Source organism: Hordeum vulgare, chromosome 1H, assembly GCF_904849725.1.
Source record: "Hordeum vulgare subsp. vulgare chromosome 1H, MorexV3_pseudomolecules_assembly, whole genome shotgun sequence".
NCBI lineage: Eukaryota > Viridiplantae > Streptophyta > Magnoliopsida > Poales > Poaceae > Hordeum > Hordeum vulgare.
In genome coordinates, this window is record NC_058518.1 from 258850987 (window position 1) to 259139344 (window position 288358).

Here is a 288358-nt window from a genome sequence, read left to right on the forward strand (position 1 = left end):
TCGAGGTTAGTTCAATGGACTCAACTATCTTTCCACATTATGTTGTGCGTTGGAACCAATATGATTACATTGCTAACAATGAGTTGTGTTGCAGGCTGCTATTCAGAAAGAGAGAGAGGCAATGCAGGAGGCTATGGCGGAGAAGGATAAGGAAATTAGGGAGCTGGAGGAGAGGACGACTGCATTGGTGGAGGCAGAGAGGGCACAGAATGATGGGTCTAACACGGCCATATACGAGCTCTTCGTGGTAAGTTTCTTCTTCATGTTATTTCAAATCTTGCATTTGAATGTCCGTTTGATTAATAAATAAAAAATTTGACTTGTCAAAACCAAATGTACAGTCTATGTGCAAGAAGAGCGGCCAAGTCCCTCTGTCGATGCCAGTCATTAACGTGGCGGGACGGTGAGTTTCATTTTAGTGCAGTGATCTTAAGAGTGTCCTCATGCTAACTACACATTGCAAATGATGTTTGGTGTAGAATATTTCCCGAAACGCATCGCACGACCCTTCTACAGTCGAGCCATCTCCAGGGCAGCCTTCTCCAAGTGAAACAACCAGAGCCACCGTGCTTCACCGCTGTGATGACGATAATGGTATGTTATTTCTAGTGTTTTAATAAAAAATAGCTAGACTTCCATCTAAATGACATAATTAACTTAGTTAGCTCCAAAATAGTTATATTGGCTAATTATCCTACGAAATGACATAATTAGCTTAGTTAGCTCCAAAATGACCTATTTAATAAAAAAGACCTATAGTTAGCTAAGTTCTCTCCTAAATGACATAATAAGGCTTACGTAGCTGCAAGATGACCTATTCCCCCTAACTTAGGTATTAAATGGCCTATAATTAGCCTAGCTATATCCAAAATGGCTTAATAAGCATAGTTTGCTCCGGAATGACCTATTTTACCAAGTTAGCTCCAAAATGACCTATAGTTAGCTAGGGTTCCACCTAAATGACAAAATTAGCTTAGTTAGCTCCTAAATGGTCTATTTAATAAAACATGATCTTTACTTAGCTAATTATCCTCGAAATGACATAATTAGCTCCGAAAAGGCATTCTTAGCTAATTTAGCCCGAAGAAGGGCACAAGAGGAGAAGAAAGACAAAAAATGAAAGGAAGTAAGAAGAAGAAGAAGAGAAGAAGAAGACGGAGAAGGAGGAGGATAAGAAGAAGGAGAAGAAGGAGGAGAAGAAGGAGAAGGAGCTCCTCCTTCTCCTTCTTCTTCCTCCTTCTTCCTCCTTCTCCTTCTCCTTCTTCTTTTCTTCTTCTTCTCCTCTTCCTTCTCATTCTCCTCCTCCTCCTCCTCCTTCTTTTACTTCTTCTTCTCTTTCTCTTCTTCTACGTAGCTTAGACTCATCCAAGAAAGGCTAAATTGGCTAATTATCCTACGAAATGACATAATTAGCTTAGTTAGCTCCAAAATGACCTATTTAATAAAAAATGACCTATAGTTAGCTAAGTTCTCTCCTAAATGACACAATAAGGCTTACATAGCTGCAAGATGACCTATTCCCCCTAACTTAGGTATTAAATGGCCTATAATTAGCCTTGCTAGATCCAAAATGGCTTAATAAGCATAGTTTGCTCCGGAATGACCTATTTTACCAAGTTAGCTCCGAAACGACCTATAGTTAGCTAGGGTTCCACCTAAATGACATAATTAGCTTAGTTAGCTCCTAAATGGTCTATTTAATAAAACATGACTTATACGTAGCTAATTATCATCGAAATGACATAATTAGCTCCAAAAAGGAATTCTTAGCCAATTGAGCCCGAAGAAGGGGACAAGAGGAGAAGAAAGAGGAAAAATGAAAGGAAGGAAGAAGAAGAAGAAGAGAAGAAGAAGCAGGAGAAGGAGGATGATAAGAAGAAGGAGAAGAAGGAGGAGAAGAAGGAGAAGGAGGTCCTCCTTCTCCTTCTTCTTCCTCCTTCTTCCTCCTTCTCCTTCTCCTACTTCTTTTCTTATTCTTCTAATCTTCCTTCTCCTTCTCCTCCTCCTCCTCCTTCTTTTACTTCTTCTTATATTTCTCTTCTTCTACGTAGCTTAGACTCATCCAAGAAAGGCTAAATTGGCTAATTATCCTATGAAATGACATAATTAGCTTAGTTAGCTCCAAAATGACCTATTTAATAAAAAATGACCTATAGTTAGCTAAGTTCTCTCTAAATGACATAATAAGGCTTACGTAGCTGCAAGATGACCTATTCCCCTAACTTAGGTTCTAAATGGCCTATAATTAGCCTAGCTAGATCCAAAATGGCTTAATAAGCATAGTTTGCTCCGAAATGACCTATTTTACCAAGTTAGCTCCGAAACGACCTATAGTTAGCTAGGGTCCCACCTAAATGACATAATTAGCTTAGTTAGATCTATGGTCTATTTAATAAAACATGACCTATACTTAGCTAATCATCCTCGAAATGACATAATTCGCTCCAAAAAGGTATTCTTAGCCAATTTAGCCCGAAGAAGGGGGCAAGAGGAGAAGAAAGAGGAAAAATGAAAGGAAGGAAGAAGAAGCAGAGAAGAAGGAGAAGGAGAAGGAGGAGGATAAGAATAAGGAGAAGAAGGAGGAGAAGAAGGAGAAGGAGTTCCTCCTTCTCCTTCTTCTTCCTCCTTCTTCCTCCTTCTCCTTCTCCTTCTTCTTTTCTTCTTCTTCACCTCTTCCTTCTCCTTCTCCTCCTCCTCCTCCTCCTCCTCCTTCTTTTACTTCTTCTTCTCTTTCTCTTCTTCTACGTAGCTTAGACTCATCCAAGAAAGGCTAAATTGGCTAATTATCCTACGAAATGACATAATTAGCTTAGTTAGCTCCAAAAAGACCTATTTAATAAAAAATAACCTATAGTTAGCTAAGTTCTGTCCTAAATGACATAATAAGGCTTACGTAGTTGCAATATGACCTATTCCCCCTAACTTAGGTATTAAATGGCCTATAATAGCCTAGCTAGATCCAAAATGGCTTCATAAGCATAGTTTGCTCCGGAATGACCTATTTTACCAAGTTAGCTCCGAAACGACCTATAGTTAGCTAGGGTTCCACCTAAATGACATAATTAGCTTAGTTAGCTCCTAAATGGTCTATTTAATAAAACATGACCTATACTTAGCTAATTATCCTAGAAATGACATAATTAGCTCCAAAAAGGCATTCTTAGCCAATTTAGCCCGAAGAAGGGGACAAGAGGAGAAGAATGAGGAAAAATGAAAGGAAGGAAGAAGAAGAAGAAGAAGAGAAGAAGAAGAAGGAGAAGGAGGAGGATCAGAAGAATGAGAAGAAGGAGGAGAAGAAGGAGAAGGAGCTCCTCCTTCTCCTTCTTCTTCCTCCTTCTTCCTCCTTCTCCTTCTCCTTCTTCTTTTCTTCTCCTTCTCCTCTTCCCTCTCCTTCTCCTTCTCCTCCTCCTTATTTTACTTCTTCTTCTGTTTCTCTTCTTCTACGTAGCTTAGACTCATCCAAGAAAGGCTAAATTGGCTAATTATCCTACGAAATGACATAATTAGCTTAGTTAGCTCCAAAATGACCTATTTAATAAAAAATGACCTATAGTTAGCTAAGTTCTCTCCTAAATGACATAATAAGGCTTACGTAGCTGCAAGATGACCTATTCCCCCTAACTTAGGTATTAAATGGCCTATAATTAGCCTAGCTAGATCCAAAATGGCTTAATAAGCGTAGTTTGCTCCGGAATGACCTATTTTACCAAGTTAGCTCCGAAACGAGCTATAGTTAGCTAGGGTTCCACCTAAATGACATAATTAGCTTAGTTAGCTCCTAAATGGTCTATTTAATAAAACATGACCTATACTTCGCTAATTATTGTCGAAATGACATAATTAGCTCCAAAAAGGCATTCTTAGCCAATTTAGCCCGAAGAAGGGGACAAGAGGAGAAGAAAGAGAAAAAATGAAAGGAAGGAAGAAGAACAAGAAGAGAATAAGAAGAAGGAGAAGGAGGAGGATAAGAAGAAGGAGAAGAAGGAGGAGAAGAAGGTGAATGAGGTCCTCCTTCTCCTTCTTCTTCCTCCTTCTTCCTCCTTCTCCTTCTCCTTCTTCTTTTCTTCTTCTTCTCCTCTTCCTTCTCCTTCTCCTCCTACTCCTCCTCCTTATTTTACTTCTTCTTCTTTTTCTCTTCTTCTACGTAGCTTAGACTCATCCAAGAAAGGCTAAATTGGCTAATTATCCTACGAAATGACATAATTAGCTTAGTTAGCTCCAAAATGACCTATTTAATAAAAAATGACCTATAGTTAGCTAAGTTCTCTCCTAAATGACATAATAAGGCTTACGTAGCTGCAAGATTACATATTCCCCCTAACTTAGGTATTAAATGGCCTATAATTAGCCTAGCTAGATCCAAAATGGCTTAATAAGCATAGTTTGCTCCGGAATGACCTATTTTACCCAAGTTAGCTCCGAAACGACCTATAGTTAGCTAGGGTTCCACCTAAATGACAAAATTAGCTTAGTTAGCTCCTAAATGGTCTATTCAATAAAACGTGACCTATACTTAGCTAATTATCCTCGAAATGTCATAATTAGCTCCAAAAAGGCATTGTTAGCCAATTTAGCCCGAAGAAGGGGACAAGAGGAGAAGAAAGAGGAAAAATGAAAGGAAGGAAGATGAAGAAGAAGAGAAGAAGAAGAAGAGAAGAAGGAGGATAAGAAAAAGGAGAAGAAGGAGGAGAAGAAGGAGAAGGAGCCCCTCCTTCTCCTTCTTCTTCCTCCTTCTCCTTCTCCTTCTTCTTTTCTTCTTCTTCTCCTCTTCCTTCTCCTTCTCCTCCTCCTCCTCCTCCTTCTTTTACTTCTTCTTCTATTTCTCTTCTTCTACGTAGCTTAGACTCATTCAAGAAAGGCTAAATTGGCTAATTATCCTACGAAATGACATAATTAGCTTAGTTAGCTCCAAAATGACCTATTTAATAAAAAATGACCTATAGTTAGCTAAGTTCTCTCCTAAATGACATAATAGGGCTTACGTAGCTGCAAGATGACCTATCCCCCTAGCTTAGGTATTAAATGGCCTATAATTAGCCTAGCTAGATCCAAAATGGCTTAATAAGCATAGTTTGCTTCAGAATGACCTATTTTTCCCAAGTTAGCTCCGAAACGACCTATAGTTAGCTAGGGTTCCACCTAAATGACATAATTAGCTTAGTTAGCTCCTAAATGGCCTATACTTAGCTAATTTCTCTCTGAAATAACCTATATACACTTCTTCATCTAGTATTATTCTTCTAACTTTCTTATTTGTCATTTTGCAGATTACATTCACTTTACGGGAAGCTTGGATTATATTGATGGAATGCTTGAAGATGATTTCTTGTACCATGGCTTGTATTGAAACTATTGTAGTATATGGATATATATGAAACTTTGTATGCATGTGGATGAAACTGGTGTAATATATGGTTTGGTACGGATGCAACTTGCATAATATGTATGCACTATGGATGAGAGTTATTTTAATATGGTTATGGGTATGGAAAGAAATTTCTTTATGTCAAATATATATATATATATATATATATATATATATATATATATATATATATATATATCGTGATTATTGTTAAAATGCTGGATATAATAAAAAATAAATTAAAAAGGGGTAGGTTCCCCCCTTTGCCGTCTGCCCCCACATGGCCAAAGGGGGGTGGACAGACAGCAAAGGGGGGAATCAGCCCCCTCTCTCTCCCCTCTTTGACGTCAGCCCCCACATGGCAAAGGGGGGTGGGCAGACGGCAAAGGGGGAATCAGCCCCCTCTCTCTCCCCTCTTTGTCGTCTTCCCCCACATGGCAAAGGGGGGTGGGAAGACGGCAAAGGGGGGAATCAGCCCCCTCTCTCTCCCCTCTTTGCCGTCTGCCCTCACATGGAAAAGGGGCGATGGCATACGGCAAAGAGAGGAGGCATGTCGTTAACACTTAATGGGGCCGTTGCAGTATGTGCCGTCCAATTTAATTTCCCGTCTTCCCCCTCATGGAAAAGATTCTTTGCTGTCCGCTTTGAAAAAGCAGATGACAAAGAACCTCTTCACCGGATTTTTTTGCCTTCTAATTTGCCGTCTGGTAACCGACGGCAAAGCCTTTGCCGTCCGTGGTTCCCCCCTTGGCCGTCCGCCATGGCAGACGGCAAATTTCTGAATTTCAGTAGTGCTTCTTCAGAAGAGTGTGAAGTTTGTCTGTGTTGGAATTATGCCCTAGAGGCAATAATAAATATAGTTATTATTATAATTCCTGTATCAAGATAATCGTTTATTATCCATGCTATTGAATGAAGACTTATATACATGTGTGGATACATAGAAAAAACACTGTCCCTAGCAAGCCTCTAGTTGGCTAGCCAGTTGATCAAAGATAGTCAGGGTCTTCTGACTATGTACAAGGTGTTGTTGCTTGATAACTGGATCACGTCATTAGGAGAATCACGTGATGGACTAGACCCAAACTAATCAACGTAGCATGTTGATCGTGTCATTTTGTTGCAATTGTTTTCTGCGTGTCAAGTATTTGTTCCCATGACCATGAGATCATATAACTCACTGACACCGGAGGAATGCTTTGTGTGTATCAAACGTCGCAACATAACTGCGTGACTATAAAGATGCTCTACAGGTATCTCCGAAGGTGTTCGTTGAGTTAGTATGGATCGAGACTGGGATTTGTCACTCCGTGTGACGGAGAGGTATCTTGGGGCCCACTCGGTAATACAACATCACACACAAGCCTTGCAAGCAATGTAACTTAGTGTAAGTTGCGGGATCTTGTATTAAGAAACGAGTAAAGAGACTTGGGAGTAAACGAGATTGAAATAGGTATGCGGATATTGACGATCGAATCTCGGGCAAATAACATACCGAAGGACAAAGGGAATGACATACGGGATTATATGAATCCCTGGCACTGAGGTTCAAACGATAAGATCTTCGTAGAATATGTGGGATCCAATATGGGCATCCAGGTCCCGCTACTGGATATTGACCGAGGAGTCACTCGGGTCATGTCTACATAGTTCTCGAACCCGCAGGGTCTGCACACTTAAGGTTCGACATTGTTTTATGCGTATTTGAGTTATATGGTTGGTTACCGAATATTGTTTGGAGTCCCGGATGAGATCACGGACGTCACGAGGGTTTCCGGAATGGTCCAGAAACGAAGATTGATATATAGGATGACCTCATTTGATTACCGGAAGGTTTTCGGAGTTACCGGGAATGTACCGGGAATGACGAATGGGTTCCGGATGTTCACCGGCGGGCAGCCCACCCCGGGGAAGCCCATAGGCCTTGGGGGTGGTGCACCAGCCCTTGGTGGGCTGGTGGGACAGCCCAAGAAGGCCCTATGCGCCATAGATAGAAAATCAAAGAGAAAAGAAAAAAAGGAGGTGGGAAGGGACAGAAGGACTCCACCTTCCAATCCTAGTTGGACTAGGATTGGAGGAGGACTCCTCCTCCCCTTGGTGCGCACCCCATGGGGCTCCTTGAGCCTCAAGGCAAGCCTCCCCTCCCTCCTCCTATATATATGGAGCTATTAGGGCTGATTTGAGACAACTTTTTCAAGGCAGCCCGAGCACATACCTCCACGGTTTTACCTCTAGATCGCGTTTCTGCGGAGCTCGGGCAGAGCCCTGCTGAGATTAGATCACCACCAACCTCCGGAGCGCCGTCACGCTGCCGGAGAACTCATCTATCTCTCCATCTCTCTTGCTGGATCAAGAAGGCCGATATCATCGTTGAGTTGTACGTGTGCTGAACGCGGAGGTGCCGTCCGTTCGGCACTAGATCGTGGGACGGATCGCGGGACGGTTCGTGGGACGGTTCGCGGGGCGGATCGAGGGACGTGAGGACGTTACACTACATCAACCGCGTTCACTAATGCTTATGCTGTGCGATCTACAAGGGTACATAGATCGGAAATCCCCTCTCGTAGATGGACATCAGCATGATAGGTCTTTGTGCGTGTAGGAAATTTTTTGTTTCCCATGCGACATTCCCCAACAGTGGTATCAGAGCTAGGTTCATGCGTAGATGTAATCTCGAGTAGAGCACAAAAGTTTTTGTGGGCGGTGATGTGCGTCTTGCTGCCCTCCTTAGTCTTTTCTTGATTCCGCGGTATTGTTGGATTGAAGCAGCTTGGAACGACATTACTCGTACGGTTACGAGAGACTGGTTTCATCGCTACGAGTAACTCCGTTGCTCAAAGAGTACTGGCAGGTGTCGGTTTCTCCAACTTTAGTTGAATCGGATTTGACCGAGGAGGTCCTTGAATAAGGTTAAATAGCAATTCATATATCTCCGTTGTGGTGTTTGCGTAAGTAAGATGCGATCCTACTAGATACCCATGGTCACCACGTAAAACATGCAACAACAAATTAGAGGATGTCTAACTTGTTTTTGCAGGGTATGCTTGTGATGTGATATGGCCAACGATGTGATGTGATATATTGGATGTATGAGATGATCATGTTGTAATAGATAATATCGACTTGCACGTCGATGGTACGACAATCGACAGGAGCCATAGGGTTGTCTTTAAACTAACGTTTGTGCTTGGAGATGCGTTTACTATTTTGCTAGGATGTAGCTTTAGTAGTAATAGCATGAGTAGCACGACAACCCCGATGGCAACACGTTGATGGAGATCATGGTGTGGCGCCGGTGACAAGAAGATCGTGCCGGTGCTTTGGTGATGGAGATCAAGGAGCACGTGATGATGGCCATATCATGTCACTTATGAATTGCATGTGATGTTAATCCTGTTATGCACCTTATTTTGCTTAGAGCGACGGTAGCATTATGAGGTGATCTCTCACTAAAATTTCAAGACGAAATTGTGTTCTCCCCGACTGTGCACCGTTGCTGCAGTTCGTCGTTTCGAGACACCACGTGATGATCGGGTGTGATAGACTCAACGTTCACATACAACGGGTGCAAAATAGTTGCACATGCGGAACACTCGGGTTAAGCTTGACGAGCCTAGCATGTGCAGACATGGCTTCGGAACACATGAGACCGAAAGGTCGATCATGAATCATATAGTTGATATGATTAGCATAGGGATGCTTACCACTGAAACTATACTCAACTCACGTGATGATCGGACTTGAGCTAGTGTAAGTGGGTCATGAACCACTCAAATGACTAGAGAGATGTACTTTTTCAGTGGGAGTTTAGCAAGTAATTTGATTAAGTTAAACTCTAATTATCTTGAACATAGTCTAAGTCCACTTTGAATATATTTGTGTTGTAGATCATGGCTCACGCAACAGTCACCCTGAATTTTAATACGTTCCTAGAGAAAGCTAAGTTGAAAGATGATGGAAGCAACTTTGTAGACTGGGCTCGTAATCTTAAGTTGATCCTACAAGCTGGGAAGAAGGATTATGTCCTTAATGCTGCGCTAGGAGATGAACCACCCGCTACGGCTGACCAAGATGTTAAGAACGTTTGGTTAACACGTAAGGAGGACTACTCAGTCGTTCAATGTGCAGTCTTGTATGGCTTAGAGCCGAGACTTCAACGTTGCTTTGAGCATCATGGAGCATATGAGATGTTCCAGGAGTTGAAGTTTGTCTTTCAGAAGAACGCCCGGGTCGAGAGGTATGAGACCTTCGATAAATTCTATGCTTGCAAGATGGAGGAGAATTCGTCTGTCAGTGAACATGTGTTCAAAATGTCGTGGTACTCAAACCGTCTAGCTGAGCTGGGGATTGAACTCCCGCAAGAGGCTATCACTGACAGAATTTTTCAATCACTGCCGCCAAGCTATAAGGGCTTCATATTGAACTACAACATGCAAGGGATGAACAAGTCACTCGGCGAGTTGTTTGCGATGCTGAAAGTCGCAGAGCCTGAACTCCGTAAAGAGCATCAAGTGTTGATGGTGAATAAGACCACTAGTTTCAAGAGAAACGACAAAGGGAAGAAGGGTAATTCAAAGAAGAGCGGCAAGCCTGTTGCCAATCCGACGAAGAAACCCAAAGCTGGACCTAAGCCTGAAACAGAGTGCTACTATTGCTAGGGTATGGGTCACTGGAAGCGCAACTGCCCCAAGTATCTGGCTGATAAGAAGGCGGCCAAAGAAAAATCAGGTATATTTGATATACTTATTATTGATGTGTACTTAACCGGCTCTCGTAGTAGTGCCTGGGTATTCGATACCGGTTCTGTTGCTCATATTTGCAACTCGAAACAGGAACTGCGGAATAGGCGAAGGCTGGCGAAAGATGAAGTGACGATGCACGTAGGAAATGGTTCCAAGGTTGATGCAATGGCCGTCGGCACAGTTTCACTTCAGTTACCATCAGGATTAGTTATAAACTTGAATAATTGTTAGTTAGTGCCTGCGTTGAGCATGAACATTATATCTGGATCTTGTTTATTGCGAGACGGTTACTCTTTTAAGTTAGAGAATAATGGTTGTTCTATTTCTATGAGTAACATCTTTTATGGTCATGCACCCAATGTGAGAGGATTGTTCGTATTAAATCTTGATAGTGATAATACACATATACATAACATTGAGACCAAAAGAGTTAGAGTTAACAATGATACCGCCATGTTTTTGTGGCACTGCCGCTTCGGTCATATTGGTGTAAAGCGCATGAAGAAACTCCATACCGATGGACTTTTGGAGTCACTTGACTTTGATTCACTTGACACGTGCGAACCATGCCTCATGGGCAAGATGACTAAAACTCCATTCTCCGCAACAATGGAGCGTGCCAGTGACTTGTTGGAAATCATACATACCGATGTGTGTGGTCCGATGAGCGTGGAGGCACGCAGCGAATATCGTTATTTTCTCACCTTCACTGACGATTTGAGTAGATATGGTTATGTCTACTTAATGAAGCACAAGTCTGAAACATTTGGAAAGTTCAAGCAATTTCAGAGTGAAGTTGAAAATCATCGTAACAAGAAGATCAAGTTCCTACGGTCTGATCGTGGGGGTGAATATCTGAGTTTCGAGTTTGGTGCTCACTTAAGACAATGTGGAATTGTTTCACAGTTGACACCGCCTGGAACACCACAGCGTAATGGTGTGTCCGAACGTCGTAATCGTACTTTGTTAGAGATGGTGCGATCTATGATGTCTGTTACCGATTTGCCATTATCGTTTTGGGGTTATGCATTAGACACAGCTGCATTCACTTTAAATAGGGCACCATCAAAATACGTTGAGACAACACCATACGAATTGTGGTATGGCAAAAGGCCAAAGTTGTCGTTTCTTAAATTTTGGGGATGTGATGCTTATGTCAAAAAGCTTCAGCCTGAAAAGCTGGAACCCAAAGCAGAAAAGTGCATCTTCATAGGTTACCCAAAAGAGACAGTTGGGTACACCTTCTATCTCAAATCCGAGGGCAAAGTGTTTGTTGCTAAAAATGGAGCTTTTCTCGAGAAGGAGTTTCTCTCGAGAGAATTGAGTAGGAGGAAGATAGAACTTGATGAGGTTGTCGAACCTCTCATCCCTCTGGATGGTGCGCAGGGCAAGGGGAAACCCCTGTCGTTGCGACTCCGGTTGAGGAGGAAGTTAATGATGATGATCATGTAACTCCGGTTCAAGTTCCTATCGAACCACGCAGGTCGACGAGACCACGTGCTGCTCCAGAGTGGTACGGTAATCCCGTTTTGTCAATCATGTTGTTAGACAACGATGAACCTGCAAATTATGAAGAAGCAATGGTGGGCCCAGATTCCAACAAATGGCTGGAGGCCATGAAGTCCGAGATAGGATCCATGTATGAAAACAAAGTGTGGACTTTGGAAGTACTACCTTAGGGCCGCAAGGCTATTCAGAACAAATGGGTCTTTAAGAAGAAGACGGACGCTGACAGCAATGTGACCGTTTATAAAGCTCGACTTGTGGCAAAGGGTTTTTCACAAGTTCAAGGGTTGACTACGATGAGACATTCTCACCCGTAGCGATGCTTAAGTCCGTCAGAATCATGTTAGCAATAGCTGCATTTTTCGATTATGAAATTTGGCAGATGGATGTCAAAACGGCGTTCCTTAACGGTTTCCTTAAGGAAGAGTTGTATATGATGCAACCCGAAGGTTTTGTCGATCCTAAAAATACTAACAAGGTATGCAAGTCCAGCGATCCATTTATGGACTGGTGCAAGCATCTCGGAGTTGGAATAAACGCTTTGATGAGGTGATTAAAGCATTTGGGTTTATACAAGTGGTTGGAGAATCTTGTATTTACAAGAAAGTGAGTGGGAGCTCTGTGGTGTTTCTAATATTATATGTGGATGAAATATTGCTGATTGGAAACAACGTAGAGTTTTTGGAGAGCATAAAAGATTACTTGAATAAAAGTTTCTCTATGAAGGACCTAGGAGAAGCTGCTTACATTCTAGGCATTAAGATCTACAGGGATAGATCGAAACGCCTGATAGGACTTTCACAAAGCACATACCTTGATAAAGTTTTGAAGAGGTTCAAAATGGAACAGTCCAAGAAAAGGGTTCTTGCCAGTTTTACAAGGTACGAGATTGAGTAAGACTCAGTGCCCAGCAACTGATAAAGATAGAGAGCATATGAGCACCGTCCCCTATGCTTCAGCCATAGGATCTATCATGTATGCAATGTTGTGCACTAGACCGGACACTATCCTGGCCATAAGTATGGCAGGCAGGTTCCAGAGTAATCCAGGAGTGGATCACTGGACGGTGGTCAAGAATATCCTGAAGTACCTGAAATGGACTAAGGAGATGTTTCTCGTGTATGGAGGTGACGTAGAGCTCGCCGTAAAGGGTTACGTCGATGCAAGCTTTGACACAGATCCGGACGACTCTAAGTCGCAGATCGGATACGTATTTATTCTTAATGGGGGTGCGGTAAGCTGGTGCAGTTCCAAGCAAAGCGTCGTAGCTGATTCTACATGTGAAGCGGAGTACATGGTTGCCTCGGAGGCGGCTAAGGAGGGTGTCTGGATGAAGCAGTTCATGACGGATCTTGGAGTGGTGCCAAGCGCACTGAATCCAATAACCTTGTTCTGTGACAACACGGGTGCCATTGCCTTAGCAAAGGAACCACGGTTTCACAAGAAGACCAGACACATCAAACAACGCTTCAACTTCATCCGCGACTACGTCGAAGGGGAGGACGTAAATATATGCAAAGTGCACACGGATCTGAATGTAGCAGACCCGCTGACTAAACCTCTTCCACGGGCAAAGCATGATCAACACCAGAATTGTATGGGTGTTAGATTTATTACAATGTAATTCGCATGGTGATGTGAGGGCTAGATTATTGACTCTAGTGCAAGTGCGAGACTGTCGAAATTATGCCCTAGAGGCAATAATAAATATAGTTATTATTATAATTCCTGTATCAAGATAATTGTTTATTATCCATGCTATTGAATGAAGACTTATATACATGTGTGGATACATAGACAAAGCACTGTCCCAAGCAAGCCTCTAGTTGGCTAGCCAGTTGATCAAAGATAGTCAGGGTCTTTTGACTATGTACAAGGTGTTGTTGCTTGATAACTGGATCACGTCATTAGGAGAATCACGTGATGGACTAGACCCAAACTAATAGACGTAGCATGTTGATCGTGTCATTTTGTTGCGACTGTTTTCTGCGTGTCAAGTATTTGTTCCTATGACCATGAGATCATATAACTCACTGACACCGGAGGAATGCTTTGTGTGTATCAAACGTCGCAACGTAACTGGGTGACTATAAAAATGCTCTACAGGTATCTCCGAAGGTGTTCGTTGAGTTAGTATGGATCGAGACTGGGATTTGTCACTCCGTGTGACGGAGAGGTATCTTGGGGCCCACTCGGTAATACAATATCACACACAAGCTTTGCAAGCAATGTAACTCAGTGTAAGTTGCGGGATCTTGTATTACGAAATGAGTGAAGAGACTTGCTAGTAAACGAGATTGAAATAGGTATGCGGAAACTGACGATCGAATCTCGGGCAAGTAACATAACGAAGGACAAAGGAAATGACATACGTGATTATATGAATCCCTGGCACTGAGGTTCAAACGATAAGATCTTCGTAGAATATGTGGGATCCAATATGGGCATCCAGGGCCCACTATTGGATATTGACCGAGAAGTCAATCGGGTCATGTCTACATAGTTCTCGAACCCGCATGGTCTGCACACTTAAGGTTCGACGTTCTTTTATGCTTATTTGAGTTATATGGTTGGTTACCGAATGTTGTTCGGAGTCCCGAATGAGATCACGGACATCACGAGGGTTTCCGGAATGGTCCGGAAACGAAGATTGATATATAGGATGACCTCATTTGATTATCGAAAGGTTTTCGGAGTTACCAGGAATGTACTGGGAATGACGAATGGGTTCCGGATGTTCACCGGGGGGGGGGGGGGGGCAGCCCACCCCAGGGAAGCCCATAGGCCTTGGGGGTGGCACACTAGCCCTTGGTGGGCTGGTGGGACAGCCCAAGAAGGCCCTATGCGCCATAGATAGAAAATCAAAGAGAAAATAAAAAAAAGGATGTGGGAAGGGAGAGAAGGACTCCACCTTCCAATCCTAGTTGGACTAGGATTGGAGGAGGACTCCTCCTCCCCTTGGTGCGCAGCCCTTGGGGCTCCTTGAGCCTCAAGGCAAGCCTCCCCTCCCTCCTCCTATATATATGAAGCTATTAGGGCTGATTTGAGACAACTTTTTCAAGGCAGCCCGACCACATACCTCCACGGTTTTACCTCTAGATCGCGTTCTGCGGAGCTCGGGCGGAGCCCTGCTGAGATTAGATCACCACCAACCTTCGGAGCACCGTCACGCTGCCGGAGAACTCATCTACCTCTCCATCTCTCCTGCTGGATCAAGAAAGCCAAGATCATCGTCGAGCTGTACGTGTGTTGAACGCGGAGGTATCGTCCGTTCGGCACTAGATCGTGGGACGGATCGCGGGGCGGATCAAGGGACGTGAGGACGTTCCACTACATCAACCGCGTTGACTAACGCTTCTGCTGTGCGATCTACAAGGGTACGTAGATCAGAAATCCCCTCTCTTAGATGGACATCACCATGATAGGTCTTCGTGCGCGTAGGAAATTTTTTTGTTTCCCATGCGACGTTCCCCAACAGTCTGGTCTCTAGAGTGTAAGTTGGCCTTTGACACACTCAAAGAGAAGCTCACTTCGACTCCAGTCTTGAGTCCTCCTGATGATTCCAAATCTTATCAAGTGTTCTGTGATGCCTCTCTTCAAGGTCTTGGTGCAGTTCTGATGCAAGAGAAGAAAGTGGTAGCTTATACCTTAAGGCAGTTGAAGCCAAGTGAGAAGAATTACCCCACTCATGATCTTGAGTTGGCGGCAGTGGTACATGCTCTGATGACTTGGAGACATCTCTTGTTGGGTAGACAAGTTGAGGTCTACACCGATCACAAGAGTCTAAAATACATCTTCACCCAGCCTAGTCTCAATCTTCGGCAAACTCGTTGGGTGGAAATGATCCAAGATTATAATCCGAGCATTGACTACACTCCAGGGAAAGCTAATGTCATTGTAGACGCTTTGAGCAAAAGGCTTACTGGAACAGTCTCATTCTGAAGCCTCTCCAGCCTGATCTTTGTGAATCTTTCAGGAAGCTCAACCTTCAGTTAGCACCTCAGGGATTTCTTGCTAATCTCCAAATTTCTCCTACCTTGGAAGAACAAGTCCGACAAGCTCAACTTCTTGATGTGATGTTGAAGAAAGTTAAGATTGGCTTGTCAAAGAGCATTCCCAAATATAAGTGTTTCCGTGTTGATGACAGAGATACCTTGTTCTTTGAGGACCGCCTTGTCGTTCCGAAAGGGTAGCTCAGGAAGGTTATCATGGAAGAAGCCCATAATTCCCTTCTCTCAATACATCCAGGAAGTTCCAAAATGTATCAGGATCTGCAGCAGACCTTCTGGTGGACTCGCATGAAGCGTGAAATTGCTGAGTATGTGAACGAGTGTGATGTTTGTCGCAGAGTGAAAGCAGAGCATCAATGTCCAGCAGGCCTCCTTCATCCTTTGCCCATACCCGAGTGGAAATTCGATCATGTTGAGATGGATTTCGTCACTGGGATTCCGAAGTCCAAGAAAGGCTACGATGCTATCTTCGTCTTCATCGACAAGTTGAGCAAATTTGCTCATTTCCTTCCAGTCAAGGAGTCTATCTCGGCAGCTCAACTTGCAGAGTTGTATACATCAAGGATAGTCTCATTGCATGGTGTTCCAATGCTAATATTTTCGGATCGCGGAAGCATCTTTACTTCCAAGTTCTGGGATTCATTCCAGTCTGCGATGGGTACTAAGATTCGATTCAGTACATCTTTCCATCCCCAGACAAGTGGGCAAGTTGAGAGAGTCAATCAGATCCTTGAGGATATGCTCAGAGCATGTGTGACCTCTTTTGGCATGAAGTGGGAAGACTGCCTACCATTTGCCAAGTTCTCATATAGCAACAGCTTTCACGCAAGCTCAGGCAAGGCTCCATTCGAGATTCTTTATGGCAGGAAGTGTCGTACCCCGCTCCATTGGTTAGAGACTCGTGAGTGTCAGATTCTTGGGAATGACATGATTGCTGAAGCAGAAGAAATGTGCCATGTCATTCGGGATAATCTCAAAGCAGTGCAGTCCCGTCAGAAGAGCTACTACGATAGCAAGCATCGTGACATGACTTTTCAGCTTGATGATTTCGCGTATCTGAAAGTGTCTCCCATGAAGGGCACTCAACGCTTCAGCATCAAAGGGAAGCTTACTCCTTGTTTTGTTGGTCCTTTCAGAATTGTTGGCAAGAGAGGCGATCTTGCATATCAGTTAGAGCTTCCGTCCAACTTCTCAAATGTGCATGACATGTTTCATGTCTCTCAGCTCCGGAGATGCTTCAAGACTCCCGAGCGCACAATTGATCTCCAGGATATCGACCTCCAGCCCGACCTACCCTACCATGAGCATCCAGTTGCAATTCTTGAAGTGACTAAGTGCAAGACCCGCAATAAGTCAATCAAGTTCCTCAAAGTGCAATGGTCACATCACTCAGACAAACAAGCCACTTGGTAGCGTCAGGACCACCTACGTTCCGAATTTCCAGAGTTCTTCAAGTCCTAGATCTCGGGTCGATATCCTCTTGTAGTGTAGGAGAGTTGTACCAGCCCAAGTGCTTTTCCTTCCCCTTTTGTAATCCTTTCCATGTTTGGCAACTGTGTTGATGCTATGTGAATGGATGTGAAGCTTGTGGCATTGTCATTTCATGTGCATCTCATGCATCATGCATATCTTATTTTTTTTCCTTTTGTCTCGACTGTTTGATCTTGTGTTGGATGCTACCTTGATGGTCATGGAGTGATGCGTGTTTGTGATCTTGTGCATGAGTGTGGGTGCAACAAAGCCCCTTCAAAACCCTTGTTGCACCATGATTCAAAACCCTTCCTATTCAAATATTTTGGCTACATGTGTTTTCAATTTGTTTTAAATATCCAACAAAAATGTTCCTCCCCTTTTAAAAATATTCTTATTAATTGTGGGGCAACCGTGTGGTTGTAATTTTATTTTTCCTGTTGTTTTATTTGAAAAAAATAGAGGCTTATGTATTTGAAAGGCATTTAATTATTACTCTTAGAAAAATGGCCAATTTATGAATGATTTTAGAAGCCCAAAAGTATTTTTATTTCTGGTAAACTCTTTCCCTTTTGCCTCTGGCATTTATTTCTAAACCAGCTTTATTTTTATTTTGCAAAGCCTATTCCTTATTCTAGGGAGAGAGCCAGGCTCAACCGTTAGTTCTGCCCAGAGCCCACCAACGCGAGCGTCTCCCTCCTCGCTATCATCACCTCCTGTACAACCAAAGCTCCTCCACCAGATCGGCCTCCTCCTCCATCAGATGGCCACCAGAGCCCCTCCCCGCCTTTAAGCGCGTCCCCTACGCCCTAGGGTTCCTCCTCGCCCCATTTTTCCCTTCTCCTCCCTCTCTCGCCGCCAGGTAGGCTAGCCTCGCCCTCACCAACGCCCTGCCCGCCATGGACTGCTCCCGCTCGATCTCGTCCATGGGTTGACCTTCTCGTGGTGTCTCCGACGCCCTGGTGCCACGGGAAAGGTCACCTTGCTCGCCCTCTTCTTCCTCGACGTCAACGAGAGCTTCAGGCCCAGATCGACGCCGCCCTGAGCCTCTTCTTCTTCTCTGTCCTGGGCCAGCTGCAGCCCCGGACTGTGCCGGCCTCTCGCGATGCCTCCATCGCACCTCCGGCCATAGCTTCATGTCCTAGGTGAGCTAGGTACATCCCTATTCCTCCCTGCTTCGATTTGTGCTCATATGATCTTCTTAGGCGACGCTACGTCCATGCCAAGTTCGTGTCTTCCGCGCTCCATCCATAGTAGCAGTGTATGCATATTATTATTTTTGTGTTTGTGTTCTTGCTCCCCTTTGAGTTGCTGACGCTCCAGACCCCGGGAATGGGTTCCCCCAGGTCCCCGCAACCCCCTCCGGTAGACCCTCGCTGCCGTTGACGCCTCTCCGATCGCTGACGTCAACTCCTTCCTCATGTGCACATTCGGTCTAGAGGTAGGACAGGACTCGTGGCCTGGGCATAATGGGAGCCAAACCTGATTATGTTTAGATGTCCCCCTCCTAGCTCACTAGTGTGAGCATTGTGCCCGAACCAAGGGGTTGTGGGTTCGAATCCCCTCTGGCCCCTTTTATTTTTTTCGTTGCGTGAAGTGAATCAGAGATCTGGTTTCAGTATAGGAGGGCTTCGATCCCCTCTCTAACCAGATCTAGCATAGTAGGCTAGTGGTAGCTGGCAATGTGTGATGCAGGAGGGCGTGGGATTGATCCCCCTTGCTGCACCTTTTTTTTGTTAGTTGATTCCTTAGTGCACTTAGCAATTTTTCTAAGTATTGAAGCTAAGTTTTCAACCCCTCTACAACTTGGTGCCATTATTGTGTTCATAGGAATTTGCATGTTAGATTTACACCTTGTCAAAGTGGGCACTTGGTTGAAAATGAAAAATTGTGAAAAGCTGTAATTTTCACTAAGTCTGGTGATCTGATGTTATTTTCTTGCCCTGTGGTGTTGAGTGTATTTGCTTTCCTGTTGGGAATTAGCTCAAGCAACAAACTAATTTTTGTTTGATGGTATGTTTGTCTAGCTCTTTGTCAAATTTCATGCCCAAATACCTCCTGTAGAAATCCTTTTGGAGGCTGCCAAAATGCTTCAGAGCATAAGCAGCTGGTGAAAATCTGTAATTTTCACTAAGTCCTAATTTGATATGTTTTGTCCAAGTTTAGGGTTGTACATCTTTTGATGTGTGACCGCTTTGCCTTATCTACTTGTTAGAGGTTGTAATGCTGTTGGTTGGGTTCAGTTTCACGTCTTGTTTGAATTAATTAGAGAGTTGTAGCTGCTATAGATCTTGTGGTCAAAGTGTTATGATGCTGTTAAAAACAGATTGTGTGTCAAACTGGTTTTGAACTTTGATGGTTTTGTGTGTTATTTAACACCATCCCACTTGTAATTTGGTGCTTGTTCAAATGGAAACCTGGGTTCACCAGTGAGTGCACATATAATTATGTTTGTTGCTGTTTTGAATCCGTAGACCTTCGTAACTTGTTTTGTAGTTTCCGGTTGAACCGAAACTCTGTTTGCGACGTTCTTTATAGGTTTTTGCATCGTTTTCTTGTGATGCATATGATTCTTCCATGTTCATGCATGTCAAAATAACTTAACATGAGGTTCTGTCCAGAATATAAACAACTCAACTAATGCACATGAAAGTGACTAGATTAGTGATGCATGCCCTCTTCATCACACATGCATCATATTGATTGTTGCATTATGTTTTTATGGTGTTTTTATGGTGTTATTCTTTCCTTTGGGTAGCATCGGGAACGGAGAGCGAGTACATGGAGTCCGGAGAGTTTGTGCAGTAAGAACAAGAGCAGTTCCAATCTCAAGAAATCACAGGCAAGATGATCATGACCTTCACATAGTTTCTAGCTTTGTTATGCTTGGCGTTATGTTTACTTTGTTACATATCCGCTTCCTACCACATGATATATAGGCCATCAAACATAGCCATGAAACCTCAAACACCTCCCCTCCAAGCAATTATTGTTTGGCTAAGTAGGCTTGCTCAACCACTAATTGATAGCGTTGCTAGTTGCAGGTGCTAGCTGGTCCATGTGATAACATGAGAAATTTGATATCATTGTATTAACTGTTATTTAATTAATGCACCTATATACATGGTAAATAACGGAAGGCCTAGACTTATGCCGGGTGATTTGTTCCTTTGTTGCCGCCTTAGTTTCGGCTACTGGTGTTTTATTCCATAACTGAGCACTCCTAACACGTTCGCGGTTGTCATGGGGACCCCCTCGATAAATCGTATAGTGTTAAGACTTGTCTGGCAGGACCCAACTTTGGTGTTAATCTGGTAACAACTTAATAATAAAATGCATAGGGAATAGCTTCCCCGAGGAATCTAATCAACAACCCAGGCCAGTGCTCCACATGAGTGTTGGTCCAAACCAGAGCACCGCACGGGTCCAATCTAGGGCAACTTGGGTGATCTATATTAGGCCACCGTGCACGTAGCTTAACTGACATGTCCTGAGACTGAGATACGCGGCTCTTATCAGGTTCGTCGACACGTCGGGTGGTCTTGCTGGATTTGTCTTGCCGTAGCGATATATCTTGCGCATTGGGATTCTGGTGAAACTTTGAGTCTTCTCAGAGTTGAGGTTTTGCTCTAAGGAATCTGACGAGATCACGAGTTTTGTGGTAGAGGATTACTATGCGGCCTGTGGTAATTTGTGATGGACTAGTTGGAGCACCCCTCCAGGGTTTAATCTTTTGGAAAGCCGTGCCCACGGTTATGGGGCAAACTTGGATTTTTTGTTAACATCCGGTTCTAGACAACTGAAAGTAAATCTAATAAAACTTGCCAACTGAGTGCGTAATTGCGAGTGTCTCTTTCAGAGCCCCTTCTATGATCAAGAACACGGTGGGGTTATGAATGACGTAGGTAGGTGTTCAGGATCACTTAGTGATCAATCTAGTTATCGGCCGTCTTGCGTAGGCCACATATGATAACTCCGTTCAACGTAAGATAGCCAACATATAAGTTTAGGTTGCTTCAAACTCATACACTTAACCTCCCTCACCCATTTAACTCAGTTAGCTTCGATACCAAGGTCATAGGATTGCTGAGTCCTCGTGGCTCACGGTTTACTACAAACACCCACTGGTACATGTACCCCTGATGCAGGAGTTCCCGATGACAACCAGCTGAAGTGGGAGTTCGATGAGGATAGCGACAGGCTGTACGTGACTTATCCTGACGTCTAGAGGCCATGGTCGTGATCGTGGGGCCATCATGTGTGATATCATAGCTTTTCTGTTTATCTTGTCCGTAGCTGGACCATTCCATGTTCTCAATAAAGTGTGACTGTATGACTGTATGACTATGTTCTTATCAGATGGCAAGTGTACACCTTACTTTTCACTCTTTCAATATTGTATTGTTACAGTTATCTCTCTTGTGAAACGCATAGATGCACCTCTTTCCCTTTTGAGGCCTCGCCCCCAAATAAGGAAAGGGCCGCATCTTAGTCGTTACAAGTTGGTTAAGTGGGGGTCGACCTTAAACACTTGTGTTCATGCCTATGAAACCAAAACAATTCTTTCCATGGAATATTTACATTTAAAAACTTGTATATATTGTACATATTCATGTGTACCATAAAAATAAAATGTATAGATAATTCTAGTTTGTTTATGATGCAAGTTTGCCACTTTGCTGCCTAGAAACTGATTTTCGTGCTCCACCGTAAAAAAACTTTAAAAATCGCCAGAATATGAACTTGATCTGAAATTTCTTGAGTAGAAAGTAATGTTTATTACGTTACTTCCATTAGTTTTGACTTTTCTTATTTGAGGTGCGTAGATAGGTCTAATAATTCAATCTTTACTGACTGTTTTGTTTAGACAGATTTCCTGTGCTTCACTGTAAACAATCGTGATAAATCTGAGAATAGTATTTTGATCTGAATTTTCGTGTGCATAAACCTGAGATTATGATCTGTCTTTCATTAGTTTTGAGTTTTTTGATTTGAGCTACCTAACTATCTCGTTGAGTGTCATCTTTACACACTGTTCAGTTTTGACAAATTTCTTAGTTTATTCAATATTGTACTTGGTGTTATTAGTTTCATTAGTTTTTCGAAGGACAACAGGAATCATGAACACCTTAGTATATATAGTGGCTAATGTTGAGTAAATATTATGAAACTTGTCAATGCTTGAAAATGAGTGGATTTTATTTCATGAGTACTAACCCTACTACTGAGTTTTTGTCAAGTATTATGTGACTGTATTATTTACGATCCAATGGAGATGGTGGTACGAGATGAATGAGAAGAGAAAAGCTAAATATTGGGGACTACCAAGTGCACCTCAATGATGTATTAAAGAATATTCAATCATCAAAGCTTGGGGATGCCCAAGGCATCCCTCGTTTTTCCATGCCTAGCTAAAAGGCGTTAAAGAAAAGCGCTTGTTGGAGGCAACCCACTTTTTTTCCTTATGTTTTCATGTTGTTTTATTTTAGTTTCTTTTGTTTTCTTTGAGTCTTGGAAGTTTTACCATATTTATCAACCTCTCTTTATCCTTTTTATTTCGTTTTGTGCCAAGTTTTAGCCTCTGATTGCAAGAAAGTTCAAAAGTTGTGACATGCTGTCCAGAAACAGATTTTGTCTCCTTGGTGGAACAATTCACCAAAAGTCCACAGATCATCTTTTTGATATGAATTTTTTTACAGTATGCTCTATATAATTGAATTTCTGGTTTGTATTCTGAGTTTTTTAATTTGAGTTGCAGAAGTGCCCCGAAAAAATTATTTACTACGTGTTGGTCTGTTTTTCCGAGATTCTGCCCTGTTTTGCGTTTTCATTGTTTTGCAAATCTTGAACTTGCTTTTTGTTTGTAAAAATCTTTTGGAAATCTTGAGAAACAGTAGCTATTCCTGAAATTTTTTATTTCTAGTAGAGAATATATTATTTTATTATGAGCACTAACCACTGTAATCAGCTTATGATGAGTTTCGTATGAAGGGAGTTTTCAAGTATGCGATGGAAGATGATGAAAGAAAATCCAGGAGTGTCAAGCGCTCAAGATTGGGGATGCCCCCATGCACCCCAAGAAATATTCAAGGATACTCAAGCGTCTAAGCTTGGGGATGCCCCCGTGGATCCCCTTCTCCATCAATAATCATCAGTTCGTCCTTCTCCATACTATATTTTTACCACTTCATATGTTATGTGCTATGCTTGGAGCGTCCCGCTCTTTATTTCTCAGTTTGATTAGTTTTCTTTTCTGTAATAAATGGTTGGATCCCAGCATATTAGTTTGGAGAGAGCCACGCTCTGTTTTAATTGCTTAGAACCATCTAGTTTTCACTATTAATCTTTTGTGAGTGTTCAGTTTTTGCTAGTACTGTATTTAGTTCTTGTTTTCCACTCATATTTTGTTTAGAGCTTGTTAGTTTTCTTCAGTTATATATGATTATCTCACTGGTCTTTAATTAATATTATCTATAAGAGTTGTTTCAAGAAAGTTGATTGGTGTTGGAGAAGTGTAAAATATTTCATGCTTATAGTGGTGCAATAGGAAGCTTGTTTAGACTGTAGCTTAGACTTTAACATGTCATGTTAGATATTATCTGAATTATAAACTTAGTAGTTATTGATGTAGCATGACTTGTCTCAAATAGCTGAGAGTTCTTAATGTGCCATTAAAAGAATCATCTGTTGTTTTTATCATATCGAAGCATAATATTGTGGTATTCTCCTTTACTACTTCATTTGGGTTGACTTGGCGCGTGCTCGCACCATGTTATGACTACAAACTAGTCACTTATAGCCTCTATGATCATTTAGTTTTGACTTGTAATACCATTTATCCTTTGATTAATAATGTTTTTGTCGCTATGCATGATTATGGACATTATTGCCCTTTTAATTTGTCGCTCTCAGTCTTTTGCTAGCCTCCACATGTACTGAGTATGAGCTCTACTCGTGCATCCAACTCCCAAAAAACCAAAGTTTGCCAAATGTGTCCACCATACCTACCTACATGTGGTATTTAACCGCCACTCCAAGTAAATTTCTCATGTGCTACCTCTAAAAACTTTCAAAATTATTCATGTATTGTGCCTTTGTTTTAGCTCATGAGGAAGTAGTAGATAATTCATGATCTTCTCATACTAGACAAGCTTTATCTTGGGTTTGCATGTCTAATCTGCGAACCCCTAATACGAGGAGGGACTGGCATGAGTGCGCCCAGCTCGAAAAAGATAAATAGCAACAAACAAAACCTCCTTCACGCTTCGTTCATGGGAAATCAGAATAGTGATAAACAAAGGAGACTAAGGGGATGTGATCGTCCCCACTTTGGGAGCCGTTCCTCAAAACTTGTCGAGCATGAGAAATAGTGGGCTATCTGCTAGCATTCGTTGACGAGTTATGCACCTCCCAAAAGCTTGTTTTACAATCTTATTGATTTCAAAAATCTCTAAAAGCTCTAGCACATGAGTAATCCCTGCTTCCCTCTACGAAGGGCCTTTCTTTTACTTTTATGTTGAGTCTTCATCTTCTAACTTTATGCACCAATTAAGAGAGCATAGTTGTCATTCTGAGTACAATGTGTATAGTCCCAAAATTTATTATTGATTGATTCATGATGTGTTATTACTTGCTCTCAAATTATTTGTTCTAGTCATCCACTTGAATTTTGAAGGTGTCCTCGCATTTATGTTTTGCCCCACTCTTAAGGACAAGCGAAATACCACTTTGCTATGTTTTCTTTTTGCTGGAAACAAACGTATAACTTTCAAGTGCATTATTATTCATGATCTTTTGTTTGTGTTACCTTTCATGTTGCAACATTGTTGCTAAGTTTCATTGTTAAGAATTATATCTATCATGCCTTTGTTCAGAGTGCTATGATCGCAGCTTACAAATGCTTTTACAAATATGATGATCAAGATTATGTTGGTAGCATGTCACCTCAAAAATTATTTTGTTTTTATCGTTTCACCTACTCGAGGACGAGTAGGAAATAAGCTTGGGGATGTTGATACGTCCAAAACGTATCTATAATTTTTGATGGTTTCATGCTACTTTTATGCTTTTGATAAATTTTTTTATATTAAATTTATTATTTATTTGTACTAACCTTTTAGTAATTGCAAAAATGCACAATGTTCTTGTTTTACACTTTTATGTGTGGGAACTATCAAAAACAAAAGAGGAAACCTTGTTGGTGTCGAATTGGGACTTTCCTGAAATATGTCTGAAAACACTTTTTAAAGATTTCAACGTTACAGATCGAATAGGCCTCAAACTTAAATCTCACGGAAGACAAAAGTATGGGGAATTTTATGCTAAAAATTCTAGACATACAATTCGGCCAATTTGGAGTTCGAACGCTTCAAGAAAGCCCATTTTACTGGAGGATAAATATCTGATTACGAGATTATGGGAATCGATGACGTGATTGAGTCCAAGTCTTACCATATTTGATGGATTCGGCCAAGCCACGACTTTGATTTCTCATTAGGGCTGAGAGGAGCCCCTAGGAAGGTTCTAGAGGTGCCCAAGAGCCCCTAGATCAAAGGGGCATCCATTGGAGGGCCAAGGATGATCGTCCCAGCTCATATAAGGAGAGGAAACCCTGATTTCTGGGCAGCCACCAAGAGCCACGAATTTTGCCTCCCCCATAGCCTCATCTCCACGGGGGAGGGCTCATATACAACACTAAGAAGCCATGGAGGAAGGGGGCTAAGGGGCAGCGCTCCCCGATGATGGCCGGCCGGCGCAGGAGGAGCCCCCTGCGCCCCCAACGGCCGCCGGCGTCGCCCTGCACCTCACGTGTTGCCCCTTCTCCATCCTCTACACCATGATGCCGCCTTCACCAACACCTCCATCATCATATCCTCCATAGCTACAGTGTTTCACTCTCCCACAAACCTCTGTAACCCCATATGTAAACATGGTGTTTGATGTTATAAATTATTTGCAAATGATCTATTGCATCTATGTCATGTTTGTGCAATTCCCTTTTGTCATATGACAGATTGTTGAATCTCCATGGATGGTTTGAGCTATATACTGAATTTGTTATAGTCCTATGGTGCCCATCATATGTTTATGCGCGCATGGATCAGATCATAGGGTTTGTAGTATGTGGAGAAAGCTAGAGGGTGGGCTGCTTGAGTGATAGAAACATGAGCCTGTATCTAGTGATCAAAGCATATGGGATAAAGAGGACCTTTTGATCTTCATGCTATGGTTGGGTATTTTTACCTTAATGTATCTTCTAGTATTTACGGGTGTTTGGTAGAGTTTTAATCATAAGTACTTGCAATCATTGGATAGTGAGAGCTTGTTAGCTTTGCCTCTCCCACATAAAAGAGGAATATCAACCTTGTATTTGACTATTTGATCATGGACAATTCCACCACAATTACCACCACTTTTCCACAATCATGGTACTGTTAGTTTATGGTTACTTAGTATATTTTATCGCTGCATCACTAACATTTACTTTCTTGTATTTATTATCTTGCAAAGCTTTCTCTCATACCCGTATTGCCACTATAGTTTTATCTCCTAGATATTACAAAATGTTTAGTGTGCGTAGAGTTGTGTCAATGGTTGATAGAACTTAAGAGAATATTTATCCCACCTTTAGCTCCTCGTTGGGTTCGACGCTCTTACTTATCAAAAAGGCTACACATGATCCGCTATACTTGTGGGATATCAGCATGTTCTGATGAAGAAATCAGCTGTCAAGCCCAAGTCCTCAACTGCACATTCCTCACGGCAAATTCCTCAGTCAGCTCCCAATGTGGTTGCAAAGTCCTCAACAGTCACAAAGTCCTCACTACCATTGCAACCAAATACAAGCCAACTTCCTACTAGGACTGAAATTCCCTGAGGGCCATCTACTTCTTTCTCTGCAAACAATTCTTCAAGTACAATCTTGAAGAAAAAGATGACTCTTGGCGAGGAAAAGGCCCAACCCAAGCAAAGGAAGAATTGGTTGCCATCATAAGAAATAAGCAAGAAAGAGTTGCATAGGCCAAAGGAACCAACAATCCCCTCATGTTGCATTCTAAGGTGGTGTTAGATTTCATTGATCTCTGGTACACAGATCCTCAAACACCTATTGATGACTTGAAGCTTCCACCTGGACCTAGTCAAACACTGACGAGTTTCATCAATGAAGAGAAGTGGAAGGCCAAGAAAGCCAAACAAGCTCATAAGGCACATACTCAGAAAAAGAGAAATTTATGCAGAAAGACCTTATGTCAATGACCCCTAAGTAGCTAGTCTCCACTCATACTAAAACTAAAAACCCGAGAGAAGAATATAGTCGCTTTCATGCGGACTAGAAAGGCGCATAAGTAAGATTCGTCAAAGTGGCTTCAACAACCATCACAGAGTATAACAAAAGGGTTGCTGCCTCAATGCAACCACAAATCCCTCAGGCCAGCTACACTGTTGAATTGCCTAATGACTCTGATGAAGAAACTGCACGTGAAAAACCTGCCAGGCCAGCTAACGAATCTGTTGCACCTTAAGAAACTCTTATTGTCAGGACGACTGCATCATCCATGCCTGAAGTATCTGCCCCGGCACCAAAGCCCTCAAAGGTGAAGAAAGTGAAAACTCCTTCCGCATCAGAAGTGAATAAAACATAGGCTGCTGAGAAGGAAGCAACTAAGAAGAGAAAGGCTTAAGCAAGCTAAGAGTCCTCTGAAGCAAAATGGTTGAGGGCTTTGACAAGTTCCTCATCTGCTCCCATTGTCGCCACTCCTATCAGCACCGCACCCTCTTACGTGTTGGTGCCCTTTGGTCTAGAACATGTCACCCTAGAAGGGGACGAAGAAATAGAAGAAAGTCGATCTGCTGCTTCCATGGAGCAACATGATGAATAAATCGAAGCATAACTGAATCCTTAAATTCCTCAAGCCTCATTTCCACAGAGTTCACACAGAACCGATGCTGGAGATGAAGGCAAAGAAGAAGATATGGATATTGGCAACACCACCCCAGTTGTCAGTGATGACTATTGGGAAGAAGCTCATCCCAACTCCCCACTTGCCACTCCACTACCCCAAAATCCTCAATCCCTTGCAGTCATTGAAGAAATTCATACTGGGTGTGACGACAGAAACACTTCGATGAAGTCTATCCCAGAGCAAGAATCAGCTGGATCAGCTAAAGAATATGAGAAAATTGAGGAAACTGCTCACCAGAAATTGATGAATTTGCATAGCATATTCCTCAAACAGAAAAACTACGGTTGAAGAAACTGCACGTACTCAAGGCAAAGACACTATTGCTGAATCCCACGTTGAAAATCCAAGTCTAAAGTGGTCGTGGCTGTAATTTCTCAGAATGAAGATCTTCGAAGACTTGTGGATCATCTTCAGCCATATCTTCAACCCAAACCTCTTCAGCCTTACACTGGGTCAAAAAGACTAAAATTCTAGAAGGAGAGATTCTTTGATGAACACCACTATTTCATTAGCTCAAATCCCTTTGACTCTCCAAGAATTAGCTAGAAGAAATTTTGGACAAGCACCGAGCTGAACTACTATGGTGTTTTGCTCTTTGACAAGAACAAGCTCTTCCAGCATTAGCAAATTCCTATTGCACACATGGATGGACTCCCATGCTTCACACCAGTTTTGAATGTTCTTCATGATCCTGGATTATTTCCATTCTGCATGGACATCCGTGACTGGAATGAAGAGCTCATTCTTCATCTCTATGCCACATTGCACATTTCAGGTGAAGCAAAATACATCAACACCCGGGTCCTGGATTGGATGATAGAGAACACTCATTATACTGCTCCAGCAACATAATTGCTTCGAGCCGTCCGAGTCCCTTTTCCCTTAGAAGGAGTGAGGTGTCTCTATGATGAAAAAGAGCTGACAAATCACCTGATGCAAATGCTCATGAAGCCTTTGGCTCCTGGAATGCCACCAAGGACCCAATTCCTAATCAAGGAATTGCTATATGTGCCCAGGGCAGTCTATCAAATCTTGGACAAAACCCTCAGTCCAATCAAGGGTCACAACTCTGAAGAAGAAGATGTTGTGGGAATCATGAAGAATTTTCTCTTTAACACCATTCATGAGATTCCAATAAATCTTCACAATGTATTCATGAGGACTTTGTTCAACAATGCTTTGTCACCTTTTGAGCTGCAGCCATATGCATCATGGATTATGAGATTCATCGGGACCAGATCCTCTATTTATTACCAAGCTGACTTTGAGAATCACCTCAGCTATTTTCCCCCTCTTGAAGTCGTCAAGAAATCCTTCGAGTTGATTGAAGGCAAGGGCAAATATGTAATTGATTAGGGATCTCGGCCCCTTGATGACCAATTTCTTTAGGCAGCATCCTATTCCAGGAATGTCGAAACCGCATCACAAGACTCTAATGCAAAAGCAAAAGCAAAAGCTCCTCGCGAGTCTGCCCCTTGCATGATGACTCACCGTGAGCTTCTCCCCAGTCTTTACCAAAAGGTAGATCGCAACCACAAGTGGGTTAAGCGTCAGTTTGGTGCCATTGTGCGAAACATAAATGCGACACAAAATGTGATGAAGAAAAATCACTATTGTCTTCATGAAGTTTTCGACCGCACATGGGACATTCTGTCACACCTCAAGACTCCTGAAGAACTCGCTAACATGGAGTTTTAGCAAGACTTTGATTGGTCTTGGCCGCCAAAGAAGAAATTCAAGAAAATTCCAGTCCTCATCTGGTCGCAAGTTTATATTCCTCATCACGCACAATAGATGAAGCTGGAGATCTTGATGATAGAACTACATGCCCAACAATGATGAACGGCCCCAACTACACTGACTCTCCTCCTCCATCAACAAGTTGATATTCTTCAGGGGCGTTAGTACTCAGCTTTGTCCCTTTTTGTCACTTAATGACAAAGGGGGATAAATCGGAGAGTTAGTCCTCAAACAGGTCTACCTAATGGGCTACTATAATTTTTTGTTAAGTTACAACTATTGTTCTTCTGAAGTTTTTGATGTATGACTTGTAAACTTAAGTCTCGTGGTGGTCTGACACTTTTCCAACGTTTTTCTTCGCATGCTTATTCCTCATATTGATTAATGCACACATGGTAAATTTAATGAGACACCACTTTTCATCATGCATTTCAAATTCTTCATACTATATGTTAAATGTGTGTATGAATTACAAGATATGGGGAGATCTCCATGGTATAAATCCTCAATGTGAATTTGTAGTCCAAAGTAAATTCCTCAAATATGCACTTCCTCATGGGGAGTTTCTCTATATCTTGCAATCAAATTCCTCAAAATCAGTACTTACACTTCATATTTTTATCCCCGTTGAAAACTTAACCTATTTGTCATCAATCACCAAAAAGGGGGAGATTATAAGTTCATCTAGTGCCCCTTAGTGATTTTGGTGGATTGAAGACTTATAGGTTAAGAGACTAATGTGTTTATGAGTGTACACGTGCACTATAAGTCGTTGAGGAGTTTTAGTTATTCAAAGAATATCGACACCTAAAAATGAATGTCTTCGGGTGAAGACTTTGGTAATTCCTCGAAAACTTTGATAGCGAAGAAATAGTAATTCCTCGAAGACGTTGAAAATGAGGAATTGAGTTTATCCCCAAGAAATTGATCCGAGGACTTTGAAGCATGAAGATTTACTTTTATTTGTTTCATTTCCTCTTTCTTGACTCATTGGAACACCATACTGTCAAAGGGGGTCGAGGTAATACTAAGGAAAAGTTTCCTCGTGATGCTAATCTCAAAGCCTGCAAATACCCAATCCTTCGAGTGAAGCATTTGGAAACCTGTTACAAATTAGTCATATTCTACAGTGACACAGACAATGTTCTTCTAGTCTCTAAGGAAATTGCACTAACATAGGAGTTAGGATATCGCTAGTGCAAATTGCCTACCCGTGAGGAATATGAGAGACATGAGGACTTTCATAGTTGAAAGATCCGACCATTGTCGCGCTGCGCGCCACCTGTCGCCAACCTTATCCACATAACATTCGTATCATTGGGGGACATTAATGTCAAATCATGTTGGGATTGCTCCCAATCTATAAATAGCCGCCCACTACCACTAGATGGTTGGCTGCTCCGAGAGAAACTGACACTTGTCATTTGAGAGCAACCCATTCCTCGAGGACTTTGAGTGAAAGTCATCAGTGAGGAAAAACCCCAAACACCGAAACAAAAAACCCAAAATACAAAGTGATTGAGCATCACTCAAGAGATTGTTCCTGTGTGGAACCGACGCTTGTTACCTTTGAGGACTGTGCATCCTCCAGACGGTTAGGCGTCACTGGTCTAGAGCATACAACAGTCAACTTTGGATCATGGGGTGACCGAGTTTGTGAGGGTTTGGAAGTCTGCCCTGAACACTTTCCATGAGTGTTGGGCCAGGAATGTGTGTCCTTAGCTCAAGGATAATATAGTAAGTACTAACTGTCCTGGGACTATGTGTCCTTTGGTTTAAATACCAAGCCACTCCAAACGAGACATACAACTATCACAACAGTTGGAACTAGGTCATCAAATCACTGTCTTCAACGAGTACCTGGTTCTATTTCCTCAACCCTTTCATTTCATCAACTGTATGTTGATGAAATTAACTGTTACTATTTGAAGAATTTGAATGAAGACTTTCACAAGTTACTCAACCCAAATTCTTCACTTCACTTGTTCTTCACCTGCATATCTTGAACATGCTACTTGTGCAACCAGAATGTTTCATTTCATCGTGAAGACTATGCCGATGTTTTTTTGAATGTTTGCCTAAGTACTTGATCCGCTGCTTGTTGTTTGCTTCTCAGGAATTTCCTTAGTGAAAAATTTGTAAAAATCACCTATTCACCCCCTCTAGTCGATATAATGTGCTTTCATGTGTCAATTCCAAGAATCAGAATTGCTAAGTTTTGGAATTGGTCTCACCGAGATTTGGAAACTGCGCTAGGCCATCAAATGAGTACCACCGAAATTCACATATCGATATTACCGAGAATTCAAAACTTGCCACATTTACTGCAACTGAGTACCACCGAGATTCAATTTGGTGTCACCAAGTTGGGCAATAATTTTGTAACGGTTGGATTTTGGGAGATGCCTATATATACCCCTCCACCACCTCTCATTCACAAAGGAAGCACTTATAACACCCACACACACTTTCCAGATCCATTTTTCTGAGAGAGAACCACCTACTCATGTGTTGAGATCAAGATATTCCAATCCATCCATTTGAAACTTGATCTTGTTGGGGAACGTTGCATGGGAAACAAAAATTTCCTACGCACGCGCAATACCTATCCATGGTGATGATCATCTATGAGAGGGGAGAGTGAATCTACATACCCTTGTAGATCGCTAAGCAGAAGCGTATATAACGCGGTTGATGTAGTGGAACATCTTTGCGATCAAAATCGCAGCCCGTCCCGCGATCTAATCACGATTCTTCCCGCGATCCCATCACGATCCATCCCGATCTAGTGCCGAGCGGACGGCACCTCCGCGGTCAGCACACGTACAGCTCGATGACGATCTCCGCCTTCTTGATCCAGCAAGAGGGGCGAAGAGATAGATGATTTCTCCAGCACGGCGGCATGGTGGTGGTGGTGGAGCTATTCCAGCAGGGCTTCACCTAAGCACCAGTGAAACTAGACTAGAGGAGAAACAGATCTAGAGAGAGAGAGGAGCACATGGTTGTTTTTTAGTGTCTCAAAACCCCTCAATACCTCTAGTTTATATAGGAGGTAGGGAGGGGAGGAGGCAACCTCAAACCCTCAAGGTTTGTCCGAAATTGGAGGTGGAGGAGTCCTACTCCAATCCTACTAGGAGTAGGATTCCTCTTTCCACTTGGAAACCCTTTCCACCTTTTCCACCTTTGGGTTTTTTGCCTCTCAAACCTCATGGGACTTAGTGGGAGCTTATGACAGCCCACTAGGGGCTGGTTTGTATCCTCCCACAGCCCATAAGCCCCCTCGGGGCGTGACACCCGTCCCGATGGTCACCGGTACGCTCCCGGCACTCCCTGTACATTACCGATGAGACCGAAACTTTTCCGGTGACCAAAACAGGACTTCCTATATATCAATATTTACCTTCGGACCATTCCAGAGCTCCTCATGACGTCCGAGATCTCATCTGGGACTCTGAACAAATTTCGGTTACCAACACCTATAACTCAACCATACCAAAACGTCACCAAACCTTAAGTGTGCAGACCCTGCGGGTTCGAGAACTATGCAGACATGACCGAGACACCTCTACGGTCAATAACCAATAGCGGGACCTGGATTCGCATATTGGCTCCTACATATTCTATGAAGATCTTTATCCGTTGAACCTCTATGTCAAGGATTTAGTTAATCCCGTATGTTGTTCCCTTTGTCCTTCGGTATTTTACTTGCCCGAGATTCGATCGTTGGTATCTCTATACCTAGTTCAATCTCCTTATTGGCAAGTCTCTTTACTCGTTTCGTAATACAAGATCTCGTGGCTAACTCCTTAGTAACATTGCTTGCAAGGCTTATTGTGATGTTGTATTATCGAGTGGGCCCCGAGATACCTCTCCGTCATACGGAGTGACAAATCCCAGTCTCGATTCACGCCAACCCAACAGACACCTTCGGAGATACCTGTAGAGCACCTTTATAGTCACACAGTTACATTGTGACGTTTGATACGGACAAGGTATTCCTACGATGTCCGGGAGTTGCATGATCTCATGGTCGTAGGAACACATACATTGACATGCAGAAAACTGTAGCAATAAACTGGCACAATCATATGCTACGTTTATAGTTTGGTTCTTGTCCATCACGACATTCTCCTAATGATGTGATCCCGTTATCAAGTGACAACACTTGTCTATGGCTAGGAAACCTTAACCATCTTTGATCAACGAGGTAGTAACCTAGAGGCTTACTAGGGACAGTGTTTTGTCTATGTATCCACACATGTATTTTAGTTTCCAATAAATACAATTATAGCATGGAAAATAAATGATTATTGTGACCATGAAAATATATTAATAACCAATTTATTATTGCCTCTAGGGCATATTTCCAACATATCTCTAGACTCCCTATGTTTCTTTCCACCAAATAAATCTCTCCCACCCATGCCAAATCTATGAGAGAGTGATTGAGTGTTGAGGAGACTATCTTTTGAAGCACAAGTGCAAGGAGTTAATCGTTCTACCACATCTATTACTTTTTGGAGGGTGGTGCCCCCCTAGATTGGTTAGGTGTCGCTTGGGAGCCACCTACTTCGTGTTGTGGAGTAAAACCAAGAAGTTTGTATAGGCAAGAATATCCCCTACTTTGTGAAGATCTACCCCGAGTGAGGCTAGTCCTTCGTGCATGTAAGCCCTGGTGGAATAGACAAGGTCACTTCTTCGAGGACCCCTAGTGGGTGGAGCCCTCCGTGGACTCCCGCAGCCATTACCCTCCGTGGGTTGAAGTATCCACTAACGAGGACGTACAATAGCACCACCTATCGGAACCACGCCAAAAATCACCGTGTTCATCTTTGAGTTTTCAATTCCTAAACTCTACTCCTTACTTGCATGTGCAATGTCTTTACTTTCCGCTGCCATATATGTTGGCTAGCATGTGTAGGATGCACTAGACTTGTTAGAATTGATAAAATCTGCCAACAATCAAATTTGGCAAAAAGCTAGGTTTTAATTTATGCAAGTAGTCTATTCACCCCCACTCTACACATCCCTTCTAGCGATCTAACAATTGGTATCAGAGCTTTGGTCTCCATAGCCTTGGTTTAATCAGCATTGGAGGAAGATGGATGTGCCAAGTTTGGGGAATGTTAGTTGTAGAGTGCGTGTCCTCAATGGGGAGTACTACACACAATGGAAAGATGAAATACTTGATATATTTGGCGAATTCCATTCACGCAAGTATGTTGAATATCCCTATGTGCCTCCCATGGATCCCTTACATCCTTCTCATGATGAAGAACTTGATATGCTTGGCAATCTCAAAACCGTAGATCTCATCATTAGAGGACTGCCGGGAAATGTGCTTAATCAAATGCAGAATTTTGAGTGTTCTTATACCTTGTGGAAAAACTAAGAGAAAAGATATCCAAACTATTCCTTGAAAAATCTTGATATAATTTTCCATAAATGCATTGCCTTTCACAAAATGAAGCCCAATGGTCATAATTGTCTATTTGAGCTTCGTGACCTCATGTGTGCTAAAGGAGATGTCATTACCATTAATAAGATCATAGTAGAAGGCTTTCACATGCATAAACTTGAACATTGTGATGGTCAAAATCCTAACGTATCTCTTGATTCATATGAGAAGGAAACACCATCTTACGATGACAATGCGGAGAACAACTACTATGATGAAGACGAAGAGTTTCACATCGAATATGAGAAGACCATGAGGAACCTAAGTCTTATGGCGAACCTTAGAGACTACATGGCCAAAGGAAAAGTGTGGATACTTGACAGTGGATGCACTCATAACATGATCGGAGATAAAGAGATGTTTCATGAGATCACAACAAACCATGGACCAGAATGGTATGTGACCTTTGGTGACAACTCGAAGGGTAAGGTACTTGGTGTAGGTAAGGTGGCCATATCTCATGATAGTTCCATTCAAAATGTCATGCTTCTTGAATCCCTTGACTACAATATTCTTTCCGTATCTAGACTAGCATACTTTGGTTTCAATGTGCTATTTATGAAAGTTGACTGCCAAGTGCTTCATCGTGATAATCATAACATGGTCTTTACTGATTTTCGAAGAGGTGATCTATACATTGTATTTCACTAAAAGCTCCAAACACTGTATATGTCTTATTGAAAAATCTTCTAAAGGTTGGTTATGGCATCGAAGGCTCGGACATGTTTGTATGCATAATCTAGACAAGCTCATCAAGGGTGATCATATTCTTGGTGTTAAATATGTTATCTTTGACAAAGATAGACTTTGTAGTGCTTGTCAAACAAGAAAATAAGTCGGTGGAAGTCATCCCGTGAAGAACATCATGACTACAAGAAGGCCACTCGAGCTACTACACATGGATCTCTTTGGTCCCAATGCCTACAAGAGCCTCGGTGCAAATTCTTATGGTTTAGTCATTGTTGATGATTTTTGTAGATTGAAGTGGGTATTATTTCTTGATGATAAGTCTCAGGTACAAAAGATCTTTAAGAACTTTGCTCGGAAAGCCCAAAATCAGTTTGAAGTGAAGATCAAGAACGTCCGGAGTGAAAATGGATCTAAGTTCAAGAACACAAATGTGGATACCTTTCTTGACGAAGAGGGTATCTCACATGAGTTCTTGGCGACATACTGTAATGACCAAGATGCGGTCCTTTCCTATTTAGGGGGCGATGCCCTAAAATGGAAAGAAGCGCATCTATGTGTTTCAAGTTTGGTATCAGAGCTGACCCTCGCGGTTACACGGATGTTTGCGGATAGGTGTGCGGCCATGTTGTTCATGACGTTTGTGACTCGTTGTGGCACACGGCATGGCACATGTACTAGACTGGAAGCATAGACGTTTGTGCCAAGAGGGAACGCTCCTGTGGCCCGATGAGGATGTCGGTTCCTCTGAGTGGTGGTCTATGTGATAGCCTGGCTTATTAGGGATGATAGACTACTTATATTAATAAGGAATTCCTTCTTTTCCGGGAGCCCATTCGAACAGAACTCTCCGGTTAAGTGTGCTTGGCTTGGAGTAGTTCTAGGATGGGTGACCGACCGGGAAGTTGATCCCGGGTGTGCATGAGTGAGGACAAAGTGCGCAGAAAAGACTAGTATTGATATGTGGGGCCAGTCTAGATCCCGCCAGGAGTAACGACTGCCGGCGGGTGTGTCCTGGGCGTTACACATACACACCTCAACAAAATGGAGTTGTTGAGAGGAAGAACCGAACTCTCATAGAAATGGATAAAACGATGCTTGACAAAAATAAGACGCCAAGACACTTTTGGGTAGAAGCCGTGGAAACAGTGTGTCATGGCACGAACCAATTCTACTTACACAAGCTTCTCGGTAAAACGACATACGAGATACTCATCGGTAACAAACCCCAAGTTGGATACTTTCGAGTATTCGGCTCTAAGTGCTACATTTTTTATAAGCGTCGTCGTTCTAAATTTGGTCCTAAATCTTATGAACATTTCTTACTTGGTTATGGATGAAACCCTCACACTTACCGTGTCTACAACAACTTCACTCGAAAAGTTGAAGAGAAGGTAGATGTGAAGTTTGATGAATCTAATGGTTCGCAAGTCGAACAATTTCCAAATGATGTAGGAGATAAAGAACCTTTAGAAGCCATCCAATATCTACCTATCGGCAAGATTCGTCCCATGGAGGTGAAAGGAAGTACTTCATCAACTCAAGTGGAAGCCCCCACTTCGTGTCAAGGTGAACCACAACACGATATGGAGGCACCAACGAGTGGTACATGACATGATGAAGAGGAGGAAGAAGAACATCGTGAAGATCCACCTGAACCTTCATCACCACGACATCAAGGAGATGACACCTTCAACGAAAACGAAGAAAAAGATGACGAGGAAGCTGCACCATCCAACAAGAAAAAACTATCACGAGTTCGAGCAAGAGTGGACAAGGATCATCCGCTGAATCAAACCTTCGGTGGCATACAAACAGGGAGAGTCACTCGCTCTAAATCTCGTTTAGCTAACTATTGCGAGCATTACTCATTTATCTCTAGCAATGAGCCTGTGAAGGTTCAAGAAGCCCTTAAAGACCCGGATTGGGCGAATGCCATGCACAAAGAGCTACACAACTTTGAGAGGAATGAAGTTTGGACACTCGTAGAAAAGTCCATGGACGAGGACAACATCATCGGTACAAAATGGGTGTTTCAGAACAAGAAAGATGAAGATGGTCAAGTTGTATGCAACAAGGCGCATCTCGTAGCCCAAGAATACACGCAAGTAAAAGGTATGGACTAGGTGAGACCTATGCCTGTGTTGCTAGAGTTGAAGCCATTTGAATCCTTCTCTCTTATGCCAATCACCATGATATTAGTCTTTACCAAATGGATATCATAAGTGCTTTTCTGAAGGGTGAAATTGAGGAGGAAGTTTATGTCACACAACCGCCCGGATTTGTGAACCCTAAGAAACCTAATCATGTTAACAAACTTTGTAAAGCTTTATATGGTCTTAAACAAGCCTCTCATGCTTGGTACAAATGCCTAACGAAGTTTCTCATTGCAAAGGGATTTGAGACTGGTAAAATTGACGCAACCTTATTCACTAAAAGAGTTAATGGCAAACTATTTGTGTGCCAAATATATGTGGATGATATTATCTTTGGTTCCACTAACCCACATTTTAGTGAGAAATTTGGAAGGTTGATGTATGAGAAGTATGAGATGTCTATTATCTGTGAGCTGAATTTCTTCCTTGGTTTGCAAATCAAACAATAAAGAGAAGGTACGTATATCGCCCAAACCAAGTACACCAAGGACTTAATCAAGAAGTTCAACATGCAAGAGCGCAAAGGTATGATAACTCCTAGGCCTACTAGTGGATATGTTGACCTCACTAAGGAGGATAAACTGGTTGATCAAAAGGTTTATCAGTCAATGATCAATTCATTGATATATCTATGTGCCTCTCGTCTTGATATCATGTTGAGTGTTTGCATGTGCTCCCGATACCACACCTAAGGAGTGTCATATAAAGGATATGAAAAGAATGTGTGAGATACTTGATACATACACCAAACTTTCGCATATGGTATCCCAAGGGATCTACCTTTAATCTTGTTGGCTATTCCGAATCGAACTATGCCGGAGAGAAGGTTGATAGAAAATCCACCTTGGGTACATGTAAATTTCTTGGGAGATCTCTTGTGTCTTGGTCATCCAAGAAACAAAACTCGGTATCTTTATCTACTGCAGAAGCGAAATACATTGTCGCTGGATCATGTTGTGCACAATTACTATGAATGATGCAAACTCTTAAGGATTATGACATTCATCTGAAACATGTTCCACTGTTGTGTGACAATGAAAGTGCTATTAAAATTTCCCATAATCTCGTGCAACATTCTTGAACTAAACATATTCAAGTGCTACATCATTTCATTCATGATCATGTTGGTAAAGTAGATATTAATGTCAAGCATGTTTGTACCAACAAACAATTGGCTGATATCTTTACCAAACCACTTGATGAGAAAATGTTTTATCATTTGAGGAGTGAGTTGAATATCATTGATGCTTCAAACTTGAACTTCAAACTTGAGGAGTGAGTTGAACATCATTGATGCTTCAAACTTGAGCTAGACTCACTGGATGCATGCAAGGACATGATCTTGATTGACTATTCCATGATGCTATTGATATGACTATCTTATATATTGGAAAACTATGCTCCCTTGTATTGCATCTAATCTTTTGTAGGTTCTTGGAATAACTACACTCCACAATATTGCAATCAACTCACATCAAAATCAATCTTGACATGGCCAAGTATCCACAACCCCTTCTTCGGAGATGAAGGAAGAAGACAACAAATTCATATCCTTGACAACTACTTGATGAATACATTCACTCTTTTGATTTGGGTATATTATGTTTTTCTTTGAAGGATTTCTCCCAAGTGAAGATGATCTTCATCAACATTGAGCATCAACAAGTTCACCTACATTCCACGTCATCAACATCATTCGAAGGTTTGTACTCATGTCCTTGATAAAGCTTCGCATCAAGTCACGAGGTAAAGCAACTCAAGAGATATGAAAACATTAAAATGCTTAATCTAAAAATGGTGACCCCATTTTGTGCTTAACGATGAGTATAACCCATGCTCAAGCATTCTTGCTTGAATCCTCAAGTCAATATACTCTAATATAGGTGACCTATTCACCGCCCAACATCTAGATGAAGATTCTTGTATGGTTCATGTTTATGTTGCTTATCTTCTTGGAACCATTTAATTCTCATCTATATGTGGGCACATTTTTTAATTTTTTTATAATTATTACTATATTTTTCTCTTGTCCTTTTTAAATCTTTTGGAAATTCTCTTGTTCAAAGTTTTTGGCTATTTTCTCTCTATATGAGTTGAGCAGTTGAATTTCATTGCGACTCGGTCTCACCGATCTAGAAAACTCGGTCTAAATGATTTCTCTCAGAGGACTTACTATCGTTCTCAGTTCTACTGAACCATATCACCTTGGTGACTCCGAATTTTATCACTTCCTATGATTTTTTTGAATTTTTGGAATTCTACCACAAAGGGGGAGAAAAAATTTCACTGTTCCCAAGTGTCATTACCTCCTAAGATCTTATTGATCATTTCCGTTCATGCCAAAGGGGGACATAATTTTGTTTCCTATAATTTTCAAAGAGGAGAAAGCTTCAATGACCCTACAGTATAAGAGGGAGAAGCATCTATGATTCCTAATAAAGGGGAGATAAATTAAGGAACTCTTATCTATACCTTAGGGGGAGAAAAATTCTAGGAACCCATATCAGAGAGAGAAGAATCCAGGATCCCTCCCTCTCAATGAATTCTTACCTCTAACCTTTTTGTAAATTAATGCCAAAGGGGAGAAATATCGAAGCTTCCAATAAGCTTCAGCCAAACGAGGAGATATAGCAAAGCCTCTTGCATCAAAATGGAAGATCTGTTGAAGGGGAGATCTACCAGAGGAGATATATAAAAGCTTACACATTCAGGGGGAAAGATACCTTTAAGGGGGAGACGGAGAGAATATTTTATTTCAGCTTTATTGCCTACTTTGTATTGAACTTGTCTCACCCTACCCACTCCCAATGTCTACATGCTATGATTCAGGGGGAGAGGAAATCCTACATATTCAAGCTTAGGGGAGAAAGTTATACATATTCTTGGAGACATATCTATCATCAACTCATTTTTTTCATATGTTCTCCATATCTTGGTACTATGAGCTCTTTGCATCTTTACAATAGAATAATCTTGTGTTATCAAACATTTGTTTTCCCAAGTGTACTCCTACTGCTAAGATGCTCAAGAACCTCAAGGTAAGTATATGCATCATATCCTTGTTCATGATGATCTCTTGTTTCTTCCACGTACTACTTGCAATAGCGAGTCTTAAACATGGAAATCCTTCATTCACATATGTTTGATGCATATAGCTAGGATTTAGATGACTTGTCTTGTCCCTCCTACCATGTGTGTGCCCATGCAGTCCAAAGCAACTATCCTTTAAAAGGGATTGCATACATTTAGGGGGAGCTTGTATTAGTCATGTATCTCTCAAAGCCGTCATATTTTAATGCCTATATTTATTTGAAGCTTTGATTGTATGTTGTCATCAATTACAAAAAAGGGTGAGATTTCAAGCACATATGCTCTCTTGGTGGTTTTGATAATTCATGACAATATACATTGTCTCTTCGACTAACACTTTCACGCAGTATATTTGAGATATATTCCATAGAGAAGTGTTGGCATAAAGGATTGTGAGGAGAAGCCCCTTGGTGCAAGGAAAGGAACATGATTGGCCAAGCTTCAAGGAAGAGGACTCTACATTTTATATTTGTGATAAATCACTTTGGAGTCCATAGGGAAGCCAATACTATTAAAAGCGGGTGAGGTATTTATGATGAATTAGTTGATCAAGTGCTTAGATATAGCCATGAAAAATACTCAACATTTCTCTCAAAAATCTATGTGCCAAGCCTACACAACGAAATATGTGCCACCAAGTTCTTCCATTCGGCCCTACCGATTTTCTCAGTGACAGATCCTTTGCCAAAGCCTATTCTCTCGGTACCACCAACTTTCATATCGGTGCCACCGAGATTAGTGACTAAGTTGCTGGTGTGTAAATTCCAAGAATTGGAATTCCCTAGCTTTGGATTCGGTCTCATCAAGATTTGGAAACTACTCTAGGTCATCAAATCGGTACCACTAAGAGTCATATATCGGTCTCACCGAGAATTCAAAAGTTGCCACATTTAGTACAACTCGGTACCACCAAGATTCATTTCGGTGTCACCGAGTTGGGAAATAATGTTGTAGTAGTTGGATTTTGGGAGATGCCTATATATGCTCCTCCACCACCTCTCATTCGCAGAGGAAGCATTCAGAACACACACACACACACACACACACACTTGCGAGATCCATTTTTCTGAGAGAGAGTCACCTACTCATGTGTTCAGATCAAGATATTCCAATCCATCCATTTGAAACTTTATATCTGGCCTCCCCAAGTTGCTTTCCACCAAACCAATCTCTCCTACCCATGCCAAATCTATGAGAGAGTGATTGAGTGTTGAGGAGACTATCTTTTAAAGCACAAGAGCAATGAGTTCATCGTTCTACCATATTTATTACCTTTTGGAGGGTGGTGGCTCCGAGATTGGTTAGGTGTCGCTTGGGAGCCTCCTACTTCGTGTTGTGGAGTTGAACCAAGAAGTTTGAACGGGCAAGGAGATCACCTACTTCATGAAGATCTACCCCGAGTGAGGCTATTCCTTCGTGGACGTAAGCCATGGTGGAATAGACAAGGCCGCTTCTTTGTGGACCCCTTGCGAGTGGAGCCCACCATGGACTCTCGCAGCCATTACCCTCCATGGGTTGAAGTACCCACTAACATGGATGTACTATAGCACCACCTATCGGAACCATGCCAAAAATCACCATGTTCATCTTTGCGTTTGCTCTTTCTAAACTCTACTCCTTACTTACATGTGCAATGTCTTCACTTTCTGCTGCCATATATGTTGACTAGAATGTGTAGGGTGCACTGGACTTGTTAGGATTGCTAAAATTTGCCAACAGTCAAATTTTGGGAAAAGGCTAGGTTTTAGTTTATGCAAGTAGTCTATTCACCCCATCTAGACATCCCTTCTAGCTACAACACTTGGCCACCATTTTTGGTTGCACCGAAAATAGTGACTCGGTCACACCGAGAATGTTCTTCGAACCCTAAAACTAGAATCGGTGGCACCGATTCATTTCCACTCGGTTACTCCGAGACGCATATGGCGGAAACATAAACCTAAAAATCTTTCGTTGGACTATTTCTATAGGATTTTCTCATGGACAGATGCACAAGAATAGGTGGCCGGATGTGAAAATCATCCTAATGCGCAAGAATTGGAGTTACAATGCAAGCGGGGTCGAAATCTTACCCTAATTCGGTGAAGACTTTGCTACAACGGCAACGGTGGGGAGGATTCCCGGAGACGACGGTGTACTCCAGCTACAAGGGCACACGGGAGGCAAGTAGAATTTTCGTAGACTCGAGCAGTGGCAGCAGAGGGTTGCGGAGACGACGTTTGAAGATGGATTTCAAATTTTGGACCCGTAGGATATATATACCCTCCTGCTGGGGGTGACATCGATCCGACAATTTCGGTTCCGCCGAGATGCTTAAATGTGAGAGGACAGAGTAACTTGGTGACACCAAGATTTCAATATCGGTGGTACCGAGATTGAATACCACATCAACCCTAGTGCTTCGGTGAAACCGATTTTTGAGAGTTGATTACACTAGTGGCACATGAGAGGTTTTGGAAGTCATCTCTTGTCGACACGGAACCCCGAGTGCTCCTCACACACAAGGTCCAAAAAGTACTTGCTCGGATTTCGTGATGAAGCATGAATATAATTTGAGACGAGAAAACATAGATAGTTAGAGAAGGGCACTTAAGCATTCTTGTACATCTAGTTGGCCAAACAAAATGAAATACAAATAAGAACAATTGGATGTACTTGAATGAGTAAAAATGTGCATACGAACATGCTCACACAATAATATGTCAAATAAAACATGGCAAACATGCACAACCACTCTAGTATCTACCAAGTACTATGGTGAAGACGAAGGCATCTATATGTGAGTATATTGACTTAGGAGCCAAGTAAGAATACTTGATCATAAGTCACACTCATCATTTAAGAATAAGTGGGGTTTCCACTTTTACATAAAGCTTTTAATGTGTTCACATCTTAAGAGACACTTTGACTCAAGTATTAGAGTAAAGCTCCCCCTTGATGTGACATCCCCCTAGGAGGGACAAACTAACCTTGGGTTTTGTCGTTGAATACTTCATGTATGTGTGGTAGTAGTGGATGCTCATAGTTTATGAAGATCATCTTAAGTTGGGAGACATCCTTGTCGTTTTGTACCCTTCTCACCTACATGGTTAGTCCCACACAAGGAACAAATACAAGATATCTATGGACAAGGAGTGAAACATACAACAAATAATGTCCATTGATACATTAATTAACTTGTCTCTTGTTTACCTATGAGGGAATATGTGACTCCTTCAGCTATTGCATAAGGTTGGAGTTGATTGCAAATGGTTCTTCTCAAAATGAATGTGAGTGGATTTTGTTGGCGGGGTCACCCCTCAAGAACTTCTCCAGTCCTTCTTCTTGGGGACCCACATCAACTTGATGGGGATCCTTGGAGTTTAAGTAGTGCTTTATGAAGTAGAGCTAGTGGTGGCCTTGGGAATCCACTTGAGCATGGCTTGGGATTTTATTCAAATGAGTCAATGTCTTCTGGAAGCTTGTCCATACCTTGAGCTTGTGGTCTTGTGGTGGAAGGTCATCTTGAGTATTTGTTCCCTTCGGGAGAGTAGGATCATGCTTATCCTTTTGGGGGAACAAACTTCTTCTTGGGGTATTGACCTTCTTCCCATTCAACTCCGTTGGCATTGAAATATCCAATGCCTTGGTTCTTTCGATGCCCTCTTGTTAGGGCATATTTCTCCCTAAGTGGTTTTAGCGATTGATGACAATGCCTATGCGGACTAATCGTGTGCATTGAGCATTTTAGATAATTCATGTCTAGGAACAAGACAATTCGATTCCCCTCGGAGTCTCTCGAAGACGGTTTCGGTGACAGCCCGATGCCGACGTTCCAGAAGATTCCCCCTTTATTCCATTTCTGTCGTGTGGTTATTTTCATTTGTCGCATCATTCGCATCATCTGCATTGCATCGGCATCTCCGCCTAGTCGCACCGTATTTGGTCTACAGACGGATGGTTGTCGATGTTTTTAAAATATGTTATCGGGTGCCCATTTTCCCTCTCATCTCCGCCTAGCCCCTCTGCACAGTGCATCGACCCTACGCGCGGCCCAGTCCGAAAACCTCCTGGAACCCGAACCGGGCGATCGTGACCATTGGGTCCGGATCAACCCTGTTTTACCGCAAACCGTCATCAGTTTGTTCACTGGACCGCCTAACCTATTTACCTCGACCGTCCGATCTAAACGGAGGGTTGAGATGTCCCTAAAGCTGACCGATTTGCTATATATATAGATCAGTCCTAGCCTAACCCTAAAAACTAGGAGCCTTGTCCCAACCGCCGCCACCACCCCCTTGTCCCATCTCCCACCTTGGGATCTCCGCTGCCGATCTGACCCTGCTACCTGAGCGCTCGATCCAGAGCAGATCGAGGCATCTGCCTGCGCCCGACACCCCGCCTCCTCTGGAGGGCCGCGTGACCCCGCGAGCTCCAAATCCAGGCGAGCCCCATCGCCCTTGCTCCCTTCCTCTCTCTTTCTCATCTTCTCTTGATCTCTCTCCCTCTTCCGTTGGTTTTTCTGTTGTGCCAAGGAACGAACGGAACCCGCCCTCCATAGCTCCACGACGGTGCAGTCATGGTCGTACTCGACGTCGTGCAGGTCGGTCGCTAGAGAAGCTCGTTGGAGGTCTTCCTCCCTCTCCTTGTTCCCCTCTCTCTGGTTCTCTCCCTGTCTCTCATATATTTCTCTCCTTTCTTCTCTGCAGTACACCAGGGCCGCTGCCCCAAGGAGCTCGCCGTCATCCGGCCTTGCGATGCTAGACGCCGCCACGACCGGGAATGGATCCGTGATGCCAATACCCCCTCGGATCTGCATCGAGCTCGCCTCCCTGCCCCATCCACGGTGCGCCGTCGTCCTCCGTGGTGCTCCCCTGTTGTTTGCTGTTTCCTCTGTTCTTCAGAGAAAACGAGCAACGCCAGCGCCCCCTATGCTTGTTGACCGAGCGAGGCTAGCTCCACCTCGTGTGTGTGGACCACGAGAGCCCGAGCAGGCCTAATCCAGCGAGGTGAGCCTCTGCCCCGCCGTCATTTCTTCTTCAGCCTAGCCCAGTTGTGTCACCACCTGCACTCCACCGCGAGAACAACCAGCCTAGCGTTGTTTTTCGTCAGGTTCGTGAGAGTTTCTGGTTCAGTTAACTTAGCTCTGCTAATTTGACACGAACACTTGGCTATCTTAGTGGTAGGCACTCCACGCACGCAGCCATGAGGTTCTGGGATCGAATCCCAGTAGCATCATGTTTATTTTGCCAGCTTTTTCGTCAGAGTCGCTGCACGTTGTGCTTCACCTAGCGTAACACTACTTCTGTTAACATAAATTCGGGGTAGCCAATTGGTTAGCCTGTTGAGTTGTAACCGAGGGGTCCTGGTACAAATCCCAGCTAAGCCCCATATTATTTATCCCTGTTTTTTTGTTCTTGGTTGCGCTAGGGATTATAGATGATTGATTTTAAAATGCTTATAACTTTTTAACGACGCCTCATATGCAAAAATCGTAGATATGTAGAATGTGTGGATTTTTGCGTAGAACAACAATTTCCAACTCTCATGCACGTTTAGAACTGCTAGTGTGCTGTTTCCATCGGTTTGCGTGTCGACGTAATATAAACGATTTAGGTCATAGCTACTTATCCGTAGCTCCGTTGGAAATGTTCCATATATGTAAATGGGCCAGAACGACGTGTAGTTTCAAGTGAACCACTTTGTTTTGCTGTTTAACAAACTTAAAATGTGATTAGGAAAAATCTGGACGAAATTAAGATTTAACACGTGGGGTCATTTCGGAGATGCTATATGTCGTTTCCGGTCTCATTTAAAATGTCTAGCTAGGTAGATTAATTTGTGCTTCACACTCGTGCCATGTTTAATAACATTTAATATTGCCGTGTACCTGAACGGGAGTGAACTAAATAATTAGATGTGGAGTTTCGTCGATATGCAACTCGTTGCATATGGAGCTTCACTTCATGTGTAGTGTTTGATTGTTCTGATTGTCATGCCTTGCATTAGACCGTTCATGCATCATATGTGTCTTGCATCGTGTGGTGAATATCGTGTGTTGATGCTTGTTTCCGTTTCCCTCCGTCTCGATAGAGTTCCGCAAGCGTGTCGGATGTGAGGACCGTTCGACTACGTCGGTTCGTCTGCTTCATGGAGTCATTCTTCTTCTCAGCGGGATCTCACGCAAGATGACCATTTCCCCATATACCATTACTATCATTGCCATGCTAGTTTTATCGCTTCTATCGGTTATGTCTCGTTGCCTACCACCTCTTAAATATCATCCTCTCAAAAATGCCATGTTAACCTTCAACCTGTTCGACCTAGCAAACCACTGATTGGCTATGTTACTGCTTGCTTAACCCTGTTGATAGCGTTGCTAGTTGCAGGTGCAGATGCTTCCATGTGAAAGCATGGGTTCCTTGTTATATCATCATATTAAATGCTATTTAATTTAATGCACCTATATACTTGGTAAAAGGTGGAAGGCTCGGCCTTTTCTAGCCTGGTGTCTTGTTCCACCTTTCCCCCCTTAGTTACCGACTACCGGTGTTATGTTCCATAAATGAGTGCTCCTAACACGATCGTGGTTGTTATGGGGACCCCCTTGATAATTCGTTTTAGATTAAAGATGGTCTGGAAGGGCCCAACTTTGGTACTACATTTGCCTAATAACCTAATAATAATTCATAGGGACCCGCCGGCACCCGTGGACTATTTTAATCAACCCCCGGGCCAGTGCTCCTAATGAGTGTTGGTCCCACCTAAGCGATGTCCGGCGCCCCTCTGGTCACCCGGAGGTTTAGAGACCCCGATGTCTAGCTCATCCGCCATGTCCTCAGAACAAGGTACGCGACTCCTATCGGGATCGTCGACACATCGGGCGGCCTTGCTGGATTAGTTTTACCTTTGACGAGATATCTTGTGCATCGGGATTCCGATGATGCTTTGGGTAATCTCAGAGTTGAGGTTTTCCACTAGGGAATCTGATTGAGGATTTCTATGCGGCTTGTGGTAATTTGTGATGGACTAGTTGGAGCACCCCTGCAGGGTTAAATCTTTTCGGAAAGCCATGCCCGCGGTTATGTGGCAACGTGGAAACTTTGTTTAACACTGGTTCTGGATAACTTGAAGTTAACTTAATTAAAATCTGCCAACTGTGTGCATAACCATGACCGTCTCTTTCGTGAGCTCCTTCTCCGATCGAGGACACGGTGGGGTTATGTCTGACGTAGGTAGGTGTTCAGGATCATTCATGTGATCATCAGTAGTCACGTCCGTTATGTGTAGATCTTCCCCCTCTTATTTCTTGTACTCGTAAGTTTAGCTACCAAACATATGCTTAGCCGCTGCTGCAACCTCACCACTTAACCTTACCTCACCCATTAAGCTTTGCTAGTCTTGATACCTTTGGAAATGAGATTGCTGAGTCCCTGTGGCTCACAGATTACTACAACACCAGTTGCAGGTACAGGTAAAGGTTATTTGACGCGAGCGCGTTGATTGATCATTTGGAGTTGCTTCTTCTTCTTCTTCTTCATCGATCTAGGGTGGGTTCCAGGCCGGCAGCCTGGGATAGCAAGGATGGACGTCATTCTTATTTTTCTCGTTTGTTTTCGTCCGTAGTCGGACCCTGCTCTTACCCTTGATGATTATGTAATGTACTGATGTGACTCTGATGTAGCTTATGGCGAGTGTAAGCCAACTCTGTATATATATCTCTTCTTTTCAGTACACGTACTTGTGACGATATCCATTCTTGCGACATGACGAGATGCGCTTCTATCCCTGACGAGGCCTTCGTGTCAAATTGAGGATAGGGTCGCATCTTGGGCGTGACAAGTTGGTATCAGAGCCGTACCGACCTAGGAGCCCCCTTGATTGATCGAACTTGGCTGAGTCGAGTCTAGTGAAAAAAAAACTGCTTTGAGTCTAGTTATATATCGGAGAGTAGGATTTTTTTTCTCCTCTTCTATGCTGTGGTGAGGAATCTTGACGTAATAATTTATTCTACTCCTCTTCTCACTCAATTTTTTTTAGGATCATGCAGATATTTTTGAGATCTATATGATGTCGATGTGACAGAGTTCTGTCTTGGTGCCTCCTATCTGCTTTAAGTTTCAGGGGAGTTGAGCTCCAGGGGATTCTCGAGCACAATGTTATCATTCATATTTCTTAGTATCTCAGAACGAAGGATGTTCGTAATTGCTTCAATATTAGTAGTGGCGAGATAACCCCGATGTCCCCAGTACTGGTGCAGATTGTCCGGGAGTACTGCCATACTTTGTATCGTTGTGATCACGAGGGTCTGTAGTAGATGAAGGTCCAAGATTCTGGCCGTGTGTTGACGGATGTGATACAGGTGACGGGTTAGTATAGGAGTTGTGTGATATTACTCCTTGTATCCGTGTACCAGATTGCATGACCAGATATTTCGGGAATTCATAGGTGGGAATTCAAGTAGTTGCTTATAGGACAATCTTCCAACAAATGCTTGATGTTATGTTGGGGTTCGACATCTAGTGGATTTGTTTGTTCACGGTCGACTTAGAGTGGTACACGTTGTGTCTTAAAGAGTCCTTGTAGCTTGCTACGACTCGGGGACGCTTCGTATGTCGGGTGCACTGCCTTGCACTTGATGGCTACTGTAAAATCGAGCCCGTGCGATCCTGTCCATGAAAATATCGGACGAAATCTTTCTCATGAGTTTGTTCTGGCTAATTGTAAGCCTTACCCTTTGTTTTGTTGATTATGGTAATTCAAGTTGCTTCGATGTCAAGCGATGACTTCAGATCTTTTCTAAGCAGTGTTCTCATATTCATAGGAGAGTGCAAATTCTTTGCTCAATCAGTTGTCTTATCAGTTCTTGTCAACCGGAGTCGTCTTGTCAATTCTTTCCAACCGGTGTGCTTCTCCTCTAGTGAATTCTATCCTGTGTAATTTTGCAAGATCGTTCTCTCATTTTATTCCGGAGTTCATCTCATTCGTCCCAAGTTGTCTTTGTTTTTCCCCGCCCTCCCGCCCTTTTTCTTCAGTGATTGGATGTCATCCAACTTCATTTCATTTCAGTGATGCTTCCGCTATCTCTTCTTTCTTTCGTAACTGGTGATTCATCGTGAAGATTCTCAGGAGCTTCGTGTCATATTTGTTCATTCTTGTCATCTTTTCCGGTGAATTCAATTCAATTGACCATGTTCATCATACCCTTTTCATCATTGTTAATTCTTTCCCATGTTGGAAATTCTTTTCAGCCTATCTTGTTATTAATCCCTCTCTCTTTCTATCCGGAGTGTTAAAGATATTTCAGTAGTTTCTTGTTTTCAATTCGCCTAATTATTTCGAGGTGCTAACCTCATCTAGTTCTCTTCTTACCGGTGCAATATCAATCTTTCTAGAAATCTTTTCTAACGGTGGTTTCTTTGAGTGGACCCATAACCCCCAGGTTTTTCCCAGGATCTGTTATAGCTCTTGTAATCTTCCGGAGATCTTTAATTCTTTTCAACTATAACATAAGAATGATTTCCATCAGTCATATTACTTCTTCAAGATCTATTTGAATTAATTCTCATATTTGGCTCAACCTTTCATTCTTCATTATTCCGAAGTGCCTCAGTATTCTTGGTGATGTTCTTCTCGTCATTCTGTCCATTGAAAATTCAAAAGAGTGTTTCTCTCAATCTTGGTCTATTCTCTTGGATATTCGTCATTTCAGCTTCATGTTATCATCTTGAATTTGTTCCAATCATGAGAATTCATTTCTCGCTATCCGGTGCTTTTCTGAGTTGTTTTCATTCTCGTTCCTCCGAAGGCCATTATTTCAGAAGATTCTTCGTTCTCAGCTTTCAGCTTTCATCCTCAATTCTTCTCCATTGTTTTCTCTTCGTTCGTCTCTCGATTATCCGGTGCCTTGTTCTAGTTTCTCTCAGGTGGCTCATGATCTCTTCATTCGCATGTATCTCCATTAATTCATGGAATTCCCATTCAATTGTGAATTCTTACTGGTGCTTCCTTCAATTATGCTTCATGTGGTGCATATCTATCTATCTCTTCAAGAAGAATAAGTTGTACGCCAAATCCGTTGCTTGTCATCAATTTAACTTGATGAAGGACTAGCATAACATAATTCTTATTCTTGTGCATAGTAATCTGAATTCTTCTTCCGGAGTGGCTCACGATATCAATTCTTTTCTCAAGTGTTATTATCTTTTCTTTTCCGGAGTTCCAAGTTTTCTCAAGTGTCTCATCATGAAGCTTCATCGAACTCTTCGCAAGGCTTCAATCTTATTCTTTCATCCTTCATATATTTGCATCATTCATTTGTATACAGAGGTCCTTCATGTTGGTTCATCAAGGTTTCAATCCATTCTCAAGTGTTTTTCAAGATTCTTGTTGGAGTACCTCAAGCATTCTTTCCCTTGCATTTCAGTGCATTTGTTCTTCCTTTATCCTTTGAGGTGGTATTATAGCATTCTTTTTAGTGTAGGAGCCTCGAAGAGTTTTCCTTTCAAGAATGAGATAATTAAACCCACCAATTCTATGATCATGAGATATTTTCAACCCATGATTTCTTCATTGAGCTATCTTGGTTTGAACTTCACCTAAAGCTTTTCCTATGGATTGTGCTATTATGGTGCTTGTCATTAATCCCAGTTCTCATGCACCCTCTTGGTGTAAGAAGTTTTGATTTCTTGTTGCTCCTAATCTATCCTTGTTTATTTTAGTGGTTGTTTGTCACCTAATATTTGTTGAGATGATTTTCATAAGCCCACTACTATCTTGTTCTTTTCGTTGTAGGTTTTCCAACTACTACGTAAATTATTTGTCCGGAGGCTCTTCAATTCTATTGTGATGATAGTTGGCATTCTTTCTTCATTCTCTTCTTCCGCTTGAGCTACTTCCTATTCTATTGTTCCGGAGGCTTTGTGTTGTTGCTCTTTTGGGGCTATTAAGTTGTTCTATCAAGATCATGGTGTTCCCTTGTTCTATTTAGTTGTTTCTGCTGTATATTGTCTATTTTTTCCATCTTATCGAAATTTTTGTCCCATTTTCCTACCGAATTGCTGCCGAAAGTTTCCTTGAATTCTTGCTTCTTTCCCATAGCATTCCTCATCTCTTTGCAACCTTCAAGGATCGTTGGTTTCACTCGTTTGTCAAAGAAGCGACTAAGTTTTTACCTTTTGTTCTTTCTCATCCTCCCCCCCTTTGATTCTTGGATCTCGGGGCGAGACCCTCTTGTAGTGTAGGAGAGTTGTGACAGCCCGATGCCGACGTTCTAGAAGATTCCCCCTTTATTCCGTTTCTGTCATGTGGTTATTTTCATTTGTCGCATCATTCGCATCATCTGCATTGCATCAGCATCTCCGTTGCCGCCAGTTTTCAAAACTTGCATCCGTTAGTAGTTGCCAGTTCTCGTCGTTGTTCGTTCTGAGCCCGACCGCACTCGCACGTGCCCGCGGCATCGTCAAACCTTGTTTTCAAAGTGTGCGTAAAACTTTCTCCGTTTGGGGTGAGATTTGACGTGCGGTGGTATTTTTATTTAGGTAGGCCGCCTGTCAAGTTTCGTCGCAATCGGAGTCCGTCTGGTACCCGAACGGTCGACCGTAGCGGCACCGTATTCGGTCTACAGACGGATGGTTGTCGATGTTTTTAAAATATGTTGTCGGTTTTCCATTTTCCCTCTCATCTCCGCCTAGCCCCTCTGCACAGTGCATCTACCCTACGCGCAGCCCAGTCCGAAAACCTCCCGGAACCCGAACCGAGCGATTGTGACCATTGGGTCCGGATCAACCCTGTTTGACCACAAACCGTCGTCGGTTTGTTCACTGGACAACCTAACCTATTTATCTCGACCGTCCGATCTAAACGGAGGGTTGAGATGTCCCTAAAGCTGACCGATTTGCTATATATATAGATCAATCGTAGCCTAACCCTAAAAACTAGGAGCCTTGTCCCAACCGCCGCCGCCACCCCCCTTGTCCCATCTCCCACCTTGGGATCTCCGCTGCCGATCTGACCCTGCTGCCTGAGCGCTCGATCCAGAGCAGATCGAGGCATCTTCCTGCACCCGACACCCCGCCTCCTCTGGAGGGCCGCGTGACCGCGCGAGCTCCAAGTCCAAGCCAGCCCCATCGCCCTTGCTCCCTTCCTCTCTCTTTCTCTTCTTCTCTTGATCTCTCTCCCTCTTTCGTTAGTTTTTCTGTTGTGCCAAGGAACGAACGGAACCCGCCCGCCATAGCTCCACGACGGTGCTGTCATGGTCGTACTCGACGTCGTGCAGGTCGGTCGCCAGAGAAGATCCTTGGAGGTCTTCCTCCCTCTCCTTGTTCCCCTCTCTCTGGTTCTCTCCCTGTCTCTCATATATTTCTCTCCTTTCTTCTCTGCAGTACACCAGGGCCGCTGCCCCTAGTAGCTCGCCGTCGTCCGGCCTTGCGATGCTAGACGCCGCCACCACCGGGAATGGATCCCTGACGCCAAGACCCCCTCGGATCTGCATCGAGCTCGCCTCCCTGCCCCATCCACGGCGCGCCGTCGTCCTCCGTGGTGCTCCCCTGATGTTTGATGTTTCCTCTGTTCTTCAGAGAAAACGAGCAACACCAGCGCCCCCTGTTCTTGTTGACCGAGCGAGGCTAGCTCCAGCTCGTGTGTGTGGACCACGAGAGCCCGAGCAGGCCTAATATAGCGAGGTGAGCCTCCGCCCCGCCGTCATTTCTTCTTCAGCCTAGGCTAGTTGTGTCACCACCTGCACTCCAACGCGAGCATAGCCAGCCTAGCGTTGTTTTTCGTCAGGTTCGTGAGAGTTTTTGGTTCAGTTAACTTAGCTCTGCTAATTTGACACAAACACTTGGCTATCTTAGTGGTAGGCACTCCACGCACGCAGCCATGAGGTTCTGGGATCGAATCCCAGTAGCGTCATGTTTATTTTGCCGGCTTTTTCGTCAGAGTCGCTGCAGGTTGTGCTTCACCTAGCATAACACTACTTCTGTTAACATAAATTCGGGGTAGCCAATTGGTTAGCCTGTTGAGTTGTAACCGAGGGGTCCTGGTACAAATCCCAGCTAAGCCCCATATTATTTATCCCTGTTTTTTTGTTCTTGGTTGCGCTAGGGATTATAGATGATTGATTTTAAAATGCTTATAACTTTTTAACGACGCCTCATATGCAAAAACCGTAGATATGTGGAATGTGTGGATTTTTGCGTAGAACAACAATTTCCAACTCTCATGCACGTTTAAAACTGCTAGCTTGCTGTTTGCATCGGTTTGCGTCTCGACGTAATATAAACGATTTAGGTCATAGCTACTTATCCGTAGCTCCGTTGGAAATGTTCCATATATGTAAATGGGCCAGAACGACGTGTAGTTTCAAGTGAACCACTTTGTTTTTCTGTTTAGCAAACTTAAAATGTGATTAGGAAAAATCTGGACAGAATTAAGATTTAACAAGTGGGGTCATTTCGGAGATGCTATATGTCGTTTCCGGTCTCATTTAAAATGTCTAGCTAGGTAGATTAATTTGTGCTTCACCCTCGTGCCATGTTTAATAACATTTAATATAGCCGTGTACCTGAACGGGAGTGAACTAAATAATTAGATGTGGAGTTTCGTCGATATGCAACTTGTTGCATATCGAGCTTCACTTAATGTGTAGTGTTTGATTGTTCTGATTGTCATGCCTTGCATTAGACCGTTCATGCATCATATGTGTCTTGCATTGTGTGGTGAATATCGTGTGTTGATGCTTGTTTCCGTTTCCCTCCGTCTCGATAGAGTTCCGCAAGCGTGTCGGATGTGAGGACCGTTCGACTACGTCGGTTCGTCTGCTTCATGGAGTCATTCTTCTTCTCAGCGGGATCTCAGGCAAGATGACCATTTCCCCAGATACCATTACTATCATTGCCATGCTAGTTTTATCGCTTCTATCGGTTATGTATCGTTGCCTACCACCTGTTAAATATTAGCCTCTCAACAATGCCATGTTAACCTTCAACCTGTTCGACCTAGCAAACCACTGATTGGTTATGTTACTGCTTGCTTAACCCTGTTGATAGTGTTGCTAGTTGCAGGTGCAGATGCTTCCATGTGAAAGCATGGGTTCCTTGTTATATCACCATATTAAATGCTATTTAATTTAATGCACCTATATACTTGGTAAAAGGTGGAAGGCTCGGCCTTTTCTAGCCTGGTGTCTTGTTCCACCTTTGCCCCTTAGTTACCGACTACCGGTGTTATGTTCCATAAATGAGCGCTCCTAACACGATCGGGGTTGTTATGGGGACCCCCGTGATAATTCGTTTTAGATTAAAGCTGGTCTGGCAAGGCCCAACTTTGGTACTACATTTGCCTAATAACCTAACAATAATGTATAGGGACCCGGCGGCACCCGCGGACTATTTTAATCAACCCCCGGGCCAGTGCTCCTCATGAGTGTTGGTCCCACCTAAGCGATGTCCGGCGCCCCTCTGGTCACCCGGAGGTTTAGCGATCTCGATGTCTAGCTCATCCGCCGTGTCCTGAGAACGAGGTACGTGACTCCTATCGGGATCGTCGACACGTCGGGCGGCCTTGCTGGATTAGTTTTACCTTTGACGAGATATCTTGTGCATCGGGATTCCGATGATGCTTTGGGTAATCTCAGAGTTGAGGTTTTCCACTAGGGAATCTGACGAGATCGCGAGCTTCGTGATTGAGGATTTCTATGCGGCTTGTGGTAATTTGTGATGGACTAGTTGGAGCACCCCTGCAGGGTTAAATCTTTTCGGAAAGCCGTGCCCGCGGTTATGTGGCAACGTGGAAACTTTGTTTAACACTGGTTCTAGATAACTTGAAGTTAACTTAATTAAAATATGCCAACTGTGTGCGTAACCGTGACTGTCTCTTTCGTGAGCTCCTTCTCCGATCGAGGACACGGTGGGGTTATGTCTGACGTAGGTAGGTGTTCAGGATCATTCATGTGATCATCAGTAGTCACGTCCGTTATGCGTAGATCTTCCCCCTCCTATTTCTTGTACTCGTAAGTTTAGCCACCAAACATATGCTTAGCCGCTGCTGCAACCTCACCACTTAACCTTACCTCACCCATTAAGCTTTGCTAGTCTTGATACCTTTGGAAATGAGATTGCTGAGTCCCCTGTGGCTCACAGATTACTACAACACTAGTTGCAAGTACAGGTAAAGGTTATTTGACGCGAGCGCGTTGATTGATCATTTGGAGTTGCTTCTTCTTCTTCTTCATCGATCTAGGGTGGGTTCCAGGCCGGCAACATGGGATAGCAAGGATGGACGTCGTTCTTATGTTTCTTGTTTGTTTTCGTCTGTAGTCGGACCCTGCTCTTACCCTTGATGATTATGTAATGTACTGATGTGACTCTGATGTAGCTTGTGGCGAGTGTAAGCCAACTCTGTATATATCTCTTCTTTTCAGTACATGTACTTGTGACGATATCCATTCTTGCGACACGACAAGATGCGCTTCTATCCCTGACGAGGCCTTCGTGTCAAATTGAGGATAGGGTCGCATCTTGGGCGTGACAGTTTCTTTCTACGTTTCTCTTCTATGGATTGAGTCGCAGGAAAGCTGTACTATTAAGAGGGGGTCCGCGTCGGAAAGGTTTGGGTGGAATCATCAGGTACACATTTATAGTGCACCACCTTTCCCTTGCTAAAATGGAGCTCCTACCTTGTCCTTCATGCATATGCAAAAGGGCCAGCGGTAGTACCACTCGTGCCAGCGGTAGTACCGTTGGCATAGCGGTAGCACCGCTCTAGGGGCGATAGTAATTTTTTTACTACCGCTCCATGAGTGGTACTACCACCCTCGCGATGGTAGTAGTTTTTTACTACCGCTCCGTCAAACTTTTTGCGCATGCTTTTCCCCCACATTAGTAGACACGGTAGTATTTTCTTACTACCGTGGTTGGTGAGCGACAGGGCGGTAGTACCTCCCTTAGGAGTGGTAGTACCGCTTGGCTAGTGCAGTTGGTGGGTGGGTAACGGTTGGATTGTATCCCCACTATATATAGGTGTCTTCTTCCCTGAGAAGCTCACCTCTTACCTCCCTAAGCTCCACTGTTTCTCCAAAAGCTTATTCTTGCCCGATCTCTCTCCCTAGCCAATCAAACTTGTTGATTTCCTAGGGATTGCTTGAGAGGGCCTTGATCTACACTTCTACCAAGAGATATTTGATTCCCCCCACTAATCCCTTGCCGATATTGTTACTCTTGGGTGTTTTTGCACCCTAGAGGGTTGAGGTCACCTTGAAGCCACATTCCATTGTGGTGAAGCTTCGTGGTCTTGTTGGGAGCCTCCAAGCTTTGTGTGGAGATAGCCCCAACCTTGTTTGTAAAGGTCCGGTCACCGCCTCCAAGGGCACCAATAGTGGAATCACGGCATCTCGCATTGTGTGAGAGAATGAGGAGAATACGGTGGCCCTAGTGGCTTCTTAGGGAGCATTGTGCCTCCACATCGCTCCAATGGAGATGTACTTCCTGTCAATGGGAAGGAACTTCGGTAACACATCCTCGTCTCCACCAGTTCCACTTGCGGTTATCTCTTACCTTTACTTTGTACTTGTTATTGTTGTGGTGTATTCCTTGCTTGCACTTGTTATCCTTGTGGTTTGCATCATATAGGTTACTCACCTAGTTATTCACATAGAGAACCTTTTGTTGCTAACGCTAGTTTGTTAATACAAGCTAAAAATTGGCAGTTGCCTATTCACCCCCCTCTAGTCAACCATATCGATCCTTTCAATTGGTATCATAGTCAAGTCTCTTTATTAAGGGTTCCACCACCCGAAGAGTATGCTTGACGATGGTCAGGTTCGGCCCGAAGGGTCTGAGGCCGTGAAGTTGGTTTTGGTCACACGGGACGACTTGAACGAGGCCATGGCTTCACTCAAGACGTCCATGACAACCGAAGTCAAATCCATGATTAAAGAATTACTTGAGGGGATGAAGAATTCTCCCGACGTTGCTTGTGGTTAAACCCACCTCATCAGAGTCGGAGGCCAATTCCGACAAGGAAACGACTAAAGGTACTCAAACTTCCTCCCCTCATGACAAGAATGGGACGGGGACTTTTGCCTCGGTTCCCCCTCCCCCGGTCTATGGAGGATCGGTCCCTACACTGCATATTAATAACCTAGGTCCTCCTCCTAAACTTGTTAAAGGTGATTTCACTGATTCGTTTTTTTCCATCAAGTCTCATTTGAATCACAGCTCAACAAATCTTTGGAGAATCATCAAACAAGGCTATATTACCCTCATGATCCAAGGAACCTTACTCCAAGAGAAGAGGCAGACAACCAATACAATCATTCCGCATTGTTCATCCTTCAATCCGCGGTTCTTCCAGAAGATCTTCCACACGTGCGCCCCTTAACTCGTGGAAAAGATTGTTGGGAGCACATCATGGTGCTGTACAAGGGGAGCTCAAGCATTCAATGTTCTAACTTTGAAGTAGTCCTTGATCAGACCGATGATTTTGTGATGCTAGAAGATGAGTACCCCCGTGATCTCTATCGAAGGGTGACTGCCCTCGCTGTTGCTCTCCAAGACCATGGGAGCAAAGATACGGATGACACTTGGATCAAGGGCAAGTTTCTCTAGGCCATCATGCCTTTCAACAAAGCCATGTGTTCCATCATTTGGCAAAGACCAGATTTCCACTCCTTGACCTCAGGGTAAGTGTTGGATGAGTTCATTGCTATGGATATTATGAACAAGACCACCGACAATGCTCTTGCTCGTGTCGATCAAAAACAACATCACCCAACCTTGCCTTAAGAACCAAGGCCATTGTTGATAAAGAAGAAGAGGAAGAAGATGGTTGCCCCGAAGACACAAAATACGCTTATCATGAGCACATGGCTCTTGCTTCAAGGAAGTTTTGGGGAAACAAGAGAAACTCAAGGACCAACTTCTCCAAGGACAACTCAAGTGGGTCCAAGAAAAAGCAACGAGTACGAACATGCTACAACTGCGGCAATGTGAGTCACTTTGTGGCAGATTGTCCTTATGAGAAGAGGGAAGACAACGGGGGCAAGCTCATTCGCAAGGACAGACCCAAGTCTTTCCCTAGCAAGAACACCTTCACCAAGAAGACTCATCCAAGGGGCTTGGTGGCCCATGAAGAGTACACCTAAGATGATGATGAAGACGATACATGCCATGAGGGGATGGCAATGGCTACCGTGGCCATTGGTACTTCCTCCCCCAAGGTATCTCTCTTTGGCGCCACCAACGAGAACCGTATCGCCAAGTGCCTCATGGCCAAAGGTATCAATAGGGTAACCCCCAGCATCAAGACCACTCTCACTACATCTCCTTCTTCATTAGACTGTGTTGATAGTAGTGAGGTAGTGGAGCTTGATGAAAATGAGTTTGATAAGTTCCTACGTAAGATCAAAGGTGAAACCAAAAGACACTTCGTTGCTCTTTTGGAACAACTTGGTGAAGACAATGATCTCATTGAGACTCATGAGGATACTAAATCCAAGTTGCAAAAACATAGATGTCATTACGCTGATGAGATAGCAGAACTATCCATTTCTCTAGAAGAAGAGTGTGGTCTTCGTTTGGCTCTTGAGGAGTCACACAACGTTGATCATGCTAAATTAAAAAAAGATCTTGATCATGCTAGTGTTCTTACTCGTGTGCTTAAATCTGAGAAGGTTGCACTGTGGGTTAGTCATGATAGACTCAAGGAAGAATTTGACATACTTGAAAAGGTCCGCAACGTCTTGAAAAGTGCTCATTTCTATCTTAAGGAGTCTCATGATCAACTCCAAGTAAAACTAACCAAGGAGATTTCTACTTGTCCGCCTTCCGTTTTAATTGATAATGCTTGTGTGACTAACCCTTGTTGTGAGCATGTGCATCTTGTGGAGGAGAATTCCAAGTTGAAAGAACAACTTGAAAAGGGCCTTCTGACGTGCATCCAAGGCGAGAAGAATCTAAATAACCTTTTGAGTAATCAAAAGGAAGTTGCAGGAAAGAAAGGACTTGGGTTTGCACCAAAGTCTAAGAATAAAAAGAAAAACAAGACCAAGCTATCTTCCCCTCTCAAGGACATCTTTGTCAAAGAGGGTGAGAGTACTCATAAGAAGATGAAGAACAAAAAGAAGGGGGTGACAATGCCAAGAAGGGCAAAACCACCTCCACCGACACTGCCGGCGACTTTAACCCCTCTTATGTTTTATGTCGTGCTAGTGATGGGCATGTTTATGCCAAATTTGTTGGTTCCTATTATGAGTACATTGAGTGGGCTATTTGGGTTCCTAAGACCCTTGTTTCTAACATCAAAGGACCCATTCAAAAATGGGTACCTAAATCTAAGCATTGATCTCTTGCAGGAGTTTGCTTCTGGTGGAGTGTCATGGTTGCTCGATAGTGGAGCAGAAAATCATATGACTGGGACCAAGGACTTGGTGGTGGATGTGCATACAATACCATCTATGCCCACCCATGTCCAATTTGCTGATGCTTCAACATCTAAGGTAATGGGATTTGGTAAGGTGTTTGGGATTTGGTGGGATCCTTCCCTCATGCCATGAACCTCCGTACTGCCCCTCGTTCCCTTCATTTTTGCCTAATTTTTGTTGAATCTAGGGTTAGGGGCATGTACGTTCTTATATCATGGCAACATATCCTCATGCTAAGAGGACTCGGGAGTTCTTGGTTGGTAGATCTTTCATGGGTAGGGTGACATATGTGTGTTTGGGTTCCCGGCAGTACCGGATATGCGAGTTCCATGGCTAGATCTCGCACTTAGTCCCCCGTGCGGTACTACCGCTCCTCCTGGAGCGGTACTACCACTGTCAGAGCGGTAGTAAAATTTTACTACCGCTCAAGCAGCAGTACTACCACTATGAGGGCGGTACTACCACTGTCGGAGCGGTAGTAAAATTTTACTACCGCTCCAGCGGCGGTACTACCGCTCATTTGAGTAGTGTAAGAATTGAGCAGTGTCACGACCAGATGGATGCTTCTCTTCATATTTTCAGTTGGAGCTTCTCTTTTTTCCTCTATTCTTGTAGAACTTGTTGAAATTCTTGACCATGAGGCTTATCTATTCATTCGAAATAAGATTTTCACTTGACGTAGAGGGAGTGTCACTTTAAGCTTTGTATGCATCGCTTGACCTGTTATGGAGCTCATATTTATCTTTGACTGACATCTCATGAGCAACAATCTTTCCAATGGCTTCCTTTGGCTTGATATCTTTGTAGTTTGGCATCATTTGGATCAATATGCACATGGTGTCATACTTTCCATCCAAGTCTCTAAGGATCATCTTGATGATGAATTTGTCGGTCATCTCTTTCCTTGCTAAGCCGGCAATATCATTTGTGATGAGAGCAAGCCTAGAGTACATTTTGAACTTGTCAAGTTGAGTTTGTAGCACATCCAACTTAGATTCCCCGACGGATTCGGTACCTTCTCTCATATCAACAAAACTATCCTAAATTCCTTTGCATTGTCAAGACGACTAATCTTGTTGAACTCTTCGGGGCATAGGCGGTTGAATAGAATGTCACATGATTAAGAGATGTATTGCAACATCTTCAATTATTCGGTGGTTTCTTCATGATCCGGTTCCTTTCCATCACCAAAGAATCCACCTTGCAATCCAACATGAACAACAACCCAAACGACGGGGTTATGACCAAGAATATGAATTTTCATTTTATGCTTCCAACTAGAAAAGTTTGTACCATCAAAATATGGACCACTACAGTGATAATTTCCCTCATTAGATGCCATACTCTCCTAGGTTATGAAACCAATGCAGTGGGACCAAAGCTCTAATACTACTTTAGGATTTGAAGTATGTCTAGAGATGGGGGGTGATTAGACTACTTGAGCAAGTATAAACTTACACCCTATTTGGATGTCTGTATGAGGGCCTTATAATCTAATTGGTATTGTCAAACTTACAATTTGGATATTTGGCTCATATATGGAAACGGTCGTCCGTAATCGTGGGAATACACACCCGAAATCTTTCATGTGTGTCGTCTTCTATGATTCACACCTCTCCCGCTCCCAAACGCCGGGAAACCGCAAGTTCGTGCAAAACTTACCTGTTCAGCGTCTTTTTCCTCGCTCGACCAGGAAAAGCCCTTTCCCCCACCCCGCGACAGGAGCCAGGGCGTCCGACAGTCCTTGATGGCGGTGCGCAGGTTTTCTCCCCTCGCCTGACCTCCTCCTCCTCCTTCGGAAACTGCTTCCCCTTTGCCGTAGCTCCATCCCCGTCGCCATAGATCCATCCCCGCCACCGTCGCTACCCCCAAATCATTCTCGATTTGTCCATGGGCAGATCTCCATCTTCATCGCCGATCTTTCCTCTTCTATCTATCGGCCGCAGGTAGAGATCCATATCGGCCGCTGGTAGAGCTCCTTCTTCTTCTACCTCTCCAGCCCGAGACCTGCCCCTGGCAGCTATTTTGTACCTCCACCTCCTTTGTCCCCTTGTTCTACTCCACGATCCCACCTCCTCCTATGTCCCCTTCTTCTTCTCCTCCTCTGTCCCCTTCTTCTTCTCCTCCTTTGTCCCCTCCCATGGTCCATTATTTTTGCAAAGTTTGTTAACCTATGTTATGTGTTCATATGTAGATTCACTTGGTCACCATGAGGCAGGGTTAAGGTGAAAAAAATCATGTTTTTTTATGTCCGTTGTGATGTTGATTATGTGATGTTGTGTCTTGCTGATGTGATGATTCAATATTTCTTGTTTACCTATATCAATTGATTTGCTAAATGTGTGATGTCGTGCATGTGTGAATAATTTTTGGTTTGCCTTTGTGTGCATTGTAGCTCCATGTCTCAACTGGAGTTAATTGCTTCAATTACCTAAGAGAACAAAAGAAGAAAGAGACAATGAATTGTATGTCGAGTAAGTTTGTCCTGCGCTTGCTTATCTTAGTACGCAGAGGGCACCAAAGAGTTTAGGGTGCTTTAGTGAGAAGTGTGGGTTGGTTGATAGCATATATGTGACTGTAGAATAAAAGGTTGCAATGTTTTTATTTGTCGTTGGACATGGTCTTAAGATGAGGTTGCTCCGTGACACTTTCAAGCATTCTTTAGAGACTATTGGTAGGCACTTCTTGAGTGTGTTAACAGCCATCCTTTCCCTAAGTGGGGGAGTTTATAAAGCTTCCCAATCCTTCCATTAAACCTCCAGACGATTACAAATGGAAGTGGTTTGTAAATGCATTGGGAGCATTATACGGGTGTCATGTTGACGTCTCTGTTGTTCTGGCTGACCAAGACGGGTGTCATGAAACTCCTTGAAGATTTGAATTATTAATGCTTGTTGTTGTGTTACACAACTTTGCAAGAGATAGGCAGCGGATGATGGATGATTTATTTGTGCAAGAAGTTGACAATGATCTAACAAATTTAGAAGGTGAGCTTGTGGATGAAGCTAACTTAATAACGTTCGTTCAAGTCACTAATGAATGGACCAACTTTAGGGAGCAATTATTGGAAGACATGTATGCTGAATACCTTCTTAGGCATGCTGAACTAGAGATGGCATGGATGCTGCTTTGCTTGAGGTGCTGGTTCATCATCACAACATGGGTGACCATTCACAAAATGGATGGGAAGCATATGTGTACACTCCATCTATAAAGAATGTGAAGGAGAAGTGTAGTAAGGATATCACAAAGGAAAACATCTTGGGAAGGCTTAGGACTTTCGGCAAGAAATTTGAAGTCATAAGCAAGATACTTTCTCAAAGTGGTTTCGGGTGGGATTTGGTCAACCATAATCTTTCCACTAATAGTGACGATGTGTGGACTAAATATGTGAAGGTAAATTCTATATATTTGCATTATTTTATTAATTTTACTTATATAAAAATATGGGGAAACAACTATACTCTTATTATGTGTGTTCATGGTGCAGGCGAATAAAGAAAAGGAGAAAGGGATAGGTTCTTGGAAGACCAAAGTAGCGAGGCACTGGGATTCAATATCTACCATATATTCAAAAGATCATGCAAATGGTGAAGGTGCCATGATGGGTGCTTGCTACTTCTTGAGCTTGCATTGGTTTTACCTTGAAGAGGAAAGGGTGATCTAGTGAAGTAGATAAGTATTTCCCTTAGTTTGTTGAGAACCAAGGTATCAATCCAGTAGGAGGAACAAGCAAGGCCCCAACCGTAGTACCTACACAAACAATCAAATAGTTGCACCCAACGCGAAAAAGGGGTTGTCAATCCCTTCAGAGTTATTTGCAAGGATGAGCTTTGATAGAGATAGATATAAAATATTGAGGAAACAAAAGTAAATAAATTACAGCAAGATATTTTTGGTATTTTTGGTTTATAGATCTGAAAGTATAATATGGAAAATAGTCCCGGGTACCATAGGTTTCACTAGAGGCTTCTCTCATAAAGGAAAATAATATGGTGGGTGAAAAAATTACTGTCGAGCAATTGATAGAAAAGTGAATAATTATGAAGATATCAAAGGCAATGATTATGCATATAGGCATCATGTCCGTGTCAAGTAGACCATAACAATTCTGCATCTACTACTATTACTCCACACATCGACCAACTCCTGCCTGCATCTAGAGTATTAAGTTCATGAAGAACAGAGTAACGCATTAAGTAAGATGACATGATGTAGAGGGATAAACTCAAGCAATATGATAAAAAAACCATCATTTTATCCACAATGGCAAAAATACAATACGTGCCTCGCTACCCCTACTATGTCACTTGGTGAGGACACCGCAAAATTGAATCCAAAACTAAGCACTTCTCCCATTGCAAAAACTAGCAATCTAGTTGGCCAAACCAAACCAATAACTCGAAGAGACTTGCTAACATATGAAATCATGCATGTAAGAATTCAGAAGAGATTCAAATAATATTCATAGATAATATGAACATAAACTCACAATTCACGGATCTCGACAAACACACCACAAAAGAGTATTACATTGGATAGATCTCCATGAAGATCATCAAGAACATGGTTTTGAAGATCAAAGGGAGAGAAGAAGCCATCTAGATACTAGCTATGGACCCGTAGGTGTGTGGTGAACTACTCACGCATCATCGGAGGGGCAATGGAGTTGATGTAGATGCCCTCGTGATCAATTCCCTCTCCGACAGATTACCAGAAAAGACTCCCAGATTGAATCTCACGGGAACACACGCTCTCGGCGGCGGAAAAGTATTTTCGTGGCTCATGTTTGCGATACGGGAATATTTGAGAATTTATAGGCCGAAGAATAGGGTTAGAAGCCCTGTAGGGGACCCACAAGACAGGGGGCGCGTGATACGTCCATTTTGCATCATGCTTTCATGTTGATATTTATTGCTTTATGGGCTGTTATATTACTTTGTGGTACCATATGTATGCCTTTTCTCTCTTATTTTGCAAGGTTTATTTGAAGAGGGAGAATTCAGGCAGTTGGAATTCTGGACTGGAAAAGGAGCAAATCTTAGTCCACTACTCTGCACATCTCCAAATGCCAGGAAAATTTACGTGGAATTTTTTGGGATTATATAAAAAATACTGGGCTAAAGAAGTACCAGAGGGGAGCTACCAGGGCGCCACAAGCCCTGCCACCGCCACCCCCCCCCTTGGTGGCGTCTAGCAAGCTTGTGGGCTCCCTGACGGCCCACTGGCCCCCCTCTTTTGCTATACGAAGGGTTTCATTCCAGACAAAATCAATCAGGAGCTTTTTCTTGGTTTCGCTGCCGCCACGAGGCGGAACTTGAGCAGATCCAATCTAGAGCTCCGGCAGGATGATCGTGCCGGGGAAATTTCCCTCCCGGAGGGGGAAATCCTCGCCATCGTCATCACCAACACTCCTCTCATTGGAGAGGAGGCATCTTCATCAACATCTTCATGAGCACCATCTCCTCTCCAATCCCTAGTTCATCTCTTGTAGCCAATCTCCGTCTCGCGACTTCGATTGGTACTTGTAAGGTTACTAGTAGTGTTGATTACTCTTTGTAGTTGATGCTAGTTGGATTACTTGGTGGAAGAGTTTATGTTCAGATCCTTGATGCTATTCATTACACCTCTGATCATGATTATGATTATGCTTTTTGAGTAGTTACTTTTGTTCCTGAGGACATGGGATAAGTCATGCTGATAATAGTCATGTGAATTTGATATTTGTTCGGTATTTTGATATGTTGTATGTTGTTTTTCCTCTAGTGGTGTTATGTGAACACCGACTACATAACACTTCACCATACTTGGGCCTAGAGGAAGGCATTGGGAGTAGTAAGTAGATGATGGGTTGGTGGAGTGACAGAAGCTTAAACCCCAGTCTATGTGTTGCTTCGTAAGGGGCTGATTTGGATCCACTAGTTGAATGCTATGGTTAGACGTTGTATTAATTCTTCTTTCATAGTTGCGGATTCTTGCGAGACGGGTTAATCATAAGTGGGATGCTTGTCCAAGTAAGGGCAGTACCCAAGCGCCGGTCCACCCACATATCAAACTATCAAAGTAACAAACGCAAATCATATGAACATGATCAAACTAGCATGACAGAAATTCCCGTGTGTCCTCGGGAGCGTTTTTCCTCCTATAAGACTTTGTTCAGGCTTGTCCCTTGCTACAAAAGGGATTGGGCCACTTGCTGCGCCATTGCTACTACTTGTTACTTGTTACTTTTCGCTTGATACGTTTCACCTCACTACACCATCACTTGTTACCGCTACTTTCAGTGCTTGCAGTTATTACATTGCTGAAAACCGTTTATCAGAGCCTTCTGCTCCTCGTTGGGTTCGACACTCTTACTTATCGAAAGGACTACGATTGATCCCCTATACTTGTGGGTCATCAGCGCGCCCTACAGGCTTGTGCCTTCCCGGCAGGTGCCTTGCCCCCTACTCCAAGTCTTGTGGGTTTCTTTTGGTCCAAGAAAAATCATTTGGGAGATTTTATTCCGTTTGGACTTCGCTTAATATTCCTTATCTGCCATACTCAAAAACTTAAAAAAAAACCAGAAACTGGCACTAGACTCTAGATTAAAAGGTTAGTACCAAAAATATATAAAATAACATATTAATGCATATAAAACATCCAAAACAGATAATATAATAGCATGGAACAATAAAATATTATAGATACGTTGGAGTCGTATCAGTGATGAGATGCTACAGAGCGAGAAGAAGCAATTGAAGCCTCTCCAAAAATGGCCCGAAACATAGCACGCACACGTGAGGCCATTAAGTGCATCATTGGAGAAATGAGGACTAATTTTAAATATGCTTTGAAGACAACTCATCCACTTCCATTGCCAAAGGCTACTCATTCTGAAATACTTGCTGCAATTTAGTTGATACCAGATTTGGCAAAAGCTGACATATTGCGCTCTTATGGGAAGTTGATTCTTAATGAGCATTTGTTTGAAGCTCTAATGGAGCTACACATGCACATGAGGAAGGCTTGGCTGCTATTGTTGCCTTGAAGTTATGCAAATTATGCTTGCTTGTTTGTCTTGTTGAACTTGGACGTATCTAGGCTATTGTTTTTCTACATCTGGGCCATGTGAGTTGAACTTGAACTTTTCTAAAAACTGTTGTGTTGTTAAATTTGGAACTTTGTCCTCTTGTTGTGAATTTGGAGTACCATTGTGTTGTAATTTGTTGCTCCAAGAAATTTATTGTTGTTCTTGCCTCAGTATTACATAATATATAATGTTGTTGTTGATTTCTAGAATATTTTATGGTATTTGTTTCTATATATCCTAGAATATTTGATAGTATTTTTTTCTATCAATTCATCCAGTTGTATTCACACATATGTACATTTTATGGTTATACGCACATACTAATGTCGATTTCTGAAAATTCTATAGTTTTACATATAAACAAGATTCTGTGTTGAAACCTCAGTAAGATTCCACGAGCCAATTCAACAAACACCCAAACAATAGAACTCATATTCATGTCCATTACAGTTTCCTGGCTGAATTGGAATTGAAACCAATTCAATACAGACATCCAAACAAAGAGTTAGCCCTTTCCAATTTTAGTTGTGGGAAAGTTTTAGCAATTATAGAAAGTCAAGCACACCCTACATATGCAAGTCTAAGAGTATAGCAGCGGATAGTAAATACATGCACATATAAGTAGAGGGTAGGGATAGGAAGATCAAATGCAAAGATGACACTGATATTTTGGGATGGTTCCTATAGGTACTGTTATCTTACTTCCACGTTGATGGACACTTCAACCCACGAAGGGTAACGACCGCCAGAGTATTTTGAGGGCTCCGCCCACGAAGGGTCCATGTAGAAGCAACCTTATCTATTCCATCATGACTTACGTCCACGATAGACTAGCCTCACTCGGGGTAGATCTTCATGAAGTAGTCGATCTCCATGCTATTACAAACTTCTTGGTTCAACTCCGCATGAAGTCGAAGGCTCCCAAGTGACACCTAACATATCTTGGACACACCACTCTCCAAAGGTAATAGATGGGGTATGATGATGAACCCCTAGCTCTTGTGCTTCAAAATATAGCCTCCTCAACACTCAATCACTCTCTCACAAATTTGGCTTGGTAGAAGAGGTTTATTGGGTGGAAAGCAACTTGGGGAGGCTAGAAATCAAGATTCATATCGTTGGAGTGGAGTATCTTGATCTCAACACAAGAGTAGGTGGTTCTCTCTAAAAAAATGGATGGGGCAAGTGTTCGTTCATTCTGAGTGCTTGCTCTTTGAATGAGAGGCAGGTGGAGGAGTATATATATAGGCATCTCCAAAAATCCAACTGTTACAATATTATTGCCAAACTCGGTGGAACCAAAGCAAAAACTTGTTTGCATCGACTAGTGCAAATTTTGGCAAGTTTTGGCATTTTGTGAGACCTATATATAAATCTCGGTGAGTCCGATTTTGGTTGGCCTAGACAGTTACACAAAATCGGTGCTACCGATTTGCAAAACTCGGGAATTTCGATTTTTCACAAATGGACATCAGTCAGTTTGCCACTTTTTCAGTTGCATTAAAATCAAACTTGGTGGCACCGAGATGCTAGGGTTTGGCTTTGGATCTGTCTAGGGTAAAACTTGGTAGGGCCGATATGAAAATATTGGTGGCACCGAATTTGCACTTTGGGGTTTGGACAAAATATTTTGTGGGGGAATTAATGAGTATTTTGGGTGGCTAACTCTAAGCACTTGAGCAACTAGATCATCATGAATACCTCATTCCCTTTTAATAGTATTGACTTTCCTATGGATTCAAATGTGATTTCTCACAAAATTCAAAATGTATAGTGTTGGAGCTTCTTGCCAATATATGTTCCTTGCCTCTAAGGTATTTCCTCACAATCCTTAGCCAATCCATTCATTGAACTTCCCTGAAATATACTTGGTAGAATCATTAGTCCAATGAAATATATGATTTTATTAATTACCAAAACCACCTCGGGAGAAGTTGTGCTTTCAAGGAGGAAAGTAAGGACGAAAGATACAAAGACGAGAGAGACGTTGGGCTTGCAAGTATCACCAAGGAGTTGGACACTTTAGTTATGTAATGCCCAAGATGCGATCCTATCCTTATTTTGGCACGAGGGCCTCGACATGGATAGAAGCGCATCTCGTCGTTTTTCAAGAATGGATATTGTTACAAGTACATGTACGGAAGAGATGAGTATATGGAATTGGCTTACACTCGCCACAAGCCACGTCATGATCACATCAATACAACAACATACGGTCATCTTGTGGAAGAACAGGGTCCGACTACAAACGAAAACAAACAATAAAAGAACGACGTCCATCCTTGCTACCCTAGGCTGCCATCCAGGAAGCCATCCTAGATCGATGAAGAAGGAGAAGAAGAAACTCCAAATAGAACAATCATCACGCTCACGTCAAAGTATCACTTTACATGTACCTGCAACTGTTGTTGTAGTAATCTGTGAGCCACAGGGACTCAACAATCTCATTTCCAAAGGTATCAAGAGTAGCAAAGCTTGATGGGTGAGGTATGGTTAAGTGGTGAGGCTGCAGCAAGCGACTAAGATTTTATTTGAGTGGCTAACTCGCGAGTACAAGAATAAAAGGGGAATGATAACGCATAAAGGACGTGAACTAATGATGATCAAATGAATGATCCTAAACCCCTAGTTACGTCAAGCGTAACCCCACCGCGTCCTCTTCCGGATAAGAACTCACGAGAAGAGACAGTCACAGTTACGCACACAGTTGTCATATGTTAATTAAGGTTACTTCAAGTTATCTAGAACCAGTTGTGAAATGAAGTTTCCTAGTTGCCACATAACCGTGGGCATGTCTTTCCGAAAGATTTAACCGTGCAGGGGTGCTCCAACTAGTCCATCACAAACTACCACACACTGCGTCGGAATGACCGCAATTAGGGAAAACCCGTGATCTCCTACGGTTCCTGTTGGAAAACCTCAACATCAAGATAGCCCAAATATCCTTGGAATCCCTAGCACAAGACCCTCGAGAAATGAAAAACAAGTCCAGCAAGGTTACATGGCGTGTCGACGATCCCGATAGGAGCCGCATATCTCGTTCTCAGGACACGACGGATAAGCGAAGCGTACGGTGGCCTTATAGACATCTCTCGAGTTGCCCCGGATTGGCCCTGCACGGTGCTCTGTTTTGGACCAGCACCAACAGCACTGGGCCCCCTGTATTATGTTGAATTACTCCTTGGGTTCATGATGCCCTATGCTTTTAATGGTGTTCAGTATTATTATGTTGGGCAAAATACAGTACCAATGTTGGGCCTTGCCAGACGAGTTTTATCCCAAAACCAAAGTCAAGAGGGTCCCCATAACACCCCATGCATGTTAGGAGCGCTCAATATGGAAATTAACACCGGTAGCCGAAACTGAGGCGGCAAAGATGGAACAAAACACTATGCTAGAAGGCCAAGCCATCCACCTTTTACCAAATATATAGTTGCATTAAATTAATTAGGAATTATATGGTGATATAACAAGGAACCCATATTTTCACATGGAAGCTACTACTCCTCCAACTAGCAACACTACAAGAAGGCTAAGCGAGCGGTAACATAGCCAAACAAGGGTTTGCTAGGTTGTGGAGGGGGTTAGAGGCTTTTCATGGCAATCTTAGGAGGCTGGCATTTAAGTGGTAGGCGGTGAGACATAGCAATAGAAACGAAACGACTAGCATGGCAATGATAGTATTGGTATCTAGGGAAATGATCATCTTGCGTGTGATCCCTCTTGGAAGAAGAACGAATCCATGAAGTAGACGAACCAACGTAGTCAAACGATTCCTCACACTCTGAAGCGGTTCAGAACTCTATCTAGAAGAAACAATCCGGAACAACAATCAGCACACGATAACACCACAACATATGCGCAACATGATGTTCAAGCAATATGATGCATGTACGGTTTAATTATGCAAGGCATGGCATGGCAATTCATAACAATCAAACACTACACAATAAGTGAAGCTCAATATGCAACGAGTTGCATATTGACGAAACTCCACATATGAATTACTTAGTTCACTTTTCTTTAGGTATGCGACAATATTAAATATTGTAAAACATGCAAGAGGTGAAGCATAATTGAACTATCTATCTAGGCATTTTAAATGAGGTCGGAAACAACATATAGTATTTCCGAAATGACCCCATATGTTAATTTCAAAATTGGTCCAGATCTGAAATAACACATTTTAATATTTATTAAACAGAAAAATAAAATGCTTCAAGTGATTATGCACGTCATTCTAGTCGATTTACATATATGGATCATCTCCAATGGAGTTACAGTTTAAAAGATATGAACAAAACAAGATGATATGGCATGAATGCAAAATGTATGCAAACGACAACCACAAGCATTCCAAACCATTAAGGCAGCAAGATATATGAAACTATATTATATTCTAACAAGTCTCATATATGGCACGTTCAAAACAGAGCAATGGTTCAACAATTACAAGCAATTCAAGGTTTAGCTATAATCTGCCAAAAACAGCAATATGTCATTTTAATCACACCAAAACTTACACCTACATGATTCTAAAATGCTCAAAAAGGGCATGGGGCAGTAGTGTGAAAGATGCATAACAATGCTCTACTAAAGGCAAGTTGCATGGAATCATGGATCACTAGGAAATGAGCTCACAAAATGGCAAGTTGCACACAGTTTCATACTTAGTGAAAATACCAGTTTTGACAGTGCAGTTTTTAACCTCGCGTCATAGTGGCATGAGTAAAACTATATGTTACAAGGCATATATTTTCATGAAACTTAACACCATGCTAGAGTACATTATTCACTACAACTAACTCCATTGCACCAACCCCAAAGGGGTTGTAGATCATTAGCAAAACACATGGCAAGACAACAACAAAATATTACAAATAACAAACTTGCAAATATTTTAGCACCTCAAATCAGCAACAGCAACCTAGCATGTTCACATGATGAAAACTACACCTAGGCATGGAAAACATGGCATGAGTACCCCACTAATAGCAACTAGTCATAGCCCTCTACAAACTACACTATTTGGCACAATCAAAATAGGCATGGGTTGCTTAATACGGACTCCGTAAAATGGAACTCATTGCTAACATATTTCAGTTTTAACGTGATAGCAACTTGAGAGCAACAAATGAGCATGTTAATGATGTTCCACCTGGCAACCAGAGGTATGGCATGAAAGTAGGCATCACATAGGCAATACTCATGAAGACACCACATGCAAAAGGTCTACCAATTAGATGCAACCATCCGCGCAAAATTGACTAAATATCAGTTTTGCAACTACAACGGGATACCCTTTTGCATCACACATAACAACACCTAAATGGATGCTAAGATGCATGCAAATGCTACCATGATGTAGAGCACGAAAAATATAACAACTTCCATAAATTATTTATCCCCATCGGTTGCACGGTTAAAAAGTTATAAGCAATTTAATATATGCATTTTTCTAAAAATATGAATTTCCTAGGACTTTAATAAAATTACAACACAGAAAAAACTGTAATCAGGACGAATCTGCACTGGGCCGAAACTAAACACGGCCACAAGATAACAATATCTCGCACTCGGCAAGGGATAGGCAGAGGGGAGGGCAGCTCACCAGATGGGCCTTCGAGCCGACTTGGAGAGGAAGGCCGGCTGGGTAGGCGCGCTGTAGGTCATTGAGGAGGTCGCTCGGCCATGCGGACAGGTCGGCCAGGGTACTGGTCCTGACGCGGGAGGCCGGCCCACATGCTGTAGCGAGCGAGGTAGGTGACGGTTGGCGCTGCGGCATTGGGGCGAGATGGTAGAGGAGGTGTGGTTCGGGCGCGCCCATGGCGCTCGGGACCGGCGGGTGCAGAACGCGGCGAGGCGGCGGCAGCTGGATGCGGGCGGCGCAGGGGGTCGACCGTGGCAGTGATATGTCCATTTTGCATCATGCTTTTATCTTGATATTTATCGCTTTACGGGCTGTTATTACACTTCACGGTACAATACTTATGCCTTTTCTCTCTTATTTTATAAGGTTTACATGAAGAGGGAGAATGCCCACAGCTGGAATTCTGGTCTGAAAAAGGAGCAAGCTTGAGATACCTATTCTGCGCAACTCCAAAAGCCGTGAAAATCAACAAGGAATTATTTTGGATTTTATAAAAAATACTCGGCAGAAGAAGTACCACAGGGGAGCCACCAGGAGGCCACAAGCCTGCCAGGCGCGACCTACCCACCTGGCCGCACCTAGGTGGCTTGTGGGCCCCCTGTTGCCCCTCTGGCTCCCATCTTTTGATATAAGGAGCGTTTCGTTCCATAAAAAATAAGGAGGAGGCTTTCAGGAGGAATCGTCGCCTACACAAGGCGGAACTTCCCTCCTGGAGGGGGAAATCGTCGCCATCGTCATCACCAACACTCCTCTCATCGGAGGAGACTCATCACCATCAACATCTTCATCAGCACCATCTCATCTCCAAACCCTAGTTCATCTCTTATAACCAATCTCCGTCTCGCGACTCCGATTGGTACTTGTAAGGTTGCTAGTAGTGTTAATTACTCTTCGTAGTTGATGCTAGTTGGATTACTTAGTGGAAGATCATATGTTCAGATCTCTAATTCTATTCAATACCTCTCTGGTCATGACCATAATTATGCTTTGTGAGTAGTCACTTTTGTTCCTAAGGACATGGGATAAGTCTTGCTATAAGTAGTCATGTGAATTTGGTATTCGTTCGATATTTTGATGCGTTGTATGTTATTTTTCCTCTAGTGGTGTTATGTGAACGTCGACTACATAACACTTCACCATTATTTGGGTCTAGAGGAAGGCATTGGGAAGTAATAAGTAGATGATGGGTTGCTAGACTGACAGAAGCTTAAACCTTAGTTTATGCGTTGCTTCGTAAGGGGCCGATTTGGATCCACTAGCTTAATGCTATGGTTAGACTTTGTCTTAATTCTTCTTTCGTAGTTGAGGATGCTTGAGAGAGGGGTTAATCATAAGTGGGATGTTTTTCCAAGTTAGGGCAGCACCCAAGCACCGGTCCACCCACATATCAAACTATCAAAATAGTGAACGCGAATTATATGAACATGATGAAAACTAGCTTGACAGAAATTACCATGTGTCCTCGGGATCATTTTACCTCATATAAGAGTTTGTCCAGGCTTGTCCCTTGCTACAAAAGGGATTGGGACACTTTTCTGCACCTTTGTTACTGTTGTTACTTGCTACTTGCTATGAATCATCTTATCACACAACTATCTGTTACCGATAATTTCAGTGCTTGCAGAGAATACCTTGCTGAAAACCACTTGTTAGTTCCTTCTCCTCCTCGTTGGGTTAGACATTCTTACTTATCGAAAGGACTACGATAGATCCCCTACACTTGTGGGTCATCAAGACTCTTTTCTGGCGCCGTTGCGAGGGAGTGAAGCGCCTTTGGTAAGTGGAATTTGGTAAGGAAACATTTATATAGTGTGCTGAAATTAATTGTCACTTGTCACTATGGAAACTAATCCTTTGAGGAGCTTGTTCGGGGTATCTTCACCTCGAATGGAAGCACAAGGATTTCCTTCAGGTATGCTAGAGAAACTGCTCCTCAACCTGCTTCACCTACTGAAAATATTTGTTATGAAATTCCTTCGGGTATGCTAGAAAAACTGTTGGCTAATCCTTTTAAAGGAGATGGAACATCACATCCCGACTTGCATGTAATCTATGTAGATGAAGTTTGTAGTTTATTTAAGCTTGCAAGTTCGCCCAAGGATGAGGTCAAGAAGAAGGTCTTTCCCTTATCTTTGGGGGATAAAGCATTGACATGGTATAGGCTATGTAATGATACTGGATCACGGAACTACAACCGACTGAAATTGGAATTTCATCAAAAGTTTTATCCTATGCATTTGGTACATCGTGATCGGAATTATATCTATAATTTTTTTCCTCGTGATAGAGAAAGTATCGCTCAAGCTTGGGGGAGTCTTAATTCAATGTTATATTCATGCCCCAACAATGAGCTCTCGAGAGAAATTATTATTCAGAACTTCTATGCTCGGCTTTCTCATGATAATCGCACCATGCTTGACACTTCTTGTACCGGTTCTTTTATGAAGAGAGGTATTGACTTCAAATGGAATTTATTGGAAAGAATTAAATGTAACTCTGAAGATTGGGAGTTTGATGAAGGTAAGGAGTTAGGTATGAACCTTAAGTTTGATTGCCTTAAATCCTTCGTTGAAACAAATACTGTTTGTGATTTTAGCGCTAAACATGGACTTGACTCTGAGATAGTAGCTTCATTATGTGAATCATTTGCTGCTAATATTAATCTCCCTAAAGAGAAGTGGTTTAAATATCATCCTCCCTTAGAAGTCAATGTGGTTAAACCCAATCTAGTTGAAGTGAAAGTCATTGCTTATAATGATCCTATTGTTCCTAGTGCTTACATTGAGAAACCACCTTTTCCTGTTAGAATAGAGGATCATTCTAAAGCTTCAACTGTGATACGTAGGGGCTACGTTAGAACACTTACACCCCCTGAGAAAATTAGAGTTGAACCTAGCATTGCTATTATCAAAGATCTCCTGTCCGACAATGTTGATGGCCACGATATTCACTTCTGTGAAGATGCTGCTAGAATTGCTAAACCTCATGCTAAAGACAAACATAGGCCTGTTGTTGGCACGCCTGTTGTTTCTGTGAAGATAGGAGATCATTGTTATCATGGTTTATGTGACGTGGGTGCTAGTGTTAGTGCAATACCTCAATCTTTATATGATGAAATTAAAGATGAGATTGCACCTGTCGAGATGGAACCTATTGATGTCACTATTCAGCTTGAAAAATAGAGATACTATCTGCCCTTTGGGAATTGTTAGAGATGTTGAAGTCTTGTCTGGTAAAACTAAGTATCGTGCTGATTTTATCGTTCTTTCTACCACAAAAGATAGCTTTTGTCCCCTCATATTTGGCAGACCCTTCCTCAATACTGTCGATGCTCATATTGACTGTGAGAAGCAAACTGTCACTGTTGGCTTTGAAGGTGTGTCACATGAGTTCGACTTCTCCAAGTTTGGTAGACAACCTCATGAAAAAGAGTTGTCTAGTAAGGATGAAATTATTGCTCTAGCTTCTATTGTTGTGCCTCCTACTGATCCTTTAGAGCAATACTTGCTTGACCGTGAAAATGATATGCAGATGGATGGAAGGAATGAGATAGATAGAGTTATCTTTGAACAACATCCTATCCTTAAGAATAATTTGCGTGTTGAACTGCTTGGAGATCCACCACCACCAAAGGGTGATCCTGTGTTTAAGCTTAAACAGTTACCTCATACTCTTAAGTATGCTTATCTTGATGAAAAAGAGATATATCCTATTATTATTAGTGCTAGCCTTTCAAAGCATGAAGAAAAGAAGTTGTTGAAAACTCGAAGGAAGCACCGTGCTGCTATTGGATATACTCTTGACGATCTTAAGGGCATTAGTCCCACTCTATGCCAGCATAAAATTAAAACCGATCCTGATTCCAAACCAGTTGCCGATCATCAACGGAGATTAAATCCTAAGATGAAAGAGGTAGTAAGAAAAGAAATACTAAAGCTCCTGGAAGCATGTATTATCTATCATGTTGCTCATAGTGATTGGGTAAGTCCGGTGCATTGCGTCCCTAAGAAGGGAGGTATTACTGTTGTCCCTAATGATAAAGATGAATTGATCCCACACGGGATTATTACTGGCTATAGGATGGTGATTGATTTTAGGAAATTGAATAAAGCCACTAGGAAAGATCATTACCCTTTGCCTTTTATTGACCAAATGCTAGAAAGATTGTCTAAACACACACACTTCTGCTTTCTAGATGGTTATTCTGGTTTCTCCCTGTTGCACAATCTGATCAGGAGAAAACCACTTTTACCTTCCCTTGTGGTACCTTTTCTTACAGACGTATGCCTTTTGGCTAATGTAATGCACCTGCTACCTTTCAAAGATGTATGATGGCTATATTCTCTGACTTTTGTGAAAAGATTGTTGAGGTTTTCATGGATGACTTCTCCGTTTATGGGTCTTCTTTTGATGATTGCCTCAGCAACCTTGATCGAGTCTTGCAGAGATGTAAAGATACCAACCTTGTCTTGAATTGGGAGAAGTGCCACTTTATGGTTAATGAAGGCATCATCTTATGACATAAAATTTCTGAAATAGGTATTGAAGTCGATAAGGCTAAGGTTGATGCGATCGAGAAAATGTCATGCCCTACACACATTAAAGGTATAAGAAGTTTCCTTGGTCATGTTAGTTTCTATAGAAGGTTCATTAAAGACTTCTCTAAGATTTCTAGGCCTCTCACCAATCTCTTCCAAAAGGATATTCCATTTGTTTTGTATGATGATTGTGAGGAAGCATTTGAAATACTTAAGAAGGCCTTGATAACTGCACCTATTGTTCAACCACCTGATTGGAACCTACCTTTTGAAATTATGTGTGATGCTAGTGATTATGCTGTTGGTGTTGTTCTAGGACAAAGAGTTGATAAGAAATTGAATGGTATTCGTTATGCTAGTAAAACTCTAGACAGTCCCCAAAGAAACTATGCTACTACTGAAAAGGATTTTTTAGCAGTCATGTTTGCATGTGAAAAGTTTAGATCTTACATTGTTGATTCCAAGGTTACTATTCACACTGATCATGCTGCTATTAAGTATGTCATGGAAAAGAAAGATTCTAAACCTAGACTTATCAGATGGGTTCTCTTGCTACAAGAATTTGATTTGCATGTTGTTGATAGGAAGGGTGTTGAGAACCCTGTAGCAGATAACTTGTCTAGCTTGGAGAATGTTCTTGATGACCCACAACCTATTGATGATAGCTTTCTAGATGAACAATTGAATGTCATCAATGCTTCACGTAGTACACCTTGGTATGCTGATTATGCAAATTATATTGTTGCCAAGTATATACCACCTAGTTTCACATACCAACAAAAGAAGAAATTCTTATTTGATTTGAGACATTACTATTGGGATGATCCTCACCTTTATAAAGAAGGAGTAGATGGTGTTATTAGACGTTGTGTACCTGAGCATGAACAGGGATTGATCCTACAGAAGTGTCACTCCGAGACTTACGAAGGACACCATGCGAGATATAGAACTGCACACAAGGTATTGCAATCCAGTTTCTATTGGCCTACTCTCTTCAAGGATGCCCGTAAGTTTGTCGTGTCTTGTGATGAATGTCAAAGAATAGGTAATATCAGTAAACGACAGGATGCCTATGAATTATTCACTTGTCACTGAACCATTTGATTTTCCTCTAGTGGTGTTGTGCGAACATCGACTACATAACACTTCACCATTATTTGGGCCTAGAGGAAGGCATTAGGAAGTAATAAGTAGACGATGGGTTGCTAGAGTGGCAGGAGCTTAAAACCTAGTTTATGCGTTGCTTCGTAAGGGGCTGATTTGGATCCACTAGTTTAATGCTATGGTTAGACTTTGTCTTAATTCTTCTTTCATAGTTGTCGATGCTTGCGAGAGGGGTTAATCATAAGTGGGATGTTTGTCCAAGTAAGGGCAGCACCCAAGCACCGGTCCACCCACATATCAAACTATCAAAGTAGTGAACGTGAATCATATGAACATGATGAAAACTAGCTTGACAGAAATTCCCATGTGTCCTCGGGAGCGTTTTACCTCATATAAGAGTTTGTCCACGCTTGTCCCTTGCTACAAAAGGGATTGGGCCACTTTGCTACACCTTTGTTACTATTGTTACTTGCTACTTGCTACGAATCTTCTTATCACACAACTATCTGTTACCGATAATTTCAGTGCTTGCAGAGAATACCTTGCTAAAAACCACTTGTCAGTTCCTTTTGCTCCTCGTTGGGTTCAACGCTCTTACTTATCAAAAGTACTACCATAGATCCCCTACACTCGGATTACGACTAAATTTGGCAGCCGGGCTACCTACATTAAAATAAGACTGCATGCCAAGTTTCTACCCAATCCGAGAACATTTTATACCCACTTTTAAAAACAATATTTAAACGATGTCGCGGGCGCGCGTGTGTGTGGTTCGTCTTGAAACGGTCAAGACAAGACAAAAACAAAGAGAATCGACAACTACGAACGGATGCAAGTTTTGAAAACTGGTGGCAATGCAGTGCCGATGCAATGCGGATGATGCGTGCTATGGCAACAAAAGTCCTTCCCCGGCAATGGTGCCAAAAATACTTCTGTCGTGTCTTGACCTTCCGTTGGTTTTTCCCTTGAAGAGAAAAGGGTGATGCAGCACAGGAGCAGTAAGTACTTGCCTCAGTTCTCCCATTGCAAGAATCATAGATCTAGTTGGTCAGACAAAATCCACAACTCGAAGAGAATTACAAGGATATGAAATCATGCATAAGAGAGATCATAAGAAACTCAAATAAGATTCATAGATAATCTGATCATAAATATACAATTCATCGGATCTCGACAAACACACCACAAAAGAAGATTACATCGGATAGATCTCCATGAAGATCATGGAGAACTTTGTATTGAAGATCCAAGAGAGAGAAGAAGCCATCTAGCTACTAGCTATTCACGCATCATCGGAGAGGTCATGGTGTTGATGCAGAAGCCCTCCGTATTCGAATCCCCCCTCCGGAAGGGCACCAGAACGTGCCCCTGATGGGATCTTGGGGAGACAGAAGCTTGCGGCGGCGAAAAAGTACTTTCGATGATCTCGTGATTTTTTCTGGGATTTTAGGGAATATATAGGCGGAAAACCTAGGGCAGGGGAGCCACGGGGAGCTCACAAGCCTGGTAGGCCCGGCCCCCCTAGGCCGGGCCTGGTGGCCTTGTGACCTCCTCGGAGGTCCCCTGCCTTGGTTCTCAAGTCTCCCGTGCGTCTTCTGTTATGGAAAAAATCATTCCGCAGATTTTATTCCGTTTAGACTCCGTTTAAAAATCTCCTCTCAAAAGGGTCGAAAACACGGAAAAAACAGGAACTCGCACTTGGCACTGAGTTAATAAGTTAGTCCCAAAAAAGATATAAAAGGCATACAAAACATCCAAAGTTTGACAAGATAATAGCATGAAACCATCAAAAATTATAGATACGTTGGAGACGTATCAAGCATCCCCAAGCTTAACTCCTGCTCGTCTTCGAGTAGGGAAGTGATAAAGACTGAATTTTTGATGTGGAATGCTACCTAGCATAGTTGTCCTTTGCAACTTCTTTCATGTGACATGAATGTTCAGATCCGTAAGATTCAAAACTATATTTTGCTATTGACATGAAAACAATAATACTTCAAGTAAACTAGCAAGGTAATCATGAACTTTCAAAATAACAAGGCCAAAGAAAGTTATCCTTACAAAATCGTATAGTCTGGCTATGCTCCATCATCCTGACACAACTAACGCAAATCATGCACAACCCCCGTATTGGCCAAGTAATTGTTTTCGCACTCTTACTTTCTAAAACTTTTTGTAACTATCATGCAATACATGAGCGTGAGCCATCGATATAACACTATAGGTGGAATAGAGTGTGGCGGTGGTTGTGAGACAAAAAGGAGGAGATGGTCACATTTACTCAGCATATCAAAGGGCTATGGAGATGCCCATTAATAGATATCAATGTGAATGAGTAGGTATTTCCATACAAAGGATGCACTAGAGCTATAAGTGTGTGAAAGCTCAAAAGGATAACTAGTGGGTGTGCATCCAACTTGCTTGCTCACGAAGACCTAGGGCAATTTTGAGGAAGCCCATCATTTTAATATACAAGCTAAGTCATATAATAAAGATTCCCACTAGCATATGGTGGTGATGAAACGAGAGGCTCTCAATCATGAAGAACATGGTGCTATTAGGAAGCACAAGTGTGGAAAAAGATAGTATCATTGTCTCTTCTCTCTTTTTCTCTCTTCTTCTTTGTTTGGGCTCTCGGCCTCTTTTTTTTATTTGGGCTCTTTGGCCTCTCTTTTTTTCCTCACATGGGACAATGCTCCAATAATGATGATCATCACACTTTTGTTTACTCACAGCTCAAAGCTTAGAATGATGATGACTCTATAGGAAATGCCTCCGACAGTGTACCGGAATGTACAACAATCTAGCTTGGCGTATGACGTTGAAACATCTCGTTAGCTATCTTACGATCATGCAATGGAAATATGAGAGTGACGGCACAAGTCATGAGACGGAACGGTGGGAGTTGCATGGCAATATATCTCGGAATTGCTATGAAAATGCCATAGTAGGTAGGTATGGTGGCTGTTTTGAGCAAGGCATATGGTGGGTTTGTGCACCGGCGAGAATTGCGCGACACTAGAGAGGCTAGCAACTGTGGAAGGTGAAAGTGCATCTATACCATGGACTCACATTAGTCATGAAGAACTCACATACTTGTTGTGAAAGTTTTTATTAGTAATCGAAACAAAGTGCTAAACGCATACTCCTAGGGGAAGGGTTGGTAGGTGTTAACCATCGCGTGATCCCGACCACAACACAAAGGATGACAATCAATAGATCAATTATGCTCCGACTTCCTAACATAGCGGTTCACCATACGTGCATGCTACGGGAATCACTTGCTTCAACACAAGTCTTTCTAGATTCACAACACCCTACTAACATAACTCTTAATATTACCAAATCCACGTCTCAAAACTAATTGAGAGGAATCAAGACTTCTCTTTCTACTCAATGCACATGAATATGGAGGTTTTTGTATCCTCTTTGGTTACCTATCACCTTTGGTACTACTTTCATAGCATAAGCCAACTACCAAGTCACGCACCGCCATGCTCTAAAAGATCTAAGTGAAGCACATAGAGCAAAATTATCTAGCTCAAAATAATTAAGTGAAGCACGATGAGCATTCTAGCAAAATCACGATGAGTGCATGTCTCTCTATAAAGGTGTGCAGCAAGGATGATTGTGACACAACAAAAAGAAAAGACTCCTAAGATACAAGACGCTCCAAGCAAAACACATATCATGTGGTGAATAAAAATATAGCTCCAAGTAATGTTACCGATGGATTGAATACAAAAGAGGGGATGCCTTCCCGGGGCATCCCCAAGCTTAGGCTTTTTGGTGTCCTTGAATTTGGCTTGGGATGCCTTGGGCATCCCCAAGCTTGAGCTCTTTCCGCTCCTTATCTCTTTGTCCATGAGAACATCACCCAAAACTTGAAAACTTCACAACACAAAACTTAAACAGAAACTCGTGATAACATTAGCACAAGAAAACAAACTACCACCTCTTTAGGTACTGTAGAAATCTTGATTTCTATTTATATTGGTGTTAGCCTACTGTATTCTCAATTTTCCATGGCTAGTAACCCCCGATACTATCCATAGTTTCATCAAAACAAGCAACCAACTCAACAAAAACAGAATCTGTCAAAAACAGACCAGTCTGTAGCAATCTGTATACTTTGTATACTTCTGGTACCTCAAAAATTCTGAAACTTTACGACTTCCTGGGCAAAAGGCATATCAACCAGAAGCAAAACGAATCAACGCAAAATCTCTTTCTGAATAATAATGAAAAATAATCTCGTGAGCGAAAAGTTTCTGTCTTTTTCCAGCAGGATCAAACAACCATCACCAAGACTAGTCATAAAGGTTTTGCTTGGCTCAAACACAAAAAGATGCTATCATAACTATATTATGATGGCGTGGATGCAAAAAAAAACAGAAAGAAAAAGTTAAATTCATTGGGTTGCCTCCCAACAAGCGCTATTGTTTAACGCCCTTAGCTAGGCATTGATAATTCAATGATGATCACATAAAAGACAAGAATTGAAGCAACGAGAGCATCATAAAGCATGTGAAAATCACATCTAAGTCTAACATACTTCCTATGCATAGGCATTTTATAGGAAAACAAATTGGCAAGACAACAAATAGTTACCAAATGCAAGGAAGAAGAAAGAGACAATAGCAATCTCAACATAACGAGAGGTAATTTGGTAACATGAAAGTTTCTACCACAATATTTCCTCTCTCATAGCAATTACATGTGGGATCATCTTCAAATTCAACAATATAGCTATCACATAGGATATTATTTTCATGATCCACATGCATGCGAAGTTGACGCTCTTCAAAAATAGTGGGATTATCATCAACTAAAGTCATGACTTCTCAAATCCCACTTTCAATATTATTGCAAATATCATTGCAACAAGTAGTGGACATAGCAAAACTAGCATCCCCAAGCTTAGGGTTTTGCATATTTTTAGCATGATTGTCATTAATAGAATTTATAATGAAAACATTGCAATCATGCTTTTCATTCAAGGAGCCCTCGTGAATCACTTCATAAATTTCTTCATCACGATTTTCAGATTCACGCATCTCAAGCAAAACTCCATAAAGATAGTCAAGTGCACTCAACTCACTAGCAATTGGTTCCACATAAGTGGATCTCTTAAAGAGATTAGCAAGTGGGTGAGGATCCATATCACTAGATTTTCAGCAAGCGAAGATGCAAGCATATTGAGGGCACATAGCACACAAGCAAAGGAAAGGCAAACGAAAAAGGCAAATCTTTTGTAATTTTTTTTTTCAGAAGTGGGGGAGAGGAAAACGAGAGGCAAAAAAGTAAATGCAAGAGATGAGTTTGCGACACTTACTTGGATGAGTTTTTGACTTGATACTCCCCGGCAACAGCGCCAGAAATTCTTCTGCTATGGCAAAAAAAGTCCTTCCCCGGCAATGGTGCCAGAAATCCTTCTGTCATCTCTTGAGCTTGCATTGGTTTTTCCCTTGAAGAGGAAAGGGTGATGCAGCACAGGAGCAGTAAGTATTTCCCTCAGTTTGAGAACCAAGGTACCAATCTAGTAGGAGAATCTCGTCAAGTCCAGAGTACGTGCGCAAACACAAAAGAGCTTGCACCCAACGCTATAAAGGGGTTGTCAATCCCTTCAAGATTGATTGCAAACTGAGATCTGAAGGCGGAAAGTGCAACGAAGTAAAAGTGTAAGGTTGAAAATATAGTGTGGAGTAGACCCGGGGGCCATAGTGTTCACTAGAGGCTTCTCTCAAAATAGCAAGTATTACGGTGGGTGAACAAATTACTGTCGAGCAATTGATAGAACCGCGCAAAGTCATGACGATATCTAAGGCAATGATCATACATATAGGCATCATGTCCGAGACAAGTAGACGGATACTTTTTGCATCTACTACTATTACTCCACACATCGACCGCTATCCAGCATGCATCTAGTGTATTGAGTTCTTGACGAACAGAGTAACGCCTTAAGCAAGATGACATGATGTAGAGGGATAATCTCAAACCAATGATGAAACCCCATCTTTTTACCCTTGATGGCAACAACACGATACGTGCCTCGCTACCCCTTCTGTCACTGGGTGAGGTCATCGCACGGCATGAACCCAAAACCAAGCACTTCTCCCATTGCAAGAATCATAGATCTAGTTGGCCAAACAAAATCCACAACTCGAAGAGAATTACAAGGATATGAAATCATGCATAAGAGAGATCAGAAGAAACTCAAATAAGATTCATAGGTAATCTGATCATAAATCCACAATTCATCAGCTCTCGACAAACACACCGCAAAAGAAGATTACATCGGATAGATCTCCATGAAGATCATGGAGAACTTTGTATTGAAGATCCAAGAGAGAGAAGAAGCCATCTAGCTACTAGCTATGGACCCATAGGTCTATGGTGAACTACTCAAGCATCATCGGAGAGGTCATGGTGTTGATGAAGAAGCCCTCCGTATCCGAATCCCCCCTCCGGCAGGGCACCAAAACATGCCCCAGATGGGATCTTGTAGAGACAGAAGCTTGCGGTGGCGGAAAAGTACTTTCGATGATCTCGTGATTTTTTCTGGGATTTTAGGGAATATATAGGCGGAAAACCTAGGGCGGGGGGGCCATGGGGAGCTCACATGCTTGGTAGGCCCGGCCCCCCTAGGCCGGGCCTGGTGGGCTTGTGACCTCCTCGGAGGTCCCCTGCCTTGGTTCTCAAGTCTCCCGTGCGTCTTTTGTTATGGAAAAAATCATTCCGCGGATTTTATTCCGTTTGGACTCCGTTTAAAAATCTCCTGTGAAAAGGGTCAAAACACGGAAAAACAAGAAATGGCACTTGGCACTGAGTTAATAAGTTAGTCCCAAAAAGATATAAAATGCATACAAAACATCCAAAGTTTGACAAGATAATAGCATGAAACCATCAAAAATTATAGATATTTTGGAGATGTATCAATGCGCATGATGCGAATGATGAATGCGACAAACAAAATAATCACATGGAGGCAACGGAATAAAAGGGAAATCTTCTGGAGCGTCGGTTACGAGCTTGTAACAGCTCGAGAACGACGCTCCAAAAGATTCTCCTTTAATCCTTTGTCATCGTGTGATGTATTTGTTTGTCGCATTCATCGTCGCATCATGCGCATCATCTGCATTGCATCGACACTCTGTTGCCGTTAGTTTTCAAAACTTGCATCCGTTATTAGTTACCGGTTCTCTCCATTTTTGTCATTGACTGTTTTGAGACCAACCACACACGCACGCGCTCGTGGCATCATTAAAATATTGTTTTTCAAGGTGTGTATAAAACCTTCTCGGATTGTGTCGTGGTTTTGTCATTGCAGATGTCCTCATGAAGGGACTTAGTGAAGGAGCCATCGCACCTTGGTGGTGACTCAAAGGGGGTGAGCAAAAGCGAGTCTCAGATTTACCCAGGTTTTGCCCCTCGTGTGGAGGTAAAAGCCTACGTCCTGCTTTGTCTAGATTGATGATGGATTCGATTACAAGGAGGGCGTACCTCGCCTGACCTAGCTCCCGATGATTTCTAACATGCCCTATCTGCCCACAGACTCGCCTTTATATACAGGTCGAGGCCCTAGGGTTTACAAAACTCCTAGCCACGCTAAAGATCGTGGTCTTCCATATCTCTAAGTCGCCGTGCTTTCCAAGACTGGAAACCTCCTTGGCGGCTTATCTTCTGCATCAATCCTGAACCGCCATCCGGTTCATGGGCCCCTAGGCTAAGGCTTGGATTAACCATGTATGAGTCGCCCCTTTAGTGACCCGACCCAATTAGGGCGGGTTACAGCGCAGGTAATATCCCCAACATTAGGCCCCAAATTGACTTCAATTTATTCATGCCAATGAACTTCCACGCTCATTCTGTGTGACTTGTATTACTTCCATCTTTTGACAAATGACAAGCCGCCATCGCTCATAAATTGTCTAAGCCGCCAAGTAGTTATTGATGACACCACCTTTTCCCTTCATTTTCGGGATTCGTCGATGTAATTGCCTAACGGATCTTTTTTATCGTGACTTTGTTATCCCGAAAATCCAGGCGCCATCATTGCGGGTTTTCAATTTGTCGCCTCTATTCCCACGTCTGTCGTTTCATTTCCAGCGCTAGGCCTTTAAATAACCACAGGGGGAGTGGGGGCGCCGTCACCTACCCCCACTTCATCTTCTCGTCAGCTTCGTCTTCCTCGGACCTGCGCTTTGGCCTTCTCTCCGTTCCCGAAGCTCCGTCGCCGGCCACCGCAGTTCGGGCATCCCTAGGCCAGCCGAAGGTGCTGTCTCCGTCGCGGATCTTCCGCATCCATCTCCTGGCATCCTCCTCCTCTCTCAGGTAAACACCCTTCCTCCATTAGGGTTAGACCTCGAATCCTATGTTCTTCTAGGTTAGCCTCGGAATGCGATGAACATCTCCCCTCTATCTTGGATCAATCCAACATGCTTATGGTAGATTCTTCGTAGTAGTAAATCATGGTAGTTTGATCGCATCTCCCGGCCATTTGATGTTTACTTCATAGATCCATATGGCATCCATGTTGCATTCTTGCATTCATAGCTTTCGTAATTTTGACACGCATTATTTCATTAATTTGGTCCACCCATAGATCTGTAAATTATTGCTCGTTTTTAGAAACATGTTTATTCTCCTTCTGGGAATATCCCTAAGGAAAAAACCCTTTTAGAATTGCCACTCACCTCCTTCTATCATGGCGAGTTAGAATATCCCCATAGCTATGCCTTTGATTACTGAATGGCGAGTCATAATGTCCATGTAGCTGTATTGTAGATCACCCAACTGGAGGGTTGCCACTTACGTGGTTTTTAATAAACCGCCTTGTTCCTTCCTTTTGTAGTCATGGGCAATATCTAGAAATGCAATTGGTTACCAACCAAGATCAACGACGCCTATCTTAACAAATATGTTTTGGCGGGTTATCTTGATCCTAAAGAAGTCATTGGCTGGCGGACCGCCCCAGGCGAGGCGACTCCCCACCCTGCCGAGGGGGAGCTAGTCATTTTTGTTGATCACCTTGAACGAGGCTTCAAGCCTCCCAGGTCAAAGTTCTTCAGAGACGTTTTGCACTTCCTCAATGTTCACCCTGAAGACTTGGGGCCAAACTCCATCAGCAACCTCTACCAAGTCCAGGTGTTTTGCGAGGCCTATCTGCAGATAGAACCCACAGTGCTACTGTTCAGAAATTTCTTCTATCTGAATCGCCAGACCGAATTCACCAGCGGGCCTTGCTTGGAACTGGGGGGGGCTAGCAACAAGCGACGTCGCGAATGTGGGTTTCCACCTGTCATTCTACCCAACCATCCCAAAGGCTCGGCCGAGTCTTCGTTCTATTGCCGTGACACATCTCCTCCCAACGAGAACCCACTTCCGGGTTACACAGATGATCGCTTGCCCATGGATTTCAAACTGCCAGAGAAACTTACTGAAGAAGAAGAATCAACCTTTATCCCTGTTTTTTCCCAGCTAAGGTCTTTGACCAACAATGGGCTTACGGGGATTGACCTAATCTGTTGTTGGGTGGAGTGGAGGATTTCGCCTTTGAGTCGTCGGGATGTCCTGATGTGTGAGTATGATGGCAGCTTGAACCACTCCCAATGTTTCTTCTATATAAGACTTAGTGAAGAAGACATTGTTGAAATGATCAAAAAGTTAACCAGCGAGCCCTTAAAGAACTGCGCCAAGATTGGGCTCAAGCCTTTCTGTCTCTCCAACCCGGCTCCAGCGGTAACAATCTAAGTCGCCTCCTTTTATTCTTTCAATATGTTTACCCATGTTCCTGATCTGAACCATCATTATGTCAATCAGAAAGGATCAGCATTTTGGTCTCGAAGGCCCAAGGTGATTGTTCAGAAAACAACCAAGGCGCCTCCTAAGAAGAAAAAGAAGAGCAAGGGCAAAGCCGCTGCCAAAGAGTCTTCTGTTGTTGGCGAGTCTCGAGCCGGCGAAGAACAATCAGAGGTAAAAATTTACCCTTTTCTTTGTTATCACCATGTTATGGCTTATGATTATGCCATGTTACCTTTGTTCGTAGGAGGATGACTATGGGAGCCAAGATGACGCCGTCGAGCTAATTTCTATTTCTTTCGACTCAACTTCTTCTTCTCCTAAGTCGGCCAGGCGGATCTGTGGAAAATTTCCCATGTCTCACCCAAATGCTCATCTGGACCCTGATTTCCTTTTGAAGAAGGCGAGGTATACCCCCAAACGTCATACCCGAAGCCATTCTGGCGACTTAGTTTCTGGGTTACCAGAAAAGACAACTGGTCGGAAATGGCAAAGTGAGGTATACTCCTGTTAACACCTTTCCTTTCTTGTGGGAAAATGTTGCTCGTAGTTCGTTTACTCCTTGAACTTTTGTCCATTAGGTTTCCCCTCCTTCATCCGGCGACTCAGTAATGTCGTCTCTCCCCTGAATGATTCGTGTACAGGGGTAAGTTCTTTTACTAACCTCTTTCCTTCCCAGTACTGATACATGTCCTAACTTTGGTGTATTTTCATCTCAGAGCACATGCGAAGAACAGGAAAACTGGCGGCTTGTCTTCTGCTCCTAAAGCAGTTGAGGTGTTTAGTATGAGCACCTGTGTCCCAGAACTTGAAGAAGACCCAGTGGCGATTCATGAACACCCAGCGGATAATTATCCTGATGTCCGGACTGACCCTCCAAGCCCTGTGAAGGAGGTCACTGAAAATGTTAACCCGCCAAGCTCTTCCAAGGCGACTAAGACCCAGATACCATAGTTGTTACCGGTACTGGCTACTCTAAGCCTGCAACAATGGTATTAACTAAACATGCATCCAAAGAAACCCACTCATCTGTAGAGCAAGACATCAATAAGCTGAAGCTTCCCAATTATGAGAAGCTTGAATTCGAGCAACTGTACTCTGGCTTTGTAAGTCGCCTGGAACCAAGCTATGAAATGGAGAAGAGCTTGCCCAACATGATGCGGATCAAACATGAGGTACTCCCTTTGTTATTTGTATTTCCACCCATTAGCCTTCCAGAAGACTAGTTTTCTTTGATGAATTGTGTTTGTTGCATTATCTGGAAGACCCATATCTGCCCGTAGCCCCCAAGGGCCGGGTCATCTTTCGAAAGATGAGTCGGGTCTTGAATTAAATAAAAACTTCAACTTGTAACCCCCAAGGGCTGGGTCATCTTTTGAAAGATGAGCCGGGTCTTGAATTAGATAAAAACTTCAACCTGTAGCCCCCAAGGGCCGAATCATCTTTTGAAAGATGAGTCGGGTCTTGAATTAGATAAAAACTCCAACCTATAGCCCCCAAGGGCCAGGTCATCTTTTGAAATATGAGCCGGGTCTCAAATTAGATAAAAACTTCAACATGTAGCTCCCAAGGGCCGGGTCATCTTTTGAAAGATGAGCCGGGTCTTGAATTAGATAAAAACTTCAACCTGTAGCCCCCAAGGGTCGGGTCATCTTTTGAAAGATGAGTCGGGTCTTGAATTACATAAAAACTCCAACCTGTAGCCCCCAAGGGCCGGGTCATATTTAGAAAGATGAGTCGGGTCTTGAATTTTGTATGACTTTGAAAAGAATCATACATTAGCACCCAAGTGTTAGGGATGTTGCTTGCAACAGTTCTAAAACTTGCCTCCCCAAAATTTGTTTGCAGGAATCCTTGACCCGGGCCGAGTCATCCTTAGCTGATTTGAAGAAGAATTTAGCTGAACAGCAGGATGCTCGGGCTAAATCTGAAGAAAAATATCAGTTGGCCCTTGCTGAGATGGAGAAAATGAAGGTTGATCATCAAAAATTTGAGAAGAAAGCCCATGATTATCAAGCCGCCATCATGAAGCGGGCGGAACAAGTCGAGGAGAAGCTAGAAGCCGCCCTGCAAGAACTCTCCGGCTTGAAAAAGCATATCTCCAACATGACCCAAGCTATCTTTGGTAAGGGTCAATTCCCTTTGTCTGCAAATCGCCACAAAACATTTTGCAAAGACTAACTGTCACATGTCGTCCTTTGTAGGTCCGCGAGCCGACAATCTCCAAAATGACTGCATTCTGAAGGTGAAGGCGATTTACACCTTTACAGAGCAGTTGTATATGGGAAGCATGATGACGATGAAGGTGGTGATGGGCAACAAGGAGCCAATAAAATCCATCAAGCATATGCTGGGTTGCCTGTCGACATTACCCCCTCAGGTAGAAGAACTGAAAAGATCAGTCGCCCGCAAAGGAGCACTGACCACCCTAAGCCGGTGTCTGGCTTATGCTCCCGAGCTTAAATCAGAGGAGGTAGCTGTTGGTTTCCTAGAATTAAAGGATGACGAGTTGGAGTTCACCGAAGAGGATTACCACCGGTGTGTGAAAGAGTCTCGCTCTGCGGCGACTCGACTAGTGGCCAGCCTAGACATGAACAAATACCAGGCGGCATATGATGACAGCAATAAAAAGGTGACTCCTCCTTCGTTTGAAGTTACCAGCCTGACTCCCCGACGGCGTAAGAACCCCTTTGACTTTGAGGCTGATCTATCTGCCTTCCTGAGCGATGAAGATGAGTTTGTCGCCTTGTCCAAGTGCAATTGGAAGTTGGGCGACTTACATATCATAGATGAAGAAAGCTTGAAGGAGGGTGACCCGGAGGCGGTTTGAGCTTACTCTGCATGTAATTGATTCTTAAAAAACAATTTGATCTTTTTATGACCAGGAAATGACACCCGGTATGGCCGAGTGAGCCATGTAATAGTCTTTAGGTTTCAGGGAAACAATCTTCCACCCATGCCTTATGCTTGACAGTTATGATTTGTCATCCTTTTTGCGAATCATGAATCGCCTTTCCCAATCCTTATGGTTGATAGTTTGGAAGTGTCATAGTTTGACAAAAAAATTCTTCAACCTGTTTACCAGGGAAAACATCATAAGCTGGCTCAATGAGTCGCGGCAAGCGATAAACAAGCCTAGTGGGTCATGGCGAGTTATAAACAAGGCGACGGCTCAATGACTCGCGACGAGTCATAAAAATGTTTTACGAAACCTTGCGGCAGTGCCACGAAGATAGTCATAAAAATTTGTCGGCTCGATGAGTTACGACAGGATAGGACGAGTTTGCAAAACTCTAGTGCTACCCCAAGAGGTCTTTTGCAACAGCCCAAGTTATTTTAGACCGGCTGATCAGGCGCGAGTCAAGCTTCAGTGAAGCAGGTTCGGTGAACCAATGGTTTATCTATTTTCCATGTGTGGCTCTGGCTGGTACCTTTCATGTTTTAACCAAGGCGAGTTCAGGGTCCCAAAAGCGGAATGACTCGCCAAGAGTACATGGGTCCATAGGGCGACTTGTCCAACACATAGTCCAGTATAACCATTCGTAATACGGTAATTTTTTGCTAGCCAAGAGGGTATTCAGGCTGAACTCAGTGAGTGGAAGCCCCCCAAGTGACCTATGATTAGGGAAAAACCAGACATAGGATTGCAGAAGCGTATCCGCTCTTACTGCAAAACGACTTGGGAGCTAGTAGCCCCCAAGTAAGCCGGCTTACTTCTCAAAATCATATAAGATGCCCATGTTTGAACCGTGCAATGTGGCAACTTTGGTCCTCTTTGGCTTACCAGTACCTAGTTTTGAAATAAGTGCAACATGGCGACTTATGCTCTTTGATACTGATAGCATCCATGCTTGGAGGGCTTATGAAACAATAAAGACTCATGCTTTCAAGAAGCTGAAACGGCAAAGGACCCCGAAGTTCGTGGGTGCCGGATTTATTGATTTATAAATATATTAATACAAATTTGAGATTGTAAAAAAAAATATAAAAATAAAGAAGGAGCCCAAGGCTCTAGGTGTAGTAAGGCCGCAAGTGGGCGATATTCCAAGGGCGAGTTGTCTCAACCTCTGTCGTTGGCCTATCAGGGCGAAGATCCACCAAGTAGTATGAACCGTTCCGAAGATTCTTTCTCATGACAAACGGTCCTTCCCATGGCGGTGATAACTTATGCATACCAGTGTGGTCTTGAATCAACCGGAGCACCAAGTCACCCTCTTGAAAAGTCCGGCTCTTGACGCGACGGCTGTGATAGCGTCGCAAGTCTTGTTGATTGATCGTTGATCATGATGCACCCAAGTCTCGCTCTTCCTTCAAAGCATCCAACGAGTCTTGACGTGCTAACTCGTTGTCCTGTTCCACATAAGCGGAGACTCATGGTGAATCGTGTCTGATGTCACTTGGCAATACTGCCTCTGCCCCGTAGACCAAGAAAAAAGGAGTAAAACTCGTAGAGCGATTTGGGGTGGTCCTGATGCTCCATAAAACTGAGGGTAATTCTTCAACCCAACACCCTGGGGTACGCTCTAGAGGTAAAATAATTTGGGGCTTGATTCCTTGCAATATTTCTTGATTCACCCTCTCTGCCTGCCCATTAAACTGGGGTGTGCGACTGCAGAAACATCAAGCCGGATATGCTCCCTTCCGCAGAACCCTTGCATTGCGACGTTTGATAGATTAGTACCATTATCACTAATGATACTATGAGGATATCCGAAGCGGAAGATCAACTTTTTCAAGAATTTGACAGTCCTGTCTGCATCACAGCTACTAACTGGTTCTGCTTCAACCCACTTGGTAAACTTGTCAACCGCCACCAATAGGTGAGTCTTTTTGTTGGATGACATTTTGAAAGGATCAACCATGTCCAACCCCCAGACCGCAAATGGCCATGTAATTGGAATCATCCGTAATTCCTGAGCCGGCACATGCCTCTGACGCCCAAATTTTTGGCAACCATCACATCGGTGAACTATATCTTCAGCATCTGCATGAGCCGTCAACCAATAAAACCCATGCCTAAAAGCTTTGGAAACCAGGGAGCGTGACCCGGCATGATGACCACAGTCGCCTGCATGAATTTCATTGAGAATCATACATCCTTCCTCGGAAGAGACACACCTTTGAAATACTCCTGAAGTGCTTCGCTTATGCAACTCGCCATTATGTATGACCATGGACTTGCATCGATGGACGATTTGGCGAGCCAACAACTCATTAGTGGGTAACTCGCCTCGTGTGAGATACGTCATGTAGGGAACTGCCCAATCCGGGGTAGCACAAAGAGCCGCCACAAATTGAGACTCAGGATCTGGCACCGCCAAATCTTCCTCTGAAGGCAGTCTTACCGACAGGTTATGTAACACATCCAGAAGGACATTGGGGGTGGCTTACGTTGTGAACCGAGGCGTGAAAGGGCATCTGCCGCTTCATTAAGTCGCCGATCAATGTGATCCACCTGATAACCATGAAAATGACCCGCCACGTCCGACACAGCTCGCCTATAAGCCGCCATCAAGGGATCTGTGGAATCTCAAGTGCCAGAAACCTGCTGTGCCACTAGATCTGAGTCGCCCAAACATGTGCCTCGGGTGAGATTCATCTCTTTGGCGAGTCGCAACCCATGGAGCAGAGCATCATATTCTGCTGCATTGTTGGTACATGGAAACATGAGTCGAAGGAGATAGCAGAATTGGTCACCTTGAGGCGAAGTTAACACCACGCCAGCCCCCGAGCCTTCCAACTGCCTAGACCCGTCAAAATGGATGGTCTTGTATGTGTGATCAGGCTTGTCTTCTGGAATCTGCAACTCGGTCCAGTCGTTCCTGAAATCCACTAGTGCTTGAGACTTAATGGTCGTACGAGGGGTATATCGCACATGGTGAGGTCCTAACTCGATGGCCCACTTAGCAATCCGTCCAGTCGCTTCTCGATTTTGTATAATATCACCAACGAGGCAGAACTGATCACCGTGATGGGATGCTCTTGAAAGTAGTGTTTCAGCTTCCGGCTCACCATAAACACCCCAAAGACCAGCTTCTGCCAATGTGGGTAGCATTGTTTGGAGAGGGTCAGGACTTCGCTGATAAAATATACTGGTCATTGAACAGGATATTCCTTTCCTTCTTCTTTTCGCTCGACGACCACTACCACGCTCACTGCCTTAGAATTAGCCGCGATGTATAAGAGCATAGGCTCCTTGTCCGTTGGACCGGCCAATACAGGCGGCTTAGCTAGTTGTTTCTTCAGGGCTTCAAAGGCTTCGTTGGCTTCATCCGTCCAAACTAAACGATCAGTTTTCTTGAGTAACTGATAAAGAGGGATGGCTTTCTCCCCAAGGAGACTTATAAAGCGACTTAGAGCCGCGATGCGACCCGCCATGCGCTGAACTTGATTGATATTGGCCGGCTTGCCTAGCGAAGTGATCGCTTCAATTTTATCCGGGTTAGCTTCAATGCCTCGCTCTGACACCAGAAAGCCCAATTACTTTCCTGCGGGAACACCAAAAACACAATTGGTAGGGTTAAGCCTCATCTGGTATACGCGCAAATTATCAAAAGTCTCCTTGAGATCCTCCAAGAGTGACTCCTTCTTCTGGGACCTGACTACGATGTCGTCAACATAGGCGTGAACATTGCGTCGAATCTGGCTATGCAAACAATTCTGGATGCAACGCTGATAAGTCGCCCCCGCACTCTTGATCCCGAACGGCATAGACACATAACACAAAGCTCTGAAGGGGGTTATGAAGGATGTTTTCTCCTGGTCCACCACAGCCATCTTGATCTGGTGGTATCCTGAGTAAGCATCCAAAAAACACAATTGCTTGCAACCCGCCGTAGAGTCAATAATTTGATCGATGCGGGGGAGGGCGAAGGGATCCTTTGGACATCCCTATTGAGGTCAGTATAGTCAATGCAACTACATAAGGTGCCGTTCTTTTTTAGCACCAGGACTGGGTTAGCCAACCATTCAGGATGAAAAACTTCAATGATGAACCCGGCGGCCAAAAGTCGGGCGAGTTCTTCTCCGATTGCCTTGTGTCGTTCCTCGTTAAACCGACGAAGATACTACCGAACCGGCTTCACTTTGGGGTCAATATTAAGATGGTGCTCAGCGAATTCTCTCGGTACACCTGGCATGTCTGAAGGTTTCCACGCGAAGACGTTTCGATTCTCACGGATGAATTCGATGAGCGCGCTTTCCTATTTGGGATCCAGACCCGTTCCAATGGTGAACTGCTTGGTTGAGTCGTCAGGCGTGAAGTCTATCACCTTCGTGTCATCCATTGGTTTAAACTTGAGGGGTGGCTCTGAGTCGATCGTTGGTCTCTTGAGCGGTGACATATCTGCCGGGTCAACATTGGCTTGGTGAAACTTGAGTTCCTCAGCCACGCAAGCTGTCTCGGAGTAAGTTGCGTCCCCTTCCTCGCATTCATGGGCTATTTTCCTATCTCCATTGATTGTGATAGTCCCCCTAGGACCAGGAATTTTGAGCTTGAGATAAACATAACATGGGTGAGCCATGAACCGAGCGTAAGCCGGCCTTCCAAACAATGTGTGGTAAGGGATCTTGGTCTTGACCACCTCCAACATGAGTGACTCGCTCCTGTAATTAGTCTCTGTGCCAAAAGCCAAGTTAAGTTTGATCCGCCCAATATGGTATGCCGACTTATCTAGAACAATGCCATGGAAAACCGTGGACGATGGCATCAAGTCTTTCTCTGAGAAGTTCATCCTTCAAAAGGTATCGAAATATAAGATGTTTATGCTCCTGCCGCCATCCATAAGGACTTTGGAGAGGGTGTATCCTTCGACTTGGGGAGCCACGACCAAAGCCAAGTCACTAGGGTTATCGACTCAGGGCGGGTTATCTTCCCTACTCGAGGTAACGTGCTACTCAGACCAATTGAGGTACCTGGGGAGTGCCGGCTCAACCACGCTAAAAGTTCTATGCTTCACCTTTTGGTCCCGTTTGCAAGTGCTAGTGGTGAACACGTGATACTGCCCACTGTTCAGCTGCTTAGGATTATCCTGAAAGCCGCCATTGTCGTCCTGCCGCTGGGGATCTCCCTGCGGGGGTGGTTACTGAAACACGCCCTGTGGGGTTGTACCGCTGTTGATTGTGGACCTGGTATTGTCCGGCATTAGACTGTGACCCGCCCTGCGGGTCCGGGTTAGGGAATCCACCGAACAGGCTTCGGTGTGACCCGGGCGTGCCGAACTATTCCTGTCGCCCGCTTTGGTCACCTCCTTGACCTTTCTTGAGCACCTCAGCTCGGAACTCCTACATCACGTAGCAATCCTCCCAAGAGTGGGTAGTCGGTCCTTCGGTAGTGGCGTGTTGTGGACAGGGGCCTTTGAGCATCTCATGATAGTTGCGCGGCTTCTTCCCGCTAAAGCCCCATTTCTTCTGGCCTTGGTTCCCGGCGCCGGCATTCGTATTGGCGACGAAGTCTGTGGGACCTTCTTGTTGTCTCCTCTTACTTTGCCCGGCGTGGTTGTGGTTGCCCCGCCCCTGAAACTGGGAGTGACCTTTTGATGACTTGCCTCTCCTGGCGGTGCTAACCTTGTCATCGTCCTCCCCAGGATCCTTAGTGTCATATGACTCGGCATACCTGGTCAGGGTGTCCATCAACTCGCCCATGTCCTGCAGCTTACGCTTGAGTCGCCCAAGTTTCAGCACCAACGGCTGGTAATGACAATTTTTCTCTAGAATTAGCACTGCCTGAGTCGCCGAGATGCCATGTGATGAATGAATGACCTCTACAACTCGCGGCGTCCAATGATGGTCTGACTCGTCCGGCCGTTGGACGCAGTGCTGCAGGTCAATGATGGTCATCGGGCGTATGCAAGACCCTCGGAAATTCTTGATGAAACGTTCCTTCAACTCTACCCAAGTGTTGATGGAGTTGGGTGGTAGGTTTTTCAACCATGTGCGCGTCGTACCCTCGAGCATCATGGTAAAATACTTGGCGTAGACCGCCTCATTCACATCGAGCATATCCATTGCAAGCTCGTAACTTTCGATCCATGACCCTAGCTCGAGATCTGGCGTGTAATCGGGTACCTTTCTTTGTCCTTTGAAGTCCGTTGGCATACGCTTGTTGCAGAGAGTGGGCATGAGACACGGCTCCCCAACGTGCCTACCGCCTGTATCGGTTGACGCGGATGGGGACAGGGCGTAAGCCGGATAGCCTTGACCGGCCGCAGTCACCGTCTCCATCAGGCGGGTGGCTCGCGCAGCATCCACGATGTCTTGGGCTCGGGTATCGTTCACCCCGGGCAGGTTGGTCTACGGTAGACGCCGTTGCTCGCTGGTCACCGTGGGCGGATCGTCATGGCAAGTCCTGGTGTGACTCGCCTGGGGCGTGGAATGTAGCCGATCACGGCTATGTGAGTATTGTGCATGTTGGACCACCGCCGTTTTCAGCATCTCGATGGCGTTCCTCGCCTCCACTTTGGCCGGAGAGTTTCCGTAAATTGGGAGAGACTCCAAGTGGCGGGTTGCCGCCAGCACGTTATCCACGGGATTCGAGAAGTGACCCCACGGTGTCTGTAAGCGGGGTGCGTGGGCCGCCGTTGGCTGAGGTGGTGGCGGGTTAGGTGGTGGCTGAGCCGGACCATCCCTTGGGGTGGCCTGCCAAGGCCGATCGGGTCCCATCCCGGGGGTGTGTGGGCTCTCAAAGAGGCGAGTCGGGTTTAGATCGGCCAGGAGGCGACCATGATGTCTCCTCTGGTGGATAGCATCGGACGCACGCTGTTGTCGCTCGATCCGCCAGCCTTCGGTGTTCAGCCGTTCTGTCTCCGCGGTAATCTGGGCTTGCTGTGTCGCCATCCTGGCGGCTTTCGCTTTCACGTCCCACTGAGCCTTGGCCATCTCTTCCCGCAGTTTCACCAATTCAGCATTGATCTCTTCCAAATTCTCCATCGTTACAACGATCGCCATGAGCTTGGTTGTTTCCGCCGCCAAGTCCGCTATGACCACTGCCGGAGCTTTCGTCGACCAGCCAGTCTCATTGTTGCCCGCCGGGTTTGGCTGAGGTGGCGCCGTCCGTGCCATGTAAATGGCGATTTGTCGATGGGATCCCGCAAGGTCCTCAGAGTTTCCCGCCCGTAGCAATCCTCCGAGCTGTCCCTCATAGAGAGGGTGGATTGAATCTGTGTCACCCATAGATGACTCGTCGTCCGAGTTGACGGGGGTGATTTCCTGGACCACTGGTTCGTCCTGCAAGCTGATTCCCTGCGTAAAGCCGACAAAAACATGGCGTCCCCTGTCCTGACGTGTGACGGGGCGGGCGTACCGGGCAGGCTCGACGTTATCGGTGAAGATGTCCGGCTCAGGTACGAGTGCCCTGATCTTGCCGATGAAGACGTGGATCTTGCCGAAGGGGACCCTGTAACCAGATTCGACCGAATCGGCTTTAGGTCCCCACTACGAGTTGTCGATGTAGTATTTTCCACGGCGGCTTTTTGTCATGATGTCGACTGCATAGCTTCCTGATCCTGGAAGGGCTCCCTTTGAGAACTCATCTCCACAGTGCGCTAGCCCCACGGTGGGCGCCAACTGTCGTGGTTTTGTCACGGCAGATGTCCTTGTGAAGGGACTTCGTGAAGGAGCCATCGCACCTTGGTGGCGACTCAAAGGGGGTGAGCGAAAGCGAGACTCATATTTACCCACGTTCGGCCCCTCGTGTGGAGGTAAAAGCCCACGTCCTGCTTTGTGTAGATTTATGATGGATTCGATTACAAGGAGGGCGTAACTCGCTTGACCTAGCTCTCGATGATTTCTAACCTGCCCTATCCGCCCCAGAGACTCGCCTTTATATACAGGTCGAGGCCCTAGGGTTTACAAAAGTCCTAGCCACGCTACAGATCGTGGTCTTCCATATCTCTAAGTCGCCGTGCTTTCCAAGACTGGAAACCTCCTTGGCGGCTTATCTTCTACATCAATTCTGAACCGCCATCCGGTTCATGGGCCCCTGGGCTAAGGCTTGCATTAACCATGTATGAGTCACCCCTTTAGTGACCCGGCCCAATTAGGGCGGGTTACACCGCATGTAATATCCCCAACAGATTGGGTTAAAACTTGGCGTGCGGTCTTGTTTTATTCTAGGTAGGCCGAAGTTTCATCGCAATCGTAGTTCGTTTGATACATGTACCATTAAATATATAGCGGCACTACAACCCGTTTAATTCCCGGATGTTTTGGAGTTTTAAAAACCTTGTCACGGGCCACAACCTTCCCTCTCATCTCCACGTATCCCATCTACACTGCCCACTTGACCCACCTAGCCACTTCCTCCGTTCGTTGTCGTTGGATCGCGATCGGACGGACGAGGTCCATCCCACACTATATAAGAACCACCCCATGGAGAGAGCTCCCTCACTCCACTAGTGTTTCCCCCTAGCCAATTTGGAGCCACCTCCCTAGAAAAAACCCCACCTGGTAGCTCCACCTCCTCTCTCTCACCCGAAATCCATCCCAGGGTCAAATTTAGACCATTGGATCGCCATCCAAAGGCCTAGATTCACCCACTTTCCCACCTACCGGACATGTCTGCAGCCAACCTCAACATGTCCGGGCGACCACAACGCACCAGAGCCATGCTCGCAACCGCACCACACCCGAGCCGCATGTCGCGAGCGCGCCACTGTGCGGGGCGCTTCTACAACCCGCCGCCGACCGGTCCCCCGCCACCTCGTCTCTCCCTGCCACCTGTCGCCGTCGCACCCGGCCTTGGACCCATTCGCCCTCACTGCCGATCCTCCGCCTCTGGCCGCCGTCCTCCGCTGCCGCCCCAATCCTACCGGATCCGGCCCGGGGGACCTCATAGCTGCCGCATCCCTCGCCGGAAGGACCGCCGGACCTCGCCCCATCGGCCCGCGAGCCAGGCCTCCGCCGGACCTCACCTCGGGCGGGAGGAGCACGAAGGCTCGACCGCGTGCCTTGCCGACCAGGCCGGCTCCTCCCAGGTGGGCCGCGCCCGGCGCCCATCGCCGTTGACCAGGCCAGTTCGCAGTAGGCCCAACCACTTGAGCCCTCCCGCGGCCAGCCTCCTCTTCAACCGACCCAAGTGGCTGAGGTGAGCCCCCTGCCAGCCCCGCCCATCCAACGCCCGAGCGCTGATTTACTATCCATCGCTCCTAATTCGACCCGTAGCTATTTTATTTAACGTGCGATTTAATTTTCCAGAAAACCAATGCATATATAAAATGCCATATCTTTTAAACCGTGTGTCGGATTGCAACATTCTATATATGTAAAACGTGTAGAATTTCATGTGGATTAATATTTTCTAACTTGCATGCATATTTAAAACTGTTTAACCTGCTATTTGCAGAGATTTGCATGCTGATCTATGAAGATGGTTTATTCCGTAGCTATTAAGCGTGCCTCCGAATTGATCAAACCTAGTATGTAGAATGTCCATGTTGTTTGCAACCCCTTGCCATGCATAATAAAAATATTCATCTCGCTGTTTCCATGTAGGTGGCATAAATAGTTTGCTATGTCGGGTTTAGGTCATATTCTCGCATATATGTGGTGGCATTAGTATTATTTAGAACCCCGCATATTATATATGTTTTCGGGGTAGAAAAATCCATATAATTTATCTGTGCATTTAGTTTAATCTTTTGAGCAAGTTAGCGTGCAAGATATTTTGACATGCTGCCCTCTTCTTTATTTCGTGTGAATTATTCCGTGCACGATATGAATTAGTTTTGAACATGAGTTATGCCCTTGGACATGAATGCTAGCTCCTGATAATTTCAGTTACTATAGAAATCCATGTTTATGTGTTCTTTTCTTGTTGCCAACATGCTAAAAAATAGTGATGTTTTGAGATGCTGAAATATTCTAAGTCTGGGATCTGTAATATTTTGTTGTTGTCTTGCCATGAGATTTGCTAGTGTTCTACAACCATTTTGGGGTTTGTGCAATGGCGTTATATGTAGTGATCAAGATTATCTAGAATTCTGTAATTTTGATGCCATTATATGCCTTGTAGAATATAGTTTTACTGCTGCCAATATGCCTTCTGTTTGAAAACTGCACTGTCAAAAACTGTATTTTCACTAAGTCTGAAACTGTGTGCAACTTGCCATTTTGTGAGCTCAGTTACTAGTGATCCATGCTTCCATGATATTTGTATTTAGTAGGATGTTATTTTGCATCTTGACCACTACTGCCTTACGCCTTGTTTGAGCATTTAAAAATTATGTAGCTTGTTATTTTGGGTGTAGAAAATGCCAAGTTGTTGTTTTTGGCAGATTGTAGCTATTTCTTGTTTTGCTTGTAGTTGTTGAACCGTTGCTCCGCTTGGAAGGTGTCATATATAAAACTTGCTTAGAATCTCATGTAGTTTCATAATATCTTGCTATCTTCATGGTTTCGAATGCTTGTAGCTGTCATTCGCATGCATATTGCATTCATGCATATAATCTTGCGTTGTTCATATCTTTTGAACCGTAGCTCCATTTGTAATTATCTCTATATGTATGTCGACTAGAATGATGCGTAGAATCACATAAACCCCTTTTTATTCTGTTTAATAAATATTAAAACATGTTAGTTCAGATCTGGACAGATTTTGAAATTAACATATGGGGCCATTTCGGAGATGCTATATGTTGTTTCCGACCTTATTTAAAATGCCTAGGTAGGTAGTTTAATTACGATTCACATCCTTGCCATGTTTAAAAAACATTTAATATTGCCATATACATAAACGAGAGTGAACTAAATACTTGAATGTGGAGTTTCTCCAATAAGCAACTCCTTGCATATTGAGCTTCACTTACTGTGTAGTGTTTGATTTGTGTTAATTGCCATGCCATGCCCTGCATAATTGAACCGGTCATATTTGGTTGTGCATCATATCGTGCATATGCTGTGGTGATATCGTGTGTTTATTCTTCCCGGTTTGCTTCTTCTCGTTAGAGTTCCGCAAGCGTGTCGGAATGTGAGGATCCGTTCGACTACATCGGTTCATCTGCTTCACGGATTCGTTCTTCTTCCAAGCGGTATCTCAGGCAAGATGATCATTTCCCTAGATACCATTACTATCAATGCCATGCTAGTTGTATCATTTCTTTCGCTATGTCTCGCTGCCTACCACCTGATTAATAAGCCTCCCAACATGGCCATGAAAACCCTCTAACCTTTCCACAACCTAGCAAACCACTGTTTGGCTATGTTACTTCTTGCTCACCTTTTATTAGCGTTGCTAGTTGCAGGTGCAGCTGCTTCCATGTGAAAACATGGGTTCCTTGTTATATCACCATATTATTACTAATGAATTTAATGCACCTATATACTTGGAAAAAGGTGGAAGGCTTGGCCTTCTGGCTTGTTGTTTTGTTCCACCTTTGTCGCCTTAGTTTTGGCTACCAATGTTATGTTCCATAAAGAGCGCTCCTAACATGCTTGGGGTTGTTGTGGGGACCCCCTTGACTTTCGTTTTGGGATAAAACTTGTGTGGCAAGGCCCAACATTGGTACTATATTTTCCCAACATAATAATTATGTTAATACTGAAAAGATAGGGCGTCATGAACCCAAGGAGTAATTCTACATAATACAGGGGGCAGTGTTGATGGTGTAGGTCCCAAACTATTGCATCGTGCGGGCTACCTAGGGCAACCCGGGACTTCAGTTACTGTACGCTTAGCTCATTCGTCGTGTCCTGAGAACAAGATACGTGGCTCCTATCGGGACCATCGACACACCGGGCGGCCTTGCTAGACTTGTTTTACCTTTCTCGAGCGTCTTGTGCATCGGGATTCCGGTGATGCTTTGGGCTATCTCAGAGTTGAGGTTTTCCACTAAGGAATCCGAGGAGATCACGAGATTCATGGTCGAGAGTTTCTATGCAATGTGTGGTATTTACTGATGGACTAGTTGGAGCACCTCTGCAGGGTTATTTCTTTCGGAAAGCCCTGCCCGCGGTTATGTGGCAAACTTGGAAACTTTGTTTAACATCATGTTCTAGATAACTTGAAGTTAACTTAATTAAAACTTGTCTCTTCTCGTGAGTTCTGTATCTGGAAGAGGAGACGGTGGGGTTATGTCTGACGTATGTAGGTGTTCAGGATCATTCATTTGATCATCATTTGACACGTCCATTATGCATAGATCATCCCCCTCTTTTATTCTTGTACTCCTAAGTTAGCCACCTCAAATAAATGCTTAGTCGCTTGCTACAACCTCACCACTTAACCATACCTCACCCATTAAGCTTTGCTAGTCTTGATACCTTTGGAAATGAGATTGCTAAGTCCCTATGGCTCACAGATTACTACAACACCAGTTGCAGGTATAGGTAAAGTGATATTAAGACGTGAGCGCGATGATTGTGCTTTTGGAGTTTCTTCCTCTTCTTCTTCGATCTAGGATGGGTTCCAAGCCGGTAGCCTGGATAGCAAGGATGGACGTCGGTGTTTTATCGTTTGTTTTCGTCCGTACACGGACCCTGCTCTTCTTCATGTTGACTGTATATTGTTGTATTTATGTGATCTTGATGTAGCTTGTGGCAAGTGTAAACCAACTCCTTATACTCATCTTTTCAGTACATGTACTTGTAACGATATCCATTCTTGCGAAACGACGAGATGCGTTTCTATCCCTGACGAGGCCCTCGCGCCAAAATAAGGATAGGATCGCACCTTGGACGTTACAGGGCTGTTACAAGTTATCTGGTCGATGTGTTACATTTTACCATTGTAAGCCATTTTGTAGTTCAACGGATGCAATATGGACCCCTTTGGTGAAGAATCCTCATCTGGCTTGCAATTTGGATAAGAAATTCGACTCTTGATCATCTTGCTAAGTGTGGTCTTCCCCACCAAGAGCTTCTCTTGTTCTGCCATTTCGAGCCCGAGTATGTGGACCATCTCCCATACGGCATTGCGGTCGCCAACATCATATGGAGTCGGGTTTGAGTTGGAGCGGCCTTCCGGTGGTAGTTCTACTCGTCAGCAACTCCTTCGTCATGTGTTGGGCATTGACTAGGAACAAAGTAACTTTCCATGAGAGGAAGAAGCTGAACAGTTTGGTTATCATGGTAGCTTGGCTCATTTGAAAAGAGTGGAACACGAGAGTGTTTAAGGACATGTATTATTCAGTTGACCACTTGCTTGATCTTTTCAAACACGCAACCTTAGACAGATTCATGGTTGGTGCCAAATGCCTTCAATCAATAACTATCTATGGCACTTTTTGTGCTCTAGTTGTTTTATTGTTATTTTCTTAATTCCAGTCGCTCAGAACCTTATATTTATAAGTAAGACCTTGTTGCTTGTTCTTCTCATATAAGTATCACATGCAGCTCTCCTGCATGCTTCAGAGGATCACCAAGGTAGAATCATGTTGACCGACACCAGCATTGTGAATGACGAATACAATAAGTGATTCAAAATGATGTGTTCCCACACCAATGCGCGCCATGGAAATTGATTCATTTAGTTTATTAACTTTGTCTAAATTGTGTGACTTGTTGAATTTTTTCCCATGCAAAACATTATCATTAAATTGTTTGAGATGCTATATCTATCATTCAATAGTTGTTGATTATATCCCTAAAAAAGGTTGTTGACTGTGTGCAACTGGATGAAAATTTTGTGATTAGAATAGAATAGGGCCTGATAAATAGGGGTTTCCCTTGGGTATCACATGTTATGCTTATGGTGAAGGTTGAACTTAAAAACACATTTGGATTTAAACAGGCGACTCGGAGATGATAAAGAATCTATATCTATACAAATACTAAGCTCCTTGATTTGAAACGCTTTGATGCTTCACGATTGTGGTGGCATTAAATGCCTTGCGAGTAAGGTTGTGTGTTGTTTCTATTTAGTTTTATTTCTTCTTCTCTTTTTATTTTTTACACATTTTAATTCACGAGTACTATTAAATTTTGTGTACATTAATAAGAGATAATAAGTAAAATCCACATTTTTCGCTATTATATTTTGTGAACATTAAAAAGCAATAAACAATATTCACATTTTTAGATTCATTAATATTTATTACATTCTCTAATACTTTTCTAGTTCACAATGATTTTTAAAGTTTGTGAACATTTTAAATTTGAAAACTAATTTAGTTGGCAAACATATTTTTAAACTATCAATATATTTAAATGTGTGAACATTTTCTATAGTTCATTGGTTTTAAAATTGAATTACTTTTATGGAAAATCATGGAACATCTTTTAGTTAAACTATTTTTTTTTCAAACAAATTAAAAGATAGCTCTCATGCTTCAAAGCATTCTAGTGCTTTAAGGTGGGTCGCTGAGGGCCCACGTGTGATATTGCATTTTTCATGTTTAATTATGTTTCTCCTTCTTTTTTTACATTTTTAATTCATGAGTGTTTATTAACATTTATGGAAGTTTGAAATAATAAATGAATAAAATACACATTTTGTTCAGGTTAGTTAATAGTTCTAACATTTACATATATTTTAGGAGTCAAAAATCATTTTTAAAGTTTGTGAAAAATATTTAAATCAGAAAACTTATTTAGTTTGCCTACAAATTTTTGAAATCCATGAATATATTTTAAATTCGCGGACATTTTTGGAAAATCATGATATTTAAATTTGATTTTTAAAAACCTTCAACACCTTTTTGCTAAACTAACTTTCTCAAATAAAAAATGTCAGCCACTTTTTTCTAAGCTAGAGTGAGGCAAGGAAAAAGAAATAGCTAAGTGAGCCCAGCTGAACGAGCGAGAGCTTCATCAGCCGGCCCATGTGATTGTTAAGTAGCAATTTGACAGTTTCAGCCTGAAATATGAGCTCCAATGAGGCTTAAAACCAATTCCTAAAAAAAAAAAGAGGTTTAAAACCAACGGACACCAAGGTCGAAACGTGTAAAGCCAATCACACACCAAACTGTTTCATTATCCTCTCCGAACAAATACTATCTTCAGCAGCAACCCGAGACGATATACTAACACAAAAAACACCACCCAAACATAATTAAAACACAAATCAACACAAAGAAAGTCCAAACAAGACAATCAACTACAATAATCTACTCCCTTCATAAAAAAATATGATAAAGCTAACACGTGTGGGATGTTTGCATTTCGTCCATACGCGTCTATATACGTTGATTGTGTTTTGTATGAATCTTAAATGAATCTGTTGGAATTTCAGTGTCATGTGGACATTATCATGTGTGTGAGCGTTAGAGAGTTTGCCCACACATCCCGCAACACGCGGTTGCCAGCTGCGCCGTGAGGGCAAACTAGTTTCTGCCCACACTATCACCACCTAATTCATGTGTGTGTGGACGAACTACACTTCGCCCACACAACGCGTTGCTAGATGACAACTGCAGTTGTGCGCACGTGGCAAATAGGTAAATACACGTGACAACTATGATTCATTGCTAGATCACAACTGCAGTTGCACGTACATGACAACCACGTAAAGACACATGGCAACTATGATTAACCACATATATGGTAACTATAGTTGGACCATGCGTGGCAACTATTGTCGATAACTAAAGTATCATCCGCGGGTAACTATTGTTTACCAAAACAAGAGTTGTCATGCTTATACAACTACATTTTTTTAATAAAGAATATATATTAATATCACGAAAATACCAAATACACTCAGCCTCTTCAACAATGCAATGTCCTAATGGCACGACGGATGCACACAACCAAAAAAGAAGAAAAACCTAAAACATAAAAGACATGCTATAAAGTTTCAGTACTTGCAGCAGCAGCACAACCACCACCAAGACAACACCCGACGTCCAAGTACTCCAACAACGACGCCTCCAAGAAGGAAACAATGCACTAGCACCGTTGTCGCTCGATTGTAAATCTTGGGTTTTCACCCTCGAGATAATCCCCACTCTCGAAACAATGTCTTCAACAAGGCCATTGCGAGGCACAACCAATTAAGGCTAGACCTTGGATTTTCACCCTGAAAGATAGGACCTTGAACTTCACCTATGATGTCTCCCTAACTTACATACCACTGCTACAAATCCCGGAACTCCAAGCAAATTCCTCAACGGCGTAGGCTACACCATTACTAGTCCTTCAATCTCGGCTTTCATGACATTCTCCGCCTTTGAGTTCACCATAGAGTAAAATACCTCCTAATGAAAACAAATAGCAGAGCTTCGTGCCTCTTCCTCCTTAACGGAGAACCAATGGGCACGACCGAATTCCAGCTGATCCAGCAATCTCCAGGCATAACACGCAGATGGGAGTCCGCCGACGGTGCCTTCCGGAACCCGCCACTCCGGCCAGATCAGAAGTACGGGCATTAGCCAGATCTTTGTCTTGGCACAAGAGAAACCCTAGGACCGCCACCTTTATTCAATCACCCCCAGCAATCCACGCCATTGGCGTAGGTTCCGCGCCGTCGCCTTCGGCCAACACCGCACGTCCGCCCCCTCGGCCCATCCAAGCCTCCCTAGCGTCCGTCGACGCGCATGGGCGACCGCCACTACCTCGCTGCCACACCTCCCCCGCACGCAGGGAATCCAGGGGACTGCGCCAGCCTAGCCGCGCGTCTTCAACAACCATGACGTGGCCGCCACCACTGCCGCCGATGGCAGTAGTGGCTGGTGAGAAGGAGGCAGCAACGCTGGGCCAGAGGATGCAACAGTCGGACGGAGGAGGGGGCATGGTTTGTCAGATCGGATCCGGGTCGGTCAGGCCGCACGCAGGGAGGCACTGGAGCGCCGCCGTCACGGATCCGACAGAGAGGGGACGAGCTCCATCCCCGGAGACGAAGAAGGTGTTGGGGAACGTTGCATGGAAAAAAATCCTACGCACAGGAGACCTATCATGGTGATGATCATTTACGAGAGGGAGATCAGATCCACATACCCTTGTAGATCGCTAAGCGGGAAGCGTTAAGAAACGTGGTTGATGCAGTGGAACGTCCTCGCGATCAAAATCGCCGTTGTCGTGGTTTTGTCACGGCAAATGTCATCGTGAAAGGACTTAGTGATGGAGCCATCGCACCTTGGTGGCGATTCAAAGGGGGTGAGCGGAAGCGGGACTCAGGTTTACCCAGGTTCGGCCCCTCCGGTGGAGGTAAAACCTACGTCCTGCTTTCTGTATATTGATGGTGGATTCGATTACAAGGAGGGCGTAACTCGCCCGAGCTACCTCTCGATGGATTCTAACTTAACATATCTGCCCTAGAGACTCTCCTTTATATGCAGGTCGAGGCCCTAGGGTTTACAAAGTCCTGGCCACATTACAAATCATGGCCTTCCATATCTCTAAGTCGTCGTGTCTTCCAAGCTAGGAAACCTCCTTGGCGACTTATGTTCTCCATTAATCTTGAACCGCCATCTGGTCAATGGGTCGTGGCCAGCTCTTCGTCGAGGTTCTCCTCGCACATCTCAAACCCTGGGCCAAGGCTTATCTTGATCATGAATGTAGAATCGCCGTTTACCTGACCCGGCCCAAGAGGGCGGGTCATACCGTAGGTAATATCCCCAACATTAGGCCCCAGATTGACTTGAATTTGTTCACGCCAATAAACCTTCATGCTTGTCTTCAGCAATTCATACACGATCTCTGTCCTTTCTTCAACAAATCACAAGCCGCCCATCTTTATGAATTGCCTGATTCGCCAGGTCTTTTATTGATGATGCCATTTTTTCCACTATTCCACGGACCTTGATGACATCACTTCCAATGGATCTTTTGTCTTATCCTCTCATCCCGAAAATCTAGGCACCATATTGCGGTTTTCAATGCGCCTCCTTGACTCCCGCGCCTGCCGTTTCGATTCTGCCCCGAGTCCTTAAATAGTTGCAGGGGGAGGGGGCATCCCCACATACCTCTATTCCATCTCCTCCACTGCGTCTTCTTCCTTGAGCTCGCGTCATGAACGTCGTGCCACCGCCGAACCTCTACTCTGGACCTAGGGCTTCTCGGGCTAATCGAGGGCATGGTCTTCGGCACAAACCTCCGCGGCCTTCTTCCGTCGCCGCCTTCCCTCAGTAGGTAACTCCGCCTTCTCCATTAAACCTAGATCTCGGACCTCTGTAGTTCTTAGAGTAGCACCGAAACTCCATGAGCGTCATCTCATCATGCCATCAACCCGTATAGGTACGGTCTTTAGATCCCTCTTTTTAGCAATGAACTGCGGTAGTCCCATCAACAATCCTCAGCAAATCTATCGTTCCCCCATTGTTCTACAGGACCACCACACTGCTTCCACAGTGTTCTTGTGTTCTTGGCGTTTTATTTCGGAAAGTTTATTTTCCTCAACAGAATCACCTGTATATCCGTAAATTATGTCTTGGCATTGTAAATATGTTTATCCTCGATTAGGAATATCCTTAGGAAATTTTTAGAGTCGCAACCCGCCCTCAATGCTGTGGTGAGTCACAACTCCCCCTTAGACATGCTCTCAGCTGTTAGCCGACGAGTTACCATTCCGTAGGTCCTAACGACCCGCCAATCCTACTTATCCAGATGTTCGTCCCCCTCTTTTTAAGCTTGTAATCATGGGTTCAATCTCCAAATGCAACTGGTTGCCAATAGAAGTTACTGACGCCTGTCTTGCGAATTTTGTGGAAGTGGGCAATCTTGCGTCCAAAGAAGCGATCGGCTAGCGAACCGCCTTTGGAGAGCAATGTCCACAACCCGCCGAAGGGGAAGTAGTCGTTTTTGCTGATCACCTCGAGCGAGGCTTCACACCGCCCGGGTCAAAGTTCTTCAGGGACGCCTTGCATTTCTTCAACCTCCATCCCCAAGACTTAGGGAAAACTCCATCAGCAACCTTTGTCAGTTCCAAGTGTTATGCGAGGCTTACCTGCAAATAGAGCACACTGTGCTTTTGTTCAGGAAGTTCTTTTATCTGAACCGCCAAACTGAGTTTGCCAACGGGCCCTGCCTAGAGCTTGGGGGATTTAACATCCAGCGACGGCGAGAATGCGGGTTCCCGGCTGTTACATTGCCCATTCATCCCAAGGGTTGGGCAAAGACTTGGTTCTACTGCCGCGATACTTCTCCACCCAACGAGAACCCCTTACCAGGTTTCAAGGAGGAACGCCTGCCCATGGATTTCAAGTTGCCTGAAAATCTAACCAAAGAAGAAGAAGCTACGTTTGTCCCTATCTTCGCAAAGCTCAGGGCTCTTACTGTCAATGGTCTTACTGGGATCGATCTGATCCGCTGCTTGGTGGAGTGGAGCATCATGCCTTTGAGCCGCCGGAATGGCTTGATGTGTGAATTCAATGGCGACTTAAACCAACTCCAATGCTTCTATAACGTGAGGCTTGAAGAAGAAGACATTGTTGAAATTGTGAAGAAGCTAAGTGGCGAGCCTGTTGAGAACTGCTCCAAAATCGGGCTTAAACCTTTTTGCGTTTCCAATCCGGCTCCAGAGGTAAAACATCCCAAGTCGCCCTTCTAGCTTTTGAATATACCCGTGCTTGTTTCTGATCTGAGCTTTAATCATGTCAATCAGAGGAATTCGGCCTTTTGGAACCGAAGGCCCAAGACAGTCCTCAAGAAAACGACCAAACCGCCCCGAAGAAGAAGAAAAACAAAGGCAAGGCCACTACAAAGGAGTCATCCGTTGTTGGCAAGTCTCGGGCCGCCGAAGAACAATCAGAGGTAAATGCTCATTTGTCTTTATTGCTTTAATGTGACTTGTACTCATGATTTCCTACCTATGTTTATAGGATGATAACTTTGAGAGCCAAGATGAAGATGTCGAGGTAATTTCCATTTCTTTCGACTCAAACTCTTCTCCTCCCAAGCCGGCCAAGCGAATCTGTAGGAATGTTCCCCTGTCTCAGCCGGATGCTTATCTGGATCCCAATTTCCTTTTGAAGAAGGTGAGTTTTACGCCCAAACGTCATACTCGAAGCCACTCTGGTTACCTATTGTCCGGCTTGCCCGAGGAAACAACTAGTCGCAAACGACAGAACGAGGTACATTGCTATAAACATCCTGTCTTCCTATCCAAACTATTCTCGTGATTTACCCAATCTTTGAATCCTTCACCCAACAGGTTTCACCTCCTTCATCTGGCGACTCAGCTGCCTCAACTCTTCCCCCATTGATCTGTCTTCAGGGGTAAGTTCCTTCATTAACATATTCCTTAGGGTGTCAATGTTTTTGTTTTAATATTGGAACCGTCGTTCCTTAGGGCTCAAGCAAAAAAGAGGAAAAACGGCGAGTCATCTTCTGTTCCCAAAGTGGCTGAAATGTTTGGCATGAGTACCTTCATCCCAGAGGCTCAAGAAGAACTAGCTGAGACTCACGCTGATGCCTTCTATGATTTCCCTGACATCCGGGATGATCTTCCAAGTCCTCAAAAGTAGCTACGTGAAGACATCAACCTGCCTAGTTCTCATAAGGCGGCTGAAGACGCGATACCTGACCCGGAATCAGTTGTCGTTACTAGTATCGGCTATTCTAAGCCTGCAACCGTGGTTTTGACCAAACATGCACCAAAAGATGCCCAAGTCTTTGCAAAAAAAGAGATCACCAAACTGAAGCTTCCCAATTATGAGAAATTGGAGTTTAATGAACTGTACTCTGGTTTTGTGAGCCGCCTGGAGACGAGCCATGAAATGGAAAAGAGCTTGGCAAACATGATGCGAATAAAACATGAGGTATGATACCTTTTAACCTTCTTGACATGTCCTCCCATTAGCCCTCCAAAGTAAGAGTCATACATGATGAATCGTGCTTTGTGTAATCTTTCAACCTATATCCCCCAAGGACCGGGTCATCTTTTTAAAGATGAGCCAGGTCTTTAGTTTGTACTTGAACAAGAGCTTCAACCTGTAGCCCCCAAGGCCCGGGTCATCTTTTTAAAGATGAGTCGGGTCTTTAACTTGTACTTGAAGAAAAACTTCAACCTGTAGCCCCCAAGGGTCGGGTCATCTTGTAAAAGATGAGTCGGGTCTTTAGCTTATATTTGAAGAAAAGCTTCAACCTGTAGCCCCCAAGGGCCGAGTCATCTTTTTAAAGATGAGCTGGGTCTTTAACTTGTACTTGAAGAAAAACTTCAACCTGTAGCCCCCAAGGGCCGGGTCATATTGTAAAAGATGAGCCGGGTCCTTAGCTTATAATTGAAGAAAATCTTCCACCTGTAGCCCCCAAGGGCTGGTTCATCTTTTTAAAGATGAGCCGGGTCTTTAGCTTATAATTGAAGAAAAACTTCAACCCGTAGCCCCCAAGGGCCGGGTCATCTTTTTAAAGATGAGCCGGGTCTTTAGCTTATAATTGAAGAAAAACTTCAACATGTAGCCCCCAAGGGCCGGGTTATCTTTTTAAAGATGAGCCGGGTGTTTAGCTTGAAGACGTTACCTCTAGAAAAAATGAATCGTACATTAGCCGCCAAGTGTCAGGGATGTTGCTTGCAATGGTCCTGAAACTTGCTTTCCCTGACGTTTTTTCAAGAATCATTGTCTCGGGCCGACTCAACTGTGGCCGTCTTGAAACAAAGCCTGGCTAAACAACAGGATGCTCGAGTTAAATTTGAAGAGGCACCTTGTTGTGGCTAACATGGAAAAAATGAAGGCAGGACACAAAAAGTTTGAAGACAAGGCCCACGCTGAGCAAGCTGCCGTACTAAAAAGGGCAGAACAAGCCGAAGAAAAACTAAAAGCCGCCGTGCAAGAGGTGTCTGGATTAAAACATCACATCTCAAAGATGGCCCATGTTGTGTTTGGTAAGGATCGATTACTCCCTTCTGAAAGCGTATTGTATGACCTTGCGGCGACTTATGATCGTGCTTCTTTCCTACAGGTCCTCGAGCCGCCACTCTTCAGAATGATTGTATTTTGAAGCTGAAGGCAATCTATACTTTGACGAAGCAGTTGTACACTGGTGGTGTGATGACTATGAAGGCCGTCATGGGCAACAAGAGCCCATAACATCCATCAAGCATATGTTGGGTTGTTTGTCTACGCTGCCACCCCAGATACAGGAGCTGAAGAGGTCAGTCGCCCGCAAAGGAGCGCTAACTGCCTTAAGCCGGTGCTTGGCCTATGCTCCAGAGCTTAAGCCGGAAGAAATAACTGGGGGATTTTCAAAGCTGAAAGACGACGGGTCAGAGTTCACCGAAGAGGATTACCACCGCAGTGTAAAAGAATCTCGCTTCGCGGCGACTCAACTAGCTGTCGGCCTGGATTTAGCCAAATATCAGGCGACTTATGATGAGCACGGCAAACGGGTTACTCCTCCTTCATATGAAATCACCGTCCTGACTCTGTAGCGCCGTAAGCATCCTTTTGACTTAGATGCCGATCTGTCCACCATCTTGACTGACGAGGACGAGTTCCATGCCTTGACCAATTGCAATTGGAAATTGGGCAACTTACAGATCCAAGATGGCGAAAGCTCGAGGCAGGATAATCCGGAGGCGGCTTGAGTCAAGAGTGACATGAAGATCACGTGTGGAATTTAGTTTGACCATCCATGGCCGGGTTATGTCTCCTGATATGGCCTTATGAGCCATGTAATAGTCTAGAAATTTGAAAACAATATTATAAAAGTACCTTGTGATGATGTTAAAGTCTCACCCTTTTATTAATATGAATCTCCTTGCCAAGTGCTTTTGCCATGTTTGACACAGAAACTCTTTCCCTGTTTATCAGAGAAGAAAAAATAAGCCGGCTCAATGAGTCGCAGAGGTCTATAATGGAGTTTTTTAATGAAACTCTTTGGCTATGCTACAAAGATACTTTGTAGTCATAAAGTTTGTCGGCTCAATGAGTCATGACAGGGTAGGACGAGTTTGCAAGACTCTAGTGCCACCCCAGGAAGGCTTTTGCAACAGCCTGAGTTGTTTACACCGGCTGATTAGGCACGAGTCAAGCTTCAGTGAAGCAGGTTCAGTGAACCCATGGTTTGTCTATTTTCCATGTGACGGCTACCGCTAGCACCCTTCATGTTTTAACCTAGGCAAGTTCAGGGTCCAAAAAGTGAATTGACTCGCCAAGAGTACATGGGACCATAGGACGAGTCGCCAAACAAACAGTATAGTATAACCATTGTAATGCATTAATTTTTCTCTAGCCAAGAGGGTATTCAGGCTGAACTCAATGAGTAGAAGCCCCCAAGTGACCTATGATTAGGGAAAAACCAGACATAGGATTACAGAAGCGTTCACGCTCTTACTGCAAAATGACTTGGGAACTAGTAGTCCCCAAGTAAGCCGGCTTAATTCTCAAAACCATATAGGGTGCCTATGTTTGAACCACGCAACGTGGCAACTTTAGTCCTCTTTGGCATACCAGCATCCAGTTTTGAAATAAGCGCAGCATGACGACTTATGCTCCTTGATGCTGATAGCGTCCAGGCTTGGACGACTTATGAAACAATAAAGACTCATGCGCTCAAGAAGCTGAAACGGTAGAGACCCCGAAGTTCGTGGGCGCCGGTTTTATTGCTTTATATATATGAAAAGAGATTACAATGACTGAATTCTGTACACATATAAGGAGCCAGTGGCTCTAAGTATAGTAAGGTCGTAAGTGGGCAATGTTCCACGGCCCGGTTGTCTCAACCGCTGTTGTTGGCCTATCTGGGCAAAGATCCACCACGTAGTAGGAAACATTGTGAAGGTTTTTGCTGACGACAAAAGGTCCTTCCCATGGGGGGGATAACTTATGCATACTAGTATGATCCTGAATCAACCAGAGCACCAAGTCACCCTCCAAAAAGACTCGGCTTTTGATTCAGCGGCTATGATAGCGTTGCAAGTCTCGTTGATAAATCGTCGATCTTGATGCTGCCAAGTCGCGTTCCTCCTCCAAGGCGTCAAACGAATCTTGACACGTCAGCTCGTTGTCATTCTCTACATAAGCGTCGACTCGTGGCGAGTCGTGCCTGATGTCACTTGGTAACACCACCTCAGCTCCATAGACCAAGAAAAAGGGCATGTAACCAATAGACCGATTAGGAGTGGTCGTGATGCTCCATAAGACCGAAGGCAGCTCTTCAACCCAACATACCGGAATACGTTCGAGAGGCACCATAAGTCGGGGCTTGATCCCCCGCAATATTTCTTGATTCACCCTCTTTGTTTGTCCGTTAGATTGGGGGTGTGCAACTTCAGAGACATCAAGCCAGATGTGCTCCTTCTCGCAAAACTCTTGCATGGCGCCTTTGGATAGATTAGTACCATTATGAGTAATAATACTATGAGGATACCCTAAGCGGAAAATCAACTTCTTGAGGAACTTGACGGCCGTGTCTGCATCGCAACTACTGACCGGCTCTGCTTCAACCCACTTGGTAAACTTGTCAACCGCCACCAATAGGTGAGTATTTTTCTTAGATGACATCTTGAAGGGGCCAACCATGTCCAGTCCCTAAAGCGCAAAAGGCCATGTAATTGGGATCATCCGCAATTCCAGAGCCGGCACATGCATCTGACGCCCAAAATTTTGGCATACATCACATCTGCGTACTATGTCCTCAGCATCGGCATGGGCTGTCAACCAGTAAAATCCATGCCTAAAGGCTTTGGATACCAATGAGCATGACCCGGCGTGATGACTACAATCACGTGTGTGTCTCTCATTAAGAATCGCACACCCTTCTTCAGACGAGACGCACCTTTGAAAGATTCCAGAAGTGCTTCGCTTGTTCAACTCGCCTTTATGTATAATCATGGATTTGCATCGCCAGATAATTTGGCGGGCCAGCAACTCATCAACAGGTAACTTGCCTCGCGCTAGATATGCCATGTAAGGGACTGCCCAATCCGGGGTAGCACAGAGAGCCGCCACAAGTTGAGACTCAGGGTCAAGAACTGCTAAATCCTCCTCTGAAGGCAATTTCACTGACGGGTTATGCAACACATCCAAAAAGACGTTAGGGGGAACCGGCTTACGCTGTGATCCGAGTCCTCAAAGAGCATCAGTTGCCTTGTTGAGTCGACGGTCAATATGATCAACCTGATAACCATGAAAGTGACCCGCCACGTCTGACACGGCACGCCTATAAACCGCCATCAAAGGGTCTCTGGAATCCCACGTGCCAAAGACTTGTTGTGCCACCAGATCTGAGTCGCCCAAGCATCTGACTCGACTGAGATTCATCTCTTTGACGATTCTAAGCCCATGGAGCAAAGCCTCGTATTTCGCCGCATTGTTGGTACACGGGAACATGAGTCGGAGGACATAGAAAAACTAGTCACCCTGAGGTGAGGTTAATACCACGCCAACCCCCGAGCCCTCCAGCTGCCTAGACCCGTCAAAATAGATAGTCCAATACGTGTGGTCAGGTCTGTCTTCTGGAATTTGCAACTCGGTCCAATCATTAATGAAATCCACTAAGGCCTGAGACTTAATAGCCGTGCGAGGGGTATATTTCACATGATGGGGACCAAGCACAATGGCCCACTTAGCAATCCGCCCACTTGCTTCACGATTTTGTATAATATCACCGAGCGGCGTGGAACTGACTACCGTGATCGGATGCTCCTGAAAATAGTGCTTTAATTTTAAAATCGCCATGAAGATCCCAAAAACCAACTTCTGCCAGTGTGGATAACGCTGATTGGAGAGGGTCAGGACTTCGCTAACAAAGTAGACTCGCCTTTGAACCGGGTATTCATTTCCTTCTTCCCTGCGCTCGACGACCACTGCTACGCTTACTGCTTTAGAGTTGGCAGCAATGTACAGGAGCATAGGCTCTTTGTCAATTGGAGCAGCTAAGACAGGTGGCTCGGTCAGTTGTTTCTTCAAGGCCTCGAAAGCTTCATTGGCTTCATCCGTCCAGACAAAACGGTCAATTTTCTTGAGCAGCTGATAAAGAGGGATGACCTTCTCCCCAAGGCGACTTATGAAACGGCTTAGAGCTGCAATACGACCCGCCATGAGCTGAACTTGGTTGATATTGGCTGGCTAGCCAAGTGAAGTAATCGCCTTGATTTTGTCAGGGTTAGCCTCAATGCCTCGTTCTGACACCAAAAAGCCCAATAACTTTCCTGCAGGAACGCCGAAAACACACTTGGTCGGGTTAAGCCTCATCTGATACACGCGCAAATTGTCAAAGGTCTCCTTAAGGTCCTCCAAGAGTGACTCTTTCTTCTAGGATTTCACCACTTTGTCATCAACATATGCATGAACATTGCGCCCAATTTGACTGTGCAGGCAATTCTGGATGCAGCGTTGATAACTCGCCCTCGCGCTCTTGAGCCCGAACGACATAGACACATAGCAAAAGGCTCCAAAGGGAGTTATGAATGATGTCTTCTCCTAATCCTCCAAAGCCGTTTTGATCTGGTGATATCCTGAGTAAGCATCCACGAAACATAGTCGCTCACAACCCGCCGTAGAGTCAATGATTTGATCAATAAGAGGGAGGGCGAAAGGATCTTTTGGGCAAGCCCTCTTGAGGTTGGTGTAGTCAATGCACATGCGGAAGGTACCATTCTTATTGAGTACCAGAATCATATTGGCCAACCACTCAGGATGAAAAACCTCGACAATGAATCTAGCGGCCAAGAGCCGGGCGACTTCCTCCCCAATTGCTTTACGCCTTTCTTCGTTAAACCGGCGAAGATACTGCCGAACCGGCTTTATCTTAGGATCAATGTTAAGGTGGTGCTCAGCGAATTCTCTCGGTAAACCCGGCATGTCAGAAGGTTTCCATGCGAAGATGTCCCGATTTTCACTCATGAATGCGGTGAGCGCGCTTTCCTATTTGGGATCCAAATGTGACAGCCGATGCTGACGTTCCAGAAGATTCCCCCTCTATTTCGTTTTCGTCATGTGTTTATTTTTATTTGTCGCATCATGCGCGTCATCAGCATTGCATCGGCACCCCGTTGCCGCTAGTTTTCAAAACTTGCATCCGTTGTTAGTTGTCGGTTCTCGTTGTTGTCCGTTCTGAGCCCGACCACACACGCACGCGCCCGCTGCATCGTCAAATCTTGTTTTCAAAAGTGTGTATAAAACTTTCTCTGATTGGGTTGGGATTTGACGTGCGGTCTTATTTTAATATAGGTAGTCCGCCTGTCAAATTTTGTCGCGATCGGAGTCCGTCTTGTACCCGAACGGTCGACCGTAGCGGCACCGTATTCGGTCTATCGTCGGACGTCTTTCGGTGTTTTAAAAATCGTTGCCAGGTCGCCCTTGTCCCTCTCGTCTCTGGATAACTACTCTACACGGCCATTTAGTCCGCCCGCATTCGGAATTATTCGAATCCGACCGCGCGGATGAAACCGGGATGGAATTTCGCTAAACCTAGCCCCCCCCCCATTTGTCTATATATAGACCTCGTGCATTTTTTGGGCAGCAAACGCCCACCACCTTGAAAATCATGCCTAACCCTAACCCTATCCCACCTCTCTCTCTCCTCCCACCGGCCCAGCCGCCGCGGGCCCACCGAGCCCAAAATCGGGCCCGGCCAGGCCCATCTGCGTGTCGCCGACGTTCGGCCGAGCCGCCTCCAGCTCCCTGCTCCCGAGGTGCCCCGCGCCTACAGCCGCCTGCCCGGCTAGCAGCCGCCTGCCCGGGTTGCCGCCGCCGCCTCCCTCCGGGCGCCGGTCGGAGCCCACCGGAGCTGCCTCGTCGGTCCTTGCCTGCTACCAACCCCGCCACCAGGGTCCCCATACCTCGCGTCGCCGCCATGCTGCCTCGCCCCGCCGGCGGTCGAATCCGGCGAGGTCCGGCCGGATCTGCCGATGCTTCGCCCTCCCCCGCCTCGCCTCTACAGCCCCGCCATCGCGAGCTCCTCCCCCCGCCGTGCCCGTCGCCGGCAAGCGCCGCCGCCATCAGTCCCTGGTCGGGGAGCCCGATCGAGGAGCACGACGCTCGTGGCCGTCCGCCACCAACTGCTCGGCTGGGCCCCGCAGCCGGCCCAGCTGGCGACTCCCGCAGCCGGCCCAAGCTGCCTCCTCGACGGTCCAAGGTGAGGCTCAACTATCCCCCGCCTGTGCACATTTTCGGTATATAGCGCCCCCAGTTCGGCCCGTTTTGATTATTAGGATTTTTCGGAAATATTAAATTTCAGGAAATAGACGTAGATTATTTTGCCCGTAGTTTATTAACCGTAAGTCGGATCGCGACGTGTAGCATATGGATTTTGTGTATTTTTATGCATATATTACGTTTTTGCAACTTGCATAATTGTTTGGGGTAGTTTGACGTGCCAAATGCATAGTTTTACGTGTTGTTGCAATAGGATCCGTTCCGTAGTTAATTCTCGTGCCTGTACGGATTGCTTGAATGACGTAGATAAAATGTCCATGTTTTAGGAACCACTTTTCCATGTCTTTTAGAGTATCCGTTGGTATTTTTGTGTGTAGGGATTTGCCGCTAGTTTGTTTTCCGTGTTTAGGACATTATCTCGCATTTACGTGTGGCAATATTTTTGTGTTGCAACCCCACATGTTTTATATGTTTTCGGGGTAGAAAATCCATAGGATTTATTTCTGCAATTAGTTTTAGCTTTTGAGCAAGTTAGTTCGCGCGATATTTTGCCATGTTGCCCTCTTGTCTATTTCGTAGGATTTCTTCCGTGCTTCGTTTGAAGGAGTTGTCAACTAGAGATTTGCCCTTTGATGTTTAGTCTAGCCCCTGGTATTTTTGGTTGCAATAGAAATACATGTTTAGGTGTGGTTTGCTTGTTCTTTACTTGCTAGGAAATAGTGATGTTTTAGAGATGCTGAAATATTTCTAAGTCTGGAATCTGTTATATTTTGTTGTTCTCTTGTCTTACTTCTATCTTGTGATGTGTAGCTCTTTTGAGGTTGGTCCAATGGAGTTAGTTGTAGACTTTAGGATTCTCTAGCGTGCTGCGAATTTTCATGCCATTTGGAGTCCTGTAGCTTATGGTTTTGCTGGTGTCAATATGCCTTCAGATCGAAAACTGCACTTTCATGAGGTGTTATTTTCACTAAGTCTGAAACTATGTGTGAGAAGCCATTTTGTGACTTCTTTTCCTAGTGACCCTTGATGCCATGCTAGGTGTTGCTGGTTGTATGTTGTAGTGCTTCTTGCCCTCTATCGTGTCATGTCTTGGTTGAGCATATTGGAGTTGTGTAGCTCGTAGTTGTGGGGTGTAGAATATGCTATTTCGCTGATTTCGGCAGATTGTAGTGTTTTCTTGTTTTGCTCGTAGTTGTTGATCCTTAGCTCCGTTTTGATCGTGTCCTATATGAAACTTGCTTAGAATCTCGTGTAGTTTCATATTATCTTGCTCGTGGTATGTTTTGAAATGCTCGTGACCGTCGTTGCACAGATATTGCATTCATGCCATCATATCTTGTGGTGTCCGTATCTTTTGATCCGTAGCTCCGTTGGATATGTTCTCTATGTGTAAATTGCTTGTAATGACGCGTGGAATCACATGAACCTATTTGTTTTGCTGTTTAACAACTAATTAAACGTGTTAGTTCAGATCTGGACAGAATTGTAAATTAACATGTGAGGTCGTCTCGGTGATGCTATATGTCATTTCCGACCTCATTTAAAATGCCTAGATAAGTTGTTTAAGTCCGCTTCACCTCTTGCCATGTGTGACCACATTTTATATTGCCGTGTACCTAATTGGGATAGAACTAAATAACTCGTATTGGAGTTTCGTAAATATGCAACTCGTTGCATATTGAACTTCACTTAATGTGTAGTATTTGATTGTTGTGAATTGACATGCCGTGAATTGCATGTATTGAGCTACTCATGCATCATATGTGTTGTGCATCGTGTGGTGAATATCGTGTGTTGATTCTTGTTTCCGGTTTGCTTCGTCTTGATAGAGTTCCGCAAGCGTGTCGGATTGTGAGGACCCGTTCGACTACGTCGGTTCGTCTGCTTCATGGAGTCATTCTTCTTCCAAGCGGGATCTCAGGCAAGATAAACATTTCCCCAGATACCATTACTATCATTGCCATGCTAGTATTATCGTTTCTGTCGTTATATCTCGTTGCCTACCACATGTTAAATATCAGCCTCTCAACAATGCCATGAAAACCTTCAACCTAGCAAAACCACTTATTGGCTATGTTACCGCTTGCTTTACTATGTAGCATTGCTAGTTGCAGGTGCAGTTGCTTCCATGTGATTACATGGGTTCCTTGTTATATCACCCTATTAAATACTATTTAATTTAATGCACATATATACTTGGTAAAAGGTGGAAGGCTCGGCCTTTCTAGCCTCGTGTTTTGTTCCACCTTTGCCCCCTTAGTTTCGGCTATCGGTGTTATGTTCCATGATTGAGCGCTCCTAACACGATCGGGGTTGTTATGGGGACCCCCTTGATAATTCGTTTTAGATTAAAGCTGGTCTGGCAAGGCCCAACATTGGTTCTACATTTGCCCAACATAATAACTTTGTTAATACTGAAAGCATAGGGCATCATGAACCTGAGGAGTAATTCTACATAATACATGGAGGGACAGTGCTGATGGTGCTGGTCCAAAACAGAGCACCGTGCGGGGCCAACCCGGGGCTACTCGGGTGATGTCTATCAGGCCACCGTATGCTTCGCTTACTCGTCGTGTCCTGAGAACGAGATACGCGGCTCCTATCGGGATCATCGACACGTCGGGTGGCCTTGCTGGATTAGTTTTACCTTTGACAAGATATCTTGTGCATCGGGATTCCGGTGATGCTTTGAGTAATCTCAGAGTTGAGGTTTTCCACTAAGGAGTCCGACGAGATCGCGAGCTTCCTGGTCGAGGATTTCTATGCGGCTTGTGGTAATTTGTGATGGACTAGTTGGAGCACCCCTGTAGGGTAAAATATTTCGAAAAGTCGTGCCTGCGGTTATGTGGCAACGTGGAAACTTTGTTTAACACAGGTTCTAGATAACTTGAAGTAACTTAATTAAAATATGCCAACAAAGTGCGTAACCATGACTGTCTCTTTTGTGAGTTCCTTCTCTGATCGAGGACACGGGGGGGGGGGGGGGGGGGTTATGTCTGACGTAGGTAGGTCTTCAGGATCATTCATTTGATCATCAGTAGTTCACGTCCGTTATGCGTTGATCTCCCCCCACTTTATTTCTTGTACTCGTAAGTTTAGCCACCAAATATATGCTTAGCCACTGCTGCAACCTCACCACTTAACCATACCTCACCCATTAAGCTTTGCTAGTCTTAATACCTTTGGAAATGAGATTGCTGAGTCCCCTATGGCTCACAGATTACTACAACACCAGTTGCAGGTACATGTAAAGGTTACTTGACGCGAGCGCGTTGATTGTTCATTTGGAGTTGCTTCTTCTTCTTCATCATCGATCTAGGATGGGTTCTAGGCTGGCAGCCTGGGATAGCAAGAATGGACGTCGTTCTTCTTTTCTCGTTTGTTTTCCATCCGTAGATGGACCCTGCTCTTCTTCATGATGATTATGTATTGTACTGATGTGACTGTGATGTAGCTTGTGGCGAGTGTAAGCCAATTCTATATATATATATATATATATATCTTTTTTTCAGTACATGTACTTGTAACGATATCCATTCTTGTGACACGATGAGATGTGCTTCTATCCCTGACGAGGCCCTCATGCCTAATTGAGGATAGGGTCGCATCTTGGGCGTGAAAAGTTGGTATGAAAGCAGTACCGACCTAGGAGCCCCCTTGATTGATCGAACTTGGCCGAGTCGAGTCTAGTGAAAAACTACTTTGAGTCTAGTGATATATCGAGAGTAGGATTCTTTTTTCTCCTCTTCTATTCTCTGGTGAGGAATCTTGACGTAAGAATTTAATACTACTCTTCTCACTCAAAAAAAATTTAGGATCACGCGGATATTTTTGGAATACATATGATGTCGATGTGACGGAGTTCTGTCTTGGTGCCTCCTGTCTGACTTGATTTCTTCTGGGGAGTTGAGCTCCAGGGGATTCCCGAGCACATCATTATCATTCAGGTTTCTTAGTATCTCAGAACGAAGGATGTTCGTAATTGCTTCAATACTAGTAGTGGCGAGATAACCCCGATGTCCCCAGTATTGGTGCAGATTGTTCGGGAGTACTGCTATACTTTGTATCGTTGTGATCACGAGGGTCTGTAGTAGATGAAGGTCTGAGATTCTGGTTATGTGTTGACAGATGTGATACATTGGACGGGTTAGTATAGGAGTTGTGTGACATATTACTCCTTGTATCCGTGTACCAGATTGCATGACCAGAAATTTTGGAAATTCTTAGGTGGGAATTCAAGCAGTTACTTATAGGACAATCTCCCAACAAATGCATGATGTTAGGTTGGGGTTCGACATCTAGTGGATTCGTTTGTTGACGGTCGACTTACAGCGGTTCTCGTTGTGTCTTAAAGAGTCCTTGTAGCTTGCTACGACTCAGGGATGCTTCGCATGTCGGGTGCACTGCCTTGCACTTGACGGCTACTGTAAGGATCGAGCCCGTGCGATCCTGTCCACGAAAATATCGGACGAAATCATTCTCATGAGTTTGTTCTGGCTTGTTTCGTGAGCCTCACCCTTTGTTTTGTTGAAATATGGTAATTCGAGTTGCTTCGATGTCAAGTGGTGATTTCAGATCTTTTCTAAGCAGTGTTCTCATATTCATATGAGAGTGCTAATCCTTTTGCTTAATCAATTGTCTTATCAATTCTTGTCAACCGGAGTCGTCATATCAATTCTGTTTAACCGGTGTGCTTCTCTTCAACTAAATTCAATCATCTCCAATTTTTGCAAGATCATTCTCTCTTTTCTTTCCGGAGTTCATTTCATCTGTCCCAAGTTGTCTTTGTTTTTTTTTCCGCCCTCCCGCCCTTTTCTTCAGTGATTGGATATCATCCAAGTGCATTTCATTTCATTGTTGCTTCCGCTATCTTTTCTTCCGTGTCCTATCTGGTGATTCGTTGTGAAGATTCTCAGGAGCTTCGTGTTCATATTTATTCAATCTTGTTATCTTTTCCGGTGAATTTAATTCGGTTATCCGTGTCATCTTATCCTTTTCATCCTTTAATTTTTTTTCCACGTGGGATATTCTTATTCAAGCCTCTCTTGTTTTTATTCCATCTCTATTCTAGCCGGTGTGTTGAAGATATCTCAGAGTTTCTTGTTTCAGATCTTTCATTATTTCGAGGTTCTCAACCTCATCTAGTTTTCCTTATACCGGTGCAATATCTCTCTTTCTAGAAATCCTTTCAACGGTGGTTTCTTTGAGTGGGCCCATAACCCACACGTTCTTTCCCAGGATCTTATCTGGCTCTTGTAATCCTTTTCCGGAGTTTTCTAGTTCTTTTCAACTATGATGTAAGTATGAATTTCATCAGTCATATCCCTTCTCTAAGGCCTATTCGAATTAATTCTCATTTTTGTCTCAACCTTTCATTCTTTTTTATTCTGGAGTGTCTTAGTATTCTTGGTGTTGTGTCCCGTCATCATTTTTAGCTTGGAAGACCGAAGGTGTGTTTCTCTCGAATCTTGGTTCATTCTCTTGGAGATTCATCATTTCAACTTTGTGCCATCATCTTAATTTTTGTCAATCATGAGTAATCTATTTCTTGCTATCCGGTGCTTTTCTGAGTTGTTTTCATTCTCGATCCTCCGAAGGCCATCATCCATAAGATTTTGTTCGTTCTCAGCTTGTAGCTTTCATTCTCAAATTCTTCCCCATTGTTGTCTCTTCGTTCGTCTCTCGATTATCTGGTGCCTTGTTCAAGTTTTTTATGTTAGGTGGATCATGATCTCTTCATTCTCATGTATCCTCATTCTTTCACGGTTGCCTCATTCATTTCAATTCTTATCGATGCTCCCTTCAATTATGCCTCAAGTGGTGCTTATATATTTGTCTCTTCAAAATTCTTTCAAGGAGAATAAGTGGTACGCTAAATCCGTTGCTTGTCATCAATTTAATTTGATGAAGGATGAGCATAACATAATTCTTTTCTTGTTTTTCCTTCTTCCAAGAGATTTCAATTCTTCTTTCGGAGCGGCTCATGATATCAATTCATTCTCAAAGTGTTCTTCAAGATTCTTGTTGGAGAACCTCAAGTATCCTTGCTCTTGCATTTCTATGTGCAATTGTTCTTCCTTTATCCTTTGAGGTGGTATTATAGCATTCTTGTTAGTGTAGGAGTCTCGAAGAGATTTCCTTTCAAGTATGAGATAATTAAACACACCAATTCTATGTTCATGGGATATTTTCAAGCCATGATTTCTTCATTGAGCTATATGGTTTGGATTTCACCTAATGCTTTTCCTATGGATTGTTTCGATAATGGTGCTTGTCATTCATCCAAGTTCTCAATGTATCCTCTTGGTGTAAGAAATTGTTCATATCTTGTTTCTCCCAAACAATCCTTGTTTCTGTTAGTGGCTGGTTGTCACTTCATTAGTTTGAAAAGGTTTCCGTAAGCCCACTACTATATTGTTCTTTTCGTTGTTGTTTTTTTCCAACAACTTCGTTCAATTCTTCTTGCAAGGATGCTTGCCGAGTTCATTTGAGGTAGTAGTTGTCATTCTTTCTTCATTCTTTTCTTTAGTATGAGCTAGTTCCTATTCTATTGTTCCGGAGGCATTGTGATGTTGTTCTTTTGGGTCTATCATCTTGTTGTGTCAAGATCATGGTGTTCCCTTGTTCTATTTAGTTGTTTGTTATGAATCTTGTTTATTTCTTCCATGTTATCGAATTTTTTGTCCCCTTTTCCTATCGAAGTGCTGCCGAAAATTTCCGTGAATTCTTGCTTATTTCTCTTATCATTCCTCGTCGCTTTGCAACCTTCAACGATCGTTGGTTTCACTCATTTGTCAAAGAAGCGACTAAGTTTTTACCTCTTGTTCTTTCTCATCCTCTTCCCCTTTCATTCTTGGATCTCGGGGCGAGATTCTCTTGTAGTGTAGGAGAGTTGTGACAGCCCGATCCCGACGTTCCAGAAGATTGCCCCTCTACTCCTTTTTCGTCGTGTGTTCATTTTTATTTGTCGCATCATCATTGCATCATGGGCGTCATCAGCATTGCATCGGCACCCCGTTGCCGCCAGTTTTCAAAACTTGCATCCGTTGTTAGTTGCCGGTTCGCGTCGTTGTCCGTTTTAAGCCCGACCACACACGCACGCGCCCGCGGTATCGTCAAATCTTGTTTTCAAAAGTGTGCATAAAACTTTCTCTGATTGGGTTGGGATTTGACGTGAGTTCTTATTTTAATATAGATAGTCCGCCTGTCAAATTTTGTCGCGATCGGAGTCCGTCTGGTACCCGAACGGTCGACCGTAGCGACACCGTATTTGATCTATCGTCGGATGTCTTTCTGTGTTTGAAAAATCATTGCCGGGTCGCCCGTTTTCCCTCTCGTCTCTGGATAACTACTCCACACGGCCATTTAGTCCATCCCGCGTTCGGAATTATTCGAATCCGACCACGCGGATGAAATCGGGGCGGAATTTCGCTAAACCTAGCCCCCTATTTGTCTATATATAGACCCCGTGCATTTTTTGGGCAGCAAACCCCCTCCACCTCGAAAACCGTGCATAACCCTAACCCTATCCCACCCCTCTCTCTAACACCAGCCCCAGTCGCCGCGGGCCCGCCGAGCCCAGATCGGGCCCGAGCAGGCCCATCTGCGCGCCGCCGCCGTTCGGCCGAGCCGCCTCCAGCTCCCTGCTCCCGAGGTGCCCCGCGCCTCCAGCCGCCTTCGCCGCCTGCCCGGGTCGCCGCCGCCACCTCCCTCCGGGCGCCGGCCGGAGCCCACCGGATGTGCCTCGCCGGTCCCTGCCTGTTGCCAACCCCGCCGCCAGGGTCCCCATACCTCACGTCGCCGCCATGCTGCCTCGCCCCATCGGCGGTCGGATCCGGCGAGGTCCGACCAGATACGCCGGTGCTTCGCCCTTCCCCGCCTCGCCTCTGCAGCCCCGCCATCGCGAGCTCCTCCCCTGACGTGCCTGTCGCCGGCAAGCGCCGCCGCCAGCAGCCCCTGGTTGAGGAGCCTGATCGAGGAGCACAATGCCCGTGGCCGTCCGCCACCAACCGCTTGGCTGGGCCCCGCAGCCGGCCCATCTACAGGCCCAGCTGGCGACTCCCGCAGTCGGCCCAAGCTGCCTCCTTGGCGGCCCAAGGTGAGGCTAAGCTATCCCCCGCCTGTGCACATTTTCGTATATAGCGCCCCCAGTTCGACCCGTTTTGATTATTAGTATTTTTCGGAATTATTAAATTTCACGAAATAGACGTAGATTATTTTGCCCATAGTTTATTAACCGTAAGTCGGATCGCGACCTGTAGCATATCTATTTTGTGTATTTTTACGCGTAGATTGCGTTTTTGCAACTTGCATAATTGTTTGGGGTAGTTTGACGTGTCAAATGCATAGTTTTACGTGTTGTTCCAATAGGATCCGTTCCGTAGTTATTTCTCGTGCGTGTCCGGATTGCTCGAATGTTGTAGATAAAATGCCCATGTTTTAGGAACCACTTTTCCATGTATTTTAGATTAGCCGTTGGTACTTTTGCGTGTAGGGATTTGTCGCTAGTTTGGTTTTCGTGTTTAGGACATTATCTCGCATTTACGTGTGGCAATATTTTTGTGTTGCAACCCCACATGTTTTATATGTTTTCGGGGTAAAAAATCCATAGGATTTATCTGTGCAATTAGTTTTAGATTTTGAGCAAGTTAGTTCGCGCAATATTTGGCGATGTTGCCCTCTTGTCTATTTCGTAGGATTTCTTCCATGCTTCGTTTGAAGGAGTTGTCAACTAGAGATTTGCCCTTTGATGTTTAGTCTAGCCCCTGGTATTTTTGGTTGCAATAGAAATCCATGTTTAGGTGTGGTTTGCTTGTTCTTTACTTGCTAGGAAATAGTGATGTTTTAGAGATGCTGAAATATTTCTAAGTCTGGAATCTGTTATATTTTGTTGTTGTCTTGTCTTGCTTCTATCTTGTGATCTGTAGATCTTTTGAGGTTGGTCCAATGGATTTAGTTGTAGACTTTAGGATTCTCTAGCATGCTGTGAATTTTCATGCCATTTGGAGTCATGTAGCTTATGGTTTTGTTGCTGTCAATATGCCTTCAGATCGTAAACTGCACTTTCATGAGGTGGTATTTTCACTAAAGTTTGAAACTATGTGTGAGAAGCCATTTTGTGACTTCTTTTCCTAGTGAACCTTGATGCCATGCTAGGTGTTGCTGGTTGTATGTTGTAGTGATTCTTGCCCTCTATTGTGTCATGTCTTGGTTGAGCATATTGGAGTTTTGTAGCTCGTAGTTGTGGGGTGTAGAATATGCTATGTGGCTGATTTTGACAGATTGTAGTGTTTTCTTGTTTTGCTCGTAGTTGTTGATCCGTAGCTCCGTTTTGATCGTGTCCTATATGAAACTTGCTTAGAATCTTGTGTAGTTTCATATTATCTTGCTGGTTGTATGTTTTAAAGTGCTCGTGACCGTCGTTGCACACATATTGCATTCATGCCATCATATCTTGCGGTGTCCATATCTTTTGATCCGTAGCTCCTTTGGAGATGTTCTCTATGTGTAAATTGCTTGTAACAACGCGTAGAATCATGTGAACCTATTTGTTTTGCTGTTTAACAACTAATTAAACGCGTTAGTTCAGATCTGGACAGAATTGTAAATCAACATGTGAGGTCGTCTCGGAGATGCTATATGTCATTTCCGACCTTATTTAAAATGCCTAGATAGGTAGTTTAATTCCGCTTCACCTCTTGCCATGTGTAACCACATTTAATATTGCCATGTACCTAATCGGGATAGAACTAAATAACTCGTATGTGGAGTTTCGTCAATATGCAACTCATTGCATATTGAACTTCACTTAATGTGTAGTATTTGATTGTTGTGAATTGACATGCCGTGACTTGCATGTATTGAGCTGCTCATGCATCATATGTGTTGTGCATCGTGTGGTGAATATCGTGTGTTGATTCTTGTTTCCGGTTTGCTTCATCTCGATAGAGTTCCGCAAGCGTGTCGGATTGTGAGGACCCGTTTGACTACGTCGGTTCGTCTGCTTCACGGAGTCATTCTTCTTCCAAGCGGGATCTCAGGCAAGATGACCATTTCCCCAGATACCATTAATATCATTTCCATGCTAGTATTATCGTTTCTGTCGTTATGTCTCGTTGCCTACCACATGTTAAATATCAGCCTCTCAACAATGCCATGAAAACCATCAACCTGTTCAACCTAGCAAACCACTGATTTGCTATGTTACCGCTTGCTTGACTGTGTAGCGGTGCTAGTTGCTTCCATGTGATTACATGGGTTCCTTGTTATATCACCCTATTAAATACTATTTAATTTAATGCACCTATATACTTGGTAAAAGGTGGAAGGCTCGGCCTTTCTAGCCTGGTGTTTTGTTCCAGCTTTGCCCCCTTAGTTTCGGCTACCGATGTTATGTTCCATAATTGAGCGCTCCTAACACGATCGAGGTTTTTATGGGGACCCCCTTGATAATTCGTTTTAGATTAAAGCTGGTCTGGCAAGGCCCAACTTTGGTTCTACATTTGCCCAACATAATAACTTTGTTAATACTGAAAGCATAGGGCGTCATGAACCCGACGAGTAATTCTACATAATACAGGGAGGGCCAGTGCTGATGGTGCTGGTCCAAAACAGAGCACTGTGCGGGGCTAACCCGGGGCAACTCGGGTGATGTCTATCAGGCCATCGTATGCTTCACTTATCCGTCGTGTCCTGAGAACGAGATACGCGGCTCCTATCGGGATCGTCGACACGTCGGGTGGCCTTGTTGGATTAGTTTTACCTTTGACGAGATATCTTGTGCATCGGGATTCCGGTGATGCTTTGAGTAATCTCAGAGTTGAGGTTTTCCACTAAGGAGTCCCACGAGATCGCGAGCTTCGTGATCGAGGATTTCTATGCGGCTTGTGGTAATTTGTGATGGACTAGTTGGAGCACCCTTGCAGGGTAAAATCTTTTGGAAAGCCGTGCCCGCGATTATGTGGCAATGTGGAAACTTTGTTTAACACTGGTTCTAGATAACTTGAAATAACTTAATTAAAATATGCCAACATAGTGCGTAACCGTGACTGTCTCATTCGTGAGTTCCTTCTCCGATCGAGGACACGGTGGGGTTATTTCTAACGTAGGTAGGTGTTCAGGATCATTCATTTGATCATCAGTAGTTCATGTCCGTTATGCGTAGATCTTCCCCCTCTTTATTTCTTGTACTCGTAAGTTTAGCCACCAAATATATGCTTAGTCGCTCCTGCAACCTCACCACTTAACCATATCTCACCCATTAAGCTTTGTTAGTCTTGATACCTTTGGAAATGAGATTGCTGAGTCCCCTGTGGCTCACAGGTTACTACAACACCAGTTGCAGGTACATGTAAAGGTTACTTGACGCTAGCGCGTTGATTGTTCATTTGGAGTTGCTTCTTATTCTTCTTCTTTGATCTAGGATGGGTTCGAGGCCGGCGATAGCAAGGATGGACGTCGTTCTTCTTTTCTCATTTGTTTTTCGTCCGTAGATGGACCCTGCTCTTCTTCATGATGATTATGTATTGTACTTCTGTAACTCTGATGTACTTGTGGCGAGTGTAAGCCAATTCTATATATATCTTCTTGTTAGTACATGTACTTGTAACGATATCCATTCTTGCGACACGACGAGATGCGCTTCTATCCCTGACGAGGCCCTCGTGCCTAATTGAGGATAGGGTCGCATCTTGGGCGCGACACCAAACCCGTCCCAATGGTGAATTGCTTGGAGGAGTCGTCGGGCGTGAAATCCACCAACATAGTGTCATTTGTCGGCTTGAACTTGAGGGGCTGATCTGAATCGATTATGGGTTTCTTGAGCAGTGTCATATCCGCCGGGTCAACATTAGCCTGATAAAACTTGAGTTCCTCAACTGCGCAAGCCGACTCAGTATAAGCTGTGTCTCCCTCTTCGCATTCTTGAGCTATCTTCTGGTCTCCATTGATCGTGATAGTTCCTTTAGGGACCGACATCTTGAGCTTAAGGTAGACATAACATGGGCGGGCCATGAAGCAGGCGTAAGCCGGCCAATCGAAAAGCGCGTGGTAAGGACCCTTGATCTTGGCCACCTCAAACATGAGGGACTCGCTCCTGTAGTTAGACTATGTGCCAAAGGCCACATTAAGGTTGATCCATCCAATAGGGTATGCCGACTTACCCGGGACAATGTCGTGGAAGACCGTGGAGGATGGCATCAAATCGCCTTTCAAGAAATTCATCCGTCGAAAAGTATCGAAGTATAAGATGTTGATGCTGCTGCCTCCGTCCATAAGGACCTTGGAGAGGGTATAGCCCCCTACCTGGGGCGCCACGACCAAAGCTAAGTCGCCAGGGTTATCAACCCGTGGCTGGTGATCCTCCCTACTCCAAACAATAGGTTGCTCAGACTAGTTGAGGTACCTCGGGAGCGCCGGCTCAATAACGTTGAAGGTTCCGTGCCTAACTTTTTGGTCCCTTTTGCAAGTACTGGTGGTGAACACATGATACTACCCGCCGTTTAACTACTTATGATTGTTCTGAAAGCCGTTGTTGTCATTTTGCTGCTGGGAGCCGCCTTGCAGAGGTTGTTGCTGAAAAACACCCAGCACATTATATTGTTGACCGTTCTAGACCTGATACTGCCAGGCATTAGCCTGTGACCCGCCCTACGGGCCCGGGTTAGGAAAACCACCGAACGGGTTTCTGTGTGAGCCGCCCGCACCAAATTGATCCGGGTGTCCGCCATGGTTCCCTCCTTGCCCGTTTTTGAGTGCTTCGACACGAAACTCCTGCATCACATAACAATCTTCCCAAGAATGGGTATATGGACCATCAGCGGTGGTATGCTGTGGGTAGGGGCCCTTGAGCATCTCATGATAGTAGTGTGGATTTTTCCCGCTGAAGCCCCTTTTCTTCCGATGCTGGTTCCCGTTCCCAGCGTTATTATTGGCAACAAAATCGGTGGCGCCTTCCTGCTGCGTCTTCTTCCCTTGTCCCACGGGGTTGTAGTTGCCTCGCCCCTGGAACTGAGGGTGGCCTTTGGATGACTCACCCCTCCTGGCGGTGCTGATTTTGTCGTCATCCTCCCCGGGATCTTTGGTATCATGTGATTTAGCAAACCTAGTCAGAGTGTCCATAAATCCCCCCATGTCTTGCACCTTACGCTTGAGCCGCCCAAGTTTCAACACCAAAGGCTCGTAGTGACAGTTTTTCTCCAAGATTAGCACGACCTGAGCCGCCGAAATGACATCCGATGAATGGATCACCTCTGCAACTTGCCGCGTTCAATGGTGGGCCGACTCATCCGGGCGCTGGACACAGTGCAGTAAGTCGACGATAGTCATCGGGCGCTTGCAAGTCCCTCTGAAGTTTTTAACGAAACATTCCTTCCACTCGACCCAGGTGTTGTTGGAGTTGGGCGGCAGGTTCTTCATCCAAGTGCATGTTGTCCCTTCAAGCATCATTGTAAAATACTTGGCGCACACAGCCTCATTCACATCGAGCATATCCATTGCAAGCTCGTAGCTTTCAATCCATGCCCCTGGCAATAGATCTGGCATGTAACTGGGAACTTTACGTGAGCCTTTGAAATATTTTGGCATACGCTCGTTGCGGAGGGCGGGTGACAGACAAGGTATCCCAATGTTCCTTCCATCTGACTCGACCTGCGCGGGGGAGGGCAACACATAAGCCGGATAACCTTGACCCGCCGCGGCCGCCGTCTCCATCAGGCGAGCGGCTCGTGCTGCATCCACGAGTTCTTGAGCCCATGTGTCGGGTATTCGGGGCAGGTTGATCTGTGGTAGACGTCGTTGTTCGCTGCTGGACACTACGGGCGGGTCATCATGACGACTCCTGGTGTGACTTGCTTGGGGCGTGGAGTGTAGCCGCTCGCAGCTATACGAATACTGTGCCTGTTGGACTACTCCCGTTTTCAACATCTCAATGGCGTTCCTTGCCTCTACATCAGCCGGAGAGTTCCCGTGAATGGGGAGAGATTCAAGGTTGTGGTATGCTACTAACACTATGTCAACGGGGTTTGAGAAGTGACCCTGCGGCGTCTGGAAGTGCGGCGCATGAGCCGCCGCCGGCTGAGGTGCCTGTGGGTTGGGCGGCGGCTGAGCTGGATCAACACGCGGGGCAACTTGCCATGGCCGGTTGGGCTCCATCCCAGGAGTATGTGGGCTATCGAAGAGTCGAGTTGGGTTCAGATCGGCTGGCAGACGGTTGTGATGCCTTCTGTGATGAATTGCATCGGAAGCCCGCTGTTGTCATTCAAGCCGCCATCCCTCAGCATTTAGCCGCTGTGTCTCCGCGGTGATCTGGGCCTGTGGTGTTGCCATCCTGGCTGCTTCTCCTTCGATGTCGCGCTGGATTTTGGCCATCTCCTCCCTTAGTTTTGCTAACTCGGCATTCACCTCTTCCTGATTCTCCGCTGTCAGAGTGATCGTCGTGAGTTTGGCCACCTCTGCTACCAAATCCGCCATAGCTTGAGCTAGAGTCTTCCCTAATCCGCTGGCTTCGTTGTTACCAGTCGCGTTTGGCTGAGGGGCCGCTGCTCCCGCCATGTAGATGGCGACTTGACGGTGGGGTCCTTCAATGTCCTCGGAGATTGCTGCAGATTGCTGCCTCGGGCAATCCCCCGAGTTGTCCTTCGCGGACAGGATATATTGAATATGTGTCGCCCATGGATGACTCGTCTTCCGAGTCCGGTAGGTCGGTTCCTTGCGTAAACCCACGAAAGCATGGTGTTTCCTGACCTGATGCCTGGCAGGATGGGCGCATCGGGCCGGCTCGACGATGTCGATGAAGGTGTCCGGCTCAGGTACGGGAGCCCCGATCTTGCCAATGAAGACATGAATCTTGCCGAAGGGGGCCCTGTATCCATATTCGGTTCACTCGGCCTCAGGCCCCTACTTAGAGTTGTAGATGTAGTATTTCCCATGGCGGCTCTTTGTCATGATGCCGACCGCGTAGGTTCCAAACCCTGGAAGGGCTCCCTTTGAGAACTCAACTCCACCGTGCGCTAGCCCCACGGTGGGCGCCAACTGACGTGGTTTTAACATGGTAGATGTCCTCGTGAAAGGACTTAGTGATGGAGCCATCGCACCTTGGTGGCGACTCAAAGGGGGTGAGCGGAAGCGAGACTCAGGTTTACCCAGGTTCGGCCCCTCCGGTGGAGGTAAAAGCCTACGTCCTGCTTTCTGTATATTGATGGTGGATTTGATTACAAGGAGGGCGTAACTCGTCTGACCTAGCTCTCGGTGGATTCTAAATTAACCTATTTGCCCTAGAGACTCGCCTTTATATACAGGTCGAGTCCCTAGGGTTTACAAAGTCCTGGCCACATTACAAATCGTGGCCTTCCATATCTCTAAGTCGTCGTGTCTTCCAAGCTAGGAAACCTCCTTGGCGACTTATCTTCTCCATTAATCTTGAACTGCCATGTGGTCCATGGGCCCTGGCCGGCTCGTCCTCGAGGTTCTCCTGGCGCATCTCAAAGCCTGGGCCGAGGCTTATCTTGATCATGAATGTAGAATCGCCATTTACCACACCGGCCCAAGAGGGCGGGTCATACATAGGTAATATCCCCAACAGCCGTTGTCCCATGACCCGTCCCGATCTAGCGCCGAACGGACGACACTTCCGCGTTCAGCACACGTACAGGTCGACGATGATCTCCGCCTTCTTGATCTAGCAAGAGGGAGCAGAGAGGTAGATGAGTTCTCCGACAGCGCGACAGCGTGACGGCGATGGTGGTGGAGCTAGTCCAGCACGGCTTCGCCTAAGCACCGTTGAAAACTAGATTAGAGGAGAAACGGATCTAGAGAGAGGGCAACACGTGGCTGATTATTGTGTCTCAAAAACTCTCAACACCTCCAGTATATATGGGAGGAGAGGAGAGGAGGCTGCCTTGGCCTCTCCTCCAAGGAGAGGGGTCGGCCGAACCAAAGGAAGAGTCCACCTTCCTTGTGGGAAGGTGGAATACTTTGGGAGGACTCCTCCTTCCCTTCCTTTTAAAAGTTCGTTACCCTTTTATTTGTTCTCCTAGTCGCATGGGCCTTTGAGAGAGGCTTTGGCCAGCCCACCAGGGGCTGGTCCACCTCTTCTCACATCCCACAAGACTCTTGGGTCGTCATACCCCTCCCGGTGGTCCCCCGGCACCCTCCCGGCACTCCACGTACACTACCGATAAGCCCGAAACCTTTCGAGTGACCAAAACAAGACTTCCTATATATCAATCTTTACCTACGGACCATTCCAGAGCTCCTCGTGAAGTCCAGGGTCTCATCCGGGACTCCGAACAACCTTCGGTCACCAACACCTATAACTCAACTATACCAAAACATCATCGAACCTTAAGTGTGCAGTCCCTGCAGGTTCGAGAACTATGCACACATGACCAAGACACTTTCCGGTCAATATCCAATAGCGGGACCTGGACGTCCATATTGTATCCTACATATTCTACGAAGATCTTATCGGTTGAACCTCTATGTCAAGGATTCACACAATCCCGTATACCATTCCCTTTGTCCTTCGGTATATTACTTCCCCGAGATTCGATCGTCGGCATCGACATACCTATTTCAATCTCGTTACCGGCAAGTCTCTTTACTCGTTCCGCAATACAAGATCCTGTGGCTAACTCTTTAGTCACATTGCTTGCAAGGCTTGTTTGTGTTTTTGTATTACTGAGTGGCCCCGAGATACCTCTCCGTCACACGGAGTGACAAATCCCAGTCTTGATCCATGCTAACTCAACAGACACCTTCGGAGATGCCTGTAGAGCACCTTTATAGTCACCCATTAACGTTGCGACGTTTGATACACACAAGGCATTCCTCTGGTATCAGTGAGTTACATGATCTCATGGTCATAGGAATGTATACTTGACATGCAGAAAACAATAGCAACAAAATGACACGATCATATGCTACGTTTGTAGTTTGGGTCTTATCCATCACATCATTCTCCTAATGGTGTGATCCCGTCATCAAGTGACAACGCTTGTCTATGGCTAGGAAACCTTAACCATCCTTGATCAACGAGCTAGTCAACTAGTGACTCACTAGGGACATTGTTTTTTCTATACATCCACACATGCATTTATGTTTCCATTCAATACAATTATAGCATGGATAAGAAACGATTATCTTGAAATAGGAAATATAATAATAACTATTTTATTATTACCTCTAGGTCACATTTCCAACAGTCTCTCACTTGCATTAGAGTCAATAATCTAGCATCACATCTCTATGTGATTTACAACGTAATGAATCTAACACCCATATAGTTCTTGTGTTGATCATGCTTTGCTCATGGAAGAGGCTTAGTCAGCGGATGTGCAACATTCAGATCTGTGTGCACTTTGCAAATATTTATGTCCTCCTCCTTGATGTAATCGTGGATGGCATGGAAGCGTGCTTTATGTGTCTGGTCCTCTTGTCAAACCTTGGTTCCTTGGCTAGAGCAATGGCATGAGTGTTGTCATAGAACAGATTGATTGGGTCTAGTGCACTTGGCACTACTCCAAGATGTGACATGAACTGCTTCAGCCAGACACCCTCCTTAGCCTCCTCTGAGGCAGCTATGTACTCTGCTTCACATGTAGAATCAGCTATGACGCTTTGCTTGGAACTGCACCAGCTTACAGCACCCCCATTAAGAATAAATACGTATACGGTTTGTGACTTAGAGTCATCCAGATTAGTGTCGAAGCTTGCATCAACGCAACCCTTTACTACGAGCTCTTCGTCGCCTCCATAAACGAGAAATATTTCCTTAGTCCTTTTCACGTACTTCAGAATATTCTTGACCGCGGCCCAGTGCTCCACTCCTGGATCACTTTGAAACTTGCCTGTCATACTTATGGCAAGGCTGACATCTGGTCTTGTGCACATCATTGCATACATGGTAGACCCTATGGCTGAATCATAGGCGACGACACTCATATTTTCTCTATCTTCTGCAGTTACTTGGCATTGAGTCTTACTCAACTTTATACCTTGTAACACAGGCAAGAACCCCTTCTTGGATTGTTCCATTTTTAACTTCCTCAAAACTTTGTCAAGGTATGTGCTTTATGAAAGTGCTATCAGGCGCCTTGACCTATCTCTATAGATCTTTATGCCCAATATGTAAGCAGCTTCTCCCAGGTCCTTCATTGGAAATCTTGTATTCAAGTAATACTTTACGCTTTCCAAAAACTCTACATTGTTTCCAATCAGCAATATGTCATCCACATATAATATTAAAAACTCTATAGAGCTCACACTCAATTTCTTGTAAATACAACCTTCTCCAAAAACTTGTATAAATCTAAACGCCTTGATCACCTCATCAAAGCGTTGATTCCAACTCCGAGATGCCTGCACCATTCGATAAATGGATCGATTGAGCTTGCATACTTTCTGAGCATTGTCTGGATCGACAAAACCTTCGGGTTGCATCATATACAACTCTTCCTTAAGAAACCCGTTAAGGAACACCGTTTTGACATCCATCTGCGAGATTTCATAATTGAAAAATGCAGCTATTGCTAACATGATTCGGATGGACTTAAGCATCACTACGGGTGAGAATGTCTCATCATAGTGAATTCCTTGAACTTGTGAAAAATCGTTTGCCACAAGTCGAGCTTTATAAATGGTCACATTACCGTGCGCGTCCATCTTCTTCTTAAAGATACATTTGTTCTAAATAGCCTTTCAACCTTCAGGTAATACTTCCAAAGTCCATACTTTGTTTTCATACATAGATCCTATCTCGGATTTCTTGGATTCTAACCATTTGTTGGAATCTAGGCCCACCATTGCTTCTCCATAATTCATAGGATCATTGTTGTCCAATAACATGATTGACAAGATAGTATTCCCGTACCACTCAGGAGCAGTACGTGCCCTTGTCGACCTGCGAGGTCCGATAGCAACTTGATCTGAAGCTTCATGATCACCATCATTAGATTCCTCTTCAACTGGTGTTGCCTCTGCCCTGCGCCACCATCTTGTTGAAGTAGAGGTTCCACAACCTCATCAAGTTCTATCTTCCTCCTACTCAATTATTTCGAGAGAAACTCTTTCTCAAGAAAAGCTCCATTCTTAGCGACAAACACTTTGCCGTCGGATTTGAGATAGAAGGTATACCCAACTATCTCTTTTGGGTAACCTATGAAGACACACCTTTCGCTTTGGGCTCCATCTTTTCAGGCTAAAGCTTTTTGACATAAGCATCACATCCCCAAACTTTAAGAAACGACAACTTTGGCTTCTTGCCATACCAAAGCTCATATGGTGTCGTCTCAACCGATTTTGATGGTGCCCTATTTAAAGTGAATGCAGCTGTCTCCAATGCATAGCCCCAAAATGATAATGGCAAATCGGCAAGAAACATCATAGAACGCACCATATCTAATAAAGTACGATTACGACGTTCAGACACACCATTGTGATGTGGTGTTCCACGCGATGTCAACTATGAAATAATTCCACATTGTCTTAAGTGAGCACCAAACTCGTAACTCAGATATTCACCTCCTCGATCAAATCCTAGGAACTTGATCTTCTTATTACGATGATTTTCAACTTCACTCTAAAATTGCTAGAACTTTTCAAACGTCGGACTTGTGCTGTTGGAAATATGCGCTAGAGGCAATAATAAATTAGTTATTATTATATTTCTATGTTCATGATAATCGTTTATTATCCATGCTATAATTGTATTGATTGGAAACACAATACAAGTGTGGATACATAGACAAAACACTGTCCCTAGTAAGCCTCTAGTTGACTAGCTCGTTGATCAAAGATGGTCAAGGTTTCCTGACCATAGGCAAGTGTTGTCACTTGATAACGGGATCACATCATTAGGAGAATCATGTGATGGACTAGACCCAAACTAATGAACGTAGCATGTTGATCGTGTCATTTTGTTGCTACTGTTTTTCTGCGTGTCAAGTATTTATTCCTATGACCATGAGATCATATAACTCACTGGCACCGGAGGAATACCTTGTGTGTATCAAACGTCACAACGTAACTGGGTGACTATAAATATGCTCTACAGGTATCTCCGAAGGTGTCCATTGAGTTAGTACGGATCAAGACTGGGATTTGTCACTCCGTGTAACGGAGAGGTATCTCGGGGCCCACTCGGTAATACAACATCACACACAAGCCCTGCAAGCAATGTGACTTAGTGTAAGCCACGGGATCTTGTATTACGGAATGAGTAAAGGGACTTGCCGGTAAACGAGATTGAAATAGGTATGCGGATACTAACAATTGAATCTCGGGCAAGTAACATACCGAAGGACAAAGGGAATGACATACAGGATTATATGAATCCTTGGCACTGAGGGTCAAACGATAAGATCTTCGTAGAATATGTAGGATCCAATATGGCATCCAGGTCCCGCTATTGGATATTAACCGAGGAGTCCCTCGAGTCATGTCTACATAGTTCTCGAACCCGCAAGGTCTGCACACTTAAGGTTCGACGTTGTTTTATGCGTATTTGAGTTATATGGTTGGTTACTGAATTTTGTTCGGAGTCCCGGATGAGATCACGAACATCACGAGGGTTTTCGGAATGGTCCGGAGACGAAGATTGATATATAGGATGACCTCATTTCATTACCGAAAAGTTTTCGGCATTACCGGGAATGTACCGGGAGTGACGAATGGGTTCCGGATGTTCACCAGGGGGGACAGCCCACCCCGGGGAAGCCCATAGGCCTTAGGGGTGCCGCACCAGCCCTTAGTGGGCTGGTGGGACAGACCAAGGGGCCCTATGCGCAGGAATCAAAAGAAAAAGAAAAAAAGGGGAAGTGGGAAAGTGGAGAAGGACTCCACCTTCCAATCCTAGTTGGACTAGGATTGGAGGAGGACTCCTCCTCCCCCCCTTCGGCCGACCCCTTGAGGCTCCCTTGAGCCTCAAGGCAGGTCCCTCCCCCTCCCTCCTATATATACTGAGGTATTAGGGCTGATTTGAGACAACTTTGCCATGGCAGCCCGACCACATACCTCAACGGTTTTTCCTCTAGATCGTATTTCTGCGGAGCTCGGGCGGAGCCCTGCTGAGATAGATCACCACCAACCTTCGGAGCACCGTCATGCTGCCGGAGAACTCATCTACCTCTACGTCTCTCTTGCTGGATCAAGAAGGCCGAGATCATCGTCGAGCTTTACGTGTGCTGAACGCGGAGGTGACGTCCGTTCGGCACTAGATCGGAGCGAATCGTGGGACGGATCGCGGGACGGTTTGTGGGACGGTTCGCGGGGCGGATCGAGGGACATGAGGACATTCCACTACATCAACCGCATTTCTTAACGCTTCCTGCTGTGTGATCTACAAGGGTACGTAGATCGGAAATCCCCTCTCATAGATGGACATCACCATGATAGGTCTTCGTGCACGTAGGAAATTTTTTGTTTCCCATGCGACGTTCCCCAGCAGTGGCATCATGAGCTAGGTTCATGCGTAGATGTCATCTCGAGTAGAACACAAAAGTTTTTGTGGGTGGTGATGTGCGATTTGCTGTCCTCCTTAGTCTTTTCTTGATTCCGCGGTATTGTTGGATCGAAGCGGCATGGACCGACATTACTCGTACGCTTACGATAGACTGGTATCATCGCTACGAGCAACCCCGTTGCTCAAAGATGACTGGCGAGTGTCGGTTTCTCCAACTTTAGTTGAATCGGATTTGACCGAGGAGGTCCTTGGAGAGAGGTTAAATAGCAATTCATACATCTCCGTTGTGGTGTTTGCGTAAGTAAGATGCGATCCTACTAGATACCCATGGCAACCACGTAAAACATGCAACAACAATTAGAGGACGTTTAACTAGTTTTTGCAGGGTATGCTTGTGATGTGATATGGCCAACGACGTCATGTGATATATTGGATGTATGAGATGGTCATGTTGTAATAGTTAATATCGACTTGCACGTCGATGCTACGGCAACTGGCAGGAGCCATAGGGTTGTCTTTAAACTAACGTTTGTGTTTGCATATGCGTTTACTATATTGCTAGGACGTAGCTTTAGTAGTAATAGCATAGCATACACGACAACCTCGATGGCGGCATGATGATGGGGATCATGGTGTGGCGCCGGTGACAAGAAGATCATACCAGTGCTTTGGTGATGGAGATCAAGGAGCACTTGATGATGGCCATATCATGTCACTTATGAATTGCATGTGATGTTAATCCTTTATGCACCTTATCTTGCTTAGAACGACGGTATCATTATGAGGTGATCTCTCACTAAAATTTCAAGCTCAAATTGTGTTCTCCCCGACTGTGCACCGTTGCAACAGTTCATCGTTTTGAGACACCACGTGATGATCGGGTGTGATAGACTCAATGTTCACATACAACGGGTGCAAAACAGTTGCACGCGCGGAACAGTCGGGTTAAACATGACGAGCCTAGCATGTACAGACATGGCCTCGGAACACATGAGACTGAAAGGTCGAGCATGAATCATATAATAGATATGATTAGCATAGAGATGCTTACCACTGAAACTATTCTCGACTCACGTGATGATCGGACTTAAGATAGTGGATTTGGATCATGTACCACTCAAATGACTAGAGAGATGTACTTTTTGAGTGGGAGTTCTTAAGTAATATGATTAATTGAACTAATTCTCATGAACATAATCTAATGGTCTTTGCGAATTACGATGTAGCTTGCGCTGTAGCTCTATTGTTTTTATATGTTCCTAGAGAAAATTTAGTTGAAAGTTGATAGTAGCAAACTTTGCGGACTAAGTCTGTAAAACTGAGGATTGTCCTTGTTGCTGCGCAGAAGGCTTATGTCCTTAATGCACCACTCGGTGCGCTGCACCTGGAGCATCGTCTGTGGATGTTGTGAACATCTGACATACACGTTTATGATGACTACGCGATAGTTCAGTGCAAAATACTTAATGGCTTAGAAGCAAGGCGCCGAAGACGTTTTAAAACGTCACGGAACATAAGAGATGTTCTGAAGAGATGAAATTGTCATTTCATGCTTGTGCCCTTGTTAAGAGGTATGAGACCTCCGACAAGATTCTTTGTCCACGAAGTAAAGGAGAAAAGCTCAATCATTGAGCGTGTGCTCAGATTGTTTGAGTACGACAATCGCTTGAATCAAGTGGGAGTTAATCTTCCAAATGAGATAGTGATGGTTCTCCAAAGTCACTGCCACCAAGCTGTGAGAGCTTCGTGATGAACTATAACATATCAAGGATAGATACAATGATCCTTTAGCGATTCACGGTGTTTGACACTACGAAAGTAGAAATCAAGAAGGAGTATCAATAGTTGATGGTTAGTAAAACCACTAAGTTTCAAGAAGGGCAAGGGCTAAAAGGGATACTTCGTGAAATGGCAACATAGTTGCTCCACTAATGAAGAGACCCGAGATTAAATCCAAACCCGAGACTAAGTGCTTCTGTTATGAGGGGAACGGTCACTGAGGCGGAGCTACCCTAGATGCTTGGTAGATAAGAAGGCTCACAAAGTCGAAAGAAATATATTTTGATATACATGATGTTGATGTGTACTTTACTAGTACTCCTAGTAGCGCGAGGGTATTGGATACCGGTTCGGTTGCTAAGTGATTAGTAACACGAAATGAAAGCTACGGAATAAATGGAGACTAGCTAAAGGCGAGGTGACAATACGTATTGGGAGTGTTTCCAAGGTTGATATGATCAAACGACGCACGCTCCCTCTACCATCAGGATTGGTGTTGAACCTAAATAATTGTTATTTGGTGCTTGCGTTAAGCATGAACATGATTGGATCGTGTTTATTGCAATATGATTATTCATTTAAAGAGAATAATGGTTACTCTATTTGCTTGAATAATCACCTTCAATGGTTTATTGAATCTCGATCGTAGTGTTACACATGTTCATAATATCGGTGCCAAAAGATACAAATTAATAATGATAGTACCACTTAGTTGTGGCACTGCCACTTGAGTCATGTTGGTATAAAATGCATGAAGAAGCTCCATACTGATGGATCTTTGTACTCACTCATTTTTTGAAAAGTTTGATACATGCAAACCATACGTGTTGGTATAAATGCATGAAGAAACTCCATAGAGATGGATCGTTTGGACTAACTTGATTTTGAATCACTTGAGACATGCAAAACATGCCACATGAAACAAGTAGAGTAACTTGTTGGGAGTAATGCATTTTTGATGTGTGCAGTCCAATAAGTGCTAAGGCACGTAGTGGATATCGTTATGTTCTTACTTCACTGACAATTTGAGTAGATACAGGAGTATTTACTTGATGAATCACAAGTCTGAAATATTGAAAAGTTCAAAGCAATTTCAGAGTGAAGTTCGTCGTAACAAGAGGATAAACTGTCTACGATATGATCGTAGAGATGAATATCTGAGTTGCGAGTTTTGGTACATAGTTAAGACAATGTGGAAGTTGTTTCGCAGTTCATGCCACCTGGAACACCATAGTGTGATGATGTGTCTAAACGTCATAGCCACGTCATATTTGATATGGTGCATACTATGATGTCTCTTACCAAATTACCACTATCGTTTATGGGTTATGCATTAGAGACAACCGCATTCACTTTAAATAGGGCACCGCGTATTTCCGTTGAGATGACACAGTATAGACTGAGGTTTAGAGAAATCTAAGCTGTCGTTTCTTGAAAGTTTGGGGCTGCGATGCTTATATGAAAAAGTTTCATTCTGATAAGCTCGAACCCAAAGCGGATAAAAGCTTCTTCATAGGATATCCAAAACAGTTGGATACATCTCCTATCTCAGATGCGGAAGCAAAGTGTTTGTTTCTAGAAACGGATCCTTTCTCGAAGAAAGGTTTCTCTCGAAAGAATTGAGTGGGAGAGTGGTGGAACTTGATGAGGTTATTGAATCGTCACTTCAACCAGTGTGTAGCAGGGCGCACGAAGTTGTTCCTGTGGCGCCTACACCAATTGAAGTGGAAGTTGATGATAGTGATCATTGGAGCTTCGGATCAAGCTACTACAAACCTTGTAGGTCGACAAGGTCGCGTACTGCTGCAGAGTGGTACGATAACCCTGTCTTGGAGGTCATGCTGTTGAACAAAAATGAACCTACGAGCTATGGAGAAGCGATGGTGGGCCCAGATTCCGATAAATGGCTGGAGGCCATGAAATCCGAGAGAGGATCCATGTATGAAAACAAAGTGTAGACTTTGGAAAGAACTACTTGATGGTCGTAGACTATTGAGTAAAAATGGATCTTTAAAAGGAAGACAGACGATGATGGTGATAAGTCACTATTAAGAAAAGCTCGACTTGTCGCAAAGATGTTTCCGACAAGATCAAATAGTTGACTATGATGAGACTTTCTCACTCGTAGCGATGCTAAGAGTCTGTTAGAATTATGTTAGTAGTTGCTGCATTATTTATGAAATATTGCACATAGGATGTCAAAACATTGTTTCCTCGACGGTTTCCTTGAGGAAAGATTGTATGTGATACAATCAGAAGGTTTTGTCGATCCTAAGGATACTAACAAGTATGCAAGCTCCAGCGATCCTTTTACGGACTGGTGCAAGCATCTCGGAGTTGGAATATACGCTTTGATGAGATGATCAAAGCTTTTGGGTTTGTACAAGGTTTATGAGAAACTTGTATTTCCAAAGAAGTGAGTGGGAGCACTATAGAATTTCTGATAAGTATATGTGGTTGACATATTGTGGATCAGAAGTAATGTAGAATTTCGATAAAGCATAAAAGGTTGTTTGAAAGGAGTTTTTCAAAGGAATACCTGGATTGTGCTACTTGAACGTTGAGCATCAAGATCTATGGAGATCGATCGAAACACTTAATAGAAGTTTCAACAAGATGCATGCCTGGACAAGTTTTTGAAGAAGTTCAAAATAGATCAGCAAAGAAGGAGTTCTTGGTTGTGTTGTAAGGTGTGAATTTGAGTAAGACTCAAAACCCAACCCAGGCAGAATAAAGAGAATAGGTGAAGGTAGTCTTCTATACCTTAGTCGTAGACTCTAAAGTATGCCATGCTGAGTACCGCACCTGATGTGTGCCTTGCTACAAGTCTGTTAAGAGGTACACAGAGTGATCTAGGATTGAATCACTGATCAGTGGTCAAAGTTGTCCTTGGTAACTAAATGGACTAAGGATTTTTTTCTCGATTATGGAGGTGGTTAAAGAGTTCGTTGTAAAGGGTTACGTCGATGCAAGCTTTGACACTAATCCGAATAACTATGAGTAGTGAAACGGATTCGTATAGTAGAGTAGATATTTGGAGTATTTCCGAATAGCATGTAGTAGCAACATCTATAAGATGACATAAAGATTTGTAAAGAACACACGGATCTGAAAGTTTCAGAACCGTTGACTAAAACCTCTCTCAGGAGCAAGACGTGATCAGACCCCAGAACTATATGGGTGTTAGATTCGTTAGAATCACATGGTGATGTGAACTAGATTATTGACTCTAGTGCAAGTGGGAGACTGTTGGAAATATGCCCTAGAGGCAATAATAAATAAGTTATTATTATATTTCTTTGTTCATGATAATCGTTTACTATCCATGCTATAATTGTATTGATTGGAAACACAATACATGTGTGGATACATAGACAAAACACTGTCCCTAGTAAGCCTCTAGTTGACTAGCTCGTTGATCAAAAATGGTCAAGGTTTCCAGACCATAGGCAAGTGTTGTCACTTGATAACGGGATCACATCATTAGGAGAATCATGTGATGGACTAGACCCAAACTAATGAACGTAGCATGTTGATCGTGTCATTTTGTTGCTACTGTTTTTTCTGCGTGTCAAGTATTTATTCCTATGACCACGAGATCATATAACTCACTGGCATCGGAGGAATACCTTGTGTGTATCAAATGTCACAACGTAACTGGGTGACTATAAAGATGCTCTACGGGTATCTCCGAAGGTGTCCGTTGAGTTAGTATGGATCAAGACTGGGATTTGTCACTCCGTGTAACAGAGAGGTATCTCGGGGCCCACTCGGTAATACAACATCACACACAAGCCTTGCAAGCAATGTGACTTAGTGTAAGCCAGGGATCTTGTATTACAGAACGAGTAAAGAGACTTGCCGGTAAATGAGATTGAAATAGGTATGCGGATACCGACGATCGAATCTCGGGCAAGTAACATACCGAAGGACAAAGGGAATGACATACGAGATTATATGAATCCTCGGCACTGAGGTTCAAGCGATAAGATCTTCGGAGAATATGTAGGATCCAATATGGGCATCCAGGTCCCTCTATTGGATATTGACCGAGGAGTCTCTCGGGTCATGTCTACATAGTTCTCGAACCCGCAGGGTCTGCACAGTTAAGGCTCGGCGTTGTTTTATGCGTATTTGAGTTATATGGTTGGTTACCGAATGTTGTTCGGAGTCCTGGATGAGATCACGGAAGTCACGAGGGTTTCCGGAATGGTCCGGAAAAGAAGATTGATATATATGATGACCTCATTTGATTACCAGAAATTTTCGGCATTACCGGGAATGTACCGGGAGTGACGAATCGGTTCCGGATGTTCACCGGGGTGGCCAGCCCACCCGAGGGAAGCACATAGGCCTTAGGGGTGCTGCACCAGCCCTTAGTGGGATGGTGGGACAGCCCAAGGGGCCCTATGCGCAGGAATCAAAAGAAAAAGAAAAAAAAGGGGGAAGTGGGAAAGTGGAGAAGGACTCCACCTTCCAATCCTAGTTGGACTAGGAATGGAGGAGGACTCCTCCTCCCCCCCCCTTTGGGCGACCCCTTGAGGCTCCCTTGAGCCTCAAGGCAGGTCCCTCCCCCTCCCTCCTATATATACTGAGGTATTAGGGCTGATTTGAGACAACTTTGCCACGGCAGCCCGACCACATACCTCAACGGTTTTTCCTCTAGCTCGTATTTCTACGGAGCTCGGGCGGAGCCCTGCTGAGATAGATCACCATCAACCTCCGGAGCGCCGTCACGCTGCCCGAGAACTCATCTACCTCTCTGTCTCTCTTGCTGGATCAAGAAGTCCGAGATCATCGTCGAGCTGTACGTGTGCTGAACGCGGAGGTGTCGTCCGTTCGGCACTAGATCGGAGCGGATCGTGGGACGGATCGCGGGACGGTTCGTGGGACGGGTCGCGGGGCAGATCGAGGGATGTGAGAACGTTCCACTACATCAACCGCGTTTCTTAACGCTTCCTGCTGTGCGATCTACAAGGGTACGTAGATCGGAAATCCCCTCTCGTAGATGGACATCACCATGATAGGTCTTCGTGCGCGTAGGAAATTTTTTGTTTCCCATGCGACATTCCCCAGCATGTGCTTCATCATGTAGATATAACCATACCTACTCAAATCGTCAGTGAAGGTGAGAAAATAACGATATCCGTCGCGTGCCTCTATGCTCATCGGTCAGCACACATCAGTATGTATGATCTCCAACAAGTCACTTGCACACTCCATTGTTCCGGAGAACGGAGTCTTAGTCATATTGCCCATGAGACACGGTTCGCATGTGTCAAGTGATTCAAAATCAAGCGACTGCAAAAGTCCATCAGCATGGAGTTTCTTCATGCGCTTTACACCAATATGACCTAAGCGGCAGTGCCACAAGAAAGTGGCGCTGTCATTATTAACTCTACATATTTTGGTCTCAATGTTATGGACACGAGTGTCATCACAATCGAGATTTAATATGAACAAACCCCTCACATTGGGTGCATGATCATAAAAGATATTACTCATATAAATAGAACAACCATTATTCTCCGACTTAAATGAGTAACTGTCTCGCAATAAACAAGATCCAGATATAATGTTCATGCTCAACGCAGGCACTAAATAACAATTATTTAAGTTCATCACTAATCCCGATGGTAACTGAAGTGAGAGCGTGCCGACGGCGATCGCATCAACCTTGGAACCATTTCCCACGTGCATCGTCACTTCATCCTTCGTGAGCTTCGTTTATTCTGCAGTTCCTATTTCGAGTTACAAATGTGACAACAGAACCGGTATCAAATACCCAGGAACTACTGCGAGAGCTGGTGAGGTACACATCAATAACATTTATATCAAATGTACCTTGTTTGGCATTGGCTGCCTTCTTATCGGCCAAATACTTGGGGCGGTTTCGCTTCCAGTGACCAGTTCCCTTGCAACAATAACACTCAGTTTCCGGCTTAGGTCCAACATTGGGTTTCTTCATCGGAGGGGCAACAGGTTTGCCACTCTTCTTGGAGTTACCCTTCTTTCCTTTGCCGTTTTTTTAAACTGGTGGTCTTATTGACCATCAACACTTGATGCTCTTTCTGGATTTCTGACTCTGTGAGTTTCAGCATCGCAAACAGCTCGACGAGTGACTTATTCATCCCTTGCATGTTATAGTTCAACATGAAGCTCTTATAGCTAGGTGGAAGTGATTGAAGAACTCTGTCAGTGATAGCCTCTTGCAGGAGTTCAATCCCCAGCTCAGCTAGACGATGAGAGTACCCAGACATTCTAAGTATGTGTTCACTGACAGACCCGTTCTCCTCCATTTTGCAAGCATAGAACTTATCGGAGGTCTCATACCTCTCGATCCGGGCATTCTTCTCAAAGATAAACTTCAACTCCTGGAACATCTCATATGCTCCATGACGTTCAATACGTCTTTCAAGTCCCGGTTCTAAGCCATACAAAATTGCACATTGAACTAATGACTAGTCATCCTTACGGGTATGCCAAGCATTCAAAACATCTTGGGTCGCCGTAGCGGGTGGTGTATCACCTAGCACAGCATCAAGGACATATTGCTTTTGGCCAACCGTGAGGATAAGCCTCAGATTACGAGCCCAGCCAACAAAGTTGCTTCCATCATCTTTCAGCTTAGCTTTCTCTAGGAACATATTAAACTTCAGGTTTGCCACTGCGCGAGCCATTGATCTACAACATAAAATTTTGCAAAGATTACTTAGACTATGTTCAAGACAATTGAGTTTAGCTAATCATATTACTAATAAACTCCCACTCAAATAGACATCCCTCTAGTCATTCGAGTGTCGCATGATCCAAATCCACTAACTCAAGTTCGATCATCACGTGAGTTAAGATTAGTTTCAATGGTGAACATCTCCATGTTGATCATATCAACTATATGATTCATGCTCGAACTTTTTGACTCTTGTGTTCCGAGGCCATGTCTGTACATGCTAGGCTCGTCAAGTTTAACCTGATTGTTCCGCGTGTGCAAATGTTTTGCACCCGTTGTATGTGAACGTTGAGTCTATCACACCCGGTCATCACGTGGTGTCGCGAAATGATGAACTGTCGCAACGATGCATAGTTGCGGAGAACACAATTTTATCTTGAAACTTTACTGAGGGAGCACCTTATAATTATACCATCGTCCTAAGAAAAATAAGGTGCATAAAAGGATTAACATCACATGCAAATCAAAAAGTGACATTATATGGCCATGAACTTGTGCTTCTTGATCTCCATCGCCAAAGCACCGACATGATCTCCATCGTCACCGGCGCCACACCATGATCTCCATAATTGTGTTGCCATCGAGGTTGTCGCGCTATCTATGTTGTTACTACTAAAGCTATTGCCTAGCGATATAGCAAGAGCATCTTTAAACGCAAAATAAATTTGAAGACAATCCTATGGCTCCTGCCGGTTGCTGTAGCATCGACGTGCAAGTCGATATTTAACTATTACAACATGATCATCTCATACATCCAATATATCATATCATGTCATTGGCCATATCGCATCACAAGAATAGCCTGCAAAAGCAAGTTAGACATCCTCTAATTTGTTGTTGCATGTTTTACGTGGCTACTATGGGTATCTAGTATGATCGCATCTTACTTACGCAAAGCCACAACGGTGATATGCAAATTTTATTTAACCTTCTCCAAGGACCGCCTCAGTCAAATCTGATTCAACTAAAGTTGAAGAAACAGATACCCGCCAGTCATCTTTATGCAACAAGTTGTGTGTCAGTCGATGAAACCGGTCTCTCGTAAGCGCATGAGTAAAGTTGGTCTGGGCCGCATTAATCCGACAATGCCGCTGAATCAAGAAAAGACTAAGGAGGGCAACAAACTAAACATCAACACCCACAAAATCTTTTATGTTCTACTCGATATATCATCTACGCATGAACCTAGCTCATGCTGCAACTGTTGGGGAACATTGCATGGGAAACAAAAAAATTCCTACGCACACAAAGACCTATCATGGTGATGATCATCTACGAGAGGGAGATCGGATCCACATACCCTTTTAGATCGCTAAACGGGAAGCGTTAAGAAACGTGGTTGATGTAGTGGAACGTCTTCGCGATCAAAATCGCCGTTGTCCCACGATCCGTCCCGATCTAGCGTCGAACGGACGACACCTCCGCGTTCAGCACATGTACAACTCGACGATGATATCCACCTTCTTGATCCAGCAAGAGGGGCGGAGAGGTAGATGAGTTCTCCGGTAGCGCGATGGCGTGACGGCCATGGTGGTGGAGATAGTCCAGCAGGGCTTCGCCTAAACAACGCTAAAAACTAGACTAGAGGAGAAACGGAACTAGTGAGAGGGCATCACGTGGTTGATTATTGTGTCTCAAAAACCCTCAACACCTCTAGTACATATAGGAGGAGAGCAGAGGAGGCTGCCTTAGCCCCTCCTCCAAGGAGAGGGGTCGGCCGAACCAAAGGAACGTGGACTACTTTGGGAGGACTCCTCCTTCCCTTCCTTTTAAAAGTCCTTTACCCTTTCATCTCTATTCCTAGCCGCATGGGCTTTTGTGAGAGGCTTTGCCAGCCCACCAGGGGTTGGTCCACCTCTTCTCACAGCCCACAAGACTCTTGGGTCGTCACACCCTTCCCGATGGTCCCCCGACACCCTCCCGGCACTCCGGGTACACTACCGATGAGGCCGAAACCTTTCCGGTGGCCAAAACAGGACTTCCTATATAACCATCTTTAGCTCCGGACCATTCTGAAGCTCCTCGTCACGTCCAGGATCTCATCCGGGACTACAAACAACCTTCGGTCACCTACACCTATAACTCAACTATACTGAAATGTCATCGAACCTTAAGTGTGCAAACCTTGCGGGTTCGAGAACTATGCATACATGACTAAGACACTCTCCGGTCAATATCCAATAGCGGGACCTGGACTTCCATATTGGATCCTACATATTCTACGAAGATCTTATTGGTTGAACCTCTATGTCAAGGATTCACACAATCTCGTATACCATTCCCTTTGTCCTTCGGTATGTTACTTGCTCGAGATTCAATCGTTGGTATCGGCATACCTATTTCAATCTCGTTACCGGTAAGTCTCTTTGCTCGTTTCGTAATTCAAGATCCCGTGGCTAACTATTTAGTCACATTGCTTGCCAGGCTTGTTTGTGATGTTGTATTACCGAGTGAGACCCGAGATACCTCTCCGTCACAAGGAGTGACAAATCCGAGTCTTGATCCATGCTAACTCAACGGACACCTTCTGATATACCTATAGAGCACCTTTACAATCACCCAGTAACGTTGCGATGTTTGATACACACAAGGCATTCCTCCGGTATCAGTGAGTTACATGATCTCATGATCATAGGAATGTATACTTGACATGTAAAAAACAATAGGAACAAAATGACACGATCATATGCTACGTTTATAGTTTGAGTCTTGTCCATCACATCATTCTCCTAATGATGTGATCCCGCCATTAAGTGACAAAACTTGTCTATGGCTAGGAAACCTTAACCATCCTTTATCAACGAGCTAGTCAACTAGAGGCTCACTAGGGAAATTGTTTTGTCTATACATCTACACATGCATTTATATTTCCATTCAATACAATTATAACATGGATAATAAACGATTATCTTGAAACAGGAAATATAATAATAACTATTTTATTATTGCCTCTAGGGCATATTTCCAACAAAAGGCCGCATAGAAGGAGCGGGGACGATGGTGGAGGGGCTCCCGGCCAGATCCAGGAATGGCGGGGAGGGGGCTCTCGCGTGAGGGAAAGGAACCTACCCGCCGTCGCCATCCCTGGGCGTGGCCCGGCTTCACCGGACGGCCCTTTGGCAGCGGCCCTGCGGGGAGCGGTGGTGGCGGAGGTGACCTTGGGCGGCGGCGCTGGTTTCCCCCGTGTCGCCAGACGCGGGGCTCAAGTTCCCTAACGTGTCACATTTGACATCCCACGTTACTAAAATTGCCATCTCTAAGGGTAACTAAAGTGTCATCCCGCGGGTAACTAACGTAATCGCGTCATGTGTGTGGGCAGATTTGCTTCGTGCCACACGCAAGGGAGGGGATGAGTAGTACTTGTTGGACGTGCGACACGAAGTAGCTACGCCCTCACGTGTGGGCAGTTCTAATATTCGCCCACACATGACCCGTTTGGGCTGCCTCCTGTATGCCACACACAATGTATGGACGCATGTCTAAGGTGGTCGTAATGGAAGTATTATAAATAGTATCATTCATATCAATTAGGCATATTTGATGATGTGTCATAGAATTAACTGAAGAAAGAAATGATTGAGTATCATATTATGATACAATATCATATTAAATGTTGTGCTATTATGTGGCATGCATGACAAAAATAAACTATTTTATGATATTATCATATGATACTATGTAATATAAATGTAGTATCATACAATGGTAAGTGAAGAACGGGCGCGACGAAGCTCCTCACTAGCTTCTAGTGTAACAGGCTATGTGACTTTGAGTTGCGCAGCACTGGATGTTGGTACTGTACGAGTAACATATATATATATATATATATATATATATATATATATATATTGTTGGAATTATGCCCTAGAGGCAATGATAAATAAGTTATTATTATTGTTCCTGTATCAAGATAATCGTTTATTATCCATGCTATAATTGTGTTGAATGAAGACTTAGATACATGTGTGGATACATAGACAAAACACTGTCCCTAGAAAGCCTCTAGTTGGCTAGCCAGTTGATCAAGGATGGTCAGGGTCTTCTGACTATATACAAGGTGTTGTTGCTTGATAACTGGATCACATCATTGGGTGAATCATGTGATGGACTAGACCCAAACTAATAGACGTAGCATGTTGATCGTGTCATTTTGTTGCTACTGTTTTCTGCGTGTCAAGTACTTATTCCTATGACCATGAGATCATATAACTCACTGACACCAGAGGAATGCTTTGCCTGTATCAAACGTCACAACGTTACTGGGTGACTATAAAGATGCTCTACAGGTATCTCCGAAGGTGTCCGTTGAGTTAGTATGGATCAAGACTGGGATTTGTCACTCCGTGTGACGGAGAGGTATCTCGGGGCCCACTCGGTAATACAACATCACACACAAGCCTTGCAAGCAATGTGAGTTATTGTCAGTCACGGCATCTTGTATTATGGAACGAGTAAAGAGACTTGCCGGTAAACGAGATTGAAATAGGTATGCGGATACCGACGATCGAATCTCGGGCAAGTAACATACCGAAGGACAAAGGGAATGACATACGGGAGGGACATTACTTAACTGAACACGGAAAAATATTATATTTTCCGTGGTCAGGTGCATAATGCAGTTCCGTCCATAACAACACCGAGATAAGATCATTACATTGTAATGATCCTACCCCAGCGTATCATTATATGAATCCTTGGCACTAAGGTTCAAATGATAAGATCTTCGTAGAATATGTAGGATCCAATATGGGCATCCAGTTCCCGCTATTGGATATTGACCAAGGAGTCCCTCGAGTCATATCTACATAGTTCTCGAACCCGTAGGGTCTGCACACTTAACGTTCGACGTTGTTGAATGTGTATTTGAGTTATATGGTTGGTTACCGAATGTTGTTCGAAGTCCCGGATGAGATCACGGATGTCACGAGGGTTTCCGGAATAGTCCGCAGATGAAGATTGATATATAGGATGACCTCATTTGATTACCGAAAAGTGTTCGGCATTACCGAGAATGTACCGGGAGTGACGAATGGGTTCCGGATGTTCACCGGGGGGCAGCCCACCCCGGGGAAGCCCATAGGCCTTAGGGGTGCCGCACCAGCCCTTAGTGGGCTGGTGGGCAAGCCCAAGAAGGCCCGTGCGCAGGAGATAAGAAAAATCAAAGAGAAAGGGAAAAAAAGGAAGTGGGAAGGAAGGGAAGGACTCCACCTTCCAATCCTAGTTGGACTAGGATTGGAGGAGGATTCCTCCTTCCACCCTTCGGCCGACCCCCTTGAGGCTCCTTGAGACTCAAGGCAAGGCCCCTCCCCTCCCTCCTATATATACTGAGGTATTAGGGCTGATTTGAGATAACTTTGCCACGGCAGCCCGACCACATACCTCCACGATTTATCCTCTAGATCGCGTTTTTGCGGACCTCGGGCAGAGCCTGCTGAGATAAGATCACCACCAACCTCCGGAGTGCCGTCACGCTGCCGGAGAACTCATCTACCTCTCCGTTTCTCTTGCTGGATCAAGAAGGCCGAGATCATCGTCGAGTTGTACGTGTGCTGAACACGGAGGTGCCGTCCGTTCAGCACTAGATCGGAGCAGATCGTGGGACGGATCACGGGACGGTTCGTGGGACAGTTCGCGGGGTGGATCGAGGGACGTGAGGACGTTCCACTACATCAACCGTGTTTATTAACGCTTCCTGCTGTGCGGTCTACAAGGGTACGTTGATCTGAAATCCCCCTCGTAGATGGACATCACCATGATAGGTCTTCGTGCGCGTAGGAATTTTTTTGTTTCCCATGCGACGTTCCCCAACAGTGGCATCATGAGCTAGGTTCATGCGTAGATGTCATCTTGAGTAGAATACAAAATTTTTTGTGGGCGGTGATGTGCGATTTGCTGCCCTCCTTAGTCTTTTCTTGATTCCGCGGTATTGTTGGATCGAAGCGGCTCGAACCGACATTACTTGTACGCTTACGAGAGACTGGTTTCATCGCTACGAGCAACCCCGTTGCTCAAAGATGACTGGCGAGTGTCGGTTTCTCCAACTTTAGTTGAATCGGATTTGACCGAGGAGGTCCTTGGATGAGGTTAAATAGCAATTCATACATCTCCGTTGTGGTGTTTGCGTAAGTAAGACACGATCCTACTAGATACCCATGGTCACCACGTAAAACATGCAACAACAATTAGAGGACGTCTAAGTTGTTTTTGCAGGCTATGCTTGTGATGTGATATGGCTGACGATGTGATGTGATATATTGGATGTATGAGATGATCATGTTGTAATAATTAATATCGACTTGCACGTCGATGGTACGGCAACCGGCAGGAGCCATAGGGTTGTCTTTAAACTAATGTTTGTGCTTGCAGATGCGTTTACTATATTGCTAGGATGTAGCTTTAGTAGTAATAGCATGAGTAGCACGACAACCCCTATGGCGACACGTCGATGGAGATCATGGTGTGGTGCCGGTGACAAGAAGATCGTGTCGGTGCTTTGGTGATGGAGATCAAGAAGCACGTGATGATGGCCATATCATGTCACTTATGAATTGCATGTGATGTTAATCCTTTTATGCACCTTATTTTGCTTAGAACGACGGTAGCACTATGAGGAGATCTCTCACTAAAATTTCAAGACGAAATTGTGTTCTCCCCGAATGTGCACCGTTGCTACAGTTCATCGTTTTGAGACACCACGTGATGATCGGGTGTGATAGACTCAACGTTCACATACAACGGGTGCAAAACAGTTGCACACGCGGAACACTATGGTTAAGCTTGACGAGTCTAGCATGTGCAGACATGGTCTCGGAACACATGAGACCAAAAGGTCGATCATGAATCATATAGTTGATATGATTAGCATAGGGATGCTTACCACTGAAACTATCCTCTACTCACGTGATGATCGGACTTGAGCTAGTGGAATTGGATCATGAACCACTCAAAAGACTAGAGAGATGTACTTTTTGAGTGGGAGTTTAGCAAGTAATTTGATTAGTTAAACTCTAATTATCTTGAACATAGTCTAAGTCCACTTTGAATATATTTGTGTTGTAGATCAATGGCTCACGCGACAGTCACCCTGAATTTTAATACGTTCCTAGAGAAAGCTAAGTTGAAAGATGATGGAAGCAACTTTGTAGACTGGGCTCGTAATCTTAAGTTGCTCCTGCAAGCTGGGAAGAAGGATTATGTCCTTAATGCTGCGCTAGGAGATGAACCACCCGCTACGGCTGACCAAGATGTTAAGAACGCTTGGTTAACACGTAAGGAGGACTACTCAATAGTTCAATGTGCAGTCTTGTATGGCTTAGAGCCGGGACTTCAACATCGCTTTGAGCGTCATGGATCATATGAGATGTTCCAGTAGTTGAAATTTATCTTTCAGAAGAACGCCCGGATCGAGAGGTATGAGACCTCCGATAAATTCTATGCTTGCAAGATGGAGGAGAATTCGTTTGTGAGTGAACATGTGCTCAAAATGTCTGGGTACTCAAACCGTCTAGCGGAGCTGGGGATTGAACTCCCGCAAGAGGCTATCACTGACAGAATTCTTCAATCACTGCCTCCAAGCTATAAGGGCTTTGTGTTGAACTATAACATGCAAGGGATGAACAAGTCACCCGGCGAGTTATTCGCGATGCTAAAAGTCGCAGAGTCAGAACTCCGTAAAGAGCATCAAGTGTTGATGGTGAATAAGACCACTAGTTTCAAGATAAACGGCAAAGGAAAGAAGGGTAATTCGAAGAAGAGTGGCAAGCCTGTTGCCAATCCGATGAAGAAACCCAAAGTTGGACCTAAGCCTGAAACGGAGTGCTACTATTGCAAGGGTATGGGTCACTGGAAGCGCAACTGCCCCAAGTATCTGGCTGATAAGAAGGCGGCCAAAGAAAAATCAGGTATATTTGATATACATGTTATTGATGTGTACTTAACTAGCTCTCGTAGTAGTGCCTGGGTATTCAATACCGGTTCTGTTGCTCACATTTGCAACTCGAAACAGGAACTGCGGAATAAGCGAAGGTTGGCGAAGGATGAAGTGACGATGCATGTGGGAAATGGTTCCAAGGTTGATGCAATCACCGTCGGCACAGTTTCACTTCAGTTACCATCAGGATTAGTTATGAACTTAAATAATTGTTATTTAGTGCCTGCGTTAAGCATGAACATTATATCTGGATCTTGTTTATTGCGAGACGGTTACTCGTTTAAGTCAGAGAATAATGGTTGTTCTATTTCTATGAGTAATATCTTTTATGGTCATGCACCCAATGTGAGAGGATTGTTCATATTGAATCTTGATAGTGATAATACACATATACATAACATTGAGACCAAAAGAGTTAGAGTTAACAATGATAGCGCCATGTTTTTATGGCACTGCCGCTTAGGTCATATTGGTGTAAACCGCATGAAGAAACTCCATACCGATGGACTTTTGGAGTCACTTGACTTTGATTCACTTGACACGTGCGAACCATGCCTCATGGGCAAGATGACTAAAGCTCCGTTCTCCGGAACCATGGAGCGTGCAAGTGACTTGTTGGAAATCATACATACCGATGTGTGTGGTCCCATAAGTGTGGAGGCACGTGGCAGATATCGTTATTTTCTCACCTTCACTGACGATTTGAGTAGATATGGTTATGTCTACTTGATGAAGCACAAGTGTGAAACATTTGAAAAGTTCAAGCAATTTCAGAGTGAAGTTGAAAATCATCGTAACAAGAAGATCAAGTTCCTACGGTCTGATCGTGGGGGTGAATATCCGAGTTTCAAGTTTGGTGCTCACTTAAGACAATGTGGAATTGTTTCACAGTTGACACCGCCTGGAACACCACAGCGTAATGGTGTGTCCGAACGTCGTAATCGTACTTTATTAGAGATGGTGCGATCTATGATGTCGTTTCTTAAAGTTTGGGGATGTGATGCTTATGTCAAAAAGCTTCAGCCTAAAAAGCTGGAACTCAAAGCGGGAAAATGCGTCTTCATAGATTACCCAAAAGAGACAGTCGGGTATACCTTCTATCTCAAATCCGAGGGCAAAGTGTTTGTTGCTAAGAACGGAGCTTTTCTCGAGAAGGAGTTTCTCTCGAGAGAATTGAGTGGGAGGAAGATAGAACTTGATGAGGTTGTCGAACCTCTCATCCCTCTGGATGGTGGCGCAGGGCAAGGGGAAACCCCTGTCGTTGCGACGCCAGTCGAGGAGGAAGTTAATGATGATGATCATGAAACTCTGGATCAAGTACCTGTCGAACCTCGCAGGTCGACGAGACTGCGTACTACTCGAGAGTGGTACGGTAATCCCGTCCTATCAATTATGTTGTTTGACAACAATGAGCCTGCGAATTATGAAGAAGCAATGGTGGGCCCGGATTCCAACAAATGGCTAGAGGCCATGAAATCCGAGATAGGATCTATGTATGAAAACAAACTATGGACTTTGGAAGTACTACCTGAAGGACGCAAGGCTATTCAGAACAAATGGATCTTTAAGAAGAAGACGGATGCTGACGGTAATGTGACCGTTTATAAAGCTCAACTTGTGGCAAAGGGTTTTTCACAAGTTCAAGGGATTGACTACAATGAGACATTCTCACCCGTAGCGATGCTTAAGTCCGTCCGAATCATGTTACCAATAGCTGCATTTTTCGATTATGAAATCTCGCAGATGGATGTCAAAACGGCGTTCCTTAACGGTTTCCTTAAGGAAGAGTTGTATATGATGCAACCCAAAGGTTTTGTCGATCCTAAAAATGCTAACAAAGTGTGCAAGCTCCAGCGATCCATTTATGGACTGGTGCAAGCATCTCGGAGTTGGAATAAACGCTTTCATGAGGTGATCAAAGCATTTGGGTTTATACAAGTGGTTGGAGAATCTTGTATTTACAAGAAAGTGAGTGGGAGCTCTGTGGCATTTCTAATATTATATGTGGATGACATATTGCTGATTGGAAACAACGTGGAGATTTTGGAGAGCATAAAGGATTACTTGAATAAAAGTTTCTCTATGAAGGACCTAGGAGAAGCTGCTTACATTCTAGGCATAAAGATCTATAGGGATAGATCAAAACGCCTGATAGGACTTTCACAAAGCACATACCTTGATAAAGTTTTGAAGAGGTTCAAAATGGAATAGTCCAAGAAGGGGTTCTTGCCAGTTTTACAAGGTACGAGATTGAGTAAGACTCAGTGCCCAGCAACTGATAAAGATAGAGAGCATATGAGCACCGTCCCCTATGCTTCAGCCATAGGTTCTATCATGTATGCAATGTTGTGCACTAGACCGGACGTTAGCCTGGCCATAACTATGGCAGGCAAGTTCCAAAGTAATCTAGGAGTGGATCACTGGACGGCGGTCAAGAATATCCCGAAGTACCTGAAAAGGACTAAGGAGATGTTTCTCGTGTATGGAGGTGACGAAGAGCTCGCCGTAAAAGGTTACGTCGATGCAAGCTTTGACACAGATCCGGACGACTCTAAGTTGCAGATCGGATATGATTTATTCTTAATGGGGGTGCGGTAAGCTGGTGCAGTTCCAAGCAAAGCGTCGTAGCTGATTCTACATGTGAAGCGGAGTACATGGCTGCCTCGGAGGCAGCTAAGGAGGGTGTCTGGATGAAGCAGTTCATGACGGATCTTGGAGTAGTGCCGAGCGCACTGAATCCAATAACCCTGTTTTGTGACAACACGGGTGCCATTGCCTTAGCAAAGGAACCACGGTTTCACAAGAAGACCAGACACATCAAACGACGCTTCAACCTGATCCGCGACTACGTCGAGGAGGAGGACGTGAATATATGCAAAGTGCACACGGATCTGAATGTGGCAGACCCGCTGACTAAACCTCTTCCACGGGCAAAGCATGATCAACACCAGAACTGTATGGGTGTTAGAATTATTACAATGTAATTCACATGACGATGTGAGTACTAGATTATTGACTCTTGTGCAAGTGGGAGACTGTTGGAATTATGCCCTAGAGGCAAAGATAAATAAGTTATTATTATAATTCTTGTATCAAGATAATCGTTTATTATCCATGCTATAATTGTGTTGAATGAAGACTTAGATACATGTGTGGATACATAGACAAAACATTGTCCCTAGCAAGCCTCTAGTTGGCTAGCCAGTTGATCAAGGATGGTCAGGGTCTTCTGACTATATATGTACAATGTGTTGTTGCTTGATAACTGGATCACATCATTGGGTGAATCATGTGATGGACTAGACCCAAACTAATAGACGTAACATGTTGATCGTGTCATTTTGTTGCTACTGTTTTCTACGTGTCAAGTATTTATTCCTATGACCATGAGATCATATAACTCACTGACACCGGAGGAATGCTTTGTGTGTATCAAACGTCACAACGTTACTGGGTGACTATAAAGATGCTCTACAGGTATCTCTGAAGGTGTCTGTTGAGTTAGTATGGATCAAGACTAGGATTTGTCACTCCGTGTGACGGAGAGGTATCTCGGGGCCCACTCGGTAATACAACATCACACACAAGCCTTGCAAGCAATGTGACTTATTGTAAGTCACGGATCTTGTATTACGGAACGAGTAAAGAGACTTGCGAGTAAACGAGATTGAAATAGGTATGCGGATACTAACGATTGAATCTCGGGCAAGTAACATACCGAAGGACAAAGGGAATGACATACAGGATTATATGAATCCTTGGCACTGAGGGTCAAACGATAAGATCTTCGTAGAATATGTAGGATCCAATATGGGCATCCAGGTCCCGCTATTGGATATTAACCGAGGAGTCCCTCGAGTCATGTCTACATAGTTCTCGAACCCGCAAGGTCTGCACACTTAAGGTTCGACGTTGTTTTATGCGTATTTGAGTTATATGGTTGGTTACTGAATTTTGTTCGGAGTCCCGGATGAGATCACGAACATCACGAGGGTTTTCGGAATGGTCCGGAGACGAAGATTGATATATAGGATGACCTCATTTCATTACCGAAAAGTTTTTGACATTACCGGGAATGTACCACGAGTGACGAATGGGTTCTGGATGTTCACCAGGGGGGATAGCCCACCCCGGGGAAGCCCATAGGCCTTAGGGGTGCTGCACCAGCCCTTAGTGGGCTGTTGCACAAGCCCAAGAAGGCCCCTGCGCAGGAGATAAGAAAAATCAAAGAGAAAGGAAAAAAGGGAAGCGGGAAGGAAGGGACTCCACCTTCCAATCCTAGTTGGACTAGGATTGGAGGAGGATTCCTCCTTCCCCTCTTCGGCCGACCCCCTTGGGGCTCCTTGAGCCTCAAGGCAAGGCCCCTCCCCTCCCTCCTATATATACTCACGTATTAGGGCTGATTTGAGACAACTTTGCCACGGCAGCCCGACCACATACCTCCACGGTTTTTCCTCTAGATGGCGTTTCTGCGGAGCTCGGGCGGAGCCCTGCTGAGATAAGATCACCACCAACCTCCGAAGCACCGTCACGCTGCCAGAGAACTCATCTACCTCTCCGTCTCTCTTGCTGTATCAAGAAGGCCGAGATCATCGTCGAGCTGTACGTGTGCTGAACGCGGAGGTGCCGTCCGTTCGGCACTAGATCGGAGCAGATCGTGGGACGGATCGCGGGACGGTTCGTGGGACGGTTCACGGGGTGGATCGGGGGACGTCAGGACGTTCCACTACATCAACCGCATTTATTAACGCTTCCTGCTGTGCGATCTACGAGGGTACATAGATCTGAAATCCCTCTCGTAGATGGACATCACCATGATAGGTCTTCGTGCGCGTAGAATTTTTTTTGTTTCCCATGCTACGTTCCCGAATATATATATATATATATATATATATATATATATATATATATATATATATATATATATATATATAAGGAGGTTGCTACAAATCATCCGGTTGATTTGTGGGAAATATAAGCCACCTCCATAGCCGTTAGATACACACCATCACAACCGTCGCTTTGCCCTCTCGCTGATCCTGAATAGCTCTCCCGCAGCATACGCCCCTCCCAAGCATTGCTCTCTCTTTTTCTACCGGCAGCCGGCCACTCACTCGTTGGTGCGACTAGTTGCCGGTGCAGTAGACCGCGTCCTCCACTGGATGCTGCAAAGAAAGACCGGTGAGACTCCATTACAACGTCGCGATGCAGCTCCAAGATTGTTGGTCAGCACTCCATTACAGTGTCGACTGTCGAGGCCGCCTACCAGCACTCCATTGTAGCACCGTTGAGCTCTTCGTTCCAGTGCCAGTAAAGAGCATCCGGCGAGCGCTCCATTGCAACCATACAAACACTGCCGGAAATGCCGTGACGACGGCCGCGACGGGCAGCGATTTGTGAAGCACCGACCAACGGCGAGTTGTGTACGTTGTCCCAATTGTAGCAAACGTTGTGCTGCTTTCACGGGGTGGACCACTTCATCGAGGCGGTGCACGTACATGGACTTCACCACACACTCACACAACAACGCGACGACGCTGATGGCCGACATCGAGCCCTTTGTTCCATTGGAGGCTGGAGCCTCATTGCCCCGGAGTGCAGCAGCACGCCGTTGCATTGCGACTTTACCTATCGGCAGGCAGCACCATGTGCTGCACTGCAGCTCCCCGCCCGGCGAGGTGTGCGAGACGCATCAACTCCCGGGCGCCGGGGATATCCGCGGGTCGCGTACCGCTTGGTGCACTGCAGCTCCACCGCCACGACGAGATTCGGGTTGTAGTCTCCTTGGTTGACGGCGAGATTGTCGAGTTGTGCCGCTGTTGTGCTTGCATCTGGAAAAGAGAAGAAGAAAGTGGAGCGGTTGCAGCGGCTGGTAGTGCCTACAACAGCGATCGGCTAGCTCTTGTAATGGGTGGCTGTCGTCGGTGATGTGTGTTGCATTGGAGCAGGCAAGGTTTGGCCAGTTACACTCATGACGGGAATTAGCAGAGATACAGAAAGATGTTAGAGACGAAGGTGTACGGCTCCTGTCCTTGCATGAAAAGGAATGAGGTAGGATTGGTGTGTGGACCCGATGGAAAGCACGGCGTGCTGGCAGCACTTCAAGCGATTGCGCGCAAGAGAGGGACACGAGCGTGCACGATCTAGCTAGATCGGTCGTCCCGCGACACGGCTGATGCCAGGAAGAAATTAGTCGGTTGATTTTAATACTTTTCCTATCTCTACTATATTAATCTACTATTAAAGGGGATCTGCGGTCGTCGTGATGGTTCAAGCACGCTCGATCCCCCTCCTAACGCTGGCCCTTCCACCGATTTTTTTTTCCATCCCTTCAAAAACCAGACGGCCCTTCAACTGATTTTTTTTCCAACCCTCCATAAACCGGTTTTCGTTCGGCCTCCACCTCCCCACGTAAACAAAAACGGTAAGAAAGAAAATGAATGGAAAAGAAACAGGCAGAAGCCCACGAACCCACGACCTCTTTCTGTTCCAACATACGATCCCTCCTCCCACGCCCCGCTTCTCCTCCGACGACGACGAATCTTGAATCATCCAGAACCCCGATCTCGTCTCTCTCCCGAGTAAAATCGCCGCCGCTTGTACTCGCCTCATCTGATCGGAAGTCTCATCCCTTCTGCCCGTCGTGAAGAGAGATAAGAGAGAGGGACGAGCGCAGCCGCGGTGATGGCCATTCTCCTCTTCCCCATCCATTCTCCTCATCACCTGATCCCATCACATCGTCAAGGGAGCCTCACGCGAGTTGTCGCGTCTTTCCTGCCTGCAGGCACCAGAGGATGCATAGTACAGCGCCCATGTCCTCTGCCCTCCTCTTACACGTCGGCCTTGCATCCCCACCATCATGGACAACAACGGCGTGCTCCCCATGGTGCTCAGGTAGGTGTCGCTTCATCCTCGGCCACCTCCAAAACCACGAGAAGATCCCTTCCCACACCATCAAAGGTATCCCGCCATACTTCCACCGATCTTGGTGCTTACTTGTTCATTCTCCAAAACATTGCACCCAAGAGGTGTTTGGTTAAATGTGCCAATGGGTTTTGATTTGTTAATCGGTGAACTGTTAATGGTGTGCTTGTAGATCATGATGTATGAGCCCTCCAATCTCGTCCTGCACTTCAATTGGATATATCCAAATTGTGGGATTGATGGTTAGTTTCATGACAGGTCTACATTCAGGCTACCGGGGAGCGGAGCACAAAGATGGTCACGAACAAGGGAGACATCTACATAACATCCAACCGCGACTAAAACAGGAAGGCTGCCGTGCAGGAGCCACTCTCAACAGGCAGGGAAGGAGCTTGCCAAATAATGCCTGCTAAACAGAGTTCATAATTTTATTTTGCTTGTGCTGCTAAGGTTTGTAAAAAAAAGCCAGCGGATGTTTGCTTCTAGTGTCTTATATTCAGTACTTATTTATGTTCATACCACATTACTCTTATGGATACGAAAGGAGATTATGCTCTGACTAAACATTATGCTGTAATTAGGGTGGTGCAAAATCCAATAGTGAGTGGAGAGACCGTGATTACATATCTAATTTTTCTCCTTTTTCATCTCAAGAAACGAGATGTTTTATCATGTTAGCAGATGATCATCAAGGCATAACATGGTCTGCTCCGCCGTATCTCTCTGTGGTGCAGAACAGTTTCAAGTGGCATTAGCGGTGCGAGTTACTACAACTGCACTTTCAACACGATGAACCACCCACCAGATGGCCGGTACGTCACTGTGTGTGCCATGGGAAGTTCTACTCGACATGGGAGCCCGGGCAGAACATGAAACTGTAACTCAAATGAACTATATGCAGTCTGTAGGAGATAGATTATTTGTTCAGCATGTTCAGAGCTGAGTCTGTTTATCACAATGTTTGGCAAAAGGGATGTTGCAGGTTCATCGGCGACAACCAAGGATTCGTGCTAGGGCAATACGGCGTCTTGCACCTGTACGTTGCCTGAAGTACCATGAATGGCCATTGCTATCTAAACCCTTTTTTATATTTAATGATCTGTATATCGTGTTTAGACGATATTACAGTTCCAAAAGGCTGATATAATTTTGGTTGCATGCTTCAAGATATCGACATCTACATGGTGAGTCAATTGGTTATATACATCCGAAACTTTTAGCTTCCTATACATTGCATCGACAATTTGTCAACATACAGTTTGTACCGTCGAGAATTTGCACGCTTTACACCTGCACTGGTACCACTATATTATAAATATGTTTTGATGTCTAAAATGGTGTTGGTACTGAACCTGACTGATAATGTATTTGGTGTATCTTTACTGTAGAATTAGTACCAGAATTATATTTGTATTGTTAATAGTGTAGATGTGATAATTAGACCACAAAGTCGCTGTTGATTTGGTTTATTCCTGGGCAGATCATGCAATAGTTGTAAGCAGATATTTAAGTACTTTATCTTATTACAAAAACTGAACGAAAATATAGCAGCAACCCGTTTCATGAGATAGTGTTATACTCCCTCCGTTGCTTGATTAATTACCACTCCCTCCATTGCTAAATATAAGTCTTCTTAGAGATTTCAACATAGACTAAATACTAAGTAAAATAGGTTTTGTTCTATCCTACACTTAAATAAAAGCATACTGAACATCTGAGCTTAAGTGTTCCAACAGCCGAAGCACCAGCTCAAATTAATTTTAGATGAAAGGAACGTCTTAATATATATGATTATAATCTCCTTTCGTATTTACAACTTGAATGAGAGAGAGATAGAGGCAGGTGCACCTGGAAAGAGGCGGACACGAGGACACGAAGAGATGTGACCAACACAGCCAACATGTTGTTTGAAGTCCTGCGGTGATGGATTCGGCAGCAGCAGACGGGTTGAAGGCCTCTAGCGACAATAGGTTGTTTGAAGTCCTCCGGTGATGGATTCGGCAGCAGCAGACGGGTTGAAGGCCTCTCGCGACAACAGGTTGTTTGAAGTCCTGCGGTGATGGATTCGACAGAAAACCTAAAACACTACTATATATGATTATATATCCATTCCCGTAAACTACAGTTAGAATATGGAATGCATTTTAATATATATTATTGAATTTCCTTATTTTGTGAATATAGGTCTGAACTTTTAGGACATCCGACACATGAGTTTCAACCATCCAATTACAGTGCTACTAAAATTTTGGGTTACTACATCATGCAATACTACGGATGTTGTTCAACATGGCAAAGTTAGACTTTTTTCCCACATTAGAATCACTTTACAATGCCATATAGATAATACAATATGTGGCGAAGTGCTGTATTCAATAGAGATTATAGTGATAAATTGGTGAAATTAGTTTGCTCTCTGATTTCTGTTAGCTTTAACTCGCTAGGAAGCCATGTATTCCTATTTTTAGTACTAGCTAGGGGGAGAATATCTATTAAATCTATGCCATCCACTGAATCTACCATTCTTAAGAAGTTGCTCCCGACTTCTACCTATTCTCTCATCATGCACATTGTCCACATCAACAACTATGCCATCTCATCAAAAAACTGATCCCACGAGGACATGTCATCACTTTCTTGGTCCACCCATGAACCAACAGCTAATCGTACTTTATCAGCCACAAACGCAAACAACGTGTTCAAACTACCGATGCATCTTCCCAAACGTTTTAGTCCGTTCCACCAACTTCCATTCATGGTTCCCTTCATCTCCCCTAATCAATAAATCTCTACGATCTACCACAGTCCTTTCAGTTCTTCTCTTCTTCCCTCTATTTATGCATCTCTCAAAAATGCTTTTGTTGCCGACAAAGAGCCCCAAGATGGCCTCCGGCGGAGACCATGTTGGCCCAATCACATCGGAGAATCATCGCCCTGGTTCGAAGGTCCTTGACAGAAAAGCCAAAAGCGTCAAACTCGACAGGAACAGGATTATGACGACATATTTGACGAACAGACAGCAGATTAGTGATAAGGGAGGGGGAAACGATGACGTTGCGAAGTTGGACAGGGGATGTACCGGCGATGAGGGCACCATCGCCGACGTGGGCGATCGGGAGATGGGCACTACTGCCCACGACAATGTGAGAAGGCGAGTGACAGGGGCGAAGGGAGTGGACATTACCAGGGGAGTTGGACATGTGGGACGACACGCCGGAGTCGAGGTACCAGTCCACGGCAGTGCCGGACGAGGAAGGACCGGAAGCGGCGCTGTGGAGCGCAGCCTGCAGCGAGTGCATGCCACACGGCTGCTGCAGCGCCCTGGTGGACGAACTCGCGCCGGGGGAGCCGTAGGTGGGAGGCAGGCCACCAGGGGCGCCGTAGCCGGCAGGAGGCGTGCCGTAGCCGGCTGGAGGCGCGTCGGGCGCACCGTAGCCGTACGGGGAAGGGGCCGCGAACATGGCCTGCTGGTGGGTGTGCCGGGGCGGGGCCCGAGAACACAGTGCCGGGGACGTGCCACGGCATGGGCCAGGCCTAAACGAGGCCCGTCCAAGAGTTGGCACCAGGAGCTGGCGCGGGATAGCCTGACGGGCGCGGCGCCAGAGGCGCGGGTGGAGCAGAGGGGCTCTCGTTCCCTTGACCACGGCGACGTTGGTCACGGCCATGGCCGCGGCCACGCGGGTTGTCGGTAGCGGGTGGTGGGAAAGGTGGTGCCGGAGTCGAAGAAGAGCCACGCCCAGCAAAGAGGGCAACGGTGGACTGTTGGCGAGCCGCCTGCGCAGCACGGTGTTCCTCCAGCAGAAAGAAGGAGCGCACCTGGAGGAATGACGGGAGCGTGTCCTGACAGGTGATGTGAGGAAGGACGGAGTGCAACTGGCGGTTGAGGCTGCGGAGGAGATGGAAGACCTGGCGAGATTCGGTCACCGGCTGGCCCAGATCGCGGAGTTGATCGACGAAGGTCTTGAGCTTGGTGCAGTACTGCATCACCGTCATGTCGCCCTGAACGACGGCGTGGTACTCGGCGTCGATGTAGACGGCACGCGTGAGTTGGTTGTTGCGGAAGAGCTTGTCGACGGCTAGCCACACGGTGAGGGCCGTGTCCTCGGGCTGCATGACGGCATCCAGGAGCTCTGGGGAGATGGTGACATAGAGACAATGGACCACGGTGTGATTCGCCATCCGCCACTCGTGGTCGTCGGGATGAGGAACCGCCGCGGCATCGATGTTGGCACGGAGACCGAACATGCCGATCGCCGTGTCGAAGTGGCGCCACCATTGAGAGTAGTTGCCGGCGAGGAGATCGAGAACGACCAGAACCTGGCGGCAGATGTCGACAGTCTGAAGGACTGCAGAGGGGACAGAGGGAGGCGGTGTGGCCGTGGCGACGCGCTGGAGGGGTTCGGCGGCCAGGGGGCCGTCAGCGAGAACACCAACAGCGCCGTCGACAGAGGAACGGGGAGACAGGACGGGGTTGCCGTCCATGGCGGGAGCGGAAGCAGGATCGGGGGCCTATGCAGAGGGAGTGGACAGGCCGCCGGTGTGTGATACCATGTTGGAGCAGAGAGGTGGAGCAGAGGAGAAGAACTGGATTCAACACACATCGATCAAGCTCAAGGCTGAGAGTAATATATAGGTTGCTGGCTCGGCCGAGCTGATCGTGTGCCACTACCACAGATCGTGCAACACTACTCTAGGCTAATGGCTGCACGTCGTGCCCCGCGTTGATTGACAAGTACAATACATGGGGGCTGACAGAATACAGTATAAACGTTGTCTAACACATTCAACTGTGATTCCTTTAACATGCTGAATATTGGTCTCATTATTTCCTTGCCAGCCGAATTGCTATACGAAAGTAATTACTGTTGAGGGCCACAAGAAGATTTTCATTTACGCAAAGAGGCGTATATATGCTGGCGAAGAATTGACGTACAATTACAAATTTCCATTGGAAGAAAAGAAGATACTATGCCACTGTGGTTCCCAAAGGTAAATCGCTTAGATATTTTTTACATGACAGCCTCTTTTTTTGGTAATTGCTGCTTATGCTTATGCTTATCTCATAGAAGTTAATGCATTTTTTTATAATTTGTACAGATCTTAGGTCTGACACCCCCCCAAATTAATTGTATATAAATGGTAAGGGATTAGTTGCACAGGAAGAATTTTGACCGCACTGTTGATAGCTACAGAATCACGGACACATTTCTGTACTTCACCCCAACCATGGACACATTTTCAAACGTGCTAGATGCCACTTGTATGCAGAGATAGGAAATAAATAACTTCCTATCTCAAGTTATCAAGTATTACTAATACATATGAAGAAAAGTATTCAAAGAACAATAATCCTTGTTTTATGTTATGACCGGCATTCAAATGTTCTACACCTCGAAAGTATTGGTTATTTCTCTGATCACTGTGAACCTTCATTCTTCTTTTAAACTTTCAACATTATGTAAGTTTTAGTATGATCTAATAGCGAATAAAGTACACAGCAATTGACAGCTGAAAACAAGCTCTCATCAGGAACTGCAATACTCCTGCTACCCACTTTGATTAGCCAACAAGAAACTATGATCTACATACATATGAATTCATCTGTTGCATAATTGAATGATGTCTTTTTTATCATTGATTTTCTTTGCCGTGATATTTCCTGTAATTTGCTTGGGATGTGTTCCGAAATTCTGAGCTTGCCGCTGACCGTCTCACCGTCATGTGGACCTTGAGCTCAAATAGCGTGTACTCAAACTCAATTTTTTTGGAGCTTGGGAGTGCCTGTAGAATAATTTTGTGTGTTTATTCATCTGATACAATATTTATGCTACCATTGAATTTTATTTTATTTTAATCTTATCCTTATTGTTTTTGAAATAGTTGTTTGTGCCATTTTTTTAAGGATATTTCTTTTTCTCCTTCACTTGCTAACTGTGTGCTGGCTGTTTAGGTGTCGTGGATCAATGAACTAAGAAGTCAAGCTTATTACTGAGGTAATGATACAGTACAACTTACAAGTATTTTCATGTTAGGCTCAAATTTTAGCATTTACATTATACTGTGTCTTCTGTTTAGCTGTCTTTCTTATTGGTGAAAAGCTGAAAGCCAACAATAATCTGTTCCAAAGAAATTTATATGGCATTCCTCGATTGCAAGAAAAAAGGTAGCATGTCCATATCATCAGTAGACATTCTTTGAAGTGGCAAATCATTGTGTTTCCTTATTGTGTGCCCTAAACTTGGGTGTTAGTATTATGGTTGGGCTAGAATTTTTGCTGGAGTTGGATAGCATATATAGATTTCATTATATGGAACTGCAAATGCTCAGCTGATTGCTATAATGAACTTAATTTCCGTGACAATGGGCAATGTTGTCCCCTTCTCAGCGTTCCTCTTCTAATGCAATCTACTATACATGGTTTAGCGTACCCTCATTCATTTTATATATCTCTATTTCTGAGATCAGTTTAATTCCATTACTGAAGCCGTATGAGGTTGCTGTGCATTCAGATAATCAAATGCAATTCTATCATATCATGTTATTACGAAGATGACATGGAACACGGGATGTCAACTTGTTATTTTGTAGTCCAAGCTCGCACAATTGCAAGCCTTGTTAACATTTCTGACATAAAGATCCCGATTAATAAAAACAGTTATTTTAGACTTCAGCAACCCAAGTCTCTATTATTAAAGAGGGATCTGCCGTCTGTCGTGATGGTTCGACCACGGCAATCCCCCGTCGCTAGCACTTCCACCGCTAGCGGTTCCATCGATTTGTTTTTCACTCCTTCATAAACCAATCGATTAAATACAGAAAAAAATTCCAAAAGTCCGGTTCACAGGGAAAACCCTCATCCATCCATCGCACGCAGTAAAAAAGAATCGCTAGATCCCGCCGCACGAGAGAACGAGTCCACGTTTCCCACCTTTGTCGCTAGAAAAAAAATGCCACCACACAAACACGTACCACCCCCACCTCTCCACACCCCTTGTTTCCGATCTCATCTCTCTCCTGCCAAAAATGATTCATGCCACCCCGGTCAGTTATTAGGACTTCACCCCGTCATATCTGATTGGTTGATTTTGTTTTTGATTTTGTGGCTTCCAAAGTTTGAGATTCTAGGATGGGAAAAAGATATAGTGACTGAAGTTAACCGCTCAGTCCAGTCTGGTGCTACATTTTACTCTGGTTTGGTCAAGTCGAATTCAAGACTGAGCATGAACCTATCAGATTTGGTTTCCTTTTCCAAAAAGAGATGGTATCTATGCCATATTTGCTGGTATTGACTGAATTTCTACCCCAGTTGTACAAAAAGAATCTGTTGCATGTGCAAATGAACGGACCGTGTTTATTATCTAAGGACAAATGCAAAATCGAATATGCATAAGTGTTTTTTACATTGATATGCACAAGTATTCATATCTGATTTTGTTTAAGATTTGAAAACACTACGTAGAAAATAATACATGTTTCCTAAAAAGCTAATGGATCGATTTTGCATTTGAAGGTTGCGAATCATTATGCAGGGCACTTGATACGTGCTATAGAGGCTATCATTATGATAACTCTAACAGAGTTGCTTTAATTTTATTGTCCCGTGACAACGCAAGGGGCATTCAACTAGTATATAAAGAAGCAAAAGCGGGCACAACAAGAAACTCAGAACCAACCAATCAGAAATTCAGAGGGCAAGAACACGAACAAACTGTGCAAAGTTTTGGTTGGAAAATGGCAATCGATATATTCCCGAACAAACCCCAAATCGTCCGATGCATCAAGCACCAGCTTCGGGGCGTGAAACGCGACAACTTTGTCCTCCCCTCCCTCCGGCTCAATCACAATCTTTTGTACGAACAATGGGAGAATGGTCTGGTTCTCCGAGCGTCCGTCCTCCCTGGCAAAACGAACAAGCCGAAACCTCCCACAAACTACCACAACGTACGGCCTTCATATCTATCAGCAGCGGCAGCGGCAGCATCAGTCATCAGCACCGTAGCGCGGTGGCGGCCTCGTGCACGAGGGAACCCGTGGCGTGGGCGACGCCGTGCGCCTCCCGCTCCGCGGCCTCCCTGCACGACCCGGACTTGGACATGCGCTTCACGAACGCCGCGAACCGGCGCCAGTTGTCGGGCTGGAAAAGGTCGGGGCCCATGCGGAGGTACGTGAAGGCCACCATCCGGTCCTCCTCGGCGCGCTCCGCGGCGGTGCCCACCACCTGGTCGTGGGCCGTGTCGTCGTACCGGGGCAGCGCGTTCTCGCCGGCCAGGCCGATGCCGGCGGCGCGGGCGGCCGCGGCCACCTGCCGCACGAGGCCCTCGGGCATGCACTGCGCGTCCTGGGGCTGCTCATGGTCGCGCATCTCCACGCAGGTGAAGTTGAGCACCGCGCCGTGGCGGGCCAGCATGCGCGCGATGTGCTGGTACCCGTCGTGGTGCCTGGTGTTGTAGTATCCCGCGGTGAGCTCCGGCGCGTGGGACCTGGTGCCGTAGTGCCAGTGGATGCCGGCCACCTTGGCGGAGAGGTGGACATCCGGCGTGCTGCCGAACACGGACGTCGCGCCCGACAGCACGCGGTCGCCGTGGTCCTGGAGCATCTGCGAGTACCAGGACATGAAGAACTGGCCGTACTGGCTGTCCCAGCCGCCGCCATCCTGACGGAAGAAGAGCGTGTCCTCCGGCCAGCTAAGGTAGCCACCGGCGTCCGTTGGCCCGGTGAAGCCCCACTCCGGCTTGCCCGCCGCCTCCGCCGCTGCCTTCAGGCTGCTAAGCATGTACTGCATGCATGCCATTGCCATCCATGCACAACAAAAATGTTAGAAACAACCTGATTGTGTTGATACGTGCAGTCATCTTAAAACAATCTGGACTTGTTCCATCTGCATGCAAAAGTAAGTACCCTGTCGTAGCATTGGAAGGCGCCGATGCCGGGGAACCTCCAGGTACCGTTGCTCTCCGGGTAAGACGGGAAACGCAGCTCGCCGGCCGGGCCCAGGCCGACTTGGATTTCCTGCACGCATGAAGAAGGCGAATTAGCTAGCTACTGTACTGAGAGGCCAAGTTGGTTTATGAGAAGACGCGCGGCGGGGGAAGTGGGACGTACGACGATGGTGTTGCCAAGGAAGTCTGCGAAGTGGTCGCGGAAGGCGCGCATGAAGTCGGTGTAGCACTGGACGGGGGTGCGACCCTTGAGGACCGGCATGGCGTCGCAGCCGAGCGAGACATACTCGTAGTTACGGCGTCCCCATTGGTCGGTGTAGGTGAGGTCCTGGTCCTTGTCCATCTCCTCCGTTACCCACCTCGGCAGTGGGACGCTGCTCGCAATCGCCAACCTCACTCCGTTAGCATGCACTGTATGATCTAGTCGGTCGACATATAGGAATGGAAAGAAATGCGATGTGATGCGATGGAAGATGGCCGGCCGGGGACGTACTTGACGGAGTCGCCAACGTTGCCGCCGCACTGGTGGAAGGACATGACGGCCTGCACCTTGAGCCCGGTCTTGCGCGCCAACTTCATGAGCTCCATGTACCCGGCGAAGTTGTACTTGCCGGGCCCCTCGCTCTCCACGGTGCCCCACCACACGTCCACCATGATGCCTTCCACGCCCGCGCTCTTGAGCGCCGCGAGGCTGGCGGCCATGGCCTTCCTCCGGTTCAGCCCGCTCCCGCACTTGTTGACGGTGTCCAGCGGCATCATCACGAACACCGGCACCCCGGACCTCCTCGCCTTCGACCCGTGAGCCCGGCACGCCATCGGCATCGCCGGCCTCGACGGTGCCACCGACGGCTTGCACGCCTCCCGCCTCTGCAGCCTCAGACTTGGCATCTGATACGCATTCCTCTGTGCGGTGACAGAGTCAGGCGCGGCCACACGGCGCGCGGTGGATGGAGCGAAGGAGGCTGCTGCCGCGCCGCTCTGGGCCAAGTTGAATGCCATTGTTAATCTGTGAGGCGCTTGGGACAGTTAAGAAAGTGTTTGTGGAATTTTTCGATGGATCGGCTACGATTTTGTTTGTTTTTGGCTGCGAGAGATTGGGATTATTGGGGGATCGGAGACCGAGAATATATCGATGATAGCAATAAAATTTATTATTTTATTCAATGGATGGTGGTCTCGACGAGGAGAGGAGTCGCAGATGGAAGGTTTAAATAGAAAAGAGGTGGGAGGTAGAAAACCAAAAATGGCGCACGGAAGGGAGGGGGAAGGTGACATGTGGCTTATGGCTGGCCAGCCAACTATTGGGGTCTATTTTTAGGTTTTGTTTAATATGTGGTCCTCTTTTATCTCTTGTTAGAGCAATTTCTACACCTTTCACTAACTCAGACACATCAAACATTTCAAACAAGTCATATACCGTAGTAAGAGAGCCTACCATCAAACCTGGTGCACCAAATGTTCTTTTGAGATTCGGCCTCCTTCATTTGACATATATATCTAGATAAATATCAATTACTATATATTTGTAAGTAGATACAAATGTATACTTTAGGATCGAAGCCGTGATGGGATAGGAAACGTTGCTTATTCGTGGACCCTTCGCAGATATGAGCCCTTTGTGGACTCGATTCCTCCATGGAATCTTGCAACCGAGTTTTTTATGATCTTTGATCCTTAGGATCGAAGCCTACATCAACGTGGATGTATGATAGCATCATCTATCGGAACCATGGTTAAAAATCTTCATTGTGTCACTGATAACCCACAAGTATAGGGGTAAACCGTAGTCCTTTTGATAAGTAAGAGTGTTGAACCCAATGAGAAGCAGGAGGAATCAATAAACAATTTTTAATAAGGTATTCTTTGTAAGTATTGTAAGATAGTTTGATGGATAGTTTGATAGCATGATAATTGCTATAAACTAACAAGTACCCGTAGTAACAAGGTGCAACAAGGTGTCCCAATCTTTATTAGTGCTAAGGACAACCTGGTGTAACTTCTTATAGTGACTAAAGTGCTCTTGAGGAAACACATGGATTTTTATCTAGTTACTTTCACCATGATTCATTAACTCACACTCATTGCTCTGATAAGTTGTTATGTTGGTGGACCCGAGCTAAGGTGACGTCCTTACTTAAACAAACAACCTACTTGTGATTATCCCTTCCATGCAAGCATCAATAAATACAAGAGATAAAACAAGATAAATCTAATCATGGCATTAAAATAAGGTGTCCGAGATCAAGGGTTTCCCCCGAAGCATCCCGAGCCTGATGACGCAAACTCAACGACGATGTCTCGACAAGGCAAGGACATCAAAGACGCCGCCATCGTCCGCCATGACCGTAGTCGACGCAATTTTCATCGACACTTGCGCCACCAGGCATGTGCCGTCGGCGTCATTTGTCCCTTCAACCGGAGCAAACTCAAAATCGATGCCCCAAAGAGGGGCTACAATGGATAAACACCGCCATCGCTCGATCCGAAGGAGATCTAGGGTTTCCCCCAGAGTTTTCTGCGCTGTCATGGACAAGACAAGGGTAGAATCCGTGCGGATCTGCCCAGCTGCCGACATGTTGCACCCGCCACTACGTCGACCGCAATCCAGGGACCAAGGCCCACACGTGGGCCGAGATTCAGCCATGCCACCACCTTCGTCCCCGGCGGCCGCGACGCACCAACCACCGGAGGGTAGCCCCGTGCTGCCCGGGGCACCGGCGGCCAGATCTGGAACAGATCGACCACCGGCCACCATAGGAGCGCCCCCAAGCGCCCCCACGCGAGCACCAGGGGGAGTCACGAGCACGTGGTGCAGCCGTCGTCCCCCGAGTCCTCGCAAACCGCGCCCCACCGCCAACGCGTCGCCAACCGCCATCGAACATCGCCCGTGCCAGGTCTTGCAGCTCAGGGAACGAGAGGTCCCGCCGCCGCCGCCGACCGGGCTTTGCCCGACGGCTCGCCCCGAAGGCGGCGGGAATGAGAGGGAGTCGAGAACGCGATGACGTTGGGACTCCCCCTAGTCATTGCATTAAATATATGGATCCAAAACAGTCCCTTACAAAACAGCTCATAAACTAGGTTTTAGGTTTCAATCACTCCCGCAACCCATAATCTACACACTAATTCCACGACGCCCTACCCTAGTCCCAAACATGGCAAAGTTCTTGTAGTTGACGTTCACATGACACCACTAGAAAAGAGCAACACAACATATCATCGAAACATTGAACATAAATTAACTTCTCATGATCACTAATAAAAAAGACGTCTCACATGTCCTGAAGAACAAATACGACTACTCACTTATCATAATTTTGTTTACGATCAGACGAGATAAGTATGTGTTTAACAATCTGGACATATAATCCTCCACCAAGTAAACCAAGTAGCATCAACTATGAGATGTAATGAAAATGATTAGCACCCCAGGTACCAATCCGAGGTTGGATAGAAAGGAGCACACGAGATGAACTACAGTTTCCAGACGAGATGGTGTTCTTGAAGATGTTGATGGAGATGATTCCTTCGAGAATGAGAGGAACATTGGTAATGATGATGGCTTCGTTTCCATCTCCCGGAGCGAAGTTTCCACTATAGAATCGCTCCGTTAGGGAGCAAAAGTACTCCACCTTTGATTGTGCCTCGAGAAGGCAGTGGATGGTCCCAAAAGTCCTCTCTTCATTAATTCTAGGGTAAATGACTTCATATAGGATAGGATGGGCAAAGTGGGCCTCCATGCGACCCATAAGCCACTAGGGCATGCCTAGGGGTAGGGCGCTCCCCCTTGTTCTGGCCCCACGGAGGATCTTCTGTGGTACTTCTTTCCTCTAGTATTTTCATATATTACAGAATAATTCTTCATAAATTCTCAAGTCATTTGGAGCTTAGGAGAATAGCTATCTTCGTTGTAGTTTTTTCACCTTTTCAGGTTCAAAATTGCAGCTGTCGATAATCTCCCTCCTTTGATGTATCTTGCATTTTAAGAGAGAAAAGCATTAGAATTACATCATGAAGTGGAATTTAACTTCAGAAAAATATAAATAACAGTAGGAAAATATATCGCAAAATGGATGTATCAACTCCCCCAAGCATAAACTCCACTTGTCCTCAAGCGAATGTCGAACTCAATAAACATGGCCACGAGTTTAGAGAGAGAGGTGTTGATAAAAGAAAATACGGGCATGATAACATCATAACAACAATTATTCCGTCATAAGACTTCTCATGATCAAGTAATAATCTATCCACAAGTCAAAGTATAAACGATAAAATCTTGTCAAAACTAACAAACCACTCCCTCCGGACAGAATTAAGTGACACGACGAAATATTTGCAAATGAGACTTTGCTATTTTACTTAACCACGAACACATACTCCCCGATGGTGGCGTTAAAGATATGGTTGCGGGGAAGCTTAATCCGGTGGCACCGTTGTGGCTGCGATGCTGCCGGCACTCAAATACGCATGCATCCGGATCTAGCTCGCCGGGCGCTTGCCTCCTACGCGGCTACGCCTACAGTGACCTGCTGACGCTTGCCTACAACAACTACTAACAGATCAACACTGTCTCCGGCACCGAGCAGCAACTTCAGCGGCAGCCCAATGATTCGAGTAAGCACCACCCCACCAACATTGGAAAAGGTGATGAAATGTTGTCGATGATTTTATTTCTGTACACTGATAACATATCGATAATTTATGAAGTAGTCATGCCATATTTGCCTATGTTTACGATACTTTTATATGATTTTGATGCACTTTACATGATTTATTTATAACTATCCCGGATTGGCGTTGTTTTCAGCACGATTACCATGGTGTTGTTTTTTGTGCAGAAAATAAAAGTTCTTGAAATCGTCCGAATTTTGTGTGTGATTATTTTGAAGAAAATTAGAAATACCGGAGTGAAGAACCATCAAAGGGGAGCCACCTATGGGCCACAAGCCAACATGGCGTGCCACCCCCTCGGTGCGCCCTCTTTGCTTGTGGGGCCCACGTGGCTCCGGCTGACGTGATTCCAACGCTGAAAAATCCTATAAATCGACAAACCCCTAAAAGTTAACCTAGAACTTCCGCTCCACCGTCGCAACTTTCTGCATCAAAGAAAAACTCATCTTGAGCCTTTCGAGCACCCTACCGGAGAGGGGAAATCATCACCGATGGCCATCTTCATCATCCCGACAGTGCCCATGACGAGGAGGGTGTAGTTCACCCTCGGGGCTGAGGGTATGTACGAGTAGCTATGTGTTCGATCTCTCTCTCTCTCTCTCTCTATATATATATATATATATATATATATATATATATATATATATATATATATATATATATATATATATCGTGTTCTTAAGATATCTTGATGTATCAGAGGCTTTGTTAATATAGTTGGATCATGTGGTGTTTGTCCCTTGCTATCTAGATGCGATGAATTGAATCTTTCCCTTTGAGATGTTTTTATGTTGGATTGAATATTGGATTTGAGATCACTTGATATTTGTCTTGGTACTCAACTTGCGGATTCTCGTGGTGACAATGGGGTAATCTATGCATAGGGTTTGATACACGATCTTGTCATACTTTCTCTGATAGAAATCTTGGTGTACTCTTTGAAATTCTTTATGTTGGATTGAATATGATGAATCTGAAATTGTTTGATGCATGTAAAATAATTAACCCATGGATACTTGTGGTGACATTGGAGTATCTAGGTGACAATAGGGTTGATTGATGTGTATCATAGGTGTTATTCTAGTACGATATCTAGGGCTGTTTGTGACACCTATAGGAAAAGCCCAATAGATTGATCGAAAAAAGTAACTTTGAGGTAGTTCTACTACCTACAACAATTTCATCTTATGTTCTTCGCAATATATGAACTTTGGAGTGATTATTTGACGCACGTTGAGGGATGATCATATGATTTTATTATGTTAGCATTGTTAAGAGATTGCACTAGTAAAAGTATGAACCCGAGGGCTTATTTCCATGCAATATACAATGTTTTGATTGCTACTTGCCACTTGCTACCTTTCTCTTCTTATATTTTCAGATTAAAAAAACCTATATCTACTATCCATACTACACTTGTATCACCATCTCTTCACCGACTAGTGCGCCTATACAATTTATCATTGTATTGGGTGTGTTGGGGACATAAGAGATTTCTTGTATTTGGTTGTAGGATTGTTTAAGAGAGACCATATTCATCCTACACCCCCCACAGATTGATAAACCTTAGGTCATTGATACGTCCCAACCGTATCTATAATTTCTGCTTGTTCCATGATCTTTTGGATGACATTGTTATATGTTTTGATACACTTTTATATCATTTTACACATATTTGTACTAACCTACTAACTCACTGCACCCAGTGCCAGTTTCTGCCTACTCATGTCTATTTTGCAGGGGCTTTTAGCCAATTTTCCGGAGCCCGAAGAAATCCAGAAAAAATATATAAAAAACTAGCGAAACATAAGCTTCCGGATCACCGAAGGAGGGCCAGAGGGGGGCCACGAGCCTCCCAGGCGGCCTCCTGGCGCGGCCAGGCCCTAGGCCGTGCCAGGAGGTCGCCTGGGTGGGTCCCACCTCCTCCGGTGCCCTCCTTTGGCCTATATTTAGAGTCCTGGGAGGAAACCCTCGCAGACTTTCTGGAATTGCGAATTTCTTCATCGTTCCACTGCCGCAGTGCTTCCGAGATCGGGAGCGTCAGGAGACCTCTTCTCGGCACCCTGTCGGAGGGAGGATTGTCCTCCAGGAGCTTCTCCACCGCCATGGACGCTTCCCGGATGTGTCTTGAGTAGTCCTCCTTGGACCATGAGTCCATGACCAGTTGCTATGTGATTTCTTCTCTCCAATCTTGTGCTTGAATGGTTAGTCCTTGTGAGCTGCCCTACATGATCAAGGCATCTATGTAATTCTCTTGCTATTGCTATGCTCGGTTTGTTGGGATCCGATGGATTATGAGATTATGTTCAGATTGTTATGAGTTATATATTTGATTATCCTTCTATATTAAGTTCCTTAGTGATTGATGCATGTTCTCTGTTCCTTTTTATTGCTTTGGCCAAGTAGTAGATAGTAACTCCAAGAGGGAGCGTTATGCATGATTGTGGGTTCAGGCCCCTCGATGTCTAGCTTGAGTGACAGAAACATGAGACTAGGGGATGTGCTTGTTTCCACAAGGGAGAAAACAACAGTGCTTGTGACCACGGTTGCAAGGATTGTTTACCTTATGCATAGTTCGTTAATGTAGTTGTCCGTTGCTTTGAGTTTACACTTTGGGTGGGGCTCACAACTTAATACCGGAGAGATGTTCTGGATAGATATCTCAAGGTGGATGATTAGTAAGTAGATGTTGATGAATAAACGGTCTACTTGTCTTGGCGTACTTCCCATTACTATTGAGCCTGAGCATAATTAGCATTGCGGTGCGATCATAATTCTGTCAATTGCCCAACTCTGATTTGTTTACCCAAGCATAGTTGTTTATCATCTTTTGGGAGAGAGACATCACTAGTGAACATCATGTGACTCCGGTCCATATCACCATCATTGTTTCCACCTCCATCATTTACCGCTTTCATTTACTTTTCGTTGCAATCACTATGACTTTCTCGCTTGTGTTTTGATCCTTTGCAAACTACAAGGTCAGAGAGATTGACAACCTCGGTGTACTCGTTGGGAGCAAAGTTATTTGTTGTGTGTGCAGGTCCACGTCTTCTGCTAGCGCCAGGGTGGGAGACACCTAGTTGTTGATCTTAGGAGTCCTCCTGGTTCGATAAACCTTACAGTCTCTGTGTAAGGGAAATTTGCTGCTGACTACATCTCCACCTTCCACTTGGGGTAACCAACAAGGGGCGAGAAGTATATACATCAACTCGTCATCAGTCATCCACTTGAGGGAAATTTGTTGTTGTCCTACAAAACTCTACACTTGGAGGCTCAATAACGTCTGCAAGAATAAAGTTGTGTAGTAGACATGAAGCTCTTTTCTGGCGCCGTTGCCGGGGACGTGAGTGCTTGAAGGTATATCTTTGGATCTTGCAACTTAATATTTTATTTGCTTGTTTTTCACTAGCTTGGTTCATAAAAGAAAAACTACAAAAATGGGATTTAGGTTGCCTCAAGTGCATCGCCTTTGTAATGTGTTTCATAAAAATGATGGTTCAGAAAATTATGCTCAATTGTTAGAGGAAGAATTTATCAAAATGCTTAATGTGAATTCCTTGAAGGATGATCATGATAGTAATACTGTTAGTATGAATTATATAAATATACATGATGCTAATGATGATTGCACTAGTCATGATAAAAAGATTTCATATAAGCATGTCAATTTTTGTGGAGTGAATGCAATTTGTGAAGACATACCATTTAGGGATGATATATTTTTTAAGAAGCATAAACATGATAAACCAATTGGTGGCTTAAAGGGATAGATGGATTTACCACAAGATTATGCTCTTTTCTTTACATTACTCGTGAACTTTGCAATAGGGTTGGTCAACTTAATTTCCAATGCATGTGTTTTCATGATCAATTTGTTTCCAAATATTGTGATAATTTGATCTCTGATGAACTCTATAATGAACTTTGTTTATTTTTGGGGTGTGACGAATTTTCACATAAAAACGATTGGTTTGATATATCCCTTATCACTAATGATAATGAAACTAATCTACAAGAAATCTATATGTTTTGTGTAGTAAACTGCAATGAGCATGCTTATACTGACAACTATAGAAAGACGGGAAAACCAATAGATTGTAAACGGAATACTAATGGAAGGGTAAAGGCCTTCCAATATGATCCCATTGTTTCTCGTAATGAATCAGGTTGCAAGGAGGAGCTTGCCATCGAACCAATCTCTTTAATAAGAAGATCGGATAAATTACTGAAACCCACAAATAAGGTGGTAAAGAAGAAGAAAAGAAGGAAAAGTAGACGTAAAAAGGCATCTATCCTAAATAATGTTGCTCCTATAAAAATTGAGAATGAATCTGAAATTAGTGTGGACGATGATACACTTGATGATTATTTTGTTATGCGTGCTACTTGTTGTGATAAGGATGATTGGGAAGATAATGGTACTCCTTATAATGTTAAAAATCTTTTTGACACCAACTTGGAAAATTATGATGATAATAAGTGTTACACTATTGGTGTTATTCATACTATTGATGATTATGCTAATGATATGCAAACCCACAAGCTTGGGGATGCTATGTTTGATGAAAATGACATGTTTGAGAATTTATTTACTGAAAATAATGTTTATCCCAAGCTTGGGAATGTAATGTTATATTAAGATGGTATTTTTAGTTCCCCTACTTACAAGGATCAAATTTGTTATGATGATTGCATGCCTCCTATTTTTGATGCTTGTAATTTTTATGAAAGTGGGTTTGGAAGAGTGTCCACTTTGTATGATTATTATCCCGCTATTTTGGATGGTGTTGAAACTTATTATAATGATTAAAGTGGATTTGGAGAGGCCATGATTTTATTTAGTAATTATTCCACTATCTTGGAAGAGGTTTTAATTGATTATGATGACAACCAAGTCGCTAATTATGATGATTGTTGTGATGATACTTATGTTATAAAAAGTAGTGATGATTATTATTATAAAACTTGTCACAATTATGAATACCCTTTTTCCGAACATTACTATTTTAATGTTGAAACAATTTATAGTATTCGAGTTTCATATGATACTCCCAGTATCACTACTCATAAAGGGATTATAGGTGAATCCCTATTAGTGGCAGGCGGTGCGTGCCACTCACCACTACTAATTTTGAAAGCAAGCAGTGGCGAGCGCTAAAACCCGGCTAGTAGTGCTACGCAAGTAGATGCAACGGGCAACCATGATTACTCGCCATAGATATGCTTTTTACAACTCGTGCGTGGCCGACAAGCTTCTGTGGCGGACGTGAATCACCGCCCCCCACGGTTCTCTTCTACACTTGTGGTGGCCATTGCTCATGAGTCACCACAATAATATTTGGCCACCCACGCGCCAACTATTTTCAAATATTTTCATGCAGCGGGTGGCGGATTCTGTCAATTTCTAGACACAACTATATTTGGTCACACTACGCCCATCACACCTAAACAACACCTTACTTACCCCTCACCGTAGTTAGATCTGATTCTGAACTCCCACTCTTTCTCCCTCCTCTCTTTCCGCCAACAACATCGTTCCATCAGCCGTTGCCACTCGCAAGGTCATTGTTTGCCACCATGAACAGAGCCGAGGACATATTATTCCATGTCGCCCGTGTCGTCTATCCCTGCCTCGAAGTTCTTTGATGTCGTGATGCAATGCTGCCTCACACTAGTTCCCCGTGACCGTCGCCCATGCCTTCCTTCGTAACCAACACCGTTCTTGGCTCCGTCGAACTCATCGTCCTCTAATGCCTCCACCATCGACCTACACCTCGTCCATCCCAACGTCCAACTCCAGGCCGGTAAGCGCACCTCCATTCTCTGTGCTAAAATTTGTTGTAAGTGCCAATCTCTATAAGTGAATCTATATAAGTGCACATGGATACAAATATTCATAGTGAGTGTCAATGTTTTGCGAAGTGTGGATTAAATGAATGCCTTAAAATATGGATGATCATATGGTAGATTAGTTTTTTCATGATGGAGGTGTATTCATAGCGAGTGCCAATGTTTTTGCGAAGTGTGAACTAAGTTCCATTTCGCTTAATTTCTGGCACTCAATATACCCAATTTCTATCAAAGGTCAAGTTCTTTTTTCTAAATTTTATTTCTAAATGGAAAATTCTTTAATGTGATTCAGATGAATAATCCAAGACGCCTCGTTAGGACTCCTACATAAATAGACAGAATTCCTACTGCCGAGATTGTGCCCGCCTACATCGAGAGTCCTCAAGCAGCCACCGAGAGCGCTCAATCATATTCCTAGAATTCTAGAGCAGCCGTTGTGAGTGCTAGAGAAGCCAAGGAGAGCGCGACAACAGCCTGGAGACCTTTAGAGCAGCCATGGAAAGTGCAAGAGGAGCCGTCCAAGCTGCAATGGAGCCGAACTACTAGTGCATTGCTTTCATGTGATCTATATGATCGATGTTTGTGAACTAAATTTCTAAGTTTCTATGATGGAGCTAAACATGGTGACTTGTGTCGTCTAAGATGCTATGAAGATTATGATTTGACTTTGCACTGTGTGGTTGGATAACTATGAAATTGACTTGTTGGATTCTTTTTTTATTTACATAGATGAAGTGGAATTGGAATGTGGTGTAAACCGAGTGGAATCCTGGAATTTATGATTCATGGGAGATATGCAAGGAGCAAGTGGACGGTTACAAAAACAGCTGCTACAAAGGATATAAGACTAAAAATGAAGCTAAATGTCATTATGCCAATTACGTTCACAGAGAAGCTCATGGTCATTATGCCAACTACGTTTGCACAAAAGTTGAGGATCATTATGTCAATTATGTCCGCAAAAAGAAAAATAACTATCTAGTATGCAAGACCGTGTAGACAAGTGCACGAGTAAAGAATTTATTATCTTTATCCAGCTCATTTTCATTATGAATTGTTGTTATCATGAGGTCTTGTATGCATGTGTACATAGTAATGATGCGACATGTAATGTGTAATGCGACATGCACATGTAATGTGTATATCTATTTGTATGAAGTTTAGATTATTGCTATGTTAAATGTAATGTGTATGATGGATTACGTTAGTTGTATGTTGTAATGTGGTTATATGTATCATGTAATGCGTATTAGGTGCTATCTGCAGGCTGAGGAGGTAGCTGTGGCGGGCGATAGGTCCGGCTCGTGACAAGTATAGATACACACCAATGACGGACAGGTAATCGCGCCCGCCACTGGATAAGGTCTAACAGTGGCGGGCGCCTGCCCGCCAGTGATGGTATTATAGAAGTGAAAGAAGGTCAGTGGCAGGCGCCCCTGGGAGCCTCGCCCGCTAGTGCCGACCATTTGGAGCCCACCACTACTAGTTATTCCTGGAGTACTGTATTATGTATGGAAACTTTGCTTATGTGGAGAGTAACAAATTTTGTATGCTTGTGGATCATGAAAATAATGTTTTATGTGATAGTTATATTGTGTAATCCTTGATAATGCTACTCAAAATTATTATGTGGGAGGAACACATGCTTGTAGGAATTGTAATAATACCAACTTTCCTCCCTATGTGTTGAAAACCTTGAAGATATCCTTGTTTTGCCTTACTATGCTAGTTGATTGTTGTTCCCATAAATTGTTTTCTCACAAAATCCCTATGCATAGGAAGAGGGTTAGACTTAAATGTTCTTGTCATATGCTTCATGATGCTCCCATTGTGTTTCTGTTCTTTACTTTTATGTGAGCATCATAGAAATCATCATGCCTAGCTAAAAAAAGGCTTTAAAGAAAAGCGCTTGTTGGGAGACAACTCAACACTTATACTTTCTGTTTTTGTGTGTTCACATGACTAACCAACTATAGTAATCATGTTTTTTATATTTTATTTCAATAAGGTGCCAAGTAAAGCCTTTGGGATAGTGTGGATACTTGTTAGATTTATTTCATGCAAAAACAAAAACTTTTACGTATAGTGTAGGATCTCTCTGATTTTAATGGAGAGTCCAAAAGTTCTAAAGTTTTTACACAGTTTTATATGCAAATTTTATTCGTTGTCCTAATTTTCCAGAATTTTTGTAGATAGGGAAATATGGATTTCATTTAGATTTTCAAAGACTTTTCTGTTTTTGGCACATTATGTTTTGCATGCATAGTTTGCTTGTTTTAGTATTTCCATAGTCTATATTTAGTGGTATAAATTATGGAATGATAGAATACAGTTGGCATCATGTGAGAATACTTAGAATCTTGTCTTGAAAGTACCTAACTGAATGATCTATATTTATTATACTAACCCATATGACGAAGTTCCGTTGAGTAGTGATTGAAGTTTTGAAGTTTTGGGTAAGACACCAATATGAGTAGAATAGGGAGTAGAAAGATCTTAAGATTGGGGATTCCCAAGGCACCCCCAAGACAATATCATAGGAATACTCAAGCGTCTAAGCTTGGGGATGCCCCGGAAGGCATCCCCTCTTTTGTCTTCAACACTATCGGTATATCTAACTTGAAGCTATATTTTTATTCACATGATATGTGTTTTGCTTGGAGCATCATTTCATTTATTAGTGTTTGCTTGATGTTATTTGCAATCTTGTTTTTAAATAAAAAATACCAAGAATTGCTTTTAGAATGCTTGAATTGAATGTGTGATGTGTGCTGTACAAAAACAGAAACTTTTTCTGTAGTATTAGAATTATGCGATTTTACTGTAACATCGAAATTATATGAACTTTTTACACAGTAATGGCATACAAATTATTTCACATTTAATAAGTTTTCATAATTTTGTGAGTTAGAGAGGTACACTTTTCAAAGTTATTGCTATGGACTGTTTTGTTTGAACAAATTGTTGTCACGGTTTTGTTATCTACTTATCCTAGAGTTTTCATGGCTTATATTGGTTGATATAAATTGTGGAAATGATAATATGCAATATCTAATGTTCGAAAATTATTATCCAACTTTTCTTAGCAATACATGAAGTGTTTATTTATTCTTATATGTACTAACCTATCTCACGAGTTCTTTTTAAGTTTTGTGTGGATGAATATTTTGAGACTTAGGTGAAACCGGGATATGAGAGAATTGTAAGAGATACAAAATATCAATCTTGGGGATGCCGAAGGCACCACAAGTAAATATTACAAGAAGTCACAAGTACATAAGCTTGGGGAATCTACGCATCCCACCTCTGTGTGTCACCAAATATTGGTTAGACTATGTTGAACTTAAGTTTTTTTTACTTTTCACATGATATGTGCTATTGTTGGAGTAGATTTTTGTTTAGTTTGATGTTTGAATAAAATTCTCAGATCTGAAATGTTTATTGAGGGAGAGTCCTCACATATCTACTTAGTTGTTTGACTACTCATTTATATCTTTGTGAGAGTAGTTTGATGTTCACTCTTGTGCTTCACTTATATCTTAAGAGTAAATTTGGGAATGAATTGAAAATCATAAACCTGAAATTATCATTGTGCTTTATGCTTAGTACTAGGTCCACGTTGGGTTTATAAAGTAAAATCTATTGAAGTTTGACAATCACAATTTTGGTCATACAAGCAATTCATGAATGATTACAATAAGAAAGAGAACTTTCACATACAAATATATTGTATTGGACATCTTTTATGTTTGTGAATAACCATTAATTATTTTCAACCTTGATCAAATTGTTGAAGTTGGACAAGTAAGACTATGTAATGGTTATGTTTGGGTATATTTGCACAGAAGTTATATTGTTATGGATCATCCAACATGTGGTGCTTGTTCAGAACATTTTGCTAGCCAAAACTGTGTACTAAGTAGAGATACTACTTGTGCATCCAAATCCTTGAGCCAAGTTTCTTCCATGGGAGTCGACCATACCTACATATATATGGTATTTGATTTCCATTCCAAGTAAATTGCATGTGCCAACTCTAAAACCTTGAAATAAACATTCATTTTGTGTGCCGGTACCGCTCATGGAGCAATGAGGGCTGCCAATATCTTCCATGCTAATCGGAATATTCTCATGATGAGTGTTTATTCGTTTGTCATTGCACGACAGTGGCTGGTAAAAAGGATTCCTAGTCCTCCATAACACAAAAATAAATAAACAAGAAACCCCCCTAGAAAATTGATTGTTTGGAGGGCATCCTTGGATACGGTTAGCCATGGAAAGTGTTTGAAAGGTTGAGGGTGAGTAAAATTTCAATTCTGTTTAAGAACCGCCAATAATGTGATTAGCATGGAAGATATTGAATTCCCTTGTTGTAATGTTGACAGGAAAGGCACACCACCCAAAATATATTCATCTCTGTTTTAAGCAATGAGCTCATGCACCTCTATAAATCTCTGCTTCCTTCAGCGAAGGGACAATCTATTTATTTTCATGTATTTTTACTTTTTATGTTCAGTAATATTCTTATTCAAAACTCAATCTATAAGTTGGCAAGCACCATGTGGCGGGGAAATATCCAAACACATATATCGAATCAAATATATTTTATCATGATTTATTATTGTGGACAATTATCTTCATCATAAGTATGTTGGAAGGCGAAACATCAAACCCCTATCTTTCTTTGTGTTCAATGGATGCTGCTTGTTCTAAAAATGTGCTTTAAGTATTAGTAATCATATCATACTATATGATAATTGAGTATGTGAAGCTCCTACTTAGACTTGATGATGCATTGAAATTGTTTGATGACTAAGAACATATGTTGTTAAGTTTCAAGTGAATGCATTGTTTGAACCATGGCATGTGAATTGATTGCTACTCTATCATGATGGTTTTTATAAGAATAAGTTGCTGGTCATGATGCTAGAACAGTGACTGAAATTATCAATTATCAACACTATTCACTATGCTAGCATTCACACTTCATGAATCACTTCTCTTATCATTTAGCTACTCGAGGACGAGTAGGAATTAAGCTTGGGGATGCTAATACATCTCCAACGTATCAATAATTTATGAAGTATTCATGCCATCTTTGCCTATGTTTATAATACTTTATGGTTTTTAACTAACCGAGACTGACGTTTTTTGAGCAGAATTACCACGGTGTTGTTTTTTGTGCACAAAAAAGTCCTCAGAATTGCCCGAAACTTTTTTATGAGTTTTTCTGGAGAAAATAAGGAAGACCAGAGTGAAAAATCATCGGAGGGGAGACACATGTGGGCCACAAGCTAACAAGGTGCGCCCACTATCGAGGGAACAAGCCTAACAATCGTACTAGGGCTATGAATGAAGAGGCGGAGCCTAGCTACATTGCAAGTGTAACACTGAGATGTACGAGTTCAGGCCCAACTCGGGAGTCATAAAGACCCTACGTATCGAGCCGAGAATCCTAGATTTGCTTATGGGGTGTGTGAATACATGGTGTGCTTAAACATTCTCCAGGAGCTCGGGTGTGGCTTATATAGAGTGCGCCATTATCAACCGAGCACCATAACTAGGGCATTAAATGAGAGTAACTTCAGACGTTACTAGAAACTGTTGTTTTAACTAGAGGCGTTACACGTAATGTTAGCCTTGACAACACTTCATGTGAGAGATAAAGTCCCATAGCCATTGTAGCCTATTCGTTGTCCACGCCTTGCCCTGGTCCGAGTGCTGGTATGCATCAGATTGACTGGAGGCTACCCGAGTAACTCTGTACGTCCTACTGAGACTAGAGCTTCATCGGTAGCCCTGGGACTTTAATGAATTTGTGGGGACCTAGGTGGGCCTTGGATAACACGTCCAAGGCCCTACCCTTATTAGGTAACCCCATCAGTAGGCCCTGAATCGGTTTAGGTTTGGCTGGTGAGTGAAAGACACTTTGTAGTGTCCCCGGCGTCTCGGAGACGCTAGCAAAGTAGCTCAGGGCTATTCCACTTGGATCCCAAGTAAGTCACTAAGGATTCAGGACTCGAATGTTCCGGATGATTGTACTAATCCAGATGTCTTCATTCGGTGATATTTGCTTATCTCTCATGGAGATGGATCGGTGGCTCGGACATGCGCAAGCCAAGGGCTCCGAGTGATCAAGTGAGAGTTAGGACATATCCCACTCGCATCCTAGTAGGGCTTTCCTGACCACTTATACACACATCCGAGTGACTGGAGTCCTTCGGAAGAACAGAGTATTCAGCGGCTGACTCATTTTGTTTTTGGAAAGAGGATGCATGATCCAATCATATCGAAACACATTGGAGTTTTCATAGGTTTCAAATCATGGGTGACGCGTGCATGAGAGCAGAAACGACGACGTCATGGGTAGTGGGGAAAGTGGCACGGTGCCTTGATTTTTGCGCCTGGAATTCCGCCACGTGTAGCAGGTGCGCTATTCAAGGGATATTGCGGATCGCCCCTTGACTACTGATTGACGGCTGGAGATCTCATGCCCAACATATAAAAGGATTGTTGAGAGAGAGAGAGAGAGAGGTATTGTGAGCTCTCATTTCTCTTCCTCCCTCTCCAACTCTGCCACCCCGCTCGAGCGCTCCGCCACTCCACCCCTAGCCTTCGCAGGCCTCGGCCACCTTGCCAGGCGAAATGACAAGGAGCGCGACAATGAAGGCCGAGTGAGCGAAGAAGGGCTCGTGCGGGTCTTCCTCAAGCGCCAGGGCATCGCCGCCGAGTTGGATCCAGGGTAACTGGCTGCATCAGGCGTAACTAGGAATCGCCTGTTGGAGCTGGAGATCCTGGGACTCGTGATCACCGGGAGTTGGGATCTGCCGAAGGAGAGTGAGCAGGAGCGTGCGCCGCAAGGAGACGAGTGAGTACTCTCACGTCGACCGAGGTTTCTCCATGCCCCGCACCCCTTCTTCCCCCCAATGCCATCTCATAATTGGGTTCATTTGTGTCATTCTATGAGAATTTTCTTGGCTCTCATCCCCATTGGGGATTGTTCAAGCACCTTTTTACTTGTCGAGTGATGACAGTGAAGAAGTCCTCTCGATCGGGGGAGAAGATGAATGTGGTTCAGCTCTGCGGGGGCTTAGGTATTTAGCTGAGAGGGAAGAGTAGCTTGCCACATATGTTGCTCCCTGACTCGATCAAGGGCAGTTAAGACTCCTGGTTTTACTGTCAAGACGTCTTAGTCAGCGACGTCGAGTCGGGCCTCTCGCCGTACTCGGAGGAGAGAGTGCACTCGGCCCCTTCTCTTACTGTGTCGAATAATGAGAAGGTAGACGTTGGTATCTTGGTGATAGCTTTAGTTGCATTGGCACGGAAGGGTGTCAACGGGATGGACCTGCTGGAAGTCATCTTTCAGCGGAGAATCCAGCCCCTCCAGGCCAGGGCTTGTCCTATGTCGACGTACGAGGGGCCGAGTGATCCGACCTGTGTTCGCCCGAAGGAGATCGAAGTAGAGGATCTAGAGGCCGAACTCAAGGTCATCACCCCGGTGCGCGACAACCCTAAGGGTACCAGAGTAGTTCCCCCTTGTCAGCGGAGAATCGCCGAATGAGGTAACTTGCATTTTGACCTACCCGAGTGAATTTATAGTAGTTGTCTCTCTATTGGTTGATTTGAACTTGATTCTTCCACTCGACATGCCTTCACGACATTGATCAACTCGATGCCTGTAGTCGACCGCACGCCTATTCACATGACAAGTGACACCGAGCACCCTGTAGGTTTGGGAGGCGACGATGACGATGACGACGAGAAAGAGTCGGAGGAGAGTGACGATGACTAGGAGGGCAGGGATGAGGCGGAGTACTACCCCTCTAAGGATGTCCCAGATGAGGCTCGTTCCAAGGCGTGCCAAGACCGTGGGACCCATACTTTCGGCGCCAAGGTTCCGAGTGTTGCCATTTCTGACTGCATCAACCGCTCCGACTCAGAGCTCCATGTGAGGGCGGAGTAAACCCATGGCATCATCGAAGAAGGCCGCCAAGCAACCCAAGTCGACGGATACCAAGCCCCAGAAGGCTATCATACCGCGCATAAGGTGGACGTGCATGTAGCCTTAGCGTAAGTGTTTTTACCGAGTGACATTTTCGACTACTATTTTACGGTCGTCGACCGAATGACATAGCTTCTAGAATGTTTTTGCTGCAGGGATGCTACCTCGACCACCTCACTCGATCCCAAAGCCCTAGAGAAGGGTCATCCTAATGCTAATGTCACATCCTCCAAAGGTAGCACCTGAAGTTGCTCGTACTTTATTCAGAAATCTTGCTTTCTCTTGTCATTAATCATCGAGTGACTTTCACCTTTTATAGGTCCACGTGATGTGCGAGCTTGATCCGCCTAACCCTCCAACCATCAAGGATGTGGTGATACAGGATGTCACTCCTAGCCGAGTGACCAGTTCTTCCTCTGCCAAAGCTTCAACTCCCATGTGGGGCGTGATACGTCTCCAACGTATCTATAATTTTTGATGGTTTCATGCTATTATCTTGTCAAACTTTGGATGTTTTGTATGCCTTTTATATCTTTCTTGGGACTAACTTATTAACTCAGTGCCAAGTGCCAGTTCCTGTTTTTCCGTGTTTTTGACCCTTTTGAGAGGAGGATTTTAAACGGAGTCCAAATGTAACGAAACTTCCAAAAAGATTTTTTCTGAAACAGAAGAAGATCGAGAAGCCTAAGAATCAGGGTAGGGGCCACCAGGGACCCCAAAGCCCCCTAGATGCGGCCAGGGGGCCCCGCGCCTCCCAGGCTTGTGGGCTCCCTCGGCGACCTCTGCCCTAGGTCTTCCGCCTATATATTCCCTAAAATCCGAGGAAAAATCAGGAGATCATCGAAAATACTTTTCCACCGCCGCAAGCTTCTGTCTCCGCAAGATCCCATCTGGGGCACGTTCTGGTGCCCTGCCGGAGGGGGGATTCGGATACGGAGGGCTTCTTCATCAACACCATGACCTCTCCGATGATGCGTGAGTAGTTCACCATAGACCTACGGGTCCATAGCTAGTAGCTAGATGGCTTCTTCTCTCTCTTGGATCTTCAATACAAAGTTATCCATGATCTTCATGGAGATCTATCCGATGTAGTCTTCTTTTGCGGTGTGTTTGTCGAGATCCGATGAATTGTGGATTTATGATCAGATTATCTATGAATCTTATTTGAGTTTCTTCTTATCTCTCTTATGCATGATTTCATATCCTTGTAATTCTCTTCGAATTGTGGGTTTTGTTGGCCAACTTGATCTATTATTCTTGCAATGGGAGAAGTGCTTGGTTTTGGGTTCATATCGTGCGGTGACCTCACCTACTGACAGAAGGGGTAGCGAGGCACGCATCATGTTGTTGCCATCAAGGGTAAAAAGATGGGGTTTTCATCATTGGTTTGAGATTATCCCTCTACATCATGTCATCTTGCTTAAAGCGTTACTCTGTTCGTCATGAACTCAATACACTAGATGCATGCTGGATAGCGGTCGATGTGTGGAGTAATAGTAGTAGATGTAGAAAGTATCAGTCTACTTGTCTCGGACGTGATGCCTATATGTATGATCATTGCCTTAGATATCATCATGACTTTGCGCGGTTCTATCAATTGCTCGACAGTAATTTGTTCACCCACCGTAATATTTGCTATTTTGAGAGAAGCCTCTAGTAAACACTATGGCCCCTGGGTCTACTTCACATCATATTTTCAGCCTTACACTTTTTCTTCGTTGCACTTTCCGCCTTCAGATCTCACTTTGCAATCAATCTTGAAGGGATTGACAACCCCTTTATAGCGTTGGGTGCAAGCTCTTTTGTGTTTGCGCAGGTACTCTGGACTTGATGAGATTCTCCTACTAGATTGATACCTTGGTTCTCAAACTGAGGGAAATACTTACTGCTCCTGTGCTGCATCGTCCTTTCCTCTTCAAGGGAAAAACCAACGCAAGATCAAGAGACGACAGAAGATTTCTGTCGCCGTAGCAGGGCACCACTCCGGCGGCCAGATCTTAGCACATAACAGGTCCGACTGCCACTCCACCAACTCCTCGAATGACCAACATCTTCAAGCTGCACCATGTCCTAGAGGACCAGGCGGGCGCACGCAAGATGGCCTTGATCCAACTAGAGTTGATGATGGGACAACTGAAGGAGGCGTATAACACCAGTGAAGCCCTGGGGAAGAACATTCAGGGTAAGTACCCTTGTGAATACTGGTATCAGTCGTGAGTTTGTCCTCTGCATGTGTTTTTTGTTTTGTTTCTCGAGTGGGTTTGCATGGGACACACCCACTCGGCGTTCTCTTCTAGTGGGCGCACGCTGAGTGCACCCACTCGGTGTAGTCCCCGAGAGTGCCGTCGACTGAAGTAGTCGGCAGTAGTCTTAGTTTTTATTTTGATTTGACATACGTTGTTAGGGTACATAACCCTTTGTCCATCTCTTCATCCCTCCAGTGGGGGTGCGCCGAGTGCACCCACTAGGTGTAGTCCCTAAGACTGTCGTCGATTGAATCAGTCGACGGTAGTCTTAGTTTCCATTGCCAAAGTTTGGCTAATTGTGTTTTTTGTTGGTAGAACGTCTGCAAGCTCGAGAGCTGTTATGATGCCGTGGAGAAGGAGGTGCAGGACCTGCGCCTCAGTCTTGAAGCCGAGAAGGACCAGAGTGCGCACCTGGAGTAGGAGGAGCGCTTCCTCAGAGGTAAACACTTCGTGTCCGACTGCATTGGTGTTTGTCCTTTCTCCCCGTCCGACTGAGGTTATTTTATCAAATGTCCATAGCAAAAACTGTTAGCTTACTAAGATGTTGAGGACTTTTATTTCTTTAGACATCGTGAAGGAAGCCCTTGAGAAGAAGGACACTGGACTATCATCCGCTTGGAAGGAAGCCATTCGAAATATTAAGGGAGCCGAGGACAAGTTGAAGTTAGACGGAAAACTGGCGGAGGAGAAGAAAACGCTAGAGGTTGCCACGAAGAAGTCCACTAAGGAGCTCGCCAAACTGAAGAAGCACTCTACCGAGTCGTTATCTAAGCTCAAGCATGTCTCGACCAAGAAGCTCGAACTAGAGCAGTTCGTCAAAGACTTCAGCAAAGACATGAGCGAGAAGCTTAAAGGTACGCCCTTGACCCGAGTGATTCCCGCATTGTTTTAGCAACTTTTGAGTGATCTCTGATATTTTTCATCACTTAAGTGTGTATAGCATTCGGCTTCAATGTCGACGAGGAAACTAAGAAAATTGAGAAGGAGTTCGATTGGTCGCGGGGGCTTTTCAGGGATAGCGCAACTCTGGCTCTTCTCCGACTGGAGGACCACATCGAGCAGGTGCACGTCTACTTCAAGTGGCTCAGTTCATGTGTCTTGGACATCGATCGATAAGGTGCCTAGACGAGTGTAGTCTTGGAAGAAGTCAGCAACGCGAGCTAGAGCCGACATTGCCCTCTCGCTCGTCCGCATACATTGCAAGGCAATGGATGAGGAGAAGGTGAAGAACCTCAAGGCCGCCAATAGGAAGAACGCCAAGTTTGAGGACTTCATGGAGATGTTCATGGAGGCTGCCACCCTGACCGCAAAGAGAATTGACCTCGACACATTTGTTGAAGGAGTGGTACCATCATACTCCGAGTGATCCTCGGCTAAAACACTTTCAAGTCTGATTTGCCTCGTTATGTCGAGTGGTCGTTGTAATCGTAAAATCTGAGTGAGCCTGAGGCTCCTCCTATCCGTACTCTTGTTTTGAACCGAATGCAGTTTTTATTTGATGTATCCACACTCGACTTTTCAATCTTCGAGTGTTTGGCTGGTTCCCACGGGGAGCCCCAAAGTACCTAGGCGACTAATGAGTCGCAGCTAATTCCCCGACTATGGATGATATCTTCACTTGGAGCAGGTTTTAACTTAGTCAAAATCAGGTTCGCAGGTAAGAATTAAGATAGTTCTTGCGAATAATGATGGTCCTGTTGATAACCCACAAGTATATGGGATCACAATAGTTTTCGAGGGAGAGTATTCAACCCAAATTTATAGATTCAACACAAGGGGAGCCAAAGAATATTTGCAGGTATTAGCAGCTGATTTATAAATTCGACCACACTAGGAGATTTAGTATCTGCAGCACAGTGTTGAGTAGCACAATAATATGATAGTTTGGTAGTAGTGGTAGCAATAGTAGTAGTAACAATAACAGTGATATCAGTTTTGTAGCAGTTGTAAGAGTAGTAGCAATAGTAGTAACTTAGCAAAAACAATACATGGAAAACTCGTAGGCACTCGATCAGTGATATTGCTGGATGATATTCATCATGTATCAGTCATAACATAGTGCGACATAGAACTAGCTCCCGTTCATTGATATACTGTAGGCATGTAGTTCGTACATAGTCATACGTGCTTATGGGAAAGAAATTGCATGACATCTTTTGTCCTACCCTCCCGTGGTAGTGGGGTCCATAAGGAAACTAAGGGATATTAAGGCCTCGTTTTAATAGCGAACCGGAACAAAGCATTAATACATAGTGAATACATGAACTCCTCATACTACGGTAATCGGAATGAATCCCAGTATTGTCACTTTGGGATATGCAGATCCTAACACGTAGGAGGTGCATATAACTTGCAAGACCGGATCAAGAACATAGATATAATGATGAAAACATAAAAGGTTCATATCTGAAATCATGGCACTCGGGACCTAGCAACTGTTGGGGAACGTTGCATGGGAAACAAAAAATTTCCTATGCACACGAAGACCTATCATGGTGATGTTCATCTACGAGAGGGAGATCGGATCCACATACCCTTATAGACCGCTAAGCGGGAAAGTTAAGAAACGCGATTGATGTAGTTGTACAACTTCGTGATTCAAATCACCGTCGTCCCGTGATCCATTCCGATCAAGCGCCGAACGGACGGCACCTCCGCTTTCAGCACACGTACATCTTGATGACGATCTCCGCCTTCTTGATCCAGCAAGAGGGACAGGGAAGTAGATGAGTTTTCCGGCAGCGTGACGGTGCGTCGGTGATAGTGATGATCTATTCCTACAGGGCTCCGCCCGAGCTTAGCAGAAAACCAATCTAGAGGAAGAACTACGAAGTAGAGGTTTAGGTTGCACGTGGCAAAGTTGTGTCTCAAAAACCCTAAAACCTCTAGTATTTATAGGAGGAGGGGAGGGGCTAGCCTTGGGGCTCAAGAGAGCCCCAAGGGCACCGACCGAGAGAGAACGAGGAGGACTCCAACTGCAATTCAGTTTGGGGAGGAGGAGTCCCCTCCTTCCTTCACACCTCCCTCTTTTTGTTTCCTTTGGTTTTTTATCCTTAGCCGACATAGCCCACTTGGGCTGGCCTCACCAGCCCACTAAGGGCTGGTGCGCCACCCTTGGGCTATTAAGCTCACTCCTGGGTGGGTGGGCCCCTCCAGGTAAAAACTCTGAACCCATTCGTCACTCCCGGTACACTGCTAGTAATGCCCGAAATCTTTCTGGAGACCAAATGAAACAATCCTATATATCAATCTTAATTTCCGTACCATTTGGGAAACCCTCGCGATGTCCTGATCTCATCCGGGACTCCCAACAACGTTCGGTCACCAATACCTATAACTCAAGTATATTGAAACATCATCGAACCTTAAGTGTGTAGACCCTGCGGGTTCGAGAACTATGCAGACATGGCTTGACACACTCCCCGGTCAATATCCAACAGCGGGACCTGGATGTCCATATTGGATCCTACATATTCTACAAAGATCGTATCGGTTGAACCTTCGTGCCAAGGATTCATATAATCCCGTATACCATTCCCTTTGTCCCTCGGTATGTTACTTGCCCAAGATTTGATCGTCGGTATCCCTATACCTATTTCAATCTCGTTATCGGCAAGTCTCTTTACTCGTTTCGTAATACAAGATCCCGTGACTAACACATTAGCCACAATGCTTGCAAGGCTTATATGTGATGTTGTATTACCGAGTAGGCCCCGAGATACCTCTGTGTCACACTGTGACGCCCTCGGCTTAAAAGTACGCTAACCATACACGCAAATGCGTACGATCAAACCCAAGGACTCACGGGAAGATATCACAACACAACTCTAGACACAAATAAAATAACATCAGCTTCATATTACAAGCCAGGGGCCTCGAGGGCTAGAAGACGAAAGCTCGATAAACACACGAGTCAGCGGAAGCAACAAATATCTAAGTACAGACATAAAACATGGGGTGCCTTAGAGAAGCCTAGCACAAAAGATACAACGATCGAACGAGGCGAGGCCTCGTGCCTGGGAACCTCCTAACTACTCCTGATCATCAGCGGCCTCCACGTAGTAGTAGGCACCGTCGGGGGACCAGTCGTCGGTGGCGGGGACCTCCATCTCCTGGGCTCCATCATCTGGTCGCAGCAACGGATCAAGGGGACAAGGGGGAGCAAAGCAGCGGTGAGTACTCATCCAAAGTACTCGCAAGTCTTACATCAGAACTATTCTAATTATGCATCAGTATCAAAGAAGGGGGGGTTATATGTGGACTGACTGCAGCAATGCGAGAATAGAGAGAGAAGGCCTAGTCCTATCGAAGGCTAGCATCTTCAGGGTCTTGCAGCAATAGACGAGAGTAGAACAGGGGTAACACATTAATAGTCATATTGTTGCAGCAATATTAAAGTGAGGTCACGCCTAAAGATCCTCCCTCGACTCCCTGCGAGGAAGCAATCCCGAGGCAAACTAATTCTAGTTAAGTAACAATTGTAGTTGTAAGAGATCGGGGCACAACTCCAAGTCGTCCTGTAACCGTGGACACGGCTATCCGAATAGTTAATTTTCATCCCTGCAGGGGTGCACCACATGTTCCGTCACGCTCGATAACACTCTGGCCGGACATACTTTTCTGGGTCCTGCCCGGCCTCGGAATATCGACACGTCGCAGCCCCACCTAAGACTAATCAGAGAGGCCAGCCCGCCGGTCTAAATCCTAAGCACAAAGGGTTCGTGGGCCCAGTTCCCCTTCACGCTCCGTCACGTGGCGTGGGCGGCCGACGTCAGTCCTAGCATCCCTTAATCACAAGCGCGATGCATCTCGGGACCACTCGGGCGCGCGCCGCTACATTGCTGGCATCTGAAAAGCTTCGGCTGATACCGCGACGCCGAGTATCCATAATTCTTCCCGCGTAGCCGGTTAGTGCGAAAAGGTCTCCGACCAACCCAGATCAAATACCCAAATCCATTAACATTTTAATTAGGCCAGCAACACAGTCTCACGGGAATCCACCCGTCTTACAACTAATCACCAATGATCCCAGTAACATGGTCGAGTAACTGTGTGGTTGTAACATCGGGGGGAACCCGAGGTATCACCCTCGTTGGATTCCGAACGATGTACCCGTCAAGGTGGGCTTGGAGGAATCACCCTCGGGGGTCCCACACTTGAGGGGTTGCACGACAGAGGTGTCATCGGGAATGGTGAAAGAGGAATCACCCTCGATAACCACGACCGACTAGCTATACTACAGAGATATCATCAGGAGTACTTAGTGAGGTGTCACCCTCGGTACCCGATAGTATCTCTGTAGCGTCGTACAACGAAGGGGGGTGAATGTGCTGTGCCGGGTCTGGCTCGTTGATCAGAGATCGAGGTTTGAAAACAAGCGGGGCAACTGAGCTACGGGGTCAGAGGGGATGACTGCTCCACCTATACTAAGCATATTTAAAGTACAGGACTGAAAGTAGCAGTTCATCAAAAATAGGCTATGCATCAGATATAGGAGCTAACTACAACAGTAGCAAAATACTAATGCAAGCAGTAGGAAGAAAGACATAGGCGATATAGGAATGATCAAGGGGAGTTTGCTTGCCTTGCTGCTCTGCGGCAAAGGACTGATCGGCAGGGTCGTAGATGTACCCGGCAGCAGCGTCAGTCTCGGGGTCTACCGGTAAGAAGAGGGGGAAGAAACAATAAATAATAGCACCGATGCAACACAAAGCATGACATGGAAAGATGCAGGCTAGACATGAGCTAACGCAGCAACATCCGTCATAGACGGGTCGGAAGAATATGTGACGATATTTTCCGGGCCTCGGGCTACTACCGGTAATACTAGAAACGATGGAAAAGTTCCATGTTTGCTATGCTAGGGACGCGTGACAGACGAACGGACCGTGTATCCGGGTTCGTCTCGTTTTGCTGATCAACTTTCATGTTGAAATTATTTTGATCTGACTTACGGATTATTTAATATTAATTTTTAAAGTTTTATTTAATAATTAGGAATTAAAAACAGATTTGAATGATTTAATAGAAAGCTATTATGACATCAGCATGATGTCATGCTGACATCAACAGTTGACTGGTCAACTGACCAGCGGGTCCCGAACGTCATAGGCACAAGTTTTAATTAAGATTAAATATTAATTAATCAGATTAATTTAGTGGGGGACCCACGTGGCATTCTCTCATTAGGTTAATTAATTATTCTAATTAACAGATTAACTTATATATTTATTTAACTAATTCATTAACTCATTAATTAATTATTATATATATTTATTTATTTATTTAATGAAAACATTATTTTTATTTTTATTTTAACTATCGCGTGGGGCCTCCCTGTCATAGACAGCGGGTGCGTTGGCCCCACCGGTAAGTGACCTTAGGCCAAAATACTCGATTTTATCCATAGATATAAACATGCAAATATCGTATTCCTCCAATATCTATATACGCAATACATACATAAATACGGGTATCAAATACATACATACATACATACGGAATACAACATTTGTTTTTTTATTTTCTTTTAACTCAACAACACTCCCATCTCTCTCTGCCAACAGACAACAAAGAAACAACTCTCTGCTAACTCAACATAGAAGAACCAAATGTTCAATCCTTCCTACTGGAGTCTACCATCGACGGATCGGGGTCCCGTTTGCCGGAACGGAACCGGGACGAAAAACGGAAGGAGAGGGTGGGAGGAGCCCGTAAAGGGGCTCACCGGCGTTGACGGGACGGCCCGATGAAGCCGGAGTTCGCGGGAAGCGGCGGTGACGGCGAGGAGGAGGACGAGGCGGTGACGGTGACGGCGCTGTTCCGGTGGTGAAGGGGACGGTGATGGTGCGGTTCCGGCAAGGAAGAGGTGTAGGGGAGGCCCGGTGGGGGAGGGGCTCGCCGGCGTGGTGAAGGGGCCGAGGGGGCCTGTCTCCCTGCCCGGTCCCTCCTGGACCGAGCGGGAGGAAGGGGGCGCGACGGGGGGAGGCCCCTGGACAGGGTCGGCCGACCAGGGAGGACCCCGGGAGGGCCTCGGCCGCCGGAGGGTGTTGGAAGTCCGGCCGACGGGGGGGGGGGGGGTGGTGCCGGCGGTTGGAGGAGCAGGGAAGGGGCTCGCCGGCCGGGGGTGAGGGGTGGAGAGGAGGGCCGGTGGAGGGAGGCCGTGGGGGCTCGCCGGCGGGAGGAGGCTCGCCGGCCAGGGAGGGAGTGGACCTGAGGGGGGGGGGGCGACGGGAGGAGAGGAGAGCTCGTGGGGGAGGGAGATGGGGTCTGCGGGAGGGAGAGAGATTCGGTGGGAGGTGGGGCGACGGTTGGTGGGAGTGGGGGGCCGAGAGGGGGAGCGTGGGGGGGGGGGGTGGCGGCGGCTAAGGGGAGGGGAGGGAGCGAGGCAGGGGTTCCCTCGCCAAGGGGGGGGGGCGCTAGGGTTCTGGCCGGTTGGGCCTCTTGGCCCAGCCCGGCCAGCGGGGTGGGGGGGTTTTCTTCTTCTTCTTTTTTGTTGTTGTTTTGTTTTGTTTTTTTATTATATTATATTTTATCATTATTATTTTTAATACTTTCCTTTTGATATATATTCTTTATACTTTCTTTTACAATTTATCATACATACTTTTAATTCTTTCTTTTATTTATTTATTTTCATTTACTATATTTCCTTTATTCATGTTATTCGATATCCACATTTAAATATATAGTGTTTACCGATAATCCCTAAAGTGCCCGATTCGATATTATAATCCGTTAGGGAATTTTTTGATAACTCCCCGACGTTTTTATTTCAACAACACGAAAATATTTTCTCGTCTGACTTTATTTTTAAAGCTTCGAATTTGATTCGGTTTCAACCAACACGAGATCATTGATATCACTTCCGATGACGTGGCATCATTAGCGCGGGATCAGTGTCGCTTAATTACAATCATTACTGTAGCAAAAGTCGAGGATGTCACAATTCTCCCCTACTAACAAGAATTCTCGTCCCGAGAATTAAGAGGTAGAGGGAAAGAGCCCGGGGTATTCATCACGAAGATGATCCTCGCGTTCCCAAGTGGCTTCATCTTCAGAATGATTTGACCACTGCACCTTAAGGAACTTGGTGACCTTGCGGCGAGTCTTACGTTCAGCTTGGTCGAGAATGCGGACCGGATGCTCTTTGTAAGAGAGGTCTTGTTGTAGTTCAAGCATATCGTGATCCACTGCTCGAATAGGGTCCTTGAAGCAGCGACGGAGCTGAGAAACATGGAAGACATCGTGAACCTGAGAAAGGTTCGCCGGCAGTTCCAATTGATAAGCCACTCTTCCACGCCTTTCGAGAACAGTGAAAGGACCAATATAACGAGGAGCTAACTTGCCCTTGATTCCGAAACGGTGTGCACCTCTCATTGGTGTGACACGAAGATAAGCCTTTTCGCCAGGTTGATAGACCATATCTTGATGATGACGGTCATACTGACTCTTCTGACGAGACTGAGCAGCCTTCAGATTCTCATGAATAATGCGGACTTGATCTTCGGCATGTTGAATAATATCCGGACCGAAGAGTGATCCTTCCCCAGTTTCTGACCAATTCAGAGGAGTCCGACACCTTCTCCCATACAATACTTCGAAAGGGGCCATCTTCAGACTAGCTTGATAGCTATTGTTGCAAGAGAACTTGGCATACGGGAGAGATTCCTCCCATTTCTTACCGAAAGAAATGACACAAGCTCGAAGCATGTCCTCGAGAATTTGGTTGACTCGTTCAACTTGTCCCTGGGATTGAGGATGAAATGCAGTGCTGAAGGACAGATGAGTCCCCATAGCCTTCTGAAAACTTTCCCAGAATTTTGAAGTGAACAAGCTGCCACGGTCCGAACTGATTACCAACGGAATACCGTGAAGTGAAACAACTCTTGACATATAAAGATCTGCCACCTGACTAGCATTAATCATTTCTTTGACGGCCAGGAAATGTGCAACTTTGGACAGTCGATCAATGACGACAAGAATAGCATCATTACCTTTCTGAGACCTGGGAAAACCAGTGACGAAGTCCATTTCAACGTGGTCCCATTTCCACTCAGGAATAGAGATAGGCTGCAGAGTTCCAGCAGGCTTTTGGTGTTCTGCTTTGATACGCCGGCATATATCACATTCTGCCACATAGCGTGCAATGTCTTGTTTCATATTGGGCCACGAGAATCTTTGCCGGATGTCTTGGTACATCTTGGTACTACCCGGATGAATAGACAATGGTGTGTCATGAGCTTCTTCCATCACCTTCCCAGTCATCCTGAGATTTTCCTTCTTATTTGGGACGAATAGGCGACCCTTGAAATACAAGGCGCCACCTTCATCAACAGTGAAAAAGGAGGGCTTACCCTTTGCAATATAGCTCTTAATCCTGTCGACATCATCGTCAAAGTCTTGCAGATTCTTTATGGAGCTCACAAGATCTGGTTCAACCACTAGGTTACTGAGGGAACCCTGATTAACAACACGAAGGTTCATCTTTTGACACTCTTCAGGAGGGGGAACATGGTAACCCTGAGGAACAATGTGGAGGTTCAGCTTACGGAATTCCTCTTGCAGACGATCGTGAACCTGATGAACCTAGAGGTGGTTGCAGTATGACTTGCGACTTAAGGCATCAACCATTACGTTAGCCTTGCCAGGGGTATATGATATACTACAGTCAAAATCTGCTATACGCTCCATCCATCTTTGTTGACGCAGGTTCAGCTCCGGTTGAGTGAACAAGTACTTCAAACTTTGATGGTCGGTGTAGATTTCATAGCGATTACCGACAAGGTATTGTCGCCATTCCTTCAATGCATGAATGACTGCGGCAAGCTCGAGATCATGAACTGGGTAGTGCTCTTCATGAGCACGCAGTTGACGTGAAGCATAAGCGATCACCTTGCGATCCTGCATTAGGACACAACCTATTCCTTGACGAGAAGCATCACAGTATATGACGAAATCCCTTTTCGTATCTGGAGGAGCAAGTACTGGAGCGGACATCAGTTTGTCCTTGAGTGCTTGGAAACTTTCCTGGCATTTATCAGTCCATTCATACTTAACACCTTTGTGAAGCAGGTTGGTTAAGGGCTTCGCAATCTTGGAGAAGTTCTCGACGAATCGACGACAATAGCTGGCGAGTCCGAGAAAACTTCTGACTTGCTTGACATTCTTCGGTGGAGTCCAGTCAAGAATAGCTTGAATTCGTTCGGGGTTGACCGCAATACCATCCTTGGAAATCACATAACCAAGGTAAGTCACTTCGTCTAGCCAGAACTCACATTTGGAATACTTCGCATAGAGTTTATGCTCCCGAAGCTTATCCAGTACAAGACGAAGATGCTCAGCATGCTCTTCTTTGTTCTTCGAAAACACCAGAATATCATCCAGATATACCACGACAAATTTGTCGAGGTAGTCCATGAATATATAATTCATCAGTCGAGAGAAGGTTGCCGGTGCATTGGTTAAGCCGAAGGACATGACGGTGTACTCGTATGATCCATATCGAGTAACAAAGGCGGTCTTTGGAATATCCTCCTTGCGAACACGGATCTGGTGGTATCCCAATCTCAAGTCGAGCTTAGAGAAAACGGTAGAACCAGCAAGTTGATCATACAAATCATTTATCCAAGGGAGAGGATATTTGTTTTGAATAGTGGCCTGGTTGATAGGACGATAGTCTTGGACCAATCGATTTGTCCCATCCTTCTTCTTAACAAAGAGAGAAGGTGCTCCCCAAGCAGAGGAACTCGGACGGATGAAACCCAGACGGAGCGAGTTGTCAATTTCTTGCTTAAGTTCAAGGAGTTCATGTGGTGGCATTTTATAAGGACGCTTGGCAATAGGAGTGGTACCGGGTACCAAGTCAATGACAAACTCGACAGCTCGAGCAGGGGGAATTCCCGGAAGTTCTTCTGGAAAGACATCTTGAAATTCTCGGACCACTGGTATGTTTTCAATCCCTTCAAGAGGCGACGCATTTAATGCATTCAAAGCATACAGTCGTGCCTCAGCATTTCGGACGAGATGAGCATGGTAGCTTATTACTTCATCTGAAGGGTGTAGGAGGTGGACGGTCTTGGTGGCACAAACGATCGATGCCGTATGAGCTTTCAACCAGTCCATCCCCAATATGAGATCAATGTTGGATGACTTTAGTAGGATGGGGTTGGCAAGGAATTATAATCCTTCAATTTCAACTGGAACATGGGGGCAAACCACAGAGGTTCGGCATTCGCCCCCAGGGGTGTTTACCACTATCAGGATGTTCATTTCTTCGCTCCTAATGTCATGCATGTATGCAAAATTTTCCGACATAAAGGAATGCGATGCTCCTGTATCAAACAATACAGAAGCAGGTACTGAGTTAACGAGAAGTGTACCCATCACGGTAGCAGGCTGGTCTTGAGCTTGACCCATATCAATGTTGTTGGCCTGACCACGAACATAAGCAGGCTTAGTGTTGAAGTTGCAGTTCTGGTTGTTGCCACTGCCAGTTGCGGGAAGTGCCAGCTGATTCGGATTCTTCCTGCAGTCTCTAGCACGGTGACCTGGACGGCCACACTTGAAGCACAGCCCGTCCTCAGGACGGAAAGGAGGAACTCGAGGCGGTGGAGCTGGAAGCCTCGGCTGCTTAGGTGGTGGAGGAGGCAGGCGAGGTGCAGCGTAGGACGGCCTCGGAGTAGGAGCAGGTGCATGGTACATGTTGTTGGGAATCCAGATCTTCCGCTTCTGTGCAGATGAGCCCGAAGATGAGCCCATGTCACGGTTGCGCTTGCTGCTATCTTTGTATTCCTGCAGACCAGTCTCAACCTGAATAGCCTTGTTCACCAGGGTGGCGAAATCAGCATAGTCCTGAACGAGGAGTGTCAGCTTGATATCAGGGTGGAGGCCTTCACGGAACTTCTCCTGCCTGCGTGCATCAGTCGCAATGTCTTCTTCAGCATAGCGAGATAATTCCACAAATTCCCGCTGATAAGCATCCACAGTCTTGTTGCCCTGGACCAAGTTGCGGAACTCACGCTTCTTCCGGTCCATGATTCCCTGGGGAATGTATCGAGCACGGAAAGCAGCCTTGAACTCTGCCCAAGTGATGATAGTTCCATCGGGCTGAGAGCGCATGTGGCTGTCCCACCATTGTGCAGCGGGACCCTTCAGAAAGTAGGCGGCAAAGTTGACATAGCTCGCCAGGGGCACATTGGCAGACTCCAGCTCATAGGAAATGTCACGGAGCCAGTCATCAGCATCTAGAGGCTGAGTTGAGCTGCGGTAGATCGCAGGGTTGAGACGGCAGAAGTCTTGTAGTGTCACGCCTTGCGGTTGGTTCATGTTCGGCCTTTGGAACTGATCCATGAGCCCTTGCATAAACTGGTGGTTCAGCTCAAACTGTTGGATCATCCCCGCCATATACTCAGGAGGCGGGGGTGGTGCATCGTTGGCAGGGCCACGCGGGCAGCCAGCTGGTCTAACCATCCTGTTAAATATTTAGCAGGGGTAGTTTAGCTTAAAGTAATTGCAAAGGCATCACACGCATTCATGAAGTAATTAAGCATAATGAAAGGGAAATGGGATAGATACCTCATAGTAGTTGAGTTCGACATACAGACCCATACATAAGTTCGATTACAGACTAACGATTACAAATTCGAAATTTGGCGATAGCCCGGACGCATTAGACGATACCCTGGACTCACTAGGCGGCGCGCAGGCACACGGTGGAAGAGTACCACAACGAGATGTAGCGATAAGGCTACATCAACGTCGGAGAGGACGATCGAATCCTGGTAGCTGGCGGTGATAGAAGGTAGGGACAGGACCCTGTGTCCCGTTGTGACTCTGGTGAGGGTACCGCATCCAGTCGAGCAACTGAGGTCCAAGTGCAGGGGTTCTACCCCCAACATCAGTCCACTCGAGAGCTGATGGTAGCTCTGTCCTTCTCGGCTCGCGGATGCACATAGGTGGAACGCTCGGACAGTGTGATGGCTGCAGCTCTGTCAACGCGTTGTAAAGACGAGCGTGCATAGCATACAACTCCACAGTCAGAGCTCGGAAAGCACGATCCATTGCCTCAGTGTACTGCACCAGAATCCGCGCGTCGTAGCGACGCGTCACGTAGGGGGCGCAGACAGCGACGTAGGAACGGTCGCTGCGCTCCCGAACGTCAGAAGCGTAGGCAGTGAGATCAGATCCAGTCTCATCCCCAGCAGGAGCATGCGGGATGTATCTGAAAATAAGATTGACGGATGTCAATGACAGTGTGTGTAATACATATTCAGGAGAAAAAGAGTAGATAGTCCAGCGCTCCGGATTGATGTGATTCGAGAACCTAATGTTAGAGTTAGTAAAATCTTTGACCCGAAAGAGAAGATAAAGTAGAGCCCAGAGTATAGGAAAGGAGTAAAAGATACTAATACCACCCAATTGAGATGTGGGCCCGTAAGCCACAACATCAGTGTTAGTAAAGTTTTTCAAACACTAGACTCAACTTCGGCCAAGGAGTTGGAAAGGGGGCTACCTACAGGCAGTTGGCTCTGATACCAACTTGTGACGCCCTCGGCTTAATCGTACGCTAACCATGCACGCAAATGCGTACGATCAAACCCAAGGACTCACGGGAAGATATCACAACACAACTCTAGACACAAATAAAATAACATCAGCTTCATATTACAAGCCAGGGGCCTCGAGGGCTAGAATACGAAAGCTCGATAAACACACGAGTCAGCGGAAGCAACAAATATCTGAGTACAGACATAAAACATGGGGTGCCTTAGAGAAGGCTAGCACAAAAGATACAACGATCGAACGAGGCGAGGCCTCCTGCCTGGGAACCTCCTAACTACTCCTGATCATCAACGGCCTCCACGTAGTAGTAGGCACCGTCGGGGGACCAGTCGTCGGTGGCGGGGACCTCCATCTCCTGGGCTCCATCATCTGGTCGCAGCAACGGATCAAGGGGACAAGGGGGGAGCAAAGCAGCGGTGAGTACTCATCCAAAGTACTCGCAAGTCTTACATCAAAACTATTCTAATTATGCATTAGTATCAAAGAAGGGGGGGGGTTATATGTGGACTGACTGCAGCAATGCGAGAATAGAGAGAGAAGGCCTAGTCCTATCGAAGTCTAGCATCTTCAGGGTCTTGCAGCAATAGACGAGAGTAGAACAGCGGTAACACATTAATAGTCATATTGTTGCAGCAATATTAAAGTGAGGTCACGCCTAAAGATCCTCCCTCGACTCCCTGCGAGGAAGCAATCCCGAGGCAAACTAATTCCAGTTAAGTAACAATTGTAGTTGTAAGAGATCGGGGCACAACTCCAAGTCGTCCTGTAACCGTGGACACGGCTATCCGAATAGTTAATTTTCATCCCTGCAGGGGTGCACCACATGTCCCGTCACGCTCGATAACACTCTGGCCGGACATACTTTTCTGGGTCGTGCCCGGCCTCGGAATATCGACACGTCGCAGCCCCACCTAAGACTAATCAGAGAGGCGAGCCCGCCAGTCTAAATCCTAAGCACAAAGGGTTCGTGGGCCCAATTCCCCTTCACGCTCCTTCACGTGGCGTGGGCGGCCGACGTCAGTCCTAGCATCCCTTAATCACAAGCGCGATGCATCTCGGGACCACTCGGGCGCGCGCCGCTACATTGCTGGCATCTGAAAAGCTTCGGCTGATACCGCGACGCCGAGTATCCATAATTCTTCCCGCGTAGCCGGTTAGTGCGAAAAGGTCTCCGACCAACCCAGATCAAATACCCAAATCCATTAACATTTTAATTAGGCCAGCAACACAGTCTCACGGGAATCCACCCGTCTTACAACTAATCACCAATGATCCCAGTAACATGGTCGAGTAACTGTGTGGTTGTAACATCGGGGGGAACCCGAGGTATCACCCTCGTTGGATTCCGAACGATGTACCCGTCAAGGTGGGCTTGGAGGAATCACCCTCGGGGGTCCCACACTTGAGGGGTTGCACGACAGAGGTGTCATCGGGAATGGTGAAAGAGGAATCACCCTCGATAACCACGACCGACTAGCTATACTACAGAGATATCATCAGGAGTACTTAGTGAGGTGTCACCCTCGGTACCCGATAGTATCTCTGTAGCGTCGTACAACGAAGGGGGGTGAATGTGCTGTGCCGGGTCTGGCTCGTTGATCAGAGATCGAGGTTTGAAAACAAGCGGGGCAACTGAGCTACGGGGTCAGAGGGGATGACTGCTCCACCTATACTAAGCATATTTAAAGTACAGGACTGAAAGTAGCAGTTCATCAAAAATAGGCTATGCATCAGATATAGGAGCTAACTACAACAGTAGAAAAATACTAATGCAAGCAGTAGGAAGAAAGACATAGGCGATATAGGAATGATCAAGGGGAGTTTGCTTGCCTTGCTGCTCTGCGGCAAAGGACTGATCGGCAGGGTCGTAGATGTACCCGGCAGCAGCGTCAGTCTCGGGGTCTACCGGTAAGAAGAGGGGGAAGAAACAATAAATAATAGCACCGATGCAACACAAAGCATGACATGGAAAGATGCAGGCTAGACATGAGCTAACGCAGCAACATCCGTCATAGACAGGTCGGAAGAATATGTGACGATATTTTCCGGGCCTCGGGCTACTACCGGTAATACTAGAAACGATGGAAAAGTTCCATGTTTGCTATGCTAGGGACGCGTGACAGACGAACGGACCGTGTATCCGGGTTCGTCTCGTTTTGCTGATCAACTTTCATGTTGAAATTATTTTGATCTGACTTACGGATTATTTAATATTAATTTTTAAAGTTTTATTTAATAATTAGGAATTAAAAACAGATTTGAATGATTTAATAGAAAGCTATTATGACATCAGCATGATGTCATGCTGACATCAACAGTTGACTGGTCAACTGACCAGCGGGTCCCGAACGTCATAGGCACAAGTTTTAATTAAGATTAAATATTAATTAATCAGATTAATTTAGTGGGGGACCCACGTGGCATTCTCTCATTAGGTTAATTAATTATTCTAATTAACAGATTAACTTATATATTTATTTAACTAATTCATTAACTCATTAATTAATTATTATATATATATATTTATTTATTTAATAAAAACATTATTTTTATTTTTATTTTAACTATCGCGTGGGGCCTCCCTGTCATAGACGGCGGGTGCGTTGGCCCCACCGGTAAGTGACCTTAGGCCAAAATACTCGATTTTATCCATAGATATAAACATGCAAATATCGTATTCCTCCAATATCTATATACGCAATACATACATAAATACGGGTATCAAATACATACATACATACATACGGAATACAACATTTGTTTTTTTATTTTCTTTTAACTCAACAACACTCCCATCTCTCTCTGCCAACAGACAACAGAGAAACAACTCTCTGCTAACTCAACATAGAAGAACCAAATGTTCAATCCTTCCTACCGGAGTCTACCATCGACGGATCGGGGTCCCGTTTGCCGGAACGGAACCGGGACGAAAAACGGAAGGAGTGGGTGGGAGGAGCCCGTAAAGGGGCTCACCGGCGTTGACGGGACGGCCCGATGAAGCCGGAGTTCGCGGGAAGCGACGGTGACGGCGAGGAGGAGGACGAGGAGGTGACGGTGACGGCGCTGTTCCGGTGGTGAAGGGGACGGTGATGGCACGGTTCCGGCGAGGAAGAGGTGTAGGGGAGGCCCGGTGGGGGAGGGGCTCGCCGGCGTGGTGAAGGGGCCGAGGGGGCCTGTCTCCCTGCCCGGTCCCTCCTGGACCGAGCGGGAGGAAGGGGGGCGCGACGGGGGGGAGGCCCCTGGCCAGGGTCGGCCGACCAGGGAGGACCCCGGGAGGGCCTCGGCCGCCGGAGGGTGTTGGAAGTCCGGCCGACGGGGGGGTGGTGCCGGCGGTTGGAGGAGCAGGGAAGGGGCTCGCCGGCCGGGGGTGAGGGGTGGAGAGGAGGGCCAGTGGAGGGAGGCCGTGGGGGCTCGCCGGCGGGAGGAGGCTCGCCAGCCAGGGAGGGAGTGGACCTGAGGGGGGGGGGCGACGGGAGGAGAGGAGAGCTCGTGGGGGAGGGAGATGGGGTCTGCGGGAGGGAGAGAGATTCGGTGGGAGGTGGGGCGACGGTTGGTGGGAGTGAGGGGCCGAGAGGGGGAGCGTGGGGGGGGGGGGGGGGGGGGGGCGGCGGCTAAGGGGAGGGGAGGGAGCGAGGCAGGGGCTCCCTCGCCAGGGGGGGCGCTAGGGTTCTGGCCGGTTGGGCCTCTTGGCCCAGCCCGGCCAGCGGGGTGGGGGGGTTTTCTTCTTCTTCTTTTTTGTTGTTGTTGTTGTTGTTGTTTTTTTTTATTATATTATATTTTATCATTATTATTTTTAATACTTTCCTTTTGATATATATTCTTTATACTTTCTTTTACAATTTATTATACATACTTTTAATTCTTTCTTTTATTTATTTATTTTCATTTACTATATTTCCTTTATTCATGTTATTCAATATCCACATTTAAATATATAGTGTTTACCGATAATCCCTAAAGTGCCCGATTCAATATTATAATCCGTTAGGGAATTTTTAGATAACTCCCCGACGTTTTTATTTCAACAACATGAAAATATTTTCTCGTCTGACTTTATTTTTAAAGCTTCGAATTTGATTCGGTTTCAACCAACACGAGATCATTGATATCACTTCCGATGATGTGGCATCATTAGCGTGGGATCAGTGTCGCTTAATTACAATCATTACTGTAGCAAAAGTCGAGGATGTCACACACACGGAGTGACAAATCCGAGTCTTGATCCATGCTAACTCAACGGGCACCTTCGGAGATACCTGTAGAGCACCTTTATAGTCACCCAGTAACGTTGCGACGTTGATACACACAAGGCATTCCTCCGGTGTCAGCGAGTTACGTGATCTCATGGTCATAGGAATGAATACTTGACACGTAGAAAACAATAGCCACAAAATGACACGATCACATGCGACATTTATAATTTGGGTCTTGTCCATCACATTATTCTCCTAATGATGTGATCCAGTCATCAAGTGACAACACTTCCATATGGTCAGAAAACCTTAACCGTCCTTGATCAACTGGCTAGTCAACTAGAGGCTTACTAGGGACATTGTTTTATCTATATATCCACACATGTATCTACGCTTTCATTCAATACAATTATAGCATGGATAACAAATGATTATCTTGAAACATGAAATATAATAATAACTATTTTATCATTGCATTGAGGGCATATTTCCAAAAGTCTCCCACTTGTACTAGAGTCAATAATCTAGTCTCACATCGCTATGCGATTTACATTGGAATGAATCTAACACCCATACAGTTCTGGTGTTGATCATGCATAGCTCATGGAAGAGGTTTAGTTAGCGGATCCGCAACATTCTGATCTGTGTGCACTTTGCAAATATTTACGTCCTCTCCTTCGACACAGTCGCGGATGAGGTTGAAGTGTCGTTCTATGTGTCTGGTCTTCTAGTGAAACCTTGGTTCATTTGCTAGAGCAATGGCACGAGTGTTGTCACATAACAGAGTTATTGGATTTAGTGCGCTCGGCACAACTCAAAAATCTGTCATGAACTGCTTCATCCAGACACCCTCCTTAGCTACCTCCGCGGCAGCCATGTACTCTGCTTCACATGTAGAATCTACTACGACGCTTTGCTTGGAACTGCACCAGCTTAACGCACCCCCATTACGAATAAATACGTATCTGGTTTGATACTTAGAGTCATCCGGATCAGTGTCAAAGCTTGCATCAACGTAACCCTTTACGACGAGCTCTTCATCACCTCCATAAAGGAGAAACATTTCCTTTGTCCTTTTCAGGTAGTTTAGAATATTCTTAACCGCTACCCAGTGTTCCACTAATGGATCACTTTGAAACTTGCCTGCCATACTTATGGCCAGGCTGACGCCCGGTCTTGTGCACAACATTGCATACATGATAGACCCTATGGCTGAATCATAGAGGACAGGACTCTACTTTTCTCTATCTTCCGCAGTTACTGGACACTGAGTCTTACTCAACTTTACACCTTGTAACACTGGCAAGAAACCCTTCTTGGACTGCTCCATTTTGAACTTCTTCAAAACTTTATCAAGTTATGTGCTTTGTGAAAGTCCTATTAGGCACCTCGATCTATCCCTATAGATCTTAATGCCTAATATGTAAGGAGCCTCTCCTAGGTATTTCATTGAAAAACATTTGTTCAAGTAATCCTTTACGCTCTCTAAAAACTCCACATTGTTTCCAATCAGCAATATGTCATAAACCTATAATATTAGAAACGCTAGAGAGCTCCCACTCACTTTCTTGTAAATACAAGATTCTCCAACAGCTTGTATAAACTCAAATGCCTTGATTATTCGAACTCCGAGATGCTTGCACCAGTCCATAAATGGATCGATGGAGTTTGCATACTTTGTTAGCGTTCTTCGGACCTTCGGGTTGCATCATATACAACTCTTTCTTAAGAAAACCATTAAGGAACGCCGTTTTGACATCCATCTGCGAGATTTCATAATCGAAAAATGCAGCTATTGCTAACATGATTCGGACGGACTTAAGCATCGCTACTGGTGAGAATGTCTCATCGTAGTCAACTCCTTGAACTTGTGAAAAACCCTTTGCCACAAGTGGAGTCTTATAAACGGTCTCATTACCGTCCGCGTCCGTCTTCTTCTTAAAGATCCATTTGTTCTGAATAGCCTTGCGACCTTTAGGTAATAGTTCCAAAGTCCACACTTTGTTTTCATACATAGATCCTATCTCGGACTTCATGGCCTCTAACCATCTGTTGGAATCCGGGCCCACCATTGCTTCTTCATAATTTGTAGGCTCATTGTTGTCTAACAACATGATAGATAAGACAGGATTCCCGTACCACTCGAGAGCTGTACGTGATCATGTCAACCTGCGAGGTCCGCCAGTAACTTGATCTGAAGCTTCATGATCATCATCATTAGCTTCCTCCTCAACTGGTGTTGTCTCGATAGAAATTTCTCTCTGCCCTACGCCACCATCTAGAGGGAGCAATGGTTCCACAACCTCATCAAGTTCTATCTTCTTCCCACTCAATTCTTTCTAGAGAAACTCCTTCTCAAGAAAATATCCGTTCTTAGCAACAAACACTTTGCCCTCGAATCTGAGATAGAAGGTGTACCCAACTATCTCTTTTCGGTAACCTATGAAGACGCACTTTTCCGCCTTGGGTTCCAGCTTTTCAGGCAGAAGCTTTTTGACATAAGCATCACATCCCCAAACTTTAAGAAACGACAACTTTGGCCTCTTGCCATGCCATAGCTCATATGGTGTCGTCTCAACGGATTTTGACGATGCCGTATTTAATGTGAATGCAACTGTCTCTAATGCATAACACCAAAATGATAATGGAAAATCGGTAAGAGACATCATAGATCGCACCATATCTAACAAAGTACGATTACGATGTTCGGACACACCATTACACTGTGGTGTTCCAGGCGGTGTCAACTGTGAAACGATTCCACATTGTCTTAAGTGAGCACCAAACTCGAAACTCAGATATTCACCCCCCCCGACCAGATCCTAGGAACTTGATCTTCTTTTTACGATGATTTTCAACATCACTCTGAAATTGCTTGAACTTTTCAAAAATTTTAGACTTGTGCTTCATCAGGTAGATATATCCATACCTACTGAAATCATCAATGAAGGTGAGAAAATAACGATATCCACCGCGCGCCTCCACACGCATTGGGCCGCACACATCAGTATGTATGATCTCCAACAAGTCACTTGCACGCTCCATTGTTCCGGAGAACGGAGTCTTAGTCATCTTGCCCATGAGGCATGGTTCGCACGTGTCAAGTGATTCGAAATCAAGTGACTCCAAAAGCCCATCAACATGGAGTTTCTTCATGCGCTTTATACCAATATGACCTAAGCGGCAGTGCCACAAAAAGGTGGCGCTATCATTGTTAACTCTACATCTTTTGGTCTCAATGTTATGTATATGTGTGTCATCACAATCAAGATTCAATATGAACAAACCCCTCACATTGGATGCATGACCATAAAAGACACTACTCATAAAAATAGAACAATTATTATTCTCTGACTTAAATGAGTAACCGTCTCGCAATAAACAAGATCTGGATATAATGTTCATGCTTAACGCATGCACTAAATAACAATTATTTAAGTTCGTAACTAATCCTGATGGTAAGTGAAGTGAGACTGTGTGGCGGGCGATTGCATCAACCTTGGAACCATTTCCCACGCGCATCGTCACTTCATCCTTCACGAGCCTTCGTTTATTCCACAGTTCCTTCTTCGAGTTGCAAATATGAGCAACAGAACCGGTATCAAATACCCAGGCACTACTAAGACAGTTGGTTAAGTACAAATCAATAACATGTATATCACGTATACCTGGTTTGGCGTTGGCCACCTTCTTATTAGCCAAATACTTGGGGCAGTTGCGCTTCCAGTAACCCATCCCCTTGCAATAATAACACTCTGTTTCCGGCTTAGGCCTAGCCTTGTGTTTCTTCGTCGGATTGGCAACAGTTTTGCCGCTCTTCTTGGAGTTACCCTTCTTGCCTTTACCATTTCTCTTGAAACCACTGGTCTTATTGACCATCAACACTTGATGCTCTTTCTGGAGTTCTGACTCTGCGACTTTAAGCATCGCGAATAACTCGTCGGGTGACTTGTTCATCCCTTGCATGTTATAGTTCAACACAAAGCTCTTATAGCTAGGTGGCAGTGATTGAAGAATTCTGTCAGTGATAGCCTCTTGCGGGAGTTCAATACCCAGCTTAGCTAGAAGGTTTGAGTACCTAGACATTTTGAGCACATGTTCACTGGCATACGAATTCTCCTCCATTTTGCAAGCATGGAATTTATCGGAGGTCTCATACCTCTCGATCCGGGTGTTCTTCTGAAACATAAACTTCAACTCTTGGAACATCTCATATGCTCCATGACGTTCAAAGCATCGTTGAAGTCGTGGTTCCAAGCCATACATGACTGCACATTGAACTACTGAGTAGTCCCCCTTACATGATTGCCAAGCGTTCAAAACATCTTGGTCAGACTAGCGGGTGTTTCATCTCCTAGCGCTGCATCAAGGACATAATTCTTTTTACCAGCTTGTAGGATGAGCCTTAGATTATGAGTCCAGTCTACAAAGTTGCTACCATCATCTTTCAGCTTAGCTTTCTCTAGGAACGTATTGAAATTTAGGGTTGCTACTGCGTGAGCCATTGATCTACAACATAAAATATTGCAAAGTGGACTTAGACTATGTTCAAGATAATTAGAGTTTAACTAATCAAATTACTAATAAACTCCCACTCAAATAGACATCCCTCTAGTTACTTGAGTGTGGAATGATCCAAATTCACTAACTCAAGTCCAATCATCACGTGAGTTGAGTGTAGTTTCAGTGGTAAACATCTCTATGCTAATCATATCAACTATATGATTCATGCTCGACCTTTTGGTCTCTTGTGTTCCGAGGCCATGTCTGCACATGCTAGGCTCATCAAGTTTAACCCGAGCGTTCTGCGTGTGCAACTGTTTTGCACCCATTGTATGTGAACGTTGGGTCTATCACACCCTATCATCACGTGGTGTCTCGAAACGACGAACTGTCGCAACGGTGCACAGTCGGGGAGAACACAATTTTATCTTGAAATTTATTGAGGGATCACCTTATAATGCTACTGTCGTTCTAAGCAAGATAAGGTGCATAAAAGGATTAACATCACATGCAATTCATAAGTGACATGATATGGCCATGATCTTGTGCTTCTTGATCTCCATCACCAAAGCACCGGCATGATCTTCATCGTCACCGACGGCACACCATGATGTCCACCATCATGATCTCCATCATCGTGCCGCCATCGAGGTTGTCGTGCTATCTATGCTATTACTACTAAAGCTACAACCTAGTGATGATCCACAAGTGTAGGGGATCTGTCGTAGTCCTTTCGAGAAGTAAGAGAGCTCAACCCAACGAGGAGGAGAAGGAACTGACAAGTGGTTTCTAGCAAGGTAATCTCTGCACGCACTGAAATTATCGATAACAGATAGTTTTGTGAAAAGATACTTCGTAGCAAGTAGCAAGTGACAATAGTAACAAAGGTGCAGCAAGATGGCCCAATCCCTTTTGTAGCAAGGGACAAGCCTGGACGAACTCTTATAAGAGGTAAAGCGCTCCCGGCGACACATGGGAATTTCTGTCAAGCTACTTTTCATCATGTTCATATGATTTGCGTTCGCTACTTTGATAGTTTGCTATGTGGGTGGACCAGTGCTTGGGTGCTGCCCTGACTTGGACAAACATCCCACTTATGATTAACCCCTCTCGCAAGCATCCGCAACTACGAAAGAAGAATTAATACAAAGTCTAACCATAGCATTAAATTGGTGGATCCAAATCAGCCCCTTACGAAGCAACACATAAACTAGGGTTTAAGCTTCTGTCACTCTAGAAACCCATCATCTACTTATTACTTCCCAATGCCTTCCTATAGGCCCAAGTAATGGTGAAGTGTCATGTAGTCTACGTTTACATAACACCATTAGAGGAAAGACAACATACAATGCATCAAAATATCAAACGAATACCCAATTCACATGACTACTTATAGCAAGACTTATCCCATGTGCTCAGGAACAAAAGTGACTACTCACAAAGCATAATTATGTTCATTAGTCGCCCACCCGTGCATTCACACGGGCTAGTTTCTTTACTAATAGATATGGAAATTTATAGTTGTTTGCATATTTGCATAACTCACGCAAGAATATATATTAAATGAATTTTCAATGCGATTTTATGCTATTTTACATGGATAAATTAGCTGGCCTATATAAATATTGCTTGCTTATGCGACTTATGAGTGATTGTTGGTGCTATCTTTTTAAGTAGGTCAGTTTCTTTCCGTGCTGATGTGAAGTTTGGAAGGAGTATCGTGTTCCCTTTGTGATAGATTTCTCATCACTTCTATTCTTTATGGGTTTAGAAGTGGTAGTTATTCATCAAATCACATTGGTAGCACGAGAATTCCTACCAAGAATTATATGGCTGAAATGACATGAACATTGTGAGATCATTAAATTGCATAGTACGGTATTAATTATAGCTTTTTCATCTAGAGTATTCCAATTCGTTTCGAAATATAACAATTTTAAACTATAACTTAATAAAGGATAAGTGAGAAGCAAATGATCACGTTGATGATAAAATAAAATAACTATAAAGCGATACTTTCTAGGAATAATTTTATACTTCAAATATATGTAGAGGTCAAGATTTATTAAGATATATTTTCTGAACACAACATACATATTTTTTATGAATGCAAATGATTTATGGTATATAAAGTAACCTTTTTTCAATTATATCGGATCATATACTACTTGTCTAATAAAGGGTAACCTACACTACTTTTCTAGTTGATGGTAACCTACACTACTAATCAAGTCGATGGTAATACTTGAACTCAAAATATGTGTGCCTGGTAAGCCCAAAAGGAGGTAGGATAACGAAATGGGCATAATTTTCATACGATAAACTTCGTAGAAGGAGCTAGCTAACCTGAAATTGTGGTGCCAAATATGTAATGATACTCCGGCTATATCCACACGTAAAGCACTTGTAGTTACCACCCACAATTCCATTAATTGGAGCGTGAAGTATCCTCCATAATAGTGTGAACAAAATCGTTCAAATATAAACTCACACGTTATGCTTATCTGTGCGCATATGTATCCTTGCTTCCATTGTTTGCTTCTCCATTCACTTAGAAGGTACCATGTTATACTATTTGGATCATAAGACAAACCTCATCTTAAATCAGGTTTTTGCCTTTAAATCCTTTAGTCAAACAATCAACCACATCAAGTATTGTGGAGAGAAAGAGAGATTTGATGGATAAGACAACCCTCTTTCAGAAAATAACAGCCAAGCACACCATAAATATAGAAATATTGTAAATCAAATATGATCTTCACGTACTACATGTATTTAAATCCATAAACACATTGGTACATATAAAATGAGGATCAATTAAGTGCAGTGAGTGTCAACCATATCAATGGACATGCACATGTCATCACCACACTAAATTGTCATGACTTGCTACTGGTTCTCTGGTAAGACATCATATGTGCTAGCAGGAGAGTTTTCTATGAACGTTCGTGCAGAAAATGAGTTTTTGTACCTTCTTGCATTTCACATGTCATACTGAAATAAGTTTCCTTATTAGATCATGTTGAAGTCAAGTAAAAGAAAACTATAAAATACAATAGATTGAACTCATTATTGTCTTGCTGGACCGATACTCATGATGAAAACTATATCCATCATGATGAGGTAATGATATTATTATTAAGTTGTTGATAATAATATGAAATAATACACTGCAATAATAAATTAATGATTTTATGACTAATAAATATGCATAATATGACGTAGAGGCCGGGGATATCCCCTGTTTGAATGAATTAAATATACTAATATAATTAAATAGACGACCAATATAACCAACAATGCAAAAAGGTAGTAGACACACAAAGAAAATATGTTGAATAAAAACAAATGATTCATATATAACAGTAGATCACATTTACATGGTGGCCTACAAAAATCTCCTTGACAGCTTAATCTTGCACCTAACGGTTCAATAACTTTTACGCGAATTCATGACTTCTATGTACGTAGAGACGATGAGAGAAATTATAAGGACTAATTAGTACATTAACAATAAGAGGATACAAATGGATCTAGTACAACATGTACCTATTCCATTAGAAGTGACGACATCCTCCAAGTCGACCACATCTTACCCTGATACATAGATCCAATGTGTCAACATGCATCGTATATTAAACTGCAGATAAGTGCAAACATACACACAGTCAGAGCTCAATATACCGGCACTGTTGCTGGATGAAGTAGCAATGTTCATGTTTATTTATTACGTTGTAATATGTTATACCAAGTTTATGCACACTTTGCATGCTTGTATTTTGGCATCATGATGATTACAACAGAATAGACAATCATTCGAAGACGCAAGTATTAGATTAAAAAATATGCACATGTACGTTATTCATACCTTCACTAAGAGACGTTGTTTTGTCCTGATATGCCCTATTCACATGCTAAGAGAAACAACAGAGAAGTTGATGGTAGGACTTGGTGCAACCCATCATCTCTGATGTGCAACCCATCCAATCAGTGGTTGATTAATTTTCAAAAGGAAGGTTCTCTAACCTCGTGTAGGCAATGATGATTAATAAGTGAAGGAAATTTTGGCAGTCATGCCCAACGGAAAATCTGCACAAATTTGGACAGGACATCCCGCTAGTTGCACTTTTCTGGGATCTATATCACATGACCAAGAGAAAATGAACACCGTGAACATCCAGCCGACGCCTTTGTAAGATATCTCACAACCATCGGCACCTCGGCATCTCACCAAAGAACTGACACTTATTTTTCTAAGTCAAGGGGAAGGCATAGTCAGAACAGTCCTAGTAGCAAAGAAATCATACATAGAACTTGAGAAGTGGTAGATTATGAGAAGAAGAGTGTTTGAGAAAGAAACCCTAAAAACGGACCGTATCATGAACTATTTCGGAATAAACATGAGAAACTAAAATCAGGTCAAAACATAATAGGAGAAAAATGAACTGATCTAGATGATGCTTCCTCTTGACAGTTCCTTCTGCACCCGATGCAAGAAGAAACATTAGTAAATATGGACGTGACAACATGGTAGGGAGAGAGCCATAAAATTATATGCATGAATTTGTACCAGAAGACATGAGAGAGACTTATGAACAAAAATTTCAAGCCCGTTTCTGTACCCCGCGCGTCTTCCTTCGTTGCCGAAACCAGCTATAATTGTTCTTCGTGTGCTTCCAAATTCATCGGCCAGAAAGCGATGTTGATGGATCAATCTTCAATGTGCCTGGAAAAATATTGCGGGCAGAGCGATGAGTTTTTCTAGGGAAGTGATATACATGAAGGATAGAAGGAAATAAACATATTAGCTATTGAGAAACGAAGATGCCACTCGAAAAACATGGGTGTATGGAGAGGAGTAAAAACGGGGAGAGCGTCACATGACCGATCGATTTGGGCAGGGCCGCAAGAGCTATGTTGAGAAGGAAGATTGGAGAGACAATCGGATATCCCATTGATTGGGGATTCTACATGTTTTCATTTTCTTTGCCATCTTCGGATGAGTTTGTGAAGGAATAGGCTCTCCCGTGAGACAATGGCATGGACTTCATGAGAAACTTGATCCAACGATTGTAGATGACAGGGAGATCTGATGGGTAATTCTGCAAGATTTTCTTCGGTTAATGTGGTGCCTCCAATGCTGAATCCAATTAGTTTTTTCTTCCTTTTACTAAGCGATAGGGCAGGTTTAATGTTGCGAGATCTGATGATTACGTGCTAGTTTTTTTCTTAGGCATATTATACGCTAAAAAACCTAGCTAGTTGTTTTGATTACGTGCTTAAGTCATGGGGTATCGCATGCATGGCCCATGTGAAAGTATTTTAGTGTGGTTTTTATCTCTACATTCGTGAAAGGATTGTGGGATCCAGGAGTAATTGGTTTTGTCGACAATTAGATGAGTTAATCTACAACACCTAAAAAACGATGAGTTAATCTACACCGTAACAATTCGGTCCCACCAGATTAACGTATAGTATTTTCTAATTAACGTGGGAATTTGTTGGGAGTCTCTAATTAGTATAAGTATAGATGACCAGAGAGGTATTGAATACCATTAAGGATCTGAATATATGATCTTCCACCGAGTAATCCAACGAGCATCAACTACAAAGAGTAATTAACACTACTAGCAACCTTACAAGTACCAATCGGAGTCGCGAGACGGAGTTTGGTTACAAGAGATGAACTAGGGTTTGGAGATGAGATGGTGCTGATGAAGATGTTGATGGAGATGAGAGGAGTGTTGGTGATGACGATGGCGACGATTTCCCCCTTTGGGAGGGAAGTTTCGCCGTAGGACGGTCCTGCCGGAGCTCTAGATTGGTTTTGCTCAAGTTCTGCCTCGTGGCGGCGGCGATTCCTCCCGAAAGCCTCCTCCTCATTTTTTCTGGAACGAAACCCTCCTTATACCAAAAGATGGGAGCCAGAGGGGCAACAGGGGGCCCACAAGCCACCTAGGCGTGGCCAGGGGGTAGGCCGCGCCTAGCAGGATTGTGGCCTCCTAGTGGCTCCCCTTTGGTACTTCTTTCGCCCAGTATTTTTTATAAAATCCAAAATAATTCCTTGTTGATTTTCACGGCTTTTTGTCACACCCTGATTTCACCACCAATGTTTTGAGTTGCAAAAATCAGGGCTTGTTAAAACTTTTCTAACGATGTTGTGAATGCTATGGATGCCTTGTATGAATATATGCTTGTTTGCTTGTTGAACCAAACCCATGGCAAATTTATTTATTTATTTAAAATGAATTTCCAAAACTCTTTTCTTTGACATCAGATCACCTCTACCTTGCTTGGGTTACACTACTAGCTCATGATACCTAGTAGCACTCCCAACCAAAGTTGGTGATCTGAACTCAAATACTATTATGATTTGCCAAAAACATTATTTAATGATTTAAAACATTATTTTTATATTTTAAATGCATGTCTGTTTCTAAGGCCAGGAATGATATTCCCACAAGGAAAAATGCTTTTGTGCCTTAGAAAATTCTGAGTAAAATCATGGAAACTCAGAAGGACATATATTTTCCATACATAAGATTTTCAACCCTATTTTATATTATAATTATTTAAGTAAAACCCTAAAAACCATTTCTGTCTGTTTTAACCTTTTGAGATATTTCCAAAGGAAATATTCTCAAAAAATCCCATTAAATTACAGGAGCCTCCCCAAGCCATATTTGGTGTCCACATAAACTCTCACCTTGATCCAAGGTGGGGAAGGTCACCCAATGAGCCTAAAACTCTCTCTGTCCAGAATAGAGTTGGAACAACTCTACATAGCAAAGTTTGTCCAATAGGGCTAAAACTTCGCAGGGGTGTTTGACACCTCAAATAAGGACTCCACACCAAAAATGAGATTTGCTAGACTCTGTTTAGTCACACTCCCTTTGGAGAGGACAGATCTGGCCACTTTCATGCAATTTCAAGTTTACAAAGCTAAACTTGTGCAATGGAGCTCAAAATTGGTGGAAACTCCTACTTTAACCCCAAGACCAACCATGTTAAGTTGCAGTTCGAGTGGTGGAGTGGAAGCACCCCAAACCACTGTCGAACACCTTCTAACAACAAGGTAAAAACCCACCTAGCCACTGTTTTACCCAATGTTAGAGCCTCAAACTTGGTCTATTAGTGCCTCAGAGCAACCTAAACACCCAGTCAACTGGCCCCTGCCTAGTTCAAAGCACAAATGACAAAAACTCCAATTTGAGCCACAGATCAGGACTGGCAGCACTAGTAAATCATGTCCCCCTTGACCAGCCGGTGCTCTCACTAGCAAACAACCGCTAGTTACACTCCCAGCAACACCCAAGACATGAGGGACACGCCTGAAGTGCCCAGAGCGCGCCAGCATGCCGTGGCATGCCAAAACTGCGCTATGGACGCACTACAGGGAGCAACCGAGAAGGGGACGATGCTCCCGGCCGGTTCCAACCTCCCCCAAAGTGTCCAGGACCTCCCCCGACAACCCCTCAGTGAAAAGAAGCCGCCAGGGACCCTCCTCCCCCGTGCTAGAGCTCGGGCGACGCGTGCCCACGCGCACCCGACTCGGCCGAGCATTCACGGACGCTGCAGCTCGACCCCATGCCTTCTCCCTCTGCGGCCGATGCTTCAGAGCAACCTAAACCACGTCTGGAGACCATGGTTTCGCAACCAACTCCTCACTGTGCACGCACGCGCGCCGCGGTGAGTCACCGGCGCACCGAGTTCGGCTCACCATTGCGAGCCTATAAATAGACCCCCCTCCCGTCGTGGCCACCTCATCGTCGGTGACTCCAAGCCTCTCCGGCATTGTCCCGACAACCTGCAGGTAGGCGAAGGCATGGTGAACCCATTCCTGCCCTTAGGTAGGTCCATGGATGACGGTAGCCTCGCCGGCGTTCGTCTCCTCCTCCCTGGCTGGAGGTAGGGGAAGAACCCGATAGGTGGGCTCCACCTGTCGGCGTCCTGGAGCTGCCCCGCACGCAGCCACTGCCGCTGACTCCAGGGGCCCGCACGTTAGGTTCAAATCTGGCGCGCGCGCGTGGCAGCCTGCTGGCTAGCTGGGCCGGCCTGCTTCCGAGGCCAGGCTTTGGCCTTTTCTTTTATTTTTAAACCTGAGAATAAAATGATTTTTGTAAAAATAACTATCCAGTGGAAAAATATGATTCTTCCACTGATATTTTTCTAAAAGTGAGTAGTATTTGATTCTGCTATTGTTGAAATTTTTCAAAAACAGAATCTGTTTTATAATAATATAAGGGCATTAAAAGCAATAGTTTGCCCCTGTTTTATAATTATTAAAAATTCTTTGCTAGTAAAAACAAAGAGAAGATATTTTTCAAAGTAACAACCTGATTTTTACCAAGTTTTGCAACATTGTTTAAAAGTGGTTTGTGATATGTTTTTGTGTGAGCTATTCCTTATTTATTCTATTCTCGATGATAGAATTACCGAGTGACGAAGGATTAGGAGCGGAAGACCCTGAAGACCCAGGATACCTAACTGACCAAGGCAAGCAGCCCTTTGACCATGACTTAAGCATATGAATTGATGCATGCTAGAATAGCAAGTTCTTTTCCGTTGCATGTGATCACAATGCCGGTTCATCATTGGTGTGATGGTACCGAAGGCTTCTTCGGAGCACTTGCATGACGATGATGTTATTCACCTGGCTCCTCGAAGCACAAGCATGATGAGCTTGACCCTACCATCTATGAGGATCATGCTACTGTCATGCTGATTAGTAGAATTATAGAACCATTGCATTGAGCTTGACCCTACCCCTTGAGGGTCATGCTAATACCATGTTGACAAGTAAAGATAGAGCATATTATCATGAGCATGATGATGAGTTAAATCAAGAGTTTATGAAAACCCCGTCGGGTGCCACTAATGCTCGAGGGTGATGATGAGTTGGTGGTCACTTTTGGTGAAGTGATGCACCGGTGTTTTGTGTGAGTATGGTTTCGGAAAGGGGATTAGATTTATGATGTGTCGACCGTCCCAACCTTACCAGTACGACCACGATACCCCTTTATGGGACGGGGCTTTGTTGATTACTCTGGTCGGTGCTAGCAAAGAGCCACATTACTAGTGGCGGGAGTGATTGTCGTCACTCTCGTGATGGGGTCGTGCCAGGTAGGACGACTATGCCATTATTATGAGTACCAGGCACACCGTTGGTCCCCGCATGGTTGATACTGTCCAGAGTCGGTGCTCGTAAGACGTACAACATGTGGGCTGGGTACCAATCGAGTGGACCTCTTTGTCTAGTATCGTCAGGGGAAAGATGATGATCGGGTACTTACCTCGGGTATATGTGATATACCGCGAGTCGTGGATGACACGGAAGTTTCCCGTTTCTCGTGGGTCCAGCGTACTACCTCTGCAGAGTGTAAACTATTCGAATAACCGTGTCCACGGTCAAGGACAGTTGGGTAATCCTGCTTAAACTACGTCCTGATATTTCTGCATAAACCAAGTGTGTGTGTGTGTTTGGTGTTAACAAGGTGTTGTTACAATAATAATAATAATAATATGACCAAGTTCGGTGACTTGGCATATAGGGTAAACCCGGATGGTTTAACCCTCAGTTGATACATTGAGGTTATGACAAGTCCGATGACTTGGCATATAGGGTGAACCTGGATGGTTCAACCCTTAGCAGATATGTTGATATCTATAACCTATTCTTCAAAAGTAATTCTTTAACTTGATGCATAATCATGATCATTCCACCCAGATGAGTTATGCTAGAAATGCATGATATTGTTATCCTTCACTTTCATTGTTCATATCATGGGTTGTTGGCGAGTACATTCAAAGTACTCATTGGCTTGCCACTGGTTATATTATTGACAATACAAGGAAGGACCGGGGTTTGGCGACGAGTACGCCTTCGAAGACGGACCTGCGATCTAGGACGCTTCCAAGTTAGAATGCCCGTCGGTGTAGGCTTGATGGCATGGGCACCCGCTTAGCCCTTATGAGTTTCCGCTACCCGCTGTACCCGTTTTATTTGGCCTTAGGCCCTGTTTGTGAACCTGACCCTTTGGTCGTTTGATGTAATATTCTGTATTTGGATGTAAGACTCTATTATTCAGTATCTGTGTTCAGTGAGCATTGATCCTTGGGATCACTGGGCACGGCGATCTCGACTCACCAGTCAGGGTCCCCACAGAACTGGTATCAGAGCCATCCAGACTATAAGAAGCCTTAGGTAGTATGGACGTTAGCCGAAAACGATTAGTACACCAGCCTTACACAACTTTGCACCTAAAACCTTCTGATTTTCTCTCTCTCTCTTCTATATCTTGTAGATGGCCGCTGTACCTGAGACGCTTCTGGAGACCGGCTTTCCCCTACTTCTTGTGGATAGTCTCGAGAAGTGCCACGTACACCGCACGCCCATCTTCCTCTACCACGAGCACTGGGTCAACGCCGACACCCAGGAATATCACGTGGACGTGATAGTGAAGGCTAATGACTCCCCGACTAGTTGGTTCTTTGAAGGACCACAAATGGGAGAACTGATGCTGGCAGTGGAGACAGCCGCACGAGAGGCGCTCGTGCGTCTCCGCGATATCCTCCCTGAGATGGCTGATGAAACCGCTACTCGCCACCTACCTTTTCTTAAGGAAGGAGTGGACGGGAGCTGGATGCTCACCCCATCGTCTGAGGACGGGATGCCCTTAAGGTTTCAGACCTACTTCAGTCTCTCATTGTACCCGTTTTATTTGGCCTTAGGCCCTGTTTGTGAACCTGACCCTTTGGTCATTTGATGTAATATTCGGTATTTGGATTTAAGACTCTATTATTCAGTATCTGTGTTCAGTGAGCATTGATCCTTGGGATCACTCGGCACTGGGATCTCGACTCACCAGTCGGGGTCCCCACACTTTTGGAGTTGCGCAGAATAGGTATCTCAAACTTGCTCCTTTTTTAGACCAGAATTCCAGCTGCCGGCATTCGCCCTCTTCATGTAAACCTTATAAATAAGAGAGAAAAGTCATAAGTATTGTACCGTGAAGTGTAATAACAGCCCATAAAGCGATAAATATCAACATAAAAGCATGATGCAAAATGGACGTATCACCTAGCAATATAATAAACGCATCTGCAAACACAAACGTTAGTTTACACACAACCCTATGGCTCCAGTCAGTTGACGTAGCATCGACATGCAAGTCGATATTATTTATTACAACATGATCATCTCATACATCCAATATATCACATCATGTCTTTTTCCATATCACATCACAAGCATACCCTACAAAAACAAGTTAGACGTCCTCTAATTTGTTGTTGCATGTTTTACGTGGCTGCTATGGGTATCTAGAATGATTGCATCTTACCTACGCAAAACCACAACGGAGATATGAAAATTCTATTTAGCCTCTCTCCAAGTACCGCCTTGGTCAAATCCAATTCAACTAAAGTTGAAGAAGTAGGCACCCGCCAGTCATCTTTATGCAACAAGTTGCATGTTAGTCGATGAAACCGGTCTCTCGTAAGCGTACGAGTAATGTTGGTCCGGGTCGCTTCAACCCAACAATACCGTTGAATCGAGAAAAGACTAAGGAGGGCAGCAAATCGAACATCAACGCCCACAAAAACTTTTGTGTTCTACTTGAGATTACATCTATGCATGAACCTAGCTCATGATGCCACTGTTGGGGAATGTTGCATGGCAAACAAAAAATTTCCTACGCACACGAAGACCTTTCATGGTGATGTTCATCTACGATAGGGAGATTGGATCCACATACCCTTGTAGATCGCTAAGCGGGAAGCATTGTGAAACGAGGTTGATGTAGTGGTACAGCTTCGTGATTCAAATCACCGTTGTCCCACGATCCGTTTCGATCTAGCGCCGAACGGACGGCACCTCCGCGTTCAGCACACATACAACTCGATGACAATCTCCTCCTTCTCGATCCAGCAAGAGAGACAGGGAAGTAGATGAGTTCTCCGGCAGCGTTACGGTGCGCCGGTGATGGTGATGATCTATTCGTGCAAGGCTCTGCCCGAGCTCCGCAGAAAACCGATCTAGAGGAAGAACTATGAAGTAGAGGTTTAGAATTGCACGTGGCAAATTTGTGTCTAAAAAACCCTAAAACCTCTAGTATATATAGGAGGAGGGGAGGGGCTAGCCTTGGGGATCAAGAGAGCCCCAAGGGCATCGGCCGAGAGATGAGAAGGAGGACTCCAACTCCAATTCGGCTTGGGGAGGAGGAGTCCCCTCCTTCCTTCCCACCTCCCTCTTCTTTTTTTTCCTTTTTCCTTTGGTTTTTTGTCCTTAGCGGACATAGCCCACTTGGGCTGGCCTCACCAGACCACTAAGGGCTCGTGCGCCACCCTTGGGCTATTAAGCTCACTCCCGGGTGGGTGGGCCTGTCCCGATGAAAACTCGGAACCCATTCGTCACTCCCGGTATACTGCCGGTAATGCCCGAAATCTTTCCAGAGACCAAATGAAACAATTCTATATATCAATCTTCATTTCTGGACCATTCCGCTAACCCTCCTGACATCCACGATCTCATCTGAGACTCCGAACAACCTTCGGTCACCAATACCTATAACTCAACTATACTAAAACGTCACCGAACCTTAAGTGTGCAGACCTTGCGGGTTCGAGAACTATGTAGACATGACCTGAGACACTCCCCTGTCAATATCCAATAGCGGGACCTGGATGTCCATATTGGATCCTACATATTCTACGAAGATCTTATCGGTTGAACCTATGTGCCAAGGATTCATATAATCCCGTATACCATTCCCTTTGTCCTTCGATATGTTACTTGCTCGAGATTTGATCGTAGGTATCCCTATACCTATTTCAATCTCATTACCAGCAAGTCTCTTTACTTGTTTCGTAATACAAGATCCCGTGATTAACACATTAGCCACATTGCTTGCAAGGCTTATATGTGATGTTGTCTTACCGAGTGTGCCCCGAGATACCTCTCCGTCACACGGAGTGACGAATCCCAGTCTTGATGCATGCTAACTCAACGGACACCTTCGGAGATACCCGTAGAGCACCTTTATAGTCACCCAGTAACGTTGCAACGTTTGATACACACAAGGCATTCCTCCGATGTCAGTGAGTTACATGATCTCATGGTCATAGGAATGAATACTTGACACGCAGAAAACAATAGCAACAAAATGACATGATCACATGCTACGTTTATAATTTGGGTCTTGTCCATCACATCATTCTCCTAATGATGTGATCCAGTCATCAAGTGACAACACTTGCATATGGTCAGAAAAGCTTAACCATCCTTGATCAACTGGCTAGTCAACTAGAGGCTAACTAGGGACATTGTTTTATCTATATATCCACACATGTATCTATGCTTCCATTCAATACAATTATAGCATGGATAATTAATGATTATCTTGACACAGGAAATATAATAATAACTATTTTATCATTGCCTATAGGGCATATTTCCAATAGTGACAAGCATTAAGCATGGCAAAGTTATAACAACATCAATCTTCGAACATAGTCGATACTAGGAATCAAGACCTAACAAAACTAACTCGATTACATGATGAATCTCATCCAACTCCTCTCCAACCAGCAAGCCTACTGAGGTATTACTCACTCCCGGTGGGGAGCATTATGGAATTGGCGATGAAGGAGGGTTGGTGATGATGAAGACCGAAGATTCACCTCCCTGGAGCCCCAAGCGGTGGCTCTGTATCATGAAACACAATGAAATTTCATCTCCTATTTTTTCCTGCAAAAATAGGAATTTATAGTGCTGCAGATAGGGCTAGCGGAGCCCCACGGCCCACTACCCACCATGGCGTTCCACGGGGGTGGCCTGCCCTGGTGCCTAGTGTCTGCTTGGGGCACCCCCTCCAGTGGGTCTTGGTTCCAGTATTTTTATTTTATTCCATAAAAAATCTCTAGAAAGTTTCATTCAATTTTGAGAACTTTTATTTCTGGACAAAAAGAACACCATGGTAGTTGTGCTGAAAACATCGTTAGCCCGGGTTAGTTTCATTCAAATCAGGCAAATTAGAGTCCAAAACAAGAGCAAAAGCATTAGGAAAAGTATCTACGATGGAGACGTATCAACTCCCCAAGCTTAACCCATTGCTTGTCCTCAAGCAATTCAGTTGACAAACTGAAAGTGATAAAGAAAAAAATTTACGAACCCATTTGTTCTTGTTTACATATACACGCTTGGAGAGCAGCGAGGTTTTCAGCATAAATCATGACTATTCATATAGGCAATAACACTTAGAAACTATATTAGCTCATATCAATGGCATAATCAACTAGCAAGCAATAATAAGATAACTCAGACACCAATACTTTGTCAAAACAATCATGATATAATATGACAACATTGTTATCTCACTAGCCCATTCTAAGACTGCAAAACATAAATGGAGAGCACCTCCAAAGTTCAAGCAGCAACTAGACATTGTAATTCATGGTATAGGAGATCCAGTCATGCTGCAAATAATCTTTAACTAGACACAAAGCATGAGCATGAAAACAATGCTCTCAAGTCTGGTACTTATTTGAGAAGGTGATGACTCGAAGTAAAATTAAAATAAGATGAAAGTAAATAGAAAATCCCTTCGTAGAGGGCAGTAGGGATTTGATGTGGTGCCAGAGCTCACAGCGGAGGTACACCCTTCTTGTAAATGTTACGACCAAATGTTTTCAGTATCTTCCATGCTAAAAAATTAGCGGCAGTTCCCAGGCGGTAAAGGTAAAGGTTTACCCCCCTCCACCAACAAACACACTCCACGTCTAGCCGAATCCACGGGTGCCATCAATACCAACAACAAACAAGGGTCAATTTTGTTTAATTATTTGCGATTTATGATTTCGGGACTGGGACTCCCATTTTACCAGCCCCTCTCGTGCAAGGACGAGTCAATAAACACTCATCATGAGAATAACTCGCTTATCATGGAAGATACTAACTGCCCCCTATCACTCCATGAGCGGTCGAGGCACACAAAATAGAAGCTCATTTGAAATATTAGAGGTGGCACATGCAAATTTACTTGGATTGACAAGGTAATACCGCATATAGGTAGATATAGTGGATTCATCTGGAATAACTTGTTCCAAAGATTTTAATGCACAAGCGGTATTCCCGCTTAGTACATGTGAAGGCTAGCAAATAGGTTGAGAAACGCCCAACTAGAGAGCGAATACTGTCACGATCATGCTTATGAATAATTATCGTTTCATACTAGCATCAGTAGGATATAAACACCATGAACATAAATATCGTGGAGGCTATGTTGGTTTTGATTCAACTACATGCGTGGACAAGTGCCAAGTCAAGCGACTTGAACATTCACAGGAGGATACCATATCATCATACTACATCACAACCATTTTAATGCATGTTGACATCCAAGATAAATCATTATCCACTCCTAGCTAGTTAAGCATGGCATGAACAACTATAATCTCTAATTGTCATTGCAAACATATTTAGTCATTATACGCCGAATCATGGATACTGGTCTAAACATATTTACAAAAAGAAAAACAAGTTGATTTCATACCCGCTTCTCTCTGCCATAACCACTTCATCAAATACCACCATTATTGCCTTTCACTTGCACGACTGAATGATATGAAAATGATAATAGTGCAAGAGTGTTGTGGACTAAGCTAAATCTACACCATTTTATTCAAGAGGAGAAGAGAAAGTAATATACATTCTTTATTAGATCAATAAAAGTGCATATGAGAGCCACTCAACATATTCATCGAGGTCTTCCCCTTGGGTACAACTCAATAAAGAGAAAAGGAATTCAGAGAAACACACTAAAATATTTTGGAACTTTTTAGTTTTTCTATAAGAAGGTAAATTAAAGAAGGGAAAACTAAAACGAGAAAAACTATTTACAAGGGAAAGCTCCCAACAAGTAAAAGAAGAGAAAAGTAATATTTTTGATTTTTCTACAAGTTTTTCAAAGACACAAGAAGAAAGCAATAAAATAAATCTAACATGGATAATACCATACAAGAGTGTGAACACCGACAACTAGAACATGTGAGCATTAATTTAAAGTCGGTGGAAACACGTACTTCCCGAAGCTTAGGCTTTTCGCCTAGCTTGGTGATCACCACCCGTAGTAGCCGTGCGGTCTCATGTCGAAGTGCCCGGGCGGCGGCACCTGAGTGTCCCACTGCTGGGGCTCCTTCTCAACCGCTTCCTTTGCGTTCCGGCAGGCAATAATGTCCTCAGGCATGATCGTGTATCCGTTCCTAGAAATAGAATCAAACAAGGCAGGTGGAGGCAATGTAATAACATCACGGGTAACCTCACTAAAAACGAAGTTATAACGAATGTTATCCAAGGAATCATCACGGTCAATAAAGTGGTGATCCACCATAGACTGATGGTCTAGATAACCTAGTGGTAAAAGATAATCATCATGACGAAAAAGGATGTTAAAGCATTTCGCTAAGCAAGTGGCATAAATACCATCGTGGATTTTTCCCATAGATCTATTAGTGTGTAAACGACGAGTAATAATAGCTTCCAAATTAAAGGTGTGATCATTATGGAGTGTTCGATGTACAATGGCAAGGTGGGGAGCGCTAAGTATACTACCCTGCTCCCTAGCAGTCAAACACTTCGTGACAAATAAAGCAAGGTAATGTACCGAAGGAAATTGTAGGCTAGTGGCAGTAGCTTTTGACATGCCTCTTCCCCCACCCACTGTTAAAGTGAGCAGGAAGTCCTCAAACTCGGAGGTCTTGGGCTCTCTTAACTCCCCGTGAGAGGGAATTAAACACATCTCAGAGAATCCAGTAAGCGGCATTTGGCGGGTTTCAACATATAAATTAAACCACACTGAAGGTGGATCATGCCTATTCAAAAAATAAAAAAAATGCATGAAGGAATTAGTGAGGGTATGGTATTGGTCACACTCATCTGCGATGAAGTTGGTTAACCCATCATTTTCCACGAATTTTGCAAACTCATGGTGGAATGCGGCTTGTTCCACAAAGGGAATGTGTGGCCATTCGCACGGCCGGAACTCCCGCAATCGCGGGGTGGTGAGTCCAGCAGCAGATGGTTCACCAACAACCCCCATGGCATTCTTCTAGGATGAACTCCTCCTAAAGAGATTCATTTTTCCAAGAACAAGTTTCTGAAAAAGAATTGGGTCATAACATAAGGTTAATAAATAGTCATCAGAATGATAGCAACTGCTCATAAGGATGCCTAGAGTCTAAAACAAGCATTCAAACTACTTGGAACTTCAAGAATTCAACATGCAAGCTAAATTACAACAGTACATAGAGTAGCTAATTACTTTTAAGATAGACCACTAAAGAAAAAACTAATTGGAGGAGTGGGGAGTTACATACCAAGTAGAAATCCCCCAAAACAGTTTCAGAAATGGACTTTCACGCAAAGAGATCAAAATCCGTGGATTTGAGAGCAAGAACACACAAGAGAGAGGTACATGGGTTTTTTCTGGAGGTAAGTGATGAAGTAAGCTGAAGGGATAAGTGAGGGGACCCCTGAGGTGCCCACTACCCACTAGGGCGAGCCTGGTTGGGGTGGCGTGCCCTTGTGTCTAGTCGACACGTCAGACACCCCCGTATGATGTTTTCAGTGCCAGATATTCTAAAATATTTAAAAAACAATTGTGTGAAAATTTCAGGTCATTTGGAGAACTTCTATTTTTGGGCACTTCTTTATTACACGGAAAATTCAGAAAACAGGATAATCATGGCATTTATTGTATTTAATTAAAAATAACAGGAAAAATAAAGTGGGTATAGAAAGTTGTGCCTCCTGAATTCATCGACCTCATGCTGCTTGAAAATGGTTCATTAATAAGGTTGAGGGATCGATAGAAGAGGTGTCTAGAGGAGGGGGTGAATGGACTACTTCGAGAATGAAAATCCTAGCCTTTTCCCAATTTAATGGTTGACAGATTTTAGCGATTCTAATAAGTCTAATGCACCCTACACATGCTAGTCAACAAGTATGGCAGCGGAAAAGTAAAGACTTTTCACATGTAGTAAGGAGTAGAGTTTAGGAAGATCAAACGCGAAGAAGTTGACACGATGATTTTTGGCACGGTTCCGATAGGTGGCGCTATTTTACGTCCATGCTAGTGGAGACTTCAACCCACGGAGGATAACGGCTGCAAGAGTCCACGGAGGGCTCCACCGACAAGGGGTCCACGTAGAAGCGTCCTTGTCTATTCCACCACGGCTTCCATCCACACATGACTAGCCTCACTCATGGTAGATCTTGATGAAGTAGACGATATCCTTGTCCTTACAAACATCTTGGTTCAACTCCACAACACAAAGTAGGAGGCTCCCAAGTGACACCTAACCAATCTAGGAGGCACCACCCTCGAAAAGTAATAGATGTGGTAGAACAATGAACTCCTTTCTCTTGTGCTTCTAAAGATAGTCTCCTCAACACTCAATCACTCTCTCACAAATTTGGAATGGGTAGGAGAGATTGATTTTGAGGAAAGCAACTTGGGGAGGTTATAGATCAAGTTTCAAATGGTAGGATTGGAATCTCTTGATCTCAACACATGAGTAGGTGGCTCTCTCTCTCAGAAAAATGGATCTGGCAATGATATGTGTGTTCAGAGTGCTTCCTCTGCGAATGAGAGGTAGGTGGAGGGGTATATATAGGCAGCACCCAAAATCCAATCGTTACACCTAAAGTGACCAACTCGGTGACACCGAAGTCATAAACTCGATGGTACCAACTTGCACAAAAGGCAGCAACTTTTGAATCTCGGTGAGACCGATATGCACAACTCGGTGGTACCGAAAAGGTGGCTAATAGTGAGATGGCCCAACTCGGTGACACCGATACCCAAACTCGGAAATTACGATTTTGTGTACCGAGCCAACAGAAAGTTGGTCACCTGAACTCGGTACCACAGATGCAGAATATGTTGTACCGAAATGGTAGGTTTGACTAGGGTTTTCTGTGGGTTGAAAATCGATAGGGACGAATCTGAAAACTTGGTGGCACCGATTTTGAACATTTGGCTTTGGATAGAAGTGTTATGTGGAAAAATGACTGAGTATTTTTGGTGGCTATCTCTAAGCACTTGAGCAACCAGTTCATCATAACACCTCATCCCCTTTTAGTAGCATTGCCTTTCCTATGGACTTAAATGTGATTTCTCACGTGTAAAATAAAGAGTCTTCTTGCTTGAAGCTTTAGCCAATCTTATTCCTTCCATCATCAAGGGGCATCTCCACTCAATCCTATAGCCAAATCGCTCTACAGACTAGACCTGAAATATTCTAGGTAAAAGTGTTAGTCCAAGAGACAATGTATGTTGTCATGAATTATCAAAACCGCCAAGTGAGCATATGTTCTTTCAAGGGTTGATCAAATCTTATTAACAACCACTTCCAATTAGCATGAACCTGAAGAATTTTCGTAAAACACTAAGTTACCCAAACGGGGATGTGCATATCCCCAACAGTAAGCATTTCATATTTATTTTTGGTAGTAGGTAGAGGTAGTTGAAAACTTCCATTTGTGATAGTCGGAGATTTTTCAATAACATTAACACCATTCCCTTGGAATTGTTTCCTCGAAAAATGCACCGTTTGTTATTTACCATTGACATGAAAAGTGTCTTTGCTTTTATTTCAATCAATAACAGCCCCTGCAGCATGTTATGGTTCTCGGGCATGTCAAGTATAACAAAGTCTGTCAAGATAGTAACATTTGCAATAACAACGGGCACATCCTCAGAAATTTCAGTAGGTGTGTCACACCCTATGTTTGTGCAACTTTGCCACATTATGCTTTTACAAAATTTAGAACCAATTAAAACTTTTTGCATGCTTATGATGGTTGATCTAGTAGCTTCTTGCTTGTGTGTTTGATTGTGTTTTAAATCACAAAATTATTCTTCTATCAAGAACTCCTCTCCTTGACCTCAAAGCCTTTCCCAATGATCATGCTATGTGTATATGACCATACACTATTTTTATAAACTATTATTTCAACAAAAATGCTTTTATTTATTTTAAGCTTTTAAAAACCCCTCAGTTGAGATTTGTACTACAAGTCCTCATTTTAGGAGGGATGTTTTACCCTACAGATTTTATTTGGATCCTATTATCAAAAAGACTTCCCAAAACAAAAAAATAATTATTTTAAAATTTATTTTCCTATTTTATTTAAATACCTTGTTATGATGCCAGACATGATCTTTTGTGGATAAAAATATTTTTCTTCACTAAAAATATTTGAGAAAATTTAGGAAAACTCAATGGACATTGTCGGTGATGCTAGGTCGACGCCTATGGGGATCAATGCGATACCCTTGTGATCGTAGGGCGGGGAAAAACAATGTCAAGAGAAGACCTAACGATCAACACCCGGCAAGCCTATTTACCCAGGTACGGGCCGCTTACGTTTAAAACCCTGCGCCATGCTTGCCTAATCGTATTAAGCGTTCTTTTGTTGTTCGTTTAGAGTGATGATAACCGTCTTATTGGCCAATCTCCAAAATGTTGAACCCCTTGTGAATGAGCTAAGGGCCTCCTTTTGTAGGCAAAGGGGTCACCTATAGTGCTCGATGGTAAGTTCACGAGATGTTAGAGTGAACCTAGAGTAGCGCTTATCCATCTACCGTTGTCAGGTGCATTAAATGCACATCTTGTCCATGTCAGCTAAGTGTTCGTGAAGACATGTGTATAAGTGTTTCGAGACCTAGACGCCCTGCTGGCGCATGCGTAATGCGCTGGAACTCGGGGGGGGGGGCGCGGTGGCACTGTGTCAAGCGTGGTCGCCCTCTAGTGTCTTGCCACGTCATCACGGCAAGGGCGCTTGCCGGGGCCTTCGCGCTTCGTCCAGGCAAGGAAGCTTGCGGGGGACTTTGGCTGTCTTCCCGGCAAGGGAGGATCGACGGGGCCTTGTGCTAGGTGCGCTCATCACACCCATTAGACGGACGTGGCCTTGGGTGTCTTCCCGGCAAGGCAGGCTTACCGTGGCCTTGGATATCTTGGGGGTGCCTCTTGTCTGGATTCTACCGCGCCCTACCCCGGGCCTGGGCCATTGATGACCCACAAGTATAGGGGATCAATCCTAGTCCTTTCGATAAGTACGAGTGTCGAACCCGACGAGGAGCAGAAGGATCTGACAAGTGGTTTTCAGCAAGGTAAAATCTGCACGCACTGAAATTGTCGGTAACAAGTGATTGTGTGGTGATACGATTCGTAGCGAGCAACAAGTAACAAAAGCAGCAACGGTGCAGAAAAGTGGCCCAATCCCTTTTGTAGCAAGGGACAAGCCTGGACAAAGTCTTATAGGAGGAAAAACGCACCCGAGGACACACGGGAATTTCTGTCATGCTAGTTTCATCATGTTCATATGATTCGCGTTCGTTACTTTGATAGTTTGATATGTGGGTGGACCGGTGCTTGGGTACTGACCTTACTTGGACAAGAATCCCACTTATGATTAACCCCTATGCAAGCATCCGCAACTACGAAAGAAGAATTAAGACAAAGTCTAACCATAGCATTAAACTAGTGGATCCAAATAAGCCCTTGACGAAGCAACGCATAAACTAGGGTTTAAGCTTCTCTCACTCTAGCAACCCATCATCTACTTACTACTTCCCAATGCCTTCCTCTAGGCCCAAATAATGGTGAAGTGTTATGTAGTCGACGTTCACATAACACCACTAGAGGAAAAACAACATACAACACATCAAAATACCGAACGAATACCAAATTCACATGACTACTATTAGCATCACTTATCCCATGTCCTCAGGAACAAAAGTAACTACTCACAAAGCATAATCATATTCATGACCAGAGAGGTAATGAGTAGCATCAAGGATCTGAACATAAACTCTTCCACCAAATAATTCAACTACCATCAACTACAAAGAGTAATCAACACTACTAGCAACCTTACAAGTACCAATCGGAGTCGCGAGATGGAGATTGGTTACAAGTGATGAACTAGGGTTTGGAGATGATATGGTGCTGATGAAGATGTTGATGGTGACGAGTCCCCTCCGATGAGAGGAGTGTTGGTGATGACGATGGCGACGATATCCCCCTCCGGGAGGGAAGTTTCCCCGGCGGGATCGTCCTGCCGGAGCTCCAGATTGGGTCTGCTCAAGTTCCGCCTCGTGGCGGCGGCGAAACCACGAACAAGCTCCTCCTTGATTTTTTTTCCATATGAAACCCTTCATATAGCAGAAGAGGGGGCAAGTGGGCCAGCAGGCTTCCCACAAGCCCTCATGGCGCGGCCTGGGGGGTGGCTGCACCGTGCAGGCTTGTGGACAACCCCTGGCGCCCCTCGGGCACTTCTTCGTCCCAATATTTTTTATAAATCCGGGAAAAAATCCTCATTGATTTTTACGGCGTTCGGAGTTGCGCAGAATAGGTCTCACAACTTTTCTCCACTTTCAGGCCAGAATTCCAGTTGCGGGCATTCTCCCTCTTCATGTAATCCTTGCAGACTAAGAGAGAAAAGGCATAAGAATTGTACCATCAAGTGAAATAGTAGCCAAAGAAGCAATAAATATCAACATGATGCAAAATGGACGTATCAACTCCCCCAAGCTTAGACCTCGCTTGTCCTCAAGAGAAAGCCTAGCTCAATAAATATATCCACATGTTTAGGGAGAGAGGTCTCGACAAAACAAGATACGAACATGCATGCATCATGATCAAGATTAGAACAACAATACCAACATATAATCTCTCATGCTAAAGTGATAATTCCTTCACAAAGTAAAGCATGGATCAAGAACCTTACCGAGAAGTAACAACCGATAGCCTTTAGTCATTGAAGCAATTGCAATTTATCACAACATCAGAATGAGTCAAATAAGAGCTTGTAAAGCAAATCTACATACTCAATCATTCTTTCATTCTCTACAATTGCGACAACTCACGTGGTACTCATGAGATCAAAGTTTCAGCTGGACACAGAGAAAGATAGGGGCTTACAGTTTTGCCTCCCAACTGCTTACCTCAAGGGTAATGTCAACAATAATAATTCATGAATACTTACCTCCAAGTTGACATATGAATATAGATCTTTCCCTAGCATATGAAGTTAGCCAAGACAAAGGCGAAATAGGGAATTGGTGAAGATCACTATGACTCTTTCAAGGACAAAAAGTAAAGGTACAAGATAGGCCCTTCGCAGAGGGAAGCAGAGGTTGTCATGCGCTTTTGAGGTTTGGATGCGTGTCCTCTTAGTGCGGAGGAACGTCACTTTATATTGCCCCGTGTGATAAAGAACTTTATTATGCAGTCTGCCGCTTTTATGTCTTCCTCATCACAGGTTTGTACAAATATTATTTTCCACACACTAATAGATCATACATCTTAGAGAGAAATTTTTATTGCTTGCACCGATGACAATTACTTGAGGGATCTTATTCAATCCATAGGTAGGTATGGTGGACACTCATGGCAAAACTGGTTTGAAGGTTTATGGATGCACAAGTAGTATCTCTACTTGGTGCGGGAGGTTTTGGCTACAATGAGGTGGAAGAAATCATCACATGCTAAGGGATCTCTAATCATATAACATTGTTCGGAGCCAAGCAAACACAATTCATTATGTTGTCTTCCTTGTCCAACATCTACTTCTAGGCATGCAATAGTTTGGTGAGTGTTCACAATCATAGATGGTGTCAGAGATGATATATTTATATGTGAACCTATCATTCCTTATCACTTCCTATTAATTGCAACAATGACCAAGGTCTACGTTTGCCTACCCGCAACAAGTTTCAATCTTCATTCTTTTTATATGTGAAGCCATCACTTCTCATAAGATCATTACATGATCTTTCATGCTTTTGTTCTATTCTCACTCTTTTGATCATGGCAAGAGGCAAAGTCCTCCAACTAAGACACTCTTTATTATATGGCTCATGAGCTCGAATACATCGGGGGTGACACAAAGAAAAACTCAAGACTAAAACACTAAGACTTTTAATCTACTAGAGAAAGAGAAAACTGAAAAGGAAAACTAAAACAAAGGTAAAGGCAAAAGATGTGATGGTGATACGATACCGGGGCAACTCCCCCAAGCTTGGCACAAGCCAAGGGGATTGCCCATACCAATGCTCAGTTGTCTTCCTTTGGTGGTGATGGTGGAGAAGTTGTTGAAGAGGTCTTGAGTTTGTTAAATTTCCACATGAGCATAAAATTCTGCTCCCTCACTTCATCACTTTCCTCTTCAAGATTCAACAACCTTTGGCATAATTCCAGCTTACTCTCCTGCAAGAAACGAGAAGGGATAAACAAGGTCTTAGGATTCTTCCTTGAGTCAGGGAGGCTCGAATTCGTGAACTCCACATGAGTGCGTCCAGGTTGAGGTAGAGGAGCCTCGTCTTCATCGGAACTTGTTTGTTCCTTCCCCTTCGAATCATAATCTTCTTCCTCATGAGTGGTCCAGCCATAAGGATCCATGTCCCCATAGATCTTGGGGTTAGCAAGGTAATCAGCCACATAACTCTCCCCCTTTGAATCCTGAGAAGACATCTTGACCTAGATCTGCGGCAGAAAACAGGCTCGAAACGAAAAACACAGGAAATCTGCGTGATGCAGGGGTCAGACCAAACGGGAGTATATATAATGATTTTTTTCAGACTAGAAGGAGTACCCCGCACGAAAACGGAGTTCGGGAGGCGCACGAGGTGGCCACAAGCCCTCACGGCGCGACTAGGGGGTGGGCCCGCGCCGTGCAAGCTTGTCACCTCCTCACGCACTTTCCGGACTACTTCCAATTTTTGTATTTTTTAAAATATTCCAAAATGGAGAAAATTTCCTACTGGAAAAGTTTTGGACTCTGTTTTCTTACCGAATCACATACCTCTTCGTTTCCGGAGTCTGAAAGAGGCTGATAAACATCCCTTAGGTATTCCTCCAGAGTTATAGTATTGATGATATTGCTTTCAACATTTATGGGAGTACCTGAGATATAATGCTTGATTCTCTGCCGATTTACCACTCTCGGACAATTACCTTCTGTGTTGTTGATCTTGATAGCACCGGAATGATATACTTCCTCAACAAAATAGGGACCTTCCCATTTAGAGAGAAGTTTGCCTGCAAAGAATCTTAAACAAGAGTTATATAGCAAGACATAATCACCTACATTGAACTCACGCTTTTGTATCCTCTTATCATGCCACCTCTTAACCTTCTCTTTGAACAGCTTGGCATTCTCATATGCCTGAGTTCTCCACTCATCAATCGAGCTAATGTTGAATAACCTCTTCTCACCAGCAAGTTTGAAATCAAAGTTGAGCTCTTTGATTGCCCAATAAGCTTTATGCTCTAGCTCAAGAGGTAAGTGACATGCTTTCCCATACCCCATTTTGTACAGAGACATGCCCATGGGATTCTTATAGGTAGTTCTATAAGCCCACAGTGCATCATCGAGCTTCTTAGACCAATTCTTTCTAGACCTGTTAACAATCTTTTGCAAACTTAGTATAATCTCTCTGTTGCTTAGCTCTACTTGAACACTGGACTGAGGGTGATAGGGGGTGATGACCCACAAGTATAGGGTATCAATCATAGTCCTTTCGATAAGTAAGAGTGTCGAACCCAACGAGGAGCAGAAGGATCTGACAAGTGGTTTTCAGCAAGGAAATATCTGCAAGCACTGAAATTGTCGGTAACAAGTGATTGTGTGGTGAGATGATTCGTAGCAAGCAACAAGTAACAAAAGTAGCAACGGTGAAGCAAAGTGGCCCAATCCCTTTTGTAGCAAGGGACAAGCCTGGACAAAGTCTTATAGGAGGAAAAACGCTCCCAAGGACACACGAGAATTTCTGTCATGCTAGTTTCATCATGTTCATATGATTCGCGTTCGTTACTTTGATAGTTTGATATGTGGGTGGACCGGCGCTTGGGTACTGCCCTTACTTGGACAAGCACCCCACTTATGATTAAACCCTCTCGCAAGCATCTGCAACTATGAAATAAGAATTAAGACAAAGTCTAGCCATAGCATTAAACTAGTGGATCCAAATCAGCCCCTTACGAAGTAACGCATAAACTAGGGTTTATGCTTCTGTCACTCTAGCAACCCATCATCTACTTACTACTTCCCAATGCCTTCCTCTAGGCCCAAATAATGGTGAAGTGTTATGTAGTCGACGTTCACATAACACCACTAGAGGAAAAACAACATACAACATATCAAAATACCGAACGAATACCAAATTCACATGACTATTATTAGCATGACTTATCCCGTGTCCTCAGGAACAAAAGTAACCACTCGCAAAGCATAATCATATTCATGATCAGATAGGTAATGAGTAGCATCAAGGATCTGAACATAAACTCTTCCACCAAATAATCCAGCTAGCATCAACTACAAAGAGTAATCAACACTACTAGCAACCTTACAAGTACCAATCGGAGTCGCGAGACGGAGATTGGTTACAAGTGATGAACTAGGGTTTGGAGATGAGATGGTGCTGATGAAGATGTTGATGGTGACGAGTCCCCTCCGATGAGAGGAGTGTTGATGATGACGATGGTGACGATTTCCACCTCCAGGAGAGAAGTTTCCCCGGCAGGATCGTCGTGCCGGAGCTCTAGATTGGTTATGCTCAAGTTTCGCCTTGTGGCGGCGGTGAAACCACGAAAAAGCTCCTCCTTGATTTTTTTTTCTGGACGAAACCCTCCATATAACAAAAGAGGGGGGCCAGTGGGCTGCACACAAGCCCCCATGGCCTGGGGGGTGGCCGCGTCGTGCAGGCTTGTGGGCACCCCCTGGGGCCCCTCTGGCACTTCTTCGGCCTAGTATTTTTGATAAATTTGGAAAACAATCCCCGTTGATTTTCACGGCATTTGGAGTTGCGCATAATAGGTATCTCAACTTTGCTCCACTTTCAGGCTAGAATTCCAGTTGCCGGTATTCTCCCTCTTCATGTAAACTTTGCAAAATAAGAGAGAAAAGGCATAAGAATAGTATCGTGAAGTGAAATAACAGCCAAAGAAGCGATAAATATCAACATGAAAACATGATGCAAAATGGACGTATCAACTCCCCCAAGCTTAGACCTCGCTTGTCCTCAAGCGAAAGCCTAGCTCAATAAATATGTCCACATGTTTAGGGAGAGAGGTGTCAACAAAACAAGATACGAACATGCATGCATCATGATCAAGCTCAGAACAGCAATACCAACATATAATCTCTCATGCTAAAGTGATAATTCCTTCACAAAGTAAAGCATGGATCAAGAACCTTACCGAGAAGTAACAACCGATAGCCTTTAGTCACTGAAGCAATTGCAATTTATCACAACATCAGAAAGAGTCAAATAAGAGCTTGTAAAGCAAATCCACATATTCAATCATTCTTTCGTTCTCCACAATTGCTACAACTCACGTGGTACTCATGAGATCAAAGTTTCAGCTGAACACAGAGAAAGATAGGGGCTTATAGTTTTGCCTCCCAACTGCTTACCTCAAGGGTAATGTCAACAGTAATAATTCATGAATACCTACCTCCAAGTTGACATATGAATATAGATCTTTCCCAAGCATGTGACGGTAGCCAAGACAAAGGCAAAATAAGGAATTGGTGAAAATCACCATGACTCTTTCAGGGACAAAAAGTAGAGGTACAAGATAGGCCCTTCGCAGAGGGAATCAGAGGTTGTCATGCGCTTTTGAGGTTTGGATGCGTGTCCTCTTAGTGCGGAGGAACGTCACTTTATATTGCCTCCTGTGATAAAGAACTTTATTATGCAGTCTGTAGCTTTTATGTCTTCCTCATCACAGGTTCGTATAAAGCTTATTTTCCACAAACTAATAGATCATACATACTAGAGAGCAATTTTCATTACTTGCACCGATGACAACTTACTTGAGGGATCTTATTTAATCCATAGGTAGGTATGGTGGACTCTCATGGCAAAACTGGTTTGAAGGTTTATGGATGCACAAGTAGTATCTCTACTTGGTGCGGGAGTTTTGGCTAAAATGAGGTGGAAGCAATCGTCACATGCTAAGGGATCTCTAATCATATAACATTGTTCAGAGCCAAGCAAAAACAATTCATTACGTTGTCTTCCTTGTCCAACATCTACTTCTAGGCATGTAATAGTTTAGTGAGTGTTCACAATCATAGATGGTATGAGAGATGATATATTTATATGTGAACCTCTCCTTCCTTATCACTTCCTATTAATTTCAACAATGACCAAGGTCTACGTTTGCCTAACCTCAACAAGTTTCAATCCTCATTCTTTTTATATGTGAAGCCATCACTTCCCATAAGATCATTACATGATCTTTCATGCTTTTGTTCCATTCTGACTCTTTTGATCATGGCAAGAGGCAAAGCCCTTGAACTAAGACACTCTTTATTATATGGCTCACGAGAAAGAATACATCGGGGGTGACGCAAAGCAAAACTCAAGACCAAAACACTAAGACTTTTAAACTACTAGAGAAAAAGAAAAACTAAAAAGGAAAACTAAAACAAAGGTAAAGGAAAAAGATGTGATGGTGATACGATACCGGGGCAACTCCCCCAAGCTTGGCACAAGCCAAGTGGATTGCCCATACCAATGCTCAGTTGTCCTCCTTTGGTGGTGATGGCGGAGTTGTTGCAACATGAGTTTGATCCTCCGTCTTCCAAGGCATAGGTGCTCCATCATGGAAACATGAACGAGTCTTCGAAATCCTCAAATCTGCAGCCAACCGTATTGATTTAAATCTATACTCATACTCATAGTTTTGGTTCTACAGGTCATAGATCTGGCCCTGGAGTTGATCAACCCTGTCATACAGCCTAGAGAGGTGCTTCCCAATGTCATTGGCATCAATCCTGTGCTTGTTGGTGAACTCCGTGATCATTATGTGGTTGGCGTTGAGTCCACGCTCCACAATCCCGTGGCACTTGAAGACTTGTTGCTCCATTGCTTCGAGCCTCGTCTCCATGCTTCCGGTCTTCTTAGGCCCCTCAACATCACGGATGTGCAACATCCCCTTACGCATCTCGATAGATTGAGGGTGCTGCAGCACTTCCGTGAGGTAGGGATTGATGACCTTCTCGAAGATCTTGTCCTTCGAGCTTTTGGGGAAGTCATAGCGATCTAGATCTGCAACAGAAACAGGCTCAAAACAAAAAACAAAGGAAATCTGCGTGATGTAGGGGTCAGACCAAACGGAAGTATATATAATGATTTTTTTCAGACTAGAAGGAGTACCCCGCACGAAAACGGAGTCCGGGAGGCGCACGAGGTGGCCACAAGCCCTCACGGAGCGGCCAGGGGGTGGGCCCCTTCCGTCTAGGCTTGTCGCCTCCACGCGCACTTTCCGGACTACTTACAATTTTTGTATTTTTTCAAATATTCCAAAATGGAGAAAATTTCCTATTGGGAAAGTTTTGGACTCTGTTTTCTTACCGAATCACATACCTCTTCGTTTTGGACTCTGTTTTCTTACCGGAATGATATACTTCCTCAACAACATAGGGACCTTCCCATTTAGAGAGAAGCTTGCCTACAAAGAATCTTAAAGGAGAGTTATATAGCAAGACATAATCACCTACATTGAACTCACGCTTTTGTATCCTCTTATCATGCCACCTCTTAACCTTCTCTTTGAACAGCTTGGCATTCTCATATGCCTGAGTTCTCCACTCATCAAGCGAGCTAATAACAAATAACCTCTTCTCACCGGCAAGTTTGAAATCAAAGTTGAGCTCTTTGATTGCCCAATAAGCTTTATGCTCTAGCTCAAGAGGTAAGTGACATGCTTTCCCATACACCATTTTGTACGGAGACATGCCCATGGGATTCTTATAGACAGTTCTATAAGCCCACAGTGCATCATCGAGCTTCTTAGACCAATTCTTTCTAGACCTGTTGATAGTCTTTTGCAGAATCAGTTTAATCTCTCTATTACTTAGCTCTACTTGACCACTGGACTGAGGGTGATAGGGAGACGCAATTCTATGGTTGACATCGTACTTAGCGAGCATTTTACGGAAAGCACCATGAATGAAATGTGAACCACTGTCGGTCATTAGATATCTAGGGACTCCAAATCTAGGGAAGATAACTTCTTTCAGCATCTTGATAGAGGTGTTGTGATCAACACTACTAGTGGGGATAGCTTCTACCCACTTAGTGACGTAATCAACAACAACTACGATATGAGTATACCCATTGGATTTTGGAAAAGGTCCCATATAATCAAAGCCCCAAACATCAAATGGTTCAATGACAAGTGAATAGTTCATACCGTTTGCTAATATTACCTATTATTTGACATTCGTCACAAGACAAGACAAACTTACGGGCATCCTTGAAGAGAGTGGGCCAATAGAAACCTGATTGCAATACCTTGTGTGCAGTTCTATCTACCGCATGGTGTCCTCCGTAGGCCTCAGAGTGACACTTCTGTAGGATCTGTCCCTGTTCATGTTTAGGTACACAACGTCTAATAACACCATCTACTCCTTCCTTATAAAGGTGAGGATCATCCCAAAAGTAGTGTCTCAAGTCAAAGAAGAATTTCTTCTTTTGCTGGTACGTGAAACTAGGTGGTATGTATTTGGCAACGATATAGTTTGCATAATCAGCATACCACGGTGCACTACGTGAAGCATTGATGACATTCAATTGCTCATCGGGAAAGCTATCATCAATAGGTTTTGGGTCATCAAGAACGTTCTCCAACCTAGAGAAGTTATTTACTACGGGGTTATCAGCACCCTTTCTGTCGAGAACGTGCAATTCAAATTATTGTAGCAAGAGAACCCATCTGATAAGTCTAGGTTTAGTGTCCTTCTTCTCCATGAGGTACTTAATAGCAGCATGATCAGTGTAAATAGTGACTTTGGAATCAACTATGTAAGACCTGAACTTTTCACATGCGAACAGACTGCTAAAAATTCCTTCTCCGTAGTGGCATAGTTTCTTTGGGCACTGTCTAGAGTTTTACTAGCATAGTGAATAACATTCAACTTCTTATTGACTCTTTGCCCTAGAACCGCACCAACAGCATAATCACTAGCATCACACATGATCTCAAAAGGTAAGTTCCAATCAGGTGGTTGGACAATAGGTGCAGTTATCAAAGCCCTCTTAAGTATTTCGAAGGCTTCCTCACAATCATCGTGAAAAACAAAAGGAATGTCCTTTTGTAAGAGCTTGGTAAGAGGCCTAGAAATCTTAGAGAAGTCTTTGATGAACCTTCTATAGAGACCAACATGACCAAGGAAACTTCTTATACCTTTGATATCCGTGGGGTATGGCATTTTCTCGATTGCATCAACCTTAGCCTTATCGACATTAATACCTCTTTCAGAAATTTTATGTCCTAAGACGATGCCTTCATTAACCATAAAGTGGCACTTGTCCCAATTCAAGACAAGATTGGTATCTTTACATCTCTGCGAGACTCGATCAAGGTTGCTGAGGGAATCGGCAAAAGAAGACCCGTAAATGGAGAAGTCATCTATGAAAACCTCAACAATCTTTTCACAAAAGTCGGAGAATATAGGCATCATACATCTTTGAAAGGTGGCAGGTGCATTACATAAGCCAAAAGGCATACGTCTATAAGCAAAGGTACCGAAAGGGCAGGTGAAAGTGGTTTTCTCCTGATCAGATTGTGCAACTGGTATTTGGGAGAAACAAGAATAACCATCTAGAAAGAACAAGTGTGTGTGTTTGGAAAACCTTTCTAGCATTTGGTCGATAAAAGGCAAAGGGTAATGATCTTTCCTAGTGGCTTTATTCAATTTCCTAAAATCGATCACCATCCTTTAGCCAGTAATAATCCTGTGTAGGATCAATTCATCCTTATCATTAGGGACAACAGTAATGCCTCCCTTCTTAGGGATGCAATGCACCAGACTCACCCAATCGATGTGAGCAACAGGATAGATGATACCTTCTTCCAGGAGCTTTAGTATTTCTTTTCTCACTACCTTTATCATCTTAGGATTTAATCTCCTTTGATGATCAACAACTGGTTTGAAATCAGGATCAGTTTTAATCTTGTGCTGACATAGAGTAGGACTATTGCCCTTAAGATCATCAAGAGTATATCCAATAGCAGCACGGTGCTTCCTCGGAGTTTTTAGTAACTTCTTTTCTTCATGCTCTGAGAGGCTAGCACTAATAATGATAGGATATATCTCCTTTTCATCAAGATAGGCATACTTAAGAGTATCAGGCAACTGTTTAAGCGATAACACAAGATCACCCTTTGGTGGGGGTGGATCCCCAAGCAGTTCAACATGCAAGTTATTCTTAAGGATAGGATATTGTTCTAAGACAACTCTATCAATTTCACCCCTTTCATCCATATGCATATCATTTTCATGCTCAAGCAAGTATTGCTCTAAGGGATCAGTAGGAGGCACGACAATAGAAGCTAAGGCAATAGTTTCATCCTTACTAGGCACCTCTTTTTCATGAGGTTGTCAACCAAACTTGGAGAAATTGAACTCATGTGACACACCTTCAAAGCCAATAGTGACAGTTTGCTTCTCACAACCAATATGAGCATTGACGGTATTGAGAAAAGGTCTACCAAATATGATGGGACAAAAGCTATCTTGTGCGGTAGCAAGAATGAGGAAATCAGCAGGATACTTTGTTTTACCACACAAGACTTCAACATCCCTAACAATTCCCACATGGCAGATAGTATCACTATTAGCAAGCTGAATAGTGACATCAATAGGCTCTATCTCAACAGGTGCAATCTCGTCTCTGATTTCATCATATGAGGATTGAGGTATTGCACTAACACTAGCACCCACGTCATATAAGCCATGATAAAAATGATCTCCTACATTAACAGAAACAATAGGCATTCCAACAACAGGCCTATGTTTGTCTCTAACGTGAGGTTTAGCAAATCTAGCAACATCTTCACAAAAGTGAATATTATGTCCCTCAACATCGTCGGACAGAAGATCTTTGATAATAGCAATGCTAGGTTCAACTCTAATTAGCTCAGGGGGTGTAGGTGTTCTAATATAGCCTGTACGTATCACAGTTGAAGCTTTAGAATGATCCTTTATCCTAACAGGGAAAGGTGGTTTCTCAATGTAAGCACTGGGAACAACAGGATCATTATAGGCAATGACTTTCTCTTCAACTGGAGTGGATTTAACTACATTGACTTCTAAAGGAGGATGATATTTAAACCACTTCTCTTTGGGGAGATCAATATGAGCAGAAAAGGATTCACACAATGAAGCTACCATCTCAGAGTCTGTTGGGGAACGTCGCATGGGAAACAAAAAAATTCCTACGCACACGAAGACCTATCATGGTGATGTCCATCTACGAGAGGGGATTTCCGATCTACGTACCCTTGTAGATCGCACAGCAGAAGCGTTAAGAAATGCGGTTGATGTAGTGGAACGTCCTCACGTCCCTCGATCCGCCCCGCGAACCGTCCCGCGATCCGTCCCACGATCCGCTCCGATCTAGTGCCGAACGGACGGCACCTCCGCGTTCAGCACACGTACAGCTCGACGATGATCTCGGCCTTCTTGATCCAGCAAGAGAGACGGAGAGGTATATGAGTTCTCCGGCAGCGTGACGGCGCTCCGGAGGTTGGTGGTGATCTAATCTCAGCATGGCTCCGCCCGAGCACCGCAGAAACGCGATCTAGAGGTAAAACCGTGGAGGTATGTGGTCGGGCTGCCGTGGCAAAAGTTGTCTCAAATCAGCCCTAAAACCCCACTATATATAGGAGGGAGGGAGGGGAGGAGGCAGCCTCAAAACCTAAAGGTTTGGCCGAAATTGGAGGTGGAGGAGTCCTACTCCAATCCTACTTGGAGTAGGATTCCACATTCCCACTTGGAAACTCTTTCCACCTTGTGTTTTTTCCTTCTCAAACCTTATGGGCCTTAGTGGGAACTTATTCCAGCCCACTAGGGGCTGGTTTATCTCTTCCCATAGCCCATGAGACCCCTTGGGGTGTGACACGCCCCCTGATGGTCCCCGGCACCCCTCCCGGCACTCCCAATACACTACCGATGAGCCCGAAACTTTTCCGGTAATGCACGAAAACCTTCTGGTAACCAAATGAGGTCATCCTATATATCAATCTTCGTTTCCGGACCATTCCGGAAACCCTCGTGACATTCGTGATCTCATTCGGGACTCCGAACAACATTCGGTAACCAACCATATAACTCAAATACGCATAAAACAACGTCGAACCTTAAGTGTGCAGACCCTGCGGGTTCGAGAACTATGTAGACATGACCTGAGAGACTCCTCAGCAAATATCCAATAGCGGGACCTGGATGCCCATATTGGATCCTACATATTCTACGAAGATCTTATCGTTTGAACCTCAGTGCCAAGGATTCATATAATCCTGTATGTCATTCCCTTTGTCCTTCGGTATGTTACTTGCCCGAGATTCGATCGTCAGTATCCGCATACCTATTTCAATCTCGTTTACCGCAAGTCTCTTTACTCGTTCCGTAATACAAGATCCCGCAACTTACACTAAGTTACATTGCTTGCAAGGCTTGTGTGTGATGTTGTATTACCGAGTGGGCCCCGAGATACCTCTCCATCACACGGAGTGACAAATCCCAGTCTCGATCCATACTAACTCAACGAACACCTTCGGAGATACCTGTAGAGCATCTTTATAGTCACCCAGTTACGTTGCGACGTTTGATACACACAAAGCATTCCTCCGGTGTCAGTGATTTATATGATCTCATGGTCATAGGAACAAATACTTGACACGCAGAGAACAGTAGCAACAAAATGACACGATCAACATGCTACGTCTATTAGTTTGGGTCTAGTCCATCACATGATTCTCCTAATGACGTGATCCCGTTATCAAGTGACAACACTTGCCTATGGTCAAGAAACCTTTACCATCTTTGATCAACGAGCTAGTCAACTAGAGGCTTACTAGGGATAGTGTTTTGTCTATGTATCCACACATGCACTGTGTTTCCAATCAATACAATTATAGCATGGATAATAAACGATTATCATGAACAAAAAAATATAATAATAACTAATTTATTATTGCCTCTAGGGCATATTTCCAACAGTCTCCCACTTGCACTAGAGTCAATAATCTAGTTCACATCACCATGTGATTCCAACGAATCCAACACCCATATAGTTATGGGGTCTGATCACGTCTTCCTCGTGAGAGAGGTTTAAGTCAACGGTTCTGAAACTTTCATATCTGTGCATTCTTTACAAATCTTTATGTCATCTTATAGATGCTGCTACTATGTGCTATTCGGAAATACTCCAAACATCTACTCTACTATACGAATCTGTTTCACTACTCATAGTTATTCGGATTAGTGTCAAAGCTTGCATCAACGTAACCCTTTACGACGAACTCTTTAACCACCTCCATAATCGATAAAAATTCCTTAGTCCATTAGTTACTAAGGATAATTTTTGACCGCTGCTAGTGATTAAATCATGGATCACTCTCTGTACCTCTCAACATACTTTGAGTCAAGGCACACATCAGGTGCGGTACCCAGCATGGCATACTTCGGATTCTACGGCCAAGGCATAGAAGACGACCTTCGTCTATTCTCTTTATTCTGTCGGGGTCGGGTTTTGAGTCTTACTCAAATTCACACCTTACAACGCAACCAAGAACTCCTTCTTTGCTGATCTATTTTTAACTCCTTCAAAAACTTGTCAAGGCATGCATCTTGTTGAAACTTCTATTAAGCGCTTTCGATCTATCTCCATAGATCTTTTATGCTCAACGTTCAAGTAGCGCAATCCAGATATTCCTTGAAAAACTCCTTTCAAACAACCTTGTATGCTTTACAGAAATTCTACATTACTTCTGATCCACAATATGTCAACCACATATACTTATCAGAAATTCTAGAGTGCTCCCACTCACTTCTTTGGAAATACAAGTTTCTCATAAACCTTGTACAAACCCAAAATCTTTGATCATCCCATCAAAGTGTATATTCCAACTCCGAGATGCTTGCACCAGTCCATTAAAGGATCGCTGGAGCTTGCATACTTGCTAGTATCTTTAGGATCGACAAAACCTCCTGGTTGTATCACATACAATGTTTGCTCAAGGAAACCGTCGAGGAAACAATGTTTTGACATCCTATGTGCAATATTTCATAAATAATGCAGCAACTACTAACATAATTCTAACAGACTTTCAGCATCGCTACGAGTGAGAAAGTCTCATCATAGTCAACTCTTTGATCTTGTCGGAAACATCTTTGCGACAAGTCGAGCTTTTCTTAATAGTGACTTATCACCATCATCGTTTGTCTTCCTTTTAAAGATCCATCTTTACTCAATAGTCCTATGACCATCAAGTAGTTCTTCCAAAGTCTACACTTTGTTTTCATACATGGATCCTCTCTCGGATTTCATGGCTTCTAGCCATTTGTCGGAATCCGGGCCCACCATTGCTTTCTCCATAACTCGTAGGTTCACTGTTGCTCAACAACATGACCTCCAAGACAGGGTTACCGTACCACTCTGCAGTGGTACGCGACCTTGTCAACCTACGAGGCTTGTAGTAACTTGATCCGATGCTCGATGATCACCATCATCAGCTTTCACTTCAATTGGTGTAGGCGCCACAGGAACAACTTCTGCACCCTGCTACACACTGGTTGAAGTGATGGTTCAATAACCTCATCAAGTTTTACCACCCTCTCACTCAATTCTTTTGAGGGAAACCTTTCCTCGAGAAAGGATCCGTTTCTAGAAACAAACACTTTGCTTTTGGATCTGAGATAGGAGATGTACCCAACTATTTTGGATATCCTATGAAGATGCATTCATCCGCTTTGGGTTCGAGCTTATCAGACTGAAACTTTTTCACATAAGTGTCGAAGCCCCAAACTTTCAAGAAACGACAGTTTAGATTTCTCTAAACCTCAGTCTATACTGTGTCATCTCAACGGAAATACGCGGTGCCCTATTTAAAGTGAATGCGGTTATCTCTAATGCATAACCCATAAACGATAGTGGTAATTTGATAAGAGACATCATAGCATGTACCATACCAAATAGTGCGTGGTTATGACATTCAGACACATCATCACACTATGATGTTCCAGGTGGCATGAACTGCGAAACAATTTCCACATTGTCTTAACTGCGTACCAAAACTCGTAACTCAGATATTCATTTCTATGATCATATCGTAGACAGTTTATCCTCTTGTTACGACGAACTTCAGTCTGAAACAGAATTGAACTTTTCAATATTTCAGACTTGTGATTCATTAAGTAAATACTCTTGTATCTACTCAAATCGTCATTGAAGTAAGAACATAATGATATCTGCTGCGTGCCTCAGCACCCATTGGACTGCATACATCAAAATGTATCACTTCCAACAAGTTACTATCTTGTTTCATCTCAATGAAAACAAGGCCTTGCTCATGTGGTATGATTTGCATGTCACTAGTGATTCAAAATTAAGTGAGTATAAAGATCCATCAGCATGGAGCCTCTTCATGCAATTTATACCAACATGACTCAAGCGGCAGTGCCACAAGTAAGTAGTACTATCATCATTACCTCGTATCTTTTGGCACCAATATCATGAACATGCGTAACACTACGATCGAGATTCAATAAACCATTGAAGGTGATTATTCAAGCAAATAGAGTAACCATTATTCTCTTTAAATGAATAATCGTATTGCAATAAACATGATCCAATCATGTTCATGCTTAACGCAAGCACCAAATAACAATTATTTAGGTTTAACACCAATCCCGATGGCAGAGGGAGCGTGCGACGTTTGATCATATCAACATTGGAAACACTTCCAACACGTCTCATCACCTCGCCTTTAGCTAGTCTCCGTTTATGCCATAGCTTTCATTTCGTGTTACTAATCACTTAGCAACCGAACCGGTATCCAATGCCCTCGTGCTACTAGGAGTACTAGTAAAGTACACATCAACATCATGTATATCAAATATACTTCTTTCGATTTTTGCCAGCCTTCTTATCTACCAAGTATCTAGAGTTGCTCCGCCTCAGTGACCGTTCCCCTCATAACAGAAGCACTTAGTCCCCGGCTTGGGTTTAATCTGGGGTCTCTTCATTAGTGTAGCAACTTCTTTGCTGTTTCACGAAGTATCCCTTCTAGCCCTTGCCTTTCTCGAAACTTAGTGGTTTTACTAACCATCAACTATTGATGCTCCTTCTTGATTTCTACTCTCGCAGTGTCAAACATCGCGAATCACTCAAGGATCATTGTATCTATCCTTGATATGTTATAGTTCATCACGAAGCTCTCACAGCTTGGTGGCAGTGACTTTGGAGAACCATCACTATCTTATCTGGAAGATCAACTCCCACTTGATTCAAGCGATTGTCGTACTCAGATAATCTGAGCACACGCTCAACGATTGAGATTTTCTCCTTTACTTCGTGGACAAAGAATCTTGTCGGAGGTCTCATACCTCTTAACAAGGGCACAAGCATGAAATCACAATTTCATCTCTTTAGAACGCTCTTATGTTCCATGACGTTTCAAAATGTCTTCGGCGCCTTGCTTCTAAGACATTAAGTATTTTGCACTGAACTATCGTGTAGTCATCAGAAACGTGTATGTCAGATGCTCACAACATCTACAGACGACGCTCGAGGTGCAGCACACCGAGTGGTGCATTAAGGACATAAGCCTTCTGCGCAGCAACGAGGACAATCCTCAGTTTTACACACTCAGTGTGCAAAGTTTGCTACTATCAACTTTAGACTAAATTTTCTCTAGGAACATATAAAAACAGTAGAGCTGTAGCGCAAGCTACATCGTAATTCGCAAAGACCATTAGACTATGTTGATGACAATTAGTTCAATTAATCATATTACTTAAGAACTCCCACTCAAAAAGTACATCTCTCTAGTCATTTGAGTGGTACATGATCCAAATCCACTATCTCAAGTCCGATCATCACGTGAGTCGAGAATAGTTTCAGTGGTAAGCATCTCTACGCTAATCATATCAACTATACGATTCATGCTCGACCTTTCGGTCTCATGTGTTCCGAGGCCATGTCTGCACATGCTAGGCTCGTCAAGCTTAACCCGAGTGTTCCGCGTGTGCAACTGTTTTGCACCCGTTGTATGTGAACGTTGAGTCTATCACAGCCGATCATCACGTGGTGTCTCGAAACGAAGAACTGTCGCAACGGTGCACAGTCAGGGAGAACACAATTTCGTCTTGAAATTTTAGTGAGAGATCACCTCATAATGCTACCGTTGTTCTAAGCAAGATAAGGTGCATAAAGGATTAACATCACATGCAATTCATAAGTGACATGATATGGCCATCATCATGTGCTTCTTGATCTCCATCACCAAAGCACCAGCACGATCTTCTTGACACCGGTGTCACACCATGATCTCCATCAACGTGTCGCCATCGGGGTTGTCGTGCTACTCATGCTATTACTACTAAAGCTACGTCCTAGCAATATAGTAAATGCATCTGCAAGCACAAACGTTAGTTTAAAGACAACCCTATGGCACCTGCCGGTTGCCGTACCATCGACGTGCAAGTCGATATTAACTATTACAACATGATCATCTCATACATCCAATATATCACATCACATCGTTGGCCATATCACATCACAAGCATACCCTGCAAAAACAAGTTAGACGTCCTCTAATTGTTGTTGCATGTTTTATGTGGTGACCATGGGTATCTAGTAGGATCGCATCTTATTTACGCAAACACCACAACGAAGATATATGAATTTCTATTTAACCTCATCCAAGGACCTCCTCGGTCAAATCTGATTCAACTAAAGTTGGAGAAACCGACACTCGCCGGTCATCTTTGAGCAACGGAGTTACTCGTAGCGATGAAACGAGTCTTTCGTAAGCGTACGAGTAATGTCGGTCCGAGCCGCTTCGATCCAACAATACCGCGGAATCAAGAAAAGACTAAGGAGGGCAGCAAAACGCACATCACCGCCCACAAAAACTTTGTGTTCTACTCGAGAAGACATCTACGCATGAACCTAGCTCACGATGCCACTGTTGGGGAACGTCGCATGGGAAACAAAAAATTTCCTACGCGCACCAAGACCTATCATGGTGATGTCCATCTACGAGAGGGGATTTCCGATCTATGTACCCTTGTAGATCGCACAGCAGAAGCGTTAAGAAACACGGTTGATGTAGTGGAACGTCCTCATGTCTCTCGATCCGCCCCGCGAACCATCCCACGAACCGTCCCGCGATCCGTCCCACGATCCGCTCCGATCTAGTGCCGGATGGACGGCACCGCCGCGTTCAACACACGTACAGCTCGACGATGATCTCGGCCTTCTTGATCCAGCAAGAGAGACGGAGAGGTATATGAGTTCTCCGGCAGCATGACGGCGCTCCGGAGGTTGGTGGTGATCTAATCTCAGTAGGGCTCCGCCCGAGCTCCGCAGAAACGCGATCTAGAGGTAAAACCATGGAGGTATGTGGTCGGGCTGCCGTGGCAAAAGTTGTCTCAAATCAGCCCTAAAACCCCACTATATATAGGAGGGAGGGAGGGGAGGAGGCAGCCTCAAAACCTAAAGGTTTGGCCGAAATTGGAGGTGGAGGAGTCCTACTCCAATCCTACTTGGACTAGGATTCCACCTTCCCACTTGGAAACTCTTTCCACCTTGTGTTTTTTCCTTCTCAAACCTTATGGGCCTTAGTGGGAACTTATTCCAGCCCACTAGGGGCTGGTTTATATCTTCCCATAGCCCATGAGACCCCTTGGGGTGTGACACGCCTCCTGATGGTCCCCGGCACCCCTCCCGGCACTCCCAATACACTACCGATGAGCCCGAAACTTTTTCGGTAATGCACGAAAACCTTCCGGTAACCAAATGAGGTCATCCTATATATCAATCTTCGTTTCCGGACCATTCCGGAAACCCTCGTGACGTCCGTGATCTCATTCGGGACTCCGAACAACATTCGGTAACCAACCATATAACTCAAATACGCATAAAACAACGTTGAACCTTCAGTGTGCAGACCCTGCGAGTTCGAGAACTATGTAGACATGACCTGAGAGACTCCTCGGACAATATCCAATAGCGGGACCTGGATGCCCATATTGGATCCTACATATTCTACGAAGATCTTATCGTTTGAACCTCAGTGCTAAGGATTCATATAATCGTGTATGTCATTCCTTTTGTCCTTCGGTATGTTACTTGCCCGAGATTCGATCGTCAGTATCCGCATACCTATTTCAATCTCGTTTATTGCAAGTCTCTTTACTCGTTTCGTAATACAAGATCCCGCAACTTACACTAAGTTACATTGCTTGCAAGGCTTGTGTGTGATGTTGTATTACCGAGTGGGCCCCGAGATACCTCTCCGTCACACGGAGTGACAAATCCCAGTCTCGATCCATACTAACTCAACGAACACCTTCGGAGATACCTGTGGAGCATCTTTATAGTCACCCAGTTACGTTGCGACGTTTGATACACACAAAGCATTCCTCCGGTGTCAGTGAGTTATATGATCTCATGGTCATAGGAACAAATACTTGACACGCAGAGAACAGTAGCAACAAAATGACACGATCAACATGCTACGTCTATTAGTTTGGGTCTACTCCATCACATGATTCTCCTAATGATGTGATCCCGTTATCAAGTGACAATACTTGCCTATGGTCAGGAAACCTTTACCATCTTTGATCAACGAGCTAGTCAACTAGAGGCTTACTAGGGATAGTGTTTTGTCTATGTATCCACACATGCACTGTGTTTCCAATCAATACAATTATAGCATGGATAATAAACGATTATCATGAACAAAGAATTATCATAATAACTAATTTATTATTGCCTCTAGGGCATATTTCCAACAGATTCAAGTCCATACTTAGCGCTAAACTCACAAAAAGTATTTGTCTCAACAAAGGATTTAACGCAATCAGACATGAAATTCATACCTGACTCCTTACCTTCTTCAAGCTCCCAATCATCAGAGTTGCCTTTAATTCTCTCCAATAAATTCCATTTGAAGTCAATATCCCTCTTCATAAAAGAACCGGTACAAGAAGTGTCAAGCATGGTGCGATCATCATGAGAAAGCCGAGCATAGAAGTTCTGACTGATAATTTCTCTCGAGAAATCATGATTGGGACATGAATATAGCATTGATTTAAGCCTCCCCCAAGCTTGACCGATGCTTTCACTGTCACGAGGCCAAAAATTGAAAATATAATTCTGATCACGATGTACTAAATGCATAGGATAAAACTTTTGATGAAATTCTAATTTCAACCAATTGTAGTCCCAAGATCTAGTATCATCACATAGCCTATACCATGTCAATGCCTTATGCTTCAAAGATAAAGGAAAGACCCTCTTCTTGACCTCATTCTCGGGAAAACCTTCAAGCTTAAATAAACCACAAACTTCATCTACATAGATTAGATGCAAGTTTGGATGTGATGTTCCATCTCTTGTAAAAGGATTAGCCAGCAGTTTCTCAAGCATACCCGAAGGAAATTCAAAGCAAACATTTTCAGTAGGTGCAACAAGTTGAGGAGCAACTCTTCGTGCTTCTGTTCGAGGTGAAGAGACCCCGAACAAGCCCCTCAAAGGATTAGTATCCATAGTGACAAGTGACAATAAATTTGAGCACAATATATGAATGTTTCCTTACCAAGTTCCACTTACCAAAGGCGCTTCACTCCCCGGCAACGGTGCCAGAAAAGAGTCCTGATGACCCACAGGTATAGGGGATCAATTGTATTCCTTTCGATAAGTAAGAGTGTCGAACCCTACGAGGAGTAGAAGGATCTGACAAGTGGTTTTCAGCAAGGTAAAATCTACAGGCACTGAAATTGTCGGTAACAAGTGATTGTGTGGTGATACGATTCGTAGCGAGCAACAAGTAACAAAAGCAGCAACGGTGCAGAAAAGTGGCCCAATCCCTTTTGTAGCAAGGGACAAGCCTGGACAAAGTCTTATAGGAGGAAAAACGCACCCGAGGACACACGGGAATTTCTGTCATGCTAGTTTCATCATGTTCATATGATTCGCGTTCGTTACTTTGATAGTTTGATATGTGGGTGGACCGGTGCTTGGGTACTGACCTTACTTGGACAAGAATCCCACTTATGATTAACCCCTATGCAAGCATCCGCAACTACGAAAGAAGAATTAAGACAAAGTCTAACCATAGCATTAAACTAGTGGATCCAAATAAGCCCTTGACGAAGCAACGCATAAACTAGGGTTTAAGCTTCTCTCACTCTAGCAACCCATCATCTACTTACTACTTCCCAATGCCTTCCTCTAGGCCCAAATAATGGTGAAGTGTTATGTAGTCGACGTTCACATAACACCACTAGAGGAAAAACAACATACAACACATCAAAATACCGAACGAATACCAAATTCACATGACTACTATTAGCATGACTTATCCCATGTCCTCAGGAACAAAAGTAACTACTCACAAAGCATAATCATATTCATGACCAGAGAGGTAATGAGTAGCATCAAGGATCTGAACATAAACTCTTGCACCAAATAATCCAACTAGCATCAACTACAAAGAGTAATCAACACTACTAGCAACCTTAGAAGTACCAATCGGAGTCGCGAGACGGAGATTGGTTAGAAGTGATGAACTAGGGTTTGGAGATGAGATGGTGCTGATGAAGATGTTGATGGTGACGAGTCCCCTCCGATGAGAGGAGTGTTGGTGATGAGGATGGCGATGATTTCCCCCTCCGGGAGGGAAGTTTCCCCGGGAGGATCGTCCTGCCGGAGCTCTAGATTGGTTCTGCTCAAGTTTCACCTCATGGCGGCGGCGAAACCACGAAAAAGCTCCTCCTTGATTTTTTTTCAGACGAAACCATTCATATAGCAGAAGAGGGGGGCAAGTGGGCCAGCAGGCTGCCCACAAGCCCTCATGGCGCGGCTTGGGGGGTGGCCGCGCCGTGCAGGCTTGTGGCCAACCCCTGGCGCCCCTCTGGCACTTCTTCGGCCTAGTATTTTTTATAAATCCGGAAAAAATCCTCGTTAATTTTTACGGCGTTTGGAGTTGTGCAGAATAGGTATCTCAAAATTGCTCCACTTTCAGGCCAAAATTCCAGTTGCCGGCATTCTCCCTCTTCAGGTAAACCTTGCAGAATAAGAGAGAAAAGGCATAAGAATTGTACCATGAAGTGAAATAATAGCCAAACAATTGATAAATATCAACATGAAAACATGATGCAAAATGGACGTATCAGCCACACACGCGCGCGGAGCGTTGTTGGGCGAGGCCCAAAGAGGTGTACGAGCCTTCGCGGCTGGATCTGCTGGCGGTTGCCTTTCCCCATGCCGCGCATCGGATGAGGGAAGTGGGAGGTCGTGTGCGGAGTGGCCTCTCCGTCTCCTGAAACGCCTCTGCCACGCGTGTGGCATGCACATTCATTGATGGACAGGTGGCAGTCCAGGCCTTGAAAGGCGCAGTAGTAGCTGAGCCCGCCTATGCATGCATTGGCGCATCAGGGCGGTTCTCTGTTTGCCCGTGAGCTCAAGCGATTGGTCGTAGAGGGTGGTGGCTTCTGGAGTAAGGGAGGCTAGCCCCCGTGCCCCGTCCTATAAATTGGGAAGGGTTTGCGAGGGGTTTTGATCACCCAACTCCCCTTGGATCCACCAACTCCTCGATCTTGGCCTTTTGAATCTTCTTTTGTCTGCTGGTGGCGCTTGCCCCTAACCATGGTTAGGGGTCGAGGTCGGCCACCGTCAGCTGTGAGGGCGGCAAGGGGATCCCGCTCGGATCATGCCATAGCTTCTGAGGGTGCCGCGACGGAAGGTGGCCCGAACACCCATGGTGGTGGAAGGGCGAGGGGACGGGGTCGCCACAGAGGTCGAGGCTGGGGGAGGCAGAGCACTACTCGAACGCCTCCGCCTTCCGTGGAGCTTGCTCCTGTGGTGGCCCATGTAGGGAGGAACCCTATGGAGTTCCTTGTCCAACTGCGAGGGCCCATCCGGTCCTGTCTCCGACTCCCTGGTGTCTTCGCCGAGGCAATGGAAGGAGAGGGGGCCCGACCCTGTGGCTCCGCATGCACAGCTGCGGCAATGGTGTCGTGCCGGTGGTTGCGGAGCGCACTGGGCCTCGGACCCTGTTCCTCGGCCGCGGGTGGAAAAGCTTCGCCTGCGCCCACAACCTTTGGGTAGGCATGGTCTCCACTTCAAGAAGGTGGCGGAGAACAGGCTCTCTGTCAAGCTATATGGGAGCTCGGGTGCGCGTCTCGGCTGCTGCGAAGAAAGCTCTAGCAGGACTGAAAGCCCTTCCTCGCGTAGGAGTAGCAAGGAAGGGACGGGCGATGGCGACAGAGGAAGCAGGTTAGGTTCCCTGCAGTCATTGTATGCATGAGGGGGCCTGGCTTCGGGCTAACCGCTGGCCGTACCATCGTCGTCACTGTGCTGCTCTTCCTTTCCCGCGCCGGACCGACTGGAGGTGCCTCATCTTCCCGTGAGCGCCCAGACTTCTGCTCCTCCATATCTTCGGGCTCCGTTCTCCTCCGCACAATGCTGGTCCCGGGGGAACCAGCCCGGATCGCGCGGACGGCCGCTCCTCGTCTTTCGGAGCTCCAGTATGGCGAGTGTAGTTCCTCATCAAGGACAAAAGTTATAGGTTAGAGCAAATCATATCGTCTATGTAATAAGTTTGAGAATTTCTCAAACAAATGAATGAAAAGACCGTTTTCCCTTTTTCGATTTCGTTCTTTGTATGACTTGTTCATGCATAATCTCGGAGCTTGTCGGCGACTACCGGCAAGCCTCCTTGCCGCGTTCGGTGCAACCATGGAAATCGCCAAGCGCAGCTTGAGACGAAATCGGGTGTTGTCGCTTGCTCTGTTGATCAGGTTCGCAACTGTTTGAAGGCACTATGTGGCCATTCAGGTCGTTTGAACAATATCGAAACAAAGACAAGGTGCACCGAGCTTTGGGAAGGTCCCAGTATGCGCAAACTCCTCACACAAAGATTGGAAACTTTCGAAGGGAAAAATTAAAGGATGTATCTACTTCAAATCCGAATCTCATACTCAAAAACTTATCTGTCTGCAAAGTGGTCGTGAGGCGCCTGAATCTTTTGCCGGGGCGTCGGAGCCCTCAGCAAGCAGTGAATTACCGCTCCTGGCGGTTGATACGTCCATTTTGCATCATGCTTTGATGTTGATATTTATTGCTTTTTGGGCTGTTATTTCACTTCATGATACAATACTTATGCATGTTCTCTCTTATTTTGCAAGGTTTACATGAAGAGGGAGAATGCCGGCAGCTGGAATTCTGGCCTGAAATTGGAGCAAGTTTGAGATATCTATTCTGCGCAACTCCAAATGCCATAAAAATCAACGAGGATTTTTTTCGGGATTTATAAAAAATACTGGGCCGAAGAGGTGCCAGAGGGGCGCCAGCAGGTGGCCACAAGCCTGCTACCCCCTGGCCGCGCCTAGGGGGCTTGTGGGCACCCAGCTGGCCCTCTAGCTCCCCCCCTTTTGCTATAAGAAGTGTTCCATCTGGAAAAAAATCAAGAGGAGGCTTTTTCGAGGATTCGCCGCCGCCACGAGGCGGAACTTGAGCAGAACCAATCTAGAGCTCCGGTAGGAGGATCCTGCCGGGGAAACTTCCCTCCCGGAGGGGGAAATCGTCGCCATCGTCATCACCAACACTCCTCTCATCGGAGAGTACTCATCACCATCAACATCACCGATTGGTACTTGTAAGGTTGCTAGTAGTGTTAATTACTCTTTGTAGTTGATCCTAGTTGGATTACTTGGTGGAAGAGTTTATTTTCATATCCTTGATGCTACTCTTTACCTCTCTGGTCATGAATATGATTATGCTTTGCGAGTAGTTACTTTTGTTCGTGAGGACATGGGATAAGTCATGCTAATAATAGTCATGTGAATTTGGCATTCGTTCGATATTTTGATGTGTTGTATGTTGTTTTTCCTCTAGTGGTGTTATGTGAACGTCGACTACATAACACTTCACCATTATTTGGGCCTAGAGGAAGGCATTGGGAAGTAGTAAGTAGATGATGGGTTGCTAGAGTGACAGAAGCTTAAACCCTAGTTTATGCGCTGCTTCGTAAGGGGCTGATTTGGATCCACTAGTTTAATGTTATGGTTAGACTTTGTCTTAATTCTTCTTTCGTAGTTGCGGATGCTTGCAAGAGGGGTTAATAATAAGTGGGATGCTTGTCCAAGTAAGGGTAGTACCCAAGCGCCGGTCCACCCACATATCAAACTATCAAAGTAACGAACGCAAATCATATGAACATGATGAAAACTAGCATGACAGAAATTCCCGTGTGTCCTCGGGACCGTTTTTCCTCCTATAAGACTTTGTCCAGGCTTGTTCCTTGCTACAAAAGGGATTGGGACACTTTGCTGCACCATTATTACTTTTGTTACTTGTTGCTCGCTAAGAATCATCTCACCACACAACCACTTGTTACCGATAATTTCAATGCTTGCAGATATTTCCTTGCTGAAAACCACTTGTGAGATCCTTCTGCTCCTCGTTGGGTTCGACACTCTTACTTATAGAAAGGACTACGATAGATCCCCTATACTTGTGGGTCATCAGCGTTCTCTTCTCCGGCAAGGACTTCTTGCCGACGGTCCGTGACCGTCGCTTGGAGGAAGAGCCAGCCAGGGTGTAACCCCTTTGCTTTTCTCTTGCTAGGCCATGCTTGCGGAGCCCCCGAGCGCGTCTTTGGGAAACGATGCAACGCTCTCAGGGGCGCAACATTCGCACTGGAGTGTGGGCCGGGGCTTCGGGACCATGTGGTGCATCCTCAATGACTATGCATCGCTCCGCGGAGGTGCGTCCGCCGGAGTATGCGCTGGGGCCTTTGTGAAGCACCCAGGCACGCCCTTGACAGTTGCGTGTTGGCCCCCGAGCGACGCATGAGCCTGACGATGCTGCTCTTGGAGCCTCCGCCTCCCTCTCCCCGCTCGTGCGTGTAGCAACGCGCTCGCGCAGGCCTTAGGAAGCCGTAGCAGAACAGCGCGCCCGCCGCGGTACCCCGTTTCCGGAGGAACGCGACATAGCACCCAAACTTCGATGGAGCCGGCGTTGAGCCTGCTCTGATCCACGCGTCTCTCCCCGCCCCCTACCTAGCGCGCCAAAGATGTCGGCGATGCTAGGTCGACACCTGTGGGGATCAACGCGATACCCTTGTGATCGTAGGGCTGGGAAAACAACGTCAAGAGCAGACCTAACGATCAACACCCGGCAAGCCTATTTACCCAGGTTCGGGCCGCTTACGCGTAAAACCCTATGTCCTGCTCGTATGATCGTATTAAGCATTCTTTTGTTGTTCATTTAGAGTGATGATAACCGTATTCTTGGACAATCTCCAAAAAGTCTAACCCCTTGTGAATGAGCTAAGGGCCTCCTTTTATAGGCAAAGGGGTCACCTAGAGTGCCCGATGGTAGGTTCACGAGATGTTACAGTGAACCTAGAGCGGCGCTTATGCATCTACCGCTGTCAGATTCATTAAATGCACGTCTTTTCCATGTCAGCTAAGTGCTAGTGAAGACATGTGTCCAGGTGTTTCGACACCTGGACGCCCCGCTAGCGCATGCGGAATGCGCTAGAAATCGGGGGCGGTGGCACTGTGGCAAGGGCGGTCACCCTCTAGTGTCTCGCCACATCATCCTGGCAAGGGCGCTTGCCGGGGCCTTGGCGCTTCATCCCGGCAAGGAAGCTTGCCGGGGGCTTCGGCTGTCTTCCCGGCAAGGGAGGCTCGCCGGGGCCTTGTGCTAGGTGCGTTCATCACGTCCATTAGACGGACGTGGCCTGGGTGTCTTCCCGGCAAGGCAGGCTTGCGTGGGCCGTGGATATCTTGGGGGTGCGTCTTGTCTGGATTCTGTCGCGCCCTACCGTCAGGGGTTCTTCGCGCCCGTGCACAAGTCTGGGGTACTAGATACCCCAGTCTTTAGTGCACCGACAGACATATATTTTCCATACATAAGAGTTTCAACAACCGGCCATGTTCAAAATATTGGACAAAACCCCTCAAAACCCTTTGTGCCTATTTCAAGCTTTTGAAATATTTCCATAGGTAATATTCTCAATAAATTCTAGGAAAATTCTAGAAAGGCACACATAATATATGTGGTGATCCTGCAAATTTAATCTCAATCCAAGTTTTTTTGGTTCATGAGAAATCCCAAAAACCTCTGTGTCGAGAACGAAATTTGAGCAACTTTACATTGCCAAGTTTATCCAATTGATCCCAAACTTTACACGAGTAATCTAGCCCCAAAATAAGGAGGTTACACCAAGTTGTGCATTTGTGGGAGTTCATTTGATAACCTTGGTCCACAGAAATCTGATTATATCCATTTCTAGGGATTTTCATGTTTACATTGCCAACTTTGCTCAAACGAGCTCAAACTTGGAGATCCCTCTCAATTTTACCCACAATTTCATCGTGTTAAGTTTCATGGCAATTGGGAAAAGGAATATTGCTCAGAACCCCATCAAACACCTTCAAGCAGGAACCTAAAACTATTCCTTTGACCCCCAAAGCTACCGCATTCACCCCAAAAATTTACTACAGCTTCATAGGAACCTCCAGCACCCCGAGGAAGTTTCCTCGCGTCCAGCTCCATGATTGCACGGGTGAAACCCCACTTGCAACCCCTTGGACAACATCTTTCTTCCCCTCTCTCTCTCTCTCTGCTCTCCTTCGCCCATGGCTTTCCAGAGCATCCTATGCCTCTCCCCCCTTTGTTTAATCCTCCAACAAATGGTGGACACTGGTGGCCCACCAAAGCGCGTCAAAAGCTCCATCGTGCCGACCAAAGTCGTGCTCTAGAGTGCACATGCGCGCTCCCGAGATTTGACCTTGCCGCTTGCCCATACCGCGGCCGCCTCGTGCTAGTCGAGGTGCCTTGGCGTCTAAAACACGCTAGACTATAGGGCCCCTTCTCTCTCCCTGCAGCGACCCTCTCCAGCACGCGCCCGATTCCATCCGCTTGGCCAATCCTCTCCCTCTCACGCACATGCACGCCCCTCTCTTCTTTCCCTCCCCGTGGTCATGAAAGACCCCAAGAGAACCCATGTGTCGCCCATTTGTTCTCATGTACCCCAGTGACCGTTGCAGCCTACTCGGGTGCACGGGTCCACGATGGTCTCGTGCCCCACCTATATAAAGTCCCCCGAGACCCCCTCTCCCCTCTGGTCTCTCTCCCCTCCTCCTTATCAACTGCTAGTGCCCCCATTACACCTCCCAAGATCCCTGAGCTCGGAATCGATTCGGAGCTCCGCCAGCTCGGGCTGTCGTCGATCTCATGGTAGGGAGCCGCTCCGGCCCTCTTCCTTCTTCCTCTGGACCTCCCTTGATCTCCTAATGTGTTTTCCCCTCCCCTTTTACTGCATGAATTGGACGCGGCTCCAACCTCTACCACCACTCGAACGACGACTCGCCCTTGGATCCATTCCCACCCGTGGCTGCCCTCGTCATGCCTTGTGTCATCGCCGGTGAGCTTGCCGCCCCTCTCTGTCTCAAGGTTGAAGATGATAGGTGGGGGCCACCTATCATCCTAACTGCTCCCTTGCCACCCCTCTCTGGCACTGGCAGATGGGCCCCGCCTGTCGGGTTTAAATCCTGACGGGTGCGCACGCCTGACCCGCATTGGCTGGTTTCGCTCGCTGGGCCGACTCGGCAAGTAGCTTCTGGCCAAGGAGGCATAGTGCCCTTTTGTTTTTTTCGTTTATCAGAAACTTGCAAAAAATCCCTAGAAATGAATAAATTTCCAAATGCAATCATTCCAATTCCTAAAATCTTCTAAAAAGCCTAAGTTATTTACTGGTATAACTTGTGTAATTTTCACAGAAACTTTTACACACTATTTTATTTAAAAACCTAGTTTTAAATATTTTTAAAATGCTTTTTGATACTTTTGACACTTCAAAACCAAAATCCAATAATTTTCACAAAGCATATACCCACCCTAGTATTTTACAAAAATAGGTTGACATTTTTGTGAGTGTGTTATTTTTCCTCTTTTTGCCATGGTCTTATTGTTTCCGTTATAATTGTGATGATAGATTGCGTGGTTGACGAAGGGCTTGGACCACAAGACTTTTAAGACCCCGGAGACTTTGTTGAGCCAGGCAAGCAACCCATTGACCATGTCTCACAAACTATTTTTATGCATGTTGTATAGCACTCCCCTCCGATGCACTGAATCATGTTGAATCGATGACTGATATGTCAATTTTGCATCATGTTTTGTTACTATTATTTATAGCATTTTATGCATTTTTCCACTTGGTGGAGTAATTCTAATGCCTTTTCTCTTATAATATGCAAGGTTTACATCAAGTTGGAGAATGTCGGTAGATGGAATTCGGGACCTGAAAAAGCTATGTGAAAGATACCTATTCTGCACATCTCCAATTGGGTTGAAAATTTATGGAGATTTATTTTATAATAAATAAAAAGTACTGGAGTGGAGAAGTACATGATGGCTACTGGGCCACCTAGCCCACCTCTGGCGATCATATTCTCGTATGAATTCTCTTCTACACTGAAAAACTTATGAGGAGGACTTTTGGGATGAAGTGTCGTCGTCTTGAGGCGGAACCTAGGAAGGAGTACTTTTGCCCTTCAGCGGAGCGATTATGCCGAAGAAACTTCCCTCTCGGAGGGGGGAATAAAGGCCATCGTCATCACCAACAACCCTCTCATCTTGGAGAGGCCAATCTCCATATAAATCTTCATCAGCACCATCTCCTCTCAAAACCGTAGTTCATCTCTTGTACTCAATCTTGTACCACAACCTCGGATTGGTACCTCGGGTGTGTCTAGTAGTGTTGATTACATGTTGTAGTTGATGCTTTATGGTTTTTTTGGTGGAAGACCATATGTTCAGATCCATTATGTTAATTAATACCTCTCTGATCATGAACATGTTTATCACTTGTGAGTAATTACTTTTGTTCTTGAGGCCACGGGAGAAATCATGTTGCAAGTAATCATGTAAAGTTGATATTCGTTTGATATTTTGATGATATGAATGTTGTGATCCCCTTAGTGGTGTTATGTGAACATCGACTACATAACACTTCACAATATTCGGGCCTAAGGGAATGCATTGTGGAGTAGTAATTAGAGGGTGGGTTGCGAGAGTGACAGAAAGTTAAACCCTAGTCTATGTACTACCTCGTAATGGGCTCATTTGGATCCCTATGTTTAATGCTATGGTTAGAATTTATTCTTACTACTTTTCTCATTGTTGCGGATGCTCGCGGGAGGGTTAAACATAAGTGGTATGCTTGTTCAATTAAGAGCAGCACCCAAGCACCGGTTCACCCACATATCAAATTATCAAAATACCGAACGCGAATTAACCCAACATGACAAAAGTGGCTAGATGAAATTCCAGTGTGCCCTCAAGAACACTTTGCCAATTATATGAAATTGTTCTGGCCTTTACTTTGCCACAAAATGATTGGGATACCTTTCTGCACCTATTGTTACTATTTCTACTTGTCACTTGTTACAATTATCTTTCTATCAAACAACTTGTTACCGCTATTTCAGTGCTTCCGGAAATTACCTTGCTGGAAACCGCTTGTCATTTCCTTCCGCTCCTTTTTGGGTTTGACACTCTTACTTGTGGGTCATCAAGATTCTTTTCTGGTGTCGTGGCCGAGGAGTGAAGCGCCTTTGGTAAGCGGAATTTGGTAAGCGGAAAATTTATATTACGTGCTGAAATTTACTTTAACTTGTCACTATGGAAAGTAATCCTTTGAGGCGTTTGTTTAGGATATCTTGACCTCAACCGGAAACAACAAGAGTTGTCCCTCAACCTGCTGAACCTACTGAAAATGTTTATTATGAAATTCCTTTGGGTATGATAGAGAAATAGTTAGTTAATCCTTATGCAGGAGATGGAACAAAACATCCTGATTTGCACCTAATCTATGTGGATGAAGTTTGTGGATTATTTAAGCTTGCAGGTTTACAAAGATGAAGTCAAGAATAAGGTTTTCCCTTTATATTTAGGGGGAAAAGCATTTCATGGTATAGGCTATGTGATGTACAGGATCTTGGAAGTGGAATCGATTGCAATTGGAGTTTCACCAAAAAAATCATCTTATGCATCTTGTTCACCGTGATCGAAATTTTATCTATAATTTTGGGCCTCCTGAATGAGAAAATATCGCTCTAGCTTGGGGGAGGCTGAAGTCAATGTTATATTCATGCCCCAATAATGAGCTCTTGAGAGAAATCATTGTTCAGAAATTTTATGCTTGGCTTTCTCGTAATAATCAAACCATGGTCGATACTTCTTCCTCTCGTTCTTTTATGAAGAAGACTACTGAATTCAGGTGGGATCTTTTGGAAAGTATTAAATGAAACTCTAAAGATTGGGAGATCGACAAAGGTAAAGAGTAAGTTCTAAAACCTAAGTTTGATTGTGGTAAATATTTTGTGAATACCGATGCTTTCAATGATTTTAGCACTAAGTATGGACTTGACTCTGAGATAGTAGCCTCATTTTGTGAAACATTTTCTACTCGTGTTGATCTCCCTAAAGAGAAATGGTTTAAATATCATCCACCTATTAAACAAAAAACTAAAGAACCAATTAAAGTTGAGGCTGAAACTATCATTTACAATGTTGACGCAGTTGTGCCTACTGCTTATATCGAGAAACCTCCTTTCCCTGTTAGGATAAATGAACATGCTAAAGCTTCAACTGTGGTTAACAAAAGTTATGTTAAAACAACCAAACCATCTGAGGAAATCAAGGTAGAACCTAGTACTTCTATGGTTAAAGATATCTTGGTAGATAATATTGATGGATATGTTATTTATTTCCGTAATGAAGCTGCTAGAATTGCCAAACCCGACACTAAAGATAAGAATAGACATGTTGTTGGAATGTCTATAATTTTAGTCAAAATAGGAGATCATTTCTATCATGGTTTATGTAATATGAGTGCTAGTGTTAGTGCTAATGCTTTCACCTTATATCAAGAAATTATGCATGATATAACACCCGCTGAGATAGAAGACATAGATATTACTACCAAACTTGCTAATAGAGACACCATCACATCACTTGAGATTTCTAGAGATGTTGAAGTCTTGTGTGGAAAATTAAAATACCCTACTGATTTTCTAGTACTTGGCTCACCACAAGATAGTTTTCGTCCCGTAGTATTTGGTAGACCCTTCTTGAACACCGTCAATGCTCAAATAGATTGCAAAAAGGAAATTGTCAGTGTTAATTTTGGTGGTATGTCTCATGAGTTTCATTTCTCCAAGTTTAGTAAGCAACCCCATGATAAAGAATTACCTGGTAAAGATGAAGTAATTTGTCTTGCTTCTATTGCCATTCCTCCTATGGATCCATTAGAACAATATTTTCTAGACCATTAAAATTATATGTACATTCATGAAAGAAATGAACTAGATAGTATGTTCTTTGAGCAAAAACCTATCCTTAAGCACAACTTTCCTATTGGAACTTTAGGAGGTCCTCCTCCATCCAAGGATGATCCTCTGTTGAATTAAAGAAATTACCTAACACTTTGTAATATGCTTATCTTGATGAATAGAAGATATATCCTATTATTATCAGTCCTAACCTCACAGAGCATGAATAAGAAAGATTGCTAACTTTTTAGGAAGCTCCAAGCTGCTATTGGGTATACTCTTGATGATCTTAAGGGTATTAGTCCCACTCTATGTGAGCACAAGATTAATATGGAACTAGATGCTAAACCCGTTGTTGATCACCAACGAAAATTGAATCCCGAAATGAAAGAAGTGGTAAGAAATGAAATATTAAAGCTTCTCGAACCAGTTACAATTTATCCCATAGCTGATAGTAGATGGGTAAGTCCCGTTCATTCTGTCCCTAATAAAGGAAGTATTACTGTCGTTCCTAATGATAAAAATGAACTCATTCCAGAAAGAATTGTGACTGCTATAGAATGGTAATTGATTTTAGCAAATTAAACAAAGCTCTACTAGAAACGATCATTATCCTTTACCATTCATAGACCAAATGCTAGAAAGATTATCGAGGCACACACATTTCTGCTTTCTAGATGGTTATTCTGGTTTCTCTCAAATACCTGTGTCACAACCTCAACAAGAGAAAACCACATTTACTTGTCCTTTTGGAACCTATTCTTATAGACGTATGCCTTTTGGATTATGCAATGCACCTGCTACCTTTCAAAGATGTATGATTGCTATATTCTCTCATTTTTTTGAAAACATTGTTGAGGTTTTCATGGATGATTTTCCGTTTACGGAACTTATTTTGATGATTGCTTAAGCAACCTTGATCGAGTTTTGAAGAGATGTGAGAAAACTATACTTGTCTTGAATTGGGAGAAGTATCACTTTATGGTAAATGAAGGTATTGTCTTGGGTCATAAAATTTCTGAACGAGCTATTGAGATGGATAAGGCTAAAGTTGATGCAATTGAAAAGATGCCATGTCCTAAAGATATTAAAGATATCTTGGTCATGCTGATTTCTATAGGAGGTTTATTGAAGACTTCTCTAAAATTTCTAGGCCTCTTACTAATTTATTACAAAAGGATGTTCCTTTCATTTTTGATGATGAATGTGTAGGAGCCTTTGAAGCACTTAAGAAAGCCTTAACTTCTCCACCTATTCTTCAACCACCTAATTGGAACTTGCCTTGTGAAATTATGTGTGATGCTAGTGATTGTGTTGTTCGTGCTATTCTAGGACAAAGAATTCATAAGAAATTAAATGTTATCAATTATTCTAGTAAAACTCTAGACAATGCCCAGAGAAATTATGTTACCACTGAAAAATAATTCTTAGCAGTTATATTTGCTTGTGATAAATTCAGATCTTACATTGTTGACTCTAAAGTAATTGTTCACACTTATCATGGTGCTATTAAATATCTTATGGAAAATAAAGATGTTAAGCCTAGACTTATTTGCATATCATTGATAGGAAAGGAGCCGTGTACCCCGTGACTGATAACTTGTCTAGGTTAGAAAATGTTCTTGATGACCCACTACCTATTGATGATAGCTTTCCTGATGAACAACTAGATGTGGTCAATGTTTCTCATAGGACACCGTGGTTTTCCTGATTATGCTAATTAAACTGTTGCTAAATACATACCACCTAATTTCACCTATCAATAAAAGAAAAAAAATTCTTCTTTGATTTAAGACATTACTTTTGGGATGATCCACATCTTTATAAATAGGGAGTAGATGTTATTATTATATGGTGTATACCTTAGTATGAACAGGAACAAATCCTTTGGAAGTGTCACTCCGAGGCTTATGGAGGACACCATGCGGGAGATAGAACTGCACACAAGGTACTGCAGTCTGTTTGTTGGCCTACTCTTTTCAAATATGCTCGTAAGTTTGTTATTTCTTGTGATGAATGTCAAAGAATTGGTAACATTAGTAGACGTCAGTAAATGCCTATGAATTATTCACTTGTTATTGAACCATTTGACGTTTGGGGATTTTATTACATGGGACCTTTTCCTTCCTCTAATGGGTCTACACATATTTTGGTTGTTGTTGATTCTGTCACTAAATTAGTACAAGCTATTCCAACCAATAGTGCTAATGATAACACCACTATTAAAATCCTGAAGGAAGTAATTTTCCCATGTTTTGGAGTCCATAGATACTTAAAGACTGATGGTGGTTCACATTTTACTCATGGTGGTTTTAGTAAGTTGCTTGTTAGATATGATTTTAACCACATTATTGCATCTCCCTATCATCTTCAGTCTAGTGGTCAAGTGGAATTAACCAATAGAGAAATAAAACTAATATTGCAAAACACTGTCAATACGCCTCGAAAGGATTGGTCTAAGAAATTAGATGATGCATTCTTGGCCTACAGAACAGCTTATAAAAATCACACAGGTATGTCTCCTACAAAATGGTTTATGGGAAAGCATGTCATTTACCTCTTGAGTTAGAACATAAATCTTATTGGTCAATCAAAGAACTCAACTATAATTCCAAATTTGCTAGTAAAAGAGGTTATTTGATATTAGCTTGTTAGATGAATGGATAACACAAGCCTATGAAAATGCAAAACTATTCAAAGAAAAAGTTAAAAGATGGCATGGCAAAAGAATCCAAAACCGAGAATTTAAAGTTGGTGAATATGTTCTATTGTACAATTCTCCTCTTAGATTTTTTGGAGGAAAAATTCTCGCCAAATGGGAAGGACCATATATCATCGAATAAGTTCATCGGTCTGGAGCTATTAAGATCAACAATCCCAAAGGCACTAACCCGAAGGTGGTCAATGGACAAAGAATAAAGCACTATATTTCAGATAAATGAATTATGTTGAAACAAATATTATCCAAACCATGACACCGGAAGAGCATATTAGGGAGGCCTTCCAGAACACTCCAGAATTCTTAAAAGGAAGAGGTATGTGATATGGTAAGTAAACGGACTCAGAAAAATACGCAAAAATATTTTCCGTCAGTTTTGGAATATTAGAAAAATTAGGAAACTAAGAAACACACAGGAAGGTAACCCATGTGTCCACTAGACACCAGGGCGCGCCAGGCCCCCCTCGTGTGGGCTGATGTCTAGTGGGGCCCTCGGGCACTTTCCGGACTCTGTTTTCTTGTGGAACACGTAACCCCTTGTGTAAAAATTCTCTATACATATCTCCCGATGATTTGACCCCAGTACCACGGAGAAATGTTATGTTCTTGTTTCGAGTTGTTTTCCAGGCAGATCTGAAATTATGTCGTCTCAAGAGTCGCACTGAGAGAGCTACATCACCGCATTATGAACCCTATGGTTTATGAAGAGGTAGATCTCTACGGCTGGACTACGGAGAAGGAGGAAGTTGAGGATATAAAGAAGCAAAGGGGGATAGCCCTGAGGAAGAAGAAGATCCACTGCCTCAACCTAAAGATATGCACATGGAATTCAAGAAGTCAAGCTTACCTAACAAGTACAAACCTAAGGTCCAATTTATCCTTTCCCGTTTTCTGCAGGAGAGCAAAGCGACATTATGTGAAAATATATTAAATATGGAGCTAGAGAATGAGGGTTTGAGTGAAGATAATTTTAGCCTCAAAGAGAAGTTGGAGAAGAAAAACACATCATCACCACCTCTATCTTCACCACCAAAGAAGGAGACTTGAGTACACGGGTATGGGCACTCCCCTTGGTTTGTGCCAAGCTTGGGAGAGGCACCCCGGTATCATATCACCATCACTCTTATTTATCTTTATCCATCTTAGATTGATCTTTAGTTAATTTTAAATTTAGTCAAATAAAAGTTTAGTTCGATCATTTACTTTTGAGTGCTAGATTTGTGATCTATCTATCTATTTATGTAATCAAGTGAGAGTTATATAATAAAGTAATTTTGAGTTTTTTCTTCTTTACTTTCTTGCTCAATAAAAATAAAGGAAAATAATGAAAAAGATCATATGCCAATCTTATAGTAGGTAGTGACATCACAAAAGGAAAAGTACAAGTGGTAAATTTGTTGAAGGTTGACAAACATAACATTAGTCAGTGATGCAACACATGAAAGAATTAATAAGGGCATATAAGATTTACATGCAAATACACTATCCTTAACATCTATTGTGATTGTGAGCCCCCATTAATTATAATACGCCAAAACTATTGACATTGGAAAAGGAAGACAAGGTAATGATTTATGCTTGTTCACATTCACATAGAAGTTATATTGTTATTGATCCTCTAACATGTGGTGCTTTCCCAATACCTTTGCTAGCCAAAACTCCGCACTAAGTAGAGATACTACTTGTGCATCCAAAACCTTAAAGCCAAATCCATGTTTCAAGAGTACACCATACCTACCTATGTATTGAGTAAGATCCTTCAAGTAAGTTTCATTCGTGCACAAAACTATAAAAAATGCTTCTAAACATGTTTGATCATTTAGTGTAAGAGAAACTAAGCGTTGTACAAACTAGTGATGGTGATAATAAAAGCGACGGACTGCATAATAAAGGTTTCCATCACAAGGAGCAATATAATGTAATGTTCCTTTGCACTAAGAGATTTATCATACAACCAAAAAGCGCATGACAACCTCTGCTTCCCTCTTCGAAGGGCCTATCTTTTACCTTTAGGTATTTACTTTTGTGCAACAGTCAAAGTATTTTCCTCTACTTCCTTTATCTTCTCTTTTCCAAGCATCATGTGGTGGGGAAAGATCTAAACAAATATATCCAGCTAAATGTGGGTGGTCATTAGTTATTATTGTTGACATCACCCTTGAGGTGAATATGTTGGGAGGCAGCACTATAAGCCCCTATCTTTCTATGTGTCCGGTTGAAAACTTTTGCATATATGTATGCAGTGAGTGTTAGAAATCAAAGAAGATTGAATGATGGTTGAGTATGTAGACTTGCTTCAAAGCTCCTATATGTGACCCTTTGTGAAAATATGATGAATTGTGTTGCAAAGTTGACTGAAAACATAGTTTGTTAGTTTTCAATAGAGTTTGTGCTTCATACTTCGATGTTGTGATGAATTGCTACTAATTTATAAGAAGCCTTTATGATCAAAATGTTGTGATGAAGAACTTTATAAAGTTTTATTTGTTGTTATAATAATGAGCATGACGCTGATATGTCCGTATTTTGTTTTTATCGACAACTCTCTCTCAAAGCATGTGGTCATAATTTTCGTTATCGGCTTTTGCTTGAGGACAAGCGAGGTCTAAGCTTGGGGGAGTTGATATGTCCACCCCACAACGAAACCCTACTGAGCTATCAGGCAAGTAGTAACAAAAAAATTATTCAAAGATAGAGATAGACTTGCTAGGCAAGTAGAGAGTAGAAGTAGTCATTACCCACGACATAAGAAAGTAATAAAAATATTATTACAATAAATACGATGATAATGTAGCTTATTAAAAGTAGTTTGACTTATTTTCTAATAACCGAAAGTCTAGCATCAACATAAGATGACAATTCATGATAGATATATAATTGGGAAAACAAATTATTCGTCAAAGATCATAGTAACTTGTTGTGTAGTGTTCGATGTAGATGGTCTTGGCGTTCGTAGGAGTGGCGGGCCGGGCTGCTGGCGTGGCAGTGTGGGAGTGACGCGTGGATGTGTGGCGGCATGCAGTCTTCTGCTCCAGCCACCGAGAAGATGAGAAGCAGCCTCCGGCGCGGGCACACGGAGTGCCGAACTGCCAATCATGGGGCAAAGAAGAGGTATGTGCAATTGAGGAGTGAGGAATCACCAAATCAGGTCACCAATTCATGTTGCCGATCAATGGCGAGGGTTGGTCATCGTGGGGAATGAGGCAAAGGGCTGGAGGAAGACCTGTTAGACTAAGGGATGAGGCTAGGTTCAAAATCTGCCAAGCCAAAGCGGTGACTATACCTAGTACAAGAATTGTTCACTTTGGCTTGCAGTACTCTGAATGATGTGCATCCTATGCAAGAGTATTTTACACATGAATAATGTATAACTCAGATCTTGAGAAAGAACATCAAATGTATTAAGATATCATTCAATGTGAAAATGGAGAGGGGGCTTACTTCGTCCGATTGTACAGCCGTCTCGTCATTTTTGGGAGAGCTCATCTTGCAACAGATGATGGTCTTCGTCGAAGAAATACAAGAAAATGAAGGAGCAAATGGTTGGGATTTCTGGTCAAAAGTAACAAGATATTAACACACAGACGATCACATACCATAATAAGGCCAAAACTTCCATCACATTTAATTAAACATCTATGTTTGCTAATAAATAAAATGGAGAAGAAGGATGGACAACATATATGATAATAAATTATTCTATTTCCATTTAAGATATGGCATGGTCATTTAACATAATGATGTTAAGCCGAGCTATCGAGCTAAAATTGAGCGAGTGAGTATTGACACAAGATCGACTCGTTTTTTGATCGAGCTACAAAAACTGTTCATACTAAGTTCATTTCTTTTCGAGCCGATCTCAAGTCGAGCCAAAATACGAGTCGATCTCGAACGGCTCATGTGCTTCGAGCTTTTCTTACATACCTATTTGTCACATAAAAACAAAAAGTAAAACAAAATTTTAAGATAAATGGATTCTCGTCCACTTGCTAATCTTTTAAAAGACTCGAGTATACTCAACAAATTACTAGTGAGTTAAGTGCACTAAATTATCTTTATGAGGTCTTTCTTGAAAATTGTGAATCTGGAAATTGTGATGAAGTGTTAAAATAAATTTATCAATTGATTAATGATAGTTCCTTGAATAAAATTCATGATTGGAATTTGCTAGTATAAATTCTATGAATATCAGTTGTGCCAATGATCATGATTGGGGTGACAATCATGATAATTGTTGTGATATTGAGAATTCTGAGCTTCATGTTGAATCTATTATTGATTATGATATTTTCAATACTACTAGAAGTGGGTTACGAAGAGCGTCAACTTTAGGTAATAATGATCCCACTTTTTTGGAGAATGATCAACCTTACGAAATTATCTATAAAAGTGGTTTCACAGAGCTCATGACTTTAGTTGATGTTAATCCCACTACCTTGGAAGATTATAAGAATTTTATGGATATGGATCATAAAAAGAATGTTCTACATGATACTTAATTTGTTGATTTTTATTATGATCCCACATGTAATTATTATGAGAGAGGCAAATATGGTTATAGGAATTTTCATGTTACTCACTTAACACTCTTGATGATCAAACTGTTAACGCTTTATTCTTCATACATGCATATGCTAGGCACTTCTTGTCTTGATAATTAGTTTGATTATAAAATTCCCATACATAGGAATTATGTTAGACTTAAATGTGTTCATTTCATGCTATATGATGCTCTACTTATGCTTCAATTCTTGTCTTTCATGTGAGCATCATTAATATCCCAAGCCTATCTTAATACCTATAAAGAAATATATTTTTGGGAGACAACCCAATATTTTCTGTTATATTGTCTTTACATGATTATTTCTAATTTAGTGATTTTATTTTTATGTTTTAGTAAGTTTTTGTGCCAAGTAAATCCATTGGGATGATTTGTATGATGGTAGATTTGATCCTGTGTAGAAACAAAAACTTCTACGTCCAGTGAAGAATTTCTTTGATTTTACTATAATGTCGTTTTGATCTAAATTTTAAATACGACATTAATATACAAATTTCTCAGGTTTTCCAAAATTTTCCGAGTTTCCGGAGTTTAAAAAGTATGGTTTTAGTGCTAACTAATCTAGATTGTTCTGTTTTAGACAGATTCGGTTTGTAGCTTGCATAGCTTGCTTGTTTTGATGATGATATGGATTATATTGGAGGGTATAAGTCATGGAGAAGTTAGAATACATCACCTTATGCAATAACTAAGTATGACTAAATTTATAACAATACCTAAAGTTAATGATTTGCCTATTAAACTAACGGATCTCACGAGGTTTCTATTGAGTGTTGTGTGTTGAAGTTTCCAAGTTTTGGGTGTGATCACAATGGATGAAGGAATAAGGAGCGGCTAGACCCTAAGCTTGAACATTCACAAGGCACTCCAAGGTAATATCTTAGGAAGACTCAAGTGTCTAAGCTTGGGGATTCCCCGGAAGGCATCCCCTCTTTCGTCTATGTTCCATTGGTATGTCACTTGGAACTATATTTTTATTCATCACATGATATGTGTTTTGCTTGGAGCGTTGTTTATTATGGCTTTAGTTGTAGTTTTCCATAATTATTGTTTGTTAGACACACCTATTTGAGATATACACATGTTCATCGTGATCCGTTAGAGTACTCTATGTGCTTCACTTATATCTTTTGAGTTAAGCAGTTGCTCTAGTGCTTCACTTATGTCTTTTAGAGCACGATGGCATGTAGATTTTATAGAAATAGTTGTACACTCATTCTTCACATATATATATTTGAGATTCTAATAAATATTAATGGTAATTTTCATGTGTTATAAGAGTAGTCAAGAAAGGATAGGCATTCAAGGAGGATATAATAAAAACTTGCATGTAGGACATAAAGGAGAAATTGTGGGTTAATGATATTGATGTGGTAATAGGAAAGGGCAAGAGTACATGGTTGTTCATTAGTACAAATATCAATAGTTAAAGGGGGTTACTTTTTGTTCATCTAAATATTGGTTATGGCATGGTGATGATGTGTGAGCATTCTTATACCTCGTTGATATACTAGTGTTATTCAAGTTGGGGACGCGTGATGGTTAACTCCTACCAACCTCCCCATAGGGGCATGCGATAGTACTTTGCTTCCACAGAGCTAATAAGTCTTTTTAATAAGTATATGAGTTCTTTATGACTAATGTGAATCCATGGATGTATGCACACTCAACTTTCCATATTTGCTAGTCTCTTCAGTACCGTTCATTGCCCATTATCACCTCGAGGATCGATGCAACCTTCGCCGCTGCATCCAAACCCCATGATAGGATACACTCTATCACACATAAGACACCTTATATCTTCCTCAACCTATAATGAATTTTCATAGTCATTCCGAGATATAATGCCATGCAACTTCCACCGTTACATCACATGAGTCACGTGTTCATCATCATATTGCTTTGCATGATCATGTCGGTGACATACTATTCGTGACAAAGCCACCCTTCATCATTATTTAAATGTTACGCTATATCATTGCACATCCTGGTACACTATCAGAGGCATTCGTATATAGTCAATTCTTTCATCATCATTGAGTTCTTATATCGAGTTGTAAGTAGATAGAAGTGTGATGTTCATCATTATTAAAGCACAGTCTCAATGAGGAAAGGATGATGGGGACTATTATTCCCCCACAAGTCGGGATGAGACTCCGGACGGAAAATGAAAAAAGAAAAAAAGGAAAATAAAAAATGAGAGAAACGAGAAAAGGGGCAGTGCTACTACTTATTTTTCCACACTTGTGCTTAGCGAGAGCATCATGTTCTTTATATAGAGAGTCTCATCGCTTATCATTTTCATATGCTAGCGGGGATATTTCGTTATAGAACTTGGCTTGCATATTCCGATGACGGGCTTCCTCAAATGCCCGAGGTCTCCATGAGCAAGCAAGTTGGATGCACACCCACTTAGCTTCCATTAAACTTTCATACACTTATAGCTCTAGTGCATCCGTTGCCTGGCAATCCCTACTCATTGCATTGATGTCGATTGATGGGCATCCCCATACCCGTTGGTCTGCCTAGTTGATGTGAGACTTTCTTTTCCACTTCTACTCCTTTTGATATGTGCCACCACACTCTATTGCAACCATATGATATGTCCATGGTTCAAGCTCATGTATTGAGTTAAGTTGAAAATACTAAAGCATGTTAAAAGTATGATCCAATTTCTTGACTTAACACCGTGGTGATCATCATTTGTATTGATGTGTTGAAGATGGAGCCATGCCATGCTAATATGATACAATGAATGGGGAGTAACGTTCTTTAGGGATCATATAATCTAAAAGTTAACGATTATCTTATTTATGTTTATAGATATTACTATGTTGATGTTTATTAGTTCATCATTTCTCAGTGTTCATACCCGAAAAAGATTACATGTTAGGTAGGATGTCACATCAAAAATTATGTTTTTACATTTACCTACTTGAGGACGAGCAGGAATTAAGGTTGATGATGTTGATATGTCTCTAGTGTATCTATAGTTTCTGATTGTTCCATGCTATTATATTATCATTCTTAGATACTTTATGTTGTTTTATACTCCCTCCGTACACTAATATAATAGCACTTAGATCACTATTTTAGTTATCTAAACACTCTTATATTAGTTTACAGATGGAGTATCATTTTTGGGAACTAACTTATTAACCAAGTGCCAGTTGCAGTTTTCTGTGTGTTTTTGGCTTTTCAGGAAATCAGTACCAAACAAGTCCAAATGCGACGAAACTTTTTGATGATTTTTCCTGGACAAAAATACTACGTGGAAGGTTTAGAGGGAGGCCAGACGCCACACGAGGCGGTGCCAAGCCAACACGGAGCGCCACAGGGGTATAGGCGCGCCCCGATAGCTTGGGACCACCACCGGCGCCTCCTGACCTAACTCCGCCTCTATAAATCTTATAAAATCGGGAACACATCAGAGAGCCACCTAGAACACTTTTTCCGCCGCCGCAAGTCTCTGTTCCGTTGTGATCCCGTCTAGCCCCCTATTCCGGTGCCCTATAGGAGGGGGGGTCTATTACGGAGGGCCTCTACATCAATCTTGTGGCTCCCATGGTGAAGTTTGAGTAGTCTACCATAGACCTATGGGTCCATTGCTAGTACCTAGATGACTATCTCTTTCTCTCTATGTTCTTCAGTACAAAGCTCATCGTGATTCTCACGGTAATCTATTTGTTGTAATATTCTTTGATGTGTGTTTGTTGGGATCTGATAAATTGTGAGTTTATGATCAGATTATTCATGAAAACATATTGAGTCTTTTCTGGTTTCTTATATGTTTGATTATGATAGCTTCGTATTTCTCTCCGATCTATCGGTGTTGTTTGGCCAACTAGATTGATTTATCTTCACCGAGAGTGGTGCGTTGTGATTGTTTCAATCTTGCGGTGCTCAATCCCACTGATACAAGGGGACATGAGACGTATTTGTATTGCTACCATTAAGGATAAAAATATAGGGTTTATTATTTTTGCTTCAGTTTACTTTGTTATATCATGTCATCGTGCTCAAGGCATTACTCTGTTTTATACTTAATACTCTAAATGCATGTTGGATAGTGGTCGGTGAGTTGAGTAATAATAGTAGATGCACGCAGGTGTCGGTCTACTTGTTTATGGACATGATGCCTATTTATATATCATCATTGCCGTGAATAAATGTTTCATAATTATGGGCTTTTCTATCAATTCACCAACACTAATTCGTTTACCCATCGTATGTTTTCTTTGAGAGAGAAGCCTCTAGCAAAAGCTATAGCCCCAGATCTTCACAAATATATTACTAAAACCATTAAAAACATTGTTGTCATTTATATTATGTTATTTTATTTTGTATTTATATTATCTATCTATCACTACTTAATCCTTGCAAGTAATGAGTTCAAAGGGCTTGGCAACCCTTTTGCCCGCGTTGGGTGTAAGTGTTTACTCTTTTGTGTGTAGGTGTTGATTGCGAGAATTTATATGGTTCTCCTATTGGTTTCGATAATTTAGTTCTCACTGAAGGGAATATTTATCTCTATTGTGATGCATCTACTCTCCTTTTAGGGAAAAAACCAACGCAATTTACAAATAACAATTAAACTCCTTGAATATATGTATAATCCTAAAAATAAAGTCATTCCTTTTGATATCCCGATGTGTCACTCTTGGGGCCTTTGATTCAAAACTAAAACAGGTGCATATGAATTGGATGTATAATCATGAACAAACATACACAAAAGACAAATATGCTTTGGATCTGAAATCATACTATGTAGGTCCTAGTAACAAACATTGGGTACAATAAAGTCATAGCAACAATAATCCTCAAACACTAGAGGTCGATACAACATCAATCTCAGTGCTGTTACATAATTTTTCATCACCCAGATCGAATCAAACCTCAACTGCTAGTGAGGCAGCGATTGCATGACCTTCACTCGTCGGTGACACATTTTGGTGTACTCCATCCGTCTCAGTTTACAAGTCTGACACATGTTTCTAAGTCGTCAATTTGACCAACTTAATGAGGGACATATATAACAAAAAAATCATTAAAAACTTTATATGTTTTATTTTCTTATGATATAATTTTATGTTAAATAATATATTTTATATAAGTCAAATTGATGATCTACATATACATGCATGCTTTTTAAACTGTAATGGAGGAAGTACTCCCTCCGTTCCTAAATATAAATCTTTTTAGAGATTTAACTAAGTGACTACTCCCTCTGTACCGAAATAGTTGTCGCTGAACGTTTCTAATGTAAATTTCGTCACGTACAAAATTTTATGTTCTTTCCTAAATTACCCGCCCCTGTCGGTCGCCCTTGCTCACTCCCCACTTCCCCTGTCACTCTCTCCCTCGCTTGCTCTGCCTCTCCCTCGCACGCATCGCCGGCGTCTCTCGCCCGCTTCGCCTCCGCCTCTCCCTCTACCTCTCCGTCGTCGCCTCCTCTACCTCTCGCGTCGTCGCCGCCTCTCCGGCACCTTTTGCCGTCGCCGTCCAACAAGGAGCTCAAGGATGGATCCGGCCCTTCCAAGATCCAATTTTTACTTTCGGCGGGTGGATCCGCCATCCAGCCGGTGCCGGCGAGGCTTGGATGACGGATCCACCCGCCGAAAGTAAAAATTGGATCTTGGAAGGGCCGGATCCATCCTTGAGCTCCTTGTTGGACGGCGACGACGAAAGGTGCCGAAGAGGCGGCGACGACGCGAGAGGTAGAGGAGGCGACGACGGAGAGGTAGAGGGAGAGGCGGAGGCGAAGCGGGCGAGAGACGCCGGCGACGCGTGCAAGGGAGAGGCGGAGCGAGCGAGGGAGAGAGTGACAGGCGAAGTGGGGAGTGAGCAAGGGCGACCGACACGGGAGGGTAATTTAGGAAAGAACATAAAAATTTTGTACGGGACGAAATTTACATTAGAAACGTCCAGCAACAACTATTTCGGTAATAGGGAGTATTTAGGAACGGAGGGAGTACAAGGTAATAGGTGATCGGCCGTCGCCAACCGGCCTGACGGGCAGGAGCTGTCGGACAAGATGGTGGTGATCAAGGCAGACCGCGGGAAAGGACAGACTTTTCACGTAACCTTCTCGGTTTTGGATGGATCAGAGATGTCGAGCGCCTGCACTGCGGATGTGTGGACAACCGCAAACCTCCCCTAGCTTTGATTCTGGATTATGGGATTTCGGAATCCCGAACCAGTTCACGGACATTTGATGCACAACATGTGCTGTCCGGTTGTTTACATGCGGGTTGATGCGCGGCGTTGGAGAAGCCCTTATCTGTCTTTGCTTTCCCTTTTGACCATCCAGTTCAACTTCAGCCCAAAGAAACCCAAAAAAACAGCATGCTAAAAATGGAAAGATGGAGACACCGGCCAACGACCGACGGGAACCGGAAAGGCACCCCTCCCGCTTTTCCTCTCCCCCTCCTGCCAAATTTCCGTCTCCCCGCGCGCGCGCGCGTGCGCCCGCCCGCCTCCTCCCGGCTCCCCGGATGCACGCCATGGCCGACGCCGGCGGGCCCCCTCCCAACCTCTGCCCACTCTGCGGCCACCCCACCGGCAGCACCACCTCTCCCTCTCGCCCATCGTCTCCGCCATTGGCGGCTACGAGGCCAACGCTGAAGAGGAATTCGCCACCCGAGGCGCCGCCCGCGGTGGTGCGGGTGGAGATAGGGGACGAGGCGGCGGCTCTGCGGGAGGCTCTGGCGCGGCAGCAGGCGGCACTGGCGGATCTGCAGGCCGAGCTGGATGCGGAGCGGGGTGCGGCGGCCGGCGCCGCGAGCGAGGCCATGACCATGATCCTTCGCCTGCAGCGGGAGAAGGCTGAGGCCATGATGGAGGCGCGCCAGTTCCGGCGCTACGCAGAGGAGAAGATGTCCCACGACGCCGCGGAGCTCGCCGCCCTCGAGGAGACCATCGCCAAGCGCGACGCCTCGGTGCGCGGCCTCCAGTCTCTGTCCCGCCTCAGCGTCGCCAACGCTGCATCGTTACATTCCTCGCCGCGAGTTTCCTCCACGCCGCGCCACCCGTCCACGCCATCGACGGTTGGGGCCGGCGGCTATTACCCACCGTTGCGGTGCTTTAGTGGCCGCTTTAATGACCACCCGCCGACCGCGTCGGAGGCGGACGTGCTCGACATGCAGACCCCGCGCGACCATCTCGCACGCCTCTCCCAACGCGTCCAAATGCTTGAGCACCGCGCACCGCCCACGACCACCACTACGCCCATCATCCGCGTCGCGCCGGGCTCCGCCTTCCCCCGCAACCCGCGTCCATTCTCCGACACTGATAGCCTCGACTTCGGCGACGGCGAATACTTCCCGGACGACGACTGCGGCGCCAGCGATCGGGTGTACACCGTGGATGCCATCCACGGCCGCGGTGTTCCGCTGGTCGTGCCAGAGGGCTCCATCTGTGGCGGCACGCCGGCCGGGAGCGAATGCTGCGCCGGCGGACCGTGGGCGGAAGACGAGGAGATGCGTCGGCTCAGCGCACGCCTCCAGGCGCTGGAGGCCGACCGAGAGACCATGCGCCAGGCCATCATCTCCATGGGCGCCGAGAAAGCGCAGGTCGTGCTGCTCAAGGAGATCGCGCAACAGCTGTGCAAGGACGCTCCGCCAGCTTTGCCGGCGGTGACCGTGGGACATCATTACTACAAGGGGGCAGCGCCCCCGGCCGTGACCGTCACTGTACCACGGCCGCAGCGACCGATGGTCATGCACAGGATGGTGCTCAAGAGCCAGCCCACGAGGACGTCATTCTTTGCTACTGTAGTCAAGGTAATATAATCTCCTACTGTAGATCCTATGCTAAGAGCACTCGGGGCTTTTTCTGCATACATCGCCGCCAATTCAAACATGAATTACTTTGTGAATGTGAATAGTTTATCGGATAGGAAAGCACTCCACTAATTTTTCTACGGCAAATCGAACGATTTTTTATGATGAATTATCTTTTTCGATGATGACAAGTTTAATTGATCACAAGCATGACAAATCCATCGTAATTCATTTTATTTTTTATCAAAAATTATCGTGCTTGCAAACTGAATTAGCCATCATTGCACCCAATATAAATTGCCATGAAAAAGTCATATTTGCCATGCCTAAAAACCTTACATCAGTTTTGTAGTGTTTGTAGAAAATGAGTGCAGAATATTGTTTGCCATACTAGATAACAATAAAGAATTGAACCCACGAGTTATTATTGCTACATTTTCATACTTTTGTATCTTGAAGATTGAATAATTGTTGTGTCATTAGAGCAACTTTAATGGACACACAACGGAGCGGCGCCCTAAAAGTTTTTTTACAGCTTTAAAATATGATTTTTTAACGCGCGACATGGCGCCTGCTCCAACAGGCGCTAGGAAAAAGGATACGGCGATAGAGCTCGAATAGACGCGTTAAATTTAAAGCAACCGCGCCTAGCACAAACAACATTTCTCATTTTTTGAATCATCAAAAAATAAAAAACACAAAAATAAATCAACAATAATAGTGATAGCATTGTTCATAAACATAGTTCAAGTCCAAACGACATGAACCTAGATAGCTAAACTAGATAGATAAATACTAGAAAACTACTCATCCTCACTCTCCTCGGTGGTGTTGTCCGACGTGAGGAAGGCGCCATCCGAGCGATCGTCATTATCGCTTCATGTCGACGCCTGCCCCAGTTTGCACTATGCTACCGCTGCATGCTTTCGCTCATGCATGTTCGTCTGCTCCGCGGCACACATCGCCCTCTACCGCGCCCAGAACTCACGCTCGTCGATAACATCATGTGGGAAGCGCTAGCGCCACACCTTCATGGCTTGCTCGTCCGTCTCGGCGATGAGGAGGCGGCGCTCCCGCCTCTGCTGTATGCGGCGGTCCTTCGCGATGATTAGCCGCAGGGGAGGCCCACATGCCTGCGTCTCCTCATGCGGCCGGACTTCCAAAAAATTAATGTGTGACCGTGACCCGGCGAGCCGTCACGCAGTCGTGTCGTGCGCCCGGGTGGTTGCTTGGGCGGTCTCAAACGTCCCGAGCCCGAGGCGTGCATCACTGGAGCGTTATATCTACGTAAAACACGCCGAAGGGGTGGGCGCGGACGCCGCGGTAGCCGGAGCTGCTCCGGGGGCGCGATGGTATATTGGCGACGAGGAAGAAGGGCGGCGGGGGCGAGGGAGAAGGTCGCCGAACACGAGGAAAGTGGAGGCGGTGGCGCGGCGGAGGCGAAGTCGCAGACGCTAGGAGTGGAGATTTGCGGGCGAGCGCTTGTGGTTCTTACAGGGCGTGCTGGACGTCGTGCGCCAAAGCTGTCGCGCACGTTGCTCCTTTTTCACGCACGCGCGCCGTTACTTTTTGCGCATCAGTTTTTCCCGCGCTTGCTGGAGCATGTCAACCCCCCGCACGCAAAAAGGGTATTTTCTCCCGCGCGCATCTAATTCGCCCCGCCTGTTGAAGATGCTCTTACTTATCCTTATAATGTGCTAAACAAAAAAATGAGAATGGAAATAAAAAAACTATTTTGCACGCGCAATTCCCCGCAAACTCCCTCATGTAAACTCCCAATTCTCTACACATGGGTTACCAAATAGTGTGTATAACTCAGATTATTTACTGAGGTTGCTGGTCGTGAAATCCTGCTTGCGCATTTATACCCGACCTTGAGAGTGAGTAGTATACAAACTCATAGAACATGATACCATTTTCGTAGTATACTATCTTGTCATTGCATACTATCATAGACTAGTACTATTAGGGCACCCACAACGTTCGGAGGCGGGCTTGCCTCAAGGTGGACCCACGTCTAGCCTCTAAGCTATTGCAAAACTGTCGTAGTGTATGGCAAATGGCTTCAAGCCTCTAAGGTGGACCCGTGTTTTATAAACAACTATTTCCCCAATCAAGTCCTTCACGTCTCCTGTGCATGGCCGGTACTATTTCCTCCAATGACAAGTGGACCAAGCATATTATTTTATTCAAACCAAAACGTTGGAGGCAGCCTCTAAGCTAAGCGTTGATGCTAGCATTTTTTGCTTAAAGCCTCACGCATGCAGTGTATAGCGCGAGTCTCTAAGGCCTTAGAGGCAGCAAATCAACAGATTGTGGATGATCTTATCGTGTCACTTCAATTTTTCATAGGTGGTGATGCATGATACCATTATAACGCGATACCGTGAGGATCTAAT

General features: G+C 44.2%; 3 protein-coding genes across 3 annotated transcripts in view; 1 reads left to right on the top strand and 2 right to left on the bottom strand.

Moving 5' to 3' along the window:
• Window positions 1–172148: 172148 nt before the first annotated feature.
• On the bottom strand, window positions 172149–174598 carry LOC123409305 (beta-amylase 1, chloroplastic-like). Its single transcript, XM_045102246.1, has 4 exons — window positions 173916–174598; window positions 173586–173796; window positions 173382–173492; window positions 172149–173259 (listed from the first exon to the last, which is right to left on the bottom strand). The coding sequence occupies exons 1-4, from the start codon at window positions 174419–174421 to the stop codon at window positions 172471–172473; spliced, it is 1617 nt and encodes a 538-aa protein (XP_044958181.1). The 5' UTR covers window positions 174422–174598; the 3' UTR covers window positions 172149–172470.
• A 1108-nt stretch (window positions 174599–175706) lies between these two features.
• Window positions 175707–176177, bottom strand: LOC123398352. Its single transcript, XM_045092832.1, has one exon. The coding sequence runs from the start codon at window positions 176175–176177 to the stop codon at window positions 175707–175709; it is 471 nt and encodes a 156-aa protein (XP_044948767.1).
• Window positions 176178–284572: 108395 nt separating this feature from the next.
• The window catches only part of LOC123409315 (myosin-binding protein 7-like), a 6362-nt gene continuing 2576 nt past the window's right edge, over window positions 284573–288358 (top strand). The window contains exon 1 of the mRNA XM_045102255.1: window positions 284573–285959. Coding sequence (XP_044958190.1) covers window positions 284673–285959 — 1287 coding nt within the window. The 5' untranslated portion in view covers window positions 284573–284672. The remainder of the gene's footprint in view (window positions 285960–288358) is intronic.

Bases quoted from the DNA above. Each gene is read 5' to 3' on its own strand.
- LOC123409305 (XM_045102246.1), bottom strand. From the start codon at position 174,421: ATGGCATTCAACTTGGCCCAGAGCGGCGCGGCAGCAGCCTCCTTCGCT. The intron at 173,797-173,915 runs GTACGTCCCCGG...GATTGCGAGCAG, and splicing joins AACGTTGGCGACTCCGTCAA to CGTCCCACTGCCGAGGTGGG. The intron at 173,493-173,585 runs GTACGTCCCACT...TCATGCGTGCAG, and splicing joins TCCTTGGCAACACCATCGTC to GAAATCCAAGTCGGCCTGGG.
- LOC123398352 (XM_045092832.1), bottom strand. From the start codon at position 176,177: ATGGTGGCCGGTGGTCGATCTGTTCCAGATCTGGCCGCCGGTGCCCCG.